The sequence below is a fragment of the Rhinoraja longicauda genome, chromosome 4 (assembly GCF_053455715.1).
Source record: "Rhinoraja longicauda isolate Sanriku21f chromosome 4, sRhiLon1.1, whole genome shotgun sequence".
Taxonomy (NCBI): domain Eukaryota; kingdom Metazoa; phylum Chordata; class Chondrichthyes; order Rajiformes; family Arhynchobatidae; genus Rhinoraja; species Rhinoraja longicauda.
This window is the reverse complement of record NC_135956.1, coordinates 43694197-43982554: the sequence shown is the minus strand read 5'-3', so window position 1 is coordinate 43982554 and position 288358 is coordinate 43694197. Positions and strand designations below refer to the sequence as shown.

At 44.7% G+C, this 288358-nt stretch overlaps 3 protein-coding genes across 3 annotated transcripts; 2 read left to right on the top strand and 1 right to left on the bottom strand.

The window, feature by feature from the left end:
- Window positions 1-16770: 16770 nt before the first annotated feature.
- Window positions 16771-126233, bottom strand: nudcd1 (NudC domain containing 1). The gene is made up of 10 exons (XM_078398612.1): window positions 125948-126233; window positions 96361-96515; window positions 85858-86043; window positions 82226-82406; window positions 79488-79667; window positions 70998-71202; window positions 51327-51471; window positions 44652-44786; window positions 29188-29344; window positions 16771-17286 (listed from the first exon to the last, which is right to left on the bottom strand). The coding sequence occupies exons 1-10, from the start codon at window positions 126060-126062 to the stop codon at window positions 16988-16990; spliced, it is 1758 nt and encodes a 585-aa protein (XP_078254738.1). The 5' UTR covers window positions 126063-126233; the 3' UTR covers window positions 16771-16987.
- Window positions 126234-126417: 184 nt separating this feature from the next.
- Window positions 126418-135211, top strand: eny2 (ENY2 transcription and export complex 2 subunit). The gene is given in 6 exon segments (XM_078397617.1): window positions 126418-126442; window positions 126445-126497; window positions 128110-128186; window positions 128270-128340; window positions 131176-131250; window positions 134888-135211. Coding segments are annotated over 6 exon segments (378 nt in total). The 3' UTR covers window positions 134965-135211.
- Window positions 135212-145551: 10340 nt separating this feature from the next.
- On the top strand, window positions 145552-283466 carry pkhd1l1.1 (PKHD1 like 1, tandem duplicate 1). The gene is made up of 79 exons (XM_078398424.1): window positions 145552-145677; window positions 147851-147897; window positions 149024-149124; window positions 149490-149576; window positions 149663-149807; window positions 151956-152031; window positions 152216-152273; window positions 153569-153662; window positions 154339-154392; window positions 155188-155261; window positions 155353-155395; window positions 155948-156018; window positions 158962-159072; window positions 160482-160571; window positions 166181-166437; window positions 167629-167714; window positions 169697-169856; window positions 174531-174666; window positions 176666-176809; window positions 177450-177700; window positions 181116-181220; window positions 182584-182718; window positions 186268-186389; window positions 187719-187882; window positions 189326-189498; window positions 190583-190730; window positions 191988-192139; window positions 194680-194802; window positions 196417-196522; window positions 197630-197749; window positions 199223-199387; window positions 201822-201943; window positions 204093-204225; window positions 205069-205243; window positions 206538-206680; window positions 207645-207833; window positions 208495-208665; window positions 215915-216144; window positions 216812-217799; window positions 218867-219115; window positions 220466-220615; window positions 227539-227713; window positions 228306-228456; window positions 228917-229073; window positions 230771-230850; window positions 231543-231672; window positions 233122-233251; window positions 233918-234156; window positions 234677-234813; window positions 235999-236992; window positions 241974-242165; window positions 244689-244816; window positions 246031-246349; window positions 248091-248235; window positions 250036-250124; window positions 250584-250735; window positions 251593-251722; window positions 252368-252486; window positions 253666-253795; window positions 255255-255428; window positions 256086-256189; window positions 257100-257226; window positions 258333-258430; window positions 259033-259123; window positions 260034-260182; window positions 262037-262159; window positions 262991-263065; window positions 263137-263275; window positions 263686-263851; window positions 265132-265364; window positions 266514-266681; window positions 268888-269045; window positions 271654-271789; window positions 272954-273322; window positions 276537-276688; window positions 278982-279128; window positions 279851-280004; window positions 280125-280198; window positions 283422-283466. Exons 1-79 carry the CDS (start codon window positions 145552-145554, stop codon window positions 283464-283466), a joined length of 12753 nt encoding a protein of 4250 aa, XP_078254550.1.
- The last annotated feature ends 4892 nt before the right edge of the window (window positions 283467-288358 follow it).

The window sequence follows — 288358 nt, the reverse complement described above, 5'->3', positions numbered from 1 at the left end:
AACAGAACACCTTGAACTGTTCTCAACCATGTTGTTAATTTTTATATATCATGTCAATTTTTTTAAAGTTTTCCTTTCTGCTTCTAAATATAATCTGTATTTCTCTGGTTCACCATCTTTCTCCTCAAGTTGGTGACCAATTTTCAGGGTCCTTGTGCAGTTTCATTTCTTCTCTTAGAAGTGGAAAGGTATTAATCAAGAGTGTTTTATTGTCATATGTCCTAGATAGAACAATGAAATTCTTACTTGCAGCAGCACAGAATATGTAAACATAATATGCTGTAAACAATATAATAAACAAGAAAAAATTCAGTGTGTAGTCAGTTGCACTTAATTTGTGACACAATGAGAGTTGTACTACAAGTAAATTCCTGCTCCAGGAATATGGTGCTAACATCACAAAAAGCAGACAGTACAATACACAGGGAGGTGTAGCACTAATGAACATGTTGAAACCTTTCATCCCCACTGCTCAGACAACACAGCATCTTTCACAAAATTCTACCTCAGTTGGGTTATGTTTTATGCAGGTGAACAAAGGATTTCACTGAGGTGCTTAGCTTGGTAGAAAAGTGCAGAATGATGGCAATACTTTGCAATGAGGAGTTCCCATTACAACATTGTATTGGTTCTGGGACAGTACTCACTGGAGTTTAGAAGGATGAGGGAGGAACCTCATTGAAACCTACCAAATAATGAAAGTCCTAGATAGAGTGGATGTGTGGAGGATCTTTCCAGTAGTGGGAGAGTCAAGGACCAATGGGGACTAGGACCAATATTTTTAAAGCAGAGATTGATGCCCTTACTAATCAAGAACCTATCAAAGGTTAGGGAGAGAAGGCAGGAAATTAGATTTTTGAGGGAAAAAAAAAAAAAGATCCGCCATGATCAAATGACAGAGCAGACTCAATGGGCTGAATGGCTTAATTCTGCTCCGATGTCAAGGTCTTTACTTTAGACCAGATATAGCAAATAAACAGGCCCTTCAGCCCACAGAGTCCACGCCAACCAGTAATCACCCCATACACTAGCACTATACTACACACCAGGGACAATTTACAATTTTATTAGAAACCTGTACATCTTTGGAATGTGGGAGAAAACCAGAGCACCCGGAGAAAACCCATGCAGTCAGTCTTATTCTGAAGAAATAGCTTTGACAGGCTCTTGGTCACAATTCTTATTTTGTTAAGAAACTATTTTACTGTGAAAAGATCCTTCTTATTTTACAGCCAAAAAAACATGGGCTTGCTTTTCTCCAGTACCTTTCATAATTTCAGGATTGGCTACAGACCTTTGTATGTTGGCAGAAAAATGTTCTGTCACCTCAGGCTTGTTCTGGCCACTCAGTAGAGGTGTTGGGTGTCTAGCATTTCTTCCCAGCAAGCCAGTTTTGACTACACAGTGACACTGGCGATCTCAGGCTTGTCCCAATGGCTCAGTCTTCCTCGAACCTGCGACATGGTAAGATAGCATCCCAATTGATCTGTCTTCCTTCTGACTAGAATGCCTGGGTTTTATTGGGAGTAGGCTGACGAGGTTCAAGTGGCCAAACCAATATCAGCTAATTGGATGCCGCTGTTAGTAATGATGCTGCAGATTGTCCTCTTCAGACCTGTCAGCCAGTTAAAGGAATCAGAGCAGCATCCAAGGGAGTGGGTGCTGTCACATTTACCCTCCCCCCAGCGCCAATCCTGGCACTTGAGAGAGTTCTTCTTTTGTCAGTTTCTCACCATTTTCTGTTCACATTTCCAGCAACAATTTTCTAGTCAGTTAAACATTTCTAAAAGCAAAAAAAAATGCTTGGATATCTCTGAAGGTGCAAAATTCTATTGTGAACGCACCCGTGAGAGTACAATTGCTCAGCAGCATTGATTGTGGCATAATTCAGTCTCAAGGTGATTTCACGGCAGTACCGAGAGGTAGCCTTTGGAGATGTCGGACATGAGGAGGGTGAACCGGGGTATTGCCTTTAGTGCCTTCCATGTCGGATGCAGGTGATGCACCTGGGACACAAAGGTGGCTGGGCTCGGAGAGGGATGTCAGTTTGCAGGCCAATCCGGCCAGCTGTTCCAGTAGACCGAGCATGCGGGTGGACCGGACTTTGAACTTTGGAAACGGCGGCAAAACATGGCGGCGCCTGCTTGGGTAAATGTGCAAAAAGAATTTCACTGTGCAGTTGCATGTGTGACAAATAAAGCACTGTTGAACCATCAATGTCTAATTTTCCTTATTAAGAGAGGTCCCTCTGGATGATACTCCAACTACAAGATAGGGACAAATGTATGGAGTGGCACATCCAGAAAAGGGAGCCCAATCAACAGCAAGAACATTTTGTAAAACAGTCGCAATCTTCCATTTGAATTTCTGACGGCACCTTCCATCCTACAAGTAGCCAATGTAGTCTTGTCCGCATTCTCCACCAGTGAGGCACCAGGGACGATGGCTGGTTCAGCGTCATCCCCATCGCCACAAGGTTAGTTCATTGTAATGTGTCAGGGAATGGATTTGACAATTGTGATTGCAGGCACATCATAGCAAGAAGAAGAATCCAGGTAACTATTGCAGATATATTATTTCTCTATTCCTTCAACAGTAATACATTACAACAGGAAGCAGTCTTATTTGATGAAATAGCACCATGAAATAAGAAGCACTGTGAAATGTAATAGGTTTCTCTCGCAAATGGAATATTTAGGTCTGAACAAGAGGAAATGGTGGAGTGGTGAACACCCACTGCGATACATCAGAGATAATTTGGCACCATATGTTTTTCACAATACCTATAAGAAAAGGGAATGATGGGATGAAATGGAAGGAAAATAATTGTCGTGCAGACGTTTTATACATTTGGAACTTTGCCAGTCAGTAAATGACACACTCACAGCTCTGGGTCAGCCAGAAGCCCAAGGGAAATATAAAATCTGCAACTGCAGAAGGGAATTTTCAAATGATTCCACAGAATGCAGAGTCTTTTGAGTCAATAACTTGTATGGCTTGTATACACTGGAATTTAGAAGGATGAGAGGGGATCTTATTGAAACATATAAGATTATTAAGGGGTTGGACACGTTAGAGGCAGGAAACATGTTCCCAACGTTGGGGGAGTCCAGAACCAGGGGCCACAGTTTAAGAATAAGGGGTAGGCCATTTAGAACGGAGATGAGGAGAACTAACTCTCAGTCAGAGAGTTGTAAATCTGTGGAATTCGCTGCCTCAGAAGGCAGTGGAGGCCATTTCTCTGAATGCTTTCAAGAGTGAGTTAGATAGAGCTCTTAAGGATAGCAGAGTCAGGGGGTATGGGGAGAAGGCAGGAACGGGGTACTGATTGAGAATGATCAACTATGATCATATTGAATGGTGGTGCTGGCTCAAAGGGCCGAATGGCCTCCTCCTGCACCTATTGTCTATTGTCTATTGTCAAGAACTCGCATCAGAAAACACCTGATCCAGTTTACACCCAATAATCTTGGTGCTTGTGATTCCCAGAAACATGCTCACAGGACCACCAGAAGTCGACATTCAGAAACAGTTCTGTGAGGCCCTCTCTCATTGCTACCCTCTGTGATTCCCACTGCTCTATTTGTTGCAGATCCAGCATCTGCAGTCTCTTGTGCCTCCATTTTACTGCTCCACTGCAAAGCTTCTTCAAGGTATGCCCTTTTTGAACTTCCTTCAATGGGAGTTCTCTGAGACCTTCTCTTACTGCTTCCTCAAAACGTTACCTGCCCATTTCCTTCCACAGATGTTGCCTGGTCCGCTGAGTTCGTACCATAGTTCACTTTTTTAAATTCATGAACACGAGATGTTTAAGGTTGAACTCTTTCATAAAACTGTAATATCATTTTAACCCTAATCCAGTTCTTTGTTTTCAGCTTGGGTGGTCTTTGGGAATGCGCTTTCTATTAACAAATAGTAGAATGCTTGGAGGACAGACACAAAATGCTGGAGTTATTCAGCGCGTCAGGCAGCATCATTCTCCAGTGAAAAGCAGTTTATTTTATTCATGGAAAGTTGGCAAGGGCAGAGAACAATCTAGCAATCCAATAACAGATTTTAAAAAAATTAATATATATTTTTAAATTAATATAGCTGTATGGTAATTCGAGTTTTACTGTACCTTATTTGGTTCATGTGACAATACATTGACCTTTGAACCTTTGAATACATGTCTTCCTTTCTTTTGGCTTTTGATGCCAAAATTCTACCTGTCACATAAATACAACAAAACTATCAATATAACGTCACCACATGGGCTCTACCATCTATATAACATCTTTAACATAACCAAAGGTCTCATCATTCTTTGCAAGAGAATGTTGAAACAAAATCTGACCGCAGCAAGAAAGGAGATATTAGAGCAACTACCACAAAACATGGTCAAAAGATAGACTTCCACAAGAGCAACAAATCACTTTCCCCAAGAACCAGATATATTTAGGGAGGGAATTCCAAAGCTCAGAATCTGGGGAGTTGAAGGCGCACACACCAAATCTAGGGATGATCTAGATGTTTGAACTGGAGAAGTGCATAGATCTCCAGGGTGATAGGGCAGTCTAAGATTAGAGAAAAGGAGGATTGTGCAACAGAGGTATAAGAAAATATTGTGAAATTGAAACACTGCTAACTGTATGTCAATGAATACACTCTAATACACTCTAATACACTCTGCCATCTAACAGCAGTAGTGAGGTTGGGGATGGCATCAAGCAGGAAATTAGAAATGCATGCACTAAAGGTGCAGCAGTTATAATGGGTGACTTCAATCTACATATAGATTGGGTGAACCAAACTGGCAGGGGTGCTGAGGAAGAGGATTTCTTGGAATGTTTGAGAGATGGTTTTCTAAACCAACATGTCGAGGAACCAACGAGAGAACAGGCCATTCTAGACTGGGTATTGAGTAATGAGGAAGGGTTAGTTAGCAGTCTTGTTGTGCGAGGCCCCTTGGGCAAGAGTGATCATAATATGGTAGAGTTCTTCATTAGGATGGAGAGTGACAAAGTCGATACAGAAACAAGTGTTCTGAACTTAAAGAAAGGTAACTTTGAGGGTATGAGGCATGAATTGTCCAAGATAGACTGGCGATTGATGCTGAAAGGGTTGACGGTGGACATGCAATGGAAGGCATTTAAAGGTCGCATGGATGAACTACAACAAGTGTTCATCCCAGTTTGGCAAAAGAACAAACCAGGAAAGGTAGTGCATCCGTGGCTAACAAGGGAAATCAAGGATAGTATTAAAACAAAAGATGAAGCATACAGATTAGCCAGAAAAAGTAGCATACCAGAGGACTGGGAGAAATTCAGAGTCCAGCAGAGGACAAAGGGCTTAATTAGGAAAGGGAAAATAGATTATGAGGGAAAACTGGCAAGGAACATAAAAACAGACTGCAAAAGCTTTTATAGATATGTCAAGAGAAAAAGATTAGTTAAGGCAAATGTAGGTCCCTTGCAGTCGGAAACAGGTGAATTGATCATAGGGAACAAGGAGATGGCAGACCAATTGAACAAATACTTTGGTTCTGTCTTCACTAAGGAAGACATAAACCGTCTGCCGGAAATAGCGGGTCTAATGAGATGGAGGAACTGAGGGAAATCCAGGTTAGTCGGGAAGTGGTGTTAGGTAAATTAAATGGATTAAAGGCAGATAAATCCCCAGGGCCAGATAGGCTGCATCCCAGAGTGCTTAAGGAAGTAGCCTCAGAAATAGTGGATGCATTAGTGATAATTTTTCAAAACTCTTTAGATTCTGGAGTAGTTCCTGAGGACTGGAGGGTAGCTAATGTAACCCCACTTTTTAAAAAGGGAGGGAGAGAGAAAACGGGGAATTATAGACCAGTTAGCCTAACATCGGTAGTGGGGAAAATGCTAGAGTCAGTTATTAAAGATGTGATAGTATCACATTTGGAAAGTGGTGAAATCATCGGACAAAGTCAGCATGGATTTACCAAAGGCAAATCATGTCTGACGAATCTTATAGAATTTTTCGAGGATGTAACTAGTAGAGTGGATAAGGGAGAACCAGTCGATGTGTTATATCTGGACTTTCAGAAGGCCTTCGACAAGGTCCCACATAGGAGATTGGTGTACAAACTTAAAGCACACGGTATTGAGGGTTCAGTTTTGAGGTGGATAGAAAATTGGTTGGCGGACAGGAAGCAAAGAGTAGGAATAAACGGGTCCTTTTCGGAATGGCAGGCAGTGACTAGTGGGGTAACGCAAGGCTCAGTGCTGGGACCCCAGTTATTTACAGTGTATATTAATGATTTGGACGAGGGAATTGAATGCAACATCTCTAAGTTTGCGGATGACACGAAGCTGGGTGGCAGTGTAAGCTGCGAGGAGGATGCTAGGAGGCTGCAGAGTGACTTGGATAGATTAGGCGAGTGGGCAAATGCATGGCAGATGCAATATAATGTGGATAAATGTGAGGTTATCCACTTTGGCGGCAAGAACAGGAAAGCAGAGTATTACCTGAATGGTGACCGATTGGGAGAAGGGGAGATGCAACGTGACCTGGGTGTCATGGTGCACCAGTCCTTGAAAGCAAGCATGCAGGTGCAGCAGGCAGTGAAGAAAGCGAATGGTATGTTGGCATTCATAGCAAGAGGATTTGAATTTAGGAGCAGGGAGGTTCTGCTGCAGTTGTACAGGTCCTTGGTGAGACCGCACCTGGAGTATTGTGTGCAGTTTTGGTCTCCTAACCTGAGGAAAGACGTTCTTGCCTTAGAGGGAGTACAGAGAAGGTTCACCAGATTAATCCCTGGGATGGCGGGACTTGCATATGAGGAAAGACTGGATAGACTGGGCTTGTACTCGCTGGAATTTAGAAGACTGAGGGGGGATCTTATAGAAACATATAAAATTCTTAAGGGGTTGGAGAGGCTAGATGCGGGAAGATTGTTCCCGATGTTGGGGGAGTCCAGAACCAGGGGTCACAGCTTAAGGATAAGGGGGAAGTCTTTTAGGACCGAGATGAGAAAACATTTCTTCACACAGAGAGTGGTGAGTCTGTGGAATTCTCTGCCACAGAAGGTAGTTGAGGCCAGTTCATTGGCTATATTTAAGAGGGAGTTAGATGTGGCCCTTTTTGCTAAAGGGTTCAGGGGGTATGGAGAGAAGGCAGGTACAGGCTACTGAGTTGGATGATCAGCCATGATCATATTGCATGGCGGTGCAGGCTCGAAGGGCCGAATGGCCTACTCCTGCACCTATTTTCTATGTTTCTATGTTTCTAATATGTGAATGAGCTGAGAAAGCCAATACTCTGCAGGTGGTCTGGGAACTACGACATATATGGAATTCGAACTTAACCGGGGATAAAATATGATACAAATGTTGTAAAGAATCTGGTTCGGGTTCAAAGAATTGCCAGCGAGAAGTGGTCAGTAGACAGGGCGGGTGTTTATGACTGGGTCCAAAAGCTTCAATCTTCCCAAGATTTTGTTGGACAAAAATCTGGTATCCTGTAAGCTCCTTTTGAGAGTGAGCTCGGATGGGACTAGCGAGGTTGCAGTTCTTAATAACAGCACTGCGTGGATATTGGATAGAGTGGATGTTTGCACTAGTGGGAGAGTCTAGGACCAGAGGCCGGAGACTCTGGATAAAAGGACATACCATTAGAAAGGAGGTGAGGAGGACTTTCTTTAGTCAGAGGGTGGTGAATCTGTGGAATTCATTACCACAGAAGGCTGTGGAGACCGTCAATAGACATTTTTAAGGCGGAGATTGATAGATTCTTAGATTCTGGTATGGGTCAGAGGTTATGGAGAGAAGGCAGGAGAATGGGGTTGAGAGGGAATGAGAGATCACCCATGATTGAATGGTGGAGTAAACGTGATGGGTTGAATGGCCTAATTCTGTTCCAAAAACTTATGAACATGATATTGTACATCAATCATGTTACAAATGAATAAACTAAACCCCCATTTGCAGATAGCAATTGTGTGTACAATAAAACTAAAGGCTTGGAAAAAAGACATAAGGACATTAAAAAAACCCCACAAAGTGCTGGAATAACTCTGCGGGTCAGGCAGCATCTCTGGAGAGCATGAGTAAGTGCCATTTTGGGTCAAGACTTCTTCAGACTGACAGGTTGTTTTTAGACGTAATTCCTATGTGCTCTCTTTGTAACTTACTCTCTCACTCAGATTTAAGATGTCTGCCAACCCAGACACATTACTCTCTATCTCTTCATTTGGACAAAGTAGTTAGCTAAACCCTAGGCAATGACAGCTGTAGTCCTTGACCAGTTACAATTTACCAATCAGATTTACTCACATTCTCTACGGTCTATTCACCAATTCTCAGCGCATATCCAATCCATATTACTACAGATAGACCCAAAATGCTGGAGTAACTCAGCGGGAAAGGCAGCATCTCTAGAGAAAAGGAATGGGTGACGTTTCTGGTCGAGATCCTTCTTCAGACTGCCACGCTGTTACTCCAGCATTTTGTGTCTTTCTTTGGTTTAAACCAGCATCTGCAGTTACACGATACTACTACAAATTACTTGAGATCTAATTCTTGTGCCATAACCTTTTACAAATGCCTTTTGATGATCCAAATGTGCTTTGTTTACTGCTTTTCCAATTTTCTCTCAGCACAGGCTACTATCTGTATATGTTGTGGGGCTAGCCATGGTTTTGATAAACTAATTTTGAGGAAGCATAAACAAACGTTCTGAAGAGATGAGAGATTGCAGATGTTGGAATCTCGAATAAAAAACGCATCTGGAGGAGAATTTCATTAAAGTGAACATACTTTGAGGATATTTTGCAGTACTATCTGAGCCTCTGAGGTGCTCCAGCAGTTTATTGTTTGTTCAAGTATTTACAAAACATCTAGTCCCTGAGCAGTGATTTGTTTTAATGTACTGCGGATTTGAAGTTTTAATGGAGAACCTCACAGTTGTTTCACGTGGCTTGTTGCCAGGATGCAATTATATTTCTGATGTAAAATCCACCTGGTCTGAGACTCCCCACCAGTAGTGGTCTTAGAACTCATGATGTCAATGTGCTCAATGCTCTCTCTGCTGGCATGCATCATATTGATATACAATCAAACCACACTGCAATTGTGGCGTATAAACCCAGCACTTAGAAAGAACTGGCCTGGTTCTCGCTTCAGAAAGGATGAGCTTGATGCCATAAAATGATACATTATCAAAAAGTCTCTGAAAAATAGATAATAAACAGCAAAAGCATGTGAAATCTACAATAAATAACCATCAGGTCAGGTCAATGTTCTGCCGGCCTTAGCACATCTAGGGCCCAGGTTTTGAAGACCAGGCTGAAGCCAGGAGTGCTGAATAGATCACTCGTCTCAGCTTCCTCCTGAGATCCCCATCATTGCAGGAACTAGTCTCCAGCCAGTTCTATTCACTCCCTGTGACATCAGGAAACGGCTGAGAGCACTGGATACAGCAAAGGCTATGGGCCCAGACATCATCCCAGCTGTATCACTGAAGACCAGCATTTCAGAACTAGCTGTAATTCCAGTCCAGCTGTTTCAGTACAGTTACAATGCTGGCATCCACCTCACACTGTGGACAGTTGCCCAGGTCAAGCCATTCATCGGGTTAAACAGCATGGAAACAGGCCATTCAGCACAACTTGTCCCATTTGCCTGCATTTCAGGAATCCATATTCCTCCAAACCTTATTGATATATCTGTACAAATATTGCATTGGGCATACATAATGAATGCAATCCAAATAATCACCACTCAGCCAGTCTACTCCCAGATATCAGCAAAATGATTCACAGTGTCACTGACAGTGCTCTCAAGCAATATTTACTTACCAAGAACGTACTCTCTAGTGTCCACTTTAGGTTTCACTAGGATTACTCAAAGACATACCCCATGAAAGCCTTTGTACAAACATCTGGAGTCAAGATAAGAATGACTGCCTTAGACATCAAGGCAGCATTTGACCAAATCTGCCATCAATGCGCCTCTTAAATTGAAGTCAATCTGCTGCAGAGGGAAATATTCCTGTAGCTGGTGTCATCAAGTGTATCCAAGGACATTGTGGGAAGGTAAGCAGGAAATTGTGGTGCCAATAGCTGAGATATTTATATCACTGACAGCCAGGGGTGAGAGTCGGAAGATGAGACGGTGGCCAATGTCGTGCCTCTTTTTCAGAAAGGTTGCAAGGAAAATCAACTACAGACCAGTGAGCTTTACATCAGTGTTAGGTAAATATTGGAAGGGATTCTCAGAGGATCTACATGCATTTGGAAAGGTGACTTATTGATGATAACCAGCATGGCTTTCTGTGACGGAAATCACATGTTCCAATTTGCCAGAGATATATATTTTTTAATACCCAAGAAGATTATTGAGTGCAGTACGTAGACATTGTCTGCATGTACTTTATTTAGAAAGTTATTTGACGAGGTACCACTGGTAGGCCGGTCTAGAAGGTTAGATATCCAGGGCAAGCTAGCCAACTGGATACAAAATTATCTTGCAGGTAGGAAACAGAGGGTGAAGTAGAGGGTTGTTGTCATACTAGCCAATAACATAAGATCCCTGTGCCACAGGGATCAGTGCTGATTCAGTGTTGTTTGTAAATTATGATAAAGATTTGGATGTGAATGTACGTAGCAGGGTTTGTAAGTTTGCAGATGACTTCATAAATGGACAGTGAAGAAAGCTATCTGTGATTGCAGTGGGATCTTGATCAACCGGGCCAATGGACCAAGGAATGGCAGACGGAGTTTCATTCAGATAAATGTGTGGTATTGCATTTTGGTAGAACAACCAATGCAGGACCTGCACAGTAAATGGTGGGGTCCTGGAGCATGTTGAATAGCAAAGAGATCTGCAGTGGGACAGAGTTGGACATGGTAGTGAAGAAGGTTGCCTTCATTGGTTAGTGTTGAGCAATTAGGATGACATTTTACAGCTGTGGAAGACGTTGATAAGACCACGTTTGGAGTACTATGTACAGTTCTGGTCGCCACACTCTTGGAAGGATGTCATTAAACTGGATAAGGCGCAAAAAAAGATTTGTGAAGATGTTACCAGGTCTGGAGGATTTGAGCTATAAGGTGAAGCTGGATAAACTGTGTCTTTTTACTCAGGCATGAAGGAGGATGAGGGGTGACCTTATAATGGTATATTAAATCATGAGAGGCATAGATAAGCTGCATCCAATTTTTTTCTCCAGGCTAGGGGAGTCAAAAACTAAAGAGAATACGTTTAAGGTGAGGGAATAAGTTTAAGAGGGACCTGAGGGGCAACATTTTCACATAGACGGCAGTGCGTACATGGAATGAGCTGCCGGAAGAAGTGGTAGAGGCGGTTACAATCACAAGATGTAAGAGACACCTTAGACAGGTACCTGAATATATAAGGTTTGGAAGGATATAGGCCAGATGCAAGCAAGTGGGATTAGCTTGGTTAAGCAACTTGGTTACTTGATTGACATGGACAAGTTGGGCCAAAGGGCCTGTGTCCATGCTGTATAGTTCTATGACTGTACCTCACCAAAAGGAACATGGTGGAAGGTGATCATCTCAGACCCAGGACAGCGCTGCAGACATTCCTTAGAGCATCTTCAACTACCTCAGCAATGACCTTTCCATCATAATGTCAGAAGTATAGATGTTTGCAGATGTTCAATTCTATTCACAACTCTTCAGCAAATCGAACAGCCTATGCATGCAAGCAGCAAGACTAGACATTTGGGCATGGACTTTTTTGTGGCAAATAACATGCACAGCACAAAGTGAAAGACATTGATCATCTCTAGTATTCAGTCTAACAACATAATCTTGCCATCCAACAGCATTAGCATTGCTGACGTCTGACCATTAATATCCGGTCACTGTCGACTCAACCAAACCCAAAACATAAATACTTGGCTTCAAGAACAGGTCAGTGGCCAGGTTTCTTTGTGGTGAATGACCATGGCCTGTCACCTCAAAGCGTTCCACCATCTACAAGACATAAAACAGGAGTGTGATGGAATAACTCCCATTTGCCTGGATGAATGCAGCTGTACAATTGTACAACACCATCCAGAACAATGCAGCTTGCCTGATTGGCACCTGATCCACCAGGCTGAACATTAATTTCCTTCATAACTGGTGCATACTGGCTGCAATGTGCACCATTTTATAATATGCCCTACAGTTAATTGACCAGGCTACTCTGACAGCATTTCCTAAAAACTCCATCTCTATGGCAGCAATTTAAGGCAGCACTCATCTCCTCCTTCTCAAGGGCAATTAGTGATAGGCAATAAATGCTGGCTTTGCCAGTAATGACCAGATGCTAAAAATGAATAAATTAAAGATATGAAAAGACAGACAGTCCTGTCTACTGTAGATTACAGAGGTGAAATCTGACTGGCTGTTCTCAGTCTACACTTTGGCAGACTCCCAGCATATGCAGTCTTCCTTGCTCCCTCATATGTGCATTCAGCTTCCAATTACCCTTCCCTCACTAGTCACCTCATCCTTTCCCTGTGGGAGAACATTCCACATTCTCTCCATTGTCTGCACAGAATTCAATCAATATCCTTTTTGGATTTATGAATGACTAGCTTGTTTATGCTCTGGCTTAACACCTCTCCTTGTGTTTGATTTGGGAATGAACACTGGCAAGTGCTCTACCTCACCTGGATTTTTATTTCTCAAATATTAATGTAATCTCTGTGATTCCATGTCCAGTTTGTCTGATTATCACCACTGAGCCTGGGCCTCCAAATGTAAGTCAGTTGGAGCTCAAGCTCTATCAAGCAGATTTGTCGATGATCGTGTCTGCGAATGCAAATGCAAATGCAACCTGTGTGGTGCAAACTGAAGAAGGCTGATTGGATTCAGCTCACAACTTAACACAACTTTAAGGCATTTCTGCAAGAACTAAAGAGATGAGTTGAAACTTGAGTCAGGTAATAAAGATGATGGGTCCCCTATCTGGTTTAGCTGTGCTGAGCTGTTCTATAAACACTGGCTAAATTCACCAACCAGTGATTTCTACATTGCCTTCGATCTCATAATCCAGTACCACAACAAGATGACTGGCATCTAAGGACCTGGTTTGATATTTCATCAGAGCACAAAATCTATTATTTATGTGACTGAAGTCAATAGATTCTAGGTGTGCTGGAGCTAGTACAGAAACTTCTGCAACGTTGATAAGATTTCTTTTTTTAAATCCATTTTGAGAATGTGGCTATAATTTTAATTGATTGTCCTATTTATCCAAGCTATAGTGGCTTGCTAATGTCTTTAGAAGGGCATTTAGGAGACAACCATGATTGTGAGAAACTGTGGACATATGCAGGTCAAAATTAGGGGGGGAAAAGTGTTTATTTCCTCAGAGGGCATTAATGACAGCTGGATTTTTATTTTATTTGACTACTTTGGCAGCATGCTTCATTGTGTAATATAGTTGGAGAGGCATGATTAAAACCTAATTAGAGGGATGAAAAAAGATAATCTGGATTGGTGCATATGAGTTGAAGGAAGAAATCTCATGAGCTTTCATGTCTATTTACCGAGTAGCCATGTACAGATTAGAACTCAAGTTTACCATGTCAGCCAAAGGACAACATTTCTCACTGTATCACAGCCTCACACCACTGCACAATCGAGTAAACTACACCAGCTTAAACCATGCACACCATGATCTGAGAAAATCATAGGAACAAACTTACCTGCAACATAAAAATCTGGGTTCAGCAAAATTCTCCACATTTGGCATGTGCATATATCATATACTTCATTGAGTTTGAAAGAATTTCCTCATTACCTTCCATGACCACAGCATTCCCCAAAGTAGTTTAGTCAATGAAGCAGCTTTGAAGTGCAGTCGTTCTCATAATGTGAGAGCAGAGTGGCCAATTTGTAGGCAGCAAACTCCTACAAAAATATAATCCTTCCTTACTGCTATTGTTGGAGAAGCCAATATTGTGCGGCACGGTAGCGCAGCGGTAGAGTTGCTGCTTTACAGCGAATGCAGTGCCGGAGACTCAGGTTCGATCCTGACTACGGGTGCTGCACTGTAAGGAGTTTGTACGTTCTCCCCGTGACCTGCGTGGGTTTTCTCCGAGATCTTCGGTTTCCTCCCACACTCCAAAGACGTACAGGTATGTAGGTTAATTGGCTGGGTAAATGTAAAAAAAATAAAAAATTGTCCCTAGTGGGTGTAGGATAGTGTTAATGTACGGGGATCGTTGGGCGGCACGGACTTGGTGGGCCGAAAAGGCCTGTTTCCGGCTGTATATATATGATATGATGATATGATATTGTCTAAGAGGTTGGGGAAAACGCCAATGCTGTCTTCAAACAGGGCCTTGAGATATTTTACCTATACCCGAGAAGACGAATGTTTAATGATTCTTCCTAAAGATGCCATCTCTAGCAATGCAACCCCTTGAGGCATTGCTCCAACACCAGTGCAGCGCTCATGCAGTACTGTCTCTGCATCACTGTTCCTGTGCTGTACCACTCCTTCAGTGCAGCCATTGTGGTATGCAGCTCCTCCATTAGTGCAGCGATCATGCTGTACAGCCTCTCCATCAGCGTAGCGAGCTGTACTGCTCCTTCATCAGTATAGAAACCATTGTTGTACTGCCCCTCCTCCATCAGTGCAGCGATCGGGCTGTACTTCTCCACCATCTTTGCAGTGGTGCGATGAACTGCCTCTTCATCAGTGCAGCCACCATGCTGTACTGCACCTCCATCAGTGCAGTCCTTGTGAGGCACTGCACCCATGTTAATGACCCTTCTTCATGACTCTCCCACCATCAGTGCAATCCTCATTCCTGTTTCCCTCTCTGATAGTGAAGCTTTCCTGCAGTATCGACACACCTACCATGCAGTGCTCCCGTCAATACTGTTCCTTCCACTGTACCATCCCTCCCACAGTTCTATCTCCTTGACTACTGCCTGACAGCAGAGTCTCTGCCACCAATAATACAACTATCCATCAATGCAGTGCAAGAGAACTAGCCTGTATTTTTGTTTCTTTGGTAGAAGTGGAACACATGTATTCTGATTCAGAGATGTATGTTACCTTTGAGTCACAGTAAAATCCTAATGTCACCTTGTGTAAAGTGGCAGCCATTTAACATGAGTTTCAGCTGCCTGGTTCTGTGGCTAGTGCGTCTCATTCATTTCCACAGGAAGTATGGTATTTACCCAGTATATCACACCCCAGTAAGATGCTCGCTTTCAAGAAAAATGATACACAGCATCTAGGCAACATCTGTGGTGATAGAAATGGTGAATAGTTCAGAATGAAAAGGTTTCATGTGATAATACATCAGAGGCTGGAATAATAATTTTGTTTCTGTTTTCAATGCTTTCTGACCTGCTGAGGATTTTCAATATTTGTTTTCATTTCAAATTCTCAGGAATTTCTGTTTGCTTTTAGAAATCTGTTTGATTTTAGATCATTAAAATCATCTCAGTGTTGTTTGACTTCATTTTAAGTACTTAAAACCTGATCTCCTGTAGGTGGTGTGAATTTACAGCCTCTAATGTTTGCTAACTTCAGGTCAAATTAAGGTAACTGTATCTGCTATCATCTTCAGTTTACTTGTGATCATGCTTGTTATATTGTAGGATCACAGCGTTACCCTAGACTAGTGGCCTTGGCTTCCTGTCATCTCCCCATTTATCCATAACCAAGCAGCAGCCTGCCTGTTCCCCTCTCCCATCATAGATGAGGCCTTCACTCTTGTCTCCTCAGTACCGCGCAGCTCCGCCCTAGCTCTCCCTCCCCCTAGTCACAACAGAGACAGAGTCCCACTAGTCCTTACCTTCCACTCTATCATCCGTCGCAAACAACACATAATCGTCTAAAATTTCCGCCACCTCCAATGGGATCCCACCACTAGCCACATTTTCCCATCTACACCCCTTTAATCCTTCTGCAGAGACCGTTCCCTCCACAACTCACTGGTTAACTCATCCCTTCCCACCCAAACCACACCTTCCCTAGGTACCTTCCCCTGCAACCGCAGAAGATGCTACACCTATCCCTATACCTTCTCCCTCGACTCTGTCCAGGGACCCTGACAGTCCTTTCAGGTTAGGCAGAGGTTCACTTGCACCTTTTCCAGCCTCATCTACTGTCTGTTGTTCAAGATGTGGACTTTTTTACATCGGCGAGACCAAACGTAGACTGGGCGATCGTTTCGCTGAACAATGCTCAGTCCGCCTGAACCTACCTGATCTCCCAGTTGCTAAACACTTTAATTCTCCTTCCCATTCCCACACAGTCCTAGGTTCTCCTCCGTTGTGAGTGAGGCTAAATGCGAATTGGAGAAACAGCATCTCATGTTTCACTTGGGCAGCTTACAGCCAGTGGTGTGAATATTGATTTCTCTCACTTCAGGTAGCCCTGGCATTCCCTCTCTCTCTCTATCACTTCCCCACCCAAGTTGCACTAGCTTCTTGTTTTACCCACAAACAGCAAATAGCCTTTTTCCTTTATCATCGTTACTTTTTTGCATATTTTTTATTCATTGTTCTTTATCTCTCTACATCATCGTCCATATCTCTCATTTCCCTTATCCCATACCAGTCTGAAGAAGGGTCTCAACCCGAAACATCACACATTCCTTCTCTCCAGAGATGCTGCCTGTCCCGCTGAGTTACTCCAGCTTTTTGTGTCTATCTTCGGTGTAAATCAGCATCTGCAGTTTCTTCCTACACTGTACTTTGATTTAGCAGGATTACCCACACAGTATTTCTGATGCACAAAATGAAGCTTTACGATTGGATTTCAAAGTGTGAAACCACTTTTAATTATGCATCGCCAAGATGTGTCATTTAAGTAGCACAATCTGTTATATCTGTGCATAGATCTTTTCAAAGGAATAACACCAGTAATAACCGAGTAACCAGTTATATAAACAGATAACAACGTGTGCTTTGTAATTATGCAAAGCATATCTAAATTAGAACTGTAACAAATGGCTTTACATGATGTCCCAAAGCCTGCGAACTAGCACATTGATTTTACTGAGAGCCATTGGCATTTACTTTAATTACAAACAAGTTCTTTGTTGTTAAAACAAATAGCCTCTCACTTGTGGCTTGAAAACCCAACACCGGATCAGTGGTTTCCAAGTTTGCAACCTGCTGCTTGGCGACTTGCTCTACATGTCTGGCTTCCTTTCGGTTGTACAGCACGGTTTGAACAGGTGAGGGCTGGTGGTAAATAAAAACCCGTCGGAAGCATTCACACAGAGCAGCGTAGGAATGGTCGGGAGCACAAGTCGCAAACTTCTTCTCACGTTTGGATGCCTGAACATAGCCTGAAACATGAAGAGGTTTACCTTGATTAAACATTGCACTGAAAAGTTTTACAAATCCTCAGTATATTTCAAAGCATGCATTATTTGATGTGTAGGCATTGTTGCCATGTAGGAATTAGAGAAACCTTTCTGCACACAGCAAAACTCCCAAAACAGCTGAGACCCATGATCAGCTATCTTCTGTTCTGTTTGTGGAGAAATAAAGAGTGACCATAGAGAATTCTTTATTTCTGCAGAATAAAGCCTTGAGATTTTTTACTCCCTGACAGGACAGGTCTATGTTTCATGTATTTGAAAGACAATAGCTCCATAAGGTGCAGTGCTATCTCTATACTGCATTTTTGTGTCAACCTAGATTACATGCTCAAGTAGGACTTGAGTTCACAAACATGTACTAGATTTGACATGCTGTACATTTATCTAAAAGCAAAAGAAAGTGCACAGTGCAGGTCAATGGAATTCATGAATGACGCTGGGCAGAAGCAGTAACAAAAGGCCAAGTCTTGGTCTACAGGGGTTCGGAAAATGCATGGGGAATATGTAGTTAAATAATGTAAGAAGGAACTGCAGATGCTGGTTTAAACCAAAGATAGACACAAAAAGCTGGAATAATAAGCGAGTTCGGTATTTCGACTGAGCATGTGCCGATTATAGGTCGCAAGGGCTAAGCATTCTCGCTGACTGATCTGCTGCGTGTATACAGACCTGCGTTTCATCCGTATTTTCCAATTTTGCTTCATAGAGGTAAGAAAATATTGCTTTGAAAATTTCAATTAGGTGTATTTATGGTAAATTTGTACTCCGGTAGACACAAAATCCCGGAGTAACTTACTGGGGACAGGCAGCATCTCTGGAGAGAAGGAATGGCTGACATCTCAGGTCTTGAACCTACAGGAAGGGTCTCGACCTGAAACGTCAGCCATTCCTTCTCGTTGTAAACCAGCGTCTACAGCTCCTTCTTACACGTTAAAAAATCTCCACGCTTGGTGCTTGATTGCGGGTTACAGAGCTCCCTCCCACCCCATTCCTTCGCTCCAGAGATGCTGCCTGTCCTCCTGAGTTACTCCAGCTTTTTGTGTCTATGTAGTTAAATAGGTTGTGCTGTCCAATGTTTATGGCCAGGGTGAAGGCACAATCATTAGCGATAGAGCAATTAAAATTTCCTACCTAATGCCTGGCGCTGGTTCAATTGCTGCTCAAAAATCCATCAAACTCAGCCTCAAATGCATCACAGTACACAAGACAATGCGCCAAGTAAAACAACCCTTTCTCATCTTAGTCCCAATGATTTAACCAGCATTATGAGAGGAATATGACCTTTACCAAATGCATTATATGAGAAATAAACACAGGCTTATGACTTTGTATCATCATTTGAAATTAAAAAGTACAAGCTCTTAAATTAGGCAATAATACACTTGGGATACAAAAGGAAGGGAAAGAAACAGTACAAAATACAGTAATGGGAAAGGAGTTATTTACACAGCAGTAGGAGGGGCAAGAAGAAAGCATTTGACACCTCATGAAATTGCACTGGTCCATTCTGGCAGTTGATTTCCAGATGCCTGGGCAAGGATGAATCTAGGCTTTGGAAATGTCATATTAATCAGACTATCAGATGTGACAAGCAAAGTTTTTTATATGAAATAGCAGACAAGCAAACAAGATTCAAACGAGGTGCAGTACTGAATGCAATGGAAAGGAGTGGCCAGGGCACTAGCTTCAAGTGTAGTTTATTTCTCAATTTAAAGTTTTCATCCATATTTTCAAAAAATTTCAGACCAATCATCAGAATTCTGTGTTCTTCCATCAATTGTGGTTGTTTGTGCACTCCTAATTTTAAAACCCCACCAACAGTATTCATGTCTTTAGCTTGATTGCAAATTTTCTGAAATCATAAGTTCTAGGAGCAGAATTAGGCCATTCGGCCCATCAAGCAACTACTCCACCATCAATCATAGCTGATCTATCTTTCCCTCTCAACCCCATTCTCCTGATTTCTCCCCATAACCATTGACACCCGTACCAATTAAGAATCTATCAATCTCCACCTTAAAAATATCTATTGGCCTCCACAGCCAGCTGTTGCAATGAATTCCAAGAAGTGGATAGTCACCACCCTCTGACTAAAGAAATTCCTCCTCAAAGGTAGCTTATCCTGGCACAGCTCACCCTTAATTACCCACGAGGAGGGTAAAATGGGTGGTGGCGAGCCACTTCTTGCTGCCACGGAGTGAACTGAATTGGCTGAAGTCTGGCTGCTGTTTTTGGGGATCTCAGGAAGCTGCTTGGACCTTAAACTCTGAATTCCCTCCCTAAACCTCATCTATATATTAAAACTCTCGTTTGTTTGCATGTTTGTTCCTGAACTACAGCCAAAACGGTAAACGATAGCGCGACAATTTTAGGCCCACCTTACTCATCGACTTTCCTTTGGTGCTAATGGAAGAAGTTAAATTGAAATTGGTTATATTTTTTAATTGTTCACATTTTAAAGTTTAAATCTATCTCCTAGGGAGGGAGGAGGGAGGATAATGAGGTTGAGGGGGATGGAGTGGGGGGGAGGGTAAGGGGGGAAGGGGAAAGGGGAGGGGAAGAGGGGAGGGGAAGGGGGAGGGGGAAGGGTGAGGGGGAGGGTAAGGGGGGAGGGGAGGGGGGAGGGTTGGAGGGAGGAGGGAGGAAGGAAGGCGGGGAGGAGGGGGGAGGGGGGAGGGGGAGGAGGAGGGAAGGGGGAGGAGGAGGGAAGGGGGAGGGGGAGGAGAGGGTGCTGCACCAATGCAGGAGAGGTTTGGGTCCAACTTGGTCTAGTAAGAACATAAAATATGGTAAATAGCAGGACCATGTTATTTAGTTCTTTGTTTCAATAAGATCTGATATCCCCAGATTTCCCTGAAACTGTCTCTAAAAATCCTTTGCTCTGTTTTGAATATATTCCAGCGGTGAAAATCCAAAGCTCTGTCCGAGAGAATTGCAAAAATCTACTCTCTTATGAGAGAATAAATTTGTTCTCAACTCGTCTGCGAGGCCAACCCAATTATTTAGAGACTGTAAGACCTGGTTTTAAACACTGCAGCCAGAGGAAATATCAAATCCTCATTTACCCTCTAAAGCCCTGCACGTATTTGGTATTTTGCAGCAAGAGTTCATTCTTCTAAAATTGAGAGTATTGGCCCAGTCTGCTTAATCTCTCTTTATAGGTCAAACATTCCATGTCAATTATGTCTCACTTCTTCTATCGCAAGTATATAATTCATAAAGTAGGATAACTACACATGCACACATAATTCCAAATATGAGCTCTATATAATTGGCACAAGATTTTACTACCCTTATACTTAAATCTTCTTGCAATAAAGACCAATTTATTGTATGCTCTTCTAAATATTATAATTGTGGTGTTTAATGTACAAGGACGTGTCTCTCTGAACGAAATCTTTCAAGCCTCTCACCATTAAAAAAGAATACTCCGTCGTGTTTTATCAACCTCCCATTCTTCCACTTTATATTCTCTCTGCCTTTCCAAGTTTCCTTCTGCCTTTCAGAAGCTACTTCAAACTTTTTTTTATGGTCACTGGTCCTACTGCTTTGAGTAGTTGGCATCAATTTTGTTTGATAATACTCCTGAGAAGTGCCTTGGAAGATTTTACAATGCTAAAAATGCTATATTAATTTATATTTCTGTTACTATGGAATGTTTAACAGTAGGTAATTTACGACCAAACAATCTTGCACGGTCAGATGTAGGGAAAGACCAGAAATGCTCAAAATATCTATGTGATTTAAATGAATTATTGAGCCAGGCAAGAATATACACATATTTGACTCGATTCAATGATACCTAGGTATTCAACCTATTCAGTTATTCAATGAAGGAAACTGTGCTGTTCCAAGCTCATCAAAACATAGCTAAAACCCTGAAATCACCATAGAACACAATTTTAGCTGAGAGAAAAGTGAGAGTTGCGATTTTCAATGTCTGAAATTTCAGGAGTGATTTAAAGCTTAAAGCAGTAATTGAAATAGCACTACTATTCACTGAGGTGAAGCGGATTTGCTCCCACAGGAAATCAGAGGCATTTGATCGATGGAAGTACTTATGATGTACTAATACCATGTCCATCTTTCAAGTCTGGGGCTTCATGTGGCTTGAAGATCAACCTTTAAAACTCAGCTTCAGCCCAAGTAATTTTGAGAATAAACACTCACATCTCCAAATGCACAGTTGGAACCAATGGGGAGAAGAAACATATAAAAACATTTGGAGATGTTCAAGTGTCTAAAACTGGAATAGCAGCTATCTTCGAAGATGTTACAGGGATAGACCACAAAGGGATTTGAAATCAAAAATGGATTTGAAAATCAAACACTGCATGCCACATGTGAGATGTAGCAGAGGTAGAGTCAAACATTGCTATGGAAACACGCTTGTTCACAAAACAAGAGCTAAAAGATATATTAACTATTACAATCACCCATTTCCCCAGAAATGCTCATCAATAAAATGTACTGCCAGTGTAGTGCATCACTTTACTGCTCCATCACAATGGGTAACTAATCAGATATACCCCACTGTACATTCATGGAAACAGGCCCTTTGGTCAATGATGAACATCAAGTGACCATCTATGGTAAACCCATCTGCCAGCACTTGGTCTGTGCTATTCAATGCTTTTCTATATACTTAACATTTGGGAGTACCCACTTGCACCAACCACTCAGGAAATACATTCTAGATTCCAACCACCTTCTTGGTGAAAAAGGTTCTTCTCCAGATACTTATTAATCTTTTATTCTAAACCTACTTTTATTCTAAATAACTACAGTTACAAATGATTACATACATTTTTGTGTATAGCTGGTTGTCCCCACAAAGGACTTTAAAATCTATCCAAATAATAAATCATATGTGACTAAGGACATAAAAAAGGTTATAATTACAAGGAAAGTGGCTTTCAAAAGCAAAGATTCTGGAGTGCTTAAACAGACCGAAAAAGAGCTGAAAATTAGATTGAGGGAAGGAAAATTGGCACACAGACAGCTTCTGTAAAACACTTTTAAAGCAAAACCCCCCCAAAAGGTGTGGGATACCATGAAAACTATGTCACCTATAACTAAACCTATTGTGACAGACAATGATTTTTGTTTTGCCAATGATCTGAACACCTTCTTTACCAGATTTGAATCACTAGATAATTCTGTTAAGTGCACTGAAATACTTAATACTATCACACTTGCTACCTCTGATAGAATTGTCATCACTGTCGAAGATGTTAGGAAAACATTTCAGTGTACAAATACCAAGAAAGCCGGTGGGCCGGATGAGTGCAGCGCTTTTCTTTTGAAGAACTTTGCAACTGAGCTGGCTCCAGTGTGGCAACCAATCTTTCAGGCTTCCATAGATACACACACTGTCCCTCTATTATGGAAAACTTTGCATATAAATCCATCACCCAAAATGCCATGTCCAAAAAAACAAGGATTTTGGACCGATAGCCCTTACCTCAGTGATTATGAAATCTCTAGAAAGAATTCTGCTCCAATATCTTGTCAGTACAACAAAAGACAAACTTGACCCTTATCAATTTGCGTATAAGCAGGGTTGTGTTACAGAAGATGCTGTTGCCACTCTGATTCATATCATCTATAAACATTTAGACAAACCTAACACCTATGCAAGAGCGCTCTTTCTAGATTTTTCATCAGCTTTCAACACAATACAAGCAGACCTTTTGGTGTCAAAAATGGTCCAACAGGAATTGAATCCACACTTGATTCACTGGTATACCTCTTTCCTCACTAACAGAGTCCAGCTCATAAAGGTGAACAAAACACTTTTATCTGCCATCACGACCAATGTTGGGGCTCCACAGGGTTGTGTGAGTTCTGCTATGCTTTTTATTTTTTACACCGATGACTGTCGTACAGATAAACCAAATCAATACATTCTAAAGTATTCTGATACAGTTTTAATATCTCTGTTGAGTAAATCAGACAATCCTGAGCTGCACCAACATGGCGTGAATGAAGTGGTCGAGTGGAGTGATAATAATGCTCTTGAGATTAATACAAGCTGAAGAAATAGTATTTGGTTCACCATCTGACTCTCATATAGTTTCTATTGTTATCCATAATGAAAAAATCAAGCAGGTGTGTTCATTTAAATACTTGGGTGTGATGATAGACCATCTGCTATCCTGGAAAGACCACATTGAATCTGTCTGCAAAAGGACAAAACAAAGAATTTATTTTCTCCGCCGCCTTAGGTCCTTTGGGGCGAGTAGACAAATTCTTCTTTTGTTCCTTACTTCTGTGATTATGAGTGTTCTTCAATATTGTAGTACTACATGGTACAAGTGTTTGTCCACCACTTTAAAGTCAAAACTGCTCCACCAAATGAAAATCTGCTCAAAGATCATCGGCCAACCCTTTGAGAAAGTCTATGAATCAGCCTACCACAATAACATGTTAAGGTTGGCCAACAACATTGTCTCTGACCCCAACCATGTCCTGAACAGTGAATACGAATTGTTACCATCAAATCGGAGGTACAGGGTACCAAGATTTAATAAGGTTAAACTGAAGCACTCTTTTGTGCACTAGTCAATCCTGAAACTAAACATAGAATTTACTCCCAGATCAAATGTACGTTGAAGGGCCTTGAATGTGTCATCATTTGTGATTGTAATGTTATGGTGAATATATGTATCCTCGTTTCTTGTCTTACATTCTTTGTCTTTGTTGATGTTGCAAGTGGAGCTGCTGAGATGCAAGAAAAAAATTAGGTTTGATCTGACAATAAAGTATTATCGTATGTGTACAGTGCATTCAGAAAGTATTCAGACCCCTTCACTTTTTCCACATTTTCTTACTTATCAGCCTTATTTTAAAATGGATTAAAAAAATTTTTTTAGCATCAATCTAGTCACAATACCCCATAATAAAAAAACAGGTGTTTAGAAATTTTTGCAAAGTAATTAAAAATAAATAACTGAAATATCACATTTACATAAGTATTCAGAACCTTTGCTATGACACTCAAAATTGAGCTTAGGTTCATCCTGTTTCCATTGATTATCCTTGAGATGTTTCTACAACTTGATTGGCAATAGACAATAGACAATAGGTGCAGGAGTAGGCCATTCAGCCCTTCGAGCCAGCACCGCCATTCAATGCGATCATGGCTGATCACTCTCAATCAGTACCCCGTTCCTGCCTTCTCCCCATACCCCCTCACTCCGCTATCCTTAAGAGCTCTATCCAGCTCTCTCTTGAAAGCATCCAACGAACTGGCCTCCACTGCCTTCTGAGGCAGAGAATTCCACACCTTCACCACTCTCTGACTGAAAAAGTTCTTCCTCATCTCCGTTCTAAATGGCGTTCACCAGTGGTAAATTAAATTGATTGGACATGATTTGGAAAGGCACACACCTGTCCACATAAAGTCCCATAGTTGACAGCGCATGTCAGAGCAAAAACCAAGCCATGAAGACGGAATTGGCTGTAGACCTCCGAGACAGGATTGTGTCAAGACCCAGATCTGAGGAAGGGTATAAAACAATTTCTGCAGCATTACAGGTCCCGAAGAGCACAGTGTCCTCTGTCATTCTTAAATGGAAGAACTTTGGAACAACCAGGACTCTTCATAGAGCTGGCCGCCCGGCCAAACTGAGCAATCGGGGGAGAGGAGCCTTGGTCAGGGAGGTGACCAAGAACCCGATGGTCACTCTGACAGAGCTCCAATGTTCCTCAGTGGAGATGGGAGAACCTTCCAGAAGGATAACTATATCTGCAGCACTGCACCAAGCAGGCTTTTAGGGTAGAGTGGCCAGACGGAAGCCACTCCTCAGTAAAAGGCACCTGACAGCACGCTTGGAGTTTGCCAAAAGGCACCTAAAGGACTCTCAGACCATGAGAAACAAGATTCTCTGGTCTGATGAAACCAAGATTGAACTCATGGCCAGAAGGCCAGGTGTCACATCTCATCACCTGGCCAATACCATACCTACGGTGAAGCATGGTGGTGGCAGCATCATGCTGTGGGGATGTTTCTCAGCGGCAGGAACTGGGAGACTAGTCAGGATCGAGGGAAAGATGAAAGGAGCAAAGTACAGAGAGATCCTTGATGAAAACCTGCTCCAGAGCGTTCTGGACCTCAGACTGGGGAGGAGGTTCACCTTCCAACAGGACAACAACCCTAGGCACACGACCAAGACAACACAGGAGTGGCTTTGTGACAAGTCTGTGAATGTCCTTGAGTGGCCCAGCCAGAGCCCGGACTTGAACCCGATCGAACATCTCAGGAGGGACCTGAAAATAGCTGTGCATCGATGCTCCCCATCCAACCTGACAGAGCTTGAGAGGATCTGCAGAGAAGAATGGGAGAAATTACCCAAATACAGGTATGCCAAGCTTGTAGCATCATACCCAAGAAGACTTGAGGCTGTAACCGCTGCCAAAGGTACCTAAAAAAAGTACTGAGTAAAGGGTCTGAATACTTATGTAAATGTGATATTTCAGTTATTTATTTTTAATTGCAAAAATTTTGACGCATTTTCTAAAAATGTGTTTTCGCTTTTTATTATGCGGTATTGTGTGTAGATTCATGATTAAAAAATGAATTGAATCCATTTTAAAATAAGGCTGTAACGTAACAAAATGTGGAAAAGGTGAAGGGGTTTCAATACTTTCGGAATGCACTGTATCTCTATCGGGTCTCCCCTCAGGGGCCTGTCCCACTTTAGGCGATTTTAAGGCGACTGTCAAAGTCGTAGCAGATCGCCGAACTTTTCTTTTACCCGACGACAATGCCAAGTCAGGTCGAGATTACAGCATCTTCGGAAACATCACAAAATTCCCACGCTGTCAATGCTTCTCCGCCGCCTAATTTTCGCTGAAGTCACTGACAAGTCGGTAAGTACTTGAGAGTTTTGAACGATAACATCTTGTATGGGTTACTTAAAAACCAAGCATCACTGTAACAAGGCATAAACTGGATTTACTTCCAGTTTACTAATAGCTATATTAAAAATTTAAAAATTTAAGTGGTTAAGTGGATTTTTGTGAAAAGTGTGTGGGCATTCTTTGAAAATGTACGGGAGATGCATATCTAGTTTCTGGGTTGCATATCTGGGTTGGGAGCCCACTTTAAATGTAATGGCTGATGGCCATAAACATCGCAAAATTCCCACGCTTACATGACCATCAAACTGTCGCCTCCAATCTACCTGTCAAATGTCCTGACGGTAAATAAATTGGTTAAACACAAGCATTTTATGGTATTTTGAAATGACTTTACTTATTTTAATATTATGTGCTTCTAAATGTATCTAATAGAACCTAGCAAACCTGGGGACAGCAGGCGTCAGCGCCCGCAATAAGCAACGATACCTGGCGACAAGCCAGCTGTCGCCGAGAAATTTCACTCTGGATGATTTCTCAGCGATGCGCTGAGATCCAATATGATTCTTGGAAGGCCCCTCACGATCATGCCCGCGACACAATAGACAATAGACAATAGGTGCAGGAGTAGGCCATTCAGCCCTTCGAGCCAGCACCGCCATTCAATGCGATCATGGCTGATCACTCTCAATCAGTACCCCGTTCCTGCCTTCTCCCCATACCCCCTCACTCCGCTATCCTTAAGAGCTCTATCCAGCTCTCTCTTGAAAGCATCCAACGAACTGGCCTCCACTGCCTTCTGAGGCAGAGAATTCCACACCTTCACCACTCTCTGACTGAAAAAGTTCTTCCTCATCTCCGTTCTAAATGGCCTACCCCTTATTCTTAAACTGTGGCCCCTTGTTCTGGACTCCCCCAACATTGGGAACATGTTTCCTGCCTCTAATGTGTCCAATCCCCTAATTATCTTATATGTTTCAATAAGTAGCACGGTAGCGCAGCGGTAGAGTTGCTGCTTTACAGCGAATGCAGCGCCGGAGACTCAGGTTCGATCCTGACTACGGGTGCTGCACTGTAAGGAGTTTGTACGTTCTCCCCGTGACCTGCGTGGGTTTTCTCCGAGATCTTCGGTTTCCTCCCACACTCCAAAGACGTACAGGTATGTAGGTTAATTGGCTGGGTAAATGTAAAAATTGTCCCTAGTGGGTGTAGGATAGTGTTAATGTACGGGGATCACTGGGCGGCACGGACTTGGTGGGCCGAAAAGGCCTGTTTCCGGCTGTATATATATGATATGATGATGATGAAGATCCCCCCTCATCCTTCTAAATTCCAGTGTATACAAGCCTAATTGCTCCAGCCTTTCAACATACGACAGTCCCGCCATTCTGGGAATTACCCTAGTGAACCTACGCTGCACGCCCTCAATAGCAAGAATATCCTTCCTCAAATTTGGAGACCAAAACTGCACACAGTACTCCAGGTGCGGTCTCACCAGGGCCCGGTACAACTGTAGAAGGATCTCTTTGCTCCTATACTCAACTCCTCTTGTTATGAAGGCCAGCATTCCATTGGCTTTCTTCACTGCCTGCTGTACCTGCATGCTTCCTTTCAGTGACTGATGCACTAGGACACCCAGATCTCGTTGAACATCCCCTCTTCCTAACTTGACACCATTCAGATAATAATCTGCCTTTCTATTCTTACTTCCAAAGTGAATAACCTCACACTTATCTACATTAAACTGCATCTGCCATGTATCCGCCCACTCACACAACCTGTCCAAGTCACCCTGCAGCCTTATTGCATCTTCCTCACAATTTACACTACCCCCCAGCTCAGTATCATCTGCAAATTTGCTAATGGTACTATTAATCCCTTCATCTAAGTCATTAATGTATATCGTAAATAGCTGGGGTCCCAGCACCGAACCTTGCGGTACCCCACTGGTCACTGCCTGCCATTCCGAAAGGGACCCATTTATCCCCACTCTTTGCTTTCTGTCTGTCAACCAATTTTCTATCCATGTCAGTACCCTACCCCCAATACCATGTGCTCTAATTTTGCCCACTAATCTCCTATGTGGGACCTTGTCGAAGGCTTTCTGAAAGTCGAGGTACACCACATCCACTGACTCTCCCCTGTCAATTTTCCTAGTTACATCCTCAAAAAATTCCAGTAGATTTGTCAAGCATGATTTCCCCTTTGTAAATCCATGCTGACTCGGAATGATCCTGTTACTGCTATCCAAATGCTCAGCAATTTCGTCTTTTATAATTGACTCCAGCATCTTCCCCACCACTGATGTCAGACTAACTGGTCTATAATTACCCGTTTTCTCTCTCCCTCCTTTCTTAAAAAGTGGGATAACATTTGCTATCCCACCCTGGCGAACTGTCAGCGACAGCCTAGTCGCCGGCAGTCGCCTTAAAATCGCCTAAAGTGGGACAGGCCCTTTAGCCACATCAAATTTATGATATCGCTATAACAATCTTGAACATCCAAACATAATTCAACAACGAAAACAGGAAAATAAGATTATTAACCACATCCTCCTTCTAAGCCAGTTCCTTGGGTTTACGGATCATGTAAATAAAATCCTACTTATTTATTAAATTACTGTAGATGTGAGAGAGGTAAACTCACTGAGTCACTGAGGGAACTCCTGTCTTAGACTTGTATCACAGGAAATGAAGCAATCCACTTGGCCGACCCAGATGTCATCAACTGACTATCAAACTTCAACAAAGTACAGGGGAAACTCAGTAATTCAGGCAGCATCTCCTTAGAACAACGTTTCGGGTTGGGACTCTTCTTCGGACTGATTGTGGGAGGAGGGGTGGAGAAGAGAGGAAGGGCAAGACAAAGTAATAGGTGGGTATAGGTGGTACCAATTTTAAGTAAGTACCCAACCTTCTCTGCTTGCCCAAGCAGATTTCCTTGTAGCAGAGGCTGTCCAACCAATTGAAAGTGCTGGTGCATAAAATGAAAGTCTTCACTTACCCAAAGCATTGAACGTCCCAATATGTTCCCATATGTTCTCCTGCTTTGGGTGTGGCTGCCACAAAAGTGCATCAACATCATGGCGCAAACACAAACATGGCATTTCAGCTGGATTCACCACAGCCGTGAACAGGTACTGGTGACTGCTCAGGTTCACCTGAAACCAAAAATTAAAGATGCACTTAGACATTACAACCTTGTTAGTGGGAATGGAGAGGTGGCTACAATAACAAGAACTCTGTTGTAGAAGGGAGAAATAAAGCTTATGTTATATGTTATTACATTCTTCAAATATCCATATTGGTAACGCAAAAGAATCAACTCCTCAGCAGGTATCTTAAAATATTAACAATAATTGCAGTGTTAGCAGTACCGGGGTGCAGATTACTTGCAGCAGAAGCACCTAACACACACACAAACATACTGCACACCACTATTTCTTATGTTTCAATGGGTGAAGGCACTTTCTTTAGTTTCACACACGTCAATGAGAATGAAATAAATGTTGTATTTGCCTAATTTAATAGCTTGTACTTTTAAATTTCAAAAGACGATGCAGAGGATGGTGCACACATACAATGTGCTGCAAGAGGAAGTCATAGAGGCAGGTACAATTACAGCTTTAAAAAACTTTGACTGATACATCAATAGGAAGGGTATGAAAGGATATGGGCAAGGTGCGGGCAAGTGGGACTCGCTCAGTTGGGCAACAAACCGAGGTAGGTATGGACAAATTGGACCGAAGGGCACATTTCCGTAATGTATAATGACGACTCCAAGACATGTAACACAATGAGTTATTTCCACAGGACAATGCGACGGTTTCTGGGTTTTGTACTGGTGCGTGTCGATATCTTTCAGTTACTGGATAAACAATCCAGGCTCTTTCCTTAAATAATTATTCTGTTTCAATTTATAATGGTTTATTTATTTGGTAAATATGTTCAAAATCCAAATGTACACTTAACTACCTGCCCCATTTGAAACAGCAGAATCCAATGCATGAATAGAAGTACAGCATTTTAAAACCTCAGCAAACACCTTACGCCTTTCTACCTTTACACCTCAACGAGACCACCCCCTTGCCCCAGGTGTTTTAAAATAACCATAATTGTTATGGTATTAAAACAAAGTTGCCATTTATCATCTACATTAATGATTCAGGTGTTGAAGCCCAATACAAATAAGTGTTGCATACAGACGATATTAAACTAGGTACAGCAAACCAAGCAGCAGCCAGGAAACTTCAGAACAGTCAAACGTAATCGGCAATGGAATAAATCAAATGCAGCTGAAATTTCGTGCTGATTAAGTTCAAGCTGCTAACCACCAACAGTGAAACCAAATGTCACAAATATAGTGTGGATGGTATAGATGAAGCAGAATAGGATTAGGGCAGAAAATATTTGTCAATTAAAAAGTTAAACTGCTGCAAGGAATAATAATTATTCTGCCTGATCAGCCAGTAATTATGCCAGGGGATGCTATTACACTATGATATCTCACCTGGTCAAATTACTCTATGAGTAATGTGTCCCAAATTCAGCCATGGCCTTTCCAGCCATAGAAGATGGCCAGGAGACTGGGATTCAGAGAAAGGAATCCAAAAAACTGATTTAAAATGCAATGATTAAGCGCAGACCTTATATATTGAATCAAGGGCCAGAGATATAGTTAATTTTGCTTCCCGTAAGCAATCAATTATTGGCAATTAATTTGCAAAGGAAAAATACTGGTAATAGACAATAGGTGCAGGAGTAGGCCATTCGGCCCTTCGAGCCAGCACCGCCATTCAATGTGATCATGGCTGATCATTCTCAATCAGAACCCCGTTCCTGCTTTCTCCCCATACCCCCTGACTCCGCTATTCTTAAGAGCTCTATCTAGCTCTCTCTTGAATGTATTCAGAGAATTGGCCTCCACTGACCTCTGAGGCAGAGAATTCCACAGATTCACAACTCTCTGACTGAAAAAGTTTTTCCTCATCTCTGTTCTAAACGGCCTACCCATTCTTAAACTGTGGCCCCTGGTTCTGGACTCCCCCAACATTGGGAACATGTTTCCTGCCTCTAACGTGTCCAACCCCTTAATAATCTTATACGTTTCGATAAGATCCCCTCTCATCCTTCTAAATTCCAGTGTATACAAGCCTAGTCGCTCCAGTCTTTCAACATATGACAGTCCCGCCATTCCGGGAATTAACCTAGTAAACCTACGCTGCACGCCCTCAATAGCAAGAATATCCTTCCTCAAATTTGGAGACCAAAACTGCACACAGTACTCCAGGTGCGGTCTCACTAGGGCCCTGTACAACTGCAGAAGGACCTCTTTGCTCCTATACTCAACTCCTCTTGTTATGAAGGCCAACATTCCATTGGCTTTCTTCACTGCCTGCTGTACCTGAAACCTAAGGTGCTATTTTGCCACTGCAGGAGCTAGAACCACAAACCACATTGGATGCCTCCTCACTCTGCTTACATCGTGCACCGATAAGCCAAAACATTATGACCACTGACAGGTTGTGAATAACATTGATTATCTTGTTACAATGGCACCTGTCAAGGGGTGGGATATATTAGACAGCAACTGCACAGTCAGTTCTTGAAGTTGATGTGTTGGATGCAGGAGAAATGGGCAGGAGTAAAGACCTGAACGACTTTGACAAGGGCCAAATTGTAATGGCCAGACGACTGGGTCAGAGCACCTCTGAAACGGCAAGGCTTGTGGGGTGCTCTCGGTCAGCAGTGGTGAGTACCTACTGACAGTGGTTCGAGGAGGGACAAACCACAAACCGGCAACAGGGTATTGGGCGCCCAAGGCTCATCGATGCACGAGGGCAATGAAGGCTATCCCGTCTGGTCCAAACCGACTGTGGGAAGACGACAAACCAGTGGAGGGAATGTCATGTTCTGGGCAATGTTCTGCTGGGAAACCATGGGTCCGGCCATTCATGTGGACGTCAATTTGACACATGTCACCTATCTAAACTTCGTTGCAGACCAGGTACACCCCTTCATGGCAATGGTATTCCCTGATGGCAGTGGCCTCTTTCAGCAGGATAATGCGCCCTGCCACACTGCACACATTGTTCGGGAATGGTTTGAAGAACATGATGAAGTGTCCACGGTGTTGCCCTGGCCTCCAAATTCTCCAGATCTCCATCCGATTGGGCATCTGTGGGGTGTGCTGGATCGACAAGTCCGATACACGGTGGCTCCACCTCGCAACTTACAGGACTTGAAGGATCTGCTGCTAATGTTTTGGTGCCAGATACCACAGGACACCTTCAGGGGTCTTGTAGAGTCCATGCCTCGGCGGGTCGGTGCTGTTTTGGCGGCACGCAGAGGACCAGCATATTAGACAGGTGGTCATAATGTTTTGGTTGATGGTTGTATTTTTAGCAGGTTTGCAAACAGAATCAACTGTAGGCAGATGACTCACTTTCCTATTGTCAGGGCAAGTCATGAGCATGGATGTACTTATTCAAAAAAATCACTATATTCTCCAGAAACAGCTGTTTAAAATCGTTGCTTGATAACACCCAATGGCTTTCACACTGTTACCTGCAGCATGATTTATAAAACCATGCGTTGGAGAAAGAAAATCTCAAGAATACTGCCACAATCCTTAGTTCAGCAAAAATAATTGCAGAATCTATGACATGTATATGGGACTAGGAAGGACATTAAACTCAATTACAAATCATCAATATATTTTTTTAAATCACTATAGTAGAGCTGAATTAGCTATGGGGATGTTTACGTCAACCACCCTCAGCATTGCCTGCTTGTTCCATGAAGGTCACAATGAACTGTCAGTGCTGGAGCTGGTGAAGTGCAGTGCTGAAGGGTTGAAGAAGCAAGTTATAGGACTTCATCGAGATGGTGGAGGAGGTGCCTCTTGCTTTGCTGGAAGATGCAGTAACTTTTAAAAATTCATCCAGCAATGGCACTGCTGAGCGTCTGGCTCAGGCAAGGTGGCAGGAAATGACTAAGAGGTCGGATCTTCCTGGGAGATTGCAGCAAAGAATAATGAGGTTGGGCAGAGAAACTGAAAATTGGCAGGCAAGTCACGAGCACTTGGGTTATGACACTAACAACTGCACAAACAAATCAGACCAAGGCACAAGGGAAACAAAAATAAACCCACGAATGCCAATTATAGGAGAGCAAGGAAACTGTCATAGCCTATACATTAATCAAAGCACTCTTCAATACTAAGACTTCCAGTTACTGATAAGCAAATATGAACATTAACAAGTAATTGCCATGATCTTTGCAATCTGAATAAATTCACTATTAATTTACATATGCAGATCAGAAAGTTGCTTGGAATTCTTACCATGATTAAATGCCCAATTAAATTATAAAGCAGAAAGTGTAATGAATGGGAAATGCATTACCTTGGTATACATCATTTTAGAGTGGCTTTGTAAGGATAATAAACTACTTTAAAAAAACCTCTTATTGTTCAGATGTAAACCACCACGATCCCAATTCAGAATTTATAATCTAGAAAAAAGACTTGCGTTCATTTGCACCCTTCACTGCCTCAGGGCTCATTAAATCCAATGAAATATATTTGAAATGTAGATACTATTGAAATGCAGGAAACACATCAATCAGTTTGCACACAGTGAAGTTCCGTAAAGAACAAAGTAAGTTAATTTCAGTGGTATATGGGGAATAAATATTGCCCCTAGGCCAATAAGGTCAACATCCCTGCTGCTTTATAAAATAAGGGCATGGGAAACATCGATGCCCTAAATGAGTAGATTTAACGTCTCATTTGAAAGACACTTCCTTTACCAGTAAAGCAAAGTTTCAATTGGGCACTGAGGCCTCCAGCCTAGATTACCTGCTGAAGTTCCTGTAGTGTGCAACACTGATATGCATAGAGTGATGGGAGAAGAAAGCAGGAATCTATAGGCCAGGTTGCTCAACATTTGTAATAGAACATAGAACAGTACAACAATGGCATGGCCCTTTCACCCTACAATCAGGGCCGGATTAAGCTAGTGCGGGGCCTGTAGCATATGTTATAAAGGGGCCTTAAGTACGGGACAAGGTGACGTCACTGCCCGCGCCCTACGTGACCTCACCCAGCCAGCGGCCACGTGCTCCCGCTCCACCAATGACAGCCACCCAGGCCCGGAGGCGGGTTGCAATCTCCGTTCGGCGAACACACTCGGCCCCGCTCCCCGAACTCCGTTAACGTTAACGAGCTCCGTTAGCCTGCACTGTCCGGGCCTACAGTGTCGGGGCCTACAGCGGCCCGTGGGCCTAATACGAGACTCTCAGAGAATGTGTGATGGAGGGGTTTAGTTTAGAGATACAGCGCGAAAACAGGCCCTTCGGCCCACTGTCCGTACCGACCAGAGATCCCCGCACACACTCGGGACAATTTTACACATACACCAAGCCAATTAACCTCCAAACCTGTACGTCTTTGGAGTGTGGGAGGAAACCGAAGATCTCAGAGAAAACCCACGTGGTCACGGGGCGAACATACAAACTCCGTACAGACAGCACTCGTGGTTGGGATGGAACCCGGGTCTCCGGTGCTGCAAGTGCTGTAAGGCAGCAACTCTACCTGCATATATCCTTTAAACTTTCTCCTTCTGAATAAACTATGCCCTCTACATTTCTACCCTGAGAAAAAAGGCTCTGACTGTCTACACTCTCCAGGCCTCTCATAATTTTATATATGCTTATCAGGTCTCCCTTCAACCTCCAAAGATCAAAAAAAAAAACCCCAGACTCTCCTTATAGCCGATACCTTCTAATCCAGGCAGCATTTAATAAATCTCCTTTACACTTCCACATCCTTCCTGTAATGGGGCAACTAGTACTGCATGCAATACTACGAATTCAGCCTAACCAAAGTTTTATGAAGCTTCAACGTGATCATGAAAGACTATTGGGGGTCAGAAGGTAAGCCACTTGCTTCAGGAAACCACAATCAGACCTGTTGCTGTAGCCATTGTATTTGTGTGGCTGGTCGAGTTGAGCTCTGATGATTAGTGATGATGTCCCACTCCACCCAAGCGTATTTGAGGGTGGCAGCACAGTTGTAATGCCCAAGACACTCTGTGGTAATTTACATTAATATCTTTTTTTTTAAAGAAACATCAGTAGCTTGAACATTCTGTAAGATTTAGACTTGTTTGGAAGGTATCGCTAGTCTATCAGTTATTCAGTTTGAAGGAATGTTAGATTGACAATTCTTGTATCCATGAATTATTAAACCTGTCATGTTTATAGCCATGTGATTCTTCCCTCTAAATTTCCCATACTTCTTAATTTAAAAATATATGGTTTGTCAATTATTGCTGGGAAACTGAATGAAATTCAAGTTGGATTAAATTTTGACTGCACGGATTTGTGCATCAAATCCAATCGACTGATGATGTGGACCATGGGCAATTTATAATTCAATCTGTGAAAGACTGATAATAGAGTTAACTCGGTGAAGAATTGTGCCGATATCAAATGTGCTTTATTTAATAATTTGGGAAGTATGATGTTTTGAGGCTGTTCGCCAGCTACTGGATTTTCTATCCTCACAGCTAAATTATGGAGAATCTTTGAGAGATATACCTAGTAACGAGCATTAGTCCTGACTTCATGTCTATTTTTTCCCACCGTGAATCTAAAACCATCAGCAATCCCCCATCCAGGATTAGATATTCTCATTTAAATGTTTTTAATCATTGGATAAAATACGAGAAGCCAGTAAAATATAAACTAATATAGTTATACACTTTGTTATGCGCATAGTTTATCCTGAATATTTTGTGTTTGAGGCAATTATCAAAATCTTAGTTACTGAATAAATGCAAGTCATGAGCTATGGCTTTTGTTCCAGATGCCCTGATCTGTTCCTTACTTCTAATGACTTCCAATACACAAGATATTTTGTCCCTTGATGTTTATAAATAAATTACCTTCCTATATATTTTAATCTATCTGTGCATGTATTCTACTTATTCTTTCATGAGATATGAACATCTCTGGCAAGACCGGTGTTTCATGCCATCCCTAGTTGCTCTTCAGAAAGTAGGACTGAGATATCGTCCTGAACCACTGCAGTCTGTCTGGCAAAGATGCTTCAACAGTGCATTGAGATTGAGAACTCCAGCTTTAACCTCAATGATGCTTAAGTGATTGATTTCCAAGCCAGAGAGGTGTGTGACTGAAGGAGAACCTGCAGGGTGTTCTCATAAGTCCTCTGCCCTTAAACATTTAGGTGGTAGAAGCTGTGGGTTGGGAGATGCTGGAGCAGCTTAGCCTCGCTGCTGGAGTGCAGTCTGTAAATGGTGCAAAGTGGGTGTTCTGGGGATATGGATAGCTGCCATGGAGAAAGAGTTGCTGATAAAGTGGGCTTTCTTGTCATTGATGTCAAGCTTCGGCTGTGTTTTTGGAGCTGCACTTATTCATGTAAGTGGAAATACTCAATTACTCTCCCTATTTGCTGGGTAGAAGTTATTATTTCATTGTTGTCCGAATTTAATTGCAAGGATGGAAAAACAGTGGCCGGCGAAACGCCAAATTTCACAAGTTATTAGATAAGCACATTCATTCCAGCACAACGTTTCACAAAATTACATAGATACTTGCCTCAGACCTTAACTTTTATCACTGGTTCACTTATTACACTGATAAATAGTGAGGTTGATGGTGGTGTTCAGTAATGATATTGGACCTGAGGAATCTCTGCACCTTATCTCTTTAGTTTAATTTGGCTCGAGCATAGTCACAATTTTCCTCAGCCTTGTTGGACTTGTAAGGTTCCAATGGGGAATAATACACACATACAACCTGGGGTAGACATAATAAAAAGTGTCGACCAGATACTAATGCATGGCTCCTGCACTCTTCTTATTGACAGTAGTTACTTGCTGTTGGGTGCAAAACATCTATATTATGATGTATTGTATCTTAAAGAAAAACATTGAACTGTTACCCTGAAGATGAAAATGCTTAATTCTCTCAGCCTGAGAAAAATTTAAAAACATTTATTTATGGTACATCGGAAACAATTGGCATTTGCCCTTTGTATTTGGCTGTGACTGGTTTCCCTTGCTCAATCAAATCTGTTATCTCAAAACATTTCTAATTTCGAGAATCAGCCTCATTGTTGACACTAACGACAAGAGATTTTGATAATGCCAGTCCCATGAATATTTCATTTAATCGATGGGAGGATTTTTTTCAAAATTGCTTGTTTTGCAGCCAGCTTTGTTTCAACTTGCTTGAGAACTACTCTCTTTCCCCAGCTATTAATAAGCACTTTTCAAAATTACAGGTAGCACAGCAGAGTACAAGATGCAAGATGTGACCATAATCTTATTGTGAGTATCTGCTGCAGAAGAACAATGTAAATTGATATAATAGGAAGTAACAGTGGGAACTAGCATGAGATTATGGGTTCAAGCCACAGAAGCAAATGAATTAGCAGCTGGAGTCGGCCCCATCAACACTCAATATGATTGTCGCTGATCTTGTTGTAATCTTAACTCTACACTCCCATCTACCTATCCCATCTTTGCTTATCAATGATCTATGCACCTTTCTGACAAGATAAAACATCCTCTCTACATCTACTCTGTCAAGAGTCCTCTGGATCTTCCATGTTTGAATTAAGCCCCTTCTCAGTCTTCTTAACTCAAGCAAATACAAGACTTATCTGTGCAATCTTTGTAAGACAACCTGAGCATTCCAAGTATTATTCTAGAAAACCTTCTCAACTGCTTCCAAAAATAAGACCAATACTACACACATGACTCCAATGACTTCTATGACCGAAGCATAACCTCCCAATTAAGATATTCATCAACCTTTGCAATAAATGATAAGATCCTGTCATGTTTCCCAATTACTTGCTGTATCCGCACATTATTATTTTATGAATCGTACGCCAGGGCATCCTGATCCCTCTGCATCTCAGAGTTAGGCAATCACTCAGCATTTAGATAATATGCTTTTTTTAAAATCCTGCCAAAAAGATTTTCAGTTAATAGAACATGTTCAAGACTTTTGTCCACTCAGTTAAGCTACCATATCCCTTCCCTTTCTTTAAGTTCTCTTTACAACATATTTCATCCTTACCTGTGTCTCCTCAACAAATTATGCAACCATCTAAGACAAATATAAATTCATAAATTCATGTTATAGGAGCATAATCATGGCCATTCTATCTTTCCCTCTCAATCCCATTCTCCTGCCCTCGCCCCATAACCCCTGACTTCCTTTCTAATCAAGAATCTGTCAATCTCTGCTTTAAAAATGCCCAATGACGGCCTCCACAGACATCTGAGGCAATGAATTTCACAGATTCACTACCCTCCGACTAAAGAAATTCCTCCTCATCTCTTTTCTAAAGGAATATTCAGAGGCTATGCCCTCTGGTCCTAAACTCTCCCACGAGTGGAAACATTCTCTCAATATCCATTCCATCTAGACCTTTCACTATTTGATGTTTCAATGAAGTCTCCCTCATCCTTCTAAACTCCTGCGAGTACAGGCCCAGTGCTGTCAAATGCTCATCATGCATTAACCCAATCATGCGTTAATTGTTAGTCCAAAACTGCTCACAATACTTCAAATGTGGTCTGACCAGTGCCTTATAAAGACTCATCAGTACATCCCTATTTTTATATTCTAATCCTCTCGAAATACAGTGACCTCCATAATGTTTGGGACAAAGACCCATCATTTATTTATTTGCCACGGTACTCCATAATTTGAGACTTGTAATAGAAAAAACAATCACATGTGGTTAAAGTGAAAATCACAGCAGTGAAATAAGAAATTACAGCTGTGTTTATCCATAGTCCTCCCATTTCAGGGCACCATAATGTTTGGGACACATGGCTTCACAGGTGTTTGTAATTGCTCAGGTGTGTTTAATTGCCTCCTTAATGCAGGTATAAGAGAGCTCTCAGCACCTAGTCTTTCCTCCAGTCTTTCCATCACCGTGGAAACTTTTATTGCCGTTTATCATCATGAGGGCCAAAGTTGTGCCAATGAAAGTCAAAGAAGCAATTATGAAACTGAGAAACAAGAATAAAACTGTTAGAGACCTCAGCCAAACCTTTGGCTTACCAAAATCAACTGTTTGGAACTTCATTAAGAAGAGAGCACTGGTGAGCTTACTGATCGCAAAGGGACTGGCAGGCCAAGGAAGACCTCCACAGTTGATGATTGAAGAATTCTCTCAAAAATAAAGAAAAATTCCCAAATACCTGTCCGACAGGTCAGAAACACTCTTCAGGAGTCAGGTGTGGATTTGTCAATGACCACTGTCCGCAGAAGACTTCATGATAGAAATACAGAGTCTACACTGCAAGATGCAAACCACTGGTTAGCTGCAAAAATAGGATAGCCTGGTTCCAGTTTGCCAAGAATTACTTAAAAGAGCAACCACAGTTCTGGAAAAAGGTCTTGTGGACAGATGAGACGGGGATTAACTTATATCAGAGTGATGGCAAGAGCAAAATATGGAGGAGAGAAGGAACTGCCCAAGATCCAAAACATATCACCTTATCTATGAAACACAGTGGTGGGGGTGTTATGGCCTGGGCATGTACCAATTGCTGATGGTAGTAGCATAATGAATTCTGAAGTGTATAGACACATCCTATCTGCTCAAGTTCAAACAAATGCCTCAAAACTCATTGGCCGGCGGTTCATTCTACAGCAAGCCAATGATCCCAAACATTCTGCTAAAGCAACAAAGGAGTTTTTCAAAGCTAAAAAATGGTCAATTCTTGAGTGGCCGTCAATCACCCGATCTGAACCCAATTGAGCATGCCTTTTATATGCTGAAGAGAAAACTGAGGGGGACTAGCCTCCAAAACAAGCATTAGCTAAAGATGGCTGCAATACAGGTCTGGCCAGAGAAGACACCCAGCAACTGGTGATGTCCATGAATCGCAAACTTCAAGCAGTCATTGCATGCAAAGGATATGCCACAAAATACTAAACATGACTACTTTCATTTATATGACATTGCTGTGTCCCAAACATTATAGTGCCCTGAAATGGGGGGACTATGTATAAACACTGCTGTAATTTCTACATGGTGAAACCAAAATGTATAAAAACACCCTTTAATAAAATCTGACAATGTGCACTTAAATTACATGTGATTTTTTTCTATTACAAATCTCATTGTGGAATACAGAGGCAAATAAATAAATGATGGGTCTTTGTCCCAAACATTATGGAGAGCACTGTAAATGCTAATATTGCATTTACCTTCCTTACTACTGATTCAACACAGGCGTCGGCCCCTTCAGTCTATATATTTCCCTTCTGCTTACTCTATCAAAACACCCATGATTTTGCATACATCTCTTCAATTTCAGCATTAATCCCAGGCTGCTGGTGCTGTGAGGGATGCAAACTCCACAGAGACAGCACCTGAGATCAGCATTAAGCCTGGATTGATGGTGCTGTGACGCAGTTTAAATTCAAGCACAAAATTCAAATTTCGCTTGGGCAGTATACAGCCCAATGGTATGAATATTGAGTTCTCTAACTTCAGGTAGCCCTGGCATTCTCTCCCTCTTTATCCCTCCCCCACCCTAGTCGCACTAGCTTCTCGTTTTCATCCAACAAACAGCAAACAATAACCTGTTTCCTTTGTCATCGTTACTTTTTTGCATATCTTTCATTCATTGTACTTTATCTCTCTACATTATCGTCCATATCTCTCATTTCCCTTACCCCTAACCAGTCCAAAGCAGGGTGTCGACCCAAAACATCACCCATTCCTTCTCTCCAGAGATGCTGCCTGTCCCACTGAGTTACTCCAGATTTTGTGCATATCTTTGTTTTTAACCAGGATCTGCAGTTACTTCCTACACCGTTCAACTTATGCAACTGATTTGTGACCAACAAGCTATCAATATTCAAACAAACCATTGTAATTCATGAGAATTGTGTTGTTTCAGCAACTGAAATATTTTGATGTCACATATATCCAAAGGCACTTCAATGAAGTAGAATGGCATTAATGAACCGGAAAGGAATTCATTTGAACAACTAAATCACTGCATTTTATCAATGTATAAATATTCTCTTCTGCATATTGTAAGATCAGTTTTTTCCTGTGCAAGACTTGGCATTAATAATATTCCTGCACTGCTTCCATTGTGCACTTTTAATATGCTTGATAAGATCATTTTTCAATTTCTGTATGGTGATATTTCAATGAAATGTGGCTTCACTACACTCCATCATGTGAGCCTTCATAACTGGCAGCAAAAGCGATTAGCTTCCATACAACATTATGCTTCTGCATGCACATATTGATTAGATCGTGGACTGCTGTATTCCAGACTAATCTCAACAAGTTGATAAATAATTCCATTTGACATCTCAAGGCAAAAATGAACAAAATAAAGTTTACAGTTTTCCATCTTTGTTATTTTCAGTCCTCTGACAGATTCCAGTTGTGTAAAACTCATCATCTCACCAGTACAATCCATTAGGTGCAGGCTCACCGATCCAGGGAGGCAATTGCATCGTATAAACACACAGCATTACTCAAGGCGCTGCTCAATGTACTGGGACTTGTATTAGTTCGAAGGCATCCCATATAAATTTGTCAGAATATCCTTTCCTGATAAATCTCACTTGCAAAACATTTTTGATATGCTCAAGGCCATATAGGGTTTTAAAATGCAATAACAGTTATCACAAATACACTTGGTGAATCTGATAGGCAGAGATCCTCAATAACATTGGCTTTCCTTAAAAAGATTCTCCCAGTTTTTAAATTACAATAATGTTTTCAGATTGAAAATAAATAAATTCATTCAGCTCTTCTAGCTATATATAATATGATTGTTTCAAAACTGTTAATTGAATAATATTAAGAGACAACAGTGCATATCCTATGGATGAATGTTCCTAAATTCTGAGTCAACCCCATAGCAAAGATGAAAGAAAATTGCAAAGATGAAAGAAAATCTGTTACTCCAACCTGTCAGGTAGTAATCTGGCAGGGACTCTTGGCTATCAGCAGGCCTGTCTGTAGTGGGCTGCACTAGGAGGTCAACTCAGTCACGTAGACTGAAATTTGCTAGCACTACAGAAACAGGTGACAAAAACTTCAATAGGATGCAGGTAAAATAACATTCAATCAGAACGTTGTTGGAGCATGTGGAAATATTTACAGAAATCTCTCTTCTTTTTAAAAGGTAAACAAATCAATTTTGCAATGGATTCATGCAGAATATTTAGATTGTTTACTACAATAAAGTAAAATCTTTTGCAAAAATCAAATCAAAGAGAATATTTCCAGCTTAAAACCATAATAAAGGTCTGCAAGGCTGTAAATATGCTTTCATTACCAGTAAAGATCACATTTTAGATGTTATTCATTACTTTGACCCAGATAGTGAGATAAGTGTTCCAAGTGTTTTTTTTTTGCTTCTACAAGGCCCCATGATTCGCCTTCAGGTCTCCTTGTGGGCCTGAATAGATCTCTCTCTGTTCAATAATATGAATCCAGTGCTCTCCTCTCCCACAATGCATTACTCACAAGCTGGTTTTCGGGTCTCCTGTGAAATGGGAATACTATGCCATAAAATTATGATGAGATGCCATGCTATTCCTTTGGACGATGCAGCTGTAAATCAAGGGTGTAAATGGGACCATTTAAAAGACTAATGTGTCCTAGGATTTACATCGTGTCATTTTTAGACTAACCAGGGCCGGGTTTGTGTTGTCCCCTGCCAAAGAGGCTCTCCAGTGACACCAAATCTGTTACTCCAACCTGCCCAATACAACCAGGCCCAGAATTCTCAACGAAACAGCACTTATGCTTCTGAGTCGGTTGGCTCTGGGTTAGTTCATTCCAAATTTAAGAGAGAATCAGGAGTCAAGAGTGTTTTATAGTCATATGTCCTGATATGGAATACTTAAATTCTTACTTACAGCAGCACAACAGAAAAACATAGTACTTTGTAAAACCCATAATAAAAACAGAAAAGTACAGTATATATCAATATATAAAAAAACAAATAAACAATAATAGTGCAAAGGCAAAAACAAATGATGCTAACACTTCGAAGCCACAACAAGCGAATGCCACACCATCAAAGGAGTCAGTTTTTGGAGTAGACATCACATGAAGGCCTCATGTGGCAATCAGGAGGGCATCAATTCCAAAGAAAAACAATGCAATTATCCCCACTGTCCCACTGAACATCCATCTGTAATCCTCATCATTAAATCAGATCATTGGGCTAATTGTAGGAGTTGATGTATGGAAATGAACTGTTGTGTTTCCATAACAAAGACTGGTTCTCAAAATAACCTATTGGCTTCCAAATGCTTTAAGATGCCCTACATATGGTCAAGTCAAGGGCTGCTGGCTGATCCAAGTTAATCAATCACTAGACTCCTAGCATTCGACACTGACGTAATCTAACTATTAGTCTTGGCTAGACTTTCCACCAGGAAATGGAACTGCATGTTCTGGAATAATCACCCTGGCAATTCAGGTTATAGAGTTCACAACAACAGAAGAATGGTCAAACTCAGTTATAAAGTGACTGAAAGCATACTTGAGGGGTGACCTGAGTAGACTTAGTGAACAAAGGATTATGTTCTGGAGTGGAAGTCAAAGACTGAAAATCATATCACCATTGCTGCAGAACTGATCAATCACCAAGCAGGATAGAAATAGCCAAAGAGGATGAGTCACTTGTCAATACATCAATTGTTAAGCAGTAATCTCAAATTATTACTTCAAAGCTAATAAAGTAGAAACAGCTTCAATCAATTGACCAGCAGGGACAATCTCCTTATTCAAACAAATATTTGGGATAATTTATGAGGCAGGGTAACAGAGGTAGAAATAGAGAAGTTGCTCAAGATAAAGATACATTTTTAGCTATTTCTATACGAGCTTAGTCCCCAAAAAAACCTGCCAAATCATTCCTTTCAATCCCTAGTGATGATTCTGAAGCTGGGAGCTGCTACATAATGATATGAAGCAGTCTTTCAGAGGAACTGAAAATGACACAAGGGCTGGGCCTGGCCATGGGTCTGAAAAAACTCCATGTGAAATTTCTGATTATGATGGGTTCTATAATATGTTTCATTTTTCATTTCATTTAACTCATTAATATTGCAGCACAGCAAACATAAGCCACCCTACCAACCAGAGCCCATTTAAAAATGCATGTATTTTGAGAACGAGCTTGTGAGTAATGGCTTGCAGGAGAAAGGAGCAGTGCATTCAGGTATTATTGAACATAGAGGTTAATTCAGGCCATTAAATTACTATGTACAAGGACACCCAGAGGCTGATTCTGCAGCCTAAATGAAGACAAAATAATCAACGACTTTTGCTAATGATTTAGTGATTCATGAGAAATTAAGTATTAAGGACAGCAGCAACACCCTGCCTAATTCCATCATTTCTAAAACAAGTCGGTCGCTTACCACATGTGTTGATTTCAAGGTGTTGTTATCAAATCGAGTTAAACTGGAAGTATCCTCGGGGAAGCGGTCACACTCCTCCAATTCCTCCAATTCCTCATCCTGACAGGGTTGCTTGTCTTTTTCAGCTTCTGCATTCTGTCCATTACACACAAAGAAATAACATTAAGGTCCCAGAGCTTATGGAGTTGTGCTGGTATTTAATGTCATCTATAGGTGAAGCTGAGTTAGGCAAGGTATATACACCGATGAGCCAAAACATTATGACCACTGACAGGTGAAGTGAAAAGCATTGATTATCTTGTTACAATGGCACTTGTCAAGGGGTGGGATATATTAGGCAGCAAGTGAACAGTCAGTTCTTGAAGTTGATGTGTTGGATGCAGGAAAAATGGGCAGGAGTAAAGATCTGAACGACTTTGACAAGGGTCAAATTGTTATGGCCAGACGACTGGGTCAGAACACCTCTGAAACAGCAAGGCTTGTGGGGTGCTCCCGGTCAACAGTGGTGAGTACCAACCGACAGTGGTCCGAGGAGGGACAAACTACAAACTGGCAGGGTGTTGGGCGCCCAAAGCTCATCAATGCGCAAGGGCAACGAAGGCTATCCCGACAGTAGGTCAACTCTGGCACAAGTCACAAATAATGTTAATGGTGATCACAGGAGGAATGTGTCACAATATACAATGCATTGCACCCTGCTGCGTATGGGGCTGCGTAGCCGCAGACCAGTCAGAGTGCCCATAATGACCCCTGTCCACCGTTGAAAGCACCTACATTGGGCACGTGAGCGTCGGAACTGGACCTTGGAGCAGTGGAAGAAGGTTGCCTGGTCTGATGAGTCCCGTTTTCTTTTAGATCACGTGGATGGCCGTGTACGTGTGTGCCGTTTACTTGGGGAAGTGATGGCATCAGGATGCATTGTGGGAAGATGACGGAGGGAGTGTGATGCTCTGGGCAATGTTCTGCTGGGAAACCATGGGTCCGGCCATTCATGTGGACGTCAATTTGACACGTGTCACCTACCTAAACATCGTTGCAGACCAGGTACACCCCTTCATGGCAATGGTATTCCCTGGTGGCAGTGGCCTCTTTCAGAAGGATAATGCGCCCTGCCACACTGCACACATTGTTCGGGAATGGTTTGAGGAACATGATGAAATGTTCACGGTGTTGCCCTGGCCTCCAAATTCTCCAGATCTCAATCCGATTGAGCATCTGTGGGATGTGCTGGATCGACAAGTCCGATCCACTGCGACTCCACCTCACAACTTACAGGACTCGAAGGATCTGTTGCTAATGTTTTGGTGCCAGATACCACAGGACACCTTCAGGGGTCTTGCAGTCCATGCCTCGGCGGATCGGCGCTGTTTTGGCGGCACACGGAGGACCAACAGCATATTAGGCAGGTGGTCATAATGTTTTGGCTCATCAGTGTATATGCAGTGAGTTTAAGCAGGGCATTCAATCACTGAGGAATGATCTGCATCTCGCCTGTTGAGCCATGTAATAATTTCTCTTTTTTTTAAACTCCAGGTAAGTGAAGCCCCATAGGCATGATTTTCCAGTCCACCCTGGTTTAGAGTTAAGTCCAAACCAGGATCTCCAAATTAGTACCATTCTGAACCAGAACATGAAGGTTGCAATACGTATAGATGTAATAGATAAGATCCTAGCATGCATCTTTTATACACCACAAACATTAAATATTACAAATGTTGTCAATATTGTCACAATTTAACAAAAAACTGAATCAAAACAGGATTATAATTAATGACAGAGGGTTGATAATTTTGAAACTGTCCAACTATTTGGGTAAGGGCATAGAAAAGGCTGATCTGCTCTGCACCATTCACTAACTTTAAATCATTCGATTCTCTTAATATCCAGAAATCTATCAATCTTTGTTTTAATTTAATGACTCCATTGCTCATTGGGATAGAATACTCCAAAGATTCACCACTTTCTGGATGAAGAGCATTTTGCTCATTTTAAGTCTAGATGACCTGTCCCTCGTGTTCAAAATGACTTCCACCTCAATTCCTAAACCAAAAGAAACACCCTCTTTGTTTCCTGTCTGTCAGACCTGTAACAATTTTGTAAGTTTCAGTTAAATCACCTCTCATTCTTCCAAAGTTCAGAGAATGTAGACCCTGCCTATTCAGTCTCTTCCCATGCAGCAAACCTTGCACCCCAGGTGGTGAATCACCATCTGGTGAATCTGAGTTGATTCCATCTCTGTGTAGGAAGGAACTGCAGATGCTGGTTTACACTCGATGATAGATACAAAATGCTGGAGGCATCTTATCAGGTAGGATCTCTGAAGAAAAGGAATACCTGTAGGTGATGTATCAGGTCGAAGAAGGGTTTTGACCCAAAACGTCATTGATTCCTTTTCTCTAGAGATGCTGCCTGACCCACTGAGTTACTCCCGCATATTGTGTCTATCTTTGATTCCATCTCTTGTGGGTATAGCTTTTTATAGGCAAAGAGACCAAAACTGTACACAGTACAGCAGGTGTAGTCATAAGTGATAGGAGCAGAATTAGGCTATTCGGCCCTTCGTCTACTCCGCCATGCACTCATGGCTAAACCATCTCTCCCTCCTAACCCCATTCACCTGCCTTCTTCCCATAACCCCTGACCCCTAAAATCACCAAGGACTTATAGAACTGCAGTAAGAGATTACTCCTGTACTAAATTCCTTACCTAATAAATGCCAAATGTCAAACAATCATAATCCCAACAGCCCAACTTTAGCCCATCTAAAATACTTTTCCTACTTTCTAGTTTATTGACACATGTTATCCATTCTGCAACACACCCTGATTTACTTTTTTTATTCACAAAATGCTGGAGTAACTCAGCAGGTCAGGCAGCATCTCGGGAGAGAAGGAATGGGTGACGTTTCGGGTCGAGACCCTTCTTCAGACTGATGTCGGGGGTGGGACAAAGGAAGGATATAGGTGGAGACAGGAAGATAGAGGGAGATCTGGGAAGGAGGAGGGGAAGGGAGGGACAGAGGACCTATCTGAAGTTGGAGAAGTCAACGTTCATACCACCGGGCCGCAAACTGCCCAGGCGAAATATGAGGTGCTGCTCCTCCAATTTCCGGCGGGCCTCACTATGGCACTGGAGGAGGCCCATGACAGAGAGGTCAGACTGGGAATGGGAGGGGGAGTTGAAGTGCTGGGCCACCGGGAGATCAGTGGCGTTAATGCGGACCGAGCGCAGGTGTTCAGCGAAGCGATCGCCGAGCCTGCGCTTGGTTTCGCCGATATAGATGAGTTGACATCTAGAGCAGCGGATGCAATAGATGAGGTTGGAGGAGGTGCAGGTGAACCTCTGTCTCACCTGGAAAGAATGTTTGGGTCCTTTGATGGAGTTGAGGGGGGAGGTAAAGGGACAGGTGTTGCATCTCGTGCGGTTGCAAGGGAAAGTGCCCGGGGTTAGGGTGGTTTGGGTAGGAAGGGACGAGTGGACCAGGAAGTTGCGGAGGGAACGGTCTCTGCGGAATGCAGAGAGGGGAGGGGATGGGAAGATATGGCCAGTGGTGGGGTCCTGTTGTAGGTGACGGAAATGTTGGTGGATGATATGTTGGATCCGCTGGCTGGTGGGGTGGAAGGTGAGAACGAGGGGGATCCTGTCCTTGTTGCGAGTGGGGGGATGGGGAGCAAGAGCGGAGCTGCGGGATGTAGAAGAGACCCTAGTGAGAGCCTCATCTATAATGGAGGAGGGGAAGCCCCGTTTTCTGAAAAACGAGGACATCTCGGAAGCCCTAGTCTGAAACACCTCATCCCGGGCACAGATGCGGCGTAGACGGAGGAATTGGGAGTAGGGGATAGACTTTTTGCAGGGGACCGGGTGGGAAGAAGTGTAGTCCAGATAGCTGTGCGAGTCGGTGGGCTTGTAATAAATGTCCGTCACTAATTTTTCTCCTGTGATGGAGATGGTGAGGTCCAGAAACGGGAGGGAGATGTCAGAGATAGTCCAGGTATATTTAAGGGCAGGATGGAAATTGGAGGTGAAGTGTATAAAGTCAGTGAGTTCTGCATGGGTGCAAGAGGTAGCACCAATGCAGTCGTCGATGTAGCGGAGGTAGAGTTCGGGGATGGGGCCAGTGTACGTCTGGAACAGGGATTGTTCGACGTACCCGACAAAGAGGCAGGCGTAGCTAGGGCCTTGGGACTTGCCTGCGCCTTCAGATAGCTCCTCTGTCCCTCCCTTCCCCTCCTCCTTCCCAGATCTCCCTCTATCTTCCTGTCTCCACCTATATCCTTCCTTTGTCCCACCCCCGACATCAGTCTGAAGAAGGGTCTCGACCCGAAACGTCACCCATTCCTTCTCTCCCGAGATGCTGCCTGACCTGCTGAGTTACTCCAGCATTTTGTGAATAAATCGATTTGTACCAGCATCTGCAGTTATTTTCTTATACCCTGATTTACTTTATATTTGTTCATTTCTTAGAATGCATCTGTGCATTTCTGACAAGGCCAGCATGTTCTGTTCACCCTGAATTGCCCAAATAGCTTGCTAGGTTATTGGAGAGGGCATTAAGAGTCAACCACATTGGTGGGTCTGATAATTTAAATATATTGTGCAATCACTGTACATCACATCATTGTTGTAGATCTGGATTGGTCTCATCAGCAAACTTAAAGATTGAGCTTACTTTGTACTTGGTCACACAGTCATGGGTGTACAAGGAGTAGAACAAGGCACTGAGCACACAACCCTGAGGGGCACCAGTGTTGAAGAACAGGTGGAGGAAATGTTATGACCAATTCTAACTGACTGAGGTCTGCCAATCAATAATTCCAGAAACCAGTTGCAGATGGAGACCTGAAGGCCATAGTCCAGATGTTTAGGAATGAGCTTATTCAGTATTCGTGTTGAATGTTGAGCTGTAGTTAATGAGCAGCAACCTGACACAGGTGTTATTATTTTCAAGGTGATCCAGAGCTAAATATAGTGCAAGGGAGATGGTGTAGTCTGTCGAATTATTTTTCTTGTATGCAAATTGCAAAGGGTCTAGATTGTCCAGAAGAATGGTGCAAATGTGGGGTATTACCAGTCTCTCAAAACACTTCATTATGATCAATGTTCGAGCTGCTGGGTGCTGGTCGTTGAAGTCACTTTATTTTTCTGGAATGATGGAGGTTTCCATGAAGCAGAGCAGGGCAGAAGACCATTGAAGTGAGAGGCTGAAGATATCACAAAGACTGTAGCCTTCATCACTCCTTTAATAAATTCATTATGATCGATCAACCAAGATCTTTTCTTTCTAAATCTATGCTGACTACATATTATACATCAGCGCTGGATGATGCAGTATGAAACAATCTCAATACAAATTTTATGTAGACTATTAAGTTTAAGTTCCATTTTTTCACCTCAATCCAGTCTTCAAACATTCAAAAACTTATTTTACAATTGATCCAAAAAAGATGTTTCAAGTCACGATACTCTGGAAATAATGACTGTGCATTCATAGTGGCGGTATTGTGATGCAGCGGTAGAGTTGCTGCCTTACAGCGCCAGAGACCCGAGTTTGATCCTGACTATGGTGCTGTCTGTACGGAGTTTATACATTCTCCCCATGACCTGCACGGGTTTTCTCCGGGATCTCCGGTTTCCTTTCACATTCCAAAGACGTACAGATTTGTAGGGTAATTTGCTTAGTTTAATTGTAAATTGTCCCTAGTGTGTGTAGGATAGTGTTAGTGTGTAGGGATTGCTGGTGGGCCAAAGGGCTTGTATCTCTAAACTACACTAAACTAAGAAACTAATTCTCACAAAAATCACAGGCCTTGAAATTAATGTTAAGATGCATTGGATGACCGAGAACGAAGCTAAAGTCTAAAAAATTGTGTCTGTTAACAGGATATAACTCACTTACTTTAGATAAGAATAGAATGGTGCCTTACATTAACAATTAAATGATTAAATGAGCTTTCATTGATAAAGGATTTTTCACATCTACTACTTTCTCTTTGGTAATGTTGGTAGAATATTAAATATTGGATAGGAAGCAGGAAAAAGCAATACAGTCATGCATGGTTCCACTTTCTGCTTTTTCCTGAAACACTGTTAACTATTTTTTTCTCTGGTCTCCAATCTTCTTTCTTCCATTACAATAACCTGTAGCTCTGACAAGGAGTGCTGTTAGCTAAACTGCAATCTTAAAACTATTTGCACAGAGCCTCAACCCTCCGAGGATTTGCTCTTTCATTTCACTGAATTCCTATCAGCAAGAGTGACTCTGCTCATGTGTAACTTCCTAACTCTTGTTCTGTACCGAGATTAAAATGACAAAACACTCTACCGGCTACCATGAGTGCGTTCAGCCTCATGTTTTAAGTGAGACTTTATTTCAAGTTCTACATCACCCCAATTAATTAATTCAAGATTATAATTAGATTCTGATAGTTTCATTTGTAACCCACCTGGTAAATAGGCTCTCCATTGGATAATGGATCCATGAATAAAACTAAACTTGAAAAAAACACGTATAAATGGCAAAATTTTAAATTAATCAATGGATTTCAGTTAAAAAGTACCATTCTAAATATTTAAAATCATGGAGCAAGATACTGTTAAGGAAACGGGGTTGCACCACTTAGCTATTTTAACATTCACAGGAAAAGTTGCAAGAAAGTTTTCAAACAATTTATTTACCAGTTCTTCAGAGGTTAGGTTTAGCAAACGCTCATTTATTTCAGAAGTTTGATTGGAGTTCATGATGAATTCACCTCTTATGTCACCAGGGACAAGTTCTGGCCACATCACTCCTTTATTCTTCTTTAACAAAAACACTTCCAGGCTAGAGGAATTACATAAACATTGCAAATGAATAATAATTTAAATCAAAGGGGCAGGTCAGAATGAAGTCATTAATCAGAACAAAATAAGCAAATGAGAATAAAATTAATTGGAGAAAATACAATGTATGTTAAATATCTAAATGGCAGCAAAATATTGAGTACAGTATCATGCTCACAGTAAATCATGAATAGTGGTCATGCAGAAAAATCCAAACAATTATATACAAGCAGAATGAAAAATCAATTTAGGAACAATAAAAGTTTGAACCAAATGCTGAAAGGTCACTCAATAGATTCCAGGGATTGTGAATTAGTCATATATTATATTCTATACTAAACTCTAATATAATCCTTATACACACATGACTTGACAGCTAAATACCAATCCAACTCAATTTGCAATTCTGCAGACAACACCACCGTAGTAGGCAGGATATCAAATATTAACGAGATGGAGTACAGAAAGGAGATTGAGAACCTTGAAACCTGGTGGCAAGACAACAACCTCTCCATTAAATTTCAGCAAAACAAAGGAGATTGTGATTGACTTCAGGAAGCGAAGCAATGAGCATACATTGATGGTGCCAAAGTAGAGATGGTCAAAAGCTTCAAGTTCCCAGGAATAAATATCGCCAGCAATTTGTCCTGGACCAGCCACATTGAAGCTATGACCAAGAAAGCACACCAACACCTCTACTTTCTTCGAAGGCTTAGGAAGTTCGGTCCAAAGACCGCAAGAAGTTTTCTCCAGATAACTATTAATGCTGTCTTAGGTCAATGTTTCTACAAAGCTTTCCCACGATAGAGGTTAAAATGACTGGTTTGGAGCACTGGGCTTATCGCTTATTGAGCACGAGGCACAGATCAAAGACATGAGCTTCAGAAGACCTAGGAATTACGCATGGTGCCTCTTGAATTCTGTGTGATTGACAACTCTTCAGTCAGAGTGGGAACTACTATAGTTGATAGGAAATAGCAGAGATTTCTCTCACATCTAGATGCGTGGACCCAAGGGTCAATGTAGGAGCAGTACAAGGTCATCTATGAGCAGAATGTATTCAAAATACTTCCAAAGATTTTGATTTCAAAGAAATCTGTACAGATAACCCCCGGGTTACAGACTGGTCATTCCCAATAAACCATTGGTTACGCAAAACCCTCTTTTCATTGAATCCGGTGATATATGGAGGTGCATTCCCACAGGATGTTTTTCTCACATATAAAGTGACAAAATGACCCACTGTCATTATTTAACAGCTAAAGCCCATGTTAAACTCGGGGAGGGAACAAGGATCGTGCAAAAGAAACAACAAATGTTGTCATTTTTTTAGTCACTTAGTATTGTGGGCCAATAAGTTATTGTGCCACACTCTCTCCAGTCTGAGGACATTTGAACAGTCATTTCAGAGAGCACGCTCTTCGTCTGCTCGGTGTTTTCTATAACATGCGGCGCTCATTGATTAGGAAAGGGTTTAGAAGTGCGGATATCAGGGAAAGGGATTGGATTGGTGGTTCAGTGTCCATGGCACAAAGGTGGCATATAATGAAATCAGATTGATAATGCGTTAACGCTGTGACCTTCTCCCCATATCCCTAGCCCCTAGAGCTCTATCTAACTCTCTCTTAAATTCATCCAGTGATTTGGCCTCCACTGCCCTCTGTGGCAGAGAATTCCATAAATTCACAACTCTCTGGGTGAAAAAGTTCCTTCTCACCTCAGTTTTAAATGGCCTCCCCTTTATTCTAAGACTGTGGTCCCTGGTTCTGGACTCGCCCAACATTGGGAACATTTTTCCTGCATCTAGCTTGTCCAGTCCCTTTATAATTTTATATGACTCTATAAGATCCCCGCTCATCCTTCTAAACTCCAGTGAATACAAGCCTAGTCTTTTCAATCTTTCGTCATATGACAGTCCCGCCATCCCAGAGATCAATCTCGTGAAACTACACTGCACTGCCTCAATTTCAAGGATGTCCTTCCTCAAATTAGGAGACCAAAACTGTACACAATGCTCCAGATGTGGTCTTACCAGGGCCCTATACAACTGCAGAACCTCTTTACTCCTATACTGAAATCCTCTCGTTATGAAGCCCAACATGCCATTAGCTTTCTTCACTGCCTGCTGTACCTGCACGCCAACTTTCAGTGACTGGTGTACAAGGACACCCAGGTCTCGCTGCACTTCCCCCTTACCTAACCTGACGCCATTGAGATAATAATCTGCCTCCTTGTTTTTGACCGCCAAAGTGGATAACCTCACATTTATCTACATTATACTGCATCTGCCATGCATCTGCCCACTCACTCAACCTGTCCAGGTCACCCTGCAACCTCCTAACATCCTTTTCACACTGCCACCCAACTTTGTGTCATCTGCAAACTTGCTAGTGTTACTTCTAATTGCTTCATCCAAATCATTAATATATATGGTAAATAGTTGTGGCCCCAACACCGAGCCTTGTGGCACTCCACTCGCCACTGCCTGCCATTCTGAAAAGGGCCCATTTACTCCTACTTTTTGCTTCCTGTCTGCCAACCAATTCTCTATCCATGTCAACACCCTACCCCCAATACCATGTGCTCTAATTTTGCTCAACAATCTCCCGTGTGGGACCTTATCAAAGGCTTTCTGAAAGTCTAGATACACTATATCGACTGGCTCCTCTTCATCCATTTTACTTGTTACATCCTCAAAAAATTCCATAAGATTAGTCAAGCATGATTTCCCTTTCATAAATCCATGCTGACTTGGACATCCTTTTATTGCTATCCAAATGCACTGTTATTACCTCTTTAATAATTGACTCCAGCATCTTCCCCACCACCATCAGGCTAACTGGTCTGTAATTCCCCGTTTTCTCTCTCGCTCCTTTCTTGAAAAGTGGGATAACATTTGCTATCCTCCAATCCACAGGAACTGATCCTGAATCTATTGAACATTGGAAAATGCGTCCACTATTTCTAGAGCCACCTCTCTGAGTATCCTGGGATGCAGACCATCAGGCCCTGGGGATTTATCAACCTTCGGTCCCATCAATCTACCCAATACTATTTCTCTCATTCCTCAAATTTCTTTCAGTTCCTCTATCCTCTGTCCTCTAGTACATCTGGGAGATTGTTTGTGTCTTCCTTAGTGAAGACAGATCCGAAGTACCTGTTCAACTCTTCTGCCATTTCCTTGTTACCCATAATAATTTCCCCCGTGTCTGCCTTCAAGGGACCCACATTTGTCTTTGCTAATCTTTTTCTCTTAACATATCTAAAGAAGCTTTTACTGTCCTTCTTTATATTCTTGGCCAGCTTCCCCTCGTACTTCATCTTTTCAGCCCGTGTTGCCCATTTTGTTACCTTCTGTTGTCCTTTGAAAGCTTCCCAATCCTCTGGCTTCCTGCTACTCTTTGCTGTGTTATACATCTTTTCTTTTAGTTTTATTCCATCCCTAACTTCCCTTGTCAGCCACGGTTGCCTCCTACTCCCCTTCATCATAAATAATCTGCACAATATTGGACTCAAACAATTTACTAAACCCCAGTGAGTAAACCAAATGCTGGCCAAACTTCTAATAAGTTGGCATTCTATGAAATGTAAGTTGGAGACAAAGGGATGGACTGTTGCGGTTTTAAAATCTGAAACATCAATCATCTCTTTGCCTCCGCAGATGCTGCTTAACCAGCTGAGTTCACCCAACAGTCCTTTTTTGCTCCAGATTCTATTATCTGCACTCTCGTGGCAAGTATGAAATGTGTACTTTATCAAATATCAGAAATCTAATGCAACTCAGACCATCAATCTAACATCCCAATCCAGATTATTCAAGCCACATCAGATTCATGCCATCATAGGCCAAGAAATGGTTAATAACTTTAAGAATTATTTTCATTATTCATTCACAGGATATGGATGTCACTGGCATTAACAGCATTTATTATTATTGCCTGTTCAGAAAGTGATCATCAGCCAACTCCTAAACTGCTGCAGGAAGCTCCAGGATTTCAACCACAAGACCAGCAAAGCAGCTCATAGCCAGCACAGTGCATAATTTGAGGAGGACCTGTAGATGGTGGTGCTCCCATGTATGTACTGTTCATTATATTCTTGGATGGTGGTGGTCTTTGGTCTGGGAGACACCAGTGAGAAAGCCTTGATGAGTGTGCCATCTTATACATGTTACACACAGCAGCAACAGTGTGCCCATGATGGGCAGAATGAATGCTGAAGATGACAGTGGGCGCCAATTCAAGCCAAAGTCAGGTGAGTGGAGGAATGGTTCATGGAATTTAATACAAAGAAATGCGAGGTGATGTATTTTGGGACGTCTAACATACACAGTAAATGGGAAGGCTCTTGGGAGTGTTGAGGAGCAGAGTGTTGTAAGAGTGCGGGCAAATAATTCCTTGAAAGTGGTGTCACAAATAGATGGGGTGGTTAGATAGACTTCCGGCACATTGGCCTTCATCAGTCAGAGCATTGAGAAAAGAATTTAGGAGGTCATGTTGCAGTTATATAAGAGGTTAGTGAGGCTATTATTTAGACTATTGTGTTCATTTTTGGGCACCATAATAGAGGGAAGATGTTGTCAAGTTGGAAATGGTGCAGAGAAAATCTACGAGGATGTTGCTAGGATTCGATGGCCTGAGCTACAGGGAGAGTTTGAGCAGGATAGGACTCCAATGCTTGGAGCACAGGAGGATGAGGGGTGATCTTATAGAGATATACAAAATTATGAGAGGAATAGTTCGGGTAAACACACAGAGTCTCTTGCCCAGTATAGGGGAATCGAGAACCAGAGAACATAGGTGTGTATTTAAAAAAAAAAAATTCTCTCTCTAAAAATGCTCTGTGAATGCTTTGAGAGATGCATTGAACCAGTGCTTTCTATCATGCTCATGACGTGCCTTGTAGTGGGTAAGAAAATTCTGGGAAGGCAAATGGCTGGTCACATTCCCAGAATCCCAAATATTTTCATATATAACACCATGGTAATAAACAAAGCTGCTTAACATTACTTGGGACAGTTTTAAAACTTTATTTTTTCAGTTTATGAATAAGGTTTAAGCTCACAAATGTGAATTTAAATGCAGAAATGCACAAAGACCAATAATGTCAGCACTGGTGCATCTTTGATAAAAACATGGGATCATCTGCATGAGTAATCCTCCTTTATGGAAACACTTCCCATACAAGAATATAATTATTAAGCAAGTTAGAGTGGGTATGTGCCTATTCGTGTATTTCACAGAACATCGCAAAAGTGGTGCCATTTTAAACCACTGTGTGGCTAAAAGAAAAAGTAGATGCAGACACAATTCCAAAGATTAAAAGGTCATTTGGATAGGTGCATGGATAAGAAAGGTATAGAATGACAGGATCAACTTAGATAGCATCTTCATTGGCAGGGACAGGAAGGGCCGAACAGCCCATTTCCTTGAGTTTCTGCTTGGTAGCTTACAACCCAATGATATGAATACTGAATTCTCCAATTTTTACATTCTTCCAGGTTTCTTCCCCCTGCTAGGTCCAAAAAGTCCACTTATCCACTTCACCTATCTATGTCCTCCAATGATGCTGCTTGACCAACTGAGTTCCTCCAGCACTTTGTTTGTTTTGCTCAAGATTTCAGCCTCTGCTTTTCCTTATGTCCAACCTGTTTCCTTGCTGTATAACTCCATGAACCATGCACTGAATCACATCACCATTTGAAATATTCTGTCAAAGCAGTATTATTTAAAAAGAGGTCTCTTTCTCTCTGTATTTCTTAAAATACATTCCCAAACCTCTTCACCCATCTGCTTCTTTAAGAAGATACTTAAAATCTGTCCTTTTTGTGAAGATTTTAGTCTTTCACCTACCAGAACATCTATTTTTGATGCTCAGCGTAAAATTTTGCTTAATAATGCTGCCCTTCAATGCCTTAAAAACCTTATATAAATACAATTTATTGCTGTTGATACTCAAAAAGACAACAATGATACCCATCTCAACATAACAATATTAAGTACATGGTTTACGGTTGTTGCAGGCAATATTCCTTTATTTTGATTCAAGAATATTAAATTTATTTATAAACATATTTACATTGTAAACAGGGGATTCTTGACATTCTTAAAATGTAGATTAATGAAAACAAATTTAGTGTAATCCAATGTGGACCAGACTTTTGGCAAATGAACAATTTTTATACTGCCCTAGTTTTTTCAAGTTGAACAATATTGTTGCAAAAATGTTTCAAAGGCACTTCAGTATAAAACGTGATACTGCAGTTGAATACTGATGATTGCTCTTCATCCTCTTCCCTAAGCACCACCTGGCAATCCATTATTGCCTTTCTTATGAATCAAAACATCAATAGATTTATGCATTGTCAGATTAAGAGTTGATACATTTTGAAGTTTCAATCTTTGGAAAGCTTCAAAGATATCCTTCCTTTGCAGAGAATTGTGTACTCAATAACAGGTGAATTTCAGAGTTAAGACATATTCCCACAATTTTCTAAAGGAGTTGCAATACTCAGAATTTTTGTTATATTTATTATTTTGTAATAATAGTCACTGATTGTTCCCAAATTCTTTCTTGAAAAATGTTCAGATGCTTAGGATGTGATGAATACTAGTTAACTCAAAATGAAGAAAGAGCATTCTGGAATACGCTTAGACATGCTTAGGGGCGGTATGGTGGCACAGCAGTTGAGTTGCTGCCTTGCAGCGCAGGTTCGACCCCGACTACGGGAGCTGTCTGTACGGAGTTTGTATGTTCTCCCCGTGACTGCATAGGCTTTCTCCTAGACCTTCGGTTTCCTCCCACACTCCAAAGACGTACAAGTTTGTAAGTTAATTGGCTTGGTGGTAAACTGTGTAGGATAGTGTTAATGTGCGGGGAGAGCTGGTCGGTGCGGACTCGGTGGGCCGAAGGGCCTGTTTCCGTGCTGTATCTCTAAACTAAACAATAAAACACACAAAAATTTCAGGCTCTGATTTGGTGCATCCATTCCAGAAAGACAGAAGCTGTATAATCAAGGTGCCGAGAACTCATCTGAATTAATTACAAATCTGACCCAAACAACAATGCCAAACTAAGCTAAAGTATTAAGATTGAAAATTGATGGCTTGGTCCTAGAGATAGGCTTTTGAAAAAAATACCTTAAAAAAGGAATGCAGGGAGGACTAGGGCGGAAGAGGAAGGAGGTGCTACAGCGGGAGTTTAGAGAGTTGGGAAAAACACTGAGAAGTAGGACGTCGAAGGTGGTTATCTCTGGACTGCTACCGGTACCTCGTGCTGGTGAGGCCAGGAACAGAGAGATAGAGGGTATGAATTTATGGCTGAGGGACTGGTGCAGAGAGCAGGGGTTTAGATTTCTGGACCACTGGGATCTCTTCTGGGCTAGGGGTGACAATAGACAATACAATAGACAATAGGTGCAGGAGTAGGCCATTCAGCCCTTCGAGCCAGCACCGCCATTCAATGCGATCATGGCTGATCACTCTCAATCAGTACCCCGTTCCTGCCTTCTCCCCATACCCCCTCACTCCGCTATCCTTAAGAGCTCTATCCAGCTCTCTCTTGAAAGCATCCAACGAACTGGCCTCCACTGCCTTCTGAGGCAGAGAATTCCACACCTTCACCACCCTCTGACTGAAAAAGTTCTTCCTCATCTCGGTTCTAAATGGCCTACCCCTTATTCTTAAACTGTGGCCCCTTGTTCTGGACTCCCCCAACATTGGGAACATGTTATCTGCCTCTAATGTGTCCAATCCCCTAATTATCTTATATGTTTCAATAAGATCCCCCCTCATCCTTCTAAATTCCAGTGTATACAAGCCCAATCGCTCCAGCCTTTCAACATACGACAGTCCCGCCATTCCGGGAATTAACCTAGTGAACCTACGCTGCACGCCCTCTATAGCAAGAATATCCTTCCTCAAATTTGGAGACCAAAACTGCACACAGTACTCCAGGTGCGGTCTCACCAGGGCCCGGTACAACTGTAGAAGGACCTCTTTACTCCTATACTCAACTCCTCTTGTTACGAAGGCCAACATTCCATTGGCTTTCTTCACTGCCTGCTGTACCTGCATGCTTCCTTTCATTGACTGATGCACTAGGACACCCAGATCTCGTTGAACTCCCCCTCCTCCTAACTTGACACCATTCAGATAATAATCTGCCTTTCTATTCTTACTTCCAAAGTGAATAACCTCACACTTATCTACATTAAACTGCATCTGCCATGTATCCGCCCACTCACACAAAAGGGACGGGTTGCATCTTAACAGCAGGGGGACAAACATTCTGGCAGGCAGGTTTGCTAGTGTGACACCTGTGGCTTTAAACTAAGTAGTGGGGGGGAGGGGTTAACAAATTGTGAATATGAAGATGAGGTAAAAGGGAATACAGTAGATATTGCAAAAGACTCTCGGAAGAATGGGAACAGAAGTTCTAGAGGGGAAAAGAAATTAAGGGCAGGGCCAATTGTGAACGATGTGAGAGGGGAGGTGAATACAGAAGTTAAAGTGTTGTACTTAAATGCGCGTAGTATAAAAAATAAAGTGGATGAGCTTGAGGCTCAGTTAGTCATGGGCAAGTATGATGTTGTAGGGATCACTGAGACATGGCTACAAGAGGACCAGGGCTGGGAACTGAATATTCAGGGGTACACAACGTATAGAAAAGACAGACAGGTGGGCAGAGGGGGTGGGGTTGCTCTGATGGTAAGGAATGATATTCATTCCCTTGCAAGGGGTGACATAGAATCAGGAGATGTTGAATCAGTATGGATAGAAATGAGAAATTGTAAGGGTAAAAAGACCCTAATGGGAGTTATCTATAGGCCCCCAAACAGTAGCCTCGACATAGGGTGCAAGTTGAATCAGGAGATAAAATTGGCGTGTCAAAAATGTAATGCTACGGTGGTTATGGGAGATTTCAACATGCAGGTAGACTGGGAAAATCAGGTTGGAAATGGACCCCAGGAAAGAGAGTTTGTAGAGTGCCTTCGAGATGGATTCTTAGAACAGCTTGTACTGGAGCCTACCAGGGAGAAGGCAATTCTGGATTTAGTGTTGTGTAATGATCCTGATCTGATAAGGGGACTAGAGGTAAAAGAGCCATTAGGAGGCAGTGATCACAACATGATAAGTTTTACTCTGCAAATGGAAAGGCAGAAGGGAAAATCGGAAGTGTCGGTATTACAGTATAGCAAAGGGGATTACAGAGGCATGAGGCGGGAGCTGGCCAAAATTGATTGGAAGGAGGCCCTAGCAGGGAAGACGGTAGAACAGCAATGGCAGGTATTCCTGGGAATAGTGCAGAGGTTGCAGGATCAATTTATTCCAAAGAGGTGGAAAGACTCTATGGGGAGTAAGAGACACCTGTGGCTGACAAGGGAAGTCAGGGACAGCATAAAAATTAAGGAGAGGAAGTATAACATAGCAAAGATGAGTGGGAAGACAGAGGATTGGGACTCTTTTAAAGAGCAACAAAAGTTAACTAAAAAGGCAATACGGGGAGAAAAGATGAGGTACGAGGGTAAACTAGCCAATAATATAAAGGAGGATAGCAAAAGTTTTTTTAGGTACGTGAAGAGGAAAAAAATAGTCAAGGCAAATGTGGGTCCCTTGAAGACAGAAGCAGGGGAATTTATTATGGGGAACAAAGAAATGGCAGACGAGTTAAACCGTTACTTTGGATCTGTCTTCACTGAGGAAGATACACACAATCTCCCAAATGTTCTAGGGGCCGGAGAACCTAGGGTGATGGAGGAACTGAAGGAAATCCACATTAGGCAGGAAATGGTTTTGGTTAGACTGATGGGACTGAAGGCTGATAAATCCCCAGGGCCTGATGGTCTGCATCCCAGAGTACTTAAGGAGGTGGCTCTAGAAATAGTGGAAGCATTGGAGATCATTTTTCAATGTTCTATAGATTCAGGATCAGTTCCTGTGGATTGGAAGATAGCAAATGTTATCCCACTTTTTAAGAAAGGAGGGAGAGAGAAAACGGGTAATTATAGACCAGTTAGTCTGACATCAGTGGTGGGGAAGATGCTGGAGTCAATTATAAAAGACGAAATTGCTGAGCATTTGGATAGCAGTAACGGGATCATTCCGAGTCAGCATGGATTTACGAAGGGGAAATCATGCTTGACAAATCTACTAGAATTTTTTGAGGATGTAACTAGGAAAATTGACAAGGGAGAGTCAGTGGATGTGGTGTACCTCGACTTTCAGAAAGCCTTCGACAAGGTCCCACATAGGAGATTAGTGGGCAAAATTAGGGCACATGGTATTGGGGGTAGGGTACTGACATGGATAGAAAATTGGTTGACAGACAGAAAGCAAAGAGTGGGGATAAATGGGTCCCTTTCGGAATGGCAGGCAGTGACCAGTGGGGTACCGCAAGGTTCGGTGCTGGGACCCCAGCTATTTACGATATACATTAATGACTTAGACGAAGGGATTAAAAGTACCATTAGCAAGTTTGCAGATGATACTAAGTTGGGGGGTAGTGTGAATTGTGAGGAAGATGCAATAAGGCTGCAGGGTGACTTGGACAGGTTGTGTGAGTGGGCGGATACATGGCAGATGCAGTTTAATGTAGATAAGTGTGAGGTTATTCACTTTGGAAGTAAGAATAGAAAGGCAGATTATTATCTGAATGGTGTCAAGTTAGGAGGAGGGGGAGTTCAACGAGATCTGGGTGTCCTAGTGCATCAGTTAATGAAAGGAAGCATGCAGGTACAGCAGGCAGTGAAGAAAGCCAATGGAATGTTGGCCTTCGTAACAAGAGGAGTTGAGTATAGGAGCAAAGAGGTCCTTCTACAGTTGTACCGGGCCCTGGTGAGACCGCACCTGGAGTACTGTGTGCAGTTTTGGTCTCCAAATTTGAGGAAGGATATTCTTGCTATGGAGGGCGTGCAGCGTAGGTTCACTAGGTTAATTCCCGGAATGGCGGGACTGTCGTATGTTGAAAGGCTGGAGCGATTGGGCTTGTATACACTGGAATTTAGAAGGATGAGGGGGGATCTTATTGAAACATATAAGATAATTAGGGGATTGGACACATTAGAGGCTGATAACATGTTCCCAATGTTGGGGGAGTCCAGAACAAGGGGCCACAGTTTAAGAATAAGGGGTAGGCCATTTAGAACGGAGATGAGGAAGAACTTTTTCAGTCAGAGGGTGGTGAAGGTGTGGAATTCTCTGCCTCAGAAGGCAGTGGAGGCCAGTTCGTTGGATGCTTTCAAGAGAGAGCTGGATAGAGCTCTTAAGGATAGTGGAGTGAGGGGGTATGGGGAGAAGGCAGGAACGGGGTACTGATTGAGAGTGATCAGCCATGATCGCATTGAATGGCGGTGCTGGCTCGAAGGGCTGAATGGCCTACTCCTGCACCTATTGTCTATTGTCTATTGTCTATTGACTAGGAACGAAATACCAGAGTTTAGCGCTCAACCAATTGAAAGCATGGCTGCTAATAGTAAGAGAATTAAAATCACTAAAAGCCAAAATTAGGGTAACTCAGTGGTCTCGGAGCATTGTACAGCCGGAAAACATTCCAGAGGTAGAGAGGATTAAGGTTATGGGGAAATCAGCAAACAAGCATAAAACATTTAAAATCAAGGCAGAAGAAACCAAAACTGTTGGAAGGACTCAGCAGGTCAAACAGCAATATTATAGGCAGAGAGATAGTCAACATTATGGGTGGAGACCCTGCATCAGAACTGAGGTATGTAGAGGGAAGATGCCTGTATATAAAGGTGAGAACAAGGGATGAAGCAGAGGCTGGTCGATCATGATCATAACCCTGTCTTGGTGAGAATGTTGTCAAAGAGAAGAAGGCAGTCAAAATGACAGAAGGAGAATCATGGTTCACTTCCTCTCTTTGACTGGAGTTTTAAGTCCAGACTTTCCACCCAAAATGTCGACCATCCCTCTGCCTCCCACAGATGCCAATTCACCTGCTGAATTCTTCAAGCAATTTGTTTTTTTGCTCCAGATTCCAGCATCCGCAGTCTCATGTCTCCGTTTGGCAACTCCACTGTTAATTCCCATCTTGGCAAGAGCACTTTGAAAAAGTTCCGTCATCGATAGGAGTTATGTGGGCCCTCTCACTTTTTTGGTTCGACTGCTCGAGTGATATTCTCACCAAAACTCTGCACTGCAGCCACGTGTTCTTCCTCAGCACATCTGCTTCACCCCTCTCTTTCGCATTCTATATTCCGGCTTTCTTCCTTTTACACTCCCAATCCTGCTACAGGCCTCAACCCAAAATGTCAACCACCCCCTTGCTTCCACAGGGGGCACTTGACCAGCTGAGTTTTTCCAGTGGTTTGTTTGATTGAAATTGAGCCAAGGCTGGCTGGAAAGCAATGTAGGTTAGCAAACGTAACAGGTGATGAGTGCCTGGGCATGGTGCAAGGTAAAATACAGGCAGCAGCATTTTAGAAGAACCAAACTTCTATTTAACAGAGCTTCTAGTGAACATTTTCAAAGCATTGTTAGAGCCACAAATAATGCTATTGGCTCCAAGCAATTGCACTTTTTCTAAACTTGCGTGGAGATAAGGTGAGGTTTAAACACTGTTTACTAAGATATATATATAAACCGATCAGCCAAAACATTATGACCTGATGAGCCAAAACATTATGACCACCTGCCTAATATGCTATTGGTCCTCCGTGTGCACCCCCATATGCAGCAGGGTGCAATGCACTGTGTATTGTGACACATTCCTCCCGTGATCACCATTAAAATTTTCTGTGACTTGTGCCACAGTAGACCTTCTGTCAGTTCGGACCAGATGGGATAGCCTGTGTTGCCCTCACGCATCGATAAGCCTTGGGCACCCAACACCCTGTCGCTGGTTTGTCCTTCCTCGGACTACTGTCGGTAGGTACTCACCACTGCTGACCGTGAGCACCCCACAAGCCTTGCCGTTTCAGAGATGCTCTGACCCAGTTGTCTGGCCATAACAATTTGGCCCTTGTCAAAGTCGCTCAGGTCTTTACTCCTGCCCATTTCTCCTGCATCCAACACATCAACTTCACGAACTGACTGTTCACTTTCTGCCTAATACATCCCACCCCTTGACAGGTGCCATTGTAACAAGATAATCAATGTTATTCACTTCGCCTGTTAGTGGTCATAATGTTTTGGCTGATCATTGTATATATCTGCATCATTGAATTCCAGCTACCAATGCTGAAGCTATTTGAAAAGCCAATCAACTAGTTCCACAAGCAGTAATCACAATGCAACCAAGTGTTTGCTTTCAATAATATTAAAGAGAAGTAATGGTCAACACCCTGTGGAAAAAAAACACTCATCTAAAAGTTTAAGACATCCTCTATTTAGAAAGGCAATGGTGCATAGAAGATAGACACAAAATGCTTCAGTAACTCAGCGGGCTTGGCAACATATCTGGAGAAAAGGAATAGGTGACATTTCAAGTTGAGACCCTTCTTCAGACTGAGAGTCAGGGGATAGGGAAACTAGAGTATGAAAAGGTACAGAACAAATCAGAGGATCTCAACCCGAAACGTCACCTATTCCTTTTCTCCAGAGATGTTGCCTGACCCACTGAGTTACTCCAGCATTTTGTATCTATCTTCAGTGTAAACCAGCATCTGCTGTTCATTCCCACACAATGGTGCATAGAAATCCTGTTAACCAAGGGGAGTACCAGCCTGTACTTCAGACGATAAGAATTTTACTTTGGAATTTTAGAAAATTGTGCCCACTCTCTTCAAGTCTTTTCATCTTCTTTCAGTAACAACCTAGGGGGAAAAATCAAGCTTCAAACCCATGGCTCTTGACAGAAACTGATGATACTGAGTGAAACAAGTTTCAACGGTAAGCATTGACACAATTTTGTTTCATTGCTTTGTGAATTATGCAGTTTTAAAATATGTTCATGTTACTGAGAACGTTTGGTTTGCTGGCTAAGAGATACAATGGAGGAAGATGTTTTGGTGTAAATGTCCTTATATGTAACTGTCAATTCCTTTGTATGAAATGCCTAACACATTGTTGATTTTTGATTGGTTATTTGGAAACTTTTTGAGTTATGATTTACGGAATGAGAAAATAGGTGGTGTCATAAAATAGCGTGATATCTGAAGTCTGACACAGAGGAAATGCATTGTGACAGGTTGGATGTGTGTGCTAAAATGTAATTATATTTTGTGGTATTAATAGATTCAGAATTCAAGCATTAGAATATGCAAAAGCAGTGTATCTTGAAAAGTTAAACCAGAAAATCCTCTACTTAAGACAGAAGAAGAATGGAAGAGAGATTATTATCATCCCTTACATGATGCTGAGGATAATCTGAGGATAAGGGGGAGTGAAGAGGCACAATGACAAATCTGATAGAACTTGTCAAACAATATTTTATTCTCAGGGGCAGTTAAACAAAAATCAAATCATTTTATACTAGAATCAGAATTTTAAATGGCTCTGTATCAAAATGCATTCAAGGAAGGATGATACTTGCATGCTGCTGCTTGTATTGATTTGACCAACCCACATTAAAACAAAATCACAAAGACTGGGGGAGTGCACACATGTGCAGATTGCAGGCTTTGCCTCCCACACAATGATTACGTTCATTCAAAACTTCTGTTTAGGTGGAAAAGCAGGGAGTAGAGATAAATTTCATGACTCCCTTCAGAGCATTATCAACAAATGTGTGATTCATGCCAGGAAATGTGCAAAAGTGAAGGAAATGGTAGAATGGACAATTACCTGGCAACCATTAAATGGTGCAGAGTATTGCATGCACCTGCTGTACCTTGGCAAATCATCTCTGCCTGGCAATTCTATCTTGTATTAATATCCACTCACTTAATTAGCAATTTTTAAAAAATCTGTTAGCTAAGCATCAGTATAATGATTTACAACCTCATTCAATGTACTAGTTTGCTTGCAATCATCTGCCAAGAAATCACATAAGCAAGAACTGTTATCATTTAAAAGTGCAAAGATTCTGAATGCATTTATAAATAGCGAATGCACTAACAAAACAGATGATAACCTAATGAAAATTTTACAAGTATGTTCCTTAAAAGGTGAGTTATTGGAACTGGGGTTTCATCATTTCCACATTTTTCATTTATTCCAAATATATCTACCTGATGTTGGAGCACATTGCAATCCCACCCTGGCACCATTCCCAACCCTCAGCCTCTACCTGTGAATTTCTTCTCCATTGTAGAGAGAATGTTCAACTGCACAGTTTAAAATCAAAAGTTAAATACCAAATTAATCTTAGATATTAAATGCATTGAAACTGTAAAATTATTTTGTTTACAGCTCTGTGAAATACATGGCTTCGCAAACCCATCATGTGGCATTGATTTCCTTGTCACAACCAATAAAAGCAAAATTTCCTGTGCAAGTTTTTCCTTTTTCAGGCATGTCAGTCCATCTCCTCTGGCAGTGAGACAGAAATTGAATGCAAATTTTATCCTTGGAGTAGTAGAGTTTGAAGCCAGTGGATATGATAGCATTACATATAGACCCAAGATTATTAAGATTATGAGCTATTAGATAATTGACTCACCCGTGTAGCATTGCATTATGTGATATATTTTAATTAATTATATCACTGCTTTGAGCTCAGTATAGATTATTTAACATTAGGGAATTACTGTGCAATTATGATGCAGCACTGACTTGCAATCTATTATCCATTATAAGCGCAGTAGAGAAGAATTATCAATATTATGCAAGAGGAAGTACTTCTGGCCAAAATCAATACTCAATTTCATTCCATGAATTACTCTGATTCTTACTTTCTCAGTCTTGGAGTAACAGGCAATGAATAGGTCTTATCAGGCCGTCAAGAAACTAATAGGTCATGAGTATTTCAGAATGAGAAATGAGCACTAACATCTCAAAATAGTATTTCCATTGATGCAAAATCCAAACTAACAGAATTTTGATCTAATAACAGAACGTACACCAACTGAAACATAACATAATCAGGAACGATCCCATGGTTTTATTATAAGGAGGGTGGTGGGGTTCTCCCAGTATCCTGGTCAATACTTATACCTCAATCAATGCCACTAATCAGATTATCCATTCACTCTTAACATTTGTGGTCTTGCACAAAAAGTGGCAATACTATTATAAATGTGGTGGGGACAGGCAGTACCAGGAGTTGGAACATGTCTTTGGATCTTTTCTTTAAGAACAAGAATGCAGCTCTGGGGGGAAAAATGCTTGTTAATATAATTAAATCCTTCACATTCATTTGCATCAACTATCTGCACAAGTGGTACCTGCAGTAAGTAGAAAGGAACCCAGTAGAATAAAGCTCACCTCTAGAGAGCACTATTTCTCCAAAGAACTACATTTGAAATTTGATGCATGAGGGAATTTTAAGGATATTCAGTTATTAAGGTTTAGCTATGTTGTATTTAGAAATCAGCTTAACTTTAACAATAAAACAGAATGCTGGAGGAACTCAGCAGACCCTTCTTCAATTCCAACCCAAAAGTCCATTTCCCACCACAGATGCTGCCTGGCCCACTGTGACAAGACCATGCTCCAAGCATTTTATCAAAGCTGGAGATTTTTCATCCCCAACCTTTTTGATTTTGTCTTTTCTGGCCTTGACATAGAAGTTAACCACAAGAATCAATTTGTTCCCTTTAGGATCTTGGCAGAGATTTTTCTAAGGGTGTGTTGAAGCCTCCTTGAGCTGCTGACAAAATCGAGAAAATTAAAATAATGACAATTGCATTCAAGTTCCATGTTAATGAGCTAAAAATGTAAGAGGCATTCACTTACTCCATGGGGGAGTAAGTGAGACACTCAATTAGCTCATTCTTGACAGCAACGCTCACGCCATGAAAAATCCCTTTTTCTTCTCATGTACCGATCACCACATTTTTTGAGCAGACAATCTTCTTTCGATTGCACCTCATTCAGAACATCAATGTCCATGGATCTGATTTTTTTAGGCCCTGATAGTGCAACAATGCTCTGTTCTGCCACTGTTGGAGGCTATCTATGTTGGTCCTGCCATTCTGACTTCATGTTGAGGAGTGGAAATTGGCTGTGCATGATTTATTTTATATTGCATGGCTATTAAAATACGTTATCACATGGATTTGAGATTGAGAGGAGTCAGCAAATGGCAAGGGGGTCAGAGTGTATACATACACATCCCCTTGAATAGCTGAAAGCAGCAGACTCAGAAACTTATACCAAGTATAGAGCAGAGCTGGATCCTTCATTCAATCCTAACAACAAAAGGATCAAGTTGTCAAGGCTTTGAACTGAGATCATTACTTGTGAAACTCTCTCTGGAGAACTGAATTTCCTCTTATCTTCGAGGATACATCCCAAAAGAACTTACTGATATTTCTTCCAAAGAGCACAATTTCCAGAAGTCTGAATGTCAGCCAGGTGTTTCTGCTTATCAGCATGTCTACATTTTTTTCCCCTGAGGAATTAGTTCAATGGTATGCTTCAATGGTGCTTTATTTATCACATATGCAACTAAACAGTGAAATTCTTTTTGCATATATTACACATTCAGGCGCAGCCATTTTTGGCGCCATTATTCAAAGTCCAAAGTCCGGTCAGCCTGTGCGCGCGATGTACTGGAGCAGTTCCAGCTAACCGAAGTCCATCTCCTCTCCTAGTCATCTTTGTGTCCCGTGGGTGCCTCCTACAGCCGACCATGAAGGCATTGCCCAGGTTCATCCTCCTACTGGCCCTGGCTCCCACATCCGATGTCACCAGCTCTCTCCCGGTTACGCCAATTGCAATTGGAGTTTAACACTGTGCAATCAACAACTCACATTCGGATTCTGCCCTCATGAGAGATGAAAGGTCTTGAATAAGCAGTCAAAGAAGTCCGAGGATATTCCAAAGGAATTCTTACAGAATTAAAAAAAACTACAAATGCTGAAAATCTGGAATAAAAACTGAAAATGCTGGATACCCATCAGGTCAGGTAGAATTTGTGAAAGAGAAACAACTTCTTGGGAAAGATTACTGACTGGAAACAATGACGCTCTCTTTCTCCACAGACATTGCCTGATTGAGTATTTCTACCATTTTCTATTTTTGGGCCTGCAATAAAATACAGTTGCTGGGTTGATTGACCTTACAACTATCTTCCCCAGTGCAATGTATGACTCCAAGCAGTGGACCATTCTTCTGTTGGTTCCCACTAACTTTTATACTTTTAACAGAGCTCCTTGATGCCATGCTCAGTCAAAGACAATTATTACCACCTCATCTCTCGAGTTCAGCCTCTTGGTCTATGTTTGGATTAGGGCCACGAGGCTCCAAATTTAGCTTTTCTGACAAAAACCCAAATGGAGCACAGGTCAGTAATCCTACCTGACAACACCTCCATTGCTTTACTAATTGTTTGAAGCATACAAAATGAACAGAAATTGATGAGGTTGGATTTGTCCTGCTGTTTGTGGTTTAGACTTACCTGGGCAGCTTTCCACATTGTGTCCTACCTACTCACCAATCTAGTCATGATCCACAATACACAACATATTGACTTGCTTGCTGGCCATGATCTGGCACGTTAGCTATCTGTTACCCAGTGGTTATTTGATCCCCATAGCCAGCTGATTAATGGCAAAAGAATCAAGCCCACCTCAGAAATGATAGACACAAAATGCTGGAGAAACTCAGTGGGACAGGCAGCATCTCTGGAGAGAAGAAATAGGTGAAGTTTCGGGTCGAGACCCTTCATCAGACTTTTCTTTCCTACACACATTGTCCGCTCCACTGTTTCTTTCCTATCCACCTCAGAAATGCTTTGGCAATTAGCTAACCCACACGCCCACACTTATTGGCTAAAATTAGACTAAATAACTGAATAACACTAATATTCACAAGCATTCATAAACAATTAAAAACTAATCTCACAATTAAAATGTTTAACAATTTTTAATTACAATTTTTAATAATTAACTATTAAAACATTACATATTAAATATATTAATTCATAAGAAAACATTATCCGAATCCAGTCTTTCTCAGAGCTGTGTCGGAAAGAACTGCAGATGCTGGTTTAAATTGAAGGTAGACACAAAATGCTGGAGTAACTCAACAGGTCAGGCTGCATCTCGGGAGAGAAGAAATGGGTGACGTTTCGGGACCCGAAACGTCACCCATTCCTTCTCTCCCGAGATGCTGCCTGACCCGCTGAGTTACTCCAGCATTTTGTGTCTACTTTTTTCAGAGTTATTTCTCTATCATGAAATGAATGCAGTTGAACCTGTGCTAAATAATGTGGCAGGGGTTCAGTAAGTACATCATATGTGTAACTGCACGTTGGTGCTCCGTTGTTGAACACTGTGACAATGCCAATATCAAAGCTTAGTCGAAATAACCACAAGATATTTCAAAGGTTTTGGGACTTCCACAGTGATGACAGATGCCTCAACAAACTTCAGATTGTCAGTCTGGTCTTCCCCCCAAAAAAGTGTTACCATTTCTCTACTGTCACACTACAATTATTAGGAATGAGAGCAGGGAAAGTACTTACCTATTTTCAGCAATTGTCCAAGTGCTCTCGCTGTGGTCAACTGAGGAGAATAACTGGCCCTCTATGAAAGCAACTTGGTCTTTTACTCCAACTTGCAAGTGATCTGGGGACAACTGGAACTCTATGTTCTGTTTTGTTGTGTTTTCTGGAAGCTGAATATTTACAGTCAGGTCTTCATTCGTCTGCTGCCAATGATATACTGGTTCTGTGGAATTAAAATCCCATTTTTCACCATAACTAAACAAGGCAAAGCACAATCAACAATCTCCCAACCCTCCTTCAATGCTTTCCTATAAATGTCTTTACTTCTTGAATGTATTATTTCAAAGTATTAAGGTTCCAGTCTGCTGGGCAGTGCTCCATGTAAAAGTTCCTGAATTTGTGCACACACAGATTACATACATTAGCTTAGAGGTTTTCTCCAATTACTGAAGATACTCAGGGGTAGGTACTGAATTTTAAAATTAAATGTGTAGGAAGGAACTGCAGATGTTGGTTTACATTGAAGATAGACACAAAATGCTGGAGTAACTCAGCGGGACAGGCAGTATCTCTGGAGAGAAGGAACAGGTGACATTTCGGGATGTTTCAGACTTCAACATCGCCCATTCCTTCTCTCCAGAGATGCTGCCTGTCCCGCTGATTTATGATTTGGCCCAAATAAAATCAAGTGCATAAATCTTGAATGTTATCTTAGCTGCACTAGTTTTATTCATTACTTTTAATTTCAATTTAATCTGACCTATTGTAAATATATATAACGTGTTCATATCTTGCAAATCTTTGCAGAAAATGTTTTCTCATGATTTGATTCCCTTGAAGATGCTGTTAATTTCAAAATTTCCAAGTGTCATTGGTTTTATAAATGACATTTAAATCCAAATTGCTATGGAGCTAATATAAGCAATGCACTCCAACAAGAACTATTAAAGAGAATAATGAACAACCATAGTTACTAGAGCTTCCCTGCAAAGAGCATCCCTGTTATTTTCTGAATTACAATTATTTAGCAGCACCAAGAAATAGATTACAGTAGACAACTATTTGAATCATTATTGCAATAGTTTCACTGAGTTAATGAATTTTGACAAAGCCACTCTCAAACAAAGTGTAATGGCTGATCTGTTTTTCTCCTTTTACCCACATATGCATACCTTCATTAACATCTAATCTGTTAAAACAACGTGTATCTACAGATGCTGTCTGACTAAATATTTTCAGCAACTCCAGTGTTTTATTTTTTTCTAAATAACATTCTAAATAACAAAGTTCTGCTGACTCTCAGATAAACGTTATATCTTCGAAAATGGATATCTTGCAGTTCAAATACCTTATTTTCTGAAATGGTCATTGATTAGAATGTTGGAAAATTGAATGCTGCTTTAAAATGCATAAATTAAAATTAACTAGAAATATTTAAAATGAACATAACTTGCATTCCCCCAAAATGTTCAGTGGCGTAGACAGCAAGCAAGCCAGATTGTACAACCAAGGAAAAAACTGGATTTTTTTACCAAACTTAGTGTTAAGCCTGTGGTAAAGATATTATAAATAATCCCAGCAACAGAGTTAAAGGGATAAATGTGAAACACTCTGGGTTTTTATGCTAATTATTATTCACCAACTCCTTCTGGAAAAGCACACATCTTGCTGATCGAATGATGAACTCCTGTAAAGTAAATAGGGCAGAAGAAAATTCATCATTGGTTGCAATAATACCAGGCACAAAGGAAGCTGACTATGGCTGTTATGGGTCAATAATCTCAGCCCCTGGATATGATGTAGGAGTTTCCCCAGAAAGAATCCCTTAAATTATAGAGAAAGAGAAAAAAATTATACCATTTGATTTCCATTTCATTGAACAATGTAGTTCAAAATCCCTGACTTGCTGCTCCTGAGTTTACAGTAAAGTGCAAGCAGAACATGGCAAGCACTCACTCTAGTTGAGGATATAAAGGCTCATGGATTAGCAAGATTGAATTGAACAAAGAAGGGAAGAAGGTTGAACTTTTTTTGCCTTCCATCACAGTGAGGAATGTGGGAGTCACTGTGGTGGATGTTCATCTTAAAAATTTATTTGGGTGCTTTGTTGCTCTTTATTGGTATGACTGTGTGGCAATCTGAATTTCACTGTACCTTACTTGGTACACGTGACAATAAACAAACCTTGAAACCTTGAATTGAATTGAATACATTTTATTAGCCAAGTGTGTATACATACAAAGAATTTGCACGGTGCTTTGCTCGCAAGTAACAACACGATATACAGTAAACAATTAAGAATAAAACATTATAATATAAACATGTGAAGAATGAAATAAAATACCAGAGCAAAAGGAGGCTACAGACTTTTGGGGGGAAGGTGGCAGCCAACAACCTTCTCGGTTGATCAAACGATGCGCTGCAGCCTCCGGATGTCATGCTTGGTGGTTGAGCCAAATCAGACCACGATGGAGAAGGTGAAGACAGACTCTATGATGGCAGTATAAAACTGGACCATCATGGCCTGTGGCAGATTGTGTTTTCTCAGTTGCCGCAGGAAGTACATCCTCTGTTGGGTCTTTTTGACTTTGGAGTCGATGGTGGCCTCCCATTTAAGATCCCTGGAGATGATGGTTTCAAGGAACTTAAATGACTCCACAGGTGTGACTGTGGTCTTATTGATGGTGAGTGGGGGGAGGGGAGGGGGAGCTCTCCTAAAGTCTACAATCAATTCCACTGTCTTAAGAGCATTGAGCTCCAGGTTGTTGCGATGGCACCAAGATGCCAGCTGTGTCACTTCCTGTCTGTAGGCAGATTCTTCCCCATCCTGGATCAGTCCAATCAGGGTAGTGTCATCCGCTAACTTGAGAAGCTTGATGGAGCAGTCTGTGGAGGTGCAGTCGTTGGTGTAGAGAGAGTAAAGGAGAGGGGAGAGTACGCAGCCTTGCGGTGCACCTATGCTGCATGTCAGCGGGTCCGAGATGTGCTTTCCCAGCCTCACATGCTGCTTCCTGGTCTGTCTGGAAGTTGGTGATCCACTGACAGAGAGGTTCAGGCACAGTCAACTGGGAGAGTTTGGAGTGTAGTAGTTCTGGCACAATGGTGTTGAATGCAGAGCTAAAATCCACAAATAAAATCCTTGCATAGGTCCCCTGGCGGTCTAGGTGATGGTGGATGAAGTGCAGGCCTAGGTTGACTGCGTCATCCATTGATCTATTAGCCTGGTATGCAAACTGCAGGGGGTCCAGCAGGGGGTTTGTGATATTTTTCAGGTGGGCAAGGGTCATTCAAGGGTCTTCATGATTACAGAGGTCAGTGCGACAGGCCTGTAGTCATTAAGACCAGTAATCCTTGGCTTTTTGGGTACAGGAACAATAGTGGAGACTTTGAAGCAGGCAGGGACAGTGCAGGTTTGCAGGGACTGGTTGAAAATGTCTGTGTAGACTGGTGCCTGTTGTTCGGCACAGAGCTTGAGGGTAGAGGGGGAAACATTGTCCGGTCCTGGAGATTTCCAGCTTTTCTGTCTCCTGAATAGCTTCTCCACCTCCTCAATTTCTATTGTTAGTGATGGAGAAGTGGCCAGACTGATGATGTTGGGCATCAAGGAGGGGGTGGGTAGTGGTCGAGGGTCCAGTCTTTGCAGACTGGAATCAGGCTGCAAGTGGGTGTGAAGTGGTGATTGGGCAAGGGTGGGTGGGGAAGGGATCAGTCTTTGCAGACTGGAGTCAGGCTGTAAGTAGGTGTGAAGTGGTGATTGGGGAAGAGGGGGGGGGGGGGAGGGGGGAGGGGGTACCAGGGTTATGTTTTTGTCTATCGAACCTGCAGTAGGACTCGTTCAGGTCATTGGTCAGCTGACGATTGTCCACGGAGCGGTGGGTTTTCCCCTTGCAGCTGGTGATTTCTTGCAAGCCCTTCCACGCTGAAGATGAGTCATTAGCTGAGAACTTGCTCCTCAGTACCTTTCCTTGGCAGCTCCAATTCCTCTTCCCAGCTTGTACTTGGCCTGCCTGTAGAGCTCTGCATCCCCGCTCCTGTCGGCCTCATCTTTAGACTGGCGGAGCTGTCTGAGTTCTGCTGTAAAGCAAGGCTTGTCATTGTTGAACCTGATCCGGTGAAACTGTCATTTTCTAAAACTACTGAATTTTATTTGCTATTCAGACATAATGATCTTTTTTATACCAGGATGGTAGTTTCTGATTCCAGTTAGTGCAACCTAAGAATGGAAAAGGTAATCCAGTCCTTTCCCTTGCTAGATAAGAAGCTTTGTGACTCCGATATTAAAGGTGGTTCTCTAAAAATCTTTAAAGAATGGTAGTTTATGTATCTCTTTCTTTAGCTTTACCAATACCACATCCAAGATGTCTGGCACATTCTACAGGAAAGTAAAGGCTGAGCAGAGTTGACCACAACTTTAAGGCTCAGCAAAGCCTTTGTCCTTTGTTTCTTTGGATCCTTGTCTTGCTTCACATATAGAGCATTAAGTCATTGTTAGAAGTTAAAACTGATTTTGCCTGAACTGTTGCAACAGGAAGAGCACATTCAGGACCTGCTGCATATTCAATCATTCAATTAAATCATGATTGTTCTGCGAAATGACAACATACACTTGTGTTTTTAATATGCTTGTACAACGTTAGTTAAGCATTCTTTCAATTTCAGATTTAAAATGAATTTTTATGATTGGCAACTGTTTGTCATGGATTTTAAACATTTTGCTCTTTGGACAATGCCCGAGTTAGGCATTCAACTCGCTGCATCTGCACTGATTCTTTCACAAAGAAATTCAGTTGAACTAATTTCCAGCTCCCTTCCGATATACAAGTCCACCACCGATTTTCAGGCAACTGATGGTCCGATACCTCCATTAATCCTGATAAAATAACGAGAGCATTGCATGCCCTTTCGGGACTTGTGCCTCTGCCCTGAAAGAGTTCATTGTTCACTTCTTTGTTAATTGTTAATTCTTTATTTAAGTTTCTAGCAGTGCATGGTGCTTCAGAGACACTGGAGGGGTATAATTAGTGGGCCAGAGGTTATTGTTAAATTATAATTATGTGACCCCCTGTTGGTCCAGCAAAATGGATAATCTGGCAAGGCTCTGGAACCAAAGGTGCCAGAAAATTGATGGTGTACCTGAACCTGTAATTTTTTTCTCCTTCAAAATTGAATCTGTATCCACCATACAATATGCTCCAAATCTCAAAAACACGTCGCATAAAGTAAGTTCCCCTAGCATTGCCTCCAAGTTGTAAAGGTTTATTCTTTTCCTCAGTTAGAGCAACCCAGATTGAATACTCTGAAATCCTTCACAGGGAAATAACATGGCACACTTACCAGCTGAAATAATTACAGCTACAGTAAACCCTGGTTATAACAAGACTATGGTGGAGTCCATTAATGCCGATTGCCCGCTACAACGTGTATGGTATTATCATTGTATAAGTAGTAGAAACAAACAATTACAGTTACTGGTTAATACACAAAGGACACAAGGTGCTGGAGTAACTCAGCAGGTCAGGCAGCATCTCTAGAGAATATGGATAGGTGATGTTTCGGGTCGAGACCCTTCTTGAGATTCTCTATCCGGAACTGGAGCTGTGTGGCACCGCACATGGCACCCTCGCCGACAGCCTGTCTCGTCCCTTTCTTCTTTTTGTTGTTTTTAGTCTGTTTTTACTTGTATGTTTTAGTGTATCTTTCATGTGGGAGTGGGGGGGGGTTGGTGGAAACTTTTTTATCTCTTCCCTTGACGGAGATGCGACTTTTTCCGTATTGTATCTGTGCAGCGGCTTTAACACGTGGAGCTGACAGTCCCTTTGTAGGGATCAACTTCGGGAGCTCCAACCGCAGGATCTTCGACCACCCCAATCGCAGGAACTTCGATCGCCCTGACTGCGGATGTTTCGATTGTCCCGACCGCGGGAGAAAAGGAGGAAATAAGGTATACATTATTTGCTTTCCATCACAGTGGGGAATGTGAGGTCGCCGAAGAACAAGTTGGATGTTGCTGCTTGCACTGGTGGTGAGGACTCGGAGGGAGTGCCGTGAATGCAGTGATCTCAGTGTTTGTGGCGACATCACTCCATGCGGACACCCCGGAGTCTAGTGCCAGTGTGGACGGCTTTCTGACTGTTCGGGCGGACAGGGACTGCAGAGAGAGTGACAGTGGTCAGTACAACTCTGGTCACATCACGGTGAAGGAGCTTGTGTGTGGCCAGTGGTGGCAGCAGTAGGTCTGGCCTGGAAGCCGGCGTCGGCAGCCGGGGCTGTAAGCAACCAGGAAGACAGTGAAAGCCAGGGCTGTAAGCGGCCAAGGAACCGACACAAGCCGAGGGGTGTAAGCGACCGAGGAGGTGGTGGGAGACGGAGATGGCATCGGCACCCATCAGCAGGCTCATCCACTGTAGCTAAAATCCATTATAAAGGGGTCCGTTAAAAAGAAGGTTTTCTGTATATCTGAAGTTATTGGCCGTGGCACATTAGGATTTCTGGCATTCATGTACAATTTGCCTTCAGGCCAACCATTTATTGTTGTTCCTGCAGCTCAGTCTAACAAGTCATGGTCTAATAACTATTTGCTAACATTTTTTGAGATGTCTTAGTATCTTAGGATATTGTTTCTTTTATTTCCCTAACCATAGGATGCATCACTCATCTCCAGATAATAAGAGGTTAAATAAAGAATAAAAGCTCGATAATTTAGTTGTTTTTGAGTGTGCTAGTTGGGTTTCCTACATTATTTATTTATGGCACCAATAAGATATCAGATGTCCAGCTAATTTTGATAAATGCAGGAAAAAATGCACAGAGCATTTTGGTATTGTCCAACCTTTTGCTTTTCATTAAATTTCTTCCACTGCAAAGCACCAGAATGTAATATCAATAATTTTTGATCACAGAATAATTCAGAACTTGATTAATAATTTGTAACAGGTAAATTAACTTTGTACTTAAGAGTAACATTACAAATACGTTAATTTGGAAGTGGCTGAAATCCCCTGTGATTATAGATTTTTACAAAATTAATTTTCAAATGCGAAATACTTTGATCCATATAGAACCACCTGCTTTTTTCATCATAAAATAAGCACAGCATCAATGTGCATCCAAACCACAAAAATGTTCTCTAACAGTTAATTGGCAGAATTCTGCCAATATTTAGCCATTGAATTAAACATCTTGAAGATGACTCCCTTCAATTGTTTCTCAACACGTCCATACATTTCACCAAAGCTATTAGTTACATGAAAACCCATCCAATGTCTGCCTTTTCCATGCCCATTTAAATTAAGCCCAGGTAATCTGTAGAGAGAATTATCATAAAGCAAAATGGTTCAGCATAAGACAAAAGACTGCAGCCATCCACTGAAACATGTTCCTCGCTAAAGTACAATCTCTCAGGTTTCTTCACGGACCATTCTTCGTATATAAGATTAGAGAATGAGTGGGTGCTCTGAAGTGTGAAATTCCAATCTGATGTTCTATGCCTGAAGCACACACCTCTCTGGCATTTCATAACAACACTATTTCTCCCATCACCATTAGTTTATACTTTTTAGCCTTCAGCTTCATGAAAGACAGAGGGATGCAGCACAATTCATCCCTTGGAATGTTTCTTTGCAAGAAAATTAATTTCATGCAACAGAAATTCATTACAGAGTTTCGAAACAAAAATACTTCCTCAACTCATTCTCAGTAAACTTTCCTCAGTGATGCATTTCTGATTGTGACAATTGCTGTTTAGAAATACTCTTATGGCAGCCTCATTTACAAGAGATGTTTGCTTTGCACTGACAATGTAAAGCAATTAAAAGCGTAATGGGTTTGGAGCTTCTTATCAAACTTTAAAAGTTGTAAACCTAGGGGCCAAATAAATCCAGGATACAAGATAGCAATCCATAAATTTAATGTGAAATGCAGGAGAGATGTCTTGAGTCATAAACTGTTTAGAATGTGGAACTTGCTCCCACAGGGAGTGAATGTAGTGAACTGTTACAGTATGTAGAAGGAAGAAATAAATAAATAATCTATTCAATGGTGAAGAAATGTATGAAAGATAAACACCATTGTGGTGAAGCTTGGCCCACTTGATTTGTCTCACTTGATCTGTCTCATCTACAGTATACTCCATACAATTCTGTGCAGCAAACCTCAAATGTAAATATAAACAGAAGCAGCTGGGAACAAATGCATCCAAGGGCAGTCAGCGGCTTTAATGGCGTGAATAGAAAGCAGCAGCCATTTGATCACCAACTTGTTTTCAGCTTCACAATTTGTTTCCAGCTTCTCATTTTTTTCTAAATAATGCACATCTGGCTTCAAAGGAATCAAGGGATAAGGGGAGAAAGCAGGAACTGGGTACTGATTTTGGATGATCAGCCATGATCATATTGAATGGCGGTGCTGGCTCATGTGGCCGAATGGTCTACTCCTGCACCTATTTTCGATGTTTCTATGTTTCTAAAGAGTAAGAGAGAAATAACTAATCCCACTGGCACAAAATCTGACCTTTCTTTTCGCTTGTGTCCATTTTCTGTTCCTCCACCGGCTTCCCATCAATCTGCACGAACATGAAAGGTTTGTCAGAAGCTATCATGAGGCCAGTACCATCCTGTTCCAGAGCTGCATAGTGTGGAGCAAGTCTTCCATTCAGAGTTCTGTGCCGCAATACTTCACATTTGCTACTCTCTGCAAACACAAAAATACTGTTTCACAGTGTGTAGTTCCATCTTCCCCATATGCTCAAACTTGGCAGTTATAACTGGAAATAAAACGCCACTGGAGATATTAGTAGACCTAAAAAAAATCGACGTCCCAATAGTCTCCATGCAATTTTTTTTAAAGGTGCTGCAGAAACCCATTGATTTAGACTTTCCAGAATTCCATAGATTTTAGAATGGTCTCCACAGACTTGAAGGCATTGCCAAGAACCTTCTGAATTTTGTACTTCAATGAGATGACTCGCTTCCTTTAAAAATCCAGAATTTTGGCTGAATAACCTTAATCTTCACACCCAAGGAATCAATCTTGTGAAGCTACCCCCCAGTATATCTTTTCTCAAAATAAACCAAAACTGGTCAGTGCCAGAGATAAGGTCTCACCAAACCTGTTAAATATTGTTTCCCGAAGTTCAAGGATACCAGCATAAAATGGACCATGAAAGGAATAATTTTTCATGTCAAGTATTCATTGTCATGTGCACAAGTACAGTGAGGTACAGTTATAATGAATATCTTGCTTGCAGCAACATCATACACAACATACATGAATTATACATAATTTATCCAAGACAGCAAGAAAAAAAAAACACATTAGTGCAAAAGCACAATTGAAAAACAAGTCCATGGTGGTGCAAGAGGTCGTCTGTAGTATTCTGTTGCCGAGGAGGATTATTCTGTCTTATCGCCGTTCACTGAATATTTTCACAATTTTTCACCTATGGACAGCAACTTGCTGATATTTTCAAACTAATTTCACACATACATTCACCTATGTGGATCTGAAATACACAAATACATCTACTTAAGCCCAAAATCTGCTATTTTCTCTTCTATGCAGACTTCTTTCTACCACCTACTATTAGGTTAATCTCAATCCAAACTAGACACAAAATGCTGGAGTAACTCAGCAGGACAGACAGCATCTCTAGAGAAAAGGAATGGGTGACGTTTTGGGTCTTTCTACTTTCTACTTTCTTTCTACTCAATCCAAACTCTGCTGTTTCATACAAAACCAATTCATTCACATAACCCTCCTGGGTTTGCTCATCTATGCTGGCTCCTGACTCACCAAACCCTTGATTACAAAACTCTACTTCTGTGTTTTAATTGCAGCATGGCCTTGATCCTCCCAACTGCTGTAATCTCTTCCAATCCTACAACCACTAAAATTCAAAATTCCCGCAATTGACACCTTCCACATCCCCAACTCTATTTATCTCATAAATAGTGCAACCTTTCTAGAATTTATGCCAAATGCGTATTGAGGAAGAAAACTACATTATGAATAATGAGCCATTTCAGAATGCTGACTGTGTTTTGGCATACTTCACCCGACAAGAGTTTTCAATTACTCTTAACTTTGATTTCATTTTATTCAAAGTATCTGCTAATTTAAATTTAGATTATGCTCTAATGTACCACTTTGAATGTCCGTTGCTTACACTATTTGAAACTATTACCAAATCAAAATTTTCCATCACAACTGATTCCTCACAAGCTAAATCCCTTCAGGTTCACCCATTTGATCACCAGCAGAGTTCCTGGTAGCGGAGTGTTCCCTTGCCTGAGGGCAGTACATTCACAAATAGTGTTGTAGCAATTTCAGAAACTATCAGAAATACAAAGTGAAAACGGCACACTCAGATACATGGATACATGGACAATAGGTGCAGGAGTAAGCCATTCGGCCTTCCGCCATTCAATGTGATCATGGCTGATCATCCACAATCAGTACCCCATTCCTGCCTTCTCCCCATGCCCCTTGATTCCACTAGCCCTAAGAGCTCTATCTAACTCTTTTGAATGCATCCAGTGAATCAGCCTCCACTGCCTTCTGAGGCAGAAAATTCCATAAATTCACAACTCTCTGTGTGAAAAAAGTTTTCCTCATCTCAGTTCTAAATGGCCTACCCCTTATTCTTAAACAGCAGTGGCTCCTGGATCTGGACCCCCCCCAGCACATTGGCACTTAACATCTGCAGCAACAGATGCTCGTGGCACATAAACATCGGAAAATAAAATCCAACACAAAGTGTCAATTTGATAAAAGGATGTACCCCTGGGATAACAAATGGAAATGTCGTAATCAATAGTTTCACCTGCAATCAACTCTTGTTTTGATTTTGGGGCATAATGCATCCGCTCATCAAATCTGCCTGATCTGAAACTAATTGCAAAAATGTATCATTCCCAATAAACTCTTTTGTACATTATCAATACCAAGGTACTAAATTTGTCAAGCAGAAGTGAGAAATAGAAATTCAAATTTCAGTGGAAATTGTATATGGAAGTATCATTGTAAATAATGAAAGGAATTTTATTATTTTATTCCGTTGCATTTTGCAGTCTAATACCAATCATTTTTCATTGCAGTGGGGAAGAGATTCTGGACATGAATTCCTAATATTGCCGTGTGTCTTATTGTTTTTTCCTCTCAGCATTATTCACTCCTGTCAAGATTTCTTTTAAAATTTGTATTCAATAAGGTGTTCAAAAGTAATCTTTGCAATCACTAGCTGTACTTACCATTAAACTCACAAGAAATGGTTAGCCAATCAATTGTTGAGTGAAATCCACTTCCCTCGATATTAGTTTCATCTTTCTCTGCCTTGAGTAAAACAACATCTATTAAGTTTGTATGGTCTTTAGCATAAGAATGACTATGAATTATCACAAAGGGTTCCCCGAGATCTTGTTGGAACATTATCTGCAAGAAGAAAAAAAAAGCAGATTAGATTTAAACCTTCTCAAAAATGATGCATCACCAAAGTACAAATTTGTTTGAATGGAGCTATTCCAAGTTGTTTTCAGACTTTAAAAAAAAAGGCATTTCATTGCTTTATTTCGATCCGATAAAGATAAGCTTCTCAAGGTACAAAAATAATGCAATATGAAAATAGTTCCAATATAATGGGCAGCTGAAAATAGTTCCAATATAGTGGTGCAGCGATAGAGTTGTTGCCTCACAGCGCCCGAGACCCAGGTTTGATCCTGACAATGGGTGCTGTCTGTGTTGAGTTTGCATGTTCTCCTTGTAGCCCGTGGGTTTTCACCGGGTGCTCCGATTTTCTCCACGTTCCAAAGATGTGTAGGTTTGTAGATTAATTGGCTTCTGTAAATTGCCCCTAATGTGTAAGATGCGAAAGTGAGATAACATAGAACTAGTGTAGGGGTGCTCAATGGTAGGCATGGACTCGGTGGGCCGAGCGATCTGCTTCCACACTGTATCTCTAAACTTAAACTAAAATAATAAATAACCAGAGAGAGAATAGGTCTGTTCCGAAACCAAATGGTCATCTGGAGTCAAGATGGAGATGGGCAAGGTCAGCATGGTTTTGTACATGGGAGATCACGTCTTACGAATCTGATTGACTTTTTTGAGGAAGTAATCAAATAAGTTGATTAAGGTAAAGCCATAGATGTTGTCTACTTGGACTTCAGCAAGGTATTTGATACGGTACCATAAGCTAGGCTGCTCTGGAAGATAAGATCGCATGGGATCCAGGGAGAGCTAGCCAACTAGATAGAGAATTGGCTTCATAGAAGGAAGCAGAGGGTGATGTTGGAAGGTTGTTTTTCGGACTTGAGCCCTATGACTAGTGGTGTGCTTGGTATCAGCTGATTCAGAATAACTAGTAAGTTTGCAGATGACACTAAAGTGGGTGGTATCGTAGATAATGAAGGTAGTTATCAAAAATTACACGAGGATCTTGATCAGTTTGGCAAGTGGGATGGGGAATGGAATGTAATGCTTTTAAGTGTATGGAATTGCATTCTGGGAAATTAAACCAGGGCAGAATCTTCACAGTGAATGGTAGAGCCTTGGGGAGTGTTGTCGAGCAAAGGGTTCTAGGAGTGCAGGTATATAGTTCTTTGGAAGTGGCTTTACAGGTAGATAGGGTGATTAAGAATGCTTTTGGTACATTGGCCACATCAATCAGGGTGTACAGTATAGAAGTTTGGCTGTTATGCAACAGTTGCACAACACATTGGTTAAGCCACATTTGGAGTATTGTGTTCAGTTTTGGTCACCCTGCTATAGGAAAGACATTGTTAAACTGGAAAGAGTGCGGAAATGATTTATGAGGATGTTGCCAGGTCTTGAAGGCATGAAACATAGAAACATAGAAAATAGGTGCAGGAGTAGGCCATTCGGCCCTTCGAGCCTGCACCGCCATTCAATATGATCATGGCTGATCATTCAGCTCAGTAGCCTGTACCTGCCTTCTCTCCATACCCCCTGATCCCTTTAGCAAAAAGGGCCACATCTAACTCCCTCTTAAATATAGCCAATGAACTGGCCTCAACTACCTTCTGTGGCAGAGAATTCCACAGACTCACCACTCTCTGTGTGAAGAAATGTTTTCTCATCTCGGTCCTAAAAGACTTCCCCCTTATCCTTAAGCTGTGACCCCTGGTTCTGGACTCCCCCAACATCGGGAACAATCTTCCCGCATCTAGCCTCTCCAACCCCTTAAGAATTTTATATGTTTCTATAAGATCCCCCCTCAGTCTTCTAAATTCCAGCGAGTACAAGCCCAGTCTATCTAGTCTTTCCTCATATGTAAGTCCCGCCATCCCAGGGATCAATCTGGTGAACCTTCTCTGTACTCCCTCTAAGGCAAGAATGTCTTTCCTCAGGTTAGGAGACCAAAACTGCACACAATACTCCAGGTGCGGTCTCACCAAGGCCCTGTACAACTGCAGCAGAACCTCCCTGCTCCTAAACTCAAATCCTCTTGCTATGAATGCCAACATACCATTCGCTTTCTTCACTGCCTGCTGCACCTGCATGCTTGCTTTCAATGACTGGTGCACCATGACACCCAGGTCACGTTGCATCTCCCCTTCTCCCAATCGGTCACCATTCAGGTAACACTCTGCTTTCCTGTTCTTGCCGCCAAAGTGGATAACCTCACATTTATCCACATTATATTGCATCTGCCATGCATTTGCCCACTCGCCTAATCTATCCAAGTCACTCTGCAGCCTCCTAGCATCCTCCTCGCAGCTAACACTGCCACCCAGCTTCGTGTCATCCGCAAACTTAGAGATGTTGCATTCAATTCCCTCGTCCAAATCATTAATATGATTTAAATGAACTACAAGGGGAGGCTGGGCAGGCTAAGATTTTATTCCTTGGAGCGCAGGAGGATGAGAGATGATCTTAGAAAGGTGTATAAGGGAAATATGAGGGAAATATGTAGGGTAAACACACAAAATATTTTTTCAGAGTATAGGAATCGAGAATCAGGGGACAAAGATTTAAGATGAGAGAGGAAAGATTTAATTGGAACTTGAGGGGTAACCTTTTCACACAAGAAGGTTGCGGGTATATGGAACAAGCTGCCAGGGAAGGTAATTGAGGCAGGTATTGTATCGATGTTTAAAAGGCAGAAACAAGGAACTGCAGATGCTGGTTTGCATAAATTGCAGAAGGGTACTACAACACATTTAGAAGAACCTTGGGCAAATGTTCAGCAAAACAATCGCTCAGTCTAAGCTTGGTCTCACTGATGTAAAGGAGGCCACATTGGGAGCATCAAATGCAGTAAATGGAGGAGGTGCACGTGAAGCACTGTCTCAACTGGAAATGCTGCTAGGGTGTTTGGATGGATGCGAGTGAGGAGGTGGAGGGATGGGTGTTACAACACCTGCGATTGAAGGAGAATGTACCTGGGGAGGGGTGGTTTGGGTGGGATGGAATGAGTGAACCAAGGAGTTGCAGAGGGAGTGGGCTCTACGAAAAGAGGTGGGATGAAAAGATGTGACTGGTGGTAGGATTAAGGTGGTGGGATCATGTACAATTGTCATTCGACCTTGACAAGGGATACTATGGACTACCTATTGCACTCTGTAGACTTGTATTTTGGTAATGTTTTTGCATTAATGTTCTTTTTTATTGCAGTTTTCTTTCTTTTGTAATTTTGTGTGTAAAGTATGTGTAATTTATGTTTAATTTATTTTTGTATTTGTGTCTATGTGCCTATGCTGCTGCTGCTGCTGGCAAGATTTTTCATTGTACCTGTACCTCCCCATACATGTGTGGATGGCAATAAAGTTGAGACAAACTTAAACAATTGTCAAACAATAATGCAGACTGGAAAAATGTATAAATAAGTATTCATAGGTCATCTGATTAAATAAACTTAGTTTACCTCCCACTTGTCAGTGTTATTTGGTCCACGGTTGTTCGTTCTGAGGAGGTACAGTTTTCCTGTTCCATCAGATAAGGCTACCCATGTAGGTGATGTAAAATGGATCGAAGCACAGACCAGGGTATCACAAGATTTAATATCTGCTGAGAGCCGGAATACCTCCCTGGGCTTGCTTATTGTTGTATCCTTTGAATATAAACAGCATTTTTTAAAGTCAAGGATCACTCAAAAAATTAGAATCTTTAGAAAATATCTACACTTGTAACAGACACATTAAGATCCTACCTCATATATATGCCTTAAACAGACTTTAGAAATTGTAGCTCTAAGGCAATTACAAATACAACAACTGCAGCCAGTAATTTAAACCTATAATTTAAGAGCATGTAATCATCATACAGGGAAATAAGCACTACAGGACAAAACTAAAACATAGCCTAGCGAGCTTATCTTCTATCATTCAGTCATATGAAAAAATAAACAATGATGGAGCAGCTGAGTTTGCATAGCAATCAATCTCTATCAAGTGCAGAGTCAGACACAAGGCATGAATAGTCTCCTGTGATGGAGATTACTTATCGATAGGATTTGATATATTTGGCATAACTCTGGCTGTAGTCAATCCTGATTTGTCTTTGGAGTACCAAGACATTAAGGAATAATCACCCAGACACTAAGAAAAATTATATAGCCATTCCCTTCTCCTGTTTCATTCCATCCAAACTCAGAACAAACTGTAAAAGTGCAATGTGCCTGGCATGGAAAGCAGCACTGGTTCATACATCTCATTCAGTGAATTGTGGATAAGGTAGCTGCCATTAATGATGGACTATCAGGTGTCAATGGTAAGAATAATGTCTGGAAAAGTGAAATGTCAAGTCACATGAAAAGTTCTCAGGAAGAACATAATCAGAGCCACAGTCCTACGTGGGAGCCAACATGGAATGCATGAGGGAGCTGGGTGAACCATATATGCACAATAATCAGGCTTCTCAGGCAGATATTGCTGGTTAATTGGAGAAGCTCTGGACAAATGCCGCATCCACTCTATTAATGAAATTATGTGGGGAAAGTGGAGAAAATTGTTAAACTTTAAATGAGACATCTCAGTTATTCAATAAAGAATATTTCAGGTTAGCTTTCTTACAAAGTTCAAGACTGATCTTCGACCACAACCCCACAGTAACTTCACAACCATTAATGCCCGAAGTATTACCTGAGTGTAGTCAATGAGTGAGACAAAGATTACAGAGCACAAACCCAGTTGGATGCTCCGAAGCACATCTATTTACACTCAATCATCAGTGATGGATGGTATTGTTGACAGTGCCATCGTGGCACTTAGTAACCAATCTCCTTAAGTGCTTAAGCTTGGGTTTCCACTGGTCCACTCAGCCACACATCCAATCATAGTCTTGGCCCAAACATGGACAAGAGCATCTTCAAAGACAAAAGGGGAGTGACTGCCCTTGACATCAAAGCAGCTTGTGGCTCTATATTAGCTGTCTCTGTACCTTCCAAATCAGTATAAAATCTGCTGCAGGACAGGTAATGAACTGAGAATTCTGTACACCCAGTCAAGCACTCAGAGCTTTGCCATTCTCCTCTCACAAATAAATGATCAATGTAATATGCCCCACCTATAAGATTTTAAAACAATATCAGAATTTATACGTTCTCCCCATGACCTGTGTTGGTTTTCTCTGGGTGCTCCTGTTTCCTCCCACACTCCAAAGACGTACAGGTTTATAGGTTGATAAAAGTTGTAAATGATCCCTAGTGTGTGTGTAGGATAGTGTTAGTTTGCGGGGATCGTTGGACGGCGTGGATTCGGTGGGCAAAGGGCCTGTTTCCGCGCTGTATTTCTCTAAACACTACACTCATAGTAGTAGTGTCTCTTAAACTAAACGCTGGTCAGCCACCACAGCTGACATGTTCAACTCGCAAGGTGTAAGAACTGCAGTAACACCGTCTTTAGTTCTAGTAAATCAGTTGCTGCTATGAGCTTTCCACAACTCACTTAGATTCTAGTTACTGGTTTGTTGTTCCCAGAACAGAAATGCACCAAAACATCTCAAACAAAACAAATCGAGTAGCTGCTCCCTACTCTTGGAATAAGAAATCAATGGTGGCAGGAGAACATCGCAAAATCCCACAAGGGAGTCTGATGAAACAACAAGAGGTGAGCAAAGGAATTCACAAAATAATAATTACAGCAACCTTGTAGAAGCTTCAAAATAAACAAAACCGTTGGGTTGGCTGTGTTTGCCAGCTTGGTGTAATTTATAGGATGGAAATGAACACTGAGCAAGGAGTTATTTAATGAATCAGTCTACTCAGCCAGAACAGAGGTGGAAGCCCTCTTAAGTATTTACATTGGCTGTAATTTACCTACAGAGGAAAAGGATCACCTGGCCGAGAGCTGGCCACTGCTTCTAACAGGCTAAAAAATGCATTCTTGCACTAAATCTGGCAGCATCCTGGGATCTCTACAGAATGCCTATGACATCTCTGAGCAGGCAACGATATAATATGATACGATAGAACTTTATTTATTCCAGGAGAGAAATTGATCTGCCAAGTCATAAAAACACAAAATACATGAAACATGAAATAAAAAGACCCTTCAATTAGTTTCACTTATTCCACTGAGATATGTAAAATCTAAAACAAGCATCCTAAAGTTTCAACAGTAATCAGATTTTAATTTTCCACAGAAATCAGAATATAGATCAGGAGAACCAAATGGGATTATAAAAGGGAAATTAAAGAGATAGATTAAACCATTAGCACTCATTAACTTCTAAAGGAATTAGATTCTGCAGTTACATCTGCAATAAAACATCAGCATTGAAAAATCGTCACTTTTCATCTCTTGTTTCATCTCTTATCACTCATATTTTTTGGAGAATTTTTGTAAGTCACTATTCAACATTGCAACGTTATACTGCTTTCAATGCAATGTTCTGTTATGGTGCACCCTAAGGAATAAGAATTCCATGTTTTTTTATTTAATTGCACGGAATGGCCTGTGTGAAAGTATATAATTGAGGTGAGTGCCTTCATGCAGTCTGATATTCTTTGCACAAAATCTCTGAGACCCTCTACTTGATTCTCTTTCCCATGTTACAGTGTTAATCGATGACATTATTTTATAGTCAAGGGAAATTCAACACAATTCCCGGCACATGGCTCATTCCGTAGCAAACCATTATCCTAATATCTATGCTCAAAATTAACAGCTATTATCTGTCAACAGTCACTCAAGGGATTCAATAAGCATAGCACCAAATCCCATTTTAAAGTAACAGCAAGTAATGTCATGCACCAGTGCTCTGCATATGCTAAAGCATATGTATGTGGTTTGTCAAAGCAGATATTTGATGAGACATAATTGTATCAACAAGCATGCCAAAAAAGCAAGGGATGGCATAGAAATATAGTGTAATGCATACTTTCACAGATACAAAAGCTGCTTACATCTTTTCAGCAAATCTGATGCACATTTTCTTAATTCAAACAGTTCAAGGACTAGCTATTGCATCAACAGTGTTTTCATCCTTAAATGTTGATTCTAAAACAAGACCAGGCAAAATGTTAGTAACACGCAAAAGAAAACTGAGAAATCAGTTATTATTTGCAGTGATCAAGATTGCAACATCATTAAAATAGTTAGCAGCAGAACACACCATCTATCAATGGTGGTAAAGGCAGAACTAGTGAAGACAACCAGATAACCTGCCATCAATAAAGGTACATGGTCAGTGTATGGGAAGCTAGGACACCCACCCTTGGCAATGGTGACATTCGGACAGCAGCAGAGCAGTCACACTCCGTGACAGTGATAGCAGAACAACTGCCCCAACTGTGTTATACCCGTACCAATTCTCTAACTATTTACCACGCAGAGACACCTATAATAAGGCATCCTCCCAGATGGTTTGCAACTGTATGCTTTACTGTATTCAGTATGATTTACATCAGCCAATGATTTCCGCTTCTCTGGGGCAGAGGTGGGGTGAAGAAACTGTCTTTTACCACAACTTTACAGCAGTCTGGGACTGGACGGTGGAGGAGTAAGCTGCACAATCCCAAGACAATAGCTGCAGCCTCTGGAACCCCAATGAACTTAGATGTCACAGTGTTTTGGGAGCGTAGAGTGACCACAACCGAACTGCCTTTTAAAATTGCTCATTAAATACTGCTCAGCAGCCTGTCCCAGAAGGATCTACTGCGCAATTTGATAATCCATTTCCTTCCCTTGGCAATCTACCCACCACCTGGCAGAGAGGAGTGGTCCCCAGAGCGGGCAACATCATCCTTTCCATTACTGGGTGGACACTGCGTGTAGAAAAATCATGTTTAATAGTTTTTTAAGCTGGTTCCCAAACCACAGGCTACCAAATCAAGTCTGTGTTCCATGTCTCTATTTATCGTGCGAGATGACAGCCTTGAATTAATATTTAAGGAGGGGGAAGGGAAGCTTCTTCAAGCTCTGGTTGCACTTGATCCCTAGTCTTGGTCACCCAGTGAAAGTGGGGGGGAGGCACCAGCAAGTTGCTGTAGGGAACTTCTCATTGATTTGGCCGAGGTCCCTTTCAGGTGCCATCCAAATCCCCTCTTCCTAGGTTACAATCACATTTTGGTGTTTGTGGAGAAGTAACATACATTGTCCATTGGCTCACCTGACAACCTCTGCAACCAAAGGGGTCTGCAGAGAGTGGGGCGAAACCCATGTAAAGGACAGTGATTTAATGTCAGGTTTTGATGTTTCTGTTAATAAAGAGTTAATAGGATTGGCGACAGTTCAGGTGAAGAGTGGAAGAGGGGGAGCACCATCCAAGGAAGCACCAGGACATATGACCAAGCCTGTTAAGAGGTGGTTAATGAGTTAGATCTTAAAGGTACAACATTAGATGAGTGGAAATTCCAAAACATATGATGTTGCCATGGAAAGTGGCCATAACGGTGTAGTGATTAAAACTGTGGATGAACAAAAGAATAGAATAAGATGTAAATAGAAATCAGAGGGTTATTGAAGTAGAGTGGTTTAAATGATGGATAAGAGTGATCCACATAGGGATTTGTAAATAAGCACTGAAAAAAATGTTCACTGTAAGATAATTTTGTTTGCCTCCAATTCCTGTCCTTTGACTCCAGTTTTTGCTATTTTATTCTTCATTTTAAGACTTATTATACAATGAATGCTGCAATTGTATTTAACATCTCCATTTATTCAAGCCCTTCAAACTGCACTGGGCTAATAATTTTCCCAGTAACATTTAGTGCATTACTCAGCTCTAATGCCTTTTGTCCATGTTTATACATTCTCATGAATATATAACGTTTTTGAAATTGACACTTTCTGCAGTTGTTCCACACTTGCCTTTCCACAATGTCTGATCTGAGGTTGGGTAATTACACTGGGTAGACATTGAAACAATCTGCTGTGCAGCAACCAGATGACCACTGCCCATTGTGAGCATTTGCTGATGACACTGGCTGAGAAAACAATGTTAATCAGGCCACATAGGAATGCCCCTGCATTCCTCTGGAAGGCCATAGACTATTCAATATTCAACCTCCCATCTGCCACCAACAGAAGTGATGGGATGTTGAATTTAGACTCAAACTTTCATCAGTCAAATATTGCAAAGCCTGAATGCCCTAAAATTCTGAGATTTCTTTTCTACCCTGCTCAGGAAAACCTTTCATTTTCACTCAATACCCTTGAGTTCTGAAATCAGTGCAAGACAAGCACTTGATAAATAAAACAAAGTTTAGTCTCCTCCATGGGTGTTAAATGTAGTTAGGGGGAGGGAAATTATGGGCTAAATGGTCACCATCATGTGGTGGTGTCTGAGAGGGTGAGTTGCATGTGAGGTATTCTTTTACCCATCAGAGAATCAAGGTTGTCATTACCATCCTCAACATTCCCTTGTTGAGGATGGTAGTGAGATGGATATCTGGCATGTGCCTGCTTTACTTTAAACATGTTAGATATTCCCAGGAATCATTAGGGAAAGGCATTCAGCACAACCTAGATTTATTTTCCCCGACTCCCTAATATTAGAATTGGTATTGATTTATTATTGCCATGTGTACTAAAACATAGTGAAAATCTTTATTCTTCATGCCAAACTAAATTGTGTTACAGCTGCAGAGAAAGCATAGATTTAAAAAAGTGCAGAGGTCACAATAAGGTAGATTGGAAGATTGGTATTCATCCCAAGAATATGAGAGTACCATTCAAGAGTCTGATAACAGCGAGGAAGAAGCTGCTCTTGAATCTAGTGGTATGTGGTTTCAGGCTTCTGTGCCTTCTGCCTGACAACAGATGGGAAAAGAGAGAATAACCAAGGTAAGAGTGGTCTTGTTTATGTTGGTTTAAACCCCGAGGCAGCGTGAAATTTAGATGGCTGGATTGGGGGGGGGAAGAGGTTGGTTTACTTCATGGACAGACCCGAGAGATTGTAGATACTTCCCATATTTCTGGAGCCCCCTCTCGGCCAACTGCAGACATTGTTAATGAAATGTTGCCTTCAATGTGCCAGCACAAACTTTGACCATTTGCTAAATAGGGCCGATCCAAAGATCAGGATGGCAGACCTGGCATAAATGTTGACAGCATTGATCCCTACCTTCATATACACCGATGAGCCAAAACATTATTACCACTGACAGGTGAAGTGAATAACATTGATTGCCTGCAGGTGAAGTGAATAACACTGCTTGCCTGCAGTCCGTCTGTCTTTTGTGTTTTTTGTTGTTTTTGTCTCAATTGTAGTGTTAATATGATGTAGTGTTGTATGTTATGTTTTGGGGGGGGGGGGGGGTGGGAGGGAACGGGAACTGTAACTGTAACATTCTCTCTCCAGAACGGAGACGTGACCTTTGTTCTGTGTCGTGTCTCCGTTCCCGTTGCGGCCTACCACCGGCCATGCACCTGGGACCACCTGGGTCTCTGGTTCGCAGAGCCCGCGGCCCGGACTCACCACCTGCGGCGCTGGCTGCCTGCGAATGCTGCGGGAACGGCTGCGACTCGTCTCCGGAGGCTCCGGCGCGGGCCGCGTGGACGTCGGAAGCCCGCAGGCCCCTGGGTGGGGGCCGACATCGGGAGCTCCGGCAGCGGCAGAGGCAACGTGTCCGCCCGCCCCGAATCGCGGGGCTTGGGTCGGCCCGCCGCGGACCTTTCACCATCTGGCGCGGCCTGAAATAGGCCGTTGACCTTTCACCGCCCAGCGGGGGCTTCAATATCGGGAGCCCCGACCGCCCCGACGTGGCAAATCCAACAGCCTGACCGCGGGACAAGACGGCAGGGAAGAGAAAAAGACATTTTGGCCTTCCATCACAGTGAGGAGGGACTGGAGGAGACTCACTGTGATGGATGTTTCTTTTTGTTGGTGTTAGTTGTGATTGTATGTGTTATTGCATTTTTATTGAGTAATCTTATTGGTCTTATTGTTCAACTGCGGGTAATGTTTCATTTTACTACACATTTATGTGTATGTAACAAATAAACGACTATTGACTATTGACTATTGACTATTGATAGCACCTGTCAAGGGGTGGGATATATTAGGCAGCAAGTGAACAGTCAGTTCTTGAAGTTGATGTGTTGGATGCAGGAGAAATGGGCAGGAGTAAAGACCTGAGCGACTTTGACAAGGGCCAAATTGTTATGGCCAGACGACTGGGTCAGAGCATCTCTGAAACGGCAAGGCGTGTGGGGTGCTCTTGGTCAACAGTGGTGAGTACCTACCGACAGTGGTCCGAGGAGGGACAAAACACAAACCGGCGACAAGGTGTTGGGTGCCCAAGGCATAAGGGCAACGAAGGCTATCCCGTCAAGTCCAAACTGACAGAAGGTCAACTGTGGCACAAGTCACAGAAAATTTTAATGGTGGTCACGGGAGGACTGTGTCACAATACACAGTGCATCGCACCCTGCTGCGTATGGGGTTGCGTAGCCGCAGAGTGCCCATGATGACCCCTGTCCACCGTTGAAAGCACCTACATTGGGCACGCGAGCTTCGGAACTGGACCTTGGAGCAGTGGAAGAAGGTCGCCTGATCCGATGAGTCCCGTTTTCTTTTAGATCACGTGGATGGCCGTGTACGTATGCGCCGTTTACCTGGGGAAGTGATGGCACCAAGATGCACTGTGGGAAGACGACAAGACGGTGGAGGGAGTGTGATGCTCTGGGCAATGCTCTGCTGGGAAACCCTGGGTCCGGCCATTCATGTGGATGTCAATTTGACACGTGTCAACTACCTAAACATTGTTGCAGACCAGGTACACCCTTCATGGCAATGGTATTCCCTGATGGCAGTGGCCTCTTTCAGCAGGATATTGCACCCTGCCACACTGCACACATTGTTCGGGAATGGTTTGAGGAACCTGATGAAGTGTTCACGACGTTGCCCTGGCCTCCAAATTCTTCAGATCACAATCCGATTGAGCATCTGTGGGGTGTGCTGGATCGATGTCCAATCCATGGCGACTCCACCTCGCAACTTACAGGACTTGAAGGATCTGCTGCTAATGTTTTGGTGCCAGGTACCACAGGACACCTTCAGGGGTCTTGCAGAGTCCATGCCTCGGCGGGTCGGCGCTGTTTCGGCGGAACACGGAGGACCAATAGCATATTAGGCAGGTGGTCATAATGTTTTGGCTCATCAGTGTATACTTCTAAGTGAATATTACAATGTAGAAACCAAAGTAGTCAAATTGTACTCAGCAATCTCCCGTAAACAATGCAACAATGATTTTTTAAAAATTCTGGAAATGCGTAGCAAGGTATTAATACCACCAGGACACATTGGATGTAGCTTGAACTTGAAAGAGCTCAGAGATGTGGCAGAGGAACAATCTCGCTCATCAAACTGCCTCCACTGAAATAGGGTGAAGTCTCCGATGATGAAAATTCTTTTCATTTTCTTATTCGACAAGTATCCATTACAAGTACTCAAGTACACATTAAAGTTCCACATTAAAGTAGATTTTAAGGTGGTACATGGGATCAAATAAGCAACAAGTTAAAAAATTAAAATTCCCTACATCACAATGTGCTGTTAGAAAGATGGTGCAATAGCACGTAATGTTGTAATAAAAAATGAATGTTTGGACATTCGTCAAGCTTAACACGCCAGTCACTTGGATACAGAAAGCTATTATATAATCTGATACATTTTCTGACAGAAAAATGGCAGAAAAAGTGTTTGGAATTCAATATCAGAATAAATCATGAAATTGGAGGCACATTTAACCAATGATAATTAACACAATTAATAAATAATACAATTATCATTAGCATCTTTAATCTACGTACACATATTAACATATTAGCAGTACAGCAAGGGGTGCAATCTCAGGGATTATATAAAAAATGTTCTCTAGATTAGATTGAAATGTGATAATGTATAAAGGGACCCTTCTAGACTAGTCCTGAAAGCAGACCTGCGCGTCCAGCAAATAGTTAAGGTGATACTGTTATATAGCAGTAAAGATGAAAATTTAAAAAACTGCAAATGCTAGAAATCAAAAAACAAATAGTTTCATCTCTGTTTCTCTTTCTGCAAATGCTGGCTGACTTGAAGCTTGTCAGCATTTTTTATTTATTATAAAGGCAAACGTGCCTTGCTATTTATTCAAAGCCTTGGTGAGACTTGGAATATTGTGTATTGTCCTCATCTGAAAAAAATAGATACTTGCCACTGAGTGAGTGAATGAAGGTCCACCAGAATGATCTCTGGGGTATGAAATGTAGACACAGAATGCTGGAGTAACTCAGCGGGTCAGGCAGCATCTCTGGAGAGAAGGAATGGGTGACGTTTCGGGTCGAGACGCTTCTTCAGACATCTGACATTCAGACATCCTACACATCTGGGGTATGAAAGGACATAAGAAGAAACGAAGAATAAGGGAGAGGGGAGAGGAGAGAGAGGAGAGATCAGTCTGAGGAGAGTTCAGATTTCCAAATTAAAGTTCTCCAATGATGATCCAGTTGTCTTGTAGGTTTAAGATGGCATATTTACTCCCATTAGTTACAGCTAGGAATGAAAAGGAGAAAATATCTAGCCACCACTTGATTAGTAAAGCTATCTGAAAAGCTGCACTGTGATAGTTTGATTTTAAAAATGTGTGTTGGCGTTTCCCTTAAACAAAAGGTAAAGACTTCAGTCATAGGGTTCTATAACCCAATAAACAGACCCTTCAGCTCAATATGTCCATGCCAACCAAAGTGCCTTCCCAAACTATCACAATTTGCCTTGTTTGACATTTCATTAACAAAGAAAATAAAATGGACCCCAAAGAAGGAAAATTACTGTTTTAAGATAAATTAACTGCAACAATTCAATTTCAATCAAATTAAATTCTATCTAGTCTACATTATACAAAAATAGCATTTGATCAGACAGGCCCTTCTTGGAGGTTGAGTTTCTCATCGTAACCTTACAATATTCTTCCAAGACATTAGTAACAAACAAAAGATGGACTTACCAAAGTGACAGCCAGGTGCATTACTCTCTCATGTTGATCAACATAATAGACACTGTCTTGATACCACCTATCACAGTGCAAATAATTGTACATGCCATAGATACGCATATGGTCCAGAGTATACTGATCCTCCCGCAGTTTCACCTCAGCTACAGCTAAAAAAAATAATCAAAGGAATGATCAGAATAACTGATAACTCAATTTCATAAAAGATTTTGTTTCTAATCAGCTGCTAAGTGGAATTCTGACCAAAGCCAAATCAAAACAATTCAGTTCAACAGAATGCAATGAAAATAAAAGAACGTCAAGTCAAGTTTGTTGTCATATACACGTACGAAGAGATATAGGTATAATTAAAATATTTTGTACAGCAGCATCACAGGCACATACATAAACATAAATTATACATAAATTGCACGTATATTCTGCAAGACTGAAAAGAAAAAGAATGTGCAAAACATAGGACATTAGTTCAAAACACAATTAAAAAACAAGACCATGGTAATGCAGGCTGTGATCCTTTGTATTTTGTTGCCAAGGCAGTATTATTGGGGTTGTGCAAGTCACTTCACGAACTTGAAGTAGCTGTAAGAAAGCTGTAAGAAGCCTTTCCTGAACCTGGTAGTGTGGAACCGCAGGCTTCTGTGCAAGAAACATTATTTTGTCATCACATTTTTAAAAGCATCCCACTTTCCGGATGTTCCTTTATCTGCAAACGACTTACTCCAATCAACTACAGCACGTTCTTGTCTAATACCAAGTTGGCCTTGCCCAATTCAGAAATTTAATTAGTGGGCCCACCGTCTTCAGTAAATTCGCAGATTAATTTATAATCAGCCCAAAAAGGTGGTAATTGGCTTTTCTGCTGTGTTTTATATTTTAACCCTGTCTTAATTAATTTAGTTATATAATCTTGCACTTAAATTTAATATTTACTCATTACAGTTCTACCACTGATTTTCTGGCACTCTTGGTTCCAGAGCTTTGCTTTGTTTGTTTATCCAACAGGCTAAGGAAGTCGGCTATAGGGATAGATTTGCTGGCTCCAGCTGGGCTGGAGTTCCAGAGCCTCGGCCGCAGGTTGCAAATTCAACCCACCGATTGGCCGTGGAAGTCCCGATGAGGTCGAGATTGGCAGCCTTGCCCAGCCTAGGTGCCACATTTTCGGCGAGACTTCCAGGGCGCGCGGGGGAGATTTCTCGCGGAACTCCTAGCGACCTCTAGCGGAACCCTAGTGTTCATTACAGTCTATACATTGTTTGTTTTTTTTAAATCGATCCGATTTCTTCGTTTATTTGGCAAAATGAAAAACGCGGAAACCATGCAAAAAGCGCGGGAAATTGATTTTTAAAACGTGGAAATCCGCGGAAACACGGAAAATTCACGTGCCTGTGCTGCCTGCAATCTCCTGGCATATTTGTTCTAATTCCTGTTGACTATTTGGAGTACATTCCCTGCAAGGTGATCATCCTTTTTAAATTTCTCAGTTTCACCCATATAGCTTCACTGGATGAACCATCAGTAATGTCACCTTGGACTACTGCCGTGACATTCTCCTTAATCAATAACACAACACCTTCTCCTCTTTTACCCTCCACTTTAATAACGCATGTAGCACCTGTACCCCGGAACATTAAGCAGCCAGTCCTGTCCCGCTCTTGGCTAGGTTTCCATAATGTCTACAACGTCCCACTCACACATACATATCCATACCCAGAGTTCCTCTGCTTTACCCATCAGGCTCGTATTAAAATAAATACAAATACAACTAATCCAATAGTCCTTTCTTGCTCACTGCTGCACTCCTCCCTATCCTGTCCACTGAACTTTCTTCCATCACCTTCCATACTGACTTCCAGCCTCTCACCTGTCTCATTCTTGCATGGATCCTGCTTCGCCTACCAATCTAGTTTAATAACTTGCACTAGCAAATCTTCCTGTCAAGATATTGGCTCACCTATAGTTCACTTCTGCCCCAGAAGAAATCACAATTATCCAAAATTCTGAATCCCTGCCACCTGCAACAACTCCTCAGCCATACATTCATCTGTCCTTTCTTCTTGCTCCTATCCTCACTAGCATGTAACTTGTTCCTACCCTCACTAGGAGTAATCCGGAGATCACGTCTGGTCCTGAATTTAACCTTTTACCTAACACCTTGTATTCATTTCCCATATCTGTTTTGAAGGGGAGTGTCCATAAAAATTAGCTAATTTTGATCAGTCAAACTGTAACCTGGCCATCCTATTTTTGCGGCTAACCTGTGGTTTGCATCTTGAAGTGTACCCTCTGTATTTTTGTTCATGAAGTCTTCTGCAGACAGTGGTCATTGACAAATCCACACCTGACTCCTGAAGAGTGTTTCAGGTCTGGTGGACAGGTGTTTGGGGATTTTTCTTGATTATAGGGAGAATTCTTCTGTCATCAGCTGTGGAAGTCTTCCTTGGCCTGCCAGTCCCTTTGCGATTAGTAAGCTCACCAGTGTTCTTTTTCTTCTTAATGATGTTCCAAACAGTTGATTTTGGCACGCCTAATGGCTTCTTTGACTTTCATTGGCACAACTTTGATCCTCATGTTGATAAACAGCAATAAAGGTTTCCAAAGGTGATGGAAAGACTGGAGGAAAGACAAGGTGCTGAGAGCTCTCTTATACCGGCATTAAGGAGGCAATTAAACACATCTGAGCAATTACAAAATACCTGTGAAGCCATGTGTCCCAAACATTATGGTGCCCTGAAATGCGGGGACTATGTATAAACACAGCTGTAATTTCTACACCCGGGATCTATGGACATATGATGAAAAAATGGGTCGACTATGCTTATATTCACTGGAATATAGGATGAGAGGGGATCTTATTGAAACATAGAAATTCTTAAGGGATTGGACAGGGTAGATGCAGGAAAAATGTTCCCGATGTTGGGGGAGTCCTGAACACGGGTCACAGTTTAAGAATAAGGGGTAAGCCATTTAGGACTGAGATGAGGAAAATCTTTTTTACCCAGAGTTGTGAATCTGTGGAATTCTCTGCCACAGAGGCAGTGGAGTCCAATATACTGGATATTTTCCACAGAGAGTTAGATATTGCTCATAGGGCTAACAGAATCAACGGGTATGGGGAGAAAGCAGGAACGGGGTACTGATTTTCGATGAACAGCCATGATCATATTGAATGGCGGTGCTTAATTGAAGGGCTGAATGGCCAATTCCTGTACCTATTTTCTATGTTTCTGTTTCTAATGCTTCCTGTAGAACTCTTTGATGGTGAGGAAGTCAGTACATGTGATCGAATGAGTAATGTCCACCACTTTCTGCAAACTCCTTCATTCTTGAGCATTTGACTTTCCGAATCAGGCCCTGAATGTTCAAAGGCCCCCCAGTCAGCATGCTCTCCACCATATACTTTGGAAGTTTTTGAGTCTGTGCCTCCTATAGACCCCATCAATGGTGGTGTAATAAAGTGCTTAAGTCCACGCTAAGATTTAAAAAAAAATTTTTTTTTATAGATACAACGCATCATTTTATTGAAGCACTTACATCATAGGACCTGCAGTACATTACAGCTCCGAGCTGCTACATCTACTGCCTGACGTAGGCGAGTTCTTAATATTATAAAGCACATACTAGGCGGGACTACTACTAACAAGCACTACGATTGGCTAGCGTGCAATAGCCCATCTACAGGTGGTATTAGCTAAAACGAGATGCAGGTCAAATTTGGACTGTTTTCTCTGGAGCAGAGGCTAAGAGGAGACCGGATAGCAGTATATAAAATGATGAGAGGCATAGAATTGACAGAAACTAGTTGGTGCCTGGGGTGACAGTGAATGCAGATACGGTAGTGGAGTTTAAGAGGCTTTTAGATAGGCACATGGATATGTAAGAAATGAAGGGTATGAATCACTTGCATGCATGTTCGGCACAGACATTGTGAGCCAAAAGGCCAGTTCCTTGTGCTATACTGATCTATATGTTCTATGTTTTCATATTTTTGATCAACATGAAGTGAAACTTCCTCAAGTTATTTCAAATCAATTTTAATGCAGACATCATGTTACTGAATAGTAATTATTGCAGTAATATGCACTAATTATAACAGAGCTAAGACTTAAAAGCTGTAATATGAAATGCCTAAAGCTTTGTGCAAATGGAGTGGCCACTCCAAGGATTAAACTACAATTAATTTTGTTCTTGCAAGATAAAAAGCAAGAACACTTTTCTACCGCTGTATGAAATGCTAAAATACAAAGTATATAATATAAAGTACCATTGCATAAGATATAAAAACACCAAAAAATAAATGATATTGATTGTTAATTTTAATAAAACATACCAACCCAGCTAGGAACTGTTAGCAAAAGGTAGGCTTAAAATATTGCAAAGAACAAAGCTATCTTTTTTTTCAAATGCAGACTGCAAATATTATTTATCAGGCACAACTATCATTTTCTGCTCTCAACCTACAGTAAATCTTTTGTGAATTGTTTTATTAAGATGGCCTTTCTATTAAATGCATTGTTTGCCTCAAGGTGACTTGGTGCTTCGGAGTTATTTAGTAGAGATGCTGGGTTTAAGAGAAAGATTGCCACTGCCACCTCAAGCAGTTTGTTTGTGACATGCTTGCCCTTCTGGCTGAACAAAATCCCCTGCAATCTTGGCGACACTGATTGAATTACTGGAGTGAGAATAATACCAATGCTTCCAACATGCAGAAGCTTTTGCTGTCCCTTCCAAAAACCAGACAACAGTAACAGCCATTGCATTCAGATTGGATACTGCAAACCTATGCAGCACCCAGCAGCAAATATGATTCATGCTTTATTTTAAATGGCATATTTGTCAGATATGTACTTGATTAGTTCAAATTCAACATTGATGCAACAGAGTATCAGAATTGAGTGAGTAGGAAAGATATCAACAAACAATATTAAAATTATTTAAATACCCAAACGACAAATCAAAAATGCATAAGCAGAACCAATGACCTGTACGCCATATTAGGAAATCATCCTAAATGTCACTCAGGATGTCTTAAATTCCCAAACAACCTCCTTCAAAAGGTTGGCCCTCTTTAATAAGTAGTGGATTTGAATGGAATCTGGGATTAGTTTGAACACTTAACATGCAAGAAAGGAAAGCAGCAGACAGCAGTCGGCCCAACAAGTGGTGGCCACAATGGGAAACCTAATGTAGACATGCACAGGGGAAAGTGCAGATGAATCAAACAATAGAGACAAGCTTGTTCTCCAACAATAGAAATTGAGGAGGTGGAGAAGCTATTCAGGAGACAGAAAAGCCGGAAATCTCCATGACCAGACAATGTTTCCCCCTCTACTCTCAAGCTCTGTGCCAAACAACTGGCACCAGTCTACACAGACATTTTCAACCAGTCCCTGCAAACCTGTACTGTCACCGCCTGCTTCAAAGTCTCCACTATTGTCCCTGTACCGAAAAAGACAAGGATCACTGTTCTTAATGACTATAGGCCTGTCGCAATGACCTCTAGTCATGATGACCTTTGAAAGAATTGTGCTGGCCCAGCTGAAAAACATCACAAACTCCCTGCTGGACCCCCTGCAGTTTACATACCGGGCCAATAGATCGGTGGACGACACAGTCAACCTAGACCTGCACTTCATCCTCCAGCACCGGGACCACAAGGGGACCTATGCAAGGATTTTGGTTGTGGACTTTAGCTCTGCATTTAACACCATTGTGCCAGAGCTACTACACTCCAAACTCTCCCTGTTGACTGTGCCTGAACCCCTCTGTCAGTGGATCATCAACTTCCTGACAGACAGGAAGCAGCATGTGAGGCTGGGAAAACACATCTCAGACCATCAGATCCTCAGCATAGGAGCACTGAAAGGCTGCGTACTCTCCCCTCTCCTTTACTCTCTCGACACCAACGACTGCACCTCCACAGACTCCTCTGTCAAGTTTCTCAAGTTTGCGCATGACACAACCCTGATTGGACTGATCCAGGATGGGGAGGAATTTGCCTACAGACAGGAAGTGACACAGCTGGCGTCCTGGTGCCTTTGTAACAACCTGGAGCTCAATGCTCTTAAGGCAGTGGAAATGATTGTAGAATTTAGGAGACCTCCCCCTCTCCTCCCCCACTCACCATCAGTAACACCAGTCACATCTGTGGAGTCATTTAAGTTCCTTGGAACCATCATCTCCAAGGACCTTAAATGGGGGGCCACCATCGACTCCAAAGTCAAAAAGGCCCAACAGAGGATGTACTTCCTGTTGCAGCTGAGGAAACACAATCTGCCACAGGCAATGATGGTCCAATTCTATACTGCCATCATAGAGTCTGTCCTCACCTTCTCCATCATGGTCTGGTTTGGCTCAGCCACCAAGCACGACATCCAGAGGCTGCTTCAATAGACAATAGACAATTGGTGCAGGAGTAGGCCATTCGGCCCTTCGAGCGAGCACTGCCATTCAATGTGATCATGGCTGATCATTCTCAATCAGTACCCCGTTCCTGCCTTCTCCCCATACCCCCTGACTCCACTATCCTTAAGAGCTCTACCTAGCTCTCTCTTGAATGCATTCAGAGAATTGGCCTCCACTGCCTTCTGAGGCAGAGAATTCCACAGATTCACAACTCTCTGACTGAAAAAGTTTTTCCTCATCTCCGTTCTAAATGGCCTACCCCTTATTCTTAAACTGTGGCCCCTGGTTCTGGACTCCCCCAACATTGGGAACACGTTTCCTGCCTCTAATGTGGCCAACCCCTTAATAATCTTATACGTTTCGATAAGATCCCCTCTCATCCTTCTAAATTCCAGTGTACACAAGCCTAGTCACTCCAGTCTTTCAACATATGACAGTCCCGCCATTCCGGGAATTAACCTAGTAAACCTACGCTGCACGCCCTCAATAGCAAGAATATCCTTCCTCAAATTTGGAGACCAAAACTGCACACAGTACTCCAGGTGCGGTCGCACTAGGGCCCTGTACAACTGCAGAAGGACCTCTTTGCTCCTATACTCAACTCCTCTTGTTATGAAGGCCAGCATTCTATTGACTTTCTTCACTGCCTGCTGTACCTGCATGTTTCCTTTCAGTGACTGATGCACTAGGACACCCAGATCTTGTTGTAGATCGCCTTTTCTTAACTTGACACCATTCAGATAATAATCTGCCTTCCTATTCTTACCACCAAAGTGGATAACCTCACACTTATCCACATTAAACTGCATCTGCCATGCATCGGCCCACTCACACAACCTGTCCAAGTCACCCTGCAACCTCATAGCATCTTCCTCACAGTTCACATTGCCACCCAGCTTTGTATCATCTGCAAATTTGCTAATGGTACTTTTAATCCCTTCATCGAATCGTTCAATCAGCTGTGAAGGTTGTTGGCTGCAACCTTTCCCCCATTGACAAGCTGTACACTGCAAGGGCCAGGAAGCAAGCAGGCAAGATCATCTCTGACCCCTCTCACCCTGGCCACAAACTCTGAAGCACTTCCCTCTGGAAGGCAATTCCGGACTGTGAAAGCCGCCACAGCCAGACATGAAAACAGCTTTTTTTCCTCGAGTAGTAGCTTTACTCAATAACTAAAAGTCTGTCGTCTCTTTTTGCTCTGGTTTATTTCACTCACATGTTTAAACTGTAATGTTGTATTCTTAATGTTTTAATGTTTTCTGCTTTATTCTTAAGATCTCAGACTGACCAATTGGGAAAAAAGATGCAGAGCTAGAACTTAAGCACATATAAATTGGAGCAAATCTGAAGCCATTGGGCAGATGAAGAACAAAAGCTAATGAAAGAGTAGGCAAATATGGGCCACGTTGCAGAATAGTGAATTTGCTCTTTGATCTGCTCACATGGAAGCTGCATCTGGACCAGAAAGGGAGCATAATGTATACATGACATTAGGCATAACTGATTTCTGCTATCTACGAACAATCATCCTAGCCTGGGAGAAGGCTGATATAAATGCCTGGAGCTAAACATAGAAAAAGTTGTTGCTGGAACAACTGGAGGATGGGACATGTTTCTTTAAATTAATTTATGGGATATCTACATCAATGACAAAGCCGCATTTATTGCACATCCTTAATTTCCAACTTTGTTGATTCTTTGAAGTCCATATATTGAAGGTATTCCAACCATTATTAGGTAGGAAGCTTCAGTTGCATTTTATTCTAAAGACATAACCAATGAGGAGGCAGTAAATTGACATTGTTACAACAGAAGTGTGCAATAATTAAATACTCCTTGTACTGAGGAGAAAATAAAACACCTTTGAAACCAGTTAAAATTTGTTATAGCTGCAAAACTTAAATATAAATCAGTAGAAAGTTTATCTGTAAAGGTTTGCCCCTCCTTCAACAGAAGAGGGAAAGAAAACCTTTACAGCTTTTACTGTGCATCTATGCCTCATGAATAAGGATATCAGAAGGGCCTTTCATATTATGGTTCTTGAGATATTTTCAGATATCAGGTCTGCTACTGGATTCTTCTGGACCCAGTGGAGGTTGATTGAGTGTATAAAGACCACTTCTACACAGAATGTGCAACAATTATTTCATGGCTTATTAGTAATTTTGATTCTAGCTCAGTATAAATAATGGTCATGGTTCCAACAGCAGATAGCAGGACTGCAAAAGTAAGTCCCTACTGTAGTTAGAAATAAGATAGAATGGATCATTTATACTTCAGGTGTGCTGCCATTTCAACAGCTCTACCGCAATGCAGGAACAGGAGGACAATTTCTCTCCTCTTTTAGAAATTTGTTTTATTTTTACTAACAATATAAAATAGTTTTTGTTCAGAATTGTCAGGCTCTGACGCTATGTTTAACTTACAGGCAGCATCTTCTTTTTAATCTCTCGGGGTTAAGGATGACTTGCTTCTGTGACTTCGAAGGTGCCTGTTAAGGTCAGTGGGATCTGCAGATTATGTCACAGATGAGGTAGGAAGTACTTGATGGGATGGGTGGGTTGTGCGTTGGTAGTCTCCTTCCACATTTTACCCTGGATTTCTGCATGCTCCTGAATGGAGTTGAGTTCTCAGTGTTATCCCAAATGCTTATTAATGTTGTGCAGAAGACTTTAATAGAGGGACTTTTTTTTCCTGTGGATGTAAAGGCAGCTTATTTCATAGTCATAGAGCACAGAAACAGGCGCTTCAGCCCAATTTGCCTGTGCCAACAAAGCTGCTCCGTCTGCACTAGTCCCATCAGCCCGCCTCTAAACCTTTTCTGTCCATGTACCTGTCCAAATGTTTTTTAAATAAACTAAGGCGAGGGGGAGAGAGGAATGGCGGCACGGTAGCGCAGCGGTAGAGTTGCTGCTTTACAGCGAATGCAGCGCCGGAGACTCAGGTTCGATCCTGACTACGGGCGCTGCACTGTAAGGAGTTTGTACGTTCTCCCCGTGACCTGCGTCGGTTTACTCCGAGATCTTCGGTTTCCTCCCACATACCAAAGACGTACAGGTATGTAGGTTAATTGGCTGGGTAAATGTAAAAATTGTCCCTAATGGTTAATGTGCGGGGATCACTGGGCGGCACGGACTTGGTGGGCCGAAAAGGCCTGTTTCCGGCTGATATGATATGATATGATAATGTACAGAAGCAAAATGGTTAAAAGGCTATTGAACAAAACAAAATAAAATAAAAGGTTTTGATCTTCTAACAGTTGCATTTTCTGCCTTTCAATCAGATGCGAGGCATAACTGTCCCAAAAGAGTGCAAATCACCTCAAATCTTTTAATCTGCCATTCTGTCACCCGTGACTAAGCGCAGAAAATTGTTAACAGCTGATGACCCAAATGTCACCTGACAGATTCCTGTGTGATTAATTTCACACTTCTGCCAGCAAGAGATAACTTGTTTTACTGGTGCCACCTTGTAGAACTCTTTCTACATAAAGAGTATTTTATGACAATGAAGGAGCCCAATGCCATTTTTGTTGGTTTAAACAAAGCAGCCAGTCTTAAGTAGAATTCAGGATGTGTACTGAATAGCAAGGTTTAAATACAAAGTATTGCAGCTCATTAACAATCCCCACACCCCGTGTCAATGGGATTGATTAGGCAGTTTGCTGACAACACACCAGTATGAAGCAACTAATCAAACTTAAGTGGGGGTGGTTGCAAATCAGCATCCAGCGAAAACAATGCATCAGTCCGTAAAAAATATATCGCAGGAAATCAGTCCTCTCAATGGGTTGTCAAACCAAAACAGGCAGCCTACCTATTCATCTCAATTTTGTCTCTGGATGTATGAAAACAGAATTTATAAAAATCAAATTAAGATTGCATAATAATATTGGGCCTAATTACAATGCAGCATCTAGTCAATATACTCACACACACAAACATAAACACAAGCACAATGATTCAGTGCTTCGAGAGCTTGTTTATGATGCATATCAACTCCTGGCTTAGCAATGATCAAGACACACTTCAATTCACCACCACACCAGATTAACAGCTGATGCGATCTGGCTGCCTCCCCACTCCACAATGGACCAGATGGATAACAGGAACACATATGTGAGGCTCTTGTTCATCGACTACATTTTGGCGTTCAACATAATCAAACTCTTCGTCAGACTCGGGGAACTGGGTCTTTGCCTTTCCCTATGCAACTGGATCCTCATCAGCAGACCTCAATCCAGCCCTTGTCCTTTTGTGTATTAACAGTACTTCCTCCTCATTGACAATCAATATAGGAACATCTTAAGTCTGCGTGTTCAGTCACCTGCTCTACTCTCCCTATTCCCATGACGTGTAGCTGGGTACAGTTCCAATGCCATCTTTAAATTTACCAACAATGCCACCATTATTGGTTGAATAACAGATAATGATGAATTTGAGCGCAGGAAGAAGATCGACAATGTGGTTGTTTGGTGCCAGAACAACTGTCTTGTTCACATAATTAGCAAGAAATGGATTGCTGACTTCAGGAAGGGATCATGCACCTGACTTCACTGTAGGACAACGGTGGAGTGAATTAATGGCTTCTAGTTCCTGGGCATAAACATCTCTGATGATCGGTACAGGCCCAACATATTGATGCAATCATAAAGTTAACCAAAATAAGTCACTGTGCTGTAATTACCCAAAATTGGAGAATTCAATGTTTATACCGTTGGGTTATAAGCCACCCAAACAGAATATGAGGTGCTGTTCCTCCAATTTGCGTGTGGCCTCACTCTGGCAATGGAGTTAAAATGGTTAGCAACCGGAAGATCCAGTAGGCCTTGACATACCGTATGCGTGTTCAGCGAAACGGTTGCCGAATCTAAGCTTGGTCTCGCCGATGGACAAGAGGCCACATCAGGAACACCGGATGCAGTAGATGAGGTGCATGTGATCATCTGTCTCACCTGGAAGGACTGCTGGGGTCCCTGGATGGAGATGAGGGAGGAGGTATAGGGACAGGTGTTATATCTCCTGTGGTTGCAGAGCAAAGTACCTGGGGAAGGGGTGAGTTTTGGACGGGAAGGGGTGAGTGAACCAATGAGTTGCGGAGGGAGCTCTGCAGAAGAAGGAAAGGGGTGGGGATAGGACTGTGTGACTGGTTTTGTCTTGTATGCAAATCAGTAACTGCATTTCCTTGATTCTAAATGAAGCTAATTAATACCTCTATTTCTTCAGAAGTTTGAAGAGATTCAACATGTCACCAAATCTTCAACTGAACTTCTACAGTGTATGGTGGAAAGGATACTATGTGATTACACCACAGCCTGGTTCAGAAATTCAAATGTTCAAGAATGATGGAGGCTGCAGAACGTGGTGGATGTAACCCAGGCCATCACAGGTACAGACGTCTCCAACATCAAAGGGATTTACAGGAAGCTCTGCCTCAAAAAGGCAGCTAATATCATTAAGACCCGCATGCCCCTGCCCAGGCTATTTTCTGCTTCCAATGCTGCTACCATTGGGAAGAAGATGCAGAAGTCTGAGAACCATGATACCCAGGTTCAACCTTGGTACAAGATTCAAGGTTCAGAACCTTGGGATTCTTCTTCCCATCAACTATCAGGTTATTGAACCACCCGGCACAACCCGAACCACAATCCTACCTCAATCCTACAGAACAACTGTGGACTTTGCATGACAATGGTTGCTCTACTTTAGTTTTTGCACCATCATGATCTAATTTACATAATACCCAGTCATTTATTGTATATTTATTGGTGTTAAGTGCAATGTACTGGTGTAGAAAGTAAGAATTTCACTGCTTCAGTTCATATCTGGTGCACATGACAAACAAACAAATAATTAACACATGATCATAATAAAATAGAAACTGCCTCCCTTACTTTGGGACTACAAGTGTCAAATATGAATTCTGATGCTTGCTACAGCATTTGTGCTTGTATACTATTGTGTGTATTTGTGTGGACCAAATTTTGAAAATGTAGGAAGATGGGTCTCTTTGTTTCTGCATGTTTGAGCAACTGCAAGTGCATGCACAAGCAAGGCCAATGTATTTACTGATGCAAGCATGAACATGTGGCTCTCTTTTTATGCTCAAGCAAAATTTATTCTGCATAGCTATTAATCATAAATCAGTTGATTTTTAGATCAGCCAAATGCTTCAAACACACAAAATCCACGTGACAAAGAGCATCCGAAACAAGCCACTGGGGAAACCACTCTGACAATTCATGTTTGCCATCATAGAATATACATTTTATCTTTAAACCGAATTAAACCCGGAGAATTTACACAAAGCTTGGCAGCAGTCAAGATACGCGTTAGCTTTAATAAACAATGGAACCTTGCACTGGGCCCTTAGCAGAAGCGTCCACGTCGCAGGGCTGGAAACTGGAAGTGTCCTGAGCTAATTCTGCTACCACCATCATCTATTGTACAAGTGATGGCTCCCACTGATTGTCGCCGGAAGCTTGCGTCCTTTTCAGGACGGACAATGACAGTGATGTAACATTTGAAACATAGATGATCGACACGAAAGAAGATGATGAACCTGCACTGGAGGAATCTTTGATTCTTATGCTAGTCTCAAGATCTTGGCTCCCATGCCAGGTAATCTTTAATTTTAAATCTAGCCTCGGAAGCCAAGGCTTCACCCAGGAGGCAAGAGATTTTCTCTTTAATTGCCACAAACCTAAAGGAGTAGTCTACCTTCCTAGTCGCTGCTCTGATTTTTAAACAGAAACACTTAGTCCCATCAGCAGCCAGGTTTTGTACACTTTGCTTAAATCAAGACCAATATCCCTTGATGGCTCCTCCTGTTCCAATGGGTACAAGGGATTTGGATGAAACAATGTATTTCATAGTAATAGAGCTTCAGATTTCTGAATATTAATTTATAATGCCTAAACATTTTACTTGCAATTAATAAATATGTGAGTGTCCAAAATATATTTATAATAGTAGTTGTATTCTCCATTTAGGCACAGTGGAAAACACAGACAGACTTACAAATTATGTGTTGCAGTGGAAAATAACAATTGATTGACAAAAGCTGAGCTTGCTATTCCAATGTGATTTTTACTGTATTTCTGCTCCAAAAATATTTTACAAAATGTTTAAAATGGACACTGGAAAATTATTTATGAGCCATGATTACACCTTTATTTAACAAGGTAAGTTAGAAGGTCAACATCTATTGGAAAGTAAGCCAGTAAAGAAAATACCAACAAAATAATCAGTACAAAATTGAAAAAAAATATTTAAGAAATTAATCCCTTTAGAAATCAATTTGCATCATAAATCATAATGCCACACCAACAGCAACAAGGCAACAATTGATAGATTATTAAGTATTAAGTAAATTAAGCGATATGGGATTAGTGCAGGAAAGTGGTGTTGAAGTAAAAAGATCAGTCCTGGTTTTATTGAATGGTGTTGCAAGCACAGAGCCAAAATAGTCTACACCTACTGTTTCTTATGTTCTTAAAATCAATCTCAGCTATTTAACATTTTTATTGGAATTATGCAATCTCACAGCTGAGGCTATCGCGTAATGTGCTTATGTTAGCTCTTTGAAGGAGTAATTGCATTAGTTCAATTTCTTCACTATTAACTGTCTGCCCAGCAGGTCTATTTCCTTTCTAGAATTTATCCAAGCCATCTTAAGAAAACTGCAAATACTTCCACCAGTCTCTCAGGGAAATTCCAGATCAAAATTCAACTAATTTCACCACTTTTATTGTTAGATAGCTTACAATCTGTGTCCTCTGCTGGGAAATATCCCTGTAATTTTTAAAACAGTAAACAGGGTTGCAAAATTGCATCATTACAGTAACTGTAGCAGGAACAATCCAGTTAAAGGAAGTCAGTTTTCAAATGCACTATATTTTTATTTCAAGAACAAGTGCACCACTCTAAGTTCAATCAAAGTATTGTAATAATAGGTAAGCATTCGTTAAGTTTCACTCGCGACCACCCAAGCAGCAAGTAAAAGGAAGGCAGGCTCAAGCAGTGTGGCCACTTTGAGAAGAACTGCTTTAAGGTGGAAATGCTGCTGGATGGTGAAGTGGAGGCTTTGGAGAACGCCAGGCTTCAGAGAGGAGGGACAGCAGCATTAAGATAAGGGAAAGATATGATTCATCTATTTTCCTTAGTATGCTAATTTTTAAAGGGAATAGTAATATCAGTCAATGGAGTGGTATGCTCCTTCTATCCGGTGTTGGAAATCAATGAACAATCAGGTATTCCTGACAATTACTTTTCCTGGAAGTGTATCCAACTGCAGTTCCTCTCAGACCACATGGATCCATTGGACTCATTGAGGAGCATTCAGGAGGCAGAATGTTTAATGGATAGTAGTTTTGGGGATTTTCTATAGTCTGTGACTCGGCCTTTAGTGTAGTATCTGTTCTGGCACAATCTAATGTTCTTATAAGAACAGGGTAAGTATAAGAGCAGTATTTGCATTGGGTCATCGACGAGGAGCGGAGGTCAGGAGCACGTGTCTGGTTTAGGGGTGGATCCATGCTGGTTGGGTAACCAACCTAACACCCTTATCCAGGTGGGATGGCAGCAGCAAGTGGAGCTGGAGGGCAGGGTATCCGGAATACCCTGCGAGTATCGGTGAAGGACCTCAAGGAGGGGAACCCTTTCTCAAGGGATCTCTTCATCAAGAAGGTGCTGCTGGAGGCCTGTGGATTCAAGGCCGGGGACATCTTCTGCCTCCAGGACTTCCCAGGTAACGGATACTTCGACGTTACCTTCCAGAACCCGGCGGGATGGCAGAAGTTGCTGCAGGACTTCCGGGAGAAGGGGGATGAAGCCCCGCTGTCGCTCCTGAAGGTGCAGCCGCTCTTCACCCTCCCCACCCAGAGGGAACGGATGATCACGGTGCACATGTTTAACCCACATGTGCCCGTCGTGGATGTCCTCACCTTCCTTGCGCGCTACGTCGAAGGGGCCGGGAACTGCGTGGATATAAAGGACTTGTTCGGGATCTGGACGAGCAAGAGGCAGGTAAAGGTGAAGCTGAGGGTGGACGGGAAGGGATTCATTGTCCACCCTCCCTCGGTGTTCGCTATCGGAGGGAACCGGGGCTACATGACGTACGTGGGGCAGCCCAGGGTGTGCAGGAAATGCAACAAACCTGGGCACGTGGCGGCAGAATGCAGGACAGTCGTCTGCAGAAACTGCAAGTTAGAAGGCCACGAGACAAGGGATTGTAAAGAGAGTAAGAGCTGCAACCTGTGTGGGGAGGCAGGCCACCTTTACAGGGCCTGCCCAAAAAGAGCAAGCACTTATGCACAGGCGATAAGAGGGGCCGCTGCCAGCACCCCCAGGGTGGACGAGACGCCCCCTACCACGGAAAAAGCCCAAAAAGGAAAGGAGAGCAGGGGCGAGGACAACGCGACCACCAGGAGCCCCCAACCGCAGGACAGAGCACCCCAGGCCCCTCCCCACGAGGGTGAGTCGATGGAAGAGGGGGAACAGGAAGAGGAGGAATGGAAGGTGGTACAGTCGAGGAAAACATTGAAGGCTGTGCGCACGGAGAAAAAGGCGGAGGGGGCAAGCAAGTCCCAAAAAAGAGTCCTCTCCCAGGACGAGGCCAGCAGCCTCTCCGCATCGGAGGATGAGACGACCGGGAGGAGCCGACAACGGAGGCAGAGGCAGAGGAAGGAAACGGGGGAGGAGGAAGGTAAGAGAAAGAACGTGTCTGTTGCCCCCCAGCCCCAGGAGACTGGGAGCAGTGCCAATGGGCCCCAGCCCCAGGAGACCGTGAGCGGCACAACGGCCAATGGGCCCCTGCTCCGGGAGACCGTGAGCGGCACAACGGCCAATGGGCCCCTGCTCCGGGAGACCGGGAGCGGCACAATGGCCAATGGGCCCCAGCTCCGGGAGACCGGGAGCAGTGCAGTGGCCAATGGGCCCCAGCTCCGGGAGACCGGGAGCAGTGCAGTGGCCAATGGGCCCCAGCTCCAGGACACTGGGAGCAGCGCAGTGGCTTCGCCAGAAAATACACCCTGTGCTGAGGAAGCCACCAACCTGTACCACTACCTGTGCGACAAAAATGTGCAGGAACTGAGCCAGATGATTGGCATGCGGGAGGATCGCCTGGGACAATAAAGGACAATGGAGCTGAAACTGGCATCCTTAAACGTGCGCAGTGTGAAGAGCACTGTGCGATGTGTATCCGCCTTGCAGTACCTGGCCAAGGTAAAGGCGGATGTGACTTTTTTACAGGAGTGCGGGCTGCCACACCTTCGCTGCTATCGGAGGTGGTCGCGATGGTGGCCCCACGGACTGTCGGTATGGTCGGGGGGAAATGATTGTCGTGCGTCCGGTCTGGGGATCTTGCTGCGGGGAGGGGGCTTCACCATCACTGAGGTAAGGGAGGTGGTGGGGGGTCGTCTCTTGGTGGTGGATGTAATGTACCGTGGTTCTCCGCTCCGGCTGATAAATGTGTATGCCTCACCCAGGTGGAGCGAGCGGGTGGCCGTCCTCCAGCAGCTCCCACCGCTGCTGGCCACGTCTAGACCGCTCGTTCTGGCCGGTGACTTCAACTGCATCATCGATGCGGCTGGACGATCCGGCAGTGCCAACCACAGACTGGACGGCACCTCCAAACTCCTGGTGGAAACGGTCAAAGATGCAAAGCTGCGCGACGCCTTCAGTGACCCTGCAGGCGGAGTCCAGCCACGGTTCACCTGGTCAGGACCAAACGGTTCAGCCCAGTCCCGGATAGACTTCCTCTTCACATCGAGGGCCGTCACGGTCAGACACACCGACCTCGCGCCGGTGTTCTTCTCTGACCACTGCCTCCTTCAGGCCACCTGTCACCTACAGGAGGACCGGAAGGCGGGCAGAGGGACGTGGAAGCTAAACGTGGAGCTGTTGACCCCGGAGAACGTTAAGGAGCTAAAGAGGGACTACGCATGTTGGAGAACTGTGAGGCCCCTCTTTGACTCCCAGACACTCTGGTGGGAGGCAACAAAGGAGAACATCAAGAAGTTCTTCGTCTCAAAAGGTGTTCAGAGAGCAAGACAGGGTAAGAGGGAACTGTGTCAACTCCAGACAGATTTGCAGCAGCTACTCCTTCTGCAGAGGAGAGGGGTGGATGTGAGGGAGGAACTGAGAGAGTTGAAGGGCCGGCAAGCTCGGCTCTTTACCTCTGAATCCTCCAAAATCATCTTCCGGTCCAGGGTCCGCCATGTTGAGCAGGATGAGACGTGCTCACGTTACTTCTTCCATAAGGTTCACAGGGGGAGCTCTGTGATCAAAAGCCTTAGGGAGGAGGACGGCTCGGTAACATCCTCGCAGACAGACATGCTCAAGATCTGCAGATCCTTTTATAAGGATCTGTACGATGTAAAGACCACAGACAGCACCGCCTCCCAGAACTTCCTGTCCTCCATCACGGAAGTCTTGGACGACAGCAAGCGGGAGAGTCTGGACCAACCACTGACCCTGGAGGAGCTGACTGGCTCCATCCGTTCCTTTGACTCGAGTAAAACTCCCGGAGGCGATGGCTTACCGGCAGAGTTGTACTCGGCTCTGTGGGACTGGGTGGGCCCGGACCTGCTGGAAGTGTACAACGATATACTCCTAGCAGGCAGCATGTCAGACTCTATGAGGAAGGGCAACATCACCCTGATCTACAAGCAGAAGGGGGAGATGAATGACTTAAGGAATTGGAGACCCATCACATTGTTGAATGTAGACTACAAGATCCTGTCTAAGGCCATCGCCAACCGGGTCAAGTCTGCTCTGGGACAGGTGATCCACCCGGACCAAACCTGTGCTGTACCTGGCAGGAAAATCTCAGACAGCCTGGTGCTGCTGAGAGATACCATTGCCTACGTGCAGGACAGACGGGTGGATGCCTGCCTGGTCAGCTTGGACCAGGAGAAGGCCTTCGACAGGATATCGCACACGTACATGAGGGACGTGCTCTCCAAAATGGGCTTTGGGGAGGGAATCAGGAAGTGGATACAACTGCTCTACTCTGATATCTGTAGTGCAGTCCAAATTAATGGGTGGGAATCAGACAGCTTCCCCGTCAGGTCTGGAGTCAGGCAGGGTTGCCCTCTTTCCCCTGTCTTGTTCGTCTGTTGCATTGAACCCTTTGCCGAATCCATCAGGAAGGATGCGAGCATAAGAGGAGTGACACTGCCAGGCAGTGGGGGCACTCAGGTCAAGGCCTCCCTGTACATGGACGATGTCGCCGTCTTCTGCTCGGATCCAGGGTCGGTCCGCAGACTGATCAGCGTCTGCGACCAGTTTGAGTTGGCCACGGGGGCCAGGGTAAACCGCAGGAAGAGCGAGGCCATGCTCTTTGGCAACTGGCCCGACCGATCTTCCATCCCCTTCACCATCAAGCCTGACTTCCTGAAGGTGCTGGGGATCTGGTTCGGGAAGGCTGGGGCATGTAACAAAAATTGGCTGGAGTGGATAGCCAAGGTGGGGAAGAAGCTGGAGCTGTGGAAGCAGCGCTCCCTCTCCATCACGGGGAAAAACCTGGTCATCAGGTGTGAGGTGCTCTCGGGGCTGCTGTACTTGGCGCAAGTGTGGCCCGTCCCTCCCTCCTACGCCACGGGGATCACCCGGGCCGTCTTCCGTTTCATCTGGGGGTCGGCGATGGACCGGGTGCGACGAGCCACAATGCACAAGTCGGCAGACAACGGGGGTAAAGACGTGCCCAACGTCGCCCTCATTCTGATGGCCACTTTCGTGGGTGGCTGCATCAGGCGGAGCATAGAGCCAAGGCACGTGGGCACCAAATGCCACTACCTGCTGAGGTTCTACCTGTCCCCGGTGTTGCGAAGGATGGGCCTGGCGCAGATGCCACGCAATGTGCCAGTCAGCTGGACATTGCCGAACCATCTGTCGTTTGTGGACAGGTTCTTCCGGACCAACACCTTTGACCACAAGTCCATCGGGCAGTGGTCAGCACGGAACGTCCTGCAGGCACTGCAGGGGAATGACTCCATGGATCCTGTGGCGTGGTTCCCAGAACAGACAGCCCAGCTTGTCTGGCAAAATGCCTCATCGCCAGTACTCACCAACAAGCACCAAGACCTGGCTTGGCTGGCGGTGAGGGGAGCCCTCCCAGTCAGATCCTTCCTGCACCGCCGGAACCTCACTACCAGCGCACGCTGCCCTCAGGACGGCTGCTACGGAGAGGAAACGGTGGCCCACCTCTTCAAAGAGTGTGGATTTGCCAGGAGAGTCTGGAGAGGTCTGCAGGGGTCCCTGTCACGATTCATTCCGAGCAGCTCCGTCACAGAGGACTCTGTGCTCTACGGACTGTTCCCAGGGACGCATTCCGAGACTGACATCGAGTGCTGCTGGAAGGTCATCAACTCGGTGAAAGACGCCCTTTGGTCTGCCCGATCCTTGTTGACCTCCCAGCGGAGCGAGCTGTCCGTCAAGGAATGTTGCCGACTGGCCCACTGCAGACTGCAGGAGTACGTGCTGAGGGACGCTCTGAAGCTCGGTGCAGCCAACGCCAAGGCCCTGTGGGGGAGGACCACAGTCTAGGGTCCTTCCGCTGCTGGACATGGGGGGCAGGGTGTGGTGGAGAGAGACGCCCCTCCAAATAAGGGATATGTATGTAAATGTATGTAAAGGTCTAAGTAAATGCCTGTATTGAATATGTAACCTCCGGGAATGTCGGATGGGTTTGTTTTAAAAATGATGTTTTGTAAATGATATTTATAACTTGAATAAAGTATTTTTTGATAAAAAAAAAAAAAAAAAAAGTAGTTTTGGGGAGGTGGTCACACCAAAGATTCAGTCGGGTAAATGGGTGACTGCCAAAAGAGGCAAGCAGGAAATACAGGGGTCCACTTTAACTTTCCCCCTCTCAAACAAGAATACAAGTTGGTGGTGGGGTGAGGGAAGAGCCACTCAAGAAAATAGCAGCAGATCCTGCAGCCAGATCAGTGGCACCATAACTGGATCTGCTGTAAAGCAAGGTAGGGCAAAATCTAGGCGAGCAATAGTGATAAGGAACTCTTTAGTCAGGGGCACATAGAGGGGTTTCTATGGCCGCGAGCAAGAATCCAAGATTATGTGTTGTCTCCCTGTTGCCATGCGCAAACAAATATCCAAGGTGATGTGTTATCTCCAGGTTGCCATGGTTAAGGATGCTTCTGAGGGCAGAACATTCTGAAAGAGCAGCCAGAGGTTATGGTTCATATTGATACCACTGATAAAAACAAGAAGAGAGATAAGGTCTTACAAATAAAATGTAGGGAGCAAGTTAAAAAGCAGGACCTCTGCGATTGTAATTACAGGATTACTCCCCATGCCACAAGTAGTGAGGCAGGCAATAAAAAGATTGTATAGTTAAATGTGCAGCTAAGTAGGAGTGAGCACTTCAGTCACATGGATTACTCTTCCAGGCCAGATGGGCAATTGTACCCGAACCGGAGAGAAACCAATATCCTGGTGAAGAGGTTTGGTAGTGCTACTCAAGAGGGGTTCATACCAGCCTGGCAGGCGGGTGAGACCCAAAGTAGAGTGGTAGAAGGAAAGTTGTGGCAGATATAAATGTTAAAGCAAAGATAGGCATAAAAAGCTGGAGAAATTCCAGCTTTTTGTGTCTATCTTCGGTTTAAACCAACATCTGCAGCTCCTTCGTATATATGTTTAAGCAAGCAGGTTCAGTGGAAAGGGCAGTCAGGGGAAGTCAGGGAGTGAGGAAGGTCTGATAGACTAAATTGTATTTATTTTAATGGATGAAGCCTGACAGGTAGTGCAGATGAACTTCGGCCATGAATCGGTACATGGAACTGGGATATTATAACAATAAAGAAAACATGGTTGAACGAGGGGCAGGACTGGCAGCTCAATGTTCCAGAGTACAAATGTTACAAACATGATAGAGGCAGAAGTAAGAGAGGAGGAGCTACATTTTTGATTCGGGAGAACATCACTGCAGTACTTATACTTGCGGGATCGTCCAGTGAGGCTATACAAGTTCATGTGATAGGAGCAGAATTTGGCCATTTGGCCCCATCGTCGACTCTGCCATTCAATCATGGCTGATCTATCTCTACTTCTCAACCCCATGAGGCACGGCAAGTGACTGAAGTATCTATGGAGAAGCACTCTGGGACCAGTAACCATAATTCTATTACTTTTTAAATAAATATGTAAAAAATATAGGACTGGTCCACAAATTTAAGTCCTAAATTGGAAACAGGCAAATTTTGAAAGTATTAGATAGGCACTTGTGAAGGGTGATCGGGAATGACTATTTGCAGGTAAAGGGATACCTGGCAAAAGCAAGACTTCAAAAAGAAAGATGGGGATAATGCAGTGATAACATTTTCTTTCCACCCCCATTCCCCTCCCCCCCGGCCCCCACTCCCCCCTCCCCTCCCCCTGCTCCCCCCCCCCATCCCAATCCCCCTCCCCATTCACCCACCCCGGGCCTCACGCTACGTGGACAGGCCAGGCCAGGCGGGCAGCGAGGCCAGGCCAATCGAGCGGTGAGCGGCGAGGCCAGGCGAATGGCAAGGCCAGGCCAGGAGAGCGGTGAGGCCAGGCCAGGTGAGCTGCGAGGCCAGGCCAGGCGAGTGGTGAGGCCAGGTCAGGTGAGCCGTGTGCGGCGAGGCCAGGTCAGGTGAGCCGTGTGCGGCAAGGCCAGGCGAGCGTCAAGGCCGGGTGAGCGGCAGGACGGGACGAGGGGAGGGGCAGGGCGAGCAGTGGGGCATGTGTTTTGCGGAAAAATGTGAGGCGAAATCGGAATGGCGGAAATAAAATAAGCAAGCGGAAACTTTCCTCCAAATTCGGAAGGGTTGGGAGGTCTGAAAGAGGTATCATACTCAGTCCCTGTTCCCTGCTCCCAGAAAATCACATTGTAGATTATGAGGACCTATCCAGGCAATCCAAATACAATGAATGTTTCTGCCTCTACCGCACAAATAGACGACATATCTCACTGAGTCCATGTTCCCGTTTCTCTCTGTCCTCCACTCTCTATCAGCCTGCTTTCTATCTTTCACTACCTATCTTTTCATCTATTCTCCATTCAGTTCAAGTCTGTTGCTGAGTTAAGGAAATTGGGTCAATATTTCCGGGAAGTATGTGTAAAAGTGCACTAAATCAAGAGAATAACAATAAAAATCAAATGTTGCCACAGAACTGAGACAACTGCAGGGAAATGGGATTGCCCTACGAGGAGTCAGCAAGTCAAGTCAAATTTATTTGTCACATACACATACACGATGTGCAGTGAAATGAAAGTGACAATGCCTGCGGGTTGTGCACAAAAAGAATTACAGTTACAGCATATAAATAAAGTTAATTAGTGTCGACAAAAATTTAGTCTCTGGGGTTATAAAAGTTGACAGTCCTGATGGCCTGTGGGAAGAAGCTCCGTCTCATCCTCTCCGTTTTCACAGCGTGACAGCGGAGGCGTTTGCCTGATCGTAGCATCTGGAACAGTCCGTTACTGGGGTGGCAGGGGTCCCTCATGATCTTGCTTGCTCTGGATCTGCACCTCCTGATGTATAGGTCCTGCAGGGGGACGAGTGTAGTTCCCATGGTGCGTTCTGCCGAACGCACCACTCTCTGCAGGGCCATCCTGTCCTGGGCAGAGCTGTTCCCAAACCAGACTGTAATGTTGCCGGACAGGATGCTCTCTACAGCCCCAGAGTAGAAGCAATGAAGGATCCTCAGAGACACTCTGAATTTCCTCAGTTGTCTAAGGTGGTAAAGGCGCTGCTTAGCCTTACCCACCAGTGCGGCAATGTGCGTTGCCCACGTCAGATCCTCTGCGATGCGGACTCCCAAGTATTTAAAACTGCTCACCCTATCCACAATAGACCCATTTATCTCCAGTGGCGTGTACTTCCTTGGATGTTTAGCCCTTCTGAAGTCCACAATCAGCTCCTTTGTTTTAGTGACATTCAAGAGGAGGCTATTGTCCTGACACCAGAGTGCCAGATCAGCCACCTCCTCCCGGTAGGCCTTCTCATCGTTGTTGGAGATCCGGCCCACCACCACAGTGTCATCAGCAAACTTGATGGAGTTTGAGCTGAACCTGGCCCCACAGTCATGTGTGTACAGGGAGTACAGTAGGGGGCTAAGGACGCAGCCCTGGGGGGATCCTATGTTCAGGGTGAGGGAGCTAGATGTGTGTTCCCCCATCCTGACCACTTGGGGTCTGGCAGTGAGAAAGTCCAGGACCCAGGCACACAGAGGGGTGCTAAGCCCCAGTTCCAGCAGCTTCTCAACCAGTCTGCTGGGGACTATTGTGTTGAATGCTGAACTAAAGTCAATGAACAGCATCCTCACATAGCCCCCCTGGCTGTCCAGATGAGAGAGAGCGGTGTGTAGAACCTGGGAGACCGCATCATCCGTGGACCTGTTCGGACGGTATGCGAACTGTAGTGGGTCCATGTTGCGAGGAAGGAGGGCGCAGATGTGCTTCTTGATTAGCCTCTCAAAGCATTTCATGACAACCGAGGTGAGGGCCACCGGTCGGTAGTCATTTAAACACGCTGGAGAGGCATTCTTTGGCACCGGTACAATGATGGATCTTTTGAAGCATGCAGGGACCACGGACTTTGCCAAGGAGAGGTTGAATATTGTGGTGAGCACTGGAGCAAGCTGAGTAGCACAAGACTTTAGTACTCGCCCAGATATACCATCTGGGCTTCCAGCTTTCCTCGTGTTCACACGCGTCAGAGCCCACCTCACCTCATGCTCGGACACCGAGAATGTGTGCACATCCCCGGCGGTGGATCCCCCTCCAGCCTCGCTAGCCAGCGCCCCTTCGGTGCTGTTTTTAGACGGCGAGCTGGTGGTGTTACCTGTCTCAAACCGTGCATAAAAAGAGTTCAGGTCATCAGCTAAGGAGGAGCCGGCACTTCCGGTTGAGGGGGTGCTGGACCTGTAGCTAGTTATAGTCCGTAGCCCCTGCCAAAGGCGCCTGGTGTCCTGCTGCTCCATCTGTGACTCCATCTTGACCCGGTACCTCCTTTTTGCATCCTTCGCTGCCCTTCGCAGTCGGTAGGACTCTCCCTTGTAGTTGTCCATGTTGCCGGATGCCAGACCGGAGTTGTAAGCAGCGGTGCGAGCATGCAAGGCCACGCGAATAGACCTGTCCACCCAGGGTTTTTGGTTAGGGAAGATACTGACCCTTACCGTGGGGATGATGGTATCGGCTATTGTGGCAATGAAGTCCGTAACCGCTTCCGCAAACTCATTTACGTCTCTGGAACTTGCTTGGAACATGTTCCAGTCGACTTCGCTCAGTGCATCCTGCAGCATGGCCTCTGAATGGTCAGCCCACCGCTTTACGTCCCTCGTCACTGTCGCTTCCCGTACTATCCGTTGTTTGTACTCCGGCAGCAGGAAAATGTCAGTGTGGTCAGATTTCCCAAAAGGAGGGAGAGAAACGGCCTTGTAGCCTTTCCTGAACGGCGTGTAGCAGTGGTCCAAAGTTCTTTCCCCCCTGGTGACACACGTGATGTGTTGGTAGAAGTTGGGCATGACCTTTTTGAGATTTCCCCTATTGAAGTCTCCAGCCACCAGCACAGCCGCATCAGGGTTCTTGTTTTGGTGTTGACACAACACATCGTGTAGGGTGGACAGTGCCACGTCGGTGTACGCATGCGGTGGGATATAGACGGCTGTGATGATCACCGAGCTGAACTCCCGGGGTAGGTAGAATGGTCGGCATGATAGTTAGATGTTCCAGGTCCGGCGAGCAGGAACGAGAAAGCGTCTTAATATTTCCAGAATTGCACCAGTTATTATTGGTCAAGAAGCAGACTCCTCCGCCCTTGGATTTCCCGGATTCTTCTGTTCTGTCCGCCCGGAAAACAGTGAAGGACTCGGATGGGCAAATCACCTGGTCAGGCACCAGCGGGGTCAGCCATGTTTCAGTCAGACAAAGGATGTTACAGTTCTTTATGTCCCTCTGGAATCTGATCCTTGCCCTCAGGTCATCCAGCTTGTTCTCCAGGGACTGGACGTTGGCCAGAAGTATGCTGGGCAGAGGTGGACGTAAGGCTTGGGTTCTCAGCCTGTTCCGAATCCCCCCTCGCTTCCCTCGGTGTTTTTTCCGACTTTCCCACTGACCTGCGCTCCCACTGCTGCTGCCGCGGTGCGCTCCTTTGATGATCTCTATCGGTATATCGGTGAGTAGTTTTCTGTTTAATAGTGCTCCGGTAGCGCTCGAGTTTAATTTTACGAGCGTTTCCCGGTCGTACATTGGTCAATGCTAAGTGCTAGCACACGCTAGAGCACTTAGGGATAATTTTAAAGTAAACATACCAGTTTAAAACGCACAGTTCCCGCAGAGCTACCACGACGGCGACTGGACTGGACCGCGCCATTCTGAGGCCATGGACTCAGTGTGCTTAATGGCCCCTTTCTGGGCCACATGATTCTATGATTCTCCTTTGGAGATGAAACCACTCAAACTGAAGTAATAGGACCAACTGTCTCAAACATGGAACTATGTCAATGCTATTGGGACATCATGGACATGCATGGACATATGTAAGCACTTGAACAGTGCAGTAATATTGGAGACATTTACAGTGCCCTCCAAAATGTTTGGGACAAAGACCCATCATTTATTTATTTGCTTCTGTACTCCACAATTTGAGATTTGTAATAGAAAAAAAATCACATGCGGTTAAAGTGCACATTGTCAGATTTTATTCAAGGGTATCTTTATACTTTTTGGTTTCACCATGTAGAAATTACAGCTATGTTTATACATAGAGCCCCCATTTCAAAGGCACCATAATGTTTGGGACACATGGCTTCACAGGCATTTGTAATTGCTCAGGTGTTTAATTGCCTCCTTAATGCAGGTAAATGAGAGCTCTCAGCACCAAGTCTTTCCTCCAGTCTTTCCACCACCTTTGGAAACTTTTATTGCTGTTTATCAACATGAGGACCAAAGTTGTGCAAATGAAAGTCACAGAAGCCATTATGAGACTGAGAAACAAGAATAAAACTGTTAGAGATATCAGCCAAACCTTAGGCTTACCAAAATCAACTGTTTGGAACATCATTAAGAAGAAAGAGAGCGCTGGTGAGCTTACTAATCGCAAAGGGACTGGCAGATCAAGGAAGTTCTCCACAGCTGATGACAGAATCTATAATCAAGAAAAATCCCCGACAGATCAGAAACACTCTTCAGGAGTCAGGTGTGGATTTGTCGATGACCACTGTCCGCAGAAGACTTCATGAACAGAAATGCAGAGGCTACACTGCAAGATGCAAACCACTGGTTAGCCGCAAAAATAGGATGGCCAGGTTACAGTTTTCCAAGAAGCACTTAAAAGAGCAACCACAGTTCTGGGAAAAGGTCTTGTGGACAGATGAGACAAGGATTAAATTGTATCAGAGTGATGGCAAGAGCAAAGTATGGAGGAGAGAAGGAACTGCCCAAGATCCAAAGCATACCACCTCATCTGTGAAACACGGTGCTGGGGGTGTTATGGCCAGGGCATGTATGGCTGCTGAAGGTATTGGCCCACTTATCTGCATTGATGATGCAACTGCTGATGGTAGTAGCATATTGAATTCTGAAGTGTACAGACACATCCTATCTGTTCGTTCAAACAAATGCCTCAAAACGCATTGGCCGGCAGTTCATTCTACAGCAAGACAGTGATCCCAAACATACTGCTAAAGCAACAAAGGCGTTTTTCAAAGGTAAAAAAACGATCAATTCTTGAGTGGCCAAGTGAATCACCCGATCTGAACCCAATTGAGCTTGCCTTTTATATGTTGAAGAGAAAACTGAAGAGGACTAGCCCCCAAAACAAGCATTAGGTAAAGATGGCTGCAATACATGCCTGGCAGAGCATCACCAGAGAAGACACCCAGCAACTGGTAATGTCCATGAATCGCAGGCTTCAAGCAGTCATTGCATGCAAAGGATATGCACCAAAATACTAAACATGACTACTTTCATTTATATGACATTGCTGTGTCCCAAACATTATGGTGCCCTGAAATTGGGGAACTATGTATAAACACTGCAGTAATTTCTACATAGTGAAACCAAAATGTATAAATATGGCCTTTTTTCAAATCTGACAATGTGCACTTTAACCACATGTAATTTTTTTCTATTACAAATCTCAAATTATGTAGTACAGAGACAAATAACTAAATGATTACAAAGCCTTCTACGCCCACACCTCCAGACTAAGGAACAGCTTTATCCCTAGAGCTATAGCTGCTCTGAATCGGTCCTGCTGAGAGCCCGCCATGATCTGTCTCTGCCCCCAGAGTCATCTGGCACAACTGAGCCCTGCATGAACCTTTTTTTGTTGCACTTTACCTTGTTCCTCCTTTTTCTTTTTCCTTTCCTTTCCCCCCCTTTCCTTCCCCCCCCCCCCCCAATTTATTCATTTTCGACGTGATTTATTTATATATTTGATTTGATAGCATCGATATGGAAGTGACATTCAAAATCCCGTTGTACTTGTACAATGGCAATAAAGTGTATTGTATTGATGGGTCTTTCCCCAAACATTATGGAGGGCACTCACTGTAAGTTAACTGCATTTGTACCCTTTAGTAATAATTACACAAATCAAAGCAGCTGGCATGAATAGCCTAGAATCACACACAGATGAAAATGAACCAGGTTTGGTTTATTTTATTTTATAGATTAAAGATGTACAGGTATGTAGGTTAATTGGCTGGGTAAATGTAAAAATTGTCCCTAGTGGGTGTAGGATAGTGTTAATGTACGGGGATCGCTGGGCGGCACGGACTTGGAGGGCCGAAAAGGCCTGTTTCCGGCTGTATATATATGATGATGATGATGATACAACGCTGAAACAGACCCTTCCACCCACCAAATTCACATCGACCAGTGATCCCCACATATTAACACTATCCTCCCACCCACTAGGGACAATTTACACTTATAGCAAGCCAATTAACCTACAAATCCGTATGTTGCCTACAAACAAGGGTTAATTTACCCTTATACCAAGCCAATTAACTTACAAACTTGTATCTCATTGGAATGTGGGAGGGAATCGAAGATCTCGGTTAAAAAAACCTACACGATCACGGGGAGAACGTACAAACTCCGTACAGACAGCACCCAAAACGTGTCTCAACCTGAAACGTCACTCATTCTTTCTCTCCAGAGATGCTGTCTCTTCCGCTGAGTTCCCAAAGCAATTCCCTGACAATTATTTTTGAGATCCTATTGAGTTTAAGTAGGCAAACCCTGCAAAGAAGTTAGGCCAAAGTGCATCTTTCAGGTGAGACATTAAACAGAGACTCTGTCTGCTCTCTGAGATACAAATGATTCTGGGATGTCACTCAAAAGAGCTGGCAAAATGTTGTGGTCCTGAACCGATAACTTAAGAGTCACACAGCACGGAAACAGGCAACTTCAGCCCAACTTATACTTGCTGACCTAGACGCCCCGTCTAAACTAGTCCCATTTGTCAGCATTTGGCCCATAACTCTCTAAATTTTTCCTATCCACGTACCTGTCCAAATATATTTTAACTGTTGTTATTGTACCAGCATCAACTACTTCCTCTGGCAGCTTGTTCCATATTCCCACCAACATCTGTGTATAAAGTTGTCATTCAGTTTCCTGATAAATCTTTCCCCTCGCACTGAAACCCATGCCCTCTGTTTCTTGATTCCCCCAACTAAAAAGACTAAGTGCATTCACCCTATGCCTCTCATGATTTAATACACCAAAGATCACACCTCAACCTCTTGTGCTGTCACTTTTCACTTTGTTCAAAGGTGTCGCTTGACCACCTCAGTGTTTCCAAGCTTTACTGTATCCGTTTAGAAGAGCAAAGAGCAGCAGTGCTGGCCTGTCCAATCACTATAGTAACTATAGTATAGTATACTATAGACAATAGGTGCAGGAGTAGGCCATTCGGCCCTTCGAGCCAACACCGCCATTCAATGTGATCATGGCTGATCATTCTCAATCAGTACCCCGTTCCTGCTTTCTCCCCATACCCCCTGACTCCGCTATCATTAACGCTATAGTAACTATAGTATAGTTTAACTGTGCTGTTGGTGGCGGGATCCTTCTGCGACCTCGGGCCCAGCTCTCTGAGACGGGGCGCTAGAACAATGCAACTCAGTGCTTCTGCGCACATTATTGTGGAGCCTCCCGCATGATTGTCAGAACTCACCGCCATCCAGGTCCACGGTGTAGGTGGGGAGCGGCTCCAGCGATAACCGGTAACTGTCAAATTTGGCGTCAATGAGCCGCCTGTCCACACTCAGGGAGCAGTTGGCCGCCGCCATCGCGCTCCGTCACCGATGCGTAAGCGGCGAGCCTGACGGGAGTTGTAGTTTCCGATGGATGTTCCGTTTATTAACTAATCCCAAATATTGAAATATATTTTAAATATGTAGTATTATATTTGAGAACAGCCATGTCATTTAACCTCATGGTGATGTTGCTGTCAAGTTTGATTTCTTTGTGATTGAGGTTGTTGACGGGCGGAGATTAATAACGGCGCACCTGCAACTGCCGTTGTAAGTTTTGTTTTTAAAAGCAATACAAATTAATAGAATTCTTCCCTTTAGTTTCGTTTTTCCGCCTTCTGGTCATTTTGAATGATCCCCAGTTGTCGGCTGTTGATTGCGTGGGGAACAAATGTGCAGGAGTGCGGGTGTTGGGGGAGCAGTGCGGATGAGCACCGTTTCCTTGGATCCGAGGTGTTGGGGGCCGAGGAGGTGAGGGATAGCAGAGCAGAGCAGAGCTTCCCGGTGGCGACGGAGGATACGGGCGTAAAGGTGGACAGGGAGAAGGGAAAAGTCGGCGAGGAGGGGATGGGTGTAAGGAAGATGAAACCGCCGGGGTGAGGGAGGATGGTGGGCGTGAGGCAGGCTAAGGGTTTAATTTTTGGTGGGCGTGAGGCAGGCTAAGGGTTTAATTTTTGGTGGGATGGGGAGGGGTTTCAATTTTTTCGCAGAGTGGTAATAACTTGGAACTTGCAATCAATGATTGCCAAAAGTTCCTCATATCCATACCACCAGTAATTTGGGACAATTGTCGCTGTGTCCGTTGTATAAAGGCATCATAACCCAAGATAAAAATCTCACATCCCTAGAACCATTCTGGTATTTTTTTCCCTGCACAGTTTTGAGGATCGTTGTAAGCTTCCTGAAGTGTCGTGACATGATCTAGACATAATAGTCCGTGAATTAAACAGAGTTTTAGAAATATTGGGCACAGTTTCCCTGCTTCTCAATACCTTTACTTGTGAATCACAAGATCCATTTCATGAATTACTGTCTCAATATGTCCTGCCTCCTTCAAAGATCTGTGTACTTGAGGCCCCAAGTGCCTGTGTTACTACTAATCTTATTTTAGAATAATCCCATTAAATCTATACTCTTTTCATTCTGTCTGCCAAAGTGAATCTTCTTGCACTTCTGTGTGTTAAATTCCACCTGGCACCTGTCTGTCATTTTTGTTTTGTTCAATAGCTATCATATCCTGACTGTCACATCTGCAAGTTTGGAGTTCAGAGTAATATTTCAAAATGTTACTAAATTTGACTATATTTATTTCCAATATCAGTCATCGTATCTGTGTTAAGTTGTAATATTGACCGAAGAAAGACACAAAATGCTGGAGTAACTCAGCGGGACAGGCAGCATCTCTGGAGAGGAGGATTGGGTGACGTTTAGGATCGAGATCCTTCTTCAGACTGACCCATAATATTGACCCATGGGAACTGCACTGACCATTGGGTGGGAGCTGAAAGATACAGGAAGAGATTTGTTTTTAAATCTCATGGAGACCAACCAATCTCAGCCTTTGTCACCTCAATCCCTCCTGTGCTTTATATTGCATTGACATACACTGCTCAGTGTGAAGTGATAATGAGAGAGGTTAAAAGATGACAGGAAACCCAATAAGTACATCTAGATGCCTAGAAACAAATTGAAAACGGGCATTTTCCCAAACACAACTATTTTGTGGTGAGCTTGCAACTTGTTTATCTCCTAGCCGACTTGTCTATCTGCTTATATGGGACACTCAGTTTTGTTTTGCGCAGGTCGTGTCCAATATGCCGATGAAAAATGGGCACACCTCTAAAAGCCTCATGTTTTATTTATGAAATAAATTATTTGTCTGACACCTTTAAAGTTTCTGACATTTTTAAATTACATTCTAATCTGCTGTTTGTGTCCTGACCCCTAAACAATCATGAAGTGTTCAAATGCCCTAAAAGTCAGGGATAAGTTTGCCTGACTCGACCTTGGCAAAATTTAGATGTTAAAATAAAGGTTTCTAATTTTCCATTGTCTTGTGTTTTCTTGGAATTTTATATGTTAGCTATCCGAAATGAATAAAGACGCACAACTCCGAGCAACAATAAACCAGAAGCTGATAGAAACAGGCGAACGAGAACGGTAAGGCAATTTCCATCTTGAATGTGCTTCAGATTTTCTAAATAATTGGGACATTGTCCTAACCTACTCTCTTTTGCCTCCAGACTGAAAGAATTGCTCAGAGCAAAACTCACTGAATGTGGATGGAAAGATCAGTTAAAAGCACACTGCAAAGGTACACATTGATTGGGGGGGGAGAGGGCTGCCCAAGGATATCTTGGTGCATTGGCTGTGTTGAGAAATGTTCCTGTTTATATTGAGGAAATGAGACTGCAGGCTGATTCCTCAATGGTGAGAATTGGGTTTTTGCACTAGGTCCATATTGTCGGCTGAGGAAAGGACTCGGGCATGCATGACCGTATGCATACACAGGTGGCCCGGCAGCTGGGCGAAAGTTCAACTGCACAGCCCGTAACTGCATGGCTTTTCCCCCCATTGCTCGGGACGGCAGATAGGCCAGGCTAAAACTGCAGCGGACTCCCTCTTCCCTGCCACGACGCCTGGAAAACAAGGGCAACAATCACACTCCTTCCTCGTCATCTTTTTTCCTATTTGGGCACAAGATATAAAAGCTTGCAATCACTTATCACCAGATTCAAGAGCCGTTTCTTCGCCGCTGTTATCAGCCACAAGCATGTTTAGCTCTTGTAACCTATGACCTGCGCATGCGCAGTCGAGATACTGAACTCGCTTATTGGAGGAACAGCACCTCATATTTTGCTTGGATCGCTTACACCCCAGCGGTATGAACATCGACCTCTACTTCAAGTAAACCTTGCTTTCCCTCTCTCTCCTTCCCCCTTCCCAGTTCTCCGACCAGTCTTACTGTATCCGACTACATTTTACCTCTCTTTGCTTTAGTGTTACCTTCTCTCAACTCTACGTTTTCCTTGATCTCAATTCCCTTTGTCATGTTTTCACACCTTACACTTCCTTATCTATACACCTATCTGTGAACCTCCCACTCCCCTGACATCAGTCTGAAGAAGGGTCTCGACCCAAAAAGCCACCCATTCCTTCTCTCCGGAAATGCTGCCTGTCCCGCTGAGTTACTCCAGCATTTGTGTCTATGTTCGATTTGAACCAGCATCTGCAGTTCCTTCCTACAATCATGGATGTTTGGCAGTTTAACAAAGACTGGTGATATGTCTGTCAACCTATAGAATCAATCGAGAGAGAAGTGGTAGTGATGACAAAAAATATTGGCTTAGTCAAGTCTAACTCAAAAGAACAGAAGAAACTGACCAATTGTTCCTATTTGTGGACTATTTGAGCATACAATGCAATTTTCTTGAAAGGAATTTATTGCAGAATAGTAGCTCTTCCTGGGTGTAAAATGGCCATTTTGTGACATTTGCTTTTCACTGATATATTCTGGATTTTACTGGGTTAAGTTCTACCCGCAGCCTTGCTGAATCTATTTTAAATTTTTTTTGTCGTATGAACCTCTAACATGTAATCAACATTTGCCATTTTTGTGTTCATTTAATGTTCAGAAGGAGTGATACATTGGTTTAAGCAATTAAAAATACAAGGAAAAAATTAGGATTTTAGAAAGAGTAAAATATAATGTTGCTGTCTTATGTGAAGCAATGACCTTTAATCCAATGGATTTCAAAAGTGTAAAATCAAGGGGAGCTTCAGAAGGAGAACTGCTGGAGGAACTCAGTGGGTCAGACTGCATCTGTGGAGGGAAATGGGCAGTCAACGTTTTGAGTCGAGACCTTTAATTCAGACTTGAATAAGGATCTTGACCCAAACCAAAAATCAACTATTCATGTCCCTGCACAGATGCTGAGGGCCTGCTGACTTCAAGCAGTAGGTCTTTTTTTTGTTTGTTTCCGATTCTAGCAACTGATGCAAGACTCGGTGCTGGGACCCAGTTGTTTACAATATATAATAACGATTTAGACGAGGAATTAAATGAAACATCTCTAAGTTTGCGGATGACACAAAGCTGGGTGGCAGTGTGAGCTGCGAGGAGGATGCTATGAGGCTGCAGGGTGACTTGGATAGGTTGGGCGAGTTGGCAGAAGCATGGCAGATGCAATATAATGTGAATAAATGTGAGGTTATCCACTTTGGTGGCAAGAACAGGAAGGCAGATTATTACCTGAATGGTGTCAGATTAGGAGAAGGGGAGGTGCAACGAGACCTGGGTGTGCGTGTACATCAGTCACTGAAAGTAAGCATGCAGGTACAGCAGGCAGTGAAGAAATGCAATGGCATGTTTGCCTTCATTGCGAGAGGATTTGCTTTTAGGAGCAAGGAGGTCCTACTGCAGTTGTACAGGGCCCTAGTGAGACCGCACCTGAAGTATTGTGTGCAATTTTGGCCTCCTAATTTGAGGAAGGACATTAGTGCTATTGAGGGAGTGCAGCGAAGTTCACCAGGTTAATTCCTGGGATGGCGGGACTGACATATGATGAAAGAATGGGTCGACTGGGCTTGTATTCGCTAGAATTTAGAAGGATGAGAGGGGATCTTATAGAAACATATAAAATGCTCAGAGGATTGGGCAGGGTGGATGTTGGGGGAGTGCAGAACCACAGGTCACAGTTTAAGAATAAGGGGTAGGCCATTTAGGACTGAGATGAAGAATAACTTTTTCACCCAGAGAGTTGTGAATCTGTGGAATTCTCTGCCACAGAAGGCAATGGAGGCCAATTCACTGGATGCATTTAAGAGAGAGCTAGATAGAGCTCAAGGATAGCGGAGTCAGGGAGAATGGGGAGAAGGCAGGAATGGGGTACTGATTGAGAATGATCACATTGAATGGTGGTGCTGGCTCAAAGGGCCGAATGGCCTACTCCTGCACCTATTGTCTATTGTCCTTTGAATGGTGGTGCTGGCTTGAAGGGCCAAATGGCCTACTCCTGCACCTATTTTCTATATTTCCATGTTTCTTGTGTCTCTAAAATTTTTTTTAATGTTGAGAGCTATTTACAACCTAATGTTGGCATAAATGTTTTCTGTCATTTTTTTTAATGACTTTCTTCATCTGTTATAGATGTGATCAGAGAAAAAGGATTGGAGCATGTTACTGTAGATGATTTGGTGGCAGAAATAACTCCAAAAGGAAGAGGTGTGTATATGGAGATTTGCAGATATTGAGAGTGGGGGGGATGACTAATAAATTTGTCAGCTGCAAATGCTAATCATTCCACAGCACCACTTCTTGGTTTGGTTTGTAATCTGTTTTGAGGGTTCACTTGGAATTGTTGTAGATTAAAGGTTGCAGTTCAGGAGAGGCAATAGTACCCAATTTTTAATTCGTATCTCAGAATATTGGGAGGGTTAGAACTTAATGTTGTCCCTTGATTAAGCTTTACAAATATGAAATAAAAAATATAAATATAAATTTAATTTGAAATAAATAATGAATATATCGACAATAACACTTAATAGGATTAATACCTTTTTAATATGGGACAAACTGCAAAGTGTTCGTGGAATCTTGTTCAGTCAAAAATGGATGAGACCTAAACTTTCAGGGAAAGTTCATGTTTTTCTAAGTTCAGGGATGAGAGATGTAGACAGAGGTTGAGGGAAATAATTCATTTTGCAGCCATTCCGCAAGCTAGCTACCTTATGAAATGAGGATATCGAGATGCAAGAATTGTGTTTTGCAGAGCAGTTGGCCTGGAAGATAAAGATGCAATAGGTAAGCCTCGGTTGAATTCCTTTAGTGAAAGTCACTGAGGGCCAAAATGCCAAATTTGATTTGTGATGCCACAAAGTGATGATTGACCTGGATATTAATTCCTGCAGTAGCTCACTAGTTTAATAGTTACGTTATTTTCACTACCATCATGGCACCTTACACATTGAACTTGTAATATTCATTTAGTGTGCTATTTTCTGTTCCTATGAAACTTGCCCCTCCAAAACTACCCCCTCCCCAAATACTTCCCCCTGTGATTGCAGCAGATCTAGTACCTCTCTCGCCTCCATCCACGAACCCCAGCAATCCTTCCAGGTGTGACAAAATTTCACATGCATCTCTTCAAACTTCATCAACTGAATTTGATGCGCCTGATATGGCCTCCTTTACATCGACAAGACCAGGTGTAGATCAGGTGACCATTTCGCAAAACATTGGGCTCGGTCTGAAAAGGCCTGCTGGATCTCCCGATTGCTAACCATTTTAACTCCCATTCCCATGCTGGTCTTTCAATCCCGGGTCACCTCCATTGTGAGAGTGAGGCCACACGCAAACTAAAGGAACAGCACCTTGTATTTTGCAATGGAAAACTTATAACCCAATGGTATGAACATTGTAGACACCAGGAACTGCAGGTGCTGGTTTACAACAACAAAAAAGACACAATGTGCTGGAGTAACTGAGCATCTCCAGAGAACATGGATAGATCACATTTTGGGGCATTAAATTTATTCAGACTCATGAATGTTCAGGGGATGAAAATTTAATTCTCCAATTTTGAGTAACAACCCCCCACCCCCTTCCCTCCTCTTTTTCCTATGCCTCGCCCCACCATGTACACCCATTCCACCCACACTCTCACCCCTCTTACCCCCTCCCATCCCCTTCCACCAATATCTCTCCTTCCGAGCTTTACATTTGACCCCTCTTCTCTCCTTATCTGACACCCTTTGTCTCCTTTTCATCTCTAGCTTTTGCCCATCTATCTACCAATCAAACCAACTGCACCTGCATCCACCTGTCACTTGCGAGGCTTTATGCCACCCTCACCTTATTTTCAGCTTTCTACCTCCCCACTACAATCAGTCTGAAGAAGAGTCCCGACCCAAAGCATTGCCTATCCATTCCCTACATAGATGTTGCCTGAATCACTGTGTTACTCCAGCATTTTGTGTTTTTAAGATTTCGGCATCTGTAGTTCCTTGTGTTTTCTGTTTCCCTCTTTTGAATATCCTGACTGTGCCCTTCAGGGTTCAGGATGCTGGAACATTCTATTCCAAACAATGGGCTTGTTCTGTCTTCATTATTGATAGTGCTGTTCATAGCCCCACATAGTCTAGAGCATGCAAAATATGCTTGCACTCTACTGATGACTCAAATTCTACTATGTATAAACATTTTCATTTGAGATTGTATATTCTTTCCTTGTACACAACTCAATTTTTCTTTGCTTCGAATTCAATTTGTCAACTTGTAACCTGCCCACTATCTCCTTTTTTTGATTTGCCATGTATGGTAAAAGGCAGCAATATTCAATATGATTGATCTGGTGCCAATGTCCAAACTTTTAAAAAAAACATGAAAGCATAATATCTCTGGGAATGCCACTGCTGAGCCAATTTATGAAATAATTGAACTACCCCTTTGAGTCTTAGCTTGCTTTTATCCATTTAGGTTTGGGCTTTTTAATACTATGTCTATGTTCCAACCCTGTCATTTTTGGACTGAATGCTGAAAACATGCTGATCAAGCCCAAGTCAGATTTTTTTTTTTTACAAGTGCACTGTTAACTTTGGAAAGACCTGAAACACCACGCAAGCCACTAGGAATCAGAGGAAGAGGAACATTTTCTAGCGTGTTCTTAACAATAGAGTGAACATAAGCATCTTTTCAATGCAGAGAATGGTGTGGCAGGCTCAAGAAACAGAAGAGATGTCAGAGATGAGGCAAATACAGAATCACCTAACTTAAGGACTGTCTGAGTACTTGCTGAATTGCAATGGAAAAAGATTGTCTGGTATGAAGGCTATGAACTTAATTTTGGTCAGAGTGAATGAACAACATAGCCAGATATGGGGAGGTCTTCTTCCCATTACGAGTAAAGTTCAGGAAGACCAGTGACTGAGGGATAGGTTTCCTCTTCAGCAAGTCTGCAACTGGTCAATTGCAATTGAAGAAGAATAATCACAGACCGTTTGAGAAGGTTTTGGCAAAGAACTGGAAGAAGGGATACAGGAGGAGGAGAGATGTAGTATTGGCACTGTTCTTCAAGTTTAAAAAAAGGTTCATTTATCATCTGTAACAATGATTCAGGAAAGATTGGACGAGAGAAAATTGGCATTCAGTGTTAACACTGGTGGGTCAGAACTGTTGGGTGAGACAATAAATGACAATCACATAAGTTTAGTATTTTGTAATAATACTTTCCCTGAGCATATTTGTTGTAGTGAAATACCTTCCCAATCACTGTTAGTTTTCATTCACCAACACACTATGTCTGACTCATTCCTTCTCTCGTGAGATGCTGCCTGTCTCAGCATTTTGTGTCTACCCACTACATCTGACCCTTTAATGTTCTTCCATTTATGTTGATCACCCCGCCCTTATTTGTCATCATTTCCACTGGGGTAGGGAAGGGGAGAAAAAGAAATGTAGTGCATCTGTCTTCAGTAACAAGTTTACAAATCTCCATCCCCCATCTCAAAGCCAAAGTTGTATTCTGGTGCAGTGGCTCTCGCCAGCCCCTGCTCTTATCTCTCCTATTGTTTTGGTCCTAAACCCCCCTCCCCACCCTCCATCCCATTCCATGATTTTGAATCAGGATTTGCAGCCTGCTCCATTCACACACCGGATCTTACAGATGATGAATGAGATGATGCACACAAAAAATTGAACTGGTGCATTCTTATTGTCATGTTGTGACAATTAAATAATGTAGAAATTTGAATGTCTTTTATAATGAAAAATAAACTGCAGGATGGAATTTTGACTTATTGTGTTTGCTTTTGCTTAAAAGATTCCATAAAATCTGATTTTGACGTGATTGTCTTTCTTTCAGCCCTAGTGCCAGACAGCGTGAAGAAGGAGCTTTTGCAGAGAATAAGGACCTTTCTTTCTCAGCATGCCAGTCTCTAAACTTGAGATGCCCAAATTACTTTGCCACTTCTTTATTTTCAGAACATGAATTAAATCAATCATCAAAATGGCTCCCATTTGAAGCTGCACAGTTTTAATTTTGTGATCAGCTTTGTGACAATTTTTGATACATTTATTGTTGTATTTTTTACGTTCTCAGCCACGATTCAAAAGCAGCTTTTTTACTCGCCCTTTTTCTTGGTATGTTTAAAAAATGTTTGTTGAAATAAAATTATTTTGAAATGATTATTGCCTCGATGTGCTTTAATCATATGATACTTTTTGTTCAAGAGGTAAGTGTAGTTATTATATGTTCTAGTCACTAGGTTTTTGGTTTGTAAAGCTGCCACTGTGTGAAAGGTTATTTATTTAACAAAACTGAAAATGGTGGAAATACTCTGCCATCATTTCATTGGAACTGAACAAGTGCAAAAAAGTACATGTTTCATGTTGCTGAGAAGGGGATGGGGGGGGGGGTGGAGGGAGGAGGATGGAGAGAGAATGGATGACAGTGTGATTGCTTGACAAATTTGATCTGCACCCCAACAACTGCTTTTATTAAAATTGCAGTTAGAGGCAAGAAGAATTAAAGAAACAAGTTGAAACAGAAAGCAACAATCACATAATTGGAGGGGGAGGGGGCTGAGGTGTGGGGTAAGGATGGTTTCCTGAAACTCTTAAAAATAGCATTATGTCCTGAGGGCTGCAATGTGCCTGGGTGGAAGAATAAGTGATCTTCCTTGAGCTTATGTGGGCATTGAATCAACAATGGAGGACGGAGAGTGGAAGAGTGGACGGTGGATGGAGAATTAAACTGACAGGAAGTTCAGGGTCATCCTTACAGCCTAAAAAGGGTACTCTGCTGAGCTACCATGTAAGTGGCTTAGTTTCTTCTCAGACAGAACAAGGATAGGTTTCTCTGACCTTGTCCTCATCTTCACCCTGCCAGACCACATTCAATGACTGACATTCTGTAATTTCTACCTCGTCAGGATTCCACCACCACGCATCCGTCCCCTTTCAGCATTCTGAAGGGATCTTTCCCTCTGCAGCCCCCTAGTCCAGTCTTCCATCTCCACTGAACACTTCTTATCAAGGCACTTTCCTAAGGAAACAGAAGATCCAATAATTGCCTTATAGGGTTTCAAACATGCCATACAGGTAAAGCAGTAATCATTGTATTCATTGCTCATAATATGGTCAAGATTAGAAAAATCAAAGACAATGGTTGAATAGAAGGCTGTGAACGGCAGGTTGCTGCAGACATTAATGTTGGGCTCCTAGCTATTCACAATCTATATCAATGATTTAGATTGATCATTATCAACAAGTAATATATCCAAGCTCGCAAAATAGGTGGCAGTGTCATAAAGAGGGTGAAAAGAGGCTTTTGGGGTGGGGGAAATATGTCTAGCTAAATAAATGGGCAAGGACTTGGCAGATGAAATTCAACGTGGAAATTGTGACGTCATGCACTGGTGGAAAAAATAGAATGGCTATTTTTTTAAATGATAGATTGAAAGGTATATTTAGATATGGATATACTAACACAAATCACTGAATGTTAGCAAACGATTGGAAAGGTACGTTGGGTTTTATTGTGAGTGCAAAAGTAAAGGTAGGATTGTTGCAATTACATAGGACTCTAGAAGGACCACATAGACATAGAAACATAGAAAATAGGTGCAGGGGGGGGGCATTTTGGCCCTTCGAGCCAGCACTGCCATTCATTGTGATCATGGCTGAACATCTACAATCAGTAACCTGTGCCTGCCTTCTCCCCATATCCCTTGATGCCACTAGCCCCGAGAGCTTGAACATTGAGTAAGGTTTGGTATTCCTCCATAAGCAGGGATATACTTGCAGCAGAAGGAATGAAGCAAATGTTTATTAGTATTCCTTTCTGGGATGGTGTGTATTCCTTTCTGGGATGGTGTATATTCCTTTGAAAAAAGGATTGGGCAAAGAGTCTTGAGAAGAAGGAAAGATAACATGAAGATGTACAAATTCTTACAGGGCTTGACAGGGTGGAAGCAGCAATGATACCTCCCGTGTGTGGGGTTTTTCAAACCAGCAAAAAACTGGCTTCCAGTGGAACTCGATGGGTCAACCAGTATCTGTGGATCGAACCCAGCGTCAGGATGCAGGGTCTCAATCCAAAATCTACACCATTTCTTTGCCTCCACAACTATTTGCTGAGAAAAGTGAAAATTCAAAGGGTAAAGGATTTTTGGAATTCATTACCCAGAAAGGCTACACAGGCAAAGTCACTGAGTGTTTTCAAGAGAGAGAACAATAGATTTTAGGATATTAAATGAACCACGAGACATGGGACTTAGGTAGAAAGTGACACCAAGGTAAAAAATCAGCTAAAAATGTTCTGAATGAATGGCAGAATGAAGGCTGACTAGTGTTTTATTTCATGTGAATGTAACTACTGAAATACTGTCTGGTCTGACTTACATTGAGATGCTGCTAACCTTTCAGCATCTGAGAGAGATTGATTGGCAGAATATTAGAGAGCTTGAGGCACACTTGTCTGTTTAATCGATATTTAAAAAATTAGTTTAACAGTAAGAAAACTCTAGGCCTTTTATAGATTTCATTAAATCCTTTTGTCGATTCACATCATTTGCAGGGAGAATCCATGAACAATTCCTTCCCTGGTTGTAAGGTGTGCCACAAGATTTTTATTGCTGTTTTGTAATGGATGATATTTGAAAGCTGCTGGTCCCCAAGGACATTATTTGAAAAATTAATTCCATATGTTTTAAATAATACACTGGGCTTATATCTTAGAAGGCATTGCCTGGAAAGAAACTGGGAGGTCATTTTATATATGAATAATAAATTGCTGCAAAGCTTTGAGTAAGAAATATCAATAGTGTTTGACTTGGGTTCTGCAGACAACTGGAATACAGATATACGGTCAAAACCATAGTTTCTACTCATTTACTTTTCAAACAGTTTGCTGAAATAATATTGATCATGAAAATGTACAGGAATATAAAAGCACTGAAAAATCTGTGGTTGTTCTGAGAAATTTTAGTGAAGCCATTTTGAAAGTCTGTAATATTGACTGTCAGTGGGTTCAAACATTGTTTCTTTGTTAAATGTATTGATATTAAATTTGCAATGTTTTGTTTAGGAAGGGTACATTTAGAACTGTACGAAATGCAGAGTCCTGTTCTGTTTTCCTTATTACATATAAATTCAATTTTCCTTTGAAATTTCCTACAGAATCTATTTCCACTATGCTTACATGTTAGTACATTATAGATTACAGAAATTCATTGCCGCTTAAAAATATTCCCTCCATCACTGAAGTGATCCATTTATCATCTTCTGCCAACTAATCCTCCTCCCAATGAAAAATGTTTACCTCCATTTCATTCAATACATTTTGGGTTTGTTAACAGTGAATAGAAGTGGTCTGCGGTGGGAAAGTTACTGGGGAGTATTCTGAGGGATAAGATATGCATGCATTTAGATGGACATGCTGATTAGGGATAGTCAGCATGGTATTGTACGTGGGAGGTCATGTCTCACGAATCAGACTGAGTTTTTTGAAGATGTGACCGAAAAGGTTGATGAGGGCAGAGCTGTAGACGTATATATGGATTTCAGCAAGGCATTCGACAAGTTTCCGCGTGCTATGCTGCTCTGGAAGGTTAGAGCGCATGGGATCCAAGGAGAGATAGCTGAATGTACAGAAAATTGGCTTCATGGAAGGAAGCAGAGGGTGATGGTGGAACGTTGCTTTTTGGACTGGAGGCTTGTGACTAGTAGTGTGCCTCACTAGTCCCATTGCTGTTTGTCATCTATAATATCAATGATTTGGATGAGAATGTACATAGCATGATTGAGAAGTTTGCAGGTGACATAAAAGTGGGTGGTATTGTAAATAGTGAAGATGGTTGTCAAAAGTTGCTGCAAGATCTTGATCAGTTCGGCAGGTGGGCTGATGAATGGTTGATGGAATATAATACAGAGAAATGTGAGGTGTTGCCTTTTGGGAAGTCTAACAAGGGTGGGGCTCTGGGGACTGTTGTAGAGCTGAAGGATCTAGGAGTGCAGGTACAAAGTTTCTTGAAAGTGGTGTCACAAATAGACATAGTGGTCAAAAAGACGTTTGGCACTTTGTCTTCACCAGTCATAGTATTAAGCATAGAATTTGGGAGATCATGTTGCAGTTATATGAGACGTTGGTGAGGCTACGTTTGGAGTATTGTGTTCAGTTTTACATACCATGTTATAGGAAAGATGTTGTCAAGCTGGAAAGAGTGCAGAGAAGTTTTAGGGTGATGTCGCCAGGACTTGAGGTTCTGAACTATAGGGAGAGGTTGAGCAGGCTAGGACTCTATGTCCAGGAGCGCAGGAGGCTGAGGGGTGATCTTATAGAGGTGTACAAAATCATGAGAGGAATAGATCAGGGCCTGCTTCCACACTGTGTGACCCTATGACTCCAAGTTAAAAAGTTTGTTTGATTTTAACAGTTTTGTTGACTTTATTTTCCACTTTATTTCACAAGCCATTCATAGGATGTTGCAGACAATGGGACCCAGTACTGGATTGTGAAAGCCCGAAGAGTAGTATTTTATTAATCCATAATCAGTTATAAATTATTCCACTTCTTTATTGCTCAACTAGCCTTGTAGTAATTCCAATACTTCTGTTTCTCCATCCAAACACATTTTTCAAGCAAGCAAGTAAAATGGTTGTCCTTGAATTCACTGTATATTCAACACCAGTGAATAAAATCCATTTGGAACAGATTGCCGGGGGTGGGAAAGACAGTAGTGTGAATAAATGACTCTTGATGTTAAATGCAATGTGGAGCTTCCAGCATTTCCTCCCAGTGTTGCTATGGTATTGATCTTTTGAATTATTTGTGTCCTTCACAGAGGAGGCATTCTGTTCCTGTGAATGGAAATGCTCACGCCACAACATTTTCGGCTAAACACACATTCTTCTTGATGTTTTAAGAACATCTTTGGACGAAATGTTTCTCATTTTGAAATTTACTCCCTTGTTTGCTCTTGGAAGATGATTGATCTCAAACATTAACTGTCTTTCTCTATCCCCCTCTCTACCCCCCCCTCCCCCCCTCCCCCCCTCTCCCCCCCCCCCTCTCCCCCCTTCCCCCCTCTCCCCCCCTCTCCCCCCCTCTCCCCCCTCTCTCCCCCCTCTCTCCCCCCCTCCCCCCCTTATTATCAAAAAGGCTTCACAACAGCCATATATCTAACCCATGATGCTGCTGCTTCTTCATGATAATAATATCACAACACCAATGGAATGACAACAGAATAATATTTCAGTAATGTTGGAACAATATGGATGGAGCTCCCCCTGTAGCTGGAGATCTTCCACACTTTTGATATTTAAAAGACACTTGGACAGATTCATTGTTGGAAAGGTTTGGAGGGATCAAGGCTGGGCACAAGCAAATGTGACGAGTTTAGTTAGGCAACTTGGTCGGCATGGTCGACTAGGGCTGCATGGCTGTTTCCGAGCTGCATAGCTCTATGCAGCTCCCAACTTATTTTGGGATATTCGCAAGGATTCATCTCACAGCACTTTCCATATGATTGCAAGTCGTATTGTGAAACCTTATGTAGAATCTGTCAGTTTTGATTTTCATTCTTCTGCTTTGCACCAAACACCATAATTAACAACTGACAATAGGAAAACCATCATAAACTGGAGTTAGTATCTGATTACAGGAAGTGAAACAGGTCATAACATGTTAGCTCTACACAATGCTTTAACCATCAAGGATTACTGGAATGAAGAGCTGGTATCGTGGAAATAATTTGCATAATTTCAGTTGTCCTCATTTCTCAACGTGTCATCCAACAAGTCATCCAAAACTGAATCTATTGTGTGACACTTAAATCCATAGTATAAAGAGAGAATGTTGGGCATTCTCGCCATCCGACAGCATTTGAACAGAGGGAAATAAAGTTTCTGTCTGAGGTTTTTCCAAAATTTTGAAAGAACATGGAAGAGTAAGTGCAGAAGCAGGGGGAAGTGGTGAGGGAAGAACGAAGGGGAAGATCAGACATAGGTTGGAAGGTAGGTGTGATTATATGTGATTACTAATCTGAAGCCGCAGCCTCTATTATAAATATAGATTTACTTTATGGATTTACAATTAATATAAATAAGAATTGCCTTTATAAAGTGTTCCATATGACTATTTCAATACGCATTAAACCAATTAAATACTTTTGAAGAGTAACCTATGCTGTAATGAAGAAAGTGCATCTTCCAATTTACACCCATCAAGCTCCCATGCACGCCCATTCAGTTTTATACTTTGGTTAAGGAATGAATGCTGGAGACAAGAGTAAATGCTTATTCTTCTTTAAGTTTGTCTTCCTTTAGAAACAGGCTCAGCAGCAAGGATGGGATGGAGGGGGGAGGGGGGCAATGAGAGCTTAAAATGTCAAATTCATGTGAGCCGCTGTAAGCTTTTCTTGTGAAATGTTTAGCAGCACAGAAAAGAGAGGCAGCCTCTCGCAGGGTGACTATTTTGAGGAGAGTTGCTTCGCGTTGAGGTGCTGCAGGTAGGTGAAAGTGCAAGGTTTGGTGAATGCCGTGCTTCAGCGAGGAGGGTGAGCAGCAACAATGTGAGGAAGGTGAGATTTTTTTCCCCTTTTTCTTAAGTCTGCCAGTTTATGAAAAGGGCGATAATGCCTGTCAGTGGTATTAACCTTTGGTAATGCTATATATAGAGTACTTGGAATGCAGTTCTGGTCATCCCATTACAGGAATGGCATGGAGGCTTTGGAGATGGTGCAGAAAAGGTTTACTAGAATACTACCTGGATTATAGGATATTATCTACAAGGAGGTTGAATAAACTTTGATTGTTTTCTCTGTCAGAGGCAGAGAAGAGATTTGATAGAAGTATATAAAATGATGAAAGTCTTGGGGAGAGTAGATATTCACAGTCCTTTTCGCTGGTGGGAAATATTAAACATTTGAGGGCATAGCTTTATGGTCAGAGGGGAAAAGTTTAAAGGACAAGCTTTTTACACAGTAGTTAGTGCCTGAATTGCGCTGCCAGGAAGAGATATGGAAACAGATACATAGTAATTTTACAGATGCTTTAAATAGATACATGAACAGGCAGAGAATGTAGGATATCGATCATTTGGAGGTGGATGGGGCTAATTTAATTTTGCGTCATGTTTGGCACAGACATTGTAGGCTGAGGGGCCTGTTTCTGTGCTGCACTGTTCCATGTTCTATGTTAGAACCTAGATTAGTATGGCACTGAAATGGGCCTTTCAGCCCACAATGTCTGTGCTGAGCCTAATGCCAAGTTAAACTGATCTCCTCTCACTGCATGTCTTGGGTCTATATCCGTCCATTCCCTGCATATGATTAAGATACCATGGTTCTGTATATTGTTGCTGTATCCCAGTGTGGGTCAAAAAACAGAAACCACATTCTTAAAATTCTGATGGATATGTATCATAACCTGCATCAAATGTTTGATAAATTTAAAAGTTGACAAGTGTCCAGGATAGTGACAGACAATGCATTCAATTACATTCTAAATAAGCTATTTTGTAATGCTTTGTAATCTTGTAGCAAGCATGTTGATCCTCTGGTTGCAATTAGCAGTGCATTCATTTCTCTCAAGTTGACAAATTCACAGCTACTTTCAAAAATAAGTTCCAGACTATGTTTCAAAGCAGTCTTTGCAGAGAAACTTCAAATTGATCTGAAAAAGTGTCCCTTTGTCGACAGCTAGTAGGGACAAGATGGAATTTGTGGCCTGAAGAAAGTCTTTACCATGCAGAATATGTGAGTAACAGCCATGTTCACTGAATGTGATTTGGAAATCTCACCTGATATTCAGTAACAGACACACTGACCTCATCTTAAATAATACTTGACATAGAATTCATCGTGAAAAATCCCAAACCGCTGAAAAAAAACCTTGTTTATTGAGTAAGAAGGAACTGCAGATGCTGGTTTAAACCGAAGATAGACACAAAAAGCTGGAGAAGGGTCTCAACCCGAAACGTCATCCGTTCCTTCTCTCCCGAGATGCTGCCTGTCCCGCTGAGTTACTCCAGCTTTTTGTGTCTAATTCAACTTTATTGAGATTTGTTCTGTTTCCATTCTTCTTCAGTGCAAAGGGTTTGTTTCACACTGTGAAGATGCATTTTCTCGTAATGTTTAAGAAAACAGCAAACAAATTTCAAGAATACTAGTGTGTATAAAATCATGAGAGGAAGAGATCGGGTTGATGCACAGAATCTCTTGTTCAGAATAGGGGAATCGAGGAGCAGAGGACATAGGTTTAAGGTGAAAGGGAAAAGATTTAATAGGAATATGAGTGGTAACCTTTTTCATACAAAAGGTGGTGGGTGTATGGAACATGCTGCCACAGGAGGTAGTTGAGGCTGGGACTATCCCAACATTTAAGAAACAGTTAGACAGGCACTGTACATGGATAGGACAGGTTTGGTGGGATATGGATGAAAAGTGGGCAGGTAGGACTAGTACAGCTGAAACATGTTGACCGGTGTGGGCAAGTTGGGCCAAAGGGCCTGTTTCCACACTGTATCACTCTATGAGTCTGTGAGGAGAAAAGTGCATAACTAGGGCCAGAGTTCACAGAGCCAGCACTGTTACTTATGACTCATGGTTCGAGTATCTGATACAAATAGGTATAGTGGTTGGCTGGGCGTGTATTGGTTTATATTTGGAACGTATACTGAGATACTGTGTTCTGTTGTGTGAAATGCTGTGTTTGTGTGCTAACCAGTTAAATCATACCATAATGAGCACAATCAATTCATACACAGTAATTCAAAGAGAAAAATATGATTTCAGAATATAGAGTAAGAGAATTATAGCTTGACACTTACAGAAAAAATGCGGATTAATGAAAAGTGCAAGGTCTGCAATGATGTAGGTTGGAAGATTGGGACCGCGGCCCAGTTTAATGGAGGACCATTCTGTTGTCAATGGAGAATTAACCATTTCTGAATCTTCCGGTACACACTTTCAAGCTTTTGTATCTTCTGCCTGATGGGAGAGGGAAGAAGAGGGAATGATTGGAATGAAAATGGGCAATGATAATGTTGGCTGCTTTCCCAAGGCCTAACCCTTACACTCCAACCGCGCTCCTCTGCCTCTACTGGAATATCTCAGCCTTTTCCATTCATATGCCTCGTCCACAGCCTCCTCCCAGGGGACCGTCAGCTCAATGATAAAAACACGCCGACAGGAGTTGGACCAGAGCACGAGGTCTGGTCGCAGGTTGGTAGCTGCAATTTCAACTGGGAAGGAAAACCTCTGGCCTAGGTCAACACGCATTTCCCAGTCCCTGGCTGCGTTCAGTGGGCATGAGCTGAGAGGCGAAGGGTTAGTCCTCCGTTTCTCTTCTTCCTGCATGAAGGATGGTATTTGCCGGGATGTTATCTGGGCATTGATAGGCATGGCGTTGGCGGTAACTCTCTTGCACTCGAGTTCAGCTGCCAAACACCTTAGCACCTGGTTGTGTCGCCAGGTGTAACCGCCTTGTGTTAGGCTGGTCTTACAACCGACCAGGATGTGCTTGAGGTTTGCTGGAACTGCACACAGGGGGCAGGCTGGATCCTCTCCCAGCCAAAGATTTAGGTTTGTGGACGTCATATGTGCCTCTGATAATAAAGCTTATCATACTTGACTCCATACTCCACAGCTCACTCCATGTGATCTTCCTCCTCTCAACGCCATCCCTCCTCATCCAGCAGCCTTGCTTGGCTTGGGATATGGCTTTGGCACACCTGGCTGCTTCTTCTTTGCGGCGCACCTCCTCCACCACCAGGTGCCGACGTTCAGCTTGAGTAGCGTTTTGCCAGGTAGGTTTCATTGTTCCCAGGCCAAAACCCCCTCGGCCTTGTTGGACATGGCCCACAATGTCCCGGTGTCGGAGGGCGGATTTTGCGTTCAGTACCACTGCTGCTGGAGTCCATTTCTTCCCTGTTGCTAGGGTTGGACACCTCTTACTATTGGGTCCCGGGATTCTGTTAGTGTCATGTCCAGCCTTGCTTTGGCGCATTTGTATTCCTCCACCAGGCTTGAGACTGGCAGTGAGAGGGCTCCATTCCCGTAGAGTCCTATGCTGCTGAGGCATCTCGGTAGCCCAAGCCACTTCCTCACTTGTGAGTTCACCAGTCTCTCCAGCTGGTTGACATGGGATAAAGTGACCTCGTAGATGGTAATTGGCCACATGAGTCGGGGCAGCAGACTGAATTGAAGGCACCAAAGCTTCAGCTTCCCTGGGAGAGCAGTGTTGTTGATTTGCTTGAGGCCACTGATTGTATCCTGCCTGAGTTGTTCCACCTGCTCTGTGTCCTTGAGGTATGTGGTGTACCATCGCCCAAGGTTTTTGACAGGCTCCTCCAGGACAGTTGGTATTGTTCCGTTATTGATGCGGAACCTTTCGTCAGTGAGCCGGCCTTTGACGATGGAAATACTACAGGATTTGCTGGGTTTAATCGCCATTCGTTCCCATTTGATGTTTTCCTGGAATTTATCCAGCAGGCGTTTGGTGCATGCTTTTGTTGTTATTGTGGTCATGTCATCCATGTACGCCCTGATTGGAGGAAGACGCAGCCAGCTCTTCAAGCGTTCCCCTCCGACCACCCATCGTGATGCTCGAATGATGAGCTCCATTGCCACGGTGAAAACCAGGGAAGAAATGGTACAGCCCGCCATTATGCTTACCTGAAGGTGGTGCCAGACGGTGGTGTTATCTTGTGTTGTGACGCAGAACTGGAGGTCCTGGAAGTAAGCTTTTACCAGCTTTGTGGTGACCTCTGGGACCTGGAAGAAGTTAAAAGCTGCCCGAAGAGTCTCATGGGCCACCGAACCAAAGGCATTGGCAAGATCTAAGAAAACCACACACAGAACCCTCTTTTCTTTCTTGGCAGTTTGTATCTGGTGCCAGATGATGTTTGCATGTTCCAGACATCCTGAGAATCCACGTACCCCTGCTTTCCGCACTGACGTGTCAATGAAGTTGTTGCTCTGCAAAAATGCTGAGAGTCTTTGGGCCACAACACCAAAGGAGAGTCTTTCGGCCACAACACCAAAAAAGATCTTTCCTTCCACATATCAACTTTGGTGGCAAAAACAAGGAGGCAGATTATTATCTCAATGGTGTCAGATTAGGAACGGGGAGGTGCAACGAGACCTGGGTGTCCTTGTGCACCAGTCACTGAAGGTAAGCATGCAGGTACAGCAGGCAGTGAAGAAAGCTAGTGGCATGTTGGCCTTCATAACGAGAGGATTTGAGTATCAGAGCAAAGAGGTCCTTCTGCAGTTGTATAGGGACCTGGTGAGACCACATCTGGAGTATTGTGTGCAGTTTTGGTCTCCTAATTTGAGGAAGGACGTCCTTGCTATTGAGGCAGTGCAGCGCAGGTTCACGAGGTTAATCCCTGGGACGGCGGGACTGTCATATGAGGAAAGATTGGAAAGATTGGGCTTGTATTCACTGGAGTTTAGAAGTAGGAGAGGGGATCTTATAGAGACGTATAAAATTATAAAAGGACTGGACAAGCTAGATGCAGGAAAAATGTTCCCAATGTTGGGGGAGTCCAGAACCAGGGGCCACAGTCTAAAGGACCTGTCCCACTTAGGTGATTTTTTAGGCAACAGCCGGCGACTGTCAAGGTCGTAGCAGATCGCCAAACTTTTCTTTTACTTGATGATAATGACCACGACAATGTCGAGTCAGGTCGAGATTACAGCGTCTTTGGAAACATCGCGAAATTCCCATGCTGTCAATGCTTCTCCGTCGTCCTAATTTTCGCTGAAATCACTGACAAGTCAGTAAGTACTTTAGAGTTTTGAACTATAACATCTTGTATGGGTTACTTAAAAACCAAGCATCACTGTAACACGGCATAAACTCGATTTACTTCCAGTTTACTAATAGCTATATTAAAAAAAAAATTTAAAAAGTGGTTAAGTGGATTTTTGTGCGGAGTTTGGGCATTCTTTGAAAATGTACAGGAGATGCATATCTGGTTTCTGGGTTGCATATCTGGGTTGGGAGCCCATTTTAAATGTAATTGCTGATGGCCATAAACATCGTGAAATTCCCACACTTACCTGACCGTCAAACTGTCGCCTCCAATCTACCTGTCAAATGTCCTAACGGTAAATAAATTGGTTAAACACAAGCATTTTATGGTATTTTGAAATTACTTTACTTATTTTAATATTATGTACTTCTAAATGCATCTAAGAGAAAACCTGGGGACAGCATGCGACAGCGTGCGACAGCACCTGCGACAGCATGCGACAGCACCTGCAATAAGCAACGATACCTGGCGACAAGCCACCTGTCGCTGAGACATTTCACTCCGGATGATTTCTCAGCGACGCGCTACGATTCTTGGAAGACTCCTCACGATCATGCCCGCGACACCCGGCAAAGTGTCGGCGACAGCCTAGTCGCTGGCAGTCTCCTTAAAATCGCCTAAAGTGGGACAGGCCCTTAAGAATAAAGGGGAGGCCATTTAAAACTGAGGTGAGAAGAAACTTTTTCGCCCAGTAAGTTGTGAATTTGTGGAATTCTCTACCACAGAAGACAGTGGAGACCAATTCACTAGATGAATTTAAAAGAGAGTTAGATAGAGCTCTAGGGGCTAGTGGAATCAAGGGACATTGGGGAGAAGGCAGGCACAGGTTACTGATTGTGGATGTTCAGCCATGATCACAATGAATGGCGGTGCTGGCTCGAAGGGCCAAATGGCCTCTTCCTGCACCTATTTTCTATGTTGATGGCTTTACACCAGAATTAGCCAACCCGCCTGTCCAGTCTACTTAAAACTTGTTTTTCTGGAAGTGTTCTATTGCTGAGGCAGGTTTCAGATTGTGCAGGTTGGTTCAAGAACCTGATAGTTCTAGGAAGGTAGCTGTTTCTGAACTTGATGGTGTGGACAATAGCCTTTCGTGCCTCTTGTCCAATGACAGCAGCGAGAAGGGGGCATGGCCGAGGTGATGGGGATTCTTGATAGTAGATGCCGCCTTCTTGAGGGAACACCTCATGTAGATGCTTTTGATAGTGGAGAATGATGGATCGGCTGCACCTTTCACTCTCTTCAGCTTTTAACTTTCCTGTGCTTTGAAATTGCCTTACCAGGCCATAATGCAACTAGTCAGGATACTTTCTACAGTGCATCTGCAGAGGTTTGTTAGAGTATTTGGTAACATACCAAATGTCCTTAAACCGCTCAGAAAGTAAAGTTGCTGGCATTCCTGCTTCATGATTACATCTATGTGTTGGGCTCAGGATAAATCAACCGAGACGTTAATTTGGTTATTGGAACTTGAAGCTGTTACTTTATCAGTGCCGACACACCAATTAAGATTGGTGACTGGTCTCCCAACTTGTTCTATCTCTCTCCTGTATGATGACTCATTACCACCCATGATTATGCCTTCCACAGTGGTGTTGTCAGTGAATTGAGCTGTCCTTTGCAACACAGTTATGAGTGTAAAGAAAATCAAAAAGGAGGCTCAACATACAGCCCTGAGATGCACTGTGTTCAGAGTCAGTTATCGGACCACACAGATTGAGGTCTTCCAATGAGGAAGTCAAAGATCCATTTACAAATCTAGTTTCATTTAAGACAATTTGTTTTGTATGATTTATACCTAATTGCAACTTGATATTGCATTCATTATTACACACGCCAATACACAACATGCTAATTAAAAGCACTATAGAGAGTATTTTCCGCAATAAGTTCATGTTATAGGAGCAGAATAAGGCCATTCGGCCCAACAGGTCTACACCACTATTCTGATCTGGCTGATCTATCTTTCCCTCTTAACGCTTGGCAAAGAGCAGCACCTTTGCTCTTTCCTTATCTGTAGCTTATCCCATTTCAGACCTTAAGAGCTAACACTGTTTATTCACACAGATGCTGCCTGACCTGTTGAATATTTCCAGCACATTCTGCTTTTATTCAAAGATGAATGGAATCTCCTGACCTTTACTTTTGTCTGATGTGGTTAATGTTCTCTGCTTGCAGCTTTGGGAAGCTGAAGGAATTGGGAGCCGAGGGGCAGGATGAGTGGCTGCTCCACACCGTGGAGTTGGCTGATACTTCTCAGTGTCTGGTCATTGCAGTTGGCAGGTAACTATAAATCAACACAAAATGTTTCCTGCCTCTGTAGAGCAAGTGTTTGTTGAAATCCCATTTATTGAGTGTCAAGCTGCACTTTTACCAGGGCAATACTAAACCTCTTATTGAAGGATTTATTGACTTCCATTTCTCCCCCAACTCCCCATCTCACCATATCTACATTATTATTTTCTTATTTCTATTTATAATTCTTCTTTCTCTCTGTCTATTGTCTCTGTTTTGTCCTCAGGCATCTTTCTTTCCATTCAATTTTCTATTCTGTCCACCTCTCTTTATTTTCCACTCCACTCCTACACCACTCTCTAACTTTTCCTGTCTCCCTGTGTTTTTCATGTATTCATTTGTTTTTCAGTTTCCCAAGCTGTTCCAAGGGTTTCTGAGATTTACCCTCGCACCGGCGGCAGGAATGGGGCAACCAGGCTGACAATCAGAGGGGAGGGTAAGGAAGATTTTCCTCCTTTGCTGTGAATCTAGCTGATGAACCTCACTCCCACTGCTACTAAACCATTTTGGATTTTTTTACAGGATTCTCAGGAGAGAATCAGTTTGATTACGGAGCAGGAAATGAAGAGCTAGGTAATCAGGTACAGCTGGTGTCGGAAACCAGATCCATCCCCTGTGATGTGGAGAGGGATTCCAGCCATGAAACACAGATTGTTTGCTACACCAGGTAATTCATTCACACTCAATGACGTGACTCAGCAAACACAGGACAAACATTTGCTGAATAATAGTGTAGATGAGTATTTTACACAAACACTTAACACAAGATCTTCAAGATCTTAAGCTCAATTAATCTTCAACTAATACATGTTGTCTTGTATAAAAAACAATTTACTGGAGGAACTCAGCATGCCAGGTAATGTCTGAAGAAAGGTCTCGACCCGAAACGTCACCCATTCCTTCTCTCCAGAGAAATGGACAGGCAATGTTCAGGGTCGGGACCATTCTTCAGAGAGATGAAGCGGGGTGAAACCTAGTAAAAAAGTGGTGAGGAGAAGCGTGGGGCAAAAATTGCCAAGTAATGTGGATAAAGTGATGGGGTGGTTAATGACATTTAGGCGGAGTAAGCAACAAAGCCTACAGGTGATATGGAGACAAAAAGGTGTCAGGTAAGGAATGAAGATGCAGAGTGAAATGTAAAGCCAGTGGAAAGGAGAATGGGTGGAAGGTGACAGGGTGGAGGGGAGGGGGGATTATTTAAAACTGGAGAATTCAATGTTCATGCCCTTGGGTTGAAGGTTACTCAAGCAAAACGATGCTGTTCATCCAGTTTGCGTGCGGTCTCACTCTGCCAATGGAGGAAACCAAGGATGGACAGGCTGGCATAGGAATGAGAAAGGGAATAAAAATGATTAGCAAATGGGAGCTGCAGCGGGCTTTGGAGAACAGAGCACAAGTGTTTGGTGAAACGGTCGTCTAGTGTCCCTTTGATTTGAAAGGAGCCCAAATTGTGAGCACCAAATTTAATGAACGCAGTTGGGAAGATACAGGTAAACGTCTGCCTCACCTGGAAAGGTTATTGGTGTCCCTGAATAGAGGTGAGAGAGGAGGTGTAGGTGAAAATGTTACGTCCCCTATAGTTGTAGAGGAAAGTGCCTATGGAGACGGAGGGTCGGGCGGGGAGGGATGAGCAAACCAAGGAGTTGCGGACAGGTTCTCCGAGGAAAGTTGTTTTGTACAATTTGTCTCCCTTTGCATCTCAATATTGCTTTATATCAATTATAACCCACTTCAGCAGATAATTCCCACCTAGTTAAATCCCTTTCAAGTACAGAAAGAGTATTCAAACATTGTATCTCTGCTGCTTGTCTCTGTTCCTGGTTTCTTTTAGCTGATGAAATCAAGTAGAAACCTGCCGCGTGCAAGTGGCTTCAGAATCATAGTCTGTTGCCAATCGTAAACCACAGAGAGGCAAGGTCTTTAATAATAATAATAATAATAATAATGCATTACATTTATATAGCGCTTTTCATATACTCAAAGACGCTTTACAGAGATTTAGAGAACATAGGGAAATGAATAAATAGATAAATAAGTAAATAAGTAAACGAACAGAGAAAGGAGACAGAAGGTGAGGTGACCTTCAGTGGTTGAAGGCAGTACTGAACAGGTGAACAGTACTGAACTTTAGTGGGCAGTTATCCCTGGGTGGATTTTCTCTGCTATAAGTGGCTTAGGAACCATCTGGTCAAAACAAATCAATAGATGCTGGAAACACAGGGTGGGTCTGGAAGCAAGAAAAAAATAATATTTCAGGTTGTTCACCTATAATTGGAACCTGAGAAAAGCTCAAGTTTTTAAGATACAGGGATGGGGTGGGCAGACAGATCTGCTGAGTATTTCTGGGGTGCCACAGTTGCACAGCTGGAAGAACAACATCCTCAGTTTCAGCAACCTGGATTCAACACTGACCTCCCGTGCTGTCTGTGTGGAGTTTGCACGTTCTCCTTGCAGATTTCCTCTGGGTGCTGTAATTTCCTCCCACATCCCAAAGACGTGCAGATTGCTAGATAGATTTACCACTAGTTTGCCTTTGGTGTGTAGGTGTGTGGTTGAATCTAGAGGTCTTTGATCAGAATGTGGGGGGAGTAAAATGGGATTAGTGTGGGATTGGTATAAATAGGCATTTGATGGTCAGTCTGGACTTGGTGGGCCAAAGGACTTCAGTCTTTCTCTGTGACATCTGCTTTGTTTTACATTTCCAACACCTCAGCATTTTTCTTTTGAATTTGCCTTAAGGTATTTGCTTTTAAGATAATCCTTTAAAAAAACAAACTATTGTTGTGACTGCAATGAATGTTCTTCTTTATTTCAGGCCTCTACCAATAGACTCGTATTATGTTGTAGTGAGTGTGGATGGGGTTGAAGTTAACAAGCGATTTGCCTATGATGTGAGTAAAATGTTTTCATCCTCACTTGTTGCTTATTGCAAATCAGACAAGATTGTGGGAAATATGAATCAGATTTGCAGTGTGATCCAAATGAATTATAGTTTGGTATTATGAACAGGCCTTTCCAACTGAAGCTCAACACCATGATTTCACCAGAATTAATTAATTACGTTTTCTTTCCTAGGTAAGAGATCATTATACCCCAACCATTGAGGAGATTTCACCAAAGTCTGGACTGCCAGGTCTGTGCTACAGTGTGTTCTTCGATTGTTTCACTGTCAGTCAGAGAGCAAGATTTCTTCACATCAACATGCACGCTGCATGCATGTCTGTCTACCTTCCCATGGAAAGGTCATATAACCAGGAGAAGCCTTAACTGAGGAGAGGATAATCATTGGTCTGTCTTACACAAGGATACAAGAATGATCCCAGGAATGATTGGGTGAACATATGATGGGTGGTTGGCGACATGGAACTGTACTCGGTGGAGTTTAGAAGGATTAGGGGGACCTCATTGAAAGCTACTGAATAGTGAAAGGCCTGGATAGAGTGGATGCAGAGAGGATGTTTCCACTAGTTGGAAAGTCTAGGACCAGAGGCCATAGCCTCAGAATAAAAGGAAGTACCTATAGAAAGGAGATGAGGAGGAATTTCTCCAGTCAGAGGGTTGTGAATCTGTGGAATTCATTGCCACTCTCCTCTTTGGGGGCAAAATGAATGGATATTTATAAGGTGGAGATTGACATATTCTTGATTAGTAAGGGTGTCACGTAATTGGGAGAAGGCAGTAGAATGGGTTTGAAAGGGAAAGCTAGATCAGCCGTGATTGAATGGTGGAGTAGACTTGATGGGCCCATGGCCTAATTCTGCTCCCATAATTTATGAACTTATGACACTGTTGGTCTCATTGGCTCAGGCAGTTCCAGTTCAGTCAACTGCTGAGTGGAAGCTGAGTGTTTTTTCCTGCTCTACAGCCTCTCACTTTGCCAGTGCGTTGCTCTTTCATTGACAATATAGGAATAGTAAAATTATCTGTGCTCATTGTTTACATGGACAAAACCAGGCAGCAACTTCAGGAATCTGCACAATCAGAGTAAACAGTGGAAAAATGAGGAGTCATTCGCTGATCCATTCACATTCTGTCACTCACACTCTCATCATACTCCTACTGTTTTGGGGCTTTTTAAAGTCTCATGACTTGTCTGATCAAGAATATTGTGTATTTTCCAAAGAGTTGTCTGATTTAACAGACCACAGCTCGCCTATACTTCACCCTCAGCCCTGGGAGCTTCGTGACTTCTTGAGAGACCAGAATGGGCCTCCACTGAATATATCTGCGGTGTGACAACATCCCTGAGAGTGTGGCGCCCCCCTGCACTCCACTGGAGTGTGATTAAGTTTCTAGAGTGGTTCTTGAACCAACATCTCTAAAAGTAGTTTCCATGTTGGGATGTTCTAACTGCAAACTGTGGCTCAATGTTGAAGATTTTCACCTTCCAACTTTCTTCACTATTGCTAATTTTCTTCTGGGTCCTAGGCCAACTCATTACTATCCGAGGGAAAATTATAACTGACGTCTACAGTAGTAATGAACCACTGGAAACCAACCAGAAAAAAACCAAGATTTTGAGGTAACAATTACATGAATAAAGTATGTTGAAGCAGCCCAGTGACCCACCAGTTGCTTCAGTGTTCCTCTTGTCTGTTCACTGAATGCAGCTTTGCTCTGTGGCTTAGTGTTTGCTTTAGTCAAGGTGTTTGCTAGATGTGACACATTTTGATCTGCGATTTTTTTCCTTCATGGTTTAGCCCTGGAGTCAATAATTATGTATGGTTTTGATTCGTGGTGCAATAAAGGAATTCCATGAGTGAAAAACAAGTTGCTGAAGGAACTCAGGCAACAACTGTAGAGGGAAATGGGCCGATGAAGTTTCATGTCGGCACCCTTCTTCACACTGATGGACTATTATGTTGCACTGCCTCCTGAAAAGTTTCAAACATTTAATCAAGGGGAGAGGGGAAGGCAAGGCCAAACAAAGCCTTCCAGTGTATCTAAGCATATCATTGATCAGATCTTTTTTCAGGGACTTTCTTTTATTCTCCTGACCATGTCCTTCCCTTGTTCAGGATACAAGGGTTATGATGTCATTTGTAGTTTGATAATTGTAGTAAGCAATACGTATTTGTCTGTGTTTTTCAAATAGGTTTGAAACCAGAATTAATATTATTGGAAGTACAAGTTATAAACAGAAATTGCAAATACTATTGGCCAAAATGATTAACCATGTGCCTTCTTTCCAATCCCAGAGTCTACGCTGGAGGAATGCTCTGTGACCTTCTTCATCCGGACTCGGATACCTTGTGAGTTCCTAACTCCGAATGTAATGTCGCTTTGGGTGAGGAAGTTCCACTCCCTTTTGAGGTTCAATCTGACCCACAGCACACTTTGTTGCAAGCAACTTAATAATGGTTTATGTTCCCAAATTTTTCCTAACTCATTCTGAACTTTGTGAGTTATATCCCACAATCCTAGGGACAATCCTAGCTTAATGCCAGATTAAAGTTTGGCCCTTTGTGTTTTACACTGTTGTGCATTTTGTAGTTGGAATGAAACTCTCTGTGTGTACATCACCACTAGATCTTTCATTAGCTTCTTCCAACCAGTGCTGTCTCTCTGGTTCTAACTGTTAGGTCTAGTCTTGGCGAATGGAAGCATTGGTTACACAGTACTCCCTGGGTGCCCGATTTAATGTTCCACCACAAGTTGTCCTACCATCTCGTGATGGCATGTGTTATTTTCCAACCTTCAATGCAATGTGTGTATTGGTCTTCGGTAATGGGGCAATTTAAAAGTTCAAAATTCACGCCGATATGACACAAGACCATTCTTTGAATCTGACAAGTTGCTTCTCTGTCACCATCTTTGTACTTCAACCCTCAGGTCTATTTTGCCCCCAGTTTCAAGCTGTACTTGGTTCCCCGAAATTTGTGATAAGCAGCTAGTCAGGTGAAACCTTGTCAGGAAACCTCTGCTTTAATAAGTTCCAGTAGAACTTGATATTGCCCAAGAAGAAGTATTTTGTCACACCGACTCAACCTTTCAGATGGTAATATTAATATTTTTGTTGAATATAATAAAAGGCTTTATACTTGCAGGTATGGTGTGAAACTCGACCACATATCCCATGAAAGAGGCATTATAACATGCAAAATGACTGGATCCTATGTTGGTAAGACATCTAGATGTTTTATTAATGATCTATATGACTTTGTCAAAGGAGGAAGAGGCATAGTATTTCAACGTTTAAATGTTGATTTCAGGTCACCATAATATGAGCTTCATTTTGGATAATGGCTATGGAAGGTAAGATATTTTCAACAATTATTATTACAAAAGAAATAGTAGACCCTTTGCCATTGTAGGAAGCTGTATGTTTACATACCAACATTGATTCCTGTGCAATTACCCAGTGATAATTACATAGCACCAGTTGCTATTTGCTTTTCATGTGCTTTAACCATATCACAGCGGTGGTCAAAGTCCTGAACCTAAACCTAAGCCTATTGCTTTATTTTGATAAAGATATTAATTTATGATCAAATTTTGTTATGTAATTTTTAGAGCAGACCAGATATTTTGGGATTAGTTTTGGTGGATGGGAATGCCATGCACATTGTGTTTATCTGAGTATTTTGTACCAGCAGTACACACACACAACTCTCTCTACATAATATACTTATACATTATATATATCTGCTGCATTTGTACAGTGAATTTTCAAAAACTTTATTACTAAGTCCATTACTTTTTGTGAGATAGTCTTGATATTAGATCGAACTTAATATTCACTACAGTACCAATCTGACTGACATCTTTTTTGATATAACTGTGAGTTCCCTGTTTTTCCCACTGTAGGTCTTTGCCTGATGCGGAAGCTTACTTTGTTTCCTCTCTCAATAAACTCAGCATGTTTCAAACCTATGCAGGTAAGGACACCACCATTTGCTTGGGTTAACGAGCTGACAATGAATGACAATCTCCTCCACCACCATTATCTCTGTGGCACTGTGGCATGGACCTTCTTTTCATTACTTAATAACGAATGATAACAAGAAAACTGTCACTCAAGATGCAATTGGAAGTATTGGGTCCAATAACCAGATCGTCAAAGGAATCAGCTTTAAAGCAAACTTAAGGGGGAAGCAAATAGGTCGTGGGAGGGAACTGCAGGGTTTTAAAAACCAAATGGTAAAGTGATTACATTTTGGGATGACAAAGGAGCACAGAGATGTCGGGGTGTTACAGGATTGGAAGTACTTGTGATAGGGAATGGTGAGGGCAAGGAGGGATTTGGAAACCAGGACGAGAATGTGGATATCAGGTGAACTCAGTCATTTCACCCTCTTACCGAGAGTCATACTCAAAATGCTTTGGATCACAGCTCCCTCCGCAAGGCCACAGACACGCATGCATGTCACTTTACAAGGAAGAGCCATGGTACAATATGAAGTATTTTCATGCATTTCCAGCTGCTGAGTGGTAAATCTTCCTTCAGATGGTGAAGTTCAGTAGTTGCACAAATTGTACCCATACCAGATAAGATGCATATAATAAGATCATGAGGAGAATAGAGAGAGTAGTTTTTTTTATCCAGAGTAGGGGAATCAGAATCTGAGGACATAGGTTCAAGGTGAGAGGAGAAAGATTTAATAAGAATCTGAAGGGCAACTTTTTCACACAAAGTGGGGGTGGGCACATGGAATGAGCTGCCAGGGGAGCTAGTTGAAGCAAGTGCTATAACAACATTTAAAGGCATCCGGCCAGGTAGGTGGACAGAAAAGATTTACAGTGGTATGAGCCAAATGCAGGCAGGTGGGACTAGTTTAGATGGGGCACCTTGGTCAGTATGGGTAAGTTGGGCTGAAGGCCCTCGTTCTCTGCTGTATGACTCTATGACTCTTTGACAAAGATGCACACCTATCCTTCTCTGCAATGGAGCTCTATCATTGAAGATTTCCTGAAGCAGCAGGTCTGAGACATCAGCTATGGGCCCATTGCCCATAATCACCATAACTCGCCGAAACTCACCTCAGCAGATCTGTGATGGCTGATCTTGCTTGTCCTGGAAAATCCAGAATGAAGAAGTGAGGCTCTGACCATTGACAATATCTGGAATGATGTAAAGGAACATGGCTGCACAATAACACATCCCTCTCCCTCAAGTCCCCCTCACCACCCCCAGAAACTTTGCAGCTTTTCACAACTGGCTAAGCGCTTGCTCTAATATTGAACATACAATGACATTAAGTAAAAACAGTTTAAAATAATTAAAACAAACAATGAACAAATCATTTAAAATATGTAACTTGTCTACTTTTGTACCATTTATTCCTCACTGGTTGATACAGAAGGAGGCCAATCAGTTAATCAGCTTCTCCCAGCAGGGCAATTCCATTAGTGACAGTTCTCAACTTATTTCAGCATGATTGCAAATTATTCTCTCAGCTGCTCCTCATCCCTCCTCAGTTCTCCTGCCACTCAGCTTTACTAAGAGGTAGTTTACATGGGCCAATTAGCCTACCAGCACGTCTTCGGGATATGGGACAGTGGATCATCTGAAGAAAGGGTCACAGAGAGAGCGGGCAAACTCCGCACAGACAGCATCCGAGGACAGGATCAAACCTGGTCCCCGGGCTGCCTGCTGCTATGATTTCTATTCCATGAGCCCTATAATCCCACCAAATGAATGGACTCATGGGTCATCTGTCTTGTGTAACCAATCGCAGGATCCAGGACTAGGTTCCCAGTAAGTGCTGGAAATCTCATTAAACTCTTCTGTTGGGCACCATACAAAGTCTGGTGGGTGAGTGCAGCTGGGATAGGGAGGGGATAGGTATGGGAGCTGGTGATCAGAACAGGAAGAAGGTGGGTTACATCTGCAGGTTGGGAGAGAGTTGGGGAAAAAGCTGATGTATGGGAGAGACCTGGGGGCTGAGGTAAGGGAGATATGTGGGAGGGAGCTGTGGGTTGGGAAGAAGAAAGGGCAGGGATAAGGCAGCAGTGGTGGTGGAATGTTGGACCTCCATGGCTGGCGTTGTTCAGGAAGTTCCTCCACCTTCTGTGTAACTCAATATACAGACATGTGTTTGGGAAAGGTTATTAGCTGGCTCTATTTATTTCATTCTTGACAGGTTTATTAGACAGCTATAAAAATACTTATTGGATGAAGTTGCAGAGGTTTTACTTGCAAGAAAGCATCAAGAGTCAGAAAAATTCGAGATGAAATATAACTTGTAGTAAAAGTGTCATCTGAGTAATTGGATTGAAGCATCTGCCGTGGTTTATGGTGCTTCAGCCTGTAGGCAGAGCTGTGATTCCATGTCATTCATTGCTTACAAATAAATACAAATTTACAAAGATCTAGTTCACTGCATCATTAATCTTTCTCTCAGGATCTATGCAGAATGCATTATCAACCCCTGTTTACAGGAGCCAGTACTCCTCAACAATCCATTGGGTGAGGATTGGTGTCCAAGGTCAATCTTGTGTTCTGTAGCAGAAAAGGAGTGAGGCTACAGCAGGAACTGATCATCATTGAACCATCATCCTGTGAAGTTCCTTCCGAGCTGACAGCTGCCCTTTCTAGTTTGTCTCTGGCAAACTAATGTCAAATCAAGTATTTTCTCTTTAATGCTGCACTTTCCACTTCCACTTTCTTATTGAATTCAACAACCGACAGAATTGACGGTGCTGACAGAACCAGAGTAGGCTGTAGATAGGACCCTTCCCGACCCAAAACATCACTTATCTGTGTTCTCCAGAGACGTTATCTGACCCATTGAGTTACTCCAGCACTTTGTGTCTTTTTTTTATAAACCAGCATCTGCAGTTCTTTGTTTTGACATTAAATGCTGCATTTTTCCTCTAAGAGGTGACTGGGATCTACCCGTCTGAAGGGAGTGTGGAAGGAGGCACTCGGCTGACTGTGAATGGGAGGTTCTTTGATGAAACGGATGCCCCAGCCAGAGTTACTGTGGCAGGTACGTACTGTGGGATCCATGACAGATGCATGAGCCTACAGTGCTCATACCACAGGCGACCACAGAGCAACCCAAAACTGTTTCCAAGTGTGGAAAATGTAGGAGTCAATTTTGCAGAGTCAACTTCCATAGTCAACCATGTAACACTGGTTAAGGAATACTGTTGATCACAGGGAAACCTGTTTTTGCTGTTATTTTATATGCCGCCATGTGGTCTTTAGTCAGAGAGTGATGAATCTGTGAAATTATTTGCCACAGAAGGCTGTGGAGGCCACATCAATGAATATTTTTAAGGCAGAGATAGAGAGATTCTTGATTAGTACGGGTGTCAAGGGTTATGGGGAGAAGGCATGAGAATGGAGTTAGAAGGGAGAGATAGATCAGCCATGATTGAATGGTGGAGTTGACATGATGAGCCAAATGGCCTAATTCTGCTCCTATCCCTCATAACCTAATTACCTAATCAGAGTGTGGAAGGTATTTCATTGAGCAAAAAATATCTGGTGTCATCTGAAAGGTGGTACTTTTGATGTGGTTCTCCCTCAATTCTGCATTGAAGCATCTTTTTACTACCCAATTGCCTGGATGGGATGAACCCATAATCTCCTGTGTCAGGGAGACAGGTGAATACATAGAATAATAGCACAGGAGCAGGTGTTTTGCCCTGCCATGTCTGTGTTGAACTTGATGCCAAAGGGATATGCTCCATTTATTGTTAAATGACTCAGTGGTAGACAGTCCAACTCACCTGGGAGTTCCCACCCAATCAAAGGAGTTGCAAATGTCTGATAACCAGACATTTGGTAGGTCATTGGTAGGTCATTTAGAACGGAGATGAGGAAAAACTTTTTTAGTCAGAGAGTTGTGAATCTGTGGTATTCTCTGCCTCAGAAGGTAGAGGAGGTCAATTCTCCGAATGCATTCAAGAGAGAGCTAGATAGAGCTCTTAAGGATAGCGGAGTCAGGGGGTATGGGGAGAAGGCAGGAACGGGGTACTGATTGAGTATGATCAGCCATGATTACATTGAATGGCGGTGCTGGCTCGAAGGGCCGAATGGCCTACTCCTGCACCTATTGTCTATTGTCTTACTAAGCTTGTTCCCATTGACCATGTGGAATCAGTGAAACTATCCTATTGCGCTAAATTAACTTTTTAAACCTTTACTATTTTTCAGTACAATTTGTGAATTAAAATAGGGACTTTCTGGAAAGGGCAATCAATAGCCAGTGATGTTAACTCATTTTATTTGAAAGTATCCAGGTTCCTGTGAACTGAACGTATCATCCAATATGTTCAATAAATGAAAAGATTGCATTCAATTAACAAAATAAATTGCATTCATGCTAAATGTAGATCTAAATTCTTCCTAATATTTTGGTTTCTATTTGTTTTTCATTATTTTAAACAGATCAGAACTGTGAGATTCGCAGTGTCAACACAACTCAAATAATCTGCCTGATCCCAAAAGAAAGCAATCTTTCCAGGACAGTTTTCCAAGGTAGTTTATATTTTTAATTAACATATTTTCTTCAAAAAAATTATTTTTGTAACTATGCCATATAATTGATATATATTAAAATACATAAATATAATGGTCATTAAGGTTGTGGTTAAACAATAATTTGCTCTTCTTTCCACAGTGTGTTACCTCACATTTCCCATAATTTACTCCATCTGCCAACTTTTTGCCCAGTCACACTCTACGGATCTATGTCCCTCTGCAGGCACTTTGTGTCTGTCTTACAATTCGCTAACTCACTTATGTTTGCACCATCAGCAAATGTGGCACCAGTTCATTTAGTATCTTCATCCAATACAGCTTACAAATGGTTAAGTCACTGATCTCTGAGTTGCCCCAATACTTTCTGATTTCAAATCCAAAAATGACCATTTATCCTACTTTCAGTTTCTGCTCCTTAATCATTCATCTACTCATGCCAAAACTGCCCCAAATGCATGCCACAAATAATCTGGTTAATAGTGTAACCGAGATGTTAATGGAATGCTCTGGTAGGATCATTCAAGCCCAGCTCAGTAGATAGTTTGTTGATTTAATATCTCAGTCTTCCTTCAGCCATATACTCTTGCATTCATGTCTGCAGTGACTCATGGACTTCTGAATCAAAGGAGAGAACTCTGCCAGTGAGCTAACAGCCCACTTGCATAATTGGGTTGTCAGACTGGTGTGTAAATTGATACTTTATAGGACGTGGCTATAACTTAATTCACTCTCTTGAATAACAAAACTCCACAACATCATGCATTTGATAGGCTTGATTGGTCAGGGTAAAACTCCACAGTGAGATAGAGCATAAACTGCATAACATAGGAGCAAATTATATAGCTCATGTACATTTGATCTGTGTGTCCATGACAACCTGTTCAGCTTAACTAACGCTGTCTGCACGCACATTCTTGGCTTGGAGGGAAATTGTCGTTGGAGCTATTCAAAATTTCCCCTCATAAACCCTATAGAAAAACATACATTTTTGAAGTATCTTTCACAACCTCAGAACATCCCAAAGCAATTTGGAACCAATCGGGTATTTCTGAAGTCTTGCCGCATGCAAACATTTATTGGTGCCTCTACCTATTAACAAAAATGACAAAAGAGTTACAAACAATTTGATGAAAGGAGAAAACAATCCACAAAGCTATTTTGCGTGATTTATTTAACATGCATATTCTCAATCGATCTACGGTCCAATTAACCACATCAGTTCCTCACGTGTACTTTTGGTGATATTCAACCAAGCTTGTCAACTGTTTCCCAGGAATTCTTTAGGGATTTATTTTATTTCATTGGTTTTATTCTGAACCAATCAATTATTTGGAACACACTCAGAAAATCTTCAGAGACCATCTCAACAAGCAGTTGTGCTAATTAGCCACAATAACCCTGAACCATCAAGAGTAGCAGCATCCCAACGCATCTTTAAAGTGCTTCAATTCTAAACAGTGTGTTCCCTCTTAGGCAGGTATTCCACAGAAAAACATCCATTTATTTTAGGAACAAGAACAAGAAGGCAGATTATTATTTGAATGGTGACCGATTAGGAAAAGGGGAGCTGCAACAAGACCTGGGTGTGCTTGTACATCAGTCACTGAAAGTAAGCATGCAGGTACAGCAGGCAGTGAAGAAAGCAAATAGCATGTTGGCCTTCACAGCAAGCGGATTTGAGTATAGGAGCAAGGAGGTCCTACTGCAGTTGGACAAGGCCCTGGTGAGGCCACACCTGAGGTATTGTGTGCAATTTTGGTCTCCTAATTTGAGGAAGGTCATTCTTGCTATTGAGGGAATGCAGCGTAGGTTCACCAGGTTAATTCCCGGGATGGCAGGACTGACATATGATGAAAGAATGTGTAAGAAAATAACTGCAGTTGCTGGTACAAATCGAAGGTATTCATTCACAAAATGCTGGAGTAACTCAGCAGGTCAGGCAGCATCTCAGGAGAGAAGGAATGGGCGACGTTTCGGGTCGAGACCCTTCTTCAGACTGATGTCAGGGGGCCGGGACAAAGGAAGGATATAGGTGGAGACAGGAAGATAGAGGGAGATCTGGGAAGGGGGAGGGGAAGAGAGGACAGAGGACCTATCTAAAGTTGGAGAAGTCAATGTTCATACCACTGGGCTGCAAGCTGCCCAGGCGAAATATGAGGTGCTGTTCCTCCAATTTCCGGTGGGCCTCACTATGGCACTGGAGGTGGCCCATGACAGAAAGGTCACACTGGGAGTGGGAGGTGGAGTTGAAGTGCTCGGCACTGGGAGATCAGATTAGTTAACGCAGACTGCGCGCAGGTGTTGAGCGAAGCGATCGCCGAGCCTGCGTTTGGTTTCGCCGATGTAAATAAGTTGACATCTGGAGCAGCGGATGCAATAGATGAGGTTGGAGGAGGTGCAGGTAAACCTCTGTCTCACCTGGAAAGACTGTTTGGGTCCATGGATGGAGTTGAGGGGGGAGGTAAAGGGACAGTTATTGCATCTCGTGCAGTTGCAGGGGAAAGTGCCCGGGGATGGGGTGGTTTGGGTAGAAAGGGACGAGTGGACCAGGGAGTTACGGAGGGAACGGTCTCTGCGGAATGCAGAAAGGGGAGGGGATGGGAAGATATGGCCAGTGGTGGGGTCCCGTTGTAGGTGACGGAAATGTTGGCGGATGATTTGTTGTGGTGAAAGAATGGATTGACTGGGCTTATATTCACTGGAATTTAGAAGGATGAGAGGGGATCTTATAGAAAGATATAAAATTCTTAAGGGATTGGGCTGGCTAGATGCAAGAAAAATGTTCCTGATATTGGGGTGGTCCAGAACCAGGGGTCACAGTTTAAAAATAAGGGCTAGGCCATTTAGGACTGAGATGAGGAAGAAAATTTTCACCCAGAGAGTTGTGAATCTGTGGAATTCTCTGCCACAGAAGGCAGTGGAGGGCAATTCACTGGATATTTTCAAGAGAGTGTTAGATATAGCTCTTAGGGCTAATGGAACCAAGGGGAGAAAGCAGGAATGGGATACTAATTTAGGATGATCAACCATGATCATATTGAATGATGGTGCTGGCTCAAATGGCCCACTCCTGCACTTATTTTCTATGTTTCTATGCTTCTAAATGCTGTAATCCATTATTAAGGAGGTAATAAGATTTAGAAAATCACAAGACAATAAAACAGTGAGAACATGGTTTATTTGATGGGGAAATGGCATTTGATACATTTTTTAGAGTTTTTTGAACATGTACCAAACTGGGTGAATAAAGGGAACCAGTAGATGTTTGTACAATAAGACCATATGGTTGGCATAAAACAGGAGAAGAAGCTTACAAAACTTACTGATGATGTAAAGATAAGTGGGGAGCAGGTTGTGACGTAGACACAAAGGGACCTGGATAAATTAAGTGGGTGTGCATGAAGTTGGCAGGTGGAGTATAATGGGGGGAAATTTGAGGTCACCCACTCTGAATACAAAAGCAAGTATTTGGGAGGGCTTGTGGAATATTTACCATTTTCGCAAAGGATGTGGAGTATGAAAGTGGGGAAATTATGATGCAACATTATAGGCCAGATAGTAAAGGCACACCTGGAGCACTGCATATTAAAGAAAGATATTTAAAACAAGGGAATCCTTGACATCACTTCCAGCCTTCGTGATGCAATGTAATACATTTTTTTCATTCAGAGCCAAAAAAGTTTATCAGATTGGTACCTGCGGTGAATGGATTAGTGTATGTTTAAATAGTTTGGGAATAGTCTTAATGGAGATTAGGAGAATGAGATTTAATGTTAATGAAACCAAACATTTCGATACGATAAAACTTTATTCATCCCCGGACGGAAATTATTCTGCCAAACAGTCACAACACACAACAAGGTACATTAAAAACTTGAAGATATAAGTGAAAACAAAAAGAAAAAGACAAGCGACTGTTGGCTGGCTGCTGTGTGCACAGCACCTTAACTGGAACGAATGAACAAACAAATAAACGTAGGCATATCCTCAGCGAAGCAAATTCTAAAACTTGAGTGCCCCCACCTCTTCCTCCACACTGGGTCCTCCTTTGCTCTCCCCCCTTGCTCATGGTGGTCCCCCCACACTGGGTCCTCCATTGTTTTTCACGGCACCCTCCCCCCCCTGGGTCCCCATTGTCTCCCCCCCCGCCCCCCATGTTCATCGACCGTAGATCGCGAGTCAATTGTGAGGCCCCTCCACTGCTGGTCTCCAGGGCTCCCCTTGCTGGCGAGGTTCCCCTTGCCACCGAAGCCCCAATGCCAACGACGTTCACACTATTGCCGAGGCACTCGCTGCCGCTGCCCAGACGTGCCACCGAGGCCCCCCCGCCGCTGAGGCTGCCGTTGCTGCTGAGGCCCCACCGCTATTGAGGTTCACACTGCCGCCGAGGCACTTGCTGCTGCTAGGATCAACAGGGTGGGTGCTGAGGGGATTTTTCCCCTCGTGGGATCGTCCAGAACTAGAGGGCAGGATTTCAGAATTTGCAAGTCAGCAAAGAGGAAGAATTTCTTCTCTCAAAGAGTGGGAAATCTTTGACTTCTCTACTCTACCCAGAGAGTTGTAGAGGCAGTCAGTGAATATGTTGAAGGCAGTGATTGATAGATATTTCAACTACAAGGCTGGTGAGCGGTCGGGAAAGAGTGCGGGAAAGTGGCATTGTGGCAGTGGATTGGAACAGTTATTGAATGACAGATCAGACTGGAGAGACATTATTACCTCTTTTTATGTTCTGATGTGAAAGAGATGAATCTTAAACATAAGATAGTTACTTCTAAAATGCAATGGGAATTTGGAGCCTTTATTCAGTGGGAAGGTACGGACTAGCTGTCACAGATGAGAATTACCCAGATTACTTGGACTAAATGCTTTTTTTTCTATGACTATTTCTGTGTACCAGTTCTTCTCCTTAGTTATTGAGATTCACTGGTTGTAGTGCTCAGACCAGCAGGTTTTGAGGCCGTGACTGTTTTTCCACACACAGCCTAACGAGATCTAATCGCTGGGAAGATTTGTGATTGCCTCAATTTACTTTTAAACAGTAGGTGAACTGTTTTTCCAACACAGCCACACAAGATCATTCAATTATCATAGTCATAGAGTCATACAGCATAGAAATAGTCCCTTTGGCGCAACTCATCCATTTACCTGCATTTGGCCCATATCCCTCAAATACTTTCCTATCCATTCACCTGTTCCAATGTCTTTTAAATGTTGTTATTTGTACTTCCCTGAACTATTTGTCTGGTAGCTCATTCCTTATACCCACATCCCCATTTGGTGATATCTAATAATAGTTCAAATAGACTCCAAAAACTGAAATATATTGATGTTAAACAATTTAACATTAAAAAACATTAAAATGAAAAATATAAATAAAACCAGTGGGGCTGGTCTCTTTGTGCCACAGTACAACTGAGTGGCCAGGTGTGAAGTGCACCCAGCCTCTGCTCTATACCTTTGTGCTTTGCTGCTGGCGATGAGTCCATTGAGAGACCATGAACTCTACACACCCAGCATCCTATTAAAAGTAACGCCACTGATGGGACACAAGTGGGCATGTAGCTTCTCTTTGCATATATTGACTCTATCAACTTTCTGTTGTTTAGGAGGTAGAGGTTTGAAAGTGGAAACATGGAAAAATGGCAATCTGCGTGAATTGCCAAACTACAATGAAAGTACAGTGGGATACAACACATCTTGGACAGAGGAGGCCTTTTATAAAACCTCCACACCATGGTGTCCATCTGTTACACGTCTAAGTGGGTTCTTCATTGCTCCAGAGACTGATAATTACCGTTTCTATATCAAAGGGAGAGGCGTATTTGAACTTTACTTTAGCTTAACTGGGCTTCCTCAGGACAAGGTACGTAAGCAGACAAGTGTAATCATGCTTGAATGTTTATTGATTTGACTACATTTCAGGTGAATTCAACACCAGATGGTAGATTTGACCAATGTTGAGGTTATATGAAAGCGAACGATGACAGTGAGGAGGATTGGAACTGTGATAAGACAAGAAAATGGGATTAGACTCTCATGACACCAGTGTGACAGAGTCATACTCAATAACTATTGAAAACAGTCTTGCACATTTGAATTAGTTTCAAAATTTTGTCCCTCAGAATTCCTGATAGATTTTAAAATGAAACACTGTAAGAACATTTAAATCATTTGATATCTGTTGCAATTGAATCTGCAGTTTGTAAATTTTCTCCTCCGGAATGATTGTGGTTAGCAGAGATAGACAGGAAAATGGTGAGTGCCTGATATTGCATATTGTAGAGCTAGATGCCGGGATCCAAATTCTGCTGGACTGTCATGTTCAGAAAGGAGCAGGTGGCCCAGGATTGGAGTTGTTGCGTGTGTACAGTGAACCCAAGGCACGCACAGTGATGCTGCACAGCTACATAAAATTCGACAGGAGGCCCGAAAGCAGTGCAGGCTGTAAAATCTGCAGCAGTTGTGCAGCTGGTAGAGCTATTGACTTACACCACCAGAGACCCGGGATCAATCCTGACATCTGGTGCTGTCTGCGTGGTATTTGCATGTTCTTCCTGTGACCATCTGAAATTCCTCTGGCCGCTCCTGTTTTATCTCACATCCCAAAGACATGCTAATACATTGGTTAATTATGCATTGTAAGTTGCCCTTTGTGTGCAGGTGAGTTGTAAAATCTGATGTTGATGGGAATGTGAACGAAAAAAATAGGAATATTGTAGGATTAGAGAAAATGGCTGGATTTATGGTTTGCAGAGACTCAGTGGGCCAAAGAACCTGTTTAGAACTGTAGCATTCTGTGATAATCAGGTTGGTCTTGCCTTTTTTAGAGGCTAGGGTAACAGTTTGCACATCCCTGACAGTACAATGAAGCAAAGCCTCATTTGAAATTTCTCAATGAAAGACTCCAAAGGTATGAAGTTGTCTAGTAAGCTCAAGGCACACAAATTGGTCACTGTGATAAACAGATGCAAACTTCTATATCTAATTAGAAGTACAGAAGGAGTTCAGGAGGAGGTGATCATCTTACATGTTCTGTCTCTTCATCATTTCTTAGGCTAAAGTTGCCTATGGCAGTTGGCAGTACTATTTATCATCCCACCGCCAGGCCTCTGATACAATGCGACTTGAGAAAGGGAAAGGGTAAGTTCACCTGACAAACTCTTCAAGTTTTCATCCTTTCACACAACAATTGTGAAATTACATAAAAAATTTACACATGCAATGTAACTTACATATTTTTAATTTGCATCTGTAATTTGCATTGATGTGGTATCGACATATTTAACTCTCATTCGATGCTCTTTAAAATATACACCTGTGCAATATGCTGAATTGCAAATTTAGATGTGTAATTTAACTGAAAACATATGGAAAATTTATCTTGGGGTTAAATTTGAGACATATAAAATTAAATTTGTCTTTGGAAATAATAACCCTGAAATCTTGTCGAGAGCACTCAGGAACTGATATATACTGGGCAGAGGAGTCAGGAATTTCAGCTGATAAAACCATCTTAGATCAAATCAGCAAACTATATTTGTCTCAATTACATCACCATGGCACCATCTCTGGGATAAAACCTTGTTAGCCGAAGCCATCTCCATATTTTCTTCCCTGAACATTGAAACTGTTGACGTAGTTTATTACTAACTGCTTCATATGATTGCTTGATGATCGTACTGCCCAGTGGGACACTGAAGTTGGGCTTGATTTACTGAGGTCTCACAAAGTATAATAGAGGTAGTCCATAAGATTTTGCAAATGAAGGAATAAATTCTATTCATTGAGTCATACAGCACAGAAACAATCTCTGTGGCGTACCATGACCATACCAACAGCGTACTGAAAGACATAGGAATATTTTAAGACAACATCCCTCATTCTGACTCGCTGACTCACACTCCCCAAAAGTGATGCCAAAGGATGCTTAAATGTACAGGCCCATATCAGGCCCAAGACCAAATTTTTTGGCTTTTGAATAAATAGAATGAACAGCAGAATATCTTTTCGCTTTTCGAGAGGTGGACACAGGCAGCAGTGCCGGTAGTCAAGAAGAGAGTCCCCAACCTAAATGAACCGGACTGCCACAAGAAAATAAGGACTGAAGGAGGTCACTCAGCCCCCTCAAGCCTGCCCCACAATTCAATACAATCATGGCTGCTCTCTGCTGCCCTCAATTCCCCTCCTGCTCCAGTTCCTCATAATCGTCAATTCTTTGATCTTTAAAATATTTAAAATATCTCCATGGCCTCCTCCTGTGTTGTGAGTTACTTTGCAACAACAACAGTTTGCATTTACATGGGGACCCCCCGCAATGAAGGTCCATGTTCATTCAGCAGGAGTGTCATCAAACCTTGTCAGCAAGCTGCAAGTGAACAGGTGAACAAGTTAGTACAGGTGTCAGAGGTTATGGGAAGAAGGCAGGAGAATGGGGTTAGGAGGGAGAGATACATAATTGAATGGCGGAATAGACTCGAGGGGCCGAATGGCCTAATTCTACTCCTCTCACATGACCTTATGACCCTATAACAGAAGCCAGTTCAGAGAAAGGTTTAAAGAATGAGAGTCCAAAACCTGCAGTTTTTGGCTTTTCAGTAATGCTGAAATTGTTGGTAAGGTAACTGGTCTTTCCACCACCACTGCCGTCAGACGTAGAACAGACAGGTCAGTTTTTATTTAATGTGATGAAGCAGTCTCACTAAACAAGGCAGAGAGAATCAAAACTCACCCTCCTACATCTATTATTCAGATTCATGAAGGTGATAGTTTTTAGTCCCACAGGGAAGCCAGCCAGCCAATGAAATCAATGAAACTAGGGGAAGGGGAAGGGACTGTTAATGGGTCCAATCCAAACATTTACTGGCAATCCAAACTCTGAATCACAGAGCCAGGAATAGTAATCAATCATGGTTGAAATACAGCCAACCCCTCCAAAGCCACACCACTCTCTTATGTGGATCTTACTTTGTGCAAAATGGCTGACATATTGTCCATGAGAGTCAGTGTAAACCTGAGGTGTTGTGCAGGAAGGGATATGGTGCACCTTTTCACTCTGTAACAGGTGAGCTCCTTGCTCTTACAGCTCTTTGCCCCAGGATTGACAGAAATGATTTATTTCACAGATATTACATGGAAGCGCTATTGGTGGAGAACTCTGCATCTTCCTTCGTATCTGTTGGTGTGTACCTTGAGAACACGTCCTACACCGATCAGCAGACAGCGGACTCTGTCAATGAATATCAGAGGATTTATGCATTCTCCCATGTTGTCCATGAGAAACAGGTCAGTTCTGAACCACGAACAACAATAAGCACAGTTCCCATGAGCAGCATGCAGTTGCCCCTTTGATGTTAATGGGAACAGGTGAGTCACAGTGGTGGAGGTCTATGGTCATTCTCACCTCCGCCACTTTCAGATGACCTTGCAGAAGCATCTAGACACAAAATGCTGGAGTAACTCAGCGGGTCAGGCAGCATCTCAGGAGAGAAGGAATGAGTGACATTCTAGGTTGAGACCCTTCTTCAGACTTCTTGCAGAAGCATCTGATCAAGACAACCTGAGGCCAACTCACGGTCTGCTTTTACCAGATGTGTATGGGTTAAGGTCCACGAAAGTCTTGGTGTTGAGCAGTGCATTTTCTCCCCTGCCCCCATGAGCCCCTGGAATCTGCCAGCGTCTACAATGGTTGAACTATCACACAGTGAGGGGGCAAGCAAAAAGCGTTGTACCTTTGTGGGAGCCCAGTCACAGGTCGGAAGTCACTGTCGGTTTACTTGCTGTGTCCCCCCAGAAATTGTGCTAACCGTGCGATTTCTCAGCAGCAGCATCAAGTGTTGACTGGGTTCTCCTGCACTCCTTGTGACTTTGCAGAACCTACTCCCAAGTGGGCACCAGCCCGATGCTTAAAAAGCTGTGAGCATTATTATAATGTGGAACCACCCAACGAGGACCATTGGACATCAGCCAATAAAGGCCATTATCTCCAGCCACAATCATTGGGACTCTTAAGAGTGGGAGTTCAGACCTTTACTCCCTGACTTAAGTCATAGGGACATAATTAGCCCATTAGGCCCATCGAGCCAACTCCGCCATTCAATCATAGCTGATCTACAGTATCTTTCCCTCTTAACCCTATTCTGCTGGCTTCTCCCTATAACCGTTGACACCCTTACTAATCAAAGAGTGATTAATTGTTAATCTCCACTTTAAAAATACCCAATGATTTGGCCTCCATAGCTGTCTGTGGCAATGAATTCCACAGAATCACCACCCTCTGACTAAAGAAAAAACTAAAAGAAAGCACACTCCTACAATTGGTTTGCACAAATGTCTTGCAATCAAAATAAAATAGCAGGGCCAAACTAGGTAAAGTATATTTTATTAAGGTAAAGCATATTTTATTAAGACAAAAAATTTGCAAAGATGTCTCAGACCAACTTAAGAGCATCCTTGAGAGGGAAAGTGAACAGCTGGAAGTAGTTGTGCATGTAGGCACAAATGACGTGGGTAAGAAGAGGAAGGAGGTTCTGCAATGTGAGTGTAGAGAACTAGGTAGGAGGTTGAAAAGCAGGACTTCTAGGGTGGTTATCTTTGGATTGCTTCCAGTACCTCATGCTAGTGATGGTAGAACCAGGGAGATAGATGATCTGAATGTGTGGCTGAGGAGTTGGTGCAGAGTGCAGGGATTTAGATTTCTAGATAACTGGGATCTCTTCAGGCTACAAAAGGGACAGGTTGCACCTTAATTGGAGGGGGACTGACATTTTGGCAGGCAGGTTTGCTAGTGCAACACGGGTGGGTTTAAACTAAACAGAGGGGGGTGGAGTCAACAACGTGGAAGCGTATGAGTGCAGTTAACGGGAAAGAGAGTGTAGGAAAGGTCACGTTTAAACTAACAGGGCAGGGGGATGGGAACCAATGCAAGGAGACAGAGGGACATAAAAGGAGGACAGAAGCAACAGGTAGAAGGGAGATAAGAAAAACAAACCGAAAAGCTTTGTGCAAGGAGCATTCGTAATAAGGTGGGTGAATTGAATGTGCAGTTAGTAGTTAAGGAATATGATATAGTTGGAATTACGGGGACATGTCTCCAGGGTGTCCCAGGCTGGGAATTAAACATGCAGGGGTATTCGATATTTAGGAAGGATAGACAGAAAGGAAGAGGAGGTGGGGTGGCATTGCTGGTTAAAGAGGAGATAAATGCAATAGCAAGGAGAGACATTAGCTTGGATGCTGTAGAATCCGGATGGGTAGAACTACAAAATAACCAAGGGCAGAAAACGCTTGTTGGAGTTGTCTACAGACCACCAAACAGCAGTAGGGAGGTTGGGGATGCAGCAAAGGTACAGCAGTTATCATGGGTGACTTTAATCTACATATAGATTGGGCCAACCAAATCCAGCGCTGAGGAGGATTTCCTGGAATGTATACAGGATGGTTTTATAAAGCTATATGTAGAAGAACCGACCAGAGGTCAGGCCATCCGAGACTGGGTATTGTGCAATGAGGAAGGATTAGTTAGCGATCTTGTTGTGTAAAGCCCTTTGGGCAATAGTGATCATAATATGGTGGAATTTTTGCATTAGGATGGAAAGTGACACGGTTAATTCAGACACCAACGTCCTGAACTTATAGAAAGGAGACTTTGAAGGTATGAGACTGGGAATTGGCTAGGATAGACTGGCAAATTTATACTTAAAGGGTTGAAGATCGCATGGATGAACTCCAAAAATTGTTCATCCCTGTCTGGCGAAAAAATAAAACGGGGAAGGAGGCTCGACATGTTAAATCCAAGGGAACGGCATATAAATTGGCCAGTGGGAGAAATTTAGAACTCAACAAAGGAGGACAAAGGGGTTAATTAAGAGGGGGAAAAAGAGCTTGAAAGAAAGCTTGCGAGGAATATAAAAACTGACTCTAAAAGCTAATTTAGATATGTAAAAAGAAAAAGATTATTGAAGACAAATTGTAGGCCCCTTACAATCAGAGACAGGTGAATTTATTTATTCACAAAATGCTGGAGTAACTCAGCAGGTCAGGCAGCATCTCGGGAGAGAAGGAATGGGTGACGTTTCGGGTCGAGACCCTTCTTCAGACTGAATTTAGGTGAATTTCTTCAGGTGAATTTATAATGGGAAACAAAGAAATGACAGAACAGATAAATGAGTATATTGGTTCTGTCTTCTAAGGAAGACACAAACAATCTCCTAGAAATACTAGGGGACCGAGATCTAGTGGGAGGGAGTAACTGAAGGGAATCCACATTAGTCAGGAAATGGTGTTAGGTAAACTGTTGGGACTGAAGGCAGATAAATCCCCAGGTCCTGATGGTCTGCATCCCAGAGTACTCAAGGAGGTAGCCCAAGAAATCGTGGATGCATTGGTGATCAATTTCCAATGTTCTCTCGACTCTGGATCAGTTCCAATGGACTGGGGGGTAGCCAATGTAACCCCACTTTTTTAAGAAAGGAGGGAGAGAGAAAATGGGGAATTAAAGACCAGTTAGCCTTACATCGGTAGTGGGGAACATGCTTGAGTCAATTGTTAAAGATGTTATAGCAGCGCATTTGTAAAGCAGTGACAGGATCAGTCAAAATCAGCATGGATTTTTTTAAGGGGAAATCATACTTGACTAATCTTCTGGAATTTTTTGAGCATGTAACAAGTAGAATAGATAAGGGAGAGCCAGTGGATGTGGTGTGTCTGGACTTTCCAAAAGCCTTTGACAAGGTTCCCACACAAGAGATTAGTGTGCAAAATCCGAGCACATGGTATTGGGGGTAGGGTATTGACGTGGATAGAGAACTGGTTGGCAGACAGGAAGCAAAGAGAAGGAATTAACGGGTCCTTTTCAGAATTGCAGGCAGTGACTAGTGGGATGCCGCAATGGCTCCATGCTGCAACCCCAATTATTTACAATATATATTAATGATTTAGACGAGAGAATTAAACGTGACATCTCCAAGTTTGCGGATGACACAAAGCTGGGTGGCAGTGTGAGCTGCGAGAAGGATGCTATGAGGCTGCAGGGTGATGGATAGGCTGGGTGAGTGGGCAGATGCATGGCAGATGCAGTATAATGTGGATAAATGTGAGGTTATCCACTTTGATGGCAAGAACAGGAAAGCAGATTATTATCTGAATGGTGTCGGATTAGGACAAGGGGAGGCGCAACAAGACCTGTGTGTGCTTGTACATCAGTCACTGAAAGTAAGGATGCAGGTATAGCAGGCAGTGAAGAAAGCCAATGGCATGTTGGCCTTCATTGTGAGAGGATTTGAGTTTAGGAGCAAGGAGGTCCTACTGCTGTTGCACAGGGCCCTGGTGAGACCACCCCTGGAGTATTGTGTGCAATTTTGGTCTTCTAATTTGAGGAAGGACATTATTGGAGGGAGTGCAGCGTAGGTTCACCAGGTTAATTCCCGGGATGGCGGGACTGACATATGATGAAAGAATGGGTCAACTGGGCTTGTATTCACTGGAATTTATAAGATAAGAGGGGATCTTATAGAAACATATAAAATTCTTAAAGGATTGGACAGGCTAGATGCAGGAAAAATGTTCCCGATGTTGGGAGAGTCCAGAACCAGGGGTCACAGTTTAAGAATAAGGGGTAGGCCATTTGGGACTCAGATAAGGAAAAACCTCTTCACCCAGAGAATCTGTGGAATTCTCTGCCACAGGCCAATTCACTGGATGTGTTCAAGAGAGAGTTTGATTTACCTCTTAGGGCCAAAGGAATCAAGGGATATAGGGAAAAAGCAGGAACGGGGTACTGATTTTAGATAATCAGTCATGATTCTGCCCTTCGAGCTGGCTCAAAGGGCCGAACGGCCTATTCCTGCACCTATTTTTCTATGTTTCTGTTTCTGTATTGTAATTTGTTTAGTTGAAGTGTTGTGTATAGGTTTTATCTGTCCAGATTTGATGTATCATTCCTTTATTTTACAATTTTAGGTTGTAACCTTGGAGAACTGGACAATTGGAAATGCGATCAATGAAGTTCAAAAGGTTACCATCACCAGTCCATGTTGGGACTCTGGTTCCTGCTCATTCCACTGGTATAGACTCACCTACAATGAGGAACACACAGGTATACCAGTGCTGAATGCAACAGTCAAGAAACATAGCCTCAATTAACTCTATTCACTGTAGATTTACAGTATCTTCTCTAGGCATCCACAATCTATGCACTCTTCCAAACCTGGCCTCTTGATCATCCTCAAATTTAATCTCTCAGCATGGTAACTATGTCTTAAGATGCCTGGTTCCAAGCTCTAGAATTTCCTCCCTGAACGCCAAGAGCTCATTTAAAACCTTGTTAGATCTTCATTATGATGCTGAGTCTAAATGTCTTTGATAAAACTTTTATAAAGCACCTTGAGGTGCTTCACGTGATCAAAGCTCAATATAAATTATGTGGGCTGGCAGTTTTTTCCAAGCTCATGTCCAGGATTTAGCTGTTTCCTGCAAGCTCCATCAGTGAAGGCCCTAAACAATGTGAGCAGGAAGAATGTAACATTCTCTCAGCCCCCTTGGGTTCAAAATTTGAGTGTTGATCCTTTTTGGTACCAGGCTTAGTGTAGGGCTGTTGCTGACGATGAGATTGCTACTTTGAAGAAAGCACAACGTATTGGGGTCCAGGGTCAGGCAAGGGCACACTGAATGCCTATCCAACCATTTATTAGTGCTACAGTCACAATAATATGACGATTGGTGTAGTAATTTGGGGATTTGTTCCAGTAAATTAGGAGATACTCTTTCCAGATGCAGGAGGATCAGTAGGCTTTACTTTAGACTTTAGACCTCAGAGATACAACGCAGAATCAGGTCCTTTGGCCCACTGAATCCACGCCAACCAGCGATCACCCCATACACCAGCACTATCATACACAATAGGGACAGTTTTACAACTTACCGAAGCCAATTAACCTACAAACTTGCACATCTTTAGAATTTGGGAGGAATTCGGAGCAACTGGAGGAAACCCACATGATCACAGGAAGACCACACAAACTCCAGTAGCTGGACTGAAGGAGATTGGCAAAAGAGCAAGAGAGGAAATTAGGTGAATGTTCTTAAGCCGTGAGGTGTCGTGATATGAAAACCCAATGGGAGAGGATTCAATAGGAGCTTTCGTTGGAACTGGAGAAATGGTGGAAAAAGAATAACTGGGGAAATTTAATTCATTGAATCATGCCCATCGTGGAGATGGAGGTCATTCAGCCCTTAGTTATGGTTTACATCAACAATTTGTACAAGGCATGATTATAACCTTGCAGATGACACTAAAGTGGGTCATATCGTGCATAGTGAAGTTGATTATTAAAAACTTCAGCAGGCACTTGATCAGCTGGTCGTGAGCTGAGGAATGGCTAATGGAGTTTAATGCAGATGTGAAAGTGCTGCATTTCGGGAAGGTCACCCCAGAGCATGATCTTCACAATGAATGGCAGGGTCTTTGGGATTGTTGTAGAGCAGATTGATTCAGGAATGCAGGTACATTGTTCCCTGAAAATGACAAGTAAATAGGGTTGTCAAGAAAGCTTTCAGTGCATTGACCTTTATCATTCGGGGCATTGAGTATAGAAGTTGGGATGTTATGTTACAATTGTGCAGCACGTTGGCGAGGTCACATTTGAAGTATTATGTTGAAATTTGACCACCTTGCTGGAAAAAGCTTCCAATTGTTAAGCTGGAAAGAGTGCAAAGAAGATTTATGAGGATGTTGCCAGGACCTGAGGACCTGAGCTACAGGGAGAGTTTGGGAGACTAGGACATTATTTCCCATAGGCAGGAGGTGGAGGGGTGATCTTCTTGAGATGTATAAAAACATGAAGAGAATAGATAGGTTGGATGCACAGTCTTTTAACCAGATCGGGAGAATAAAGAACCCGAGGATATAGGTTTCGGGTGAGAGAGGAAAGATCTAATAGGAATCTGAGGGGCAACCTTTACACATAGATGGTGGTATATGGAACAAGCTGCCAGAGGAGGTAGTTGAGGCAGCCACTATAACAACATTTCTAGTTGCTTTGAGGACATTTCCTTATTCTGAGTTGTTGACACTCAGCTATTTTCCATCTCCCCAGAATTTTTTCCAGCAGATGCTTCAGGCAAACAGATTGAACAGGCTTTAAACGATCTGTGGTCAATTAGACCCGATAAAGTGAAAGTGTCAAGCACGGCAATCGGCCAAGGTTTTGCCCACACGGTGACCTTCATATCCACAAGAGGTAAATGGTGCCTCTGCTTGCACACCTGTTCTCAATGTCTCTTCCTACCAGTAAGCATACTGACCCGCTCCGTCTGACAATCCCCTCTTCCACTCCTTGTTCAGAGCTGAGTCTGACAGCAGTCTGTGGTCACCAGCAGGTGTCCTCACTCTTATGACCTTTTTGTGCAATCATCCCTTCTCAATCAGCCCACCTCCCCCAACCTGACTCCTATCTGTTGCCACACACCGCACACATCCACACACTACATGTGCATACTCACACAAACACCACACACATACACCACACATGCATACCCTATATCCATATATCGTACACGTGTACCACGTTGACACATGTACAGATATCGTAAACACGCACTCACATACACAGACACACATACACACACACACACACACACACACACACACACACACACACACACACACACACACACACACACACACACACACACACACACACACACACACACACACACACACACACACACCTCTACCTCTGTCCCAAGTGTCTCTACACATGTCTAATCCTTACACACAACTTCACACATACATTCCAACGTGCTCCCTCACACACGTCAAAGGAATATATGTAGAATCCCTTGCATCTTTAACACTGTTTTCTGATTGTTTTTGTGAAGGGAATTTTGATTTACTCCAGCATGAGGTAATGGGAGGAAGTAACATCAGCGTGGAAGTGGTGGAACAAGTCCAAGGAAGGCCCAGTATGGATACATTCACATTGAGGCTGGAGGGGATCAATTCCAGACCCCTTCCATGGGCAGCAACTGTTGATGAGGTGCATTACAGCTGGCTCAGTGCACTTGTATTTGTCTGCGATATATTACACTGCGTTTTACAGTTGTTGCAGTGGATGGGAATGATCTGTTGGGTTGGTGTGGTGGGCATAGGCTGTTGGGTTGGTGTGGTGGGCATAGGCTGGGAGTGAAGAGCCACAGGATGCTCTGACTCTCTGTGTGGAGTTTCAATAGACAATAGGTGCAGGAGTAGGCCATTCAGCCCTTCGAGCCAGCACCGCCATTCAATGCGATCATGGCTGATCACTCTCAATCAGTACCCCGTTCCTGCCTTCTCCCCATACCCCCTAACTCCGCTATCCTTAAGAGCTCTATCCAGCTCTCTCTTGAAAGCATCCAACGAACTGGCCTCCACTGCCTTCTGAGGCAGAGAATTCCACACCTTCACCACCCTCTGACTGAAAAAGTTCTTCCTCACCTCCGTTCTAAATGGCCTACCCCTTATTCTTAAACTGTGGCCCCTTGTTCTGGACTCCCCCAACATTGGGAACATGTTATCTGCCTCTAATGTGTCCAATCCCCTAATTATCTTATATGTTTCAATAAGATCCCCCCTCATCCTTCTAAATTCCAGTGTATACAAGCCCAATCGCTCCAGCCTTTCAACATACGACAGTCCCGCCATTCCGGGAATTATCCTAGTGAACCTACGCTGCACGCCCTCCATAGCAAGAATATCCTTCCTCAAATTTGGAGACCAAAACTGCACACAGTACTCCAGGTGCGGTCTCACCAGGGCCCGGTACAACTGTAGAAGGACCTCTTTGCTCCTATACTCAACTCCTCTTGTTACGAAGGCCAACATTCCATTGGCTTTCTTCACTGCCTGCTGTACCTGCATGCTTCCTTTCATTGACTGATGCACTAGGACACCCAGATCTCATTGAACTCCCCCTCCTCCTAACTTGACACCATTCAGATAATAATCTGCCTTTCTATTCTTGCTTCCAAAGTGAATAACCTCACACTTATCTACATTAAACTGCATCTGCCATGTATCCGTCCACTCACACAACCTGTCCAAGTCACCCTGCAGCCTTATTGCATCTTCCTCACAATTCACACTACCCCCCAACTGAGTATCATCTGCAAATTTGCTAATGGTACTTTTAATCCCTTCGTCTAAGTCATTAATGTATATCGTAAATAGCTGGGGTCCCAGCACCGAACCTTGCGGTACCCCACTGGTCACTGCCTGCCATTCCGAAAGGGACCCATTTATCCCCACTCTTTGCTTTCTGTCTGTCAACCAATTTTCTATCCATGTCAGTACCCTACCCCCAATACCATGTGCCCTAATTTTGCCCACTAATCTCCTATGTGGGACCTTGTCGAAGGCTTTCTGAAAGTCGAGGTACACCACATCCACTGACTCTCCCTTGTCAATTTTCCTAGTTACATCCTCAAAAAATTCCAGTAGATTTGTCAAGCATGATTTCCCCTTCGTAAATCCATGCTGACTCGGAATGATCCCGTTACTGCTATCCAAATGCTCAGCAATTTCGTCTTTTATAATTGACTCCAGCATCTTCCCCACCACTAATGTCAGACTAACTGGTCTATAATTACCCGTTTTCTCTCTCCCTCCTTTCTTAAAAAGTGGGATAACATTTGCTATCCTCCAATCCACAGGAACTGATCCTGAATCTATAGAACATTGAAAAATGATCTCCAATGCTTCCACTATTTCTAGAGCCACCTCCTTAAGTACTCTGGGATGCAGACCATCAGGACCTGGGGATTTATCAGCCTTCAGTCCCATCAGTCTACCCAAAACCATTTCCTGCCTAATGTGGATTTCCTTCAGTTCCTCCATCACCCTACGTTCTCCGGCCCCTAGAACATTTGGGAGATTGTGTGTATCTTCCTCAGTGAAGACAGATCCAAAGTAACGGTTTAACTCGTCTGCCATTTCTTTGTTCCCCATAATAAATTCCCCTGCTTCTGTCTTCAAAGGACCCACATTTGCCTTGACTATTTTTTTCCTCTTCACGTACCTAAAAAAACTTTTGCTATCCTCCTTTATATTATTGGCTAGTTTACCCTCGTACCTCATCTTTTCTCCCCGTATTGCCTTTTTAGTTAACTTTTGTTGCTCTTTAAAAGAGTCCCAATCCTCTGTCTTCCCACTCTTCTTTGCTATGTTATACTTCCTCTCCTTAATTTTTATGCTGTCCCTGACTTCCCTCGTCAGCCACAGGTGTCTCTTACTCCCCTTAGAGTCTTTCCACCTCTTTGGAATAAATTGATCCTGCAACCTCTGCATTATTCCCAGGAATACCTGCCATTGCTGTTCTACCGTCTTCCCTGCTAGGGCCTCCTTCCAATCAATTTTGGCCAGCTCCTGCCTCATGCCTCTGTAATCCCCTTTGCTATACTGTAATACCGACACTTCCGATTTTCCCTTCTGCCTTTCCATTTGCAGAGTAAAACGTATCATGTTGTGATCACTGCCTCCTAATGGCTCTTTTACCTCTAGTCCCCTTATCAGATCAGGATCATTACACAACACTAAATCCAGAATTGCCTTCTCCCTGGTAGGCTCCAGTACAAGCTGTTCTAAGAATCCATCTCGAAGGCACTCTACAAACTCTCTTTCCTGGGGTCCATTTCCAACCTGATTTTCCCAGTCTACCTGCATGTTGAAATCTCCCATAACCACCGTAGCATTACATTTTTGACACGCCAATTTTATCTCCTGATTCAACTTGCACCCTATGTCGAGGCTACTGTTTGGGGGCCTATAGATAACTCCCATTAGGGTCTTTTTACCCTTACAATTTCTCATTTCCATCCATACTGATTCAACATCTCCTGATTCTATGTCACCCCTTGCAAGGGAATGAATATCATTCCTTACCATCAGAGCAACCCCACCCCCTCTGCCCACCTGTCTGTCTTTTCTATACATTGTGTACCCCTGAATATTCAGTTCCCAGCCCTGGTCCTCTTGTAGCCATGTCTCAGTGATCCCTACAACATCATACTTGCCCATGACTAACTGAGCCTCAAGCTCATCCACTTTATTTTTTATACTACGCGCATTTAAGTACAACACTTTAACTTCTGTATTTACCTCCCCTCTCACATCGTTCACAATTGGCCCTGCCCTTAATTTATTTTCCCCTCTAGAACTTCTGTTCCCATTCTTCCGAAGTTAACGCAGCCGATGTAACCCACGCTGCAACTAGTGGCAATTTGGAAGTCACTAAGGAGGGATCCCGGCCTTTCTTCTCATTATTGGACAATGTACACAGCACACCAGCACAATGAGGTTGACTTTGAGTTTGGCCACTGGAGTTTGCACTTTGAGAAACCGAATCAAGCGTTTCTTGGAAATAACTTGCCTGGAATGGTAATGGGATAAGACATTGATTATTGTCTCCTGGTAACTATACCTCCAACAAGAAACCAAGGGCTTGAGGCTGCCTGGCTATCAGGTCAAGGAAGGGTCTTCAATAATCTATCCACTGAAACCTCTCTCCACAGGTCAAAGCTGCTTTGGATGAACTGATAGGAGTGAAGTGTCCTGAACACATAGCTGGCTACAAGAATGGATATGCAGTCAAGTACTTCAATGATTTTGAAGAATCGGTATGTATCCTAAATAGGAATTCATCAATCAATCAATCGAATTACACTTTCAATCAGTTTCACCGAATCCTGAACACAAATTCCCCGTAGTTTAGAAGCTGAGTAGTGGTCTCAGTCTCAGGGTGGTGAGTTTGTCTATGCCTTAGTCCGAGGCACGGTCTGCAGGATGTGGGGTGGTGAATGTGCAACGGTGTGAAGAGTAGGTGAGTGCGCCTGCAAACAGAATATACTCCAGATGCTGGCATCCTGAGAGAAAACCAAATGCCAGAGGTACTCGGTTGGTCAGGCAACATCTGTGGGTGTACTGGACATTCAGGTCTGAGCTCCAGCTATCCTGCTCAGGGGAAGCACAGTGGCACTACTGATGGAACTATTGCTTCACATGGCTAGAGACCTGTGTTCGATCCTCAGGTGTTATCTGTATGGAGTTTGCACGTTCACCATCCAACATCGTGGTTCTCCTCCGGGTGCTCCAGTTTCCTCCCACATCCCAAGGACTAGCAGGTTTGTAGGTTAATTGGCCTCCAACAATTACTCCGTGTAGGGAGTGAATGTGAAAGTGGATTAAAAGAACTACTGTGAATGTGTAGACACAAAATGCTGGAATAACTCAGTGGGTCAGGCAGCATCTCTTGAGAAAAGAAATAGATCGTGTTTTGGGCTGGAACCCTTATTTAGACAACCAAACATCACCTCTTCCTTTTTTCCAGAGATGCTGCCTGACCCACTGAGTTACTCCAGCATTTGTGTCTGTCTTTGATATAAAGACATTTGTGTCTGTCTTTGCAGTTCCTTCCGACACAGTGTGAACGGGTAATCTATGGACGGTGGGCCATAGGGCCTGTTTCCATGCAGCATCTTTCAATCAATCAAAACCCGACCCACAAAAGGTCTGAGCTTGTCCTGTTAGAGGGGACCCCATCTCCTCAAGTCTGTGCTCATCCACTCTGACCTGTGATCTCTTTCTCAACCAGAACCCATCCATCAGACTTGATCACACCCCCTCCCCCACCCCCACCCAACTCAAACCTGCCCCACTAATCTGAATTCACTCACACCACCTTGAAACCACTCCTCAGATCTGAACCCTCTCCTGGCCTCAACCCCCCCCCCCCAGATGCACCCATCCCCTTGACCAAATCCCACCCCTCAGACCTGATCCCAGCTCACTGACCAAATCCCACCCCTCAGACCTGAAACCAATTCCCTGACCTACATGCACCCCTCAGATCTGAACCCAACTTCCTGACTTGAACCCATCCTTTAGACCTCAGCCCACTACTTGAGTTGAGTTCCATTTCCTGGATTCTCATTCTAATCCATCAAAAGAATGTAAATTGCTTTTCTCCTCTGGGCTTTGCAGAGCTACGCCTACCACAGTGGCCAGGTGACAATGGAGACGGATGCGTTCTGTGGACGATACTCAGTCAAAAACCCCTACTATCTATTTGGCTATACACAATCCCACCAGCCAGTCTTGTTAAACATCTACAAGCAGGTGAGACCACAGTTATTTTGTTTACATCCATTTTAATGTGCAATACTCAATGATCTTTGGTTCTTATAGACAATAGACAATAGGTGCAGGAGTAGGCCATTCAGCCCTTCGAGCCAGCACCGCGATCATGGCTGATCACTCTCAATCAGTACCCCGTTCCTGCCTTCTCCCCATAACCCCTAACTCCGCTATCCTTAAGAGCTCTATCCAGCTCTCTCTTGAAAGCATCCAACGAACTGGCCTCCACTGCCTTCTGAGGCAGAGAATTCCACACCTTCACCACTCTCTGACTGAAAAAGTTCTTCCTCATCTCCGTTCTAAATGGCCTACCCCTTATTCTTAAACTGTGGCCCCTTGTTCTGGACTCCCCCAACATTGGGAACATGTTTCCTGCCTCTAATGTGTCCAATCCCCTAATTATCTTATATGTTTCAATAAGATCCCCCCTCATCCTTCTAAATTCCAGTGTATACAAGCCTAATTGCTCCAGCCTTTCAACATACGACAGTCCTTGACATATGAATAAGTAGAGACCAGACCAGGAGAGGCCACTCTGCCCTTCAGTTTGGTCTGTCATTTGATAACATCATGGTTGATCTTTTTACATCAGTCTGAAGAAGGGTCTCGACCCGAAACGTCACCCATTCCTTCTCTCCAGAGATGCTGCCTGACCCGCTGAGTTTCTCCAGCATTTTGTGTATCTTTTTCACTGATCTCACCAATTCCGGCGCTCTGCCCTCTAATGCCTCCAACCTTATCATTCCCCAGCCCCGCATGGCCCGATTTTTACCTTCTCCCTAAAATTCACAAACAGAACTGTCCGGGCAGACCCATTGTTTCTGCCTGTTCATGTCCCACCGAATTAATTTCCACCTACCTCGACTCTATCCTATCACCCCTGGTTCAATCCCTCCCCACCAATGTCCAAGACACCTCACATGCTCTCTGTCTCCTCAATAGCTTTCGGTTTCCAGGTCAGCACTCCCTCATCTTTACCACGGATGTCCAGTCACTCTACACCTCCATCCCCCACAAGGATGGTCTCGAAGCCCTCCATTTCTTCCTCGACAGTAGAACTAGCCAATCCCCATCTACCAACACTCTCCTCCGCCTAGCAGAGCTGGTTCTTACCCTCAATAACTTCTCCTTTGACACCTCCCACTTCCTCCAAACCCGAGGCGTAGCTATGGGCACTTGCATGGGCCCTAGCTATGCCTACCTCTTTGTCGGGTACGTTGAACAATCTCTGTTCCAGACGTACACTGGCTCCATCCCCGAACTCTACCTCCGCTACATTGACGACTGCATTGGTGCTACCTCTTGTACCCATGCAGAACTCACTGAGTTCATACATTTCACCACTAATTTCCATCCTGCTCTTAAATATACTTGGACCATCTCCGACATCTCTCTGCCGTTTCTGGATCTCACCATCTCCATCACAGGAGACAGACTAGTGACAGACATTTACTACAAGCCCACCGACACGCACAGCTATCTGGACTACACGTCTTCCCACCCTGTCTCTTGCAAAAGGTCTATCCCCTACTCCCAATTCCTCCATCTACACCGCATCTGCGCCCAGGATGAGATGTTTTAAACTAGGGCATCGGAGATGTCCTCATTCTTTAAGAAACGGGGCTTCCCCTCTGCCATTATAGATGAGGCACTCACTAGGGCCTCTTCTATATCCTGCAGCTCCGCTCTTGCTCCTCCTCCCTCCACTTGTAACAAGGATAGAGTCCCCTTGTCCTCACCTTCCACCCCATCAGCCAGCGTATACTCCAATATTTCTGTCACCTCCAGCGGGATCCCACTACTGGCCCATATCCTCCCATTTCTGCTTTCTGCAGAGACCATTCCCTCCATAACTCCCTGGTCCACTCATCCCTTCCTACCCAAACCACCCCTTCCCCAGGCACTTTCCCCTGCAACCGCAGCAGATGCAACACCTGTCCCTTTACCTCCCCCCTCGACTCCATCCAAGGACCCAAACAGTCTTTCCAGGTGAGGCAGAGGTTCACCTGCACCTCCTCCAACCTCATCTATTGTATCCGCTGTTCCAGATGTCAACTTCTCTACATCGGCGAGACCAAATGCAGGCTCGGCGATCATTTCGCTCCACACCTTCGCTCAGTCCGCCTTAACCAACCTGATCTCCTGATGGCTGAGCACTTCAACTCCCCCTCCCATCCAGTCTGACCTTTCTGTCATGGGCCTCCTCCAGTGTTATAATGAGGCCCATCGCAAATTGGAGGAACAGCACCTCATATTTCGCTTGGACAGCTTACAGCCCAGCGGTATGAACATTGACTTCTCCAACTTTAGATAACTCCTCTGTCCCTCTCTTCCCCTCCCCCTTCCCAGTTCTCCCACTGTCTTCCTGTCTCCACCTGTATCCTTTCTTTGTCCCGCCCCCTGACATCAGTCTGAAGAAGGGTCTCGACCCGAAACGTCACCCATTCCTTCTCTCCAGAGATGCTGCCTGACCCGCTGAGTTACTCCAGCATCCAGCAAGAGAGAGCTGGATAGAGCTGTTAAGGATAGCGGAGTCAGGGGGTATGGGGAGAAGGCAGGAACGGGGTACCGATTGAGAATGATCAGCCATGATCACATTGAATGGCGGTGCTGGCTCGAAGGGCCGAATGGCCTCCTCCTGCACCTATTGTCTATTGTCTATTTATGATACCTGATTGATCTCCTACATTACCAGTCTGTATATCCCTCGATCCATCCAAAACCATCTAGCTAAGCCCCAAATAAATTTATCCTCAAAGACACACAGCCGGCTGGGGTAGGAATTCCATTGATTTGCAATCCTATGCAGGAAGACATTTCTCCACATTCTCCAGGTGAATGAGGGGGGTGGGAGTTGGAGTGACCCCTCTGAGAGGTTTATGCATGTGTGAAAGCAGCTCTTATCCCAAACCCCACTTCTATTATGTCACATTGCACATGGAACAGATCATTCTGTGCACTTTACTGTGGTGCAGTGAGTTACAGGGACTTCCCAGCTTCCACCCCTGGCTGATCCTTCACTCCATCATTGGCTATCCAATGATTGCCGAGGGAATGTGATCATCTGTGACTACTCCGTAGGCATTTGGTGTCTGGCCCTCTACATGAGGAAATTGTAAGTGCAGTGGGAAAGGGCAGGAGTGGAGAAGAGGGAAGAGAGTTGGGGAGGAATGGAGGATAAATCTGAACCAATATTATTGCTTCAGTAAATTGAACTCATGTTTTAGGCACTTTCTCCAAATTCTAAATATACTCAAAAGAAATTCAAAAAGCATTCAGGTATAATTCTGATGAACTGGGGTCAGTGGAGAAGCATTTTTGGGGGAAATTTCCAAGACTCACGTTAAATGCTTGCATGTTTCATTTGCCTAATTTTTAAACATGAATTGATTTAACTGGGTCGTGAACTTCCTGATACTTTATTCTGCTCGGGGCTTAATATCCACCTATCAGATGTGCGCAGAATATTAATAAACAGATTCTTAGATAGGAAACAGTGATTTTAAAAATGTGACTTTAACCGTGTTTCAGCTTTGCTTTGCATATAAAGGAATTTTGAGAGATAGTATTCTGCTGTTGCTGAGTTACAAAGATAAAAGCCAAACAATTACCAGACATTTTTGGCTGGAATACAGATTTGCTCAAGAGAATCAGTAAGTATTTATCAAATTTGGTAATTTGGGGTTAATTTTACACACTTGATAAACAGTATGCTCCAATCACTATCTGCAATCCTTTCTAAACAAAATCCAAATTTCAGTAATAAGGATCTTTCATGTTTAGTTTTTTTCTATTGGGTCATCTGGTAAAACAAAACTATGTTCGAAAGAAAGGTAAAGGAAGGAGGTCTTGGTCCCAAGTCCAGTAACAAATAGAATGGCGGCTTGCTTTTCAAACCATCAGAATATCCCAAAACACAACCAGCAAGGGTTACAATTCCCTTCAGATTCTATAACTTGGAGTGGAAAAGCAGTGCAGTACCAAAGATGTATCACAATTTCTGAGGAGCTATCTTTCAGATGTGACATTGAATTGAACTGCAATGATGCTCCTTTGCACCTGAACATTGAAAAACAAGCCTGTTCTTTTGGATTCCCAGCCACCATTTACCTCTCAGCCAAGTAAATCACCGCATCCTGACTTGGAAATAATACCTGGGAACTGCTTCTTCACTGGCTCTAACTCCTGGAACTCCCTTCCCAACAGCACTGAGAGAATACCTTCACCAGAAGAACTGAGAGTTTCAAAACCACGCCTGCCCCCACCATCCCGATGGCACTTAGGGATGGACAATAAATACAGGCCAGAGGCCAAAAAAGATTTAAAAAGTGGTCAACAACCTGGTTGTGTATCATGGTAATGTCTGTAGGAACTTGCTGTATATACATTGACTACTGTGTTGCAACAGTTGAGAACTTTCCCCATCAGCTGTAAAGTGCACTGGGATACCCTTTCGAGTATAATCCCTGGATACCCTGACACAACAAAACGGACCCAATCCCTCATCCTCCACGATGCACAGACGTGCATTGGATATGTCAGAGCTGTGTTTTTGGTGAAGAGCCATGCAGGTCTCAGAGCAGCAGGTCTCCATGCATTTGATGCTCCTTCCCAATGTTTCTATTGTCATTGCCGACCCAGATACCCCTGACTATAATCTACTGGAATCCGCAATCCATGGCTGCTTTTTTCAGCATGGTACTGTCATATATCTGCTTTCAAATAACCCCACATTTCCCCCAAGAGGAGATCATTCTCCTCAATATTCATTTGAAATCTCATTCGATGGGTCATCGGTTTTCATATTAAGGATACTGCCAGTTTTTTTATTTGTCGTTATTATTGCTTCACACCTTCTCAACCAGCTAGAAGCTTCTCCCTTTATACTTGTGGTTGTGGTACTGGTGAGTAGTTGGATTTTGAGACTGACAGGGAAAACTATGCAGAACTATAATACCATAATCATGTGCTCCTGCTTACAGGTGGTCCTACACTTGCATTAATTTGCTCAGCTCTGCACAGGCTGCATATTCCACAGGGACGAACTTCATACTAAAATCAATCAGACTGTTCAAGAGTTCAAACCAGGATTACTTTGTGGATACCGTGTATATTGGACAGCACGCTACAACCAGCAATCAAAAAGGTATTGCTATTTTGTGTTAAAAACCTGAGTTTCAAACAAATGCTGGCCAAAGCAGCCATGGAATGTAGATTCCAAAAGATTATAATCAGGAATATCCGTGTCAGCATTGGGGAAACCAACCCTGACCTTACAAGCCTAGAAAAGGAGCTTTAAATCCATGCAGTCCTGCTGTTCTTTGTAGTTCTCCAAAAGCACAGATCCCATGTACCAAATGTTCTTCTGAGCACCCTGGAGGTTGAGGAATTGGATCAGTTTTGTAAGGTCAGGGTATCCAGGGATACACACTGAAGATGGGTAAATGGAATATCAGGCATGATATGATGGAAAGGTGGGGCAGGCTTGAAGTGGCCTGTTATTTTTCTACAGCTGTTGTCACATGGTTTGTGGATTGTGACTCCTGTCTGTGACAGGCCATCTGAGCCTGCAGTACCGAGTTGCCATAGATCCACTTTTGTACACAAGTTATCAGACTTTCTGAATTACCTTGGAAGACATGACTGAAGCGCCTAATTCAAAGTATGATGGCCGAGGCAAAATATCAGTGTAATACTACTGAATCAAACAGCACTGACTCAGGCCCTTTGGCCCATTGAGTTGGTGCTGACTATCAACCACCCATTTACATTAACCATACATTAACCCAACATCCCACTGATTTTCCCCAAGATTCTACCACGTAACTTTTTCACCCAATAGGCAGTGAGAACCTGCATATGGAACAAACTGCCAGAGAAAGTGGTAGAGTTTGGTCCAACTATGACATCTAAAAGACACTTAGATAGTTACATACATAGGAAATATTAGGCGAGATATTGGCCAAGTGCACTAGCTCGGTTAGACAAATTGGTCAGCATGTATAAGTTGGGCCGAAGGGCCTGTTTCCATGTTGTATAACTCTATGACCTACACACAAAAGACAATTTATATTGTCCAATTAACATTCTGACCCGCATGTTCTTGTGAAACCAGAGCACCATGTGGAAGCCAGACAGAGAGAATGTGCAAATTCCACACGGATTGCATGGAGGCCAGGATTGAACCTAGATCTCAGGCAGTGTGAGGCAGTGGCTCTGCTGACTGCCACTATGTGCTCCCAGTCATGCTGTATTATGATCATGTGGTTAACCAGCATCTGCAGTTATTGTGTCTACATTATATGGTTTTGTGGTACAGTCAGAGAGTGGTGAAGATGTGGAATTCTCTGCCTCAGAAGGCAGTGGAGGCCAGTTCGTTGGATGCTTTCAAGAGAGAGCTGGATAGAGCTCTTAAGGATAGCGGAGTGAGGGGGTATGGGGAGAAGGCAGGAACGGGGTACTGATTGAGAGTGATCAGCCATGATCGCATTGAATGGCGGTGCTGGCTCGAAGGGCTGAATGGCCTACTCCTGCATCTATTGTCTATTGTCTATTGCCCTGTCCAATGTGTGTAATTTTTAACCCACAGGTGCTCCAGTGAGAACTCTCCCACCATTGATTGCCAGAGGGATTATTATTAAGCAGTTCATCGTAACACGAAATGAAGCCTTGAATGACAGCTCAACCAATGAGTATGAGATAACCATGGTTCCCTTCAACTGTAGCTTCAACATTCCTTTGCTCGAGATTGGTTTTGCTCAGGTCAGTATGAAATGGACACTATCATATCTATAAAGCACAAATCAGGATAGTGCAGGGATACTTCCGACCTACCTCTGAGTGAAGCTTAAACAACACTCAGAAACCTTGATGGCTGCACTTCACTGACACCCACTTTACCACCCTAAACATGCACTCCCTCCACCCAGCTGCTCATTTGCTGCAGAACGTCCTTCTATGCAATGCACCACGGTTACTCATCTATCCTACTCTGCATTGGAGGTAGCGCTGGCATTATCCAGAAATCTTGCAGACTCTCAACTTTGTATGATCTTGTCCCCCTTTGATGATGCTGTTTCCCCCCCTGTTAATTCCTGTAACGTGGAGTCACTGAACGAGCACAGGAACCCCAGTACAGCTCCAATTATTTTGGACACCATCTCCAGCCATAATCCACCTGGGAGCTCTGAATACTTTTGGCAGAGGAAGAGGAGAGTAAAGCCACTGTGAGCCAGCAGCTTGGAAAATGGGATGCGGTGCTTGGGACAAGGTGGTGTAATGAGTCTGCCCCTCCTCTCCACGCACGGTATCTGCCACGTGTGGGGTGCTTCACACATGGAATGTGTCGCTTGTTAGTTTGAGATGCTTGGCATGTGAAGTGTGTTGCTCCATGGTTAGGGGTGCGTCACACATATCGCTCGTTGGTTTGAGATGCTATCTTTAATTGGACTTCACTGGACTTTATCTTGCATTATTGTTATTCCTTTTATCATGTATCTGTACACTGTGGACGGCTCAATTGAAATCATGTATAGTCGTGACACGTGAAGTGTCTCACTAGTTGGCCGCGGATTGGTTAGGGGTGTTCCACATGTGGTTAAGGGAGGTTAGTTCCAATGTTGATCCCAGTGTTTTGAACCCTTCGCTCCGAAGGAGAATTCATGGGATTTTCCCCAATATCCCACCACATCTTAGTGGGTCTGAGCAGCATCGGTGTAACTGACCATACAGCCTGATCTTCTCGTGGGCTTTCCTGCCTCTGTTCAACAGTAGTCCAGAAGAAGCCCCATGAAAGACTAGGATTCCCCATCAGGAAGTCTGACGCCTGCCATGAATATTTTTCCAGCTTCAATCCAACGTCACAAAGAATGAATACACCTTCCGGGGGATCACTTGGCCCAAGGGATCCTTGATAAGAGTGCGGAGAATACAGGCAGCATCTCCCCCCATCACCGGCACTCTGGACATTGAAATCTTCGGCCGACAGTTGAAAGGTAAGTATTGAGGTGTGGGGAGTTTTGGAGGCCAGCTCTCAATGCTTGCCTGCTGGAAGTGCCACTCTGTATGAAGTCCTATGCCACAGGAAGGTTTAAGATCTGTAGTATATCTGACATGTTCACTAGCCAGTGCTCTGGTTCACTGGGAGATGTGTCCTGTCACACCCAGCCTGAGAGATATGTGGACTGAGCCTGATCTCAGTTTTCAAAGGAATAGCAAACAAGATCTATCTGCCTTATTTCCATTTAAACCTCAGAGAGATTGACTTCAGGTTAACGTTCTGTCTCGGTGATGCCTCACCTGTTTCCTTGTCACCCAGTTGGATTGGGGGTTTGCACCCTCGCTCTGCTCCTTCGTCTCCTGCACATTGTGGGTTCAGATCCTACTCCTGAAGCCTGTGGTTGTAGTCAGTGCTTGCAGGACAGTCAGTGCTTGCAGGGCGGTCTGACCACATCCTGACGGAGCCAACACAGTCAGCACTGATACCAGCACAGTACTGTGATTGTCCCAAAATCCTCAGCAGCCAGTCCTTCATCATACAAGAGGAAATTGATAGGGTTACTTTACAGCTGCATTTTCATGGTTTGTGAAAATTCTCCCCAGATGCTGCAATGCACCACCATGACCTAGCGGAAATATAGTAGGAATCAGAGGGAATCATGCAAGAAACTCGGTGCTCTGACTCTGTGGGTGGGAAGACGAGTGGATGAGAGAAACCGGTGTCAGGTATCAATGCGGGGACTAGAGGTTGGCCACTTAAAAACACAAGGGCACAGAGTGAGGTGCACTGGCAGAAGGACCGGATGTGAAGAGAACACAACTAATTCCAGCCCCCATCAGCTGTCAGATCTGGTCAGTGCTTCCTGCAGTCAGTTGCTGTGATCAGGTCTGAGGTGCCTGAAATTGAGCGAGGTCACTGGAAGTTGGTCATTGGGTCACTGGGAGCTAGTCACTGGCTCATTGGGTGTTGATCATTGGATCACTGAGAGCCAGTTATTGGAATCCGTTCACTAGGGACAGGTCACTGGGAGCTGGTCACTGGGAGCTGGGTCGGTGGGATTCAGTCCCTGGGGACAGGACACGTCACTGGGAGCTGGTCACAGGGAGAGATCATTGGGAGCTGGAGAGATACTGGAGAAGCAAATGGTGGGCATTGGGGGGAAGAGGGAGGAGGAGACGGGATGAGAGATCATGGACTGATCTACACTCCTAATGCTCTGCACCATCTTGACCTTTGTTTTTTGGTTTTCAAGGATTGCCAGTCAGTGCCTCAGCCTTGGAAATGCAATACACTTTACAAAGCATTCCTGAGATCGGGAGCGTGTCCGTGCAGAGGTCAGGCCGCTGCTCAGCTTACAACTGGAATGTGAAGTGGTTGAAAGCCGGAAAACAGCCCATCCTACAGGTGAGAGGCGGAGCCCAAAAACACACATTCATCCAATCCCTGGACAGACCAGGCTGGGACCAGGTGATAGATCAGGTTCAAGGGACCAAATGGCCTTTGCTCCTACCTATATGCCTGTTGTACTCATCAACGTCTTAACCCTGTTCAACATTACTGTTGGACAGATCAGGTGCATTGGACGAGATGGAGAAGGTGGGAGCAGATGGCTGGGCCATGATCATTAGGGTCCTATTCCACCCCTTGCTCTTTATCAGTGAGTCACATTGAAATCATCTTGTATACACATACCACCAGCAGAGGTAGGCAATGGCTGCTCGGGTGAATAATTTCTTCCAAGTTAGCTTGCATGGTGGCCACTCCTTCATTATCATTAGGGGTAGGTTCTGGATCCCTCTCCTTAGCACTGTGGTTCAAGAAGATGGCTCACCCCATCTTCACAAGGGCATTATAACTACATTTAAAAGACTTTTGGACAATCACATGGATAAGAAAGGTTTAGAGGGATACTAGACCAAGTGGACCCATTGGGCCCAAACCTCTCCTGCATTGATGCAGCACCCTCTCCTCCCCCACTCCCCCCTCTCCTCTCCCCTCCCCCCTCTCCTCTCCTCTCCCCTCCCCCCTCTCCTCTCCTCTCCCCTCCCCCCTCTCCTCTCCCCTCCCCTCCCCCCTCCCCTCCCCCCTCCCCTCCCCCCTCCCCTCCCCCCTCCCCTCCCCCCTCCCCTCCCCCCTCCCCTCCCCCCTCCCCTCCCCCCTCCCCTCCCCCCTCCCCTCTCCCCTCCCCCCTCCCCTCCCCCCTCCCCTCCCCCCTCCCCTCCCCCCTCCCCTCCCCCCTCCCCTCCCCCCTCCCCTCCCCCCTCCCCATCCCCCTCCCCCTCCCCTCCCCCCTCCCCCCTCCCCTCCCCCCTCCCCTGCCCCCTCCCCCTCCCCTCCCCTCCCCCCTCCCCTCCCCCCCCTCCCCTCCCCCCCCTCCCCTCCCCTCCCCTCCCCTCCCCTCCCCTCCCCCTCCCCTCCCCCCTCCACCTCCCCTCCCCCCCCTCCCCCTCCCCCCTCCCCATCCCCTCCCCCCCACCCCATCCCCTCCCCCCCTCCCCATCCCCCTTCCCTTCCTCCCTCCCTTCCTCCCTCCCTTCCTCCCTCCCCCCTTCCCTCCCCCCTTCCCTCCCCCCTTCCCTCCCCCCTTCCCTCCCCCCTTCCCTCCCCCCTTCCCTCCCCCCTTCCCTCCCCCCTTCCCCCTCCCCTTCCCCCTCCCCCCTCCCCCCCTGGCCTGGCTCTCCTGCCGCTACAGAGTCAGCAAAACCACCCCCAAGAGACAGGCGACCGAGCCCTGCTCGTACCCAAGATCAACGGGCCCCAACTATGTAGGCGCGGACGCGTTTGTTCTATGCATGCAGAAATGTGAATATATTTTAAAATATAACACCACTTTGAATGAAACTTCATCCATAGCACCACAGGACGATGGTGAGTAAGATGGGCCTAAAATTGTCATGCTATTGTGTACCGTTTTGGCTGTAGTTCAGGAACAAACAAACAAAGAAGAGTTTTAGTATGTAGCTGGAACAAATGCAGGCAGGTGGGATCAGTGCAGATGAGGAATCTTGGCTCGCAAATTTGGCTGAAGAGCCTGTTTCTGTGCTGTATAACTCTGAGACTATTGTATAGGACCAGGACAGGGAATGGTAGGACCCTAGAGAGTGCTAGAAAACAGAGATATCTAGGAATGAAGGTACATAGTTCCCTGAAAATGGCATCAAGGTGGATTGGTGATGGAGAAGGCTTTTGACATATAGACATTCATCAGTAAGAAACTGAGTAAATAAGTTGAAATGTTACGTTACAGTTGTGTAAGATATTGTTGAGGCTGCACTTGGAGTATTGTGTTCAGTTTTGATCACCCTGCTGTGGGAAAGATGACATGAAGGTTGAAAGAGTGCAGAAAAGATTTATAACAATGTTGCCAGTCATGAGGGCCTGAACGATAGGGAGAGTTTGGAGAGCTGTAGGCTGAGGGGTGCATAAATTCATGAGACAAAAAGATAGGGTGAATGTACAGTCATTTTACCAGCATAGGGAAATCAAAAACTATACGGCATAGGCTTATAATGAGAGGGGAGGGATGTTATAGGCATTTGAGGAGCAGCTTTTTCACACTGGGGGTAGTGGGTGGAAGGAACGAGTTCCCAGAGGAAATAGTTGAGGTAGAAAAGATAAGAACATTTAACAAACATTTAGACAGGTACATGGATAAGAAAGGTTCAGAGTAACATGGGCCAACTGTAGGTAAATGTTTCAAGCTTCGATGTGGCATCTGGATTGGCACGGTCTGGTTGGGTCAAATGGCCTGTTTCTGTACTGTGTGATGTTATGACTCTATTACGGATGGGCAATAAAATGCTGCAGTTGCCAACCTGCCTGGATCCTCTTTATAGGAATAAATGGAGCTGCAGCCAGGATTTCCTGGTGGAATTTGTTGAGCTGATCACATGACCATAATTTGATTTGGCATTAAATGTGTCTGTTGATCCTGTGTTGAACAGGTTAATGGTTCAAATCTTCAAGGAGCCGATGCGACAGTTATTGTTTACTCGAGCAAGCGTGGAGGGCTGTTCAGGCAGCGGCTGATTGGAGACCTGTTCCGTACCCCGCACCCACTGCCTCAGGTATGTACAGCAGACTCTTCACACCCTCCTGCTTTGAAATGGCAGGTTGAATCCCTGCTCCAAGCCCCACAAGCCTGTTCCACAGTCAGTTAGACCACAGCTAATCCATACTGGAACTCCATTTATACTACACCTGTATTCCGACTTGATTTGGAGACCACCCCCCCCCCCCTCAGCCCAGTCCAATTTACTCATTCTTGTCCCACATTCCCCAGAATCCTAAATCAGTAACAATCTACTGGTCTTGATCCTGAAATCTTTACTTAAACCCTTAGATCCAGAGATTTCCCAGATGGGGGCTGTTCCCAGTGAGAAGATTTCCTTCCTAAGCTGTGCAGTTTTACTGATTTCTGGTCCTTCTCCACACCCCCTCACCCGCCCCATCCCCTCTCCCCCACCACCCCCTCTCCCCCACCACCACTGCACCCCATCCTCACCAGCAATGGAATCCCTTCATTCTTTTGCAAGTTAAGCCTCCACCCATCTATGTATACATCACATCTGGAGGGAATGTGAGCAGACTGTTTTCCTTCCTTTTGCTGCTTCAGTTTCCCGATAAGTGCAGGTAGCGTGGGTTACATAACCATTGACTAGGCCAGTATACCTTGAGAGGGAGAAGAATTTGCAGACTAACAATGATCTTGGGTCGGGGGCAAAGATCATAGAGCGGATGGGTGTACACAATTGTTGTCTCAAACATCAACCAGAAATATTGGAAACACTCGTATGTCAGACAGGCATCGGAGGTGGGAGAAGCAAAGTTTATTATTTAAGTCCGATGAGGTCTTTCTCGTTGCATAGAAAGAGAAAGACTTCAGAGCACCTAGACGATTAAACTCTACTTTTCTCTCCACAGACACTACCAGAACCACTATATTTCCAGCATTCTCCATTCTCTTTCCCAGATTGCCACATCACAGAGTTTAGCTTTGGTATTACATTTCCTAATCAATCTGGTCGTCAGCAGTTTTAACTCTTGAACCCCCAGCTCAAGCTGTCAGGGTCCGTGTTAGATTAGCACGTCAGTAGCAGAGACTCTGCAGGAAAATTAATCAATTTCAGCTGGCTCTCTTGGTACCCTCAACCTCATGCGGGACTATTTCACCTTCCGCTCTTGATATCAGTCTCATGGAGAATACTTTGCATTTCCTTATGACCTCGATTTGGCCAACATTCTTTGGCCATGCTACGCCATGCTAATTGGATTCCCCAATTAATTTTCCCTATTAACTGTTCTCTTGCCATTCCTATCAATTCCCCCAGATTCTATCACCCACTGGGACACTAGTGGCAATTTACATTGGGCATTTAACCTTACAATGTACCTATGGGAAGAAACTGGAGTACCATGGGGGAAATGAACAAGTAGAAGGTGCAAACAGCATCCAGGCAGCACTGGAGGTTGGGATGGAACCCAGGTCTCCAGAGCTGCAAGGTCGTAACTCCGAAAAGCCACGGTGTGGAACTGAGCTTAGTGTTGTTGCCTGGCAGTGGCAGCCAAGTATTACAGCCCTCCATTAATGCTAGTGCCCGTGGGGTTCACAGTGTGAATACAACCTGCAGTACGGTGACAATCAGAACCACTCAGCTGTCATGACATTTCCTACCCAACAGGTGCATGTTTTCATCAATGGCATTTCCAGCAACTGCTCCGGAAACTGTGGATACATGTGGAATTCTGCGAAAACCCCAGTCATTACAGGCATCAGCCCTAGCAAAGGTATGTGCTCAAACCAGGGGGGAATGTTTCCCCTCAGGGGGGTACATAGCACAAGAGGCCAGCATTTCAGGGCTTCCTCATTTCAGACGGAGGTGAGGAGAAATTTCTTCTCTCAAAAGTTTTTGAATCTGCATTTTCTCTACCGAAAGATCTATGGAGGCAGAGCCAGTGGATATACTGAATTTGGTGTTTGACAGAGTACAGTAGAGGGGGATGGGGAGAGATGTCGGGGCAAGACTGGGATTGAATGGTGGAGAAGACTCGAGGTGCCGAGTGGCCTCCTCTGTTTCCTCTCATGTTCTAATTCCACAGTCACCTCCTTCCACCTGCCTTCAGCAACTGCTGGGCACTTTCCTCAGGCTACAGCCTGTGTCTCCTTCACGTTATGTCCAGCCGAGCACAGAGTGACCATGGTTGAGTCCACCATCTTACATCCATAACCAGCGCAAGAGTGCCCTGCCCACAGTGTAACACCCAGTCGGGTGCAAAGAGGCGTGCACACACTGTCCCATCTAACCCATAGCAGGTCATGGTGACCGTGTCCACTGTGTAATGTCCAGCTCAGAGCAGGCCTCTGTGACCATGCCCACTGTGTAATATCCAGGCCAGCACAGTGTGCCTACGTCCACTGTGTAATGTCCCGACCAGCATAGTATGCCCATGTCCAGTGTGCAATGTCCAGCCCAGAGCAGAGTGACTGTGCCCACCCTGTAATATCTAACCCAGAGCAAGCTTCATGACCGTGTCCACTGTGTAATGTACAGACCAGCACAGTGACCATGTCCACTATGTCCAGGGTCGAATAAATGTGTCCTCCATATAACGTGCAACCCAGAGCAGAGTGCCTGTGATTATGCCCACCATCTTACACCCAGCCCAGGGCAGAGTGACTGTGATCATGCCCACCATCTTACACCCAACCCAGAGCAGAGTGACTGTGATCATGCCCACCATCTTATACCCAGCTCAGAGCAGAGTGACTGTGACCTTCCCCACAGTAGAACGTCAAGCGCAAAGCCCAGTGCCAATTCACACCCTGTAATGTCCAGCCCAGGGCAGACCACAGTGACTGTGACCACCGTCTAACTCTACCCTTTGATCCTGCAGGTTCGGCTCTTTCAGGCACGGTCCTGACCATCTCGGGCTACCAGTTCGCCAACAGTTCAAAGACAGACACTACCTGGGTTTTGATTGGAGAAGCCAATTGTCCGATCACGGGAGTAACTGGTGAGCTGATGCTGAAAACCAAAGGAGTCTTTGGGGTGCGTGGGGGCGAATCACAGGACTACTGGCTTGCCACGCATGCAGGAGGCAGAGCTGAGGGCTCCTTCCTGTGGATCTGGAGCAGCCACTCGAAAGTGCAGTCCCCAGCAGCCGAGAAACATCATCTGTTTATTTCTTCCACAAATGCTTCCTGTCCCGCTGAGCTCCTTCAGCACTCAGTGTTTTATCATATCATATCATATCATATATATCATATCATATATATACAGCCGGAAACAGGCCTTTTCGGCCCTCCAAGTCCGTGCCGCCCAGTGATCCCCGTACATTAACACTATCCTACACCCACTAGGGACAATTTTTACATTTACCCAGCCAATTAACCTACATACCTGTACGTCTTTGGCTCCAATACTGGGTGCCGATTCTGCTCCCTCGTGCTATCCACATGCTTCACTTAGCTCCAAGTATTTCCACAGTTCTCCTTTGAGGATGTGATGGTCCCTATCACTCCCTGAGGCAGACCACTCCATTCCCAAACACCCCGTGAGTAACAACATTGCACCCACTGCCCCTCCTGATAAACTGAGGCACAGAATTGAGGGAGTGGATCACTGATGTTTTTGTTTCCTTCACAAAGAGTATTTATTGCATAATCACAGTTACAAAGTATTACACAGATCAAAACTGTGGCAAGAGTTCTGCAGATATCTGAGTTTTGTCTATGATACATATATATAATTTGGGCATAAACGTAGATAGGTTGATCAGTAAAATATATTTGCATCAAGGTGGCTGGGATCACGGGCTGTGAGGAAGGCTGTCAAAGTATACTGCGGGATATTGACCGACCACAGAAATGTGCAGAGAAATAGGAGATTGAATTCAAGCAAGTGTGACGTGCCACACATTAGGAGGTTGAATGTAAGGGAGAAATATGCAATCAATGGCAAGATCCTTAACGAGGGCTTTTAACTGAGCAAAGCATTCCAGTGTGACTGGGCGAATATAACCAGACATAACATGACTCCAAGGCGCACTGGAGATCTTCACAGGGATGTAAGGCCTGTTCAAAGATGAAAACAAAGTCCTGCACGTTCTAGAAATCTGAAATAAAAATAGAAAATGTTGTAAGTGCCATCAGATCTCTGGAGAGGCCCAGAATTAGTGTTTCAGGTTAATAATTGTTCAACAGAACTGGAATAATTCAGAGATGAATACATTTAGCATTTGGACAAGGAGGGGTTGGTTGAGAACACAAGCAAAGGTCAGTGATAGTCTAGAGGGCAGGATAGAGCACAAAATAATGGTGCAAGGGGAAAGGGAGCAGTAGTGGGGACAAATAGAGGAGCCCAGAATGAAGCACGTCAAATAACTGAAGTACTTTATTTTACTCTGGAGAGTTATGTTAAAAACAGCATAATACTTTTATTGTTAATTGATTTTAATGATGTGATTTTGCGTTCATTTTATCATCAGATACTGAAATTACTTGTCTGGTTGGCCGAGGCTACACCACAGTGTCCCCACTCACAGTCTACATCGCCGAGCTTGGCTTTGCAAAACACGCAGACAACAGGGTGTTTACTTTCACCTATGAGCTGGAGGTTACCAGCATTTTTCCTTCTGAGGGCAGTACGGAAGGTAATAATTATAAAATAGGTGGACAGCCATTTAAATCATCGTTAACGTAATAAACTGCTCTGTTCAATAATATTTAAAACCTCAGCACAAGGTGTGGACAAGTACTTAAAAGAACCAAAAATCATAAACGTCGAGTTTAAAGTTTCGATTGAACTACATTTTGTATGGATTGCAGCTCAATTCAATAGATTCATTGAAAGTACAAACAGTCTCTGGCACCTTTAGTGTAAAATATCAAGCTTTTCATTTCACCCCCTTGGCATGCAGAATTCTAAGGTAACAAGGACACCTATGTTGCTCTCATTTGGGTATCAAGCAAGACTGAGTTAGAGCAGCAATTCATCAGCATGGATGAAGCTACAGGCCATGTGAAGGATTGAATTGATTCTGATTCAATAAGTTTATTGGATGCAATGAAATTCCTTTTTCACATATGCTCACATAGTAAACAGTATACATGCTAATGATGAATATAACAATAAATACAACAATGAATGCAAAACAAAGGTGAAAAGAGTTTAATGCAATTTGAAGCAGTACAAAAAATACTAAAGTGCAATTACAGAATAACCAAATGAGGTTGAGTTGAGAATCAGTGTACGTGGCACCAAGGTTTGTTTAAGTTTAAGCATCTACCGTCTCTTATGCTTCTGTTGTGAAAGAGGTTATCAGTTCAGGAATTTGATCACCAGGGGGAAGAATCTATTCTTAAGTCTGTTCTTAAGTAGTGACTAGCCTGTGATGGACTGGGCTGTCTTCACCTCACTCTGCAGGCTCAGGCAGTCAAGAGCACAGTAGTTGTCGTACTGGTTGAGATGCAGCCTGGATGGAATACTTTCTCTAATGTATCTGTAGAAGTTTGAGAAAATCCTTCAGGACATGCCGAATCATCTCAGATGCAGAAGAAATTAAGTACACTGATGCGCTTTCTTGATTACCGCATCAGTGCAAACAGTGATAATCCTTGAAATAAATCTTCTGCTGGAATAATTTCAGAGACTTCAGTGGTTACTAATGATACTGAACTTGCCTCACTCAGCTAGCGTTTGCTTATCTATAGACCCACTGTGCAGTACATGTGTTTTAAATGGACTGCTTTTTGCATTGAGAATTTGGGTGTACAGGGTCCTGTTTCAGGTGACAGTCATCGAGGAGGAGTGTAACAGACTGCAGGAGGATATGGTCAGGTTGATGGGAGTAGGGAGGGTAGGTGAACCCATGGCAGGGGAAGCTTAATGTAGAACATGTGGTGCTATCCTTTGGTACAAGAATGAGGAGAGGTGATAATGAACTGAAGGGCCCAAAAGTGGTGCAAAGTCAGAGAGAAAGATCAGGCCTGTCCGTGACTGGACCCAGTCTGGCCCATCAGCAAGTCCCAGCCATTTGGATCTGTCTGGCCCAAACAGTACTTCCAGCTGTCTGGCCCCAGTCTGAACCATTCCGTGACTCCCAACCGTCTGGACAACAAGAAGTCTGCACAGGGAGGTTGTGTGTCGGAAAGAAGCATTCATGGGAATGAGCAACACTGGGGATACTCAGCGACAATGGGAGGAGGAAAGGGAGGTGCTAACCTCAGTCGTCTGCTGTCTGGAAGGTCAGACAACCTTTACTGTTTGTTTCATTCATGGAAGGTGCTGCCAAAGTTTCCTCCAATGTGAGTAGGATGCTTAGCTTAGAAACATTGGTCACCCAGAACCATTGTGAGTCCTGGCAGTGGAGAATTAATGATAATATGCTTGGAATTGGCTCTTGGGCTTTGACAATAACAGATATGCCTGTACCTGTGTGGCATCACCATGACTGCAGACAGCCTGTGCTGTCTGGCCTGAACATGACTCCAGATGCCAGCGCTGTGGTTAGCTGCCATGAAATGGCCATGCAAGACACTCATCCGAGGGCAACAGGGGTCGGCAGTAACTGCTGTCCTTGCTCACAATGCCCAGACCTCACAAAATGCATAAATGTTTTTTAAATATCTTTTTACCAACCATGACTAAAGATTACAAAGGCTTGCACGTTACGGTGCCTTTGCTGGTCTCCTGGACTCCAGCGAATCACTGCAGGCAGCAGTACAATATAAGAAGCTCACTGAATGGAGAAAGATAGGGTCCTGGTGCTTTGAAATGGGCAGCCTGTTTCATGAAGTACACCTGGGGTTGGAGCCGGATCTTGCAGACTTGTGCCAGAGAAGATATCTTCTCCCAGAGGCAATGGGAATCTGAACAGGGTTGAGCAGGTGGTCAGTGCAATTTAAGATGAGATGTTAGGGCTGGTGATTTGTTATTGGGTGTGGAGATGAGAACAGGCGGGAGAGGTGGGTAAATGCTAGAATAGCTGGATAGTCAGTGAGAGGCAGTACTGGACGTTGGAGCCCACTGAGCATCACATCCGCTGGCCTCGCACTCAGCGCACTGTTTCTGCTTTTCTGTTTCAGGTGGAACCATCCTGACAATATCCGGCTCCAGTTTCACTCCGGACACGGCAGTGCTGATCGGAGAGAAAAACTGCACACTCCTCACTCAATTCCTGTTCGAGTTAACCTGCAGAACTCCACCTGTGAGTGGGTGGTCGTCCTTGTAGTGAGGGGATGCTGCAAGCCAGGGACAGAGGCTGGGTGGGGTGTAGGGGTTGTGTCTTGGCAGGTGTACTGTGGGTTGAAGGGGGAGGGGATCAATGGGATGGGAAGGAGGGGTGAGTGGGGTGGGGAAGGTGGTCCTGTTTTGAGTGGGTTGGTGGAGGGTTGTTTGGGAAGTGTGGGTATGGTAGCAGAGGTGTTTTGAGGGGGTGGGGTGGAGAGGGTGTGTTGGGTGGAGGAAGTGTGTTTGGGTGGAGAGGTTGAGGGGCATGTTGGGGTAGAGTGGGTGTGTTGGAATGGAAGGGCGAGTGGGTGATGTGTGGTTGAAGGGCGCTTGGGTGGAGGTGATGTGGGTGGAGGTGTGTGTGTGGTGGAGAGAGTGTGTTGGAATGGAGGGGTGAGTGGGGTGGAGGGCTGCATCGGGTTCTAGGGCAGTGTAAGGTGTAGTGCGTGGGATAGAGAGGGTGCATTGTGGTGGAGGGAGTGTGTTGAGATGTGGAGTGGATTGGAAGGGGTGTGGGTTCTGGTGTTGGTTTGTGGGATGGAGTTGGGTATGTGGAGTGGAGGCAGTGTGTGGGGTGGAGGGGTTGGGGTAGAAGAAATGTGGGGCGGAGAAAGGTGGTGGGTGTAGGTGAATGGGTAGAAGGGGTGTGTGGGTCAGGGTGACTGGATGGAGGCAATGTGTGTTGTGTAGATACTGTGTTGGTGGTGGTGTTGTGTGTCGAGCGGAGAGGGTGGGATAAAGGAGATGGGGCCGAGGGGATGCAGTGGAGGGATTTATTGTTTCTGACTCTGAGCGAGCCTGTCTCTTTTCCCCCTCTCCCTCCATCCCCTCTCCCTCTCCTTTTACAGACTAATGATTGTTAGGCTAGTGTGTTGTTCATCCAGGGCCAAACAGCAACTCACTTCCACTGGACAATTGTCCCAGCTTCCCACCTCCTCCTTCACATTAGTACAGCAAGCTCACATTCCCATTGGGACCATACTTTGGGAATATGAATGTGAAATTCCCAGCATTTTCTAATCCTTACACCTAACTGAGTGTGAATATCTAATCCACAGGTTTTGACTATGTCCTGCTGCTTTACGGTCTGGAACGGCACAGTGGCGCAGCGATAGATTTGCTGCATTACAGCGCCAAAGACCCGGGTTCAATCCTGACTAGGGGTGCTGTCCATACGGAGTTTGTACGTTCTCCCCGCTTGGGTTTTCCCGGGGTAATCTGATTTCATCCCACACTACAAAGACGTACAGGCTTGTAGATTAACAGGCTTTGGTAAAGATTGTAAATTGTCCCTAGGGTGTTCATATACAGGGTTCTGGTCAGTGCAGATTTGTAGGGTCGATGGGCCTGTTTCCCCACTGTATCTCTAAACAAAGCTGAATTATACTACAGTATGCATGTTCAAAAATTGATACGTTCTGTTGCTCTGAATTAAATAATTGGGATTTTAGCAATGAAATTAACCCATTTGTTTTGGAAGGGCACTCCATCCTGTAATGGGGAGAGTGTGACGATGTTTAGATTTGGCGTGCACTTGATGTAATGTGCGGGACCTGAGAGGTTTCCTCTGAACATAGACCCCCACCATCACAGAATGATTCTGTAACAACCAGTTCATGTATCCATCCATCAGCCCTGTCACAAAGTGCCCTAAAATATAATAATTATGTCAAGGCATAATAAATGTTGGTTGAATGGGAACTGCAAGGGGAATTAATTCAGGTGGATGTCTTAAATTATAGCCTCAAGCCATCTTAACTTCACCCGAACACATAATCCATGAAATATATAGCATGCTTGAAACAGATATAAATATTTATTAGAGTGAATTGCAGGTTCTGCGAGAGCTCCACTAACCTTGTGCAAGATGCATGAAAATAATTATCAGATAGGCTGTCTGATGCAGGCAATGCTGGTTATGAATTAGATGCTTGCACTCATTCCGGTTTAGTGGGATCACGTTTACTGGTAGGTGCTGCATGTTAATTATAATGCAATATTCCTCGGAGTGGCGGTGAAGTTATTCATGTTTTATTGGAGCTTACTTAACTTTCCATTTGGTTACATTTCAACTGCTCAGCAAAATGACTTGAAAGATCATTAATTCCATTCCTTTCACCCTGCAGGCAACCGCTGGAGTGGCCAATATCTCTGTGTTCACTAATGAAACACATAAGACATTGCCTTTCGTTTTCACTTACAATGAAATTAAGATGCCGGTAATCTTTCAAATATCACCCACTGAAAGCAGTGTGACAGGTATGTCAGTCACCGTGCAGGTTCCAGGGACCGTTTCGTGGATGGCCTTAAATATTCTAGAAACAATGGAAAGGTTACAAAGGAGAGGGTATGGTAGGCAGTCAGAATCGTTTCCCCATGGTAGGGATATCATTAACAAGACAACATAGGTTTAAGATGAGGGTAAGGCACTTTAGATGGGATCTAATAGGAAAGGGTTTTTTACATAGACATTTGTTGATGTCCGGAACATGCTGCTAAAAAGAAGTGGTGGAATCAGATACAATCACTACTTTTGAGAGACATCTGGACAGACACTTAAAGAGACAATGCATAGATGAGTACAGTCCTAATGTGGGCACATGGGATTAGCTTGATGGGCAAAAAGGTTGGCATGGAGGTAATGGGCCGAGGGGCCAATGTCAATGGGACACAACTCCATGAGCATATGACTCTAACCTGCTCATGTTTGCTGTTAATCTCTGTCTGCTCTCCAGTGAATTTGCTTAGTCTTAGAAAGGGGAAAGAGACCAGAGGCTAGAGAGGGGCTTCTGTCTGGGATGGTGGCAGAAGGCTGCGGGTGGGGGCAAGAAGCAGGGTGGGACAGGAGACGGGAGGGGGGAGTCCTGTCCAGGATAGCTGAAGAAGATGAGGTCATGCCAGGGATTGGAGTGGGAGACGGGAATGGGGTCTGATGCTTTGGGGGGTTGGAGCGGATGGGTGGAGGGAAACGGAGTGAGCAGAAGCCAGGGAACAAGATCAACAGGCACCATGTTCAGGGGAGCGATCTGAAATGCCCCTACTGGATGATCACCTTTGACATCAGGTGGATCAGCTTAACTGCAATGAGATTTGCTTTTATAGGTGGTGCTATCCTCACCATTTGCGGGTCAGACTTTGGCAGCAGGTCTGGAGACAGCCGTGTGTTTATTGGGAACTTTGAGTGTCCAATCCAAGAATGGTGGATCAACAACATCACCTGTCAGCTGCCCAGCCTCCCCCCAGGGGAGTACACCGTATGGACACACGCCCCTACCAGGTAGATCAGGTCTCAGGGTAGTCTGTACAATTTGGGAAACAATTAGGTGCAAACTACACCCAGCATAGCCATAGTCCCCATCATCCCTGAGTGTGCTAACTCCCCATCCCTTCCTATCCCCTTCTTCTCTCCCCCACCCCTTCCTATTCCCTCTCTCTCCTCTCTACCCTACCCCTCCCCACCACTCTCCCCCACCTTTTCCCCTTCCCCTCCTCACCCTTGCCTTCCATGTCTGATCCCACCCAAACCTGCCTCCGCACACCGCTTGGACCCACCCAGCCCACTGTCTTAACTATAGAAGAGTTCATTCACCACAGCATCTGGTATTTCATGTTTTTGGCTGTAAGGAGGTGAAGAAGAATGCTTTTAAAGATCCTGAACTGGCCACTGTACCCCAGCGTAATACATCAGTGTGGTTTTGTCCAATTTTTCACCAATTTCAAAATCAAATATTGTAACTCACAAGTGCTGGGTTGACACTCTGACTAAATCTGATATGTTCGTGATGAACTTACCTCCAGTTCACACCGCACAGGCTCAGGTCCCATACCTATCAAGGCCAAAAAAACTTTGAAGAGTTACATTTTAAACTTCCTCCTGAAGTTTCTGGTTCATGACAAATTTTGCAATCTCGATATTTGGGAGGACATGGGGAGGAAGGAGGCATTGGGAGGGGAGGGCTGTTGTAGGATTGGGTGTTGATGTTTTCATGCTGATATGTGATTAGGTGGTAATGCTTTTGATCTTGTCTGTTTGTCTCTATCTCGGTCAGGTTTATACTTTATTAAATTCCATCAAACATTCCTCATCGCAATTGCCCAACCGATCAGATCCAGCTGCAATTTTTGACAACCCCCCCATCTCCACTTCAACCATATCACCCACTTTAGTGTAATCTGCAACCTTGATAATCATGCCATGAGGCACACCACTGGCCACAAGCCTCCAGTCCAAAAAGCAACCTTCCACCATCACCCTCTGTTTCCTTCCATGAAGCCAATTTTCTATCCATTCAGCTATCTCTCCTTGGATCTAACCTTCCAAAGCAGCCCCTTCATGTGGAACCTTATCGAATGCCTTGCTGAAATCCATATATACAGTTTCTACAACTCTGCCATCATCAATCTCTTTGGTCACACCATCAAAGCATGATCTGAATATATGACACAATAGCAAATGCAAGTTGTGCAGCAAAGTCAATGGAAGCCAATTTTGCACGTTTACATTAATAATTGTACTTAAGCACACATGACAGGCAGGGTTCTACCCTTTCATCTTTTATCTTTCTCTGCAGCTGTTTTATGAATGCTTCCATTGAATATGTCTTGCGTGTAATAGGAATGAGCCCCACACTGGGTTCGCTGAATGGGGGCACAACAATCACCATCTCTGGGGCTGGTTTCAGTCCAACTCTAGAGGATAATGCTGTCGAACTCGGTAAGTCTATGATAAGCTTTCTCCAGAGGCTTCAGCAGCCTTATACCTTTAACTGGTTTTATTCTAAATTCAAGCTACTCTGTTAGCACACGATGAGAGAAACTTAAAATTCGCCTTAAACCTTTCCTGACTAAACATTATCAGATTGAGAAAGTTCTGTTCCATTCTGAATCTTCACTGTGATGTCCGATATTTACAGGCTCTGTTCGATGTCCCATTACCTTTGCCTCACCCAACGTGCTGGAGTGTGTTCTTGGTCCAACTGGAAGAACTTTCTTCATCACCAACCATGGCAGCCATCCAAGTAGGTGCAACTTCAGGAGCACACTCTTTCTTCTCCATGTCCTGAATGGGAGCATTGCAACTAAAGATCATTCCGTCTCCTGTTCTCTGATTCAGTTTTGTTCTGCTGATGTGAATCTTAACTCCATTAACTCACCTTAATAACTCCACTGACTTGCCCTGTGAACTCCACTGCCTCTAGTAACATACCTGTTAACTCTACTGACCTGCCTCATTAACTCCATGACCTTCATTGGTTCTACAACAACAAATGTACACAAATCTAATAACCTTGTTAAAGCCCCGCAACCACTCCCTTCTACTGATTTCAATCAGTTTGTTTGTGGTCCCCTGTGTTCTCTCTTCTATTAGTAGTGGGATTCCTGACTTGCACTCTCCTCTGTGAGAGAAAATTTAAATCGAAGGTCACTCCTTTATGTTTGACTCCCTAACATCAGCTTGGTGACAAGTGTCAAAATTGGACATATAATCTGTTTAATGTGATGTCTTCTGAGTTGAGAGAGTGAGTTCATGCATTGATAGCGAAAATATTTTCTCTTTTATTGGAAAATGTCCGAGATTGCAGTTACAATTATGTAAATTCCGATTTATAAATCTCAGTATTGCAACTGATGTTTTATTTCTTGAGTTGCGTTGCTGACTATTTTTGTTTATCGGACAGCACTGGGAGTTGGGTATAGTTGGAATTCGTCGAGCCTTGATATCCTTGTTGGGGACACGGTGCATTGGATATGGGAGTCGCCACCTCTCCTCCAAGGCTTGAGGTACCGAGTCTTCAGTGTCTCCAAGCCCAGTGATGTGAATTACAAAGGCAAGGGGTTTATAAGTGGAGATGTCGGCACTTCAGCAGGTGAGTACCCCATACTTGCATTTCATTTGGCTGGAAGATAGCAAGGTATAAAATCCAACTGATGTTTACAGTGCTAAAGTTTATCTTTGATAGTTTTTAGATTTAAAATCATTTCTGATGGGTGTTATGAATTAACCAATAATATCATCCATAAAGTTTACACGGATAGACCTCAGACACAGGGAAATGTTTTAATAGCGACTAGCTTTTCCCTAGCATTTATCATAACTTCAGAACATCCTGAAGCATTTTCCAGCTAACCTGGTCCGATTGAAATCTAATGTATTAAAACATGGTGGATAATTTGCACATATAGCATTTCACAAACAGCATTGTGATAATGAACTAATGACCAGTTTAAGTGATGTTGGACGAAGGCTGAAGGAAGAACTCCCCTGCTCCTCCTCCTCAAATACCCATTTGCAATTGTTCTTCACTAATTTTCTTTTATTCTGTCCATATTCCCATCAACTCCAAAGGATCCCTTAAACCTCTCTGCCCTGTTTCCTGCATTACCACAATGACTATTTCCAAAAGTATTTCATTGGCCATAAAGTTATTGGAGAGATCCTGAGATCAGTAAAGGGGTGTGATACATAAATGTGAAGATTTCTTTCTTGCACTGCTTGAGCTGACTGAGCAATCTCCCTTCTCCATATAGGTTCATTCTCCTACAACTTCACCTCGCCAGGCACATTTTTTTACAGCAGTGGTCTCATTGACCAGAAGCGCAAGATCTTCCTGCAAGGTGTGGTGCATGTGAGGGCAATGGAAGAAAGCCCCTTAAAGTTGGGTGTTTTCGTGATTGGCTTTGAAGCAGAATATGCACCTGGTAAGCTCATCCAGTTTCAGTCTGTAACTTTCAAGCTTATTGTATTGTTGTAAGACTGTTAAAGCAGCCACAGCCAGACAGAAAAATAGCTTTTTTTCCACGAGTGGTAGTTCTACTCAATTACCAAAGTCTGTAGTTTCTTTTTTTGCTCTGGTTTATTTTCACCCACACGTTTAGACCGTAATGTTGTATCCTTATTGGTTTGATGTGTTTATGCTTTATTCTTAATTGTTAACTGTATGTTTGTGTTGTCATTTGTGAGCGGAGCACCAAGGCACATTCCTTGTATATGCACATACTTCGCCAATAAACTTATTCATAAACTTATTCAGATGCCTGTATAGTAAGGCAACTGTGTTTATGGTATTTGTCTCGGTCCACATCACATTTTTTGCAATTAAACAGGTCACCCATTACATGAGGCGTCAATGACACTGGCATTGTCCAATGGAAATAATTGTTTTTGTGGCAAAAATAACTCTACTTTGGCTTTGTGTGCTAATTTCAGTAACATACACCTTGTAGACAGGTTGTTCCAATGTTCTCCAGTTATGGAAATTTCCTGTAGAAGTACACTACAGTTCTTCAGTAATTATTGGAAAAGTCTGACAATTATTGAAAGGTACATCGTGTACCACATATTCTACCATTAAAAGCAGAATGGAACCTTAAGGTCAATAATCAAGAAAGTCTGGATCTATTGGTTCATTATTGTCATGCGTACAGTGAAAAACTGAAGGGATAGTGATAACAGTACTTCATCCTTAGGGTGGTGAATCTGTGGAATTCTTTGCCACAGAACGTTGTGGAGGCCAAGTTAATGGATATTTTTAAAGCAGAGATAGATAGATTCTTGATTAGTATAGGTGTCAGGGGTTATGGGGAGAAGGCAGGAGAATGGAGTTAGGAGGGAGAGATAAATCAGCCATGATTGAATAGTGGAGAAGACGATGGGCTGAATGACCTAATTCAACTCCTATCACTTATGACTTTGTGACCTGATGACCTGCCAGTCGTTTTCTTTTCTAGATGATCTCAAGAAATGCAACCTCTGGAGTGAGATTTGAACATGCAACCTTCTTTGTTTAGTTATCCACAGAGTCTCAGCTAACGTTGAGCAAGTGAGCTGGGTGTCACAGTGGTGCAGTTGGTCAAGTAGCTACTTCACATCCTGACCTCCAGTGTCCACCACCAGCTCTGGCAGCACATTCCAGGCAGCCACCAAACTTTGCAAAAAACTTGCCCTGCGCGTCTCCTTTAAACTTTGCTCTTCTTACTTTAAGCCTTTGACATTTCCATTCTAGGAAAAAAGGTTCTGACTGTCTATTCTATCTATGCCACTCAAAAATGTTATATACTTCTATCAGGTCTTCTCTCAACCTCTAATGTTTTAGAAAAAATAATCCAAGTTTGCCCAACATCTCCCTGTAGCTAAACCCCCCCCCCCCCCCCCCCTAATCCAAGTATAATTCTGGTAAACCTCTGATGTACCCCTTCCAAAGCCTCCATATCCTTCCTGTAATGGGGTGACCAGAACTGCACACTATACTACAAATACAGCCTAAACCAAAGTCTATAAAGCTGCAAGACCGGTTCCTGACTCTTGCACTCAATTCCCCCACCAAAGAAGCCAAGAATACCATAAGCCTTCTTTACCACTCTATCTACTTATGTTGCCACTTTCGGGGAACCATGGACCTGGACGTCGACATCCTCACATGTCTGTGCTGATAAGGGTCTTTCTATTCAACCATGTACATTCCTCTTACATTCAACCTCCCAAGGTGCTGCACATCACACTTGCTCAGATTAAACTTCATCTACCATTTCTCTGCCCACTTCTGTAGTTGATCTGTATTCTTTGCCAGCCTTCCTCACTGTTTGCAACTCCAGCAAATTTTGTGTCATCTGGAAACTTACTAACCAACCTGTTTACGTCCAAGTCATTTATATACATCACAAACGACAGAGATCCAGCACAGATCCCTGTGGAACTCGTATGGGATCCAAGGAGAGATAGCTGAATGGATAGAAAATTGGCTTCATGGAAGGAAGCCGAGGGTGATGGTGTAAGGTTGCTTCTTAAACTGGAGGTCGGTGACTAGTGGTGTGCCTCAGGGTTCAATACTGAGTCCGTTACTCTTTATCAAGTTTGCAGAGGATACAACAGTGGGTGGTTTTGCAGATAGTGAAGATGATTGTGAAAAATTGCAGCAGGATCTTGATCAATTAACCATGTGGGCTGAGGATTGTGTAGCAGCAATTTTAGTCTTCTGTATAAAGCCCCAAAGCTTACTGTTTAACGAAGGAAAGGGAGCGATATTTCTTCCACGCAGATAGCAACAGAAAGATCTTCACGACGTCTCAGTATCATTAATCGTTCATTGAAGCAATAATACAAAGATTGGCATATCCACTGTCATCAATCTGTTTGTTAATCTGGTAAGATCTTATTATCTTGCCCTCGTTCCTATGTGACCTGTTACTGCTAAGACCCTATATCTTAGCAGTCTTCATCGTGATTCATATGGCCACTAAAATCCTATTATCTTAGCAGGTTCCTGTAGTTACTGTATGACCTGCTTAACCCTATGTCACACTGAAGCATTACGTCAGTGCTGGGCAAATTATACTCATAATTCTGACTCCTCCCATGGCTCCTCCCAGGCCATATACATAAGCTCCATTTAGAACGGAGATGAGGAAGAACTTTTTCAGTCAGAGAGTGGTGAAGGTGTGGAATTCTCTGCCTCAGAAGGCAGTGGAGGCCAGTTCGTTGGATGCTTTCAAGAGAGAGCTGGATAGAGCTCTTAAGGATAGCGGAGTGAGGGGGTATGGGGAGAAGGCAGGAACGGGGTACTGATTGAGAGTGATCAGCCATGATCGCATTGAATGGCGGTGCTGGCTCGAAGGGCTGAATGGCCTACTCCTGCACCTATTGTCTATTGTCTATTGTCTATAAGCCAAGTATTAACCTCAAGACACCTCCTGGTGTCCAAAAATAATATGACAGGATACAGAATGATATAATGTGCTAAAATAGCTAATAAACACAAATGGCTCCTATAGATTAGTTCATGAAATTTAATGCAGAAAAATGTGAGGTACTGCATTTTGGGAAGTCAAACATGGGCAAGACCTACACAGTGAATGGTAGGGCTCTGGGTAGTGTTGTAGAGCAGAAGGATCTGGAGGTGCAGGTGCACAGTTCCCTAAAGGTGGAGTTGCACCTAGATTGGGGGGTCAAAAAGGCTTTTGGCACATTGGCCTTCATCAGCCAGAGTATTGAGCATTGTTGGGAGGTCATGTTGCAGTTGTATAAGACGTTGATGAGGCTACATTTAGAGTATTGTGTTCAGTTCTGGGCATCGTGTTATAGGAAAGATGTTGTCAAGCTGGAAAGGGTGCAGAGAAGATTTACGAGGATGTTGCCGGGACTAGAGGGTCTCAGCTGTAGGCAGAGGTCAAGTAGGCTGGGTCTATATTCCTTGGAGTGCAGGAGGATGAGGGGTGATCTTATAGATGAGAGGAATAGATCGGGTAGTTGCACAGAGTCTCTTGCCCAGAGTAGATGAATCAAGGACCAGAGGACATAGGTTTAAGGTGAAGGGGAAAAGATTTAATAGGAATCTGAGGGGTTACCTTTTCACACAAAGGGTGGTGGATGCATGGAACAAGCTGCCAGAGGAGGTAGTTGAGGCAGGGACTATCCCAACATTTAAGAAGCAGTTAGACAGGTCGATGGGTAGGATAGGTTTGAAGGGATATAGACCAAATGCTGACAGGTGGGACGAGTGTAGCTGGGACATGTTGGCCGGTGTGGGCAAGTTGGGCCAAAGTGCCTGTTCCTATACTGTATCACGCTATGACTCTTATGGCTCTATAACTCCACTCGTCACAGTCAACCAACCAGAATAATGCCCTTCCACAACAACCCTTTGTCTTCTATTAGTAAGCCAGTCTGAATCCATATAACCAAGTCACAATGGATCTTGAGCATCTTATTCTTCTGGATATCAGGCACACCATTTGACCCAACCATTTCATGCTGACATTCATGATCCATTTAAGCCTCCTGCCTTTCTTTATCTAAATCCATCAGTGTGACCCTCAATCCCTTGCCAGTCATCATTGTCCAGCTTTCCTTCAATGCATCTATGCTATTTGTCTCAATCTCTCCCTGTCGGAGCAAATACCACACCCTCAATGCGCTTTGCATGGAAAGGTCTCTTCTGAATTCCTTGCTGGTTTTCAGGATGATCATCTTACATTGACAGCCTGAAGTTATGTTCTTTCTGGTACGTGGAAGTATGACCTATCTGAATCTTCAATGGTTAAGAGCTACCCTATAATCTCTGCATTCTGTTCTGAAACCAGCCAACAATCCTTTCCACTGCTTGTCCCCATTTAATGTTCTCTCTCATTTGTATATTATGCAATACCTTCTCAACACTCTTAAAAATCTATATAAATTCTATCTATTACATTACCATTGTCTACCTTCCCTGTTACTTCTTCAAAAAATGCAATATTGTAGATCAAGTAAATTGTAACTTGGCATCTGTTGATTCTTATATTCTTCATCTCCAAATGTTCTTCAGTTCTTTCCTTTATCTGGGATTCATTATTTTTCCTACCACTGATGTGAGATAACCAGTCTATACTTGTACTGCATTATTATTGTCGTGTGTACTAAGATACAATAAAAATAAATAGTTGTGTGTGCCATCTACAAAAGTCATACCATACATGAATACAACATGTCCTGCAAGAGAAAAAAAAAACAGAGTAAGGAACTTAGTAATGAATAATAATGAATAATGAATAAGTTTATTGGCCAAGTATGTGCATATACAAGGAATGTGCCTTGATGCTCCACTCACAAATGACAACACAAGCATACAGTTAACAATAAAGAATAAAGCATAACCACATCAAAACAATAAGGATACAACATTACAGTCTAAACATGTGGCTGAAAATAAACCAGAGCAAAAAAGAGACTACAGACTTTGGTTATTGAGTAGAACTACTACTCGTGGATAAAAGCTGTTTTGATGTCTGGCTGCGGCTGCTTTGACAGTCCGGAGTTGCCTTCCAGAGGGAAGTGCTTCGAAGAGTTTGTGGCCAGGGTGAGAGGGGTCAGAGATGATCTTGCCCGCTCGCTTCCTGGCCCTTGCAGTGTACAGTTCATCAATGGGGGGAAGGTTGCAGCCAACAACCTTCTCAGCTGATCGAACAATCCGTTGCAGTCTCCGGATGTCGTGCTTGGTGGCTGAGCCAAACCAGACCATGATGGAGAAGGTGAGGAGGGACTCAATGATAATGCTATGGGTACAAAGGACGAGCATGTAAAAAAAGTGAAAGGGCTGTAACAAGGTAGATTGGAAGATCAGGAATTCCTCCTTAACATTCAAGAGGTGCGTTTAAGAATCTGATAACAGTGAGGAAGAAACTGTTCTTAACTTTGGTGGTATGTGTTTTCAAGCATTTATATCTTCCCCCTGATGGGAGAAGAAAGAATTACTTGGGTGAGAATGGTGCTTGATTATGTTAGTTGCATTGCCAAGGCAGCGTGAGGTTTAGATGCAATCGAAGGGAGGGAGATTGGTTTGTGCAATGAACCCGGCCATGTCAATAGACAATAGCCAATAGGTGCAGGAGTAGGCCATTTGGGCCAGCACCGCCATTCAATGTGATCATGGCTGATTATTCACAATCAGTACCCTGTTCCTGCCTTCTCCCCATACCCCACCATTCTCCATAATTTCTTGCAGTCATTGACACAATAGTTGCCCAATCAAGCTATGACGCATTCTGATAAGATGCTCACTAAGGTGCATCTGTTGAAACTACCTCCACAGTTGGCTGAGGAGGCTACTGCTGAATATATCTCAGGAAGTACATAGATTTCCAGATTTGAGGCCTGAGACGTGGGACAGATGAAATATATCATCATATTGAATGGTGCAGCAGGACTCAAATGGTTGAATGGACTTATGGTGCTTCCATCTCTGTGTCAACAGAGAAAGGGAAGGGTGAGGGCCATGAAGGGAGTAGGAAACAAGATGAGAATTGTAGAATGGTTAATTTTGCAGCGAAGTAGTAAAATGGAGACACAGGAACTAAAGATGCTGGAAACTTGAAGAAAACACAAAGTGCTAGAGTAACTCGGCTGGTTAGGCAACATTTGTAGAAGGAATGGATAGACGACTTTGGGAATTTTGACTGATTACAATGAAGAATTGTGGCAGTAAGGATTCGCCAGACTAGGTGGCAATAGACAATATGTGCAGGAGTAGGCCATTCGGCCCTTCGAGCTAGCACTACCATTCAATGTGATCATGGCTGATCATTCTCAATCAGTACCCCGTTCCTGCCTTCTCCCCATACCCCCTGACTCCGCTATCCTTGAGAGCTCTATTTGGCTCTCCTTTCCTGCCTCTAACGTGTCCAACCCCTTAATAATCTTATATGTTTCAATAAGATCCACTCTCATCCTTCTAAATTCCAGTGTATACAAGCCTAGTCGCTTCAGTCTTTCAACATATGACAGTTCCGCCATTCCGGGAATTAACCTAGTAAACCTACGCTGCACGCCCTCAATAGCAAGAATATCCTTCCTCAAATTTGCAGACCAAAACTGCACACAGTACTCCAGGTGTGGTCTCACTAGGGCCCTGTACAACTGCAGAAGGACCTCTTTGCTCCTATACTCAACACCTCTTGTTATGAAGGCCAATAGTCCATTGGCTTTCTTCACTGCCTGCTGTACCTGCATGTTTCCTTTCAGTGACTGATGCACTAGGACACCCAGATCTCGTTGTACGTCCCCTTTTCCTAACTTGACACCATTCAGATAATAATCTGCTTTCCTATTCTTACCACCAAAGTGGATAACCTCACACTTATTCACATTAAACTGCATCTGCCATGCATCTGCCCACTCACACAGACTGTCCAAGTCACCCTGCAACCTCATAGCATCTTCCTCACAGTTCACACTGCCACCCAGCTTTGTGTCATCTGCAAATGTGCTAATGTTACTTTCAATCCCTTCATCCAAGTCATTAATGTATATTGTAAATAGCTGCGGTCCCAGCACCGAGCCTTGCGGTACCCCACTAGTCACTGCCTGCAGATGGAGAAGGCACAATCAGGCGGAGGAACAGGGACCACTACCAGGGACTGGTCTCGATGTGGTGCTTTCTTTGTACCCTACTGACGACAGCATGTTCTTTATTGCCAGGGTACTTGGCGACGGTGCAGCCACAGCAGGAGCACAGTGATAACTGTGCAGCAGCCATCCCCACCTGTACCCAGACAGTGAACAGCACTTCATACAGCGAAGGATTCACATTCGTCCTGTCTCCTTGCTACACGCCCACCATCAGTAGCATCACACCTTCCAACGGTACCCTGTTCGACAGACTAACCATTGTGGGCACTGGATTCAGCAACGTTACCTGTGCGAATGAGGTAATTCGACATGGTTTTCACCTTTATTCCTCTTGACATTGCTGGCCTGGAGAGTGAGTGTGAGCAGCTTCTTGAACTGCCCTGGCCTTCAGGCAAAGTTGCTGCCGCGGTGATGGAGGCGAGGATTCATTATGGCTTAGACTAAGGGATGGCGTTGTGTTTCATCGTACAAACATTCACAACACGTTTAATTTATCCCCTGCATACGTATATAACTATCTGCGTTCACCTCTGTAATTATAATGTAATGAAAAAAATACAATAAAGATAAAAATACAGAGCTCACTATACCCAGTGAGATAGCTCTCCCACTTTCTATATCTCCCTCTCTTTCTATCTATATCTCTTCCTGCCACTCTTATTCCCTCCATTCACTTTCTTTCCCCCTCCCCTCCCCCCCCCCCCCCCCCCCCCTCGCCTCTTTCTCTTTTTTCTCTCTTGCTTCCTCAGTCTTTCTGTAATTTCCCTCTCTTCATTTCCCTCTTTCTCTCTCACGATGTCTCTCTTCCTCTTTCTCCCAGCAACCTTTTATTCTTCTCTGGTTTGGGCTACAATAGATTAAAGGGCATGGCCGCGGGGTTCACTTTGACAGTGTAGATTGGGACAGTTTGACAGTGTAGGCTGTTGCTCATGCCATTGCTCATGCCGTTACACTGGCCTGTTCCAGGTACGAGTCGGAGACCGCCTGTGCGTCGTTGAAAACAATACAGAGAGCGAACTCTTGTGCCGGGTGGATGCGGAGGGAGAGATGGAAATCGGCGTGGCAGCCCTAGTGTCGGTGAAAGTCCACAACCACGGCTCTGCCATCTCGACACCATTGGATGAGTTCAGCCGGCGCTTCGTCCTGCTCCCTCACGTTGATGGAGTGAGCCCCAGCCTGGGCTCCACCACAGGCCGCACCAGGGTCACCCTCACCGGCTCCGGCTTCGGACAGGACCCCAGCGCCGTGCAGGTGTGGCTGGCGGCCGTGTCTTGCACAGTGGTGTCGGTGAACTACACGCATGTCATCTGTGATTCGTCGCCCTCCATGGAGACCAGTGGGTCGGTCAGCATTTGGGTGCGAGGATACCCGGCTGTCTGTCGAGGCTCCTGTGGCTTCACCTACAACACGAGCATCGCTCCTGTCTTGCAGGCTGTGTCCCCGCTCACCCTGCTCACCGTCTACACCGAGATCACCATAAGCGGCCGTGGATTCGGCAACAGTGCCGAGCTGGTCTTTATTCTTGTGGGCAACGCCAGCTTTAAACCTAGCATTGTTTCGGACAGCAGACTGAACACTACGGTGGGACCGCTGCCCGTGGGCGCACATCAGCTTAGGGTTTTGATATCGGACAAGGGTATATCCCGCAACATGCTTTCGGTCACCACCGCTGCATCCGCTTCCCTGTTGCCAGCTTCAGGAGGCGTAAACGGAGGCACCACCTTGTCCATCACGGGCAACGGCTTTGTCCAGGGAGAAACCACCGTCCTGGTCGATGGCTCCCCTTGTAGTATTCTCACCACCACCCCGGGTGAAGTCCAGTGTGTCACCCCACCCTGTGGTCCAGGCATCGTCAACGTAAAGATTACAGTTCATTCCACGGTGTACCCGCTCCTCGAGTTCACCTGTAACCAGACGGAGACTCCCACCATCCTCGCTATCTCTCCAACCACCGGTGAGTGCTTGTCAGAACTTCAACCTCGAGCATGTATCTCCAGTCTAATATGAACCCTTGCACTGGGGAGTAATTTCATTACCAATCCAGCACTCTCCACCTATCAAATTCCCCCTCACCCAGACCCAACACCCTTCTCCATCTATCCCACTCCATCCATATCCTTCCCCAACTATCTCTCCCTCACACGAGTGGCGTCGCCACCACTGGCTGCCTTGCCAACAGTCTGTCCTTTCTACTGTTTTTTACGTGCTCTATCACTAAACTAAGACACGGGCGGTGATGTCAACTTGTCCCTTATTTAAGGCCCCTTTATAACATATGCTACGGGCCCCGCACTAACTTAATCCGGCCCTGACCCCATCCCAATTCCCACCTTCCCCTAACCATCCTATCCTCCCTCGCTCAGAGCCGACACCAAACCCTTGACCCACACCATCCACCAGACAGCAACATGTTCCATTCTCTCTCACCCTAAAACACATCCCACCCAACCTCTACCCATCCCCAACCACCTCATCCTCCGTCACACAGAACTAGCACTGAAATCACCTGACCCATTCCACCCCACCAGATCCATCCCTAACCTCCGTCACCCATTGCCAACGCACACTATCCAAACAACATCACCCCCAAACCATAAAATCACAAATTATCCCTCCCTTTCCCAACTCCAACCGTACCCATCCCAAACCCCCACACCTCCTTTACCATTGCCTAACATCCACCTGCCATTGCTCTGGAAGATTACATATATTGGACCTTTGCTTGAATTCCTGCCAGTGTCCCCTCACTCTGGGCAATCACACCCTCCAGGACCTGCCGGAGGCGTGAATTGCAGAATGCAGATGTCCTGAATGGTTAGTATTTCAAGGACATGTATACAGAGTTAAACCAGTTGGCCCAATGTCTGGTGGTGTAGCCTCTGCTCCAGTGCGCTCCTGCCTCCCTCCTTTCTTTCACCTCATCGCCACATCTTGGTGCTGTCAGTTCCCAATGTTTACGCAGTGTCCTGTGAACCATATTGAATCCGAGAGGCATTTTAACAATTCTCTCCCCTGTTTTAGGTGCAAGCGGAACGAGACTTACTATCGTTGGACAAAGTCTGGGATTGTTTGCCCCCGAGGTCTCGGTTTCGATAGATGGTATCTTGTGCCATGTGACCATGGCTAACGAGAGCTGCGTGGAGTGTACTGTGGGACATCACGCTGGGGGCACCTACCCAATTGTCCTGAAACATGCCACCAGGGGATATGCAGAAGCTGCATTCTTATTTCAATACCAACTCAACATAATCTCTGTCTTTCCGACCGAAGGCATGTATCGAGCACAAATCCTTGAAATGTTATTGAACTTGTCAATTAGGAGCAAGAGACGGCCACTCGCCCTTAAGCCTCTGTGTCATTCCATGGGAACACGGCTGCTCTGTTTTTAACCACCTCCACAATCCTGTCTTAGCCAGTAACGTTTTACCCCTTGTTTATCCTAAATCTATCTGCTGCTGTCTTGCAAATATCCAAACACTCTGCTTCCATTACCCTTAGATGGAGAACCAAAGACTCATGATCAGAAATATTCATTTTCCATGCCTGTCTTAATTGGATGCCCTCCTTTATTTTTAAACCGTTGCCCCTTACTTCTTCAATGTCCCCAAGGTGAAACCTCCTTTCTAAATCCACCCGGTCAACGCCCTCAAAGGATCGTCTGTTTTAATCAATGTGTCACTTCCTCTTTTAAACTCCATCAGATTCAATCCCGGCCTGTCTAATTTGTCCAGGCAAACTATATATTCCGCGTGAGAACGTTTAAACTCACTGGAGATGACAACGCCCTGGGCCAGGAGTAAACCCCAGTCGCGGATCCAAAAACCCAGCAGCGAGTCCTCCATTCCTGAGCCATTCGAGGGAATTCTTTTCACACCCTTCCCGGATGTCATGATTTCCTGGTGTTGTGCTTCTGTCCTCCAAACTGCAACTAAAGCAGTGTAAGAAGGAACTGCAGATGCTGGTTTAAATCGAAGATAGACACAAAAAAACTGGAGTAACTCAGCAGGTCCGGTTGGTAGATAGTGATCGAGATGCTGCCCGACCCGCTGAATTACTCCAGTGTTTTGTGTGCACCTAAAGTAGGTTTTATCCAGGTTTTCTTTGCACAGTTAACCCGAACAGAAGGTTAACCTGAATTATCCTGATATATAAAGCCTAGCATCCTTCCGTATGTCCTTGACCTTGCCCTGCCACCTGGAAAGACTTGTGCATGCGTATACTTGGGTCTCTCGTAGTTTAGTTTAGTTTAGTTTAGTGATAGAGCACGTAAACGTGCCGTTTGGTCCACCAGGTCGTGCCGACCAACAATCGTCCAAACACTAGTTCTATTCTATGGACGAGGGACAATTTACAGAAGCCAATTCATCCACAAACCCACAGGTGTTTGGGATAATGGAGGAAACCAGAGCACCCGGAGTAACTCCATGCGATCACAAGGAGGACGTACAAACTTTGTTCAGACAGCACCCCGTCTCTGGCGCTGTAAGGCAGCAACTCTACCGCTGCGTCACTTGGCCGCCCTTTCAATTGCTGCACCAAGTATCGGATTGGACACGACACTGAAAACAGATCCAGTTTCCGAAGCCTAGTTTTAACCATGCGTCTACTCTTGGCACTTAGGCAGCTTCGGCGGTGGCCTGCTCCTGACGGTGTGGGGCACAGGGTTTGATGGCGAGAGGTCGCGGGTGTTCGTATGCGACGGTGAATGCAAAGTGGAACCGTCCACCTCCAACTCCAGCAGCATCTGCTGCCACCTGCCACTTAATAACGGTGAGGACGCGCAGCGCCACGTTACCGCCACCCGCTGTTTACATTAGACTGGGGAGTCCACCACAGACTGCACCCCGGCCACTTTTTTTAAATCAACAAATGTATTCAATTGTTTTAAAATAATATTTACAATGCAATAAAACAAAACAGACCCCCCCCCCCCCCCACCAGAATACAATACAAACAAATATACCAAATGAAACTATTATACAATTATATTACAATCCCTATCCAGGATGCATCCAACCCCTCCGCGGTGCCCAACGGTCCCGGAAATCCACCAGGGTACCCCTGGAGAGCACATAGTCCCTCTCCAACACCACCCGGGCGCAGACGTAACCCCGGAAAAAGGGCAGGCAGCTGGCTTGGGCAGAGCCCTCTTCCACTGTATACACTGGAATTTAGAAGGATGAGGGGGGATCTTATTGAAACATATAAGATAATTAGGGGATTGGACACATTAGAGGCAGATAACATGTTCCCAATGTTGGGGGAGTCCAGAACAAGGGGCCACAGTTTGAGAATAAGGGGTAGGCCATTTAGAACGGAGATGAGGAAGAACTTTTTCAGTCAGAGGGTGGTGAAGGTGTGGAATTCTCTGCCTCAGAAGGCAGTGGAGGCCAGTTCGTTGGATGCTTTCAAGAGAGAGCTGGATAGAGCTCTTAAGGATAGCGGAGTGAGGGGGTATGGGGAGAAGGCAGGAACGGGGTACTGATTGATAGTGATCAGCCATGATCGCATTGAATGGTGGTGCTGGCTCGAAGGGCTGAATGGCCTACTCCTGCACCTATTGTCTATTGTCTATTGTCCACCGTGACTGTCAAACTCACCTATCCACGCTTTACCTTTCATGGCCAATGGGAAATACTAAATTTCCTAACAAGCTCCTTCTCGTTGCTCGCCAACAACCGTTCGCCACCAAACAGCCGGGAACCCGCATTGCCCGAGATTCCTGTCGCGGGAGAATGGGTTGGCATAAACAGAAGGGTGGGTATCATACCTGGCTCTTCCACATGGCAAGTAATCCGGTTCAACTGCATTAAAGGGGTCTGTTTGCACCATGATCATGTGTCCTGTACCGTCAACACTGGACTTCACTACCCTCTGCCAGTCTCAATAACACAACTGCACAGCTGAAGCCAGGCATACTCTTGCCGCTCTTTTCAGTGACCGCCGAAAGACCTCGCATCAAAGGAAACAATTTGGAAGAGTTGTCACTGCGTGTGTAGGAAACGCGTCAATAAATAAACACGCAGCCGACTCATGCAGACAGTGGAGCGGTGTTGCAAAACAGTTGTGTTTTGTTCTGGTTGTGTTGATTGAGGGATGAGCATCGGCTCAGATACCGGGAGGACAGCTCTGCTCTTCAGAATAGTGCCCCGGGAACTGTCCATTCAGATGAGCGTCGCTCCCTCAGTGCAGAACATCTTCACCACTACAGATATACACTCAGGCAGCATCTCCGTAGAATAGATATAGGTGACGTTTCCGGTCTTAATCCTTCTTCAGACTCACCACTATCCTGCTTTCCTTCGGTACTGCCCTTCCCAAGGCGTGACACTCCCTTGAAACCGCACCTAACACAGTGTAGCGCACCCTCAGTGCCCCAACCGTCCTCTCATAGTGTGACACGTTCTGAGTTTAGCTTCTCCCACCGTGCAACGTTTCTTCAACATATCATATCATATCATATATATACAGCGCGGAAACAGGTCTTTTCGGCCCACCAAGTCCGCGCCGCCCAGCGATCCCCGTACATTAACACTATCCTACACCCACTAGGGACATTTTTTACATTTACCCAGCCAATTAACCCACATACCTGTACGTCTTTGGAGTTCCCCCTTCTCACAGTGCAATCAGCAGTAGCAGCAGCAGCAGCAGCAGCAATCAGCAGTAGCAGCAGCAGCAAGCAGCAGCAAGCAGCAGCAGTAGCAAGCAGCACCAAGCTGTGTTGCTTGGGAAGTAGTGTGTGGGGATTGTGTGGGGATTGTGTGGGGATAGTAAGGAGTAAGACCTGTGTGATCTCCCGGACTAGTTTCGATCGCCTAGCTTGGGGTCGGAGAGGAATTTCCCGGATTTTTTCCCAAATTGGCCTGGGTTTTTTATCCGGTTTTTCGCCTCTCCCAGGAGATCACTCAGTTCTTTTGGGTGGGCGGTTGGAGCGGTTGGAGTAGCGGCCGGGCGGTAGGTTTAGTAACCGAGCGCGGGGCTTTGTTTGGAGAGTATGACTGCCAGGGCAGTTTTTTGTTCTGGGTGTCAGATGTGGGGAATCTGGGAGTCTGATAGTCTTCCAGACATCCACATCTGCGCCAGGTGTGACGAGATGGGGCTCCTAAGGGACCGTATTAGGAACCTGGAGCGGCAGATTGATGACCTCCGTCTGATCAGGGAGAGTGAGGAGGTTATAGATAGGAGTTACAGGGAGGTGGTCACTCCTAGACCACGGGAGGTAGACAAGTGGGTCACTGTTAGGGGGGGCAAGGAACAGAGGCAGGGACTAGGGAGTACCCCGGTGGCTGTACCCCTTGGAAATAAGTACTCCTGTTTAAGTACTGTTGGGGGGGACAGCCTACCTGGGGGCAACGACGGTGCCCGGGCCTCTGGCAAGGAGTCCGGCCCTGTTGCTCAGAAGGGTAGGGAAAGGAAGAGGAGAGCAGTAGTAATAGGGGACTCTATAGTGAGGGGGTCAGATAGGCGTTTCTGTGGACGCAGTCGGGAGACCCGGATGGTGGTTTGCCTCCCTGGTGCCGGTGTCCGGGATGTGTCTGAGCGTGTCCAGGATATCCTGAAAGGGGAGGGAGAGGAGCCAGAGGTCGTGGTACATATAGGTACCAACAATATAGGTAGGATAAGGGAAGAGGTCCTGAAAGGAGAATTCAGGGGGCTAGGAAGAGAGTTAAAAAAAAGGACTTCCAAAGTAATAATCTCAGGCTTACTGCCTGTGCCACGCGATAGTGAGAATAGGAATGGAGTGAGGTGGAGGATAAATTCGTGGCTCAGGAACTGGTGCAGGGAGCAGGGTTTCAAGTTTCTGGATCATTGGGACCTCTTCTGGGGGAAGTATGACCTGTACAAAAAGGACGGGTTGCATCTGAACCCGAGGGGAACCAATATCCTGGCGGGGAGATTTGCTAAAATAACTGCAGAGACTTTAAACTAGTACGGTTGGGGGGAGGGACTCAAACACAGATAGCTAATAGGCAGTGTGTGAGGCAGGAGGCAGAAAAGGGAAACACTCAGACCCAATATGTAGGAGAGAAAGAAGGGAAAAGAAATAAACTGAGAATAAGAAATGATGGGTCCCTTAAATGTGTATATTTTAATGCTAGGAGCATTGTAAGAAAGGTGGATGAGCTTAGAGCCTGGATTGACATCTGGAAGTATGATGTTGTGGCGATCAGTGAAACATGGTTGCAGGAGGGTTGCGATTGGCAATTAAATATTCCAGGATTTCATTGTTTCAGATGTGATAGAATCGGAGGGGCAAGAGGTGGGGGTGTTGCATTGCTTGTCAGGGAGGATATCACAGCAGTGCTTTGGCAGGACAGACTAGAAGGCTCGATTAAGGAGGCTGTTTGGGTGGAACTCAGAAATGAGAAAGGTTTAGCAACACTTATAGGGGTGTATTATAGACCGCCAAATAGGGAACGAGAATTGGAAGAGCAAATATGTAAGGAGATAGCAGATATTAGTAGTAAGCACAGAGTGGTGATTGTGGGTGATTTCAATTTTCCGTATATAGACTGGGAATCACATTCTGTTAAAGGGCTGGATGGTTTGGAGTTTGTAAAATGTGTGCAGGATAGTTTTTTGCAGCAATACGTAGAGGTGCCTACCAGAGAAGGGGCAGTGTTGGACCTCCTGTTAGGAAATGAGATGGGTCAGGTGACGGAGGTATGTGTTGAGGAGCACTTTGGGTCTAGTGATCATAATGCCATTAGTTTCAATATCATTATGGAGAAGGTCAAATCTGGACCAAGGGTTGAGATTTTGGATTGGAGAAAGGCTAATTTTGAGGAGATGAGAAAGGATTTAAAAGGAGTGAAATGGAAATTGTTGTTTTATGAAAAGGATATAATAGAGAAATGGAGGATATTTAAAGGTGAAATTTTGAGAGTACAGAGTCTTTATGTCCCTGTTCGGTGGAAAGGAAAGAATAATAATTTGAAAGAGCCGTGGTTTTCCAGGGAAATTGGACACTTGGTTCGGAAAAAGAGGGAGATATACAATAAATATAAGCGGCAGGGAGTAAATGAGGTTCTTGAGGAATATAAAGAATGTAAAAGGAATCTTAAGAAGGAAATTAGAAAAGCGAAAAAAAGATATGAGGCTGCTTTGGCAAGTAATGTAAAAGTAAACCCCAAGGGGTTCTACAGATATGTCAATAGCAAAAGGATAGTGAGGGATAAAATTGGCCCATTAGAGAGTCAGAGTGGACAGCTATGTGCTGAGCCGGAAGAAATGGGGGAGATATTAAACAATTTCTTTTCTTCGGTATTTACCGAGGAGAAGGATATTGAATTATGTGAGGTAAGCGAAACAAGTAGAGTAGTGATGGAAATTAGGAGGATTAAAGAAGAGGAGGTACGGACACTTTTGAAGAATATAAAAGTGGATAAGTCTCCAGGTCCTGATAGGATATTCCCTAGGACATTGAGGGAAGTTAGTGCAGAAATAGCAGGGGCTATGACGGAAATATTTCAAACGTCATTAGAAACAGGGATGGTGCCGGAAGATTGGCGCATTGCGCATGTTGTGCCGTTGTTTAAAAAAGGTTCTAAAAGAAAACCTAGCAATTATAGACCTATTAGTTTGACGTCTGTGGTGGGAAAATTAATGGAAAAGATACTTAGGGACAATATATATAATTATTTGGATAATCAAGGCCTGATTAGAAACAGTCAACATGGATTTGTGCCTGGAAGGTCATGTTTGACTAATCTTCTTGAATTTTTTGAAGAGGTTACCAGGGAAATTGATAAGGGCAAGGCTGTGGATGTTGTCTATATGGACTTCAGTAAGGCATTTGACAAGGTTCCACATGGAAGGTTGATTAAGAAGGTTAAATCGTTGGGTATTAATAGTGAGGATTCAACAATAGCTGAATGGGAGATACCAGAGGGTAACGGTTGACAATTGTATGTCAGGTTGGAGGCCAGTGTCTAGTGGAGTGCCCCAAGGATCTGTGTTGGGTCCACTGTTGTTTGTCATTTACATTAATGATCTGGATGATGGTGTGGCAAATTGGATTAGTAAATATGCAGATGATACTAAGATAGGTGGAGTAATTGATAGTGAGGTAGATTTTCAAAGTCTACAGAGAGACTTGGGCCTTTTGGAAGGGTGGGCTGAAAGATGGCAGATGGAGTTTAATGCTGATAAGTGTGAGGTGCTGCATTTTGGTAGGACAAATCAAAATAGGACGTACAGGGTAAATGGTAGGGAATTGAGGAATGCAGTGGAACAGAGGGATCTGGGAATAACTGTGCATTGTTCCCTGAAGGTGGAATCTCATGTGGATAGGGTGGTGAAGAAGGCGTTTGGTATGCTTGCCTTTATAAATCAGAGCATCGAGTATAGAAGTTGGGATGTAATGTTGAAATTGTGCAGGGCATTGGTGAGGCCGAATCTGGAGTATGGTGTGCAGTTTTGGTCGCCAAATTATAGGAAGGATGTCGACAAAATGGAGAGGGTGCAGAGGAGATTTACTAGAATGTTGCCTGGGTTTCAGCACTTCGGCTACAGAGAGAGGTTGAACAGGTTGGGTCTTTATTCTTTGGAGCGTAGAAGGTTGAGGGGGGACTTGATAGAGGTTTTTAAATTTTTGAGAGGGACGGACAGAGTTGACGTGGGTAGGCTTTTCCCTTTGAGAGTGGGGAAGATTCCAACAAGGGGACATAGCTTCAGAATTGAGGGACAAAGGTTTAGGGGTAACATGAGGGGGAATTTCTTTACTCAGAGGGTTGTGGCTGTATGGAATGGACTTCCGGTGGAAGTGGTGGAGGCTGGCTCGATTTTATTATTTAAGAGTAAATTGGATAGGTATATGGATAGGAGGGGATTGGAGGGTTATGGTCTGAGTGCAGGTAGATGAGACTAGGTCAGGGAAAATGGTCGGCGTGGACTGGTAGGGCCGGACAGGCCTGTTTCCATGCTGTAGTTGTTATATGTTATATATGTTATATGTTAAAGTTTCCCCAATACTGCTCTCCGATAGTGTGGCACACAATACCACACCAGAATGCCAGTCCAAGTATTATGTTTAAAGTTCTGGATTTACACTTGTCCAAAACCTGCTGATTTGCATTGAAGAGATAGTGAGATCAACTAATCGAACATTTTAGCCCACTGTCAACGCCAGTATCAGCTATTTCCTCCATCAGAACTGTAGTGCACAGAGTGCATCGAGGCCTTCAACCACTGAAGATCACCTCACCTTCTGTCTCCTTTCTCTGTTCATTTATTTATTTACTTATTTATCTATTTATTCATTTCCCCTATGTTCTCAAAATCTCTGTAAAGCGTCTTTGAGTATATGAAAAGCGCTATATAAATAAAATGTATTATTATTATTATTATTATCTGAGGTGGAGAGTGCAGCAGGAATGTGCAGCAGGAATATGCATTGGGTGTTTGTTGGTGTCGCCGCTATGTGCTGGTTCAGTTACACAGCAGGTGAGAACGCACCAATGCTACTCAGTCCCTCGAACCGCATCAACCTCTGAGTGAAGGGGTGTTTTATTCTGTATTCTTCCACATTTCATAAAGCTGGAGCAGGTAAGTGGGAAGTCCCAAGCATTCTGTCCCAAATGCCCTCATCTTACTGTTTCTGTCACAAGATACTTTTAGTTGGAGAAGAGAGACGATTATTTAAGTTAGACCACTGACTCAGACTGACCCTGTGACACCTGGCTGTCTAGGAACTGGACCTGAGCAGGTGTGCAATGTGACTGTGGTGAATAGTGAAGCTTTAAGCCAACTACCCAGTGCTTTCACCTACGCATCAGCTTTGACCCCCGTGGTGACTGGCATCGAGCCCAGACGAGGTGGCACAGCAGGAGGCACCAAACTGACCATCACGGGAGCAGGCTTCAGGTGAGTCAAAAACCTAATCCAATTGGATGCCATTCGCAATAACCTGTCAATCCTGCAAATACTTTTACGGTCCAATTTTGTTTGTTGTACTTGAGGCTACTTGTTTAGTACTCCATCCATCACCATTAAGACCTCCTCCCCCCACCATTGGAATACAGTATCTGCACTGTGTATTGTCTACAAATGCACTGCAGTACAAATGCACTCGCCCAGGGTACTCTCACAGAACCCGCAAACCCATGACCTCTACGCTACGCACACACGAGAGGACCACCACCCCACGGCTCCCCCTCTTGTCAGACACTGTCCTGACTTGGAAATGTATCACTGTTTATTTCATCGCTGCTGAGCTCCCTGTCCCATAGCATACAGGGCGGTCTACATCTGAAGCACCAGGGAGCAGTTCTCCACCAATGCTCGAGTAATTTGGGATGGGCAATAAATGCTGGCTTCGCCAGTGATATCCTGATCTCAATAAATGAATAGATGAAAATAAAGTACATGGTACCATTACCACTACCCCAGGCTGAAGCGGCATTGCTCACCTGTAGATCTAATCCTCCAAAATAAATGCTTACACTTGTGCTTTTAGCGCAAATGAGACTTCTGTTACTGTCGCTGAAGCTGCCTGTGAGATCCGGTTTGTGAACGACACCTACATTCTTTGCATCACTGGGGCACAGTCCCCTTCACAGAAGACCGAAGTCAAGGTTAACGTAGGGGGAAATGGCATCGCTAAACTGGTAAGGGAACACATGTTCATTGAAAGACACCGACACTCTGAGAGTATGGGGGGGGGGGGGGGGGGGGAGGGAGGACGGAGGGAGGGGGGGAGGATGATTGGAGAGGTATGAAGGGGTGGGGTTAGACCCTCATGTACATCGTTGATCCAGTGCAAATAAATTGGAATTTTGGACATCAGGAAGATGGGTATTTTGTCTTTTTTGGGAGCTCATCGGAGTTTCGAAGCTCAATATAAAAGCTCATCGGAGTTTGAAGAGGAAGATGTGATATCCATGGGTAATATCAAGAGAAATGCTGTTCAGGTAGAAGATCGGCTAATATATTAATAAATCGCAGAACAGGCGAGGAGATTTTTCATTGCACTTTTGCCTTTGTGTACATGTGATAATAATGTTGACTTGAATGGCCTCGTTCTGTTCTCGTTTCCGTATACCATCTATTGTTCATTACTTTCGGTAGGACTTTGCACATTTCTACTACGTAGACGTGTGGTCATCACGGTTCACGTGGGGAGGACTGTCTCCCCCTGAGAGAGGCTCACTGGTCGTGATCACCAAGGGACAGACTATACTGCTGGACCAAAGCACCCCTGTGTTGAAGATGCTCCTCATTCAAGGTGATTACCGTCTGGCTGATCCCAGCAGTGTCGTCGCCACAGGGTGAATTGCAACGGGGTTCAGGGAGGCGGGCGAGGGGGGACTGGGATCAAAAGGCAGTCACGGTTCTGTGGATTCAGGGAACCTCTAAACACAGCTCCACAGAAAATCACCAAATTGAAGCTGGACGAGCTCTTGTGCTGCTTGTACTTTTTAACGAACATTCCCAAAACAAGCCTCCTCGATCACAAGTATTTTACCCGAAGACTTAGACTTTACCGTATGTTGAAAGGCTGGAGCGATTGGGCTTGTATGCACTGGAATTTAGAAGGATGAGGGGGGATCTTATTGAAACATATAAGATAATTAGGGGATTGGACACATTAGAGGCAGGAAACATGTTCCCAATGTTGGGCGAGTCCAGAACAAGGGGCCACAGTTTAAGAATAAGGGGTAGGCCATTTAGAACGGAGATGAGGAAGAACGTTTTCAGTCAGAGAGTGGTGAAGGTGTGGAATTCTCTGCCTCAGAAGGCAGTGGAGGCCAGTTCGTTGGATGCTTTCAAGAGAGAGCTGGATAGAGCTCTTAAGGATAGCGGAATGAGGGGGTATGGGGAGAAGGCAGGAACGGGGTACTGATTGAGAGTGATCAGCCATGATCGCATTGAATGGCGGTGCTGGCTCGAAGGGCTGAATGGCCTACTCCTGCACCTATTGTCTATTGTATTAGACTGAAGAGATGCACCACGGAAACGGACTCTCCTGTCCACCGAGTCCGCGCCAATCAGCGATTACCCCGGTACACTAACAATGTCCTACTCACTGGGGACAATTTACAAATTTTACCGAAGCCAATTAACTTACCCATGGATCTTTGGAGTTTGGGAGGAAACCGGAGCGCTCGGAGGAAACCCACACGGTCACAGGGAGAACGTACAAACTCCCTAGAGACAGCACCCGTAGTCAGGGTTTCAGGCGCTGTGAGGCAGCAACTCTACCGCTGCACCACTATAGTGGTTGTGCTGTACTGACACGCCCAGTGTATGTGCGTCGATGCAGTAAGATTTAGATTTGTTCTTATTGTCATGTGTACCAAGGTACTGCACAGTGAAACGCTTTGTTTAGCATGCTATCCAATCAGATCGGATAATGTTATACATAAATACATCCAAGTACAATAGATAGACCAAATGGGAAGATACTGAGTGCAGAATATGATTCTCCGCATTGTAGCGCATCGATTCCATAGACTCGCACAGCTCGAGATTACCCAAGGAAAGGAGCAGGTCATTTGACCCTCTGTTCCACCAGAGTTGTGCTGTACTGACACGTTCCGTCCTTCAGTCGTCATATTTATCCAACTTCACCTTTAACCCACTTTAATCCCAACCTCTCCCCGTGAGAGCGTGTCCATGATGTCCTGTGCACTAGGTCAGTTTCCAGTTTCCTGGTGAATTGATTGATCATCAGCTTTATGGGGGCTTCCTCGAGAGGGGAACACGCAGGTTATCAGATCCATCCAGTAGCTCTCCTCTCACCTGATCTCCGCTGGAAGAAAGCCCAGCCCTTCGAGAAGGTATTCTCTGCCGCTGTCCATCTTCTAAACTTTGCCTGCTTCGCCCATGGCGCCTCACCCGCCGGGCAGTGACTGGGCAGAATGGCGGGACCCTGGAGCAGAACAAAGATCACCTACCTCCCCGAACCTTTTGTGTGTACAGGTGGAGCACTCGTCTTCGATGAGGCAGATATTGAACTCCAGGCTGAAAATATTCTCATCACAGACGGCGGCTTGCTCCAGGTAACATGCAAGTTGGAGTGGGGAGGGGGGCTGGGATAACTGATCCACAGTTCTCTGCGTGCAGGGAAAGCGTACGTGGAAACTGAGATGCGAAGAGACAAGGAACTGCAGATGCAGGAATCTTTAGCAAACCACAAAGTGCTGGAATAGCTCAACGGGTCAGGCAGCATCTGGCAAGGACATGGCTAGGCGACGTTTCATGGTTGGGATATTCCAAGAAAGCCCCTACTTCTGGGAAAGAAAACTCCAAGAGTCCCGTTGTGGCTCCAAATTCCTCCGAAAGGGCATATGTTCTTCCAACCAAGATGCTAATACATTCGCACTTTGGTCCGGCCATCCGATGGACAGATAATACGAGCATCTAGATTTAAATTGAGTGATAATGAAAGGCTTGGGTGGCTGTGGAAGCAGACTGGAGACCAACTCGGATGGGGCTATAGTAACATTGCCTTTCCGATGCACTCAACTCTGCTTCAGAGGAGTGTTGGGTTCCTAGCTTTATCGAGAGATGGAGAGCAACAGCTCCCAGAAAAATCAAGAAGATTCAGAGGGTCAGCATACCACTCGAGGGCCCGTCAGCCTCCTATGAGTTCAGCCGCAGGTGGTTCCCAGTCTCCGTGTCATGGATGCAGAGGGGCTGTGATGCTGTGAATGGATCTTGTAATTTAACTGTTACAATTCTCCTGGGCTAGGTGGGAACCAACTCCACTCCCTTCAGTCACAAGGCCATCATCACCCTTCACGGCCACCTGCGCTCCAGGGAGCTGCCTCTGTACGGATCCAAGACGCTGGCAGTTCGAGAGGGAACGTTGGACCTCCATGGTAAACCTCCAATTGTTCAATGTGCACAGCGGTTTCCAACATACACCCCGACTATCAAATAGCATCAGCCTGCACTCAAATAGCACTTTAACTCTCATTACACATTGAGAGGCCATTCACATGAGGATAATGAATTTAAAAGAGAGTTAGATAGAGCTCTAGGGGCTAGGGGAATCAAGGGATATTGGGAGAAGACCTTTATTGTGGATGGTCAGCCATGATCACAATGAATGGCGGTGCTGGCTCGAAGGGCCAAATGGCCCCCCCCCTGCACCTATTCTCTATGTATCTATGTACCTAATCACATCGAGTGAGCGTGACGCACGGAAGCAGGAGGTGATCAAGCGGCAGACGCAGAGATTAATCTCCAAACGCATTCCACGCCTCCATCTCAGCATCGCACCCGGTGAACAGAGAGGAACATTGATCCATGTTAAAGCCCGGGAGCCAGTGGATCCTGACAGACAGCAGTGGAGGCCAAGATATTGGGTGTTTTTAAGGCGGAGATTAAGATTCTTGGTTAGTAAGGATGTCATGGTTGTGGGGAGAAGGCAAGAGAATGGGCTTGAGATTAAATGGGCATGTTACAGTGTAGACTTGATAGGCCGAATGGCCTAATGGTGCTCCTATGACTTATGGAATGGATGCAGCCCCTGGAATCTCTCGACGTTGTGTCTTCAGGTGTGAATTGCTGCCGTTCTGTTTTCCTGCTGCAGTCAATAAACCTGAAGCTGGCTGGTGATCTTGGCAGGAATCAGCGGTCATATGGTGTTTGCGGAGTGCACAATCAGTGTAGAGTTTGAGTGCACCAGGGTTTCACTGTTGTTTTAATTTAACCACCTCTGTTATTCATTCCAAAGTACTGTAGACTCATGAAGCTGGGTACTAGTGTTGAAACATTAGCGCACAGTGCCCCTCGCAAAGTCGCTCAAAGATCGCGTGTGTGTGTGTGAAGTGGGGGTGGGGGGGGGGGGGGGGGGGGCGGCGGCGTACCAAGGGAATTGCCACCACTCCCAAGGACTGAAGTTGAGGCAGTTGAATCTTGTAAATTAATGATACAATCCAAGACAAACACGAGATCGTTTGAGCGTTGTTGGTCGTTGAGTGAAATCTTATCAAAGGCTCACTGAAAATCGAAATAGATTGCACCCATTATCTACTCCACAAGCTCATAAATCATAGGAGCAGAACTCCAACACGTTACTCCAACTGGATTTGCCTACATAAGTGTATAGGCGTGGAGAACACATGTCCATTCCTCCGAGAGCACCAATGCCAGTCATAGAGTCATATAGCACAGAAACATGCCCTTCGGTTCATCTCGTCCATGCCGACCAAAATGACTCGTCCACACGTTAGTCATTTCTCCATCTGAAGTAATGTTTATTTGCACGCGTAGATTTTAGGTTTTCTTTAACAGGGGCTGTGATTATCATTCTCATCATGCAGGTCTCCCCATTCCTGTAACCTGGACTCACCTGGCTGAGACAGCGGAGGAAGGTGCTTCCACCATCAGATTGCAGAAAGCGGTGACCTGGAGGGCAGGAGACGAGATTGTCATTGCATCAACGGGAGGCAGGTAGGTCTTCACGGCAGACTGGCTGCGAGAACCCGCGCCACGTTCACCGGAGGCCGGGGTACATCACCGTCTCCAGTCTTGCGATTCCGTCCCACTGCAGCCACTTCATCTCAAGATCTAGGCAGACACCGGGGAGCGCCGCGCAAAGGGAAGGGCAGCGAGGGAGCGCCGCGCCGAGGGGAGGGCGGTGGGGGAGCGCCGCGCCGAGGGGAGGGCGGTGGGGGAGCGCCGCGGCGTGGGAAGTGCAGTACTGACGAAACGAGGACACTGCGGACCCTCTCAGCGATCGTTAGGCATCTGCAGTCAAAATTGCGCGGGAACGTGCTCATGGCGTGCTGGACTATCTTTGCCCACCGCCCTTATTACTAGTTTCTGGCTGCTTGCTGTGATACTGTCTGCAATGTAGCCTTTGTACTTCCCCTCGGGAGCAATCGTCCATCTCTTGTGCTGTGGCTCTTGGATACAACTACCCTCGCTCCCTGCCCTTTGGTCACCTTTCGGCTACTGGAAAGACATGAAACCAATTTGTTAAGTCCAGGCCTCTCGATTACGCTTTGTCCCCGTGTATCTGTACAAGGAACATACTGGCTCCCATCGGCGCCGCTGTGGTACCAGGGTCAACCCCGCGCCTGTTTACTACTTGTAATTCCTTCCTCCTACGGATAGACACAGCCAGAGGGAGAGTGAGCAGAGGACGATCGAGGGCGTGTCAACGGACGGGAGGATGCTCAACCTGACGGAGCCGCTGCGGTACCGGCACCTGGGCACCGTGCTCTCGCTGTCCGGGGCAACGCTGGAAGCCCGGGCGGAGGTGGGGCTGCTGAGTCGCAATGTGGTGGTCCGAGGCTCCATCAACGAAGAGTGGAGCGACATCATCGAACGATGCCCGGACGGGTTCGACACGGGTACGGCGGGGGTGGGGGGTGCGGGGGGGAGGGAAACGTGCAGGTTGGGCACGACCCGCGGCCGCTCCCGTGGGCCACTGTGGCCAGTCCCGGGGCACCATCAGACAACTGTGTGCGTCTGAAGATCAGTTCCCTCATCCTCTCCCTGCTCGCAACATCCCTCTCGTGGACCGTTCCCAAGCGGACCTTCCCGCCCGTGGGTCGTTGCAAACCGGACCATCCCGCCCTGACCTTTCCAACTCCAAAGCCTACCCCTCATTCAGGACGTGGGACTGTCTGGCCCGACATCCATTGCCCCTGGGTCTGGATCCCAGACCTCCTTCTACAGCAGGTGTGCTGCACTCCCACCACGAAGGTCACGTCAAGGTGGCAGCACATCATCCCATTGGCGACCAGGGGATGGACGACCATCGCTGGCCGTGCCAGGAACGTCCACAGACGGGGGAGAGGGTCGTGTGTGAAATCGAGGGGGCTCCCGGCGACGCTTCGCTTCCTTAACCAGCAACTCCTGTCCCTGCAGGTGAGTTTGCCACCCAGACCTGCTTCCAGGGACGGCTGGGTGAAGAAATCGGAAGTGATGAGTACGGAGGCTGCATCATGTTCCACTCTCCGAGACCCGACCGCGGGATGGTGGTGGGCAGAATTGAATACGTTGAGGTAAGACCCCATTACCCCCATTACGCGCCAACTTTTATCCGCCTTCCTCCCACTCTCTACCCACCACACATCCCAACCTTTCTCCCGTCCCACCCACTACACGCGCCTAACCTTCCCACGCTCCAACATGCCAACCCCCCTGCATGCCTTAACTCTTGACACGCCACACCTAACACCAACTACACGCCCCAATCCTTCATCCGTCCCACATGCCGCAACCCATCGCCCAGTCAACCCTACCACCAACCACAAGCGCCAACTTACCGGCCACCCACCCAACCACCAACATGCCTCAACCCATCCCGACCCCACCACCGACCGCATGCCTATGTCCTATCCCGGCCCACTTAGTACTAACCTTGCCACACTTAACCATCGACCCATCCACTCCATCCTAAACTGCATAGCACGATATCTGAAATAGTTGTATGCAGTGATGAAGCCCAGGGGGGAAGTGAAGACATGTCTCTTGAATCAACGTTAGGTTTCGATTGTCGTCACCTGAGATGAGGAGTTAAATGAACAGATAATTGTGAGCTAAGAGCCATTCACTACTCAACCAATTTTCATTTTTTGGTTCGTCCGCCCTGGAGCTGACCGCACCCTGACCACTAAATCCACCTCACTAGATCACTGTGTAAAGAAGGAACTGCAGATCCTGGTTCAAACCGAAGATAGACACAAACGGCTGGAGTAACTCAACGGGACAGGCAGCTTCTCTGGAGAGAAAGAATGGGTGATGTTTCAGTCTGAAGAAGTGTCTTGACCCAAAACGTCACCCATTCTTTCACACCAGAGATGCTGCTTGCCCCGCTGAGTTACTCCAGCTTTTTGTGTCTGTCACTAGATCAGCGTTGCTTTCTTTTTTAATACCGATATGAAAGTAAAGAGGAATGCACAATCCCAGGACACCTTTTCATGCGTTCAACGGGCTTTATCATTCCTCGCTCGCTCCCCTCCCTCTCACTGACTGCCACTCTCCTCACCCACCCTATCTCTTTCTCTCCCCTCCCCATATCTCCTCCCCTGCCCCTTCTATCTCCCCATCTAGAGCCCTCTCTATCCCGCCCTCTATCCCATCTCTGCCCCTCCCGGCCCTTCGATATACTCTCCCCATCCCCACCCCTCCGGCCACCTCTATCTCCCTTTGCCCATCTCCACCCCTTCCCAATCTCTCCTCCCCAGGTCTATCATGCAGGGCAGGCCTTCCGACTGGGCCGCTACCCACTGCATTGGCACCTGCTGGGTGACCTGTCCTTCCAGTCGTACGTGCGGGGGTGCTCCATCCACCGGACCTTCAACCGGGCCGTCACCATCCACGGCACGCACCGGCTGCTGGTGGAGGGCAACGTGGCCTTCAATATCATGGGGGGAGCATTCTTCCTGGAGGACGGCGCGGAGCGGGACAACGTCCTGCAACACAACCTGGCCGTGCGGGTTCGCCGGAGCACCAGTCTCCTGAACGACGACCTGCGGCCTGCCGCCTTCTGGGTGACCCACCCCGGCAACACCCTGCGGCACAACGCGGCCGCGGGCGGCACCCACTTCGGCTTCTGGTACCGGCTCCTGCAGTGGCCCGAGGGGGCGTCGTCCACCCGGGCCTTCAGCCCACGCACCCTGCCCCTCGGCCTGTTTCACAACAACTCTGCCCACTCCCTGGGCTGGTACGGCCTCTGGATCTTCCCGGTCTACCAGCCTAGGGAGCAGAGCGGCCGGCAGCCCGAGCCCGCCGCCTTCAGCTCGTTCACCGCCTGGAGCTGCGGCAAAGGGGCCGAGTGGACGGACGGAGGGGCCATCCAGTTCCACAACTTCCTGCTGGTCGGCAACGAGAAGTCCGGGGCCGAGGCCCAGCGCATCCAGCGGGCTGCCGTGTCCGGGTGGGGCATGGCACTGATCACAAACCTGACGGTGGTGGGGCACGCTGACGGCCTGGGTCTGCCCTCGGGCTCCTGCACACAGCGGGGCCTGGTCCTGCCCTTGGACCAGGGGCTGATCGTGCAGGGGCTCCAGCTGGTGAACTTTGATCGGCCCGGCTGCGCGGCTCTGGGGCTGGCCGGCCATTTCGGAGGAGGTTGGAGCGTGCGGTTCAGTCAAGTCCGCTACCACAACACGTCCAACAAGGCACATTTCGGCTGGGAACACCAGGTGATGCTGGAGGACATGGACGGATCCCTGGCAGGTAAGGAAGCGCTGGGCTTGGAAGGGAGAACTGGGTATCCAGTGGAAGATAGGAGACCAGGGTACATGAGTGGGAGTAGGAGGGGGAGACAGAAGGGCGCAAGAAAAATGAGAAGCAGGCTGATGGTTACAAGGGGAATATTAGTAAGGAATGGGAGTAAGCGGTTGTGAACTCGCCTGCCCCACTCCTATTGCACCAGGGTGGGGGAGGTTTGGAATGATTTTGCATCAACCCATGGATTCGTGGAGCCAGTTAATTGCAGAGTAGGAGCAGGAAGATTGAAAAACTAGCTGTTGGATAACAATCTGAAGAAGGGTCCTGTTGTGAGGCAAATGAAAATTCCAATTTACTTAAACTTTATTTAAGCTTTAAGCAACTCATCTCTGTAATACATATCTTCAAAGCGTCTGGAAATTATCGCTGATTCCGCAGGCGTCGCCCGCCCGAGATTCCCGCACATGCGCACACTTCATTCTCCCCTCCTGTTTATAAGTTGAGACGGTCAGGGGGTTTAGTATGTCTTGATGACCGTCGCAGCACTGGAGCATCAGGAGATAATGGTGTTTCAATAGCTGGTGGTACATATATTACTTGGTCATCAACTTCACTCATATTGTTATTTACATTTTCAATTTTAGAATTACTTGTAGAAGTTTTCATAGGGGATGATGGGAGTGTTGAAGGAAGTTCTCGATTAATATTATCAAGGAGTGGTGGAGCTGATGGAGAAGATGGACATGGTGCAAGGTCACGAAGTGAGACAGTTGACTGACGTCCATCCTGATACTTGATAGTTGCATAAGAAGGGTTGACATCAGTCAGTTCAACTTCATCAACAAAGGGCTCATTCTTATTTGATCGGACATATCGACGAAGCAACACAGGCCCAGGGCTAGTCAACCATGATGGCAGAGAAGTACCACTAGAAGAACGCCGTTTGAAGTTAAAGAACCGCTCATGTGGAGTAGTATTGGTAGCGGTTGACAGTAGAGATCTGATGGAGTGTAATGCATCTGGTAGAACACACTCCCACTGCAGATCTGGTATGTCGTTTGACTTTAAAGCCAGTTTCACTGCTTTCCAAATGATTCCGTTATACCTCTCAACCTGACCATTTCCAATAGGATGATATGGTGTTATTTTACTTGTTGCAAATCCTCTATTAGAAAGGTAGTCCTTTAAATCTTTTGACATGAATGAGGTGCCCCTATCAGAATGTATGTAACTTGGAAATCCACAGAATGAAAACAATTGATCTAAACATTTGATAACCGTAGCAGCTGACATATTTGGACAAAGAAAGGCAAATGGAAACCTCGAATATTCATCAACTATGGTAAGTATATAAACATTTTGAGAGGAGGATGGTAAAGGCCCTTTGAAGTCAATACTCAAACGTTCCATAGGTTGAGTAGCTTTGTTCAATCTTCCTTCTTCAAGATGGAAAAACCTTGGTTTTAATTCAGCACAGATTCTACATGAAACACACGTCATCTTCACATCTTCTGTAGAGAAAGGCAAGTTTTTGGAACGAACATAGTGTGACATACGAGTGACTCCAAGATGACACAGTCCATTGTGAAGATCAGTGAGTGCAGAAGAATGAACAGAGGCACAAAATGCTCGAGTTAGTGCATCCAGAGCAACATTATCCTTACCAGGGCGGTACTCAATTGAATAACTATATGCAGATAATTCAATCCTCCATTCATGAATTTTACTGTTTTTAATCTTCGTTCGCTTCCGATTATCTAGCATAATAACTACTGAATGCTGATCTGTTATCAAAGTGAAGTACTGGCGAGCAAGGAAATGACTCAATTTTCTCACTGCTTCAATAATTGCTGTAGCTTCCTTTTCGACGGGTGGGTAATGCAATTCACTACCTTGGAGAGTACGAGACATGAAAGCCACTGGTCGTCCTCCTTAATTAATGAGTAAGCTTGATTGTAAGCTGACTGTAAATTCAAGATTTTGTTTTCTAATAGTCTCTGTCGTATTAAAGGCGATGCCAAACCATTGATAAACGAGCCTCGAATAAGTTCCTGTCGATATTGATCAGCTGTAACTGCTTTGAAGGCACAGTCTTTGAAGTTCTTGTAAAAACTCATCAAGTGACTCACCAGGTTTTTGTTTACAAGTAGCATGGAGGTGTCGAGCAAATATTACATTGGGTGTCTTAACGAACAGTCTGCTTAGTACATCAATAGCAGAATCATAAGTTGTACATTCCTCTATGTAATCATATACATCATAAGAGACAGAGCTTATTAATGTCCTGAATTTGTCTGGTGCATTGTCGCCACACTTATCAAAGAAGTTATTTAGTGTACGAAGCCAGTGCTTCCATTCCTTTGCTGCAGTAGGTGAGTTGGGATCCAGATCCAAGCGTTGTGGTTTCAATAGTTTCTCCATCTCGATGTCACACTGCTTAACTTCGGAGATTGAGTTGCTTAAATTGTTGTGAGGCAAATGAAAATTCCAATTTACTTAAACTTTATTTAAATTTTAAGCAACTCATTTCTGTAATACACATCTTCAAAGCATCTGGAAATTAGCGCTGATTCCGCACGCCTCGCCCGTCCGAGAGTCCCGTACATGCGCACACTTCAGGTCCTATCCATGTTCTCCAGAGATGCTACCTGACATGGGTAGGAAATGGGATGAGGTTCTACAAATATGATATAGGGAGTGAGGCAAAATGTTAAAAATCAGTGCGCCCAGGGGAGTGATCTCCAGATTACTGTCTTTGCCACATGCTAGCGAGGGATGGAAAGAAAGATGGGACAGATGAATGTGTGGGTGAGAAGTTGGTGCAGGATTCAGATATTGGACCATTAGGATTTCTTCTGGGGCAGAAGTAACCTGTACAAGAGGGATGGGTTGCACCTGAACTGGAGAGGAACCAATGACCTGGCAAGTGTGTATGCTTGTGCTACATGGATGAGTTTAAACAACATTGGGAGGGAGGGAGGGAGGGCATGATCCAATGCAGGAGTGAGACAGGTGAGAAGCTGGAAGTTGGTACAGAAGTGATGAAAATAAGCTCAGTGGACAAAATAGATGGGAGCATCGCTGGGAGTGAGGAAGGACTATTGGATTGAAATGCACTTATTTTAACGTGAGAGGCTGATGAACTCAAGGTGTGGATAGGTACGTGCGTCTGGAACTTTGTAGCCATTAAGTATACTCGACTAAGAGAGAGACAGGACAGGCAGCTTAGCAGGTGCTGCAGAAGAGATAGAGGTGAGGGTAAAAGAGGAGGGGGTATTTCTTATGCTTTATTGATTGACGGGCCATGACAGTACTCGGTGATGACATTACTGATGGTTTGTCCAATGAGGCTAAATGGGTGGAGCTAAGAAATAAAAAGAGGATGGTTACCTAGTTTGGAATGTACTACAGGCCCCCAAATAGTCAACAGGAATTACAAGAGCAATACTGCCAGGAGATTGCAGGCAGCAGCAATAAGGCAGTCATAGTAGGGGATTTTAATTTCCCCAATATAGACTGGGACTGTCATAGTGCCGAGGGCCTAGACGGGGTGGAATTTGTCAAATGTGTTTGGGTAAGTTTCCTAGGGCCCTATATGGAAGAGGGCAAAGCTTGATCTACCATTAGGAAATTGGGAGGAAAAATGACTGATGTGTCCATGGGCAAGCCTTTTGAGACCAGCTACCATTGATAGTTTTAAGGTCATTAAGGATAAAGACAGGACGGGCCCACTAGTTAAAATTCTGAATTGGGCAAGGCCACCTTTGATGGTATTAGATAGGAACTTGCTCAAGTTGATTGGAGTAGGTTGGTTGTGGGCAAAGGAAGGTCCGGAAAGTGAGATTCTTTTAAAAGGGCAAGGCAGTTGGGCGTAAGGAAGATTGAATGATGAGAGAAATTGATCACTCTAATCAGGAAAAAGGAGGCATGGGACAGGTATAGGAAGTGTAGACAGGGATAAACTGTATCCCTGGAGGAGTTTCGGGAACTGAGGACCATACTTAAGAAGGAAATCAGGAGCACAACAAGGGAGCAGAAGATAACTCTGGCAAATAACAGTAAGGGAAATCCAAAGAGCTTTTATAAGTACATTAAAGAAAAGAGCATAAATTAAATTAAGGGAAAGAGAAACTAGAGAGAGAATAGGGCTCTTCAGAAACCAAAGCAGACATCTAAGTGGAGCCACAGGAGATGGGAAAGGTCCCCAATGTGTGATTCTCCTTTGTTTTTACCGTGGAGAAAGGCATGAAGCCTGGGGTACATGAGACCGGAATGGAAGTGTCTTTATGGAATGAGCTGTCAGAGAAGATATTTGAGGCAGGTACTATTACTATAACATGTAAAATATATTTGGACAGGTACATGAATAGGAAAGGTTTGAGGGTTATGGATCACATACAGGCAGGTCGGACTAGTGCAAATGGGGCAGCTTGATCAGCATGGGTAATTGGGCGGAAGGACCTGTTTGACTGTGTGACTATCTGTCCCTGTGCTGCTGATGTTGGAAGGAGAGCTAATCGAGTGGAGTCCAGGGCTAATTTTTCTGCCCCACTCCACCCACCCCAAGTACCCACCCTTCCTGTCCATCCAGTTTCCCCTTAACCCCATCCCTCATCCGTCCCTTTGCTAAATGTGGAAGGGTCTCCCTGAATGTATCACATCTGTTTGGAACATAGGGCAACAAATCTGGGGAGTGTCACACTGTGGCAGGGGCAGTAGTGAAGGAGCACTGTGTTGTAAGATCGGCAGTACTATAGGAGCGCTGCATTATGGGAGGGGCAGTACTGAGGGAGTGCTGCACTGTGGGAGGGGCAGTACTGAGGGAGCACCGCACTGTGGGAGGGGCAGTACTGAGGGAGTGCTGCACTGTGGGAGGGGCAGTACTGAGGGAGCACCGCGCTGTGGGAGGGGCAGTACTGAGGGAGTACTGCACTGTGGGAGGGTTGGTGTGGACTGTCTAGCTGACAAACACTGCTATGTTTTGCAGGTGGTGCTGGTTACAAGGTGCTCCCTTACAGTCGGATCTTGGACCCTGCACACTGCTGGCAGTCAGCGAACTGGAGCAGTGGCTACCCCGGTGTGGTGTGCGACTCCACTGTCACCTTTCATCGCATGGTTGTGCAAGACGCCTCGCCTTATTCTCTCTGGTGGCAGCAGCTCATCATATCCAACACTCACGGTGCGTCTGCTCTGCTCTGCTTCCTGCCACCTTAGCTTTCCCATCCCACTGCAGCTGTTCCCCAGGCCACCACTGCTCACATCAGGCAGGGAGCTGGTTTCTCACTGTTTGAAAGGAGCCCAGAGAATCAAGAGTGTCAATGTAATTTTTACTTGCTGCAACAACACAATAAATAAATGCACAATGATTGGTAATGATTTAAATTAATCATCACACTAGGTCTTCAAACCATAATAGTACAAATCCAAAGTACATGGTGCAACCGATACAAGGTCCACAGTGGATCATTGCTGAGGTAGGGTTGTGCCGTGTGGTTCAAAATTCTGATGGTTGCTGGGAAGAAGTTGTTCTTGAACCTGGATGTCATGGTACTCGGGCTCTTGCACCTTCTTTCTGATAGTAGCAGAGAGGTAAGATTTTGGCCAGGGTGGTTGGATCTTGGATATTAGTTGTCTTTTTGAGGCAGCTCTTCCTGATCATCCTTTCGATGATGGGGAAATCAATGCCCATGATGGACCAGGTAATGTCCACCACTTTCTGTAGCCTCCTTCAATCTGGGGCATTCCCAGTGACTGAACTAGGCTGTGATGCAGTCACTATGCTTTCTATCGTTCGATAGAATATTTAGCAACATGCCAAATCTCCTTAAACTTCTAAGATGGTAGAGGAATTGGAGAGGTTTCTTTGTGATTGCACCAATCTGCTAGGCTCAGGACAGATCTTCAGAAGTATACATGCCAAGGACTCTCTCCACCGCCATTCTGTCAATGAAGACAGGTTGAAGAATCCTTGGTTTTCCCTTCTTGAAATCAGCCATCGGCTCCTTGGTCTTGCTAATGTTGAAAGTATGATTGTTTTTCTGATACCATTCAATTAAATTATTGACCTCCCTCCTGTAATCTGATTCATTGTTTGTCCAACAGCAGTGGTAAATATGGTGTTGGACTTCATCTGGCTACACTGTCATGGGTATAGTGAGAGTAGACCAGGGGACTGAGCACACAGCCTTGAGGTGGTAATCAGTGAGGACAAAATGTTGTTGCCAAATCCATGCTGATTGAGGTCTGCCGATGAGGAAGTTGAAAATCCATTTGAATAAGGACAAGTAGAAACCCAGTTCCCTGAATTTACAGATAAGTTTAGAAGGGATGATGATGGAGGTCAGGTAGCTGGAGACACTTCCCGGCACTGGGACCAGGGAGATTGGTGTTGAGTTTGTGTGCTGGAGGAGGTGGCCCAGTAAGGATCATAATGTGAGGAAGATTACTGGAGTTCGTCCTGTGCCCTTTATTGGTTAATGTGGCTCAGTTCCATCCCACTTTCTCCTAAACAGATCAAAAAACTGCAGGTGCTACAGAACTGAAACCAAAACAGAAAATGCTGGAAACACTCTGTATATATATATATATACACAGAAAGAGAGAGAGATATGGTCGATGTTTCAGATCTGCCACACTTTATTGGAACTGGGAAGGAGATGGAGAGTTAGTTTTCAGTAAGAGGGAAGTTATGGAAAAGAACTGTAGAGCAAAGAGAATGTCTGTGATTGGATAGTCAAAATGGCCTTGTTGCAACAGTTGCCAGCACGATATAGGTCTGAGGAAGGGTCCTGACCCAAAACCTTGTCCATCCATTTCCCTGCACAGATGCTGCCTAGCCCACTGAGTTCCTCATCACTTTGCTTTTTGCTCAGCATGTTAAGCTGTACAGTTTGTGCATTGAGATGTTAATGGTAGGGTGGTAGGACATGCCCAGCATGCTAGCCGTACAAAAGGATAACAAACACTGAGCCAATACAGAGCTGTCCATCACAGGGAACTGCCCTTCTCCCACCCAGCTTGCTTCCCTTGCGTATTATGCAGATTCTCTGCACAGTAGATGCTGGAACTCTCGACTAACTTTTCCAAGCTAATGGCTTCAGTTATAGTCTGTGGTTTAGGATTATTGTCACATATATTGAGATACAGTGAAATGCTTTTGTTTGGGTCCTTTCCAATCAAAACAGATTGTACAATACCTGAATACAATCAAGCTAAACATGGGCAGTGCAAAATGCCAGAGTGTGCAATACAGTTCTGAGCATTGTAGTGTAACAGTTCTGGCAGAAAGTCCAATATCTGCAAGAGGTCGTTTGAAAGATCCAGACTGTACCCTAGCTTATGGAAAGACAGTTCAGAAGCTTGAGAACAAATTGGACGAAGCTATTCCTGAGTCTGGTGGAAAGCACTTTCAAGCTTCTAGACAGTCTGCCTGATGGGAGAAAGAAGACAAGGCAATGACCAGGATATGAAAGTTCCTTGATTATGTTGGCTGCTGATCTGAGGCAGTGTAGATAGAATCAGTGGTGGGGAGTCTGGTCCGTGTGATGGATTCTACATTTTTTTACGGTCTTGGTCAGAGCTGTTCCCAAACCAAACTATGATGCAACCTAACAGCTGAACGAGGGAGATGGGTGGAATGTATTGCATGGTTTATTAATCAACATGATATGCTGATCCAGGATTTCCTTATGTTTTGATGCAGGATTCAGTGCTCTTTCATCCCACGACTGGTTGGCCCTCGTACCCAACAATCAAACCATTAATTTGCATTTCAAGCTTGTTGATCACATCACCGAGATCTCCTATAGAGCCACCTTCTACCACTTCACGGTACTGGCAAGACTTTGTTAGAGAGCTCAGTGTTAGCACACCACGTAGAGAAGTTTGAGTGGGTCACCCAGGGCAGGGTGGGTGGGACAGGAAGATTTTGTTGCAACCGGGGCTGGTTCAACCCAGTCAACGAGAAGGATCTCAAGGACAGGGCTTCACGTTGCAGTCGAAAGACCAGAACACAAAGCTGATGCTAACCCTCCAGTATTGCGCTGAGGGAGTACCATACGGTCAAAGGTGCTAAAGAGGTAGCAATGTGGGATGGGGTGGGATGTCGGGCAGCTAGCTAGCAGAGACGGGCTGTGACAGGCAGTGAAAGGTCCTCCTGCTGCTCAGTGTTTCAATCAATTCATTGGGAGGGGCCCATTGTTTGTCAGTTACAAGTGGAGACATAGCGGTAGCTTCAAGACATCTCATTTCAATTCCATTCAGTAACACTGAGGAACAGCTGGTTATTTCACTGAGTTATCACCCTGGACGTGTGTGGAGTTTACACATTCCCCACTGTATCCATGCAGATTTCCTCTAGGTGCTCAGTTTCCTCCCACAGCCCAAAGAAGTGTGAGTCGGTGGAATAATTGGCTGCTGTAAATTGCCCCCAGTGTGTTGATGAGTGGCAGAATCAAAGGAAAATTGATGGGAATGTTATGAGAATAAAATGGAATCAGTATATCTGGGTAATTGGGGAATGGCATGGACTTGTTGGGCCAAAGAGAGGGAAGGGGAGGGGTGATATCATTTTCTAATTTGTTAAGAGCTTGGCCGACCCTGTGCCAAAGGAAATTTCTCCCCTCGATCAGTCCCTGAGAGGTGACCATCAGCCTGGGACATGGGTGTCCAAGGACTGTTGATCTGAAAATAAAACCATTAACCGACCCTTTTTCCTCGTTCCCAGTCTTGGAGTGAGGATAGGGCTGAAAGGGCTTGTGATGTGTGAGATTGGGGGTGAGGTGATGTCAGGGGATGAGAGGGCAAGTCACGTAAGGTTGATGGGGTAGTGGGGATGTCACGTGTGTGGAGGGGAGTGAGAGGGCAAGTCATGTGAGTTTTTGGGTGGGGGGGCAGCTCGTGTGTGAAGTTGCGGGCGAGAGCAGCTCGGGTGTGCGTTGGGGGGGGGGGGGATTTAGGGCAGCTTGCATGTGATGTTGGGGGTGAGAGGGAAGCTCATGCCCGGGTCACGGTGAGGTCTGTAATGCTTCCGTGTTGTTTTGCAGGAGAGCGATCATATTGTTGTGTCCCACAACTTCACTCAGCACCCTGATCATGTCCAGGTCACAGATCTGCACCGGAATGCCTCCCTACTGCCCCTGGATGGGGCTCACAACCAGAATGGTGACTGGTACTTCGACAAAGACAACATGACCTTGTACTACCTGGGTAAGATCGGGAGCGGTGTTGGTCAGCAGAGTAACGCCTGTCCCAGGTGCCGCCAGGCCTGGTGGGCTGGGCACAGGAGGAGGATGCAGAGCCAGTGGGACAGAGCTGATCACACGGGGGACCCCAGGGTGGAGGGGCTGTGCCCGGGATTTGGGGGTAACTGCAATCTGTGGGTGACCCAATTCAAGTTTGAGGGTTTGATTTCCGTACTTTGTCCGAACCTGTCATTGACCTCCATGTAGACACAATGAGCTGGAGTAACTCAGTGGGTCAAGCAGCATCACTGGAGAAAAACGATGAGTGGGGTGATTCGGGTCGTAACCCTTCTTTAGACCCTAGAGTTAAGACTAGAATTAATCCCTTCAATTTGCTGAAGACTACTTCCAAACTAATAATCATTTCATTCAGTTCTTTCCTCTCACTAGATCTTAAGTTACCCCAATAATCTTGAGATTTATAATGTCCTTCTTTCTGTAGACTGACCCAAACTATTTATTCAGTTAGTCTGCACTCCTTTTCTCGGCCATTTCATGTTCTCCTGTTTTTGACGGTAAATTTGCCTTCACTAATCTGTTTTATTCACATACCCATGGTTTTTACTGTCATCTTTTATGTTCCCTGCAAGCTTACTCTTATCTCTATTTCTCCTCACTTAATCATTAGTCCTCTGCTGAGTTCTAAATTATCCTCAGTTCAATGCTTTTGTTTATTAATACGATAGAAATATCTCCCCCCTTTGATCTAACACTATTCCTAATCTCGCAGTTGAGCTCCCATCCTGTTTTACTTTTGTGTCAAAAAGGGAGAACTGGGAGCTAGACACGTGCCTGCTCCTTTTTTTCTGGAGTTGTATTCTGGGCTGGAAGTCTGGAGAGCAGCTTCTTGCTCATGATCCACCTTGTACAGTGACTCATAGGTGACACCTGGGGGTCGTCCGTGGTACTGTTGCTGTCACAAACTGATTCAGTTTAGAGAGAGATCAGCCATTATCTCAAGAATCAAGTCAAGACTGTAGGAAGGAACTGCAGATGCTGGTTTACACCAAAGGTAGACACACTAATGCTGGAGTAGTTCAGTGGGACAGGCAGCATCTCTGGCGAGAAGGAATTCTTCAGTCTGAAGAAGGGTCTCGACCCGAAACGTCACCCATTCCTTCTCTCCAGAGGTGTGACCTGTCCTGCTGAGTTACTCCAGCATTTTGTGATCAGTCTGAAGAAGGGTCTTGACCTGAAACATCACCCATTCCTTCTCTCCAGAGATGCTGCCTGTCCCACTGAGTTACTCCAACATTTTGTGTCTATCTCTAGTCAAGAGTGTTTGATTGTCATATGCACCCAGGACTGAAGCAATTAACTTTTTCTTGCTGCAGCTTTACAGGTACACTAAATGCAGCAGCACAACAAATAAATCCATCATAAATTACTGGGTAAACCAGACTATGACAATGCAAGCCAAGATATGTAGTTAATGGGGAAAAAACAGTTGATGGGAAAAGGCTGCTCTTGAACCTGGAGGTAATGATTCTTAGGCTCCTTTCCATGATAACATTTAAAGAAAGTGAAAAAAGAACATGGCCAGAGTGGTGTGGGTCTTTGTGATATTAGCTGCCGTCTATGAGGTAGTGCTCCTGTACATCCCTTGAATGATGGAGGTCACTATTAATAATGGGCTTGGCAATGTTGACCTCTTCTGCAGCCTCCTTCATTGTTGGGTGTTCACTTTACTGAACCAAGCTGTAATGTGATCAGTCAGTGTGCTCCCCACTGTACATGTGTAAAGGTTATTTAATGGCAAAGAAGAATGCATTTACAATCTCAAAACTTTCATTGGGTTCACTTCAGTATTTTTATTCCCGTCGTTTGTTGTGAGGCTAAAATGCGCAATGTTCCAGTTTCAGGAAAGGGTTCCCCTCGTTGGCTGAGTCTGGACCCAACAATGGTCAATGTAAACATCCACCTTCGTGTATTCCGCCGCTTTTATCAGAACACTGCTCCTGGGTCACCTCCGCCAGAAACATTCAACCGCTCAACCTCCCAATACAGGTAACGCCTGCTTCACCTCCGGCTGTGGGATGTAGATATCCACCTTGCACCTCATGCATTGAGCTTCATATGTGTTACAATATAGGAGGCCTTTCAGCAGATTTAATCCATGCTGGCTCTCATCAAGCCCACCCATCTCCACTGATTTCCCTGTAACCTGCTCTCCCCACATTCCTATCAACTCCGCCTCAGATCCCCCCATTCACTTGCACACCAAGGGACAATTTACAACAGGTAGTTAACCCACTAGCCTCCAAGTCTTTGGAATACAGGACAAAAATGGATCACCCAGGGGAAGCCCAAGCGGTCTCTGGGAGAAGTGCAAACTCCTCACAGACAGCACAAGGTCAGGATTGAACTTGGGTCTCCAGAGCTACGAGGCAGCGACTATACCAACAGCAACACTGTGTCACCCACCCTCTCAATAATAGTAGAACCAGGAGCAGTGTTCAGCCATTCAGTCCTTCGAGCCTGTAGACCCATTATCAAGATCATTCCTGATTTTCTCCCACAGCTCCATTTTCCTGCCCTAACCTAGTATTCCTCAAACCAGAAATCTATCAACCTCTAAATTCACACAAAAACTAATCACAAAAATTCCAAAAGTCCTACACCCACTGGGTAAAATAAAATTCTCTTAGTCCTAAATAGAATGTAGAACAGTATGGCACAGGAAAGGGCCTTTGGCATACCAGGTCTTCACCAACCATGAGGCCAAATAAAACTAATCCCACCTGCCTGCACATAGTCTGTATTAATCTATTCCCCGCCTGTTTATGCACCTATTCAAACACCTCTTAAGGGTCACTGTCATATCTGCTGCCACCACCTGCTCTGGCAGTCTATTCCAGGCATCTACCATGCTCTGTATAAGATATGTTCCTCGCAAATCTCCTTTAAAATTTCAGTCACATTCTGTGAGCCATAGTCCTTGACTCCTCAGCCAGGACAAACATCCTCCCTATATCCTGCCTTTCGAGCCCTGCCAAAATACCCTGAACTCTAAGCACAGTCCTGGTCTCTCAGTCTATGCAAGCCTGCCATCACTGGCTGCAGTCTGGTGATAAATAGAATAAGCAGTGTTTTACTGTTCCCTCTTGAAACCCTACAGAGTTGTCCACCGATCATTCTGCAGAAAGAATTACCTCTGCCCCTCTACCAAACGCAGGCTCGGCGATCGCTTCGCTCAACACCTGCGCTCGGTCCACGTTGGCCAAACTGATCTCCCGGTGGCCGAGCACTTCAACTCCCCCTCCCATTCCCAGTCTGACCTTTTTGTCATGGGCCTCCTCCAGTGCCATAGTAAGGCCCACCGGAAATTGGAGGAGCAGCACCTCATATTTCGCCTGGGCAGTTTGCAGCCCAGTGGTATGAACATCGACTTCTCCAACTTTAGATAGTTCCTCTGTCCCTCTCTTCCCCTCCCCCTTCCCAGATCTCCCTCTATCTTCCTGTCTCCACCTATATCCTTCCTTTGTCCCGCCCCCCCTGACATCAGTCTGAAGAAGGGTCTCGACCCGAAACGTCACCCATTCCTTCTCTCCTGAGATGCTGCCTGACCTGCTGAGTTACTCCAGCGTTTTGTGAATAAATACCTTCGATTTGTACCAGCATCTGTAGTTATTTTCTTATACCTCTGCCCCTTTGGCTCTTTGTTGAATTTAATCAATTCTACTCCCTCTGATACTGACCTTCATGACCCTCACATCTATGTTCAAAATCTCAGCATTAACCTGTGCTGTTGGTTACCTGTCGTGTAAAGCACAGCCTCCACTCACTCTGAAATTTCTTCTTTTCTAGTTTGTGGTCAAACTCTTCCTTCTGGGAATCCTCTCCAGAAAACAACTTCATGGTTCCCAAAGAAGGTGACAGCGTGGTTGTAGCCAAAGGTAGGAGCTGGTCCAAATAATCTCACCACAAGAGTTCACTAGTCAGAAGTTCAGTTCAGAAGGCTGTGGAGACCAAGTCAATGGATTTTTTTAAGGCAGAGATTGAAAGATTCTTGATTAGTATAGGTGTCAGGGGTTATGGGGAGAAGGCAGGAGAATGGGGTTGAGAGGGATCGATAGATCAGCCGTGATTGAATGGTGGAGTAGACTGGCCTAATTCTGCTCCTATAACTTACGAACTTAGTAAAGGCCTCCTAATGTCAGGAGCCTCATGGTTTAAGGAGGTTCCTGGGGGTTAGGTTTCATTAGCATAAGGGGCAGCTGGAAGACAGTTGATCAGGTGCAAGTTCTATCTAAATAATGATGGTTGTTTTGATAAATGTAAGTTTTGTGATCTTTTTATGGCCAATTGATGAATTGGAAGTTGATGGGTACTTTATCAATATATCTGTAATGCAGGGGTCTGGCTTCTGATTGACATAATGATCCCATCACTTTACAAACTCACCATATATGGCACCTTGGAAGTTAAGGACCTGAATGAAACATCGAGCTCCAACTCGTCGTCTTACATGAACATCGTCCTCAATGCTACCTACATCTCCATCCAGGTAACACACACCCAACAATGAGCGAGCTGGCTGCTTTCCACAGCTCAGTGGATGTTGGGTACTCGGGGTGGTTGACGGGTGGGGGTTTGGGAGGCGGGGGGGGAGGGAGAGGCAGAGACGGAGGCAGAGGCAGAGGCAGAGGCAGAATAACAAAAGGGCAGCTCCTTGTGCTGAGTCCAGGAACATAAGATATTCTGAGAAACTGAATGTGCGGTTGGTAAAGTGTGTGGGATGGTGGAAATGCGAGGGGAGAGCGGGATTAGATGAATGGATCAGGTGCGCAAGGTGTGAGAGTGGGATTGGATGGGGTGGGATATTCCTGTGTACAAGGTCTGAGGGGAGTGGGTTTAGATTTGGTGAGACATTGACGTGTCCATAGTCTGCGAGTGGGTTTGGATGGGGTGGGCCATTGATGTGTACAGGATCTGAAAGATAGTGGGATTGGACAGGGGGGATGCGAGACAGAGGGGGTGAGTTGTTAGTGGAGCTAGACTATAGCCTGCAAATGCTGCTGCTGCTTCTGGTCTTGTGCTAGAGTAGTGCCTGAGACGTGTGAGATGCTGGGGGGCGGCACAGTAGTGCAGTGGTAGAGTTGCTGCCTTACAGTGCCAGAGACCAGGGCTGATCCTGATTATGGGTGCTGTCTGTACGGAGATTGTACCTTCTCCCTGTAACTGTGTGGGTTTTCTCCGGGTGCTCCGGTTTCCTCCCACATTCCAAAAGAGTAGAGGATTGCAGGTTAATTGGCGTTGGTTAAATTGTAAATTGTGCCTAGTGTGTAGGATAGTCGTAATGTACCTGGTGATCGCTGGTCAGTGTGGAATAAGTCTAAAGTGTGCTCTTGGTGTTTCTGGCAGGGGGGCAGGTTTATCGCTGGCACGCTGGAGGAACCGTTCCGAGGAGAGCTGTTGATCGTTTTGCGAGGAGACCACAAGACCCCGGATTGGCCTTTACCGAACGGACCCAATCAGGGTTCGAAGGTGCTGGGTGAGTCAATTCAGCAGCACATCGAAACACGTCCCATCATCGCTCCTCCCTCAGCTGCCCTCACATTTTATTCGAGTCGTCCAGCCACATCCTGTGAGCACAGAAACAGAAGCACAGGTCCATTTCGCCTCTCACATTTTCCCCACCTTTGTGGTCAATCTATCTCCATATTCCTAACTTTGCCCCATATCCCTCCATAGTTCCCTCATTATCCTGAATGAATGATGACAGCCTCCACAAACCTCCGGGACAGTCCATTCCAAGAATATCTCTGTGTTGGGTGAAGAAAGTTGGCCCACCAGTCTCTAGCTGTGAGCATACCGGTGATCTATGTAATTGCAGCAAAGCTCATTTGATCCTCTGGATAACCCAGTGCCGGGGGGGAGCTGGACACATGTTTACCGAACTCTGGTATGGCTGCTGCCCCCTTCTCCGTCCTGTGACCCAGCTCAGGCAGTTGCCTCCCATCCACACCATGGTCTGGTGTCTCTGGGGATAGGGCTCCAGACCATCTCCTGTGTTGAAGGTTTCTGGCTTTCGCTTCCTGTCCCAATCTCATCGGGGCCTAGTGTTGAACACGGGAGCCGCTTGTTCCGAAGTTCGGGAGCCTGAGCTCCCTGTCGTTGCTTCTCTCCGGTTCTGCAGGCGTGTTTGGAGGACTGGAGCTTCACGGGATTCCCCACCAGCTCTACAGGACCAAGCTGGGTGTGACAGCACCGGTGGGCTCCCTCAACCTGACGCTAGCAGCCCCCGTCGATTGGCAGGTACGGTCAGGGAGGCCGGGTACCGGGAGATCGACTCGGGCCACTGGGAACTTCCTGACAAGGGGAATGGGACTCTCCTCCGGGATGGCAGAGTGGGGCTGAGCCCTGGGGGAAGTGGGCGGAGGTGTGGGCCTGGGCACAAAGGTTGTGTGGAGAGTCAGGTCTGAGCATTGGGGTTGGAGGGAGGGGGGGGAGGGGGGGGGAGAGGTCCTATGTCTGGGCATGGAAGGGGAGGGGGGAGTGGGTCTGAGCACTGGGGTGGAGGAGGAGGAGTGGGGGAGGCGAGGGGGTGCAGGGGGGGAGAGGGCCAATGCCTGGGTATGGAAAGGGAATGCAGAGGGGACAGTGGGTCTGAGCATTGGGTCTGGTTAGAAGGGGAGGAGGAGGAGGGGGGTTGGGGGGGGGGGGGGAGAGTGACAGTATCTGGGTTTGGAGGGGGAATGCATAGGGAGGGGGGGGGAAAGAATACCAGTGGACTGCAGGCAGAGACAGGGGAAGGTAGTGGCATCATCTGTCCGATCGATGGCAAGTGGGAGCACCATGAACTCTCACAGGTGACATGGAGGAAGAGCAGGGACTTTCACCAGTGTTCCCACTTCACCTGGTCACTGTTGTGGGATCTTGCTCTGCATCGTGGTCTCCACATGTCAATCGTCATCAGAGCAAGTACACTGTCCATCGGTTCTCAAGATCCCACTCCCCCTCCCCCCTCCTTCCCCTCCACTCCCAGGGCCCAAATCTACTCTAATCCCTACACCCCTTCCTCGCTTTCCCCAGACTCAGACCCACTCTCACTCTCTCTCCTTTGCTCCCAGGACCCAGATCTACTCGACTCCCTTCTCCTCACTCGCCACCCTCCTCAATCTCCATCCCTAGATACCAGCCCACTCCCCACTCTCCTCTTCCCTTCTTTGCTCCCAGGGCCCAGATCTACTCTACCCTTCTCTCTCCCCCCTCCTCAGATCTACTCTACCCTTCTCTCTCCCCCCTCCTCAGATCTACTCTACCCTTCTCTCTCCCCCCTCCTCCGCCACAGTGGACGACCTGTGATCCACAACCTTCAAACTGAGTTGATGATCAAGGGTCAGAAGTCTGCACATCTCTGCTCCATTCCAGTCTCTAGGGTACCTGGGGCTGTACACTTGTGCTGATGCAGCTAACATTTGTTCTCTCTGGCAGGAGGGCGATCGGATTCTACTGACGAGCACCTGCCGTGATGCCAAGCAGTCGGAGTCTCGGACCATCCTCTCCGTCTCGCTGGACGGTAGAACTCTGCTGCTGAATCAGCCTCTCTCCTTCACACACTTGGGTGAGTGCCCTGGTCACACAACACGTACCTCCATGCCAGGCACCGCTAGGGGCTGGGAGCACTGTGAGGGATGGCTGGGACATACACAGAGTTATGTATATACGGCAATATGGCAGTCCATTCGGCTCAATCAGCATCTCTTGTCCGTCCTCCCATCCCCATTCCACCACTCTCTTTTCTTCCTTTTCCTGAATCCCCTCTTCTCGTGATTCCTGACTCTGAGAGCAAATCCAGATTTCCCCCCCTCAGGAAGGAATTTCCTTCTGAACTCCCCACTGATTTTCCTGATGACAGCATCGCCTGGAAACCTTGGGCTTCCAAGAGATTTCTTCTCCTCCTTAGACCTGCCCTACCCCTTTCATCAGAAACCTCAAGACCACAGGTTAGAGGTGGCGGAAATAGACAATAGGTGCAGGAGGAGGCCATTCGGCCCTTCGAGCCAGCACCGCCATTCAATGTGATCATGACTGATCATTCTCAATCAGTACCCCTGTACGATCAGTATCAGAAAAGCTGTAAAGAGGACCTGGGGAGCAAATTTTCTACGCAGAGCATGTTGGGTCTGTTTAATTGGCTGTCGGAGAAAGTGGTGGAGGTGGATACAATTACAACATTTAAGACATTTTGGTCCAGTTTGTGGATAGGAAAGGTTTATAGGGATATGGGGCAGATGGGCTGGCAAATGGGATGGGCTTAGATGAACGGCACACTACCTACCAGCTGTGGGCGTAAACCCCGTATCCCACCTGCGGGCACAGACCTCACACTCGGCCGCGGGCACGGGCCCCCGCACACCGGGACGGCGGTCAGGGCCCCGCACACCGGGACGGCGGTCAGGGCCCCGCACACCGGGACGGCGGTCAGGGCCCCGCACACCGGGATGGCGGTCAGGGCCCCGCACACCGGGACGGCGGTCAGGGCCCCCGCACACCGGGACGGCGGTCAGGGCCCCCGCAGCTGGAACGGCGGTCAGGGCCCCGCACACCGGGACGGCGGTCAGGGCCCCGCACACCGGGACAATGGTCAGGGCCCCACACACCGGGACGGCAGTCAGGACCCCCGCACACCGGGACGGCGGTCAGGGCCCCCGCACACCGAGACGGCGGTCAGGGCCCCGCACACCGGGACAATGGTCAGGGCCCCACACACCGGGACGGCGGTCAGGACCCCCGCACACCGGGACGGCGGTCAGGGCCCCCGCACACCGGGACGGCGGTCAGGGCCCCGCACACCGGGATGGCGGTCAGGGCCCCGCACACCGGGACAATGGTCAGGGCCCCACACACCGGGACGGCGGTCAGGACCCCCGCACACCGGGACGGCGGTCAGGGCCCCGCACACCGGGACGGCGGTCAGGACCCCCGCAGCGGGGGTCCGTGCCCAAAGCCAGTGTGTGGGCTGCATCCGCAGCTGTTCCTAGTCCGGGCGCCAGTGTGACTGGAGTTTGTTCTTATTCCAGTGGAGATGTATGAAGTGAACGGAGGAGCCCGGCGCTACAGCCTGGCAGCAGATGTTGGCCTCCTGAGTCGAAACATCAGGATTGTGGGACACGATCATGACAACTGGCAGGAGCAGAAGTTCGGGGCCCGTGTGTTGATCAGTTCCTTCTTCTACAACGACTTTGAGGTCAAAGGTATCCCTGCTCTTGTTCCTTTCTCCCCTGGAAAGCTGCACAGAGACTCACCGTGAGAGGGGTTTTCTGGAGGGAGGTGCTGGGAGGGAGGTTGACCGAGAGGGTAGCTGTTGTCAGTAGGTGTTGTCCTGTCATCGGACCGAGTAGCGTTGGGGGTGTGGTACAGGGGAACACACCGCTGGTCTCCAATCCTCTGGGAAAGGAGGGTGCTGGAGTTTGGTCCTGTGGGCTAAGTTACAGGACGAATCCTGGGAGAGGGGAGGAAGGTGGTCCGGGCCTTGGAGAGTAGTGGGATTCAGACCCCTCTCTAGGTGTTGCCCTTTCCCCGGTGCGCTGCCCCCCTGGTGCCGACCCTCAGCCGGGTGGGCACTCCCTCTGCATTACCCTAGCAGTGTGGCCACATTTTGTCCATGTGTCTGGCTGAGCTTTGACCAACAATATTCGTACTCAAGCAGCAGCTGACATCTTGGGGTTTCAGGGTGTGGCTGGTGCCCTGACCTGACGTAGATTGAGATCCTTCCTCCTAATCAGTAAATTGTCACCTTCCTTTTCCATCCCGGCCCAATGAACATCCTATTGGAATCAATTTGCAGGTTGACGGAAGGAATCAAGCTTTAGTGATATAATTAAGGTTCGTATTTTGTGTATGTTGCCTAGGTTACGCCAGAATAAAGGATGTTGAATTCTACCACAGTGGCCAGATGGGCTACATCGATTACTTTGACCCGCGGTACTCTGTGGCCTTTCTCAACCTCGGCCAGGTTTGTGCAAGGAATCTTTACATTTTTTCTGGTTTTTCTGTTCATGCTCCCTAATGAAAAGCTTCCCTAAATGTGAAAGTTGGGAATTTGGACAAAGCATCCGTCACACCAGATTCCCTGCACGCAGCCCAGAGTATTTGCAGAGGATTCCCCTGCATGCTGTCCAGGGTGCTTGCATCAGATACCCTTACACACAGTCAATCACTCAACACACTTTACCCCTGCCTGTTGCTTTGGCCCCACCTGCTTCTCATGAGGTGGGTGTGAGCGGTGTTGAGGTTTAGAGGTGTGCTGAGTATGGCAGGGTGACAGTTCCCATGTTATATGCTCATACCGTGTGTTCTTCCTTCAACTGTCAGGTGAGAGGGTGCAGGGGCCAGCAGGCTGCAGGTTCTGAGCATAGACAACCCCCCTGGGCGGCAAACACTTTCATCCCAGTCCCAGCAAGGGTGGTGTCAACCAATGCAATGCAGAGACCAGAGGACACATCTCATCTTAGATGCTGCCTGGCCTGCTGTGTAACCGTAGCATATATTTCTTTTATCTCCGATTTCCAGCACTGGGAGTGTTTTGTTTCTTGATCTACATTGGGAAAGATTTCAGAGGCACCCACAGCTCCGACACAACAAGTCCACCGGACGCCAAGCCCCCATCCCGAGCTGAGACTGATGCTTTGGGCTCTGCTCCTACTGTCGGTGGTGCAGGCTGCGAGACTCTGCCCACCCATGGGTGTGAACCCCAGATCATCCATTGAGAGAGTGGGCAGAGGGATCCATTCAACAATGACAGGGCTGATCACACAGTGGAAGGGGAGAGAGTGAGAAAACACCCTCCTGGATAGAAATTGGTGCGTTTTGTTTCATGACATCAGGAATTGATTCCTGGCATTGACTGGAATGTTCTCTCCCAGGTCGAAAGAAATGAATCCTACATTCAGGGCTGTGCTATACACAGTGGATTTTCTCCTGCCATTGGGGTATTTGGAACAGATGGCCTTAACATCGATGACAACATCATTTATAACACCCTGGGGGAAGGTATGTGGAGTTCTGTCTCGGACTGTGGGTTGGGGGCTGATGATGAGCTTGTGGGGGACAGTGAGGAAACTAGTAGAGAGATGGTGACCAGTTTAACATTCCCTTCTGAAGTCAACAGGGTTTTAAATGCAAGGTAGACCTAAAATGCTGGAATAACTCAGCGGGACAGGCAGCATCTCTGGAGAGAAGGAATGGGTGATGTTTCAGGTCGAGACCCTTCTTCAGAACGTTGAACTCTCGTCGGAGAGAGGAGGACAATATCTTCAAAGTAAACATACCCTGATGAGATTTTACAGTGGAACGGACAATGTGTGTAGGAAAGAACTGCAGATGCTGATTTAAATCAAAGGTAGACAGAAAATACTGGAGTAACTCAGCGGGACAGGCAGCACCTCTGGAGAGAAGGAATGGGTGACGTTTCAGGTAGAGACCCTTCTTCAGGGTTTTAAATGCAGCAGTTGAGAAGGAGAATGGTGCATTGACAATAAGATTGGAGTTACAGGCATAGAGTTACAGGCATAGAGCCAATTATCTTGGTGTCTGGTGGGGCTACATCTGGATGACCGTGCAGGACTGGTCTACCCACAGACAGATAGACATACAATGGAGGGAATAACGTATGTGGAGAGATGAAACTAACACTTTAGAAGAATGAGAGGTCTCATTGAAACAGAAGTCTTTCATGGGAGGATGTTGGATGGGACATCCTGGGGGTCTAGATTCAGGGGTCAATCTCGATTAAGAAGCAACTATTCAGGGCAAAGATGAGGAGAGATTTCTTCAAGCAAAAGGGAGATGCTCTCCTCCACACACAGCACAACCTCAGTCACTCTACACCGAAGGCAGGATCTAATGGCGTCTGGTTGAAATTGGGGATTTGGAGCTAGTGGGGATAAAGTAGATCAGCCGTGGTTTGACTGAATGGCAGTTGAAGGGCTGAAGTCTGAGGAAAATCTGATCATCTCAGAAAGTCGAGGTTTGGTCTGAGGTACAACTCTCAGGATAGGATGCCCACGTGCGGTTTTTCATGTTGTCTCTGGCGATGCCCTTCATAAGAATGACTTCCGAACCGCCGATGGGTTCAATGCATTCCCTCACTTTTCCAGGTATCAAGGTGTGGGGGAGCAGGAACCGCGTGAGGAGGAACCTTGTGGTTCTCAGCAAGTCGGCAGTGTTTCAATACTCCTGGACAGCAGCAATCGAGGTTTGCCAGCGTTGTGGGAATGGTGGGAGGTGTGGGGGGGGGGGGGGCGGGGGGTGTTGAGAGGGATTCAGCATCCCTTCAAGCTTCCCTTTCTCATGATAAGCAGGAATACCCAGGTTCCTGGGCACTGCTCCAACCTGAGTAATTCCTTAACCCAGGGACCTCTCGCACAGCCCCTGACCCAGGGACACACACACACATGGACCCCGGGTCCTTGTGCTGTCCTGGTCTAGGGAACGCACTACCCCCAAAGACCCAGCACAGTAATCGCCTCCCAGTACAGTCCCAGCTCGTGTTCTGGTGGCCAGGGATGGCAGCAACCTCCTCCTTCTTTCCCTCTCTCCTTCCTATCCCTCCCTATTATTACGCAAACTATTTGCCCAGTTCGGCAGCTCTTGCCCTGCCGACAGTAGTTCCCAGCCCAGCCTCTGACCTCACCCCCCCATGATCAGAGAGCAGTCTGGACTTGTGGTCGATGATGTCTCAAGGCTGCAGTTAGTGACAAGCCCTGGGTGTGGAGGGCACACTGTGCTGAGCTCCACACATTCTGCCTCACACCTTACCCCTTGTCAATGTCAATGTCAATGTTTCTTGCTTTCCAGGTGGACAAAGGCTCTGACACTGTGCTTCAGGAGAACATAGTTGTGGGCTCTGAGCAGTTGGGTTACCGCATTAATGGAGAACCTTGTCCCGGTGAGTCTCAATGTCACTGCCTCTGGTGAACACGTTACCGATGCCCATCTGGCCGTCGGGAAGCAGGCGCACACGATATGGAAGGAGGAACGTACGAGCCTCCGCTATCAGACCATGGGGCTTGGAGAGGGGTGGGTTCCTGTATCAAATTCCTAAAACCTTGTGGCTTCAGGGATTGAACTATGATGGTACTTTGCAGAAACCCTGAGAGTTTCCGGGACAGGACCATTGGTTCTCAAGTCGGGGAGTGAACAAATGAACGATTGCAAGAAGGCGCCCAGGTCAGGCGGCTCTGCACGTCGGTCCCAGAAGTGGATCTGCAAACTAAACTAACAGGGACATTGTTGCTTAGTTGAGGGAGAAGGCAACGAAGGAAGAATGGGTTTATCACCCATCTATTTTGGTGCTTGGCAACAGACTGAGCACCTCCTGTGTTCCTGGTATCTGAAGGCTTTGACTCTCCTTGGCCCACAAGGGGCAAGGAAGATAGAGAGCCACTAGAATGGGAAAATATCAGTCATCATCTCCCCAGAACCTGGGTCAGGTTCGAGGGCCGAATGGTCTCCATTTGGGGTAGGGAGACTGAGGTGCAAGGAGCTGTTGAGCAGAAGGCAGTGGTGAGTCAGGAGAGAGTGTGGTGTGGGGCGAGGCAGTACAAGAACAAAGAGCACTTTCAGGCCAGTAGGAAACTTGAGTAAGAGTTCTCAAACAAGGTAGCTGCTGAACAGAGCGTCCTTGCAAGGCAGTCTGTGTGGGCTGGTGGTTTGTGTTAGGCGGGGGCCAGCCTGTGCAGGCTGGGGGCTCTGCGCATAGTTCAGACTGTGTTGGTTTGGGGTTTCATGCAGGGTAGCCTGTGCAGGCCAGGGAATGCATAAACCACTTGAAGGATGTAACTACTGCTGTTCTGCAGGACGACCAAATCCCATTGAGCCTTGGACTGATAACGAGGTCCGTGGAGGTCGGATTGGTGTTTACATGAATGAAGGTGGCCCTCCCAACTGCTCCCTTATCCAAGGATTCACAGTGTGGCAATGCCAGGACTATGGCATCTACTTCCAGGTAAGAATTCATCTTGGGAGCTTCTTGCTCAGTAGATGTGAAGGGGAACATTTGTACCACATTGATGATCCAGTAAGTGCTGCCTGACACTGACAGGACCTTGGAGTAGGATTGGGTCACTCGAGTGATAGCCCAGGTAGCATCTGATCATTTACACTTGGCTTTTACTTAAATGATAATGATGTATTTGTAAGGGGTGGACAATGCAGATGAGAACCTGGTAAGGATTAAATAATTCCACACCATAAGGATGAGGCTTAGCCAATGAAAGTTTTAGTTTAGTGATACAGCATGGAAACAGGCCCTTCAGCCTTCTGATTCTGCGCTGACCAGCGATCACCCGTATATTAGTTCTATGTCCTATACTCTAGAGACAATTTACAGAAACCAAGTAACCTGCAGACCTGCACGTCTTTGGAATGTGGGTGGAAACCGGAGCACCCGGAGAAAGCCCATGCGGTCACAGAGAGAACATGCAAACTCAGCACCCTTAGACAGGATCAAACCCAGGTCTCTGGCGCTCCAAGGCAGTAACTCTACCACTGTGCCACTGAGGTCTGTATAACGCCTCTGTGGAACCTCAACTGCAGTGCTGTGGGCTCTTTCTGTCTCTGAATCAGCTCGCCTTGGAAATGGTGTAACACAAGCACACTGGACTAGGTCCTGGGACGAGGGGTTGTCCTGTTCATCCAGATTTAGAAAGATTGGAGTTCAGATGAATGAGAAGTTATGTCATTGAAACAAGGTTTTCAATGGGATGAACAGGAGAGCAGCCATCTCTTCCAAAGCTCTGCCAAAGCTGGAGTCTTGAACCAGGGGCCACATTCTGAACCAGGATGGGTTGTAAATCCACTGAAATTCTCTACCTCCGAGGATGCTCGGATATCACATATATTTAAAGTGGAGACTGGTGATTTATGGAAATACAGAGAGCACTTAGAGCCTTACAGCGGCACGGTTTAGGCAGTGTGCAGGGCTCAATCTTTTCTCATTGCTCCACCAATGATTCGACTTTAGATTTTACTCTAGACTTTAGAGATACAGCGCAGAAACCGGCCCTTCAGCTCACTAAGTCTGTGATGACCAGCAATCATCTCGTACAATAGAACTATCCTACACACAAGGGATCATTTACAATTTTTACCAAAACTAAATTAACCTACAAACCTGCACGTATTTGGAATGTGGGAGGGAACCGGAGCACCCGGAGAAAACCCACACAGTCATAGGGAGAACGTACAAACTCCATATAGATAGCACCCAAAGTCAGGATTTAACCCAGGTCTCTGGCACTATAAGGCAGCAATCCCACCACAGCGCTACTGTGCCACCCTATCTTCCTCCTATCGTAATAAGATGCAGATGTTGTCTGAAGATTGCACAATGTTCCATCTAATCCACAACCCCTCAGAAATTGAAGCAGCCCATGTCTGCACACTGCTAAATGTATACAGCAGTTGGGCAATGATGACCAGTGACATGTAGCATTCGGGCCACATCAGTGAAAATAATGTGTCAGAAGGAACTGCAGATGCTGGTTTATATCGAAGATAGACACTAAATGCTGGAAGGTCAAGCAGCATCTCTGGAGAAAAGGAATAGGTGACGTTTCGGTTTGGAAACCTTTTCTCCAGAGATGCAGCCTACCCGCTGAATTACTCCAGCATTTTGTGTGTATCTAATCGAATATAATGTCCAGCTCCAACAAGAGAGAATCTAATACCGACCATCAGCATCATCCAGGGGGCACCAGAAACTCAAATGGACCAGCCACAGAAAGTCTGTGGCTGCAGGAAAAAGTTGGGGGTTGCAGATTTTTCATCCGGCATGAAAACTAACCTTTCCTTATTACAGGCAGAATATTCTGTGCAAGTCTCCAATGTGACTCTGGTGGACAATGGATTGGGTATTTTTCCAATGATTTACGGACCTCCAGCGCTCTCACATCAGATGTCAAATAAAACCATATGCATTACAGTAAGTCATCTTATTCTGCTGCATTAAGCTGTCTAGTCAAGTTGAGTATTATAAAATGCACAAGTATGGTGATGTATAGGCACCATGGAAACCTTGCTTGCAGCAGCATTACAGGCACAGAGACTCAGACACAAAAAGATGAAAACATAAATTATGCATTAATTATGTACAGACTACTCATAAATTCTACATGAGAGTGAAAAGAAAAGACTGCAAAAAAGCAAGACATTAGAACAAAACACACTTTGAAAACATATCCATTGGTAGTGCAAGAAGAGTTGTGAAGGGTTGCCGAATGAAACCTGCTCATTCTTGCTCAATGTACTGTGTGGGCTGAAGGAGGTGGCTGATTCCTGCTGAGAGTTTATAAATTCCCTGCGCATGGTTTTATACATTACAGAAATTGCGTTATAATAAATGAGGAGGGAAATTCGTGTTGAGGGAGTATTTCAGTGAAAGGGACAAAGTAGTTCCATAGGAAGGTGGTGGGAGCAGGTAATGTTGATTCATTCAAGTGTAAATGAGAGGGAATTCATTTGGGCAATAAATTGAGAGGAATTGTGAGAAAAGCCAAGTTGTGTGGGGAGGAAAGGGATCCATGGAGTTCTGGTCCCCTGTTCTACCAACTGGGTCTGTTGGGGATCCCTTTCTGTAATCAATAAGCCCCCTTTGACCATGACGTTGGATGGACTTTGATCTTTCCCCAACTAACAAGGAAATCATCCAGGGTTATCCTGTGTAAAAATAAAACGTTGATCCCATAGTTTCATAATGTACAGATAATCCCAATAAAATCCTGCTAATCCCATGTTGATATTTGTTTTCCTATAGAATGCTTTGGTGGTCGGAGTTAGTCCTGGCTTCAATTGCTCAGATGTTCAGCGTGATAACTCTGCTTCAAACAATGCAGGGAGCAGTTGGGGTAAGGACAGTCTTTTCAAAGGATGATTGAAAGTGGGCTTGCCGGGAGGCTGGAGATTAATCTATGGTCCCGTTTCCCTGCAGCAGGAAGAAGTGGAATCTGCTGGCCAACGTTTGCTTCAGCGAGCAACCATCCACCTCTCTACACCGTGCTGACGAGCTACCCTGCCATAAGTGGACTGATGATGGTGCAGAGTAAGTGAAGACAGTTCCAAAGGCTGCAGCTGTGATATGCAGTGATGAGGGCGACACTGTGGTGCAGCAGGTAGAACTGCTGGGTCACATCTCCAGTGATCATCACTCGGGGATGCCTGTGTGGAGTTTGCAAGTTCTCCTTGCAACCCCAAGGGTTTCCCCGGTTGCTCTGGTTTTAACATGTGGGTTAATAGGTTGTGAAGAAAGGAACTGCAGATGGGTTGAAAGAGATTGGAGTAGCGTGAAGTGAGTGGTTGTGCTTTGGGACAGTGGAGGTCGTACGCCATCCCCTGGGACCCCCAGGGAGAAATCCGGGAGGGACCAGTTGACGGGCCAGACGGTCTGTGCCATCTTTGTTCTGTTCACCGCTTGTCAATGCGTCAACGTTACTGCCATTTCTTTCCCCAAAGATACGACATTTGTGGGTTTTCGGGGTGTATGTTTCCAGAAGTTGAACGTCATGTTTATCAGTAACCCAAACAATGAGGACCTGCAGCACCCGATCCTGCTGAAGGGGATCACTGTCGCCCAGAGTGAGGAGCGGGGAAAGGTCTTCATACACAGGCCTAATGTCAAGTGAGTTGGGGGCTGTTACATGGGGGCTTTAAACCTCAGAGCCCACAGACTGACTGTTGGTGGGAACCATTGATAGTCTCTGGTGAGGAGAGGGGTGTGAAGGTTGGGGAGAGGAGAGACGCCGCAATTGGGGAAAGGGGGGGGTCACGGTTGGAGAGGGAGGGGCAGTCGTGGTTGATGAGAAAGTGGGGGGCATGGTTGAAGAGGGGTGGGGGTCATGATTGGGGAGAGGGGGTGTCGAGGTGGTTGGTGAGAGAGGGGGGTCATAGTTGGAGAGTGGTGGGGGTCGTCATGGTTGGGCATAGGGGGGGTCGAGGCAGTTGGTAAGAGATGGGTGTCATAGTTGGAGAGTGGTGGGGGTTGTCACCATTGGGGAGAGGGGAGTCACGGTTGGGGGAGAGGGGAGGTCATGGTTGCCGAGGAGGGGGTCATGATTGGGGTGGAGAGAGGATCACAGTTGGGGGGAGGAGGAGGGCATTACGACTGAGGCCATGGTACCACCTTTGGTGTGGTGGGGGTCATGGTTGCGAGTTGGGAAGGGAACCCTCTTAGTTCATTGCCATTCATTCTGTGGACCTGAAACATTGACTCTATTTCCTCCTCCTCATTACTGCCTGACTTGCCGATTGGTCCCTTCTCTCCCAAGCCCTCTTCACCCCCCCCCCCCTCCCCCCCCCCCCCCCCCCCCCCCCCCGTCAGTTTCCTGCTTTAATTTTGGTTGAGTCTCTGTTAGTTGTTCATTCTTGGTCTTTGTGATTCCACTCACAGAAAACTCCTCACACCGTCAGTACACCGGCCACTAAACCACCACCCTCAACAATTAACAGGCAGAGTTGACCCTGCTTCACCCTCTCCAGTGGGGTCTCATGGGGAGGGCTGTTACCTATCTGGGTACCTGTGGATTGGCTGTGTTGGTGATAGTGCACACAGGCAGAACGGTGTGCGTTTCTAAAATACCCCCTCCCCCTCCACACCACTATTCTAATGGTCCCATTCCAGTCTACGCACTGCCTGTGCTTTCATTTGGATCTGGAATCCCCAAAGACCCCAACACCCTGGGCATTGACTGGCCAGGGCTTGGGTTTCCAGCAAAATTACAATCAGAGGAACCTCAGATGCTGGAAACCCAAAATAAAAATGCTGGAAACTCTCAACCATCATGCAGCATCAGGAAAGAGAAACTGAGTCCATGTTTGGGTTGGAGGCTTTGGGTTCCTGGGCTCAGCTATCGCTGTGCCTTTGCTGGGACGGTCAGCCCATCAGCCTTGTTTGTTTCTCAGCAAAGTAAACCCCAGCGACTGCGTCGACATGGACTGCGATGGCAAGAAGAAGACCATGCTGAAAGATCTGGACGGCTCATTCCTGGACAGAGTGGGAGCAGTCATCCCGCAGTCGGAGTACGAATGGAATGGCGACAAGCGCCGTGGGCTCGGCGATTACCGGATCCCAAAGGTCTTGCTGACTTCCCTAAACGGAAGCCGCATTCCTGTGTCCCAGGTTGCACCACATAAAGGTCAGAAGCACATTTGTCACGGCTGGGTTGGCCAGGGGTCGGAGAAGTGTTGGATGGTGGTCGGAGAAGCAGAGTGTATGATCCAGGCCAGAACCAGGCCAGAAGGGTCAGCAACCTGAAACATCGGCTCTGCTTCTCTCCACGACCTGCTGAGTGTTTCCAACAGCAATGGGATTTGGTGTGAATGATTGGAAAATTCAGGGCAGTGAGGTTAATAGGAAAGGGTGCAGGGAGGAGATGGTCAGCTGCGGATAGGGGGCTCTGATTCCCGGGAGAAGGTAGCCCCACTTTCTGCCTGATGGAAAGTTATAGTCACAGCACGTAAACAGGCCCTTCAGCCCAACACGTAATTATTGATCTTTTTTACCAACCTACACTAATGTCACCTGCTTGCATTAGGTCCATATTCCTCTTTAGCTTGCCTATTCAAGTACCTATCCAATATAGTGGTTGCATCTATCCAAAGTACTGATTGCAATTGTCCAACATGGTGATTGCATCTGATTCCATCATCTTCTCTGACAGTGAGTTCCAGATATCAACCACAAGAGCCAGTTGGGCCCGAGATATTTCCTCATCCACTCCCCTGTCCTCTGCACCCAGGTCTAGTGTACAGCCTCTGTGGCAGATGCCACGTCACTCATACTGAAGAAAAAGGGTTGGCTAAATCCAAGGTGGTTCTCTGTGCAGAAGTGCAGGGAAAATGGAGCTAAAATGGCTTAGAGGGAGAAATTATTTCCAGTGAATGGAGAGTTGGTAACCGGAGGACAAATCTGAAATATTTTGCAAACTTACCCAGAGGAGCTATGAATGTTTTGGGGCAGTGAGATGCCGTGATCTGTGATCTGCTGACTGAACAGACAGTGGGAACAGTCAACAGGAGATTTCAGACCATCAGGGAATGACTGGAAAGTGTTAGGACCGGCAGAGCTGGAGGGAGAGAGTCTGGGAGAGGATCATTTGGAGAGCCATCACGACTATGCTGGGCTGAATGGACTCCAGCCATGTTGTATAATCCCTGTGTAAAGAGTGCACTGTTTGGCATCTTACATTTGAAGATGGAATGATGTGTGAGTGTTCAGATTGTGGTATCCCCTGTGAGTAATTCCCTTTAATGTTTTTACATCTCCTTTTATTTTGTTCCCACAGGGATTATCCGAGATTCCTCATGTACCTACATGTCCGACTGGCAGGGCTACAAGTGCTTTGGGCTGAACTATGAGCTGTTGGTTATCGAGAGCCTGGACTCTGATACTGAACACAGGAGATTATCACCAGTGGCCGTGCTGTGTGACGGCTACCTCGACCTTATCAACGGTACAGACTACTTACTGCCACCAATAGTGGGCACGAAATCGGTGCCCTTCAGTCACAGGCCCGTCCTCTTGTTCCTTGCCACAGCCGCACTCTGCTTCTTTAGACTTTACTTTTTAGACTTTAGAGATACACCGTGGAAACAGGCCCTTCAGCCGACCTATTCCGCACTGACCAGCGATCACCCCGTACATTAGCACTATCCAACACACTAGGGAAATTTAACAATTTACAGAAACCAATTAACCTACACGGTTTTGGAGTATAGGAGAAAACCGGAGCACGTGCAGAAAACCCACGCGGTCATCGGGAGAACATACAAACTCCTTTCAGACAGCACACCTACTCAGGATCGAACCCGGGTCTCTGGCGCTGTAAGGCAGAACGTCAACCGCTGCGCCACTGTGCTGCCCAGTTTCCAGTGTCTGAAACATTCACTGGTTTTCCCTCCACAGACATCACCTGAACTGCAAAGTATTTTCAGCATTTTCTGTCTGTAACCCAAACTAAACTAGCTGCAGGATTTTCTCTGGTATTATAAGCCCTCTGTGCCTAGCTCATGCACATTCACTATCACCTCCCAAAGGCATTAAAGGAGCTGCAGGAATGTCAAGACAGATAGAAGATGTTTAGTTTAGAGTACAGTGTGGAAACAGGCTGTTCAGCCCACCGACCATCGATCACTTATTCACACTTGTTCCATGTTATCCCACTTTCTCATCCCTCCCTATCTGGAGGAAACCCTGATGGTCACAGTGATCACGTGCAAACAACGTGCAAAGTCAGGATCGAACCCGAGTCTCTGGTACTGTGGGCAGCAGCTCTTCCAGCCACGCTACTTTGCCACCGTTGTGTGTTGGAGCACTGCTTAGCTTTGTCTTCCAGTTAGTGATAGTCTCACAACTGTTACAACTTTCCTTCTGCAGTTTGCACTGACCTGCCTGCAGAGCATGGGTCATATAAATATGGAATCATACAGCATGGAAACATACCCTTCGGCCCAATTCATTCATGCCAACCAAGATGCCTATCTAAGCTAGTTCCATTTTTCCACATTTGATTCATATTCCACTCAAGCTTTCCTCTCCATGTACGTATTCAAATGTCTTTGAAATGTTGTTATTCTGCATGCCTCAACCACTTCCTCTGGCAACTCGTTCCATATATGTACCATCCTCTGTGAGGAAAAGGTTGTCCCTCACGTTCTGATTTAAATCTTTCCGCTCTCACCTTCTAGTTTGAGATTCCCAATCCTGGGAAAGTGACTGTGCTTTCACCCTATCTATTCCCCTCATGATTTTATACATCTCTATCAAATCATCCATCAGTCTCCTGTACTCTAAAAAGTCCTAGCCTGCTCAACCTCCCTATATCTTTCATGTAACAGGGTGACCCAAGAACACAACACAGTTCACCAAGTGCGGCCTTGTCAACATCATGTACAGCTGCAACATAACACAACAACTTCTATACTCAATGCCCTAAATGATAAACGCCAGGGTGCTAGAAACCTCTTGCAACAGCATGTCCACTTGTGAATGACACATTTCGTATTAAAGTTTCTTTCAAGCAGCATTTTAATATTTCTCCGGTCAACATGCACCTGTACCTGATGCTCCAGGTGCCACCTTTTCCTTTTGCGTTCTGAGCAATGAGTGCATCCAAAATTTCCTGCGTTGAATCGCGTTGAGATGTTTGGCTGCCTGCCCGCTTTAAGTTAATTTGTGTTATGACAAACTTGGTTTTCCACGGGAGCCACACTGACCAATTAATTGTGCATCGGAATCTGGATAGTCTTACTACAAGCAATGCTTCCTTTGCCCTTGAGCCTCTTCCAGTGGTGCTCCTTCACCTCGGCTCCTTCTCCCTGCCCCATCGCATGCCCCTCAACATTAACCCCTTGTTCAACGCTCCCCAGCCAGGGAGACTATCTCCCAGTGTCTGCCATCTAGGGTGAAAAACTCCTTTGGACTCAGAGAACAGCTGTTTGGTAAGGGAGGTGGGGTGCTTTGCACTTTGCCCTCAGCCCAAAGTGGAGGCACTACTCCTGGATCCTGATCTATTGTGGTGATGTCAGTAACCGAGTGCTCAAGCTGCTTCTACTGGGGAGGTGGTGAAGTGTCAGTGTGGGTGGGTAAAGCCTCTCGGGGACCCGTTCGACATGTGTTTTTCGACTCTGCATTGCTTACCTTATGTGTTGCTGTGGCAGGCCCACAGGACCACGGCTGGTGCTCTGGATATTCCTGTATGAAGAGGATCTCGCTTTTCTTTGGGATTGTGGCCACCAACAAGTCGTGCGATGTGTATTTCACCAGCACCAGCCCTCAGAGTCTGCGTCTGCTGCTGCCTGCTGCTGATGCCAACAGAGTAAGGAACTGTTTGTGCCAATCCTCCCTACTGTGGGGCCCCTATCCTGCTATAGGCCCCCGATCCTCCTTCACTCTCGCTCCTGAACTATGTTAGCCAGGGATGGGTTTCGGGAGCACAAAGCTCAAAGTCAGATACCAAGATCTCTGACTGCTAAACTTAAAATAGGAAACCCAGTTCATATTCATCTCGAGCAGTCGGTATGGAGGTTTACCTTGGTTCTTAAGAGAGCAAGCAAGGCTTAAAATGATCATGGTATTTTACAGATATATCGGCATGGTAAATTTGTGATGGTGTTGGGGAGTACACACATGCTGCATTTTTAATTTGTTTTTGTTATTTTGTGGTGTCCAGTGAAGAAGGTAAGGCATGTGGGGGAAGTCGTGTGAGTGGTAAGGTGGTGCAGCGCCAGCTTTACAAGGTGCAGTGTGTGGGGAAAGCACCTTGAGTGAGTGGTCCAACAGCCTGGGAGTTTGTCTTGCAGGCCAAGCAACATGGATTGATAGAGGGCGGTATGGTGGCACAGCAGTAGAGTTGCTGCCTTACAGCACCAGAGACCCGGGTACAATCCTGACTACAGGTGCTCTCTGAACGGAGTTTGTACGTAATCCCAGTGACATGCGCGGGTTTTCTCTGGGACCTCCGGTTTCCACCCACACTCCGAAGACGTACAGGTTTGTAGGTTAATTGGCTTGGTATAATTGTAAATTGTCCCTAGTGAGTAGGATAGTATTAGTGTGTGAGAATTGCTGGTCGGCGATGACTTGGTGGGCCGAAGGGCATGTTTCCCCAGTGTATTTCTAAACTAAACACAAAAAAAAGGCACACTGCAAGAGTAACTCAGTGGATCAGGCTGCATCTCTGGAGAACATGGATAGGTGATGTTTCAGGTTTGGACCCTTCTTCAGACTGACAGTGGTGGGAGGGGGGCGGGAGGAAGCAGGAACCTATTACCTGGGCAGGTAATAGGTTGATACAGGTGCGGAGGCTTTGCTGATAGGCAGATGATTGGACAAAGGCCAGAGATGAAAAGGCAGGTGTGAGACATTTCCTCATCAGTGCCACAGGCATCACCAACCAAGGATGAGGACATACAGCTTTGTCATTGTCAGTCACTCTGAAGCAGCTTGTTGTGTGGCTGCAGGAAATTAGGTTAACCTCAGGGTTATGTTCTGCAGCTCAGTGAAGAGATTGAACGTTAGTCATTTTCCAGTCCTGGAAAGGGGACTCAAGTTTCTACATCTTTTTGACAGCGATGAGATTATGCTTCACTCATGCCCTCCAGCATTTCTTGATCCTGTGTAAGGGTCTTTCAGGCTGGATAATGAGAGAAGAAGGGTGTGGCGTGTTTGATTGAGACACAGCATGGCAACAGGCCCTTCGTCCCACTGAGTCCATGCTAACCGTTGATCACCCATTCACAGTATAAGAAAATAACTGCAGATGCTGGTACAAATCGATTTATTCACAAAATGCTGGAGTAACTCAGCAGGTCAGGCAGCATCTCGGGAGACAAGGAATGGGTGACGTTGACCCGAAACGTCACCCATTCCTCGTCTCCTGAGATGCTGCCTGACCTGCTGAGTTACTCCAGCATTTTGTGAATAAACCTGTTCACAGTAGTTCTATTTTATCTCATTATCGCATCCACTCGCTACACACTTAGGGCAATTTACAAGTGCAAATTAAGCTACACATCTGCATGTGGGAGGAAACCAGAGCACAAGGTAGAAACCCATACAGGAAGAACATGCACACTCCACACAGACAGCACCCAACGTCAGGGTCAAATCTGGGTCTCTCTTTGTGAGGCAGTCACTCTACCAGCTGTGCCACTGTGCTGCCTAAGTTCAAACACAATTTCCCGTCCAGTTCACGCCTCGCCACCGTCTCACTGACCTACACTGGCTCCCAGTGCTGCAGTGCCTTAAGCTTCCAATCCCTCCATCGCCTCAACCCTCCACATACTTTAATTTAGACTTTAGAGATGCAAAACGGAAACAAGCCCTTCCGCCTACCGAGTCTGCGTCAACTAGCAATCACACATACACTAGAACGATCCTACACACGAGGGACAATTTTACAACTTACCGAAGCCAATCAACATACAACCCTCTATGTCTTTGGAGTGTGGGGTGAAACCGGAACACCCGGAGAAAATCCACGCAGTTACAGGGAGAATGTATAAACTTCATACAGACAGCACCCATAGTCAGGATTGAACCTGGGTCTACGGCGCTGTAAGGCAGCAATTCTACCACTGCTCCACTGTGGCTTCCACAAATCCCATCCTTGGGATTTCCCTTGCATTGAAACCCTCAGGGTATTTGCTGTCCTTCCTCCCCATGTGCTTCCAGGCTTTAGAATTCATTCCTGCCCAGTTTTCCCTGCTCTCCGAACTGTTACCTTACCTTTGACCAGGTTTACCCAAACCAATATTTCCTCACCTGGCTTGGTGTTTGGGAACCGTCCTGTCAGGTATCCTGGGACTTTATCTACATGAAAAGGGCCACGTGAATATTTCAGTTGATTTGCTTCCAGGCTTCAAAGGCACGAACGATTTAGGAGCCAATCTCCGCAACTAAAATTCTTTAACTTTCCAATAAAGGCTGTTCGTTTGTCGGTCTATTACTCATCGCCACAACGTCTGGATGTGTACGTCCACGGTACACTGATCCCTCCGACCAACGCACAGTGGAACAACGATCACACAGACTACACCCTGAGGGCACCCACCTACACAGGTAAACTAGCAGTTGCAGCTCTGCTCAACAGTCAAACAATCTGAGAGAAGGGATATTCACGTGGAACAAGTCCAACATATCCCCCCCCCCCCTTCCCATTCTCTGGGGGGAGGAATTCTCCTGTGAGAATGAGCCCCACACAACCTCCACTCTCTGAGGGGAAGGGGATTCGTCTCCTGAACCTGCTGATTTCCAGTTCCCATTTTATGTCAATGGCCTCTTGTCTGCTCCTCCCCCTCCCCTCAGATCACCCCCAGAATACGTAATAAGGGGGTTTATCCCCAGTCAGTTTAGCCCTTCCTGAGGGAATAACCTCTCAGATCTTGTAGTGTTCTGGATATATTTTAACCCCCTGCTCCAATGCCATGATATATACTCTTTCATAAAGAAAGCAGAACTGTGCAGGGTGGTTTGACCCAGGGATATGGAGACCAGACCTGTGCACAGTACACCCCGTGTGGTCTGACCTAGGGATATGCAGATCAAAGATACTTGAGGAAGAAGATGGACCACTCCGGTGAAATCTGAAGTGTAATGCTGAAGTGTATACTGAAGTGTATTATGCAAAGTAGCGTAACGTCCGCCATTTTAGTATGCAAAACCCGCCGTTCGCTATGCCTCTCGCAGTGTAATCGGTGTTTTGGGGAAACAGTATGTGTGATGATACCATTAAAATGCAGAATATATCTCATCTATCAATTCACAGATTTTTGTTATTTTTCTTTTTAAAAAAATCTTCAAGTTTCTGCCTACTAAAATGGCGCCATGACATACTACAGTTTTTAGGGTCGAGTGGTCTATCTTCCTCTTGTATCTTTGATGCAGACTGAAACTGTGCAAGGTCCTCGCAGTGTAGTCTAAACCAGGGATACGGAGATTGGTATTGTACACGGTGCTCCCAGTATGGAGTAACCAAGATGGATGGAACCCGGAACTGTTTGTGGTCGTCCCAGTGTGGTCTGACCCAAGGATATGGAAATTGGGACTGTATGCACTGCCCTCAATGTGGTCTAACCAAGGATATGGAGACCAGAACTGTGCGTGGTGCTTCCAGTGTGGTTTAACCCAGGTATATGGAGACCGGAAGTCTGCAAAAATGTCATCTAACAAGGCTTGCACATGTTGAACAAATTTAACATGATGGTTTTGATTGTGTCTACACAGGAGAATTTGTTCCGATGTTGAATTCCCCTGTCTCTGGTGCAAACTATTTTGACAGAAAATACCAGATGCTGAATGTGTTAGTGAGAGGCTCGATTCCCGTAGAGATCCACACAGCCCCAACACTGTTTATATCTTTTAATTTACCTGCAATGACAGTGGATGAATTTTACGGCCCTGATTTGGCAAGAAACCTTGCCCTATTCCTAGACGTGCCAGCGAATAAAATCCGTATCACAAAGATCATCCGGGAAACGCGACGTCGCAAAAGGCGGGCCACAGGGATCACCGTGGAAGTGGAGATTGGAGAACCTCCGTCGGAGCAACTGGCATCAACCAGCAGTAACTCTACTAACACCAGCACCCCTGCAGGTAATGGAGGTCACCTTCGCACCTCACTGAGGTAGAACTTTGTACTGGGCGGGGGAAGGCAGCCTGTGCAATGGAATCAATTAACATCCTGAGCTTGGATCCCACCAGCAAAAGTTGGGAAACTGGAGTTAATAATTGTGATAATTTCACAAAAAAGGTGCACCGCTGATATCACCCATTATCTCCAAACATAAAGGTGTTATTCGAGGTAAAGGAGGCAGGGAGCAGGAGACTTCAGGCTGGTTCTGGGCTGGAGAGCATCATTAAGGAAGAACATTTAGAAAATTATAACTCAACAGATCAGAAGCTATAAGGGTTTATAAAAGGAAAATCGCGTTTGACAAACGTATTGGAGTTCATTGAGGATGTTTCTGGTAGCAGAACCAGGAAATGGGGTGCACTTGGATTTTCAGAATGCCTTTAATAAAGTCCCACACAGAAGATTAGTGAAATGGATTAGAGAGCATGGATAGATACAAAATGCTGGAGTAACTCAACAGGTCAGGCAGCAACTCTGGAGAAAAAGAATAGGTGACGCTTTGGGACAGAACCCTTCTTGAGACAGGAATTGGGTTAAAATACCAGTGCGGATTGCGAGCTGGTTACAGCTAAAATACACAAAGTGGGAATAAACAGGCCTGTGTCTGGTTGGCAGACCGTGACTAGTGGGTTTTGCAAGGATTGGCTTTCGATCCCCAGTTCTTCATAAACTGTGTCGACAATGTGGCTGAAGGGATCATATATTATGTTCCCTAGTCTGGAGTGAATGATGAGGATGCAAAGAGCCTTCAGAGGGTATGGACAAATAGAGCAGGTGGAACACCAAGTGTAAAAGTGAGGTCAAAACACAAATGCTGAGGGTTTTTTTTAAAGGTGCGAGACTGGGAAATGTCCTTGTACAGCATTCACCGAAAACTGACATGCAGGTTCTTGTATGTTGGGCTTTATTGCGAGAGGATTTGAGTTAGAATAAAGATCTCTTACTGTAATTGGACAGAGGCCTGGCTAGACAACACCTGGCATGTTGTGTATGCTTTTTGTCTCCTTACTTCAGGAAGGATATACTTGCCTTAATGGGAGTTCATTGAAGATTCACCAGACTGGTTCCTGGGACATGCTGGGACATGGTGGAATCTGGAGCAACCAATGATCAGCTGTAGAACTCAGCGGGGCAGGCAGCATCTCTGGATGGAAAGGAACGGTCGACCATTTGGTTGACGTGTGGGGTAAATGAAATGGTCGACATTTCGGTCGCAACCTTGATTAACGTCGACCATTTCATTTGCCCCACCTGAATTCCACCTAAAGATTGTTTGTTGCCCCTGCAAAGATAGATTTGTCACGCAAGCAGATGTTGTAGGAGAGACCTATGTAGAAGAATATGAGGTGATCGCCACACCAATGACTAGCCCACTTTTGCTTCCTGTCTCTTCACCATGAGCCCATGCTGAGTCCCCAGTTCATCCACTTCATTGTGTCAAATGACATGATAATGTCATGTCAGTAACATCCTAGCCATCTTCGTATTAAAACCTCCGCAGCCAAGCTTTGTGGCGGTGACTTCAGATTCCCACTGCCCCATGTGGGAAAGATCTTCCCAGCATTACCCTGATCGGCGGTTCTGATTTTAGGTGCTGCCTCTTTGTTCACAGTCCCATTTGAGGAAAGTTTCCTGAAGCTCTCCTGTTGAATCTTTTTTCACAGATGTGTCAGATTACTCGTCTATTAATTCATTGAAATCCCCTCTCCCCAAAGCCCCACTAAAAGCGGGAAAGGCCTGTATTCCCGTAGTGCCCGGCACCATGCAGGGTCTATAGCGCAATGGCTAGTTTGTTGAACTTGCCAGTGATGAAGTGTTTCACTTGGCATTCGTCTGTCTGCATAGAGCAGCTCAGATTTATTTAATTAGGCCATTGAGAACATTCAGCCCATCCACTCCATGCTGACTCACAAAACAATCCTGTTGCCACACTAATTTTGTCACAACCTGTTCCCCCCATTCACTGATGTGCACACACACACTCGTACGGAAACACGCACACTAGGGGAAATCATTGTTGCCAACTAACCTACCAACCTGTACATCTCAGATCAAATAAAATCTGCATTATGGTCGATGCAGACATGATAGGCAAAAGGGCCTATTCCTGCTCTATGTTCACACCTACACGGTCACACAAAGAACACTGCAAACTCCACACAGACAGCATCAGTGGTCGGGAATGAACCCAGGTCTCTGGAGCTGAGGCAGCAACTGTAGCAGCTACTTCACTGGGTCACCAAAAATATATATCTAAGCAGACAAATCTTTACTATCACATTACACCTATCTCAAATAAGGACCGTACATTTGATATTGCTTTATTACAAAGTCAAATGGCATTACATGGATTTTGAGAGGCTGCACTTTTAACTGTGTGGGTGAAGTTAACAGATTGATGTGTAAATCCAGATTGTGGACGACAAAAGCAAGTGATTTGGTGCTTCACGAATCAAAGCAAGCTACACAATTCAGCTATGCTATGAATTGATTGGCTGGGCTTGGGGCTGGCATATCCCTGACTTTGCCCAAAATATCAGGACAAGCGGAGGTCATGCATCTTCTTCAAATATTCTACCTGTTGGATCTTGTCTTCGCTGTTTACCCACCTTTTCTCCACTTCCCATGTGGACCTTGCATAAACCTTCGTTGAATTAGTTGCCAATACTACACTGATGCTGGAACCATTTCCAGAATCCACCACCAATTTTTAAAATTAGTTTTCAAGTAATGGACATGAGCGATATGTCAGCATTTCTTATCCCTAATTCCCTTGAGAAGAGGAGGGCAGGGGTGAGGATGTGCACAGATTTGGACCGCAGCAGTGCCCCTTGTGAAGGTGCCCCCAGTGTTGGGATGTGACCAGTGATGGCGGACGGCAATGTGTGTGGGAGCCTGCAGGTGGCAGTGTTTGCAGGGGCAACCACTTGAACTGAATTTGCTATGAATTTATGGGGGTATATTAGGAAAACGTAATTGCAGTGCCCTGTCCTGCCTCACCCTCTCCCTTACTATGTAATAATTTGTCACATCTGCAGAGGATAAGTGCCTGGCTGTAGATCATGTGTTACCTGTGCTTATTGTGCACTTCACTCAGGAGATGAAGCCACACATCATTGGGTGAAATATTCAGACTTTGTGTCTCTGAACTGACAATTTGATCACATTATGTAGGCACTTTGATGTTCTCTGATCTGAAGAAAATTGCCAGCAATCTCGGTGAGGCTATGTTGACTGGAAACCTGAGTGCTTCGTTGGGTGTTGTAATCGCTAACCTGGATATCTCCAGCCCATTGCCATCTCCAGATGATCCAGAGTGGAACGAGGTAACACCTTCCTGCAATTCAGCTCTGTGCAAATAAAGCACACAGCTGGCAATATAAATGTTTCTTGTTAATTCCATGGACCCCACTTGTTTGTACATTCCATCTATTCAGCCTTTTCAGCAACTCTTTCTATCTCCTCCCTTATTTGATAAGGCCTCTGTCACCCTGTCTCTTTCAGAGGCTGATGGATGTTCAGGTGACCTTAAACATGAAGTAGCTCCAGAAGCTCCATTTACCCACCTGCCAACAGTATGATGACCATTTCTTGCAGAAATTGGCCTGGATTCTCAGTGCGATTCATCAGTTTCCATGGCCTTGTCTGATGGAGGACCTGCTCCATACATTTCAGATGGACAAACCCATGTCACAGAGAGTGCACCGCCATCAGTGTTGGGGTTTTCTTGGGGAACTTTAATGCCTCTGCCTCGCCTGATTTGCTTCAGCAAACCTTGTCCACCTCTTGTAGACTGTCCCACCAGTCTGAAGAAGGGTCTCGACTCGACCCTTCTCTCCAGAGATGCTGCCTATCCCGCTGAGTTACTCCAGCATTTTTGTCTATCTTGTAGCCTTTACGTCTGAATCATTCTTGGCTGGCTTTCCATCTTCTGTCTCTGTAAAGTTCAAACAAATCTGTGCGATAAGCGTCCTGATTCATATCTTCTCATTCTCCCATCTTCCCTGTTCTCGCACACCAGGCATGAATCCTGGTATAACGGCATGTGATAATCTCGCCCTGGTTTCCAGATCCCGCTACAGCCTTACCCTTCTCTGCTTCTATTGTGCCTGTTACCTCAGCCCACTGGTCACAGAAACAGAGCAATAAAGCACAAAACAGGTCCTTTCTTGTTTTTGTCAACCAAGTTAGCATACCAAGCTTGTCCCATTTGCCTGTATTTGGCCCACAATCCTCTAAACATTTCCTATCCATATATCTGTCCTAGAGTTTACGTCATAATTGTATCTGCTTCTCTTGTTTCCTCTGGCAGCTCATTTCAGATACGATTACCCTCTGAATGTGAAAATTGTCCTCATGGACCATCCTAAATTTGTCCCCTCTCACCTTAACTAAATGCCCTTTAGTTTTAGAATCTGTTTCCTGGGAAAAAGACAGTGAGTGTTCACTTTATCCATGCCACTCATGATCTTGTAGAGTTCAATAAGGTCACCTCTTAGACTACAGTACTTCCCCCCAAACTATTATCTGTTTCCTTTCTACTCCAGGATCCACCCCCACCCCCCTTCCCCACCCCGCCAAACTAGTTTAAACCTTCTCCATACTTCTCCACTGATACATCCCCAAGTTCCCATTGTTCCACTATTGATGGGAATCTGTTCAACTGCCTGATATCTGGGGTTCCCTCTCCAAACTTCCACACCTCTCTTTCCTCCTCCAAGCTGCTGTTTAAGACCAGCCTTGTGATTGAGCTTTTTGTAATGGTCTCTTATGTGGATCTGTGACAGATTTTGTTCAATAACCCTGGCAGAGTCTTCGCTCTTTTGGGTCCGTTAAAAGTGTGATATAAACACACCAGGCATATCTTCCCCACACCCTTTCAATTCTGAAGTAGCACTTGCTTCTGTGAGTCTGGTCTGTACTTTTGTCCCCACCTACCACTGGGCTTCTCACAGTAATTCCCCATATACCCCTGGGACATGTAACACGTCTTTGCTTCGCACATTCAGGGATCCAGTCCGTCCCTTCAAGCAAAGCAGCGATTAGCTTGCACTTTCTCCTGTCTGACTGGTTGCTTTTGGTGCTCACAATATGGCCTTCACAATATTGGAGAAACCAAACGCAGATTAAGTGATCCTTTGTGCTCAGACCTGTGCTCAGTCCTGAGTTCATCCGTCTTGTTTGTTAAGTCTCTAGCATTGAAATAAATAGTCTAAACCTCCCATTTTGCTCGCTTTCACTACAGTATTTGTCCCCAATGACTCATCTGCATCCGTTCAAATCTGGGACCTTCTTCCTGATCTACCTGTTGCCTGACACATTAATTCTCCATCCCTACCCTATTCTGACCATGTTGGATTTTTGGACTGCTCCAACAAATGCCATAGTAAGCTGGAGAAACAGCACCTCATCACAACCAAGGACTCAACATTGAATTCACATTTTCAAATAACCAATCGTTCCAATTTGTTTTAGAATTTTAACAAGCCCAGTCTTGCTCTCTCCAAAGACGCTGCACGACCTGCTGAGTATATCCAGTATTCGTTTTTTTAACTCAGATTTCCAGCATCTGCCAGTTATGCTGTTCTCCATAAACCCAAGTTGTTGTTGTTGTTGTAGGTGGCCTCAAACCCGGTGCAACGGGAATCAGTGAATAAGAACCGGGTAGCCCCTGTGGCAGCTCTTGTTGTGGTGACTCAGCCGATCGCTGGTGAGTCCGGTCAGCTGCTCAGGCAGCAGCCCTGCGTCATGGCGGTGGACACTGACGTAAGTCGGTAGGAGGATGAAGCTGTAAAAACAAATAATTTGCCAACTTTACGTGTTTTTATTTATTTGTTATTTCTGGGGGGTGGTAAAACAACATTTATGGCTTGAAGAAATCTGGATAGGACCTGCATCCGGCTAGAATAGTACACAGGAGGAGGCCATTTGGCCCGTTAGTTCTGTGCCAGCTCTTTTATGCATTGATCCACTCAGTCCCATTTTCCCATGTACCTGTAATGGATCCGATAATGCACTCGTTCTCCCGATAACTGTGTAGTGCCTGTTTAGGCAACACAGTGGCGCAGCAATAGAGTTACCGCCTTACAACGCCAGAGATCCAGGTTTGATCCTCCAAGCCGGTGCTGTATGTATGGAGTTTGCAGGTTCCCCCTATGCCTGCGTGGGTGTTCTCCGGATGCTTAGGTTTCCTCCCACACTCCAAAGATGTGCAGGTTTGCAGGTTCATTGGTTTTTGTAAAATTGTAAATTGTCCCTAGTGAGTAGGATAGTGTCAGTATATTGGGTGATCAATGGTCAGTGTGGACTCGGTAGGCCGAAGGGCCTGTTTCCACACTGTATCTCTAAAGTCTAAAGCTAGTCATCTGTCCTCTGGCAGTGAGTTACAAACATGGTGCTGTGAAGTGTGTGTGGCTAATTTCAATTTCACCTTGGGCACAGGGCATTCCTCTGCTCCAGTTTCCTAATTGTTGTGTTTTGTGATCCAGGGCAACTGTGTGTCAGTTGGAGTTACCCTCTGGGAACTGGATGTGGCGCTTGTGGATTTCCAAAACGAGTATGTCACCGGACTCAACGGAACGACCAGGATCTTGTTCACTGGTTGCTTGGCTAATTTTACCGATCTCTCCATTAGCATCAATGGTGAGTGGTTGATGGCATGGCGCTCCCTCATCGCCACTCCAGGGGGCTCGAAGGTGATCAGGTCCCCACTGATGGAGACTGTTTTTCTGACTATGTAGCTATGTGTGCTCGTGTCTCCAGAGTGGGATGTCACAGCTTTGAGCATCATCACAGTACCTAAGGAAGGGCTCCATCCCCTCACCTGGGAATTGATGGTACTGTGAAACTGTCCCCATTGACTGAGTAACTAAAATCCTGAGAGTGGGCACGATGCCAAAGGAAGGTGTTATCAGGATGCTGGGTGTGGGACTGGACACACGGAGACTGTCACATCTCCACTACAGCAGTGACCTGAGCTGTGGTGCACCAGGAAATACCGGGGTCCTTTTGATTTTTTTTCCCCAAATAATGGAAGGATAGCTAGAATACATCACTGAAACGGACTCTTTGGCTCACCTCTTCCACGCTGACTTCTTTGCCCATGCACACTAATCCCATTTGCACGCATTAGGTCCGTAGGTTTTAATGCATTGCCTATTTAAGTGTGCCTCAAATGTAGTGATTGTATCTTGATTCCACCTCCTCCTCTGGTAGTGGGTTCCTAATATCAACCATTCGATGTGCCAAAAAATACCCTCTTAGATGTGCAGCGTAGGTTCACGAGGTTAATTCCTGGAATGGCGGGACTGTCATACGTTGAAAGGCTGGAGCGACTGGGCTTGTATACTCTGGAATTTAGAAGGATGAGAGGGGATCTTATTGAAACATATAAGATTATTAAGGAATTGGACACGCTAGAGGCAGGAAATATGTTCCCGATGTTGGGCAAGTCCCGAGCCAGGGGCCACAGTTTAAGAATAAGGGGGAGGCCATTTAGAACGGAGATGAGGAAAAACTTTTTCACTCAGAGAGTTGTGAAGCTGTGGAATTCTCTGCCTCAGAAGGCAGTGGAGGCCAATTCTCTGGATGCTTTCAAGAGAGAGTTAGATAAAGCTCTTAATGATAGCGGAGTCAGGGGATATGGGGAGAAGGCAGGAACGGGGTACTGATTGTGCATAATCACGGTGAATGGCGATGCTGGTTCGAAGGGCCAAATGGCCTACTCCTGCACCTATTGTCTAGATCCCCTTTAAAACTCATTTCTCTTACCATAGATCTGTACCCTTATTTTTGATAGCCCTGTCATGGGAAAAATATTCTGACATCTGCCCACTCTGTGCCTCATAATTTTTGTACACCTCTATCAGACCATTCCTCAGCCTCCTTTGCTGCTGGGAAAACAAACCCAGCCGATTCACTTTCTCCTTATATCTATCATCCTCCCGACTATAGTGTGATGACCAGAAGTTCACAAAATACTTAAGAAAACTCACCAGTTTTCTTACATTGTAACATAACGTCCCAACTTCATGTTCTATGCCCCAAACCCGTAGGTTATTTGGCCTCTGTAAATTGCCCCCCAGTGTGTAGGGGGTGGATGTAAAAGTGGTAAAACAGAACCAGTGTTCGATGGTGATCGATGGTCTGCGTGGACTCGGTAGGCCGAAGAGCCTTTTTCCATGCTGTTTCTCTAAGACTAAGAGTCCCTGTCTTTCCAAAGGTACGTAAATCCCGTCCCTTAGAATATTGTCCAATAATTTCCCTACCACTGACCGAAGGTACACCAGCTGCATGAAGTGTAAGAAAATAACTGCAGATGCTGGTACAAATTGAAGGTATTTATTCACAAAATGCTGGAGTAACTCAGCAGGTCAGGCAGCATCTCAGGAGCACCATTCCTTCTCTCTTGAGATGCTGCCTGACCTGCTGAGTTACTCCAGCATTTTGTGAATAAATACCTTCCAGCTGCATGAAGACCACTTATCCTTCTGCTCTTCTTAAATAAAGGAACAGCATTAGCTATCCTCCAGTCTTCTGGTACCTCACCTATGACTAACAAAGATGCTAAATTCTTCCACTTGTAAGAAGTGTGAAGCTTGTGCTCGAGAGATTGGGTCACTGGGCGAGAAACTGATAGTTTTATCATTTGTGTAACTGGAGTGGATTCTTTGATAAACATCAGGGAGACAATGTCTCTGAATCTGCTTACCCGGAGTCACTCTGGAGACTGGAGCTGCACTGAGACAAAGAACAGTGATGATAGAGATCTTCCAGCAGATAGCACTCTGGTGATTGGAGCATCAAGCAATTAGTCAGCTTTGTGGAATGTCTGCCATCTCTTCCAGAGAGAGTGCAGTGACGGGTTGCTCTGCTCTCATGCTTTGTTCACACACCTTGGGCCTTGGGTCCTGTGTTGTAATGTCACAAAATATTTCTTTATCTCTCACTTCTGCAACTGCATTCCTCACAAGTTTTCAAATTTACATGGGGCAGAGGTCACAGCCATGGGTGTATCCCTGCAGGTAAAGTGACACAGCTTTTCAAAAAACATTTCTGCTCTGAATTTCTGCTCAGACTCCTCAGTGTGTCTCCGATTGCCTACCTGCAGCGTTCCAGACCAGATTGACAACGTGTCATGTAAAACATTGCCTGACTGGGGAGGGGTTGGCTGGAAGTGAGTAAATCACAAAGTGTGGATGTTTGTAATCAGGAGGCAGCACAACTCCTGTGCAGTGGGAAAATTACATTAGGAAGAGGTTGGACGGAGTTGACTGGTCAAACTGAGTGCCTCTGAGCCATTGGGACCGTTGCCATGGTAATTATCCATGATGGGGCCGAATTGCTCCATGGTAGAACCTGTCACAGCACCGTTCCCTTTCAAAGCAGTGCATAAGACTGTACAAAACTGGAGCTACACTGTTGGAAATGGAGCTCAAAGTGCTGAGATTTCCTGCAGACAATTTCTACCAAAATTCCCAGCTCAATGGAAACTCCAGGTTCTGATATCCTAGGAGACAGGAGATGGTCAATGCTGCCTGACCCCACTTGAGTTCCTCCAGCAGTTTGCTCTTGTATCCATTTACTTGGCTGCAAGTGATGATTAGAACCGTTCCTTCTCAAGAGTCAAGGGTGTTTTATTGTCATATGGCCCAAACAGAACAATTAAATTCTTACTTGCAGCTGCAGAACAGAATATGTAAACATAGTACTCTGTAAACAACATAATAAACAGAAAGAAGTTCAGTATGCGTATGCATGCACGCACACACACACACACACCAAATAAACAATAATAGTCTAAAAAGACAAGATCAATGCCCCAGATCTACGATATAGCTCTTAGGGTTAACGGAATCAAGGGATATGGGGAGAAAGCAGGAACGGGGTACTGATTTTGGATGATCAGCCATGATCATATTGCATGGCTCGTAGGGCCGAATGGCCTACTCCTGCACCTATTTTCTCTGTGTCTAGTTGACCTGGTGATGTGTTAATCTCTCTCCCACACTCTGTGTGATGCCCCGGGGTTCTGCTGAAGCCCCTGCTCTGTGTGTTCAGGTTGACAGTGCCTATCACTTCCTTGGGTTGATGAAGCATGAGTGAGAACACGGATGGGTAGGGTGATGGGCCATAAGAGGTTTATGTTTACAGTTGCTGAAGGTGTGCGTTATAGTAAGGGTGAGGTTAGGTTTAGTGCTAATTTTAGTGAGCATGAAGTTTAATGGTAGTGTTGGTAACAGTTGGGGTTTGAGTGAAGGTTATGTTCAGTGTTAGAGTTGGGGAGGGCAAGGGTTTAGGCTTAAGATTAAGGCTGGTGGGGCTGACAGAGGAAGAGGGATCATGCTCCCCAGTAATCCTAGGTGGTGCTACTCCTCTCTAGGTGAGTGTGGGATCAGTCACAGAGTGGGCAGTGGCTTGGTGGGGTGAGGGTGGAGGGGTGAAGGCTGTCTCTCAAGAACCAGCAGCAAAGAGCAGACAGACCTGATCGCCTCTTTCCTTGCTTTGGATACTGTGCCTGTGTTGATGGGGAATGGCTTTGGAGTAGTGTCTGAAGAGTTTTACTGTTTCCTTGTGTGGCAGGCACCAGCTACAGGCTGAGGTTTCAGCTGAGGTCGATTGAAACCCGCTCCAGCACCTTCTCGGTGGGGTTGTTGGACCACGATGCAGAAGAGAATGAAGGCTTTGCCCCTGGACCCAACTCCAGCCCGGACCTTAACTCCAGAATCAGGAGCGGTATAATCGCAGGGGCTGTTTTAGGGGGTCTCCTGCTCTCTGTCATCATCGCTGCAGTGATCTGGAAAATTGCAGGTGGGTGCAAGAGGGTCTATGGGGGGGAATGTTCTTCTTCCGTGGCCTCCTGCCTGCCCCCCGGTGTTGGGGCAAGGGTGGCAATCTGTTTCTGAGGCCTCTGTTATTCCCAGGACAAGGTCATCACCTGCATAAAGTCATGTGATAGGAACAGAATTAGGCCATTCGGCCCATCAAGTCTATGCCTTTCAATCATGGCTGATCTATCTCTCCCTCCTAACCCCATTCCCCTGCCTTCTCCACATAAACCCTGACACCAGTACTAATCAAGAATCTATCTCTGCTTTAAAAATATCCATTGACTTGGCCACCACATCCTTCTGTGACAAAGAATTCCACAGATTCACCACCCTCTGATTAAAGACATTCTTTCTCATCTCCTTCCTAAAAGAACGTCCTTTAATTCTGAAGTGATGACCTCTAGTCCTAGACTCTTCCACTCATGGAAACATCCTTTCCATATCCACTCTATCCAAGTCTTTCACTATTCAGTACGTTTCAATGAGGTTCCCCCTTATTCTTCTAAACTCCAGCGAGTACAGGCTCAGTGCCGTAAAACGCTCATCATATGTTAACCCACTCATTCCTGGGATCATTCTTGTAAACCTCCTCTGGACCCTCTCCAAGGCCAGCACATCCTTCCTCAGATGTGGGGCCAAAAATTGCTCACAATACAGCAAATTGTCCCAGCAAGGTGGTGTTGCACATTTTTGAAGCACTGTGTTCCTTCTGGTGAAGCTGTTGGGGCGGGAAATCCAGGATTTAGACACAGGAACAATGAAGGTCCGGCTATATATTTCCAAGTCCGGATGGTGGGAGACTTGAGGTGAAACCTGCAGTGGCTGGTGTTCTCTTGCTGCCCTTGACCTTCTGGGTGGGAGAGGTGAGGGGTTTGGGTGAAGAACTGCAGTGCAGCCACTGTGCACTGGTGGTGAAGGAGTGAACAATTGGGATAGAAGTGCTTTCAGGTGAGGGAGGAAGCTCATTTTCATATTCTTATCGGCTCTCTGCAGGGGGTTCATATTTATAAGGCACACTGCCTCCCAAAAGATAATTTGCCCCCTCATGTTCCACGTTGGGTGGTCGGTGGGATGGCATTCAGCGGATATGCAGGAGACTATCAGAAGCGGACCGGATGGGGGGAGAGTTGCAGATCAGATCAGATGGGGCAAGGGATTGGTCTGGAACAAAGGGATTGGAAATGGTGTTAAAGGATTGTGTGGGGATCGAACGTGAGGATCGGATAGTGGAGGGGATGAGTCTAGTAGGAGGGGATGGGGTGGGGGTGCAGGGATTGGGCAGGATGAGCAAACAATCAAAATGGAAGGAGTGGATGGGGGATGTGAATTAGCTGGGGATATCGGGCAGGCTGGGAGAAGGGATTTGGCAGAGGAAAGGGATTGTGGGTCGAGGGATTGGCAGGAGAGGAATGGATTATTGGGGGGGATTGGAGTGAGGGAGCGGGAGGAGTACAATTGAGGGATTGTGCGAGGGAGGGGAATGAAGGGGGGTAGGGATAGGGGGAAGGGATTGTGTAGGGGAGGGATTGCAGGGGTCCTCAGATTGTGGGAGGGAGGGCTTGGATCGTGCGGGGAAGGGGGAGGGGGAGGATTGTTGGGGGAGGAGAGGGATTGTGAAGGAGAGGGCTTGGGTGGAAGGGAAGTGCATGGGGGTGAGGGGGGCTTGGGGCTCAGGCTTGGGTTTACTCCAGATGTTATCAAATCCTGCAGTTCGCAAATCCAAGTTCACATCGATAACAAGAAAATGTGCAGAGCGCAGAGTTGGACCTACAGTTGATGCCAGAGCAGCCCCGCACCTCCCCCCGGTGCAGAGCTAACTCAAAGGTAAATATTCTCTTTGCCATTAGTTGGGTGGCACCTTGGCACAGTGGTAGTGTTGCTGCCTTACAGGTCCAGAGACCTGGGTTCGATCCTGACTATGGGGAGAGAGTTGCAGAGAGGGGGTTCAGATGGGGCAAGGGATTGGTCTGGAACAAAGGGATTGGAAATGGTGTAAAGGGATTGTGTGGGGGTCTCCCTGTGACTGCCTGTAATTTGTCCGGGTGGTCTAATTTCCTTCCACAAAGAAAAATGCAGGTTTGTAGGTTAAATGGCTTCTATAAATTGTCCCTAGGGTGTAGGATAGAACCAGTGTGCGGACGATTATTGGTCGGTGTAGACTGGATCCAGAGGGCCTGTTTCCACGCTGTAGCATTAAACTAAACTGCCCCTTCTGTTCCTTCTCTCCCTTGCACTCTTCTGAACTAAGGGATACAGGCTGAGCTCCCTCCATCGCTCTCCAAAGGACCACCTACCTCATCAGTCTGGTAAATCCCCACTGTACCTTCTTCCAGGGTGACAAACCTTTTTGCACGGGTTTCCATAATCATAAATGATGGGAGCAGAATTAGGCCATTTGGCCCATCAAGTCTACTCCACCATTCAATCATGGCTGATCTATCTCTCCCTCCTTACCCCATTCTCCTGCCTTCTCCCCATAACCTCCGACACCCCTGTGACGATGCCCCCGATTCCTGCTTACCAGACCCCTTATACCTCCTCACCCCACCCCTCACAGTACAAGTTGACATCTTGTTTAGTTTCCACAATGCTTGCCGAGCCCGCAGGTCAACTCTCCATGAGTCTTTGGAACTCCCTTCCTCAAAGATCAATGGAAGCACTGACTAAAACATCCTACAAAAGCTCTGAAGTATCTTTCCCCTCAGCACTGGGTGGGGTCATCAGAACCCAATGCACCTCCTTCTCAGGCTGACTATAGATGGGCAAGCAGGCATTGCAGAACTTGGTCAGGACAATCTGTGACTCGAGAGTCCATGTGTGCATGCTGTACCGCAGGCTGAATAATCCATTGATGAAATGTGATCTGCGATGCCTTCAACAACCCTACAGTTAGGAGCAGGATAAGTTTGGTTGGAATACTAATGGCTGTGATGTGCGAGAAGCCATTTTGAAGTATTTTCTGTGATACTAATGAACATTAAACCTGTTCTAATGAAATAACCACTCTTTTTACAGACAATCTGAAATGGAGACTGCCAGTTTTCCACGTAGGAGAGATCCCTTGATGAATTAAGTAATGTTGCAAATGAGATGCAGCTTGATTCTTTTTGATGATTTTCCTTTAAAACAAAATCTTAAATAATTTTTAAATGATTCCTCTGCCCCTGATTATGTATTTCATTCAGTAATCTATATTTTGATTGAAACAGTAAGCTGATGTGAATGTGGGGGTATTTCCATTGAATGTGCAACAATAATTCACCAGTTTAAAGGCAATACTGATTCATAGACTGGTCTGACAGAGAGGCTGTGTGCGAGGGCTTCCTGATATTTTAGCTTTCACATTTCTTGTTCCTCAAACAATCTAATCCCTTCCCCAGGCCCTGTAATATCCGTTTGCTACTCACACATCACAGCCTTTAGTATCCTTCCCAGTTGTATCCCACTCTCCCCTGTACTGCAGGGTTGTTAAAGGCACCACAGATCACATTTCATCAATGGATTCTGTGGCACCAAATTCACACACTGCACAAACCACTCTTATGTTTTAGAGCTCTTCTCACATTCCCAGTCTCTTGTTCCCTGCATGTGCAGAAAGTCTCTAATTACTAAATCCAGTACAACCAAAGATGGAGACCTCCACCGGCATACCTTACCTTGTTCTCATCTGGCACCTTCATTAGTTGCCATTCTGGCTGATACTGTCCACTGAGTTCCAGTCTTCCTTCTTTCCGCCTTGCACCAAGTAACGTCCCTGGCACTCCATCCCAAAGACTTTGGATCCCACTTTGGTGACAGAAGTCACAGACCATCCAGCCTGTTGGAGCCCATTATTTTCCCACTTTTAATACTAATTTCATTTTTGTGTACATCATTGGAAGTTTGTGTCCAAACTGATTTTAAAACTGGCTTAGTGCAGGATTTTTGAGCGTAACGCACTTTTGGTTTAAACTACCATTGGCTGTATATGGTGTCAGATGTGTTGAGCATTTCTGGTTCATAACCACCCTTTACCCATTGCTCACAGTCTCCATCAAACCAAAATCCAGAATGAGCTCTAGGAACATGCTTTCTGTTGCCCAAGGTGAGGGTTGTGTGTTAATTTGAGGTTACATCGGTAGTGAGTGGTCCATGAGCTCAATGCTCCCCACACATTCTCACCACTCG

Bases quoted from the DNA above. Each gene is read 5' to 3' on its own strand.
- nudcd1 (XM_078398612.1), bottom strand. From the start codon at position 126,062: ATGGCGGCGGCCAACTGCTCCCTGAGTGTGGACAGGCGGCTCATTGAC. The intron at 86,044-96,360 runs GTAAGTCCATCT...TTATATTCAAAG, and splicing joins TGCACCTGGCTGTCACTTTG to GATACAACAATAAGCAAGCC. The intron at 29,345-44,651 runs GTAAGCGACCGA...TTTTGGTTTCAG, and splicing joins CCTTGAAATCAACACATGTG to GTGAACCTGAGCAGTCACCA.
- pkhd1l1.1 (XM_078398424.1), top strand. From the start codon at position 145,552: ATGTCATCCATGTACGCCCTGATTGGAGGAAGACGCAGCCAGCTCTTC. The intron at 204,226-205,068 runs GTATGTCAGTCA...TTGCTTTTATAG, and splicing joins CACTGAAAGCAGTGTGACAG to GTGGTGCTATCCTCACCATT. The intron at 236,993-241,973 runs GTAAGGAAGCGC...TATGTTTTGCAG, and splicing joins CATGGACGGATCCCTGGCAG to GTGGTGCTGGTTACAAGGTG.